At 43.6% G+C, this 288,358-nt stretch overlaps 6 protein-coding genes, 3 long non-coding RNA genes and 5 other non-coding genes across 18 annotated transcripts; 10 read left to right on the top strand and 4 right to left on the bottom strand.

The window, feature by feature from the left end:
- Positions 1–19,129: 19,129 nt before the first annotated feature.
- On the top strand, positions 19,130–38,890 carry Tgm6 (transglutaminase 6). Its single transcript, XM_071607429.1, has 12 exons — positions 19,130–19,406; positions 19,972–20,214; positions 20,935–21,053; positions 21,490–21,618; positions 23,459–23,636; positions 24,107–24,245; positions 25,211–25,314; positions 25,389–25,631; positions 27,306–27,647; positions 37,014–37,168; positions 37,446–37,579; positions 38,737–38,890. The coding sequence occupies exons 1-12, from the start codon at positions 19,130–19,132 to the stop codon at positions 38,888–38,890; spliced, it is 2,217 nt and encodes a 738-aa protein (XP_071463530.1).
- A 30,236-nt stretch (positions 38,891–69,126) lies between these two features.
- On the bottom strand, positions 69,127–73,755 carry LOC114079706 (uncharacterized). Its single transcript, XR_003580522.2, has 2 exons — positions 70,989–73,755; positions 69,127–69,365 (listed from the first exon to the last, which is right to left on the bottom strand). It is a non-coding gene; the product is annotated as an uncharacterized lncRNA (long non-coding RNA).
- Positions 73,756–75,723: 1,968 nt separating this feature from the next.
- Positions 75,724–84,637, bottom strand: Snrpb (small nuclear ribonucleoprotein polypeptides B and B1). Of its 2 annotated transcripts, none has more exons than XM_027955331.3 (7): positions 84,520–84,637; positions 81,772–81,923; positions 79,577–79,688; positions 77,712–77,864; positions 77,172–77,310; positions 76,726–76,851; positions 75,724–75,884 (listed from the first exon to the last, which is right to left on the bottom strand). In XM_027955331.3, exons 1-7 carry the CDS (start codon positions 84,520–84,522, stop codon positions 75,847–75,849), a joined length of 723 nt encoding a protein of 240 aa, XP_027811132.1. In that variant the 5' UTR covers positions 84,523–84,637; the 3' UTR covers positions 75,724–75,846. The 2 variants fall into 2 exon arrangements, with proteins under 2 accessions (XP_027811132.1, XP_027811140.1); XM_027955339.2 differs by lacking the exon at positions 75,724–75,884 and adding an exon at positions 75,938–76,031 and having other exon boundaries at positions 84,520–84,636.
- Positions 84,638–87,594: 2,957 nt separating this feature from the next.
- LOC114107870 (uncharacterized) lies at positions 87,595–92,845 on the bottom strand. The gene is made up of 3 exons (XR_003585373.2): positions 91,625–92,845; positions 91,018–91,142; positions 87,595–89,978 (listed from the first exon to the last, which is right to left on the bottom strand). It is a non-coding gene; the product is annotated as an uncharacterized lncRNA (long non-coding RNA).
- A 13,517-nt stretch (positions 92,846–106,362) lies between these two features.
- Tmc2 (transmembrane channel like 2) lies at positions 106,363–182,986 on the top strand. The gene is made up of 20 exons (XM_027954836.2): positions 106,363–106,494; positions 106,615–106,720; positions 125,761–126,076; positions 129,126–129,278; positions 131,836–131,926; positions 137,706–137,787; positions 138,144–138,250; positions 140,556–140,654; positions 142,553–142,695; positions 144,655–144,802; positions 146,593–146,781; positions 153,204–153,383; positions 155,151–155,300; positions 156,094–156,222; positions 159,366–159,433; positions 160,220–160,459; positions 170,449–170,574; positions 179,996–180,074; positions 180,992–181,109; positions 182,769–182,986. The coding sequence occupies exons 1-20, from the start codon at positions 106,363–106,365 to the stop codon at positions 182,984–182,986; spliced, it is 2,874 nt and encodes a 957-aa protein (XP_027810637.2).
- Positions 182,987–192,060: 9,074 nt separating this feature from the next.
- Positions 192,061–197,333, top strand: Nop56 (NOP56 ribonucleoprotein). 2 transcript variants are annotated; one of them, XM_027954386.3, is made up of 12 exons: positions 192,061–192,132; positions 192,284–192,373; positions 192,726–192,840; positions 193,476–193,637; positions 193,738–193,936; positions 194,296–194,483; positions 194,563–194,714; positions 194,898–194,998; positions 195,347–195,495; positions 195,736–195,857; positions 196,051–196,188; positions 196,873–197,333. In XM_027954386.3, the coding sequence occupies exons 1-12, from the start codon at positions 192,130–192,132 to the stop codon at positions 197,239–197,241; spliced, it is 1,788 nt and encodes a 595-aa protein (XP_027810187.1). In that variant the 5' UTR covers positions 192,061–192,129; the 3' UTR covers positions 197,242–197,333. The 2 variants fall into 2 exon arrangements, with proteins under 2 accessions (XP_027810187.1, XP_027810183.1); XM_027954382.2 differs by having other exon boundaries at positions 195,347–195,501.
- On the top strand, positions 193,278–193,347 carry LOC114081030 (small nucleolar RNA SNORD110). Its single transcript, XR_003580697.1, has one exon. It is a non-coding gene; the product is annotated as a small nucleolar RNA SNORD110 (small nucleolar RNA).
- Positions 194,049–194,180, top strand: LOC114081369 (small nucleolar RNA SNORA51). The gene has a single exon (XR_003580789.1). It is a non-coding gene; the product is annotated as a small nucleolar RNA SNORA51 (small nucleolar RNA).
- Positions 195,060–195,145, top strand: LOC114081026 (small nucleolar RNA SNORD86). Its single transcript, XR_003580696.1, has one exon. It is a non-coding gene; the product is annotated as a small nucleolar RNA SNORD86 (small nucleolar RNA).
- On the top strand, positions 195,567–195,639 carry LOC114081335 (small nucleolar RNA SNORD56). The gene has a single exon (XR_003580781.1). It is a non-coding gene; the product is annotated as a small nucleolar RNA SNORD56 (small nucleolar RNA).
- Positions 195,904–195,983, top strand: LOC114081328 (small nucleolar RNA SNORD57). The gene has a single exon (XR_003580780.1). It is a non-coding gene; the product is annotated as a small nucleolar RNA SNORD57 (small nucleolar RNA).
- On the bottom strand, positions 197,331–202,129 carry Idh3b (isocitrate dehydrogenase (NAD(+)) 3 non-catalytic subunit beta). 2 transcript variants are annotated; one of them, XM_027954398.2, is made up of 12 exons: positions 202,025–202,129; positions 201,801–201,881; positions 201,547–201,645; positions 201,311–201,431; positions 199,734–199,794; positions 199,525–199,657; positions 199,283–199,416; positions 199,095–199,197; positions 198,851–198,997; positions 198,556–198,650; positions 198,383–198,443; positions 197,331–197,773 (listed from the first exon to the last, which is right to left on the bottom strand). In XM_027954398.2, exons 1-12 carry the CDS (start codon positions 202,058–202,060, stop codon positions 197,687–197,689), a joined length of 1,158 nt encoding a protein of 385 aa, XP_027810199.2. In that variant the 5' UTR covers positions 202,061–202,129; the 3' UTR covers positions 197,331–197,686. The 2 variants fall into 2 exon arrangements, with proteins under 2 accessions (XP_027810199.2, XP_027810206.2); XM_027954405.2 differs by having other exon boundaries at positions 197,331–197,460.
- On the top strand, positions 201,602–215,649 carry LOC139704759 (uncharacterized). 2 transcript variants are annotated; one of them, XR_011706745.1, is made up of 4 exons: positions 201,602–201,677; positions 202,692–202,836; positions 206,995–207,071; positions 214,225–215,649. It is a non-coding gene; the product is annotated as an uncharacterized lncRNA (long non-coding RNA). The 2 variants fall into 2 exon arrangements; XR_011706744.1 differs by lacking the exon at positions 201,602–201,677 and adding an exon at positions 202,151–202,610.
- Positions 215,650–221,295: 5,646 nt separating this feature from the next.
- On the top strand, positions 221,296–285,138 carry Ebf4 (EBF family member 4). Its single transcript, XM_027920588.2, has 18 exons — positions 221,296–221,604; positions 222,114–222,235; positions 232,812–232,968; positions 233,239–233,302; positions 233,468–233,523; positions 235,275–235,348; positions 236,407–236,475; positions 274,523–274,604; positions 275,322–275,439; positions 275,524–275,657; positions 275,749–275,875; positions 277,089–277,177; positions 277,307–277,372; positions 277,474–277,651; positions 277,743–277,931; positions 280,924–281,121; positions 284,029–284,104; positions 284,350–285,138. The coding sequence occupies exons 1-17, from the start codon at positions 221,296–221,298 to the stop codon at positions 284,097–284,099; spliced, it is 2,103 nt and encodes a 700-aa protein (XP_027776389.2). The 3' UTR covers positions 284,100–284,104; positions 284,350–285,138.
- Positions 285,139–288,358: the final 3,220 nt, after the last annotated feature.

The following is a 288,358-nucleotide window of genomic DNA, read 5'->3' as shown; positions in this document are numbered from 1 at the left end:
TGCTGAGCCCCAATTTAAGACGTGCCTCTGTACTCCACTCACTTGACTTCCTTTCCTTTCTACCATCAGAAGTTCCCATCCCTGCCGCAGTCCGGCTGCAGCAAAATAACAGGGGGGGGTGACGAGGAACTTGCATAGATTGATACAGCAGGAGTGGGAGCCGTTTATTGTAGGACAGGAGGGGTATATATACATTCCACACAGCTTATCTTAATTAACATAAACTCGATACAGCAGTCAACCAATAAGGAATCTCCACACTTCATGGCTCGCTGGTGTTACTTCACAAACCACTCCCTCTGGCATTTTGCCAGGCGCCATCCTGACTTGTTTACAGACTCTGACACATCCCTAGTACCCTTAGCTCCCAGCTGCCAGCATCATGACTGGGACGTGTGGGCCAAAGGCAGAGTGGACAGGGCCAGCCACTCAGCACCCAGGATGTAAACGTCCCCTCATACCCCACTTTCAGTGTCGCAGCCCAGCTCTCAATGGAGCTTGCTGGGCTTCAGTCAGAGACCCTCTGCCAGGCGCAGTGGCACACACCTATAATCCCAGCAGCTCGGGAGGCTGAGGCAGGAGGATCGCAAGTTCAAAGTCAGAACTCACAACTTTGTGAGGCCCTAAGCAACCCAGTGAGACCCTGTCTCTGAATAAAATACAAAAAAAAGGGGGGGGGGGGCTGGGGAGGTAGCTCAGTGGTCAAGACCCCTGGTGTGGATCCCTAGTGCCAAAACAAACAAACAACTACCTCTGCTTTACTCTCCCCCAACGAATAAGGCCGCAGACTTTCATTGGGCTGGGAAAAGGAAAGTCTTTAAGCTCCGACTGGGGAGGAGAACAGATTTTCAGCCAATTCTTTTTATTTTATTACCCTAAGTCCCTTCATCCCAGAGCCTTTGAGGGGATTTTGCAGTGAATATTGGGTCGGTTTTCATCACTGCCTGGATTTCTCCACTGTCGCGTTAGGAACAGTTTTTTCAGACCTGCTAAATTATTTGCAACCTACCTTCTGCTTTCCAGCTGTCAGAGTTTCGCTGCTGTTACCTTCCCCACGGTTCTCCATCCTGGAGCATTTATGCCTTTTGCATAGAAACTCTTTATTTTTAATTGTTACATGCTGATTGTACATGTAGTATTTATGGAGTTCAATGTGATATTTTGATACATGCTTACAACGTGTAATGATCAAATCAGGGTAACTAACGTATCCACCTCAAACATCATTTCTTTGCCTTGGGACCATTCAAGGCCCTCTCTTCTAGCTATTTTGAAATAGACAATAAATGTCAACTAGAGTCACCCTGCCGTGCTGTAGAGCATCAGAACTCCTATGTTATTTTGGCAAGGTTTCAGGAAATTATTGCAGGTGTCCACTTCAATCTGAAAGTCCCGTTTAACCTCTCTGTCCTGCAAAGCTCTCAGTAAAGTATTTTTGTGTTTGGGGGGACAACCTTCCTGTCTGCTTTTCTGGAGTGACTGGGCTGAACTTGATCCAGCCTGGGCTGGCCCAGAAGCAGTCAGAGCTGGAAGACTCTGACTCCTAATCATTTTGTCTTTTTCTTCCTTTTTCATTTCCCTTGAGAATTCTTTGGGGGCAGGGAAGATTAGGAATTAGATTGCAAGATTATATCTTTTCTCCAACTGATTCCATTTGAGATGTAATAAAAAAGCACTTAGGATTCACAGGAAGAATATCATTCTCCTGACAGAATTAAATTACTTTGACTCTGTTTCCTAGGAAACCTTTGCTAGAAATGTCCTCTCCCAGCTCTGAGCTAGCACAGCTCTCTGTTCATGCATTTCTGAGGAAGCACCAATTTCTACCCTGTGTTGTCATAGCTATTATGTGTGTTTGTTTTTCTTCCTTATGATATTGAGTCCCTTCGAGGCGAGAGACTGTTCTTTTTCATTTTTACTCCAGTTCCCCCTCCCCCTTCATCTTGTGAGCAGAAGATGTTAATAAACATTGTATGAATGAATGAATGAATGAATAGAGAAATGCTGAGTAAAGTAATGCCCAGGGTCAGGAGGGCATCTGACCTCTTGCACAGTGAAGGTGCCCATGTGTTTGGCGGTTAACAGGATAAAGTTCAGAATCTTGAACAAAGTGGTAATTGGATCCCCAAAGCCAGAACATGACAACCTCCTTGTCTCTGCTGAGCCTGTCCTTATCCATGACAGCACTAGCCATGTATTAAAGAAATGAAGGAACTGTACAAGAATCGTGACGTACCATGGTCAAGGATGTAGATTCTAAACTGAGGCTATCTAGGTTCCAATTCTGACTCCATGGATTAGCAACTTTGTGACCTTGAGGACAATATGCATCCATTCTGAGCCTCAGTTTCCTTCTCTGCCAAGTAAGAACGACACGAGTGCCTCGTAACACACAAAAAAGACCAGGAGAGCAGCCCCTGGAATGCAGGAAGTACACAGTAAATAGCATTAAAATTTCTCAAAAAGGTAAAACATATGTGGCTTTTACTTTTTTAAATCACTGATATAATCTTCATGATCCCTGGTCCTGCTAGGTCCCAGGAAAAAATACATTTTCAACGTGAATCAATGGCACTTGAGACTATTCCAGAGATGACAGGGTCCCTATTGCATGAACGCCCAATCTCTCGGACATCTTCATCTGGGGGACTTGGAATGAGGCTTCTGTGATGGAGTTTGGGGCCCACATGTTTTCTGATTCCTGAGAGACTTATCAAGTCTGGCTCTTCACTCGTGACATGGGAGGTGCACCTGAGCCAGCCCATCTGGCCTCCAGGGCATGGTGCTGCTTCTCAGGGTCTGGAGGCTGGGGTCCTGTGGTCTTTTCCATATGCCTCCAGATGAGAGGCTCTTACTCCTTGTGGCTTCGGTCCTAAATCCAGGCCACTGCTGGTCAACAGGCCCTTTCAGCATCTCCAGTTCCCCTCCCTCGGGCATGTGGAAACTTCAGGATCCCTGCCTCAGGATTCTTGAATAAGCATATTAAAAGGATAAGGAGGATCCACGAACCTTCAGGAGCACCCAGCTTCCAGGAATGCCATCCAGAACCTCAGACTGGCCTCAAGAGGAAGCGGCAGCTGCTTCTGATGCTCCTGAGTCTGCTCTGCCCATGCCTCTCCTGGGGCAGGGACTCACCCTTGCCCTTCCTGGGAAACCGCAACCCCCACGGACATTCATCGCTGCCATCACCTGGGCCGGCAAACACTGATGTACAAACAGCGGATGTCATCAGTTTGCACCCTTCTGAGCTGGGGTCCTGCTGGCTGGGATCTGATTTGATGAGTGCAGGTCACAGGGCAGCATCCTTCCTGAAAGGGAACCTGGGCTTTGGTATTTCTGTGTTCTACCTTTGGATTGGGGCAGTGGTAATTGAGGCTAGAAATTCACAATCTGTAGCCAGGGCATTCAAAAGATGCAGGGTAGCTAGACAACAGGACACCACATGGAGCAAAAGATCTTTTAAAAAATAATATTATGAAAATTTTCAAACATACAGCGAAGTTAAAAGAATTTAGTAGTGAGTACCATATTCCTACCACCTACGAGTCTACCATTAATATGTTACTATATATGTTCTATCATCCATCCATCCATCTATCCATCCATCTATTCAACCATCCCATTTTGGTGCTCTTCAAAATAATTTTCAGGCATTGGTACACATCTCTCTAAATATTTCAACATGCCTATCGTTAACTAGAGTTTAAATTTTGTTTGTAGCTTTTTTCTTGATGTTTAATTCACATGCAATGAAATATACAAATCTTAAGTGTCCCTTTGCTGAATTTTAACAAAAGCCTATGCAACCAACATCCCAATTAAGATTCAGAACAAACCATCACAACTGAAATTTCCCTCATGCCCTTTCCCAGTTAATTTTTATTCCCACACCAACCCCAAAGGCAACCACTATTCTGGTATTTCTTCCATAAGTTAGTTGGAAAAGTCCTCTTAATTTTGTCTTTTCCCATGAAACTATGTAGCTACTAACACCTCCCTATCTCTGGAAATTTGGTTGAAAGAGGTGAGGTCAGTAGAGAATCCTCCTGCTTGTCTTCCTTGGCCTCCCTTCCCACCTCAACAGAGGTGGGCTTCCTTTCCACAGTGGAAAGCATAACCTTTAAATGGTATATCCAGAACTCTCTGGCCATGGCTGATAGTAACCTTGATGGTCAAGTCCATTAGGCCTGACTCCTTGATTGCTGGTGGAAGTTTAAAGAGTTTACTAGGTATTTCCTTGGCAAAGCCTAGCTTTAAAGACAGCATTGTCTTATGAGAGACAAAACAGAAACCAAAACAACCTACCCAGGCAATCCATTCTGGAAAATAGTCCACTGCTCTGGGACCGCTCTGCCCTAGCCCTGAATCACTGAGACACTCGGCTTCCAGTTTAACATGATTGACAGGAAATAGAGCTACAAATATTTCAAAAACATTCTCCCCATCATAAAATAAATGAGTCCACATGAACCAAGGAGAGGATCTAGAATCAGATGGCATCTAGACATTGATAGGAAAAGGGCCACAGCCAGGGACATCTGGGTACAGGGATTTGCCCTTTCGTGGGCATGAGAAGTCTTTGTTAAACAGATTTCAGAACGTGGATGAAGGGAGAATGGACGAATCAGTGAATGAGGGAGGGGACCAGGAAGAAGGAGACTCCTGAGCATTCAAAGCAAAAACACAGTAAACACAGAACTCTGTAGCTTTAGAGCAGCTGCTAGGTCCCCATAATGTTTGAAAGATGGACAGATGGATGAACAGGCAATACCTGGGCACCAGGTGCATGAAGCCACCTCTAACATCCTGGGGTGCCCCAGGGCTTCTCTGTCCCACACTGAGGGGGCAAGAACAGGTCTGCTGGGGATGAGACAAGGGCATCTGCCTTCTGGCTGGGTGGGCAGCTCCTCCTGGAGCTGAATTCCGGCGGCTTAGGTCCCTGACCAAGGTTGTTACTGTCAGGTGAGGTGGTATAGAGATGAGGTAGAGCTTCACAGCCTTTTATTAGTTGCCCATAACTTTGCCCGGGGTGGGAGGAAGCAGTCTCATCTTCATTTTATAGCTGAGTTAACAGAGGCCCAGAGAGGAGACGGGAAGCCTGTCACCTGACCAGTCCAGATCTAGCTCTGATGGGTCCTAGTGACTCACTGTCCTGTGAGGATGAATCCCAAGGCGATGTCAGTGACTCCCAGTGAGAGCACCCTGAAAATCCTGCATCCAGCCTTGGAATCTGCCCATGGCAGCACCAGGCCTGCAGCCCCTTGGAGCCACAGGGCCTCAGTGGTAGAGCACCTGCCTCACATGTGTGAGGCACTGGGTTCCATTCTTAGCACTGCATATAAAGAAATGAATAAAATAAAAGCCCATCAACAACTAAAAAAAAAATATTTAAAAAAATCTTTAAAATAGGGTTCCCCACCCTAGAAGGGGAACCTCTAGAGGGATCGGATACCCCTGCAGAACACAGCTGCCTTGGGTTTTTCTGGAATGTGGCTTCCTTTCTAGTCCTAGGCCCCCTCCTCTGTGATTTGGTCAGTCTTCCGTTTTCTCTTAAGGGACAGAACTAGAATCCTAGACGAGAAGCATGTTCTGTACCAGCAGTTCTCAGACGTGACCCTCTTAAAAATTATTGAGAGTCCCAGAGAACTTGCTTGGGTGGGTAATATCTATGGGAATTTACCAATTTAGAAGTTAACACTGAGAAACTTAAAACTAGGTATTCATTAATCCCTTTAAAAATAATAAACCCAGGGCTATAGTTGTGGCTCAGAGGTAGAGTGCTCGCCTGGCATGCATGAGGCTCTGGGTTCGATCCTCAGCACCACATAAAAATAAAATAAAGATATTGTGTCCACCTAAAACTAAAGTAAATAAAGAAATATTAAATAATAATAATAATAATAAATCCATTGCCTCTTAACACAGATAACATATACTTAAGATAAATAACTGAATTTTCCAAAACCAAGACAAGCATTAGAGTGCCATTGTTTTATATTTATTTATTTTTATTTTTTTTTAAAGAGAGAGAGAGAGAATTTTTTAATATTTATCTTTTAGTTATTGGCAGACACAACATCATTGTTTGTACGTGGTGCTGAGGATCAAACCTGGGCCGCACGCATGCCAGGCAAGCGCGCTACCGCTTGAGCCACATCCCCAGCCCATATATTTATTTATTGTTGCTGTTATTAGGAATTATGTTATGGACACTCTTGTTTGCCCATCTCTTTAAATGTAAGGCTTAATGGAGAACAGCTGGATTCTCATAGGAGCTTCTGCGTTCAATTTTTGCAATACCACATATCATGTGGCCTCTGGAAAACTCCACCCGAGAGAGAGAATGAGAGTGAAACAGGCAAACAAACAAACAAAGAAAACCTTAATCATGTTGTGAAATTCCCTTAAAGAGTTTTGGGGACCATGAATCTCCCTCTGAAGACCGCTGCTCTAGATTTCTGAATTTTAATGCACATATGAATCACCCAAGGAACTGTTCAAATGCAGTTTCTCATTCAGGGATTGTGTTAGACAGTTTTCTGTTACTATAACAAATTCCCAAGGTAATCTGTTTGTCAAGAGAAAAAAAGGTTGTTTGGCTTACCATTTTGGAGATTTCACTCCATGATAGATTAGCTCTGTTGCTTTAGGCATGTGGTGAGGCAGCACCTCACAACAGGAGCATGAGGGAAAGAAAACCACTTACCTCATGACCAAGATGTTATTAACGGAGAGGAAGAGGTTAGAGCCAAGTCTCAGTATCCCATCCAAGGGCATGCCCCATGTATTCTGAAGACCTTCCACCAGGCCTTACCCCTTCAAGTTCCCACCACCTCCCAATACCAAGATGAGCACCAAGCCTTTAACTCATGAGCCTTTTAAGACATTTAAGATCCAAACTAGAGCAGGGAGTCTGAAGTAAGGCTAAGAGTCTGTGTTTCTCTCCAGCCTCCCAGTGATGCCTCTGCTGCTGGTTCAAGGACCACACACTCAGATTCACAGCTATCTGAGCACCTCAAGGCAGTGCTAGATGGAGGTCCTGAGCCCTGGAAATATCAAAGGGCCCTACCAATGCATATAACTAAAACAATGGTGACATGGAAATTCAGTAAACTCAACAAAATTTTTATTTTTCCCAAGATGATTACTCTGATTTTTTAAAAAAAAAATTGTTTTGATGCCTACAGTTTGCTGATGTCTTAAGCATGTGAAGAAGCCCTCACTCACAGCCACATCAATGTTTGTAGCAGCTCAATTCACAACAGCTAGGCTACGGAACCAACCTAGGTGCCCTTCAACAAATGAATGGATAAAGAAAATGTGATTTATACATACAATGGAATATTACTCAGCTATAAAAATGAATGACTTTATGATTTTTGCCGGGAAATGGATGGATCTGGAGACTATCATGCTAAGTGAAATAAGCCAATCCCAGAAAACCAAAGGCCAAACATTCTCTCTGATGGTAACACACAATAAGGTGGGGCGAGGGGATAGAAGTACTTTGGATTAAACAAAGGGGAATGGAGGGAAGGGAAGGAGGATGGGAACAGGAAAGAGAGAATGAATCAAATATTACTTTCCTATGTTCATATACGAATGCACAACCAGAGTAACTCCACAGCACGTACCACCACAAGAATCGGAAGTTACACCCCACGTATGTATAATATGTCAAAATACATTCTACTGTCATGTGTAACTAAAAAGAAGAAATGAAAAAAAAAAATTAAAAAAAGAAGCCCTCACTGTGTCAGGGCACAGTCCAAATGGGCCTCTGCTGCCTTGCTCCCTGGAGAAGGCCCCTGTTCCATCCTCCACTATCCATGGAAGGCCCCTCTCTCTTTCCACTTTCCCCCAAAGGTCATGGAGCTCTAGTATGACTTCCTTGCTGAGGACTGGGTGGGATCAAGAGGTCGGAAGCCCTCGCCACAACTTCAGTCAAGGAGTCTGAAGTGGAAGGACACGGTCATTACAGAGGGAGGTCCACGGGCAGACAGACAGACAGGAGGGGAGCTCCACGCAGGCAAGACCCCGGAGGCTGGGGTGGCCAGGCCAGGCCTCCCGGAGGGGAGCAAGCTGGATGGCAGTTTGGTCAGCATCTTCATGCCAAGGGAGGTTGGTGGGAGCCAGGAGATGCTGCTGAGCCCATGTGAGGCAGCGTGTTCAGACAGAGAAACAAGAGGCCTTGGAAAAAGCCAAGATTGTGGGCTGGGGCTGGGGCTGAGTGGTAGAGCACTTGCCTAGCATGTGTGAGGCACTGGGTTCGATTCTCAGCACTGCATATGAACCCAATGACAACTAAACAATATATAAAAAGAAAAGTCAAGATTGTGTTGCAAAGAGCATTGAAGCCTGTAGTAAAGGCTTTGAACTTGTCCTTGCAATGAGAAGCCACAAAGCATTCAGGGCCAGAGGTGCTGCAAGAAAAATGGTACTTTGAAAATATGTGTGTATATAGAGGGAAGCCTAGCAAACTACACCACAGTGTTGTTATTCTTTTAAATGATTTTTTTTGGAGAGACAGTGCATGCCTACATGCTTTTCTGCCTATGCAGAAAAATATTTCTAAGAGCTCAGAAACCAAGCTTCTCCCCCACTCCTGGCTTCTATCTCTCCTCCTCCTCCCCCAATTCCTTCTTTTAACCTTACTTTTGTTTTTAACTTAGCAATGCATCTAAGAAACTTGCCCACCCTGTATCAATCCATCTCCTATTTCTGAATGGCCACATTGTTATTTTATTGCATGGATATTTTGAAATTAACCCATTGATGGAGACATACATGGTTGCATCTTTGATGCAATCAAGGTTGTCATGAATGCCCTTGCACCTCTGTCTGCAGACACAAGTGTGGACCCATCCATCAGATAAATTCCTACATGTGAAACGGGGGCTGTGAAGAATAGATTCACCTCAATAATTTTACCTCTTAGAAATTGTTCCATTAAAGAAATACCAAGATACAGGCACAAAGATATCGTACTTCTTTATAAGGACAGAAAACAAGAAGGGACCTAAGTTCCCACTGATTCATGGGGAGTGGGCTGAAGCGTGTGAATTCCCAGGAGATGACACGAGTGGTGGCCAGCACACATCGACACGCTGCAATCTGAAAAGGGAGCCTGATATGCCATTAAGCAGATAGGGCAGATTACAAAACAGCTTCCACGCACAACTCAATTTTCATAAATGTATTTACATGCTTATGCCTTTATTCCTTCTCTGTATTCCTTGAGTTTCTATGTGAGTAGGTATTAGCTTTATAGACAGAGGAACAATTAAACTGCTTCCAAAGCATCTGATTGCTCCATGGGCACAGATTTGAATTTGTGGCGCACCCATATGACACCAGGTATGGGTCCAGGTGTTTACATTGGGGTATCGGAGCTGCCTCTGTCTCTGGCTCCTGTCTGCCATCTCTAGCCTGATCATTTAGAATCAGAGAATGTTGGAACCCTTAAAAAGTAGCCCAGGCCTTATCTCATTGATGAGGGAACCAAGGCTCAGAGAAAGTAAAGTGACCTACCAAGGGTCACACAGCCAATTTGGGCAGGAGATTAAAGAGCCTAGGGCTCTACTGCCCAGCAACTCTTCTCTCCCCTAAATCTGAATATGAACTGTCATTTAGGGTTGAGAAGGGCACCGATTTGGAATGCCCTGTCTTCTGGGAGACCCTGTCCAGGCAAACCCAAGATGAAACATAAAAGGAGGACCCTACACAAGACTGTCATTAGTGGGGAGGAACCTGATCCTGCATAGGCAGAAAAGCAGCTTTGTTGGGCCCAGGGGTCTGGCCAGCCACTGAGGCAGCCGGCTGCGGGGCATGAGGGAAGGAGCTTCCCTGGGCTGGTGCCAGATGACAGTAATTATAAGGCAATGTGGGCCTGCAAAGAGCCTATTAAATATGTTTGCTTTGCATCAAGCAGAACTCAACCTCTTCGCCACTTTCTATAAGAAATCCAACCACATCAAACACTTTTGGGTTTTTATACACTTTCCTGAGTGTTTGGGTGATAGCAGGGAACGGTCATGTCATTCAGCCCTGGCACAGAGCTGTCTGCTCGCCCCTTCCTGGTTCCTCACTCCTTTCTCACAGATTCCACCCCTCCCTGTTCCCTCTCCTCTTGGCTCAGCTCACACCCTGCCTCTGACCGCCCCAAGCCATCCATCAAAGCATTTCCCCAACAAAGAGGGACTTCCCAACCAGCTTCCCTGAAAATAAAAGTCCCTCCATTTAATTACTCTGGAGTCTTTTAGAGGCCGTAAATGCCACAGTCTCTGAGACCAGGATCTTAGGCTTTGAGCTAGAATGCCTCTAAATCACATCACTCAGGTTTAAGCAGGCTATTCCAAAGTTTGGGATGGGAGAGGGCTTGCCCAAGGTCAGGAGACACCCATGGCTTCCAGATCTCCACAGTCCATGCTGGAGCCAGGTCCTAGAATCAGGACAGACTGTGAATCAAGAGCTTCTTATTTATGTCCTCCAAGAGTCCAGGTCACCCTGGCAGGTGGGCTGTGATAAGGAAGCCCTGAACAATGTCCAAAGGGCAGAAGAATTTGTGGCACGTCCATATGACACCAGATATGGGTCCAGGTGTTTACACTGGGGGATCGGGTAAGGGTCTTCTCCCAGTCTCCAGGGTGGAGGTGCCGTAAGCAGAGGCAAATCAGCGTGACATCATCATCTTCCCACATGAAAGCCCAGAGGTCCCGGGTGGGATTGTTTGCACCTCTCACAGGGGTGTGGGCACACTCTAAGGACTGGTCCAACTCCCAAATCATGAGTGATGGCGAGAGTGGGTGCTGTCCTCCAGGGGAGGGACAGGTGAGTCAGGCTCCCTGAGCATCTAGGCTCTGTCCACGAGTTGTCTTAATCATCCCCTTGTTGTTCCAGGAAGGGGAGATGCTACCTTCAGTTTATTAAGGATGTGGGCCGCACACCCAGGCGGCCGAAGTCCAAAGTCACTCCTCCAGAGCTCAGGGCTTCTTGGTGGAGGCCGAGCCTGTCCGTGCGTGTGTGCAGGTGTGTGGGGAGGGTGTGGGTGCTGGGGGTGTGTCCCTGCAAGAGGTCCTGGGCCTGGGCCTCTGTGGATGCCTACAGAAGAGAGCTGTGGTCCCAGGAATCTTCTCTCATAGCCCTGGACTGGGTGCCCTGTCTCCTGGGCTCTGGTCCCTGCTCTGCAGCAGATAACCATGTCCCTTGAGAGGCCTCTCTCAGTGAGACCCTGTCTCTAAATAAAATACAAAATAGGGCTGGGGATGTGGCTCAGTGGTTGAGTGCCCCCGAGTTCAATCCCCTGAGTTCAATCACCAAAAAAAAAAAAAAAAAAAGAATTTTTAAAAATAAATAAATAAATAATGGCTGGCCATAAGCTCTAATCTCTCCCTGCACCCCCTCTTTCCCAGTTCTGCTTCTTGTCAGCCTTGTGATCCTTCTGGGACTCTCTCCTCACTCGGTCCAGCTCTCACTCCATGTTTGGCTGGATCCACTCCCACACTGGACACCTTGTGGGTGCAAACCAAGGCAATTACTGGGTGATTATGTGTCTTGGAGGTGTCGTGGCTGGGCAGAGGAGGGCCACGCCTCCTCTTTTGAATTCTGACTTTCCTGCTTAGGAGTGTCCTGAGATTTTCCTTGTTAATGCGGGTCTAGCTGGCTACTCTGACGCACCATCCTGACGGTCCACACACCACCGTGAGGAGGCAAGGAATCTGTCTGGCTGTCCATGGCAGGTGAGTGGGCAGGGCCTGGGGACCTCGGGGCATGAGGGCCTGAGAGGGGAGGTTTCAGGAGTGTCTGTGAGATAAAAACTTTGATGGTTGCTTGTTAAGATGTTAGAGCTGGACAGTCCATCAGCTCTTCCCTCATGTTCATCAGAAAATAGAGGCATGGGGATGGAAAGAAGCAGCCCCAGACCAGTCAGCAAGTCCATGCAGAGGCTGGGTGGGGGCCAGGCCTCCTGCACACACTTTGATGAACTGGAGGAGGCAGGAGCAGAGAGGCGAGGGCAGATCTCAAATCCTCTCTCCCCCACTGCACTTTCTGTGGATCCAGAGACAATTCTGGGCCTAGCTGTGTGGGAGGGAGAGAGAGGACCCATGAGCAGCGTCTTCTCTGAATTCCTGCCTCAGTGACTGGAGGGCAAGGGCAATTCCATCTGAGGAGAAAAGAGCTGTGTGACCTTGAGCAAAGGAATTTGCCCTTGTTGCCTTTGTTTTCTCATCTGTAAAATGGGGATCAGAATGCAAATTATCTCACAGGCCTGCTACGTGCTGTCCTCCGTCACACAAGATCTCAACGTGAGAACTTGTCGACAACAGCCTCAGAAAACGTGTCCCCACAGACCTAACTGAGTGAGTGGCACACTTTCCTGGGCTCAGAAACTCATAGATACTGGGGTCCAGTAATGAGCCAGTAAGCAGAAAAAGCCCCAAACTCACAGGTCTTTAAGGGACATTCCTAATTCTATGTATTTTCAATTGCTCAGCATCATGTGACCCCCTGTGAATCAATGCTTGTTTATTAGAAAATAAACTTTCAAAGTCAGGTATTTTCATCTCTTTATCATATTTTAACTTCCTTTTCATATTCCCTCCTAGCAGTTAATAATATTATTGGGCCTCTGGGTCCATCTGGTTCCTGGGGTGAGTCTGCTCCCCTGAGGACAACCCAGACCACCTGTTTCCAAACCTGGGGTTGCTTCTCCTGTCAGACTGGTGCAGAGGACACTGGCTTTGCCTCTACCAGGACCTGATTTTCAGGGCTTCCCTATGTGGCCCCTCTTCCCTAAGCATTTGATAAAGCATCTGTCTTAAGCTTGGCAGCAGCGAGTTATGCTGAGGAAGGAGCAAAGTTGGTGGCAGGGATCCCAGTGTCAGGTCAGGTACCCGTTTGGTGGGTACTCACTCCTCTCTTTCAACCTCGATTTCTCCATCTGTAAAATGTTGGGATCAGATCCATCATGCCTCGAATGTGAACTCTTTATTGGATTGAATTCAATTCCTCAGGGGTTCTGGGTCCCTCTGGCTTCCTGGGAGGATTTGCTCCTCAAAGCAACAGACATGAATTCATAACTGTGATGCCAGATCCTGATGGAAAGAAACCCATCACCAGGATCCTCACCCCACTAAATCTGTCCATGGCAGACATCACTAGTTGATCCCAGAGCTCTTCCCTACAGAACGGGGATGTAATCCCAGAATTCTCCTCGGTGCAATTCTTCCATAGCCCCTGCCAGTTGAGCCATGTTAGCAAACAAATAGGGCCATTTTGACATTATTAAATTACAATCATCTTTCAGCTCAGCAATCTTAAGAATTAAGTGAAACGTTCTGTGTGGGGTTGGCTCTAGGTAGGACATTGGTTGGAGTTGATGGGTTTCTATATACTGGTTAAGAGGAAGGACCAGGAAGGAAAGGGAGACTGGGCAGTGGCCCCAAAAAGGCCCCCAGGCAACTTCCTAATTAATCATTAGAGCGTGGAGCTCAGGTACCTGGGCTGCATACTAAGGACAGAGTCATAATGGAGCCCATTAAAAACCAATTATGCTGAGTCCAGAGTCGGGGAGATGTTGCTGGCTTCAGCAGAGCTTCTTGGGCCCAGCCTCACTGGGTGCCATGCCCAGGCTGGCACAGAGAATTGGGGATGGCAGTATCATTTGGACTTTTGGTGTCACCCAAGGCCATGAGGGAGAGCAGCAGGGACAAGCATGGGAGAGTGACAGGCAGGAGGTGACCTTCTCCACACCCTTCCCTGGAAGCCAAGCCTGGACTTAGGCTGATGTCTGTGGCCACCTGGTGGGCCAGTGAGCCGGAGGGCAGGGATGAGGTTGGCAGGGACAGGAATCATGGCCAGGACCAAACTGGGAGGCCCCCTATGACATGGCAGCAGAGTGTGTGTGGACTTGACAGTTACGGAGCAGGAGAAGTGACACGCTGACACTCATGCAATCTGAGGGGTCCCCCCTCCATGAGCCGCAGTTCCCCTACAGCACTGAAGAAGATGAGCTGGAAAACGTTCCGAGGCTGTGGGGCCAGGTGATGGCTTAGGCAGGAGGCAGAGTCGAGAGAAGGAAAAGAAAAACAATGTGTGTAGGAATTGGGGATGGGAGGAGGGGGTGATGGGGAAGATTTAGGGGACAGAGGTGACAATCTAAAACCCCCCATTTGTGGAACTCAAAACCGTGGACCCAGCGCGTGTAAGTGCTGGAAGGAGAACACCATCCTGATTGGAGTTCGCTGTCTAGTGTGTTAATGGTTTCTCCTTCGCCCTTGGAATTTCCTGGCTCAGGCGCTGCATTTCCTCATTACCCTACTTATAATGATTACTCCATTTAATCCTCCTTAAAATTGTATGAGGGGCTGGGGATGTGGCTCAAGTGGTAGCGCGCTCGCCTGGCATGCGTGCGCCCCGGGTTCGATCCTCAGCACCACATACAAAAATGTTGTGTCCGCCAAAAAACTAAAAAATAAATATTAAAATTCTCTCTCTCTAAAATAAATAAAGGCATTGTGTCCATCTACACCTAATAAATAAATAAAATTAAAAAAATAAAAACATATACATGAGAGTAGAGTGTATTTAAAAAAAAAAATTGTATGAGGAAGATCTTGTCATTTTTAGGGAAAGAAATCTGAACCTCAGAGAGGCCCAGCAACTTACCCAGGGCCACTCGGGCAGTAAGTAGAAGATGCAGGATGGCATACATTGGCAAAACATTGAAATGGCAGCCAGGAGACCTTGAGACTTGAGTTTCAGAGAGGTTCATCCACCTGCCTCAGGTCACACAGCCGACAAGTGGGAAAGCCTGTACTAGAACTCAGTGTGTGCCTCTAAACTCGGGCTCCCACTGGCTGTGCAGGGTGGAAAGGAAGGCCAAGAGAAGATGGTAAAAGAAAGAAGGGAAAGAGGGCAGTAAAGCTGGTGGGGGGGTGCAAACCCTGGAAGGACAGGTAGTAGAGGAAATGCCCTTGTTACTTACTCCTTCTTTCCCCGGTCTGAAGGGCACAGCCTCAGTCTTGAGCTCTGTGGCCTGGAGCCCAGGCCTGGGAGTTCACCCCTCATGTCCTCAGGGTGAAGGACCAAGCCATAGGTTCACTGAGCCAGACGAGTGTCAGATCTTGCCACTCACAGCCCCTCCCTGGTGTCCACCAAGGGGCTGAGTGACAACCTTCTGGGTCATTTCATAGATGGGCCAACTGAGGCTTGGAGGGAGAAGTCAGCAGCACTCTGCCCCCTGCAGCAGAGGCCACACCACCCCTCCTCCCAGCCCCAGGAGTTTTAGAGAGCAGGAAGTTAGGAAGGAAGGGCAGGTTTTAGAATGTGACAGCTTGAGTTAGAGGGATTACAGGGTGGGTGGGGTCCGGGCAGGTGATGGCGTGTGGGTGCCAGTCCTCCAGGGCGGGTCCGGGATGCTAGTGAGCATCAGCTCCCTTGTCACTCCCCAGCCAAGGGACAGGAAGTGACGCTCATTTGTTCATCCAAATAATGTTCATCGAGCATCTACTACACCCTGGGCTCTGAGCCAGGCCCTGATAATCCAGAGCGTATGAGAGCCAGACCTTAACTTTAAAGTGTCATCAATCCACTGGAGGAAAGAGACAAGTAAACAAATAAATATACCATGGCATCCTTGATCCTAGGTTAGGGACAGAAGCCTTAGTCCCATAGCAGAATCTGAGCTGAGCATAGGGCGATGACATCGAGTTTATTTGACTGAGTTTGGAATCCATCTCCTGCACAGTTATATCCTCACCTTGGTCTGCCTCTGTATGTAGGATCCCCTCATCTGTATCCATCAATCTCGTTGTTCCCTTGAGGGCTGGAGAGGACACTGGTTAGGACAGAATTGAACTGTAATCACCAGAACAGTTGCTTTTCCCATGCAGAGTCCTGGAACCCCAGAGCTGACCCCACAAATGGCAGGTCACGGGGTGTGATGCTGATGGGTGTGGATGACTCTGACCACCAAAGGAGCAGCTCCCAGGATGGATCACACAGGGACCAGGACAGTGGGTTACCGGGCAGGTGCAGAGTCTGGGTGGGGAACAGGAAGCCTGGATCCCTAGGTTTATGTCTGCCACATGATCAAAGAGCAAAAGCTTCAAAGAAGCATATTCTTCGGAGGTGACAGAGAAGCCGCGTGGAGACAAATGGCAAGGAGTTGTAAGGTCAAAAGATCTTCGTTCAGCAGAAGGAAAGACTTTCTAACACTTGGGGGCTGGCTAAGGGGCCTCTTGTAGGTTGCAAGCTGGGACCACAGTCACGTAACCACCAAGAATTTGGCTACAGGAATTTGATGTTGGGCAGGAAGTTGTGAGAGAGATGGTCACTGAGATTCTGGGATAATAACCATAATGACAGTTCTGACTCATCCCACCCCCTCTTGCCCATCTGTGATAAGGCTACAGATGTGTAGAGGGTGACCGGAGCTAGTTTGGGCTGTGGCAAGGAAAAGAGGAATCTAACACAGACGCCCCAGGGCTTGAACCCATATCCTGGGGCCAGGGAACCCTCATCAAATCCCAAACGCCCCCCTGTATCCAGCCTGGGGGCTTGCCAAGTAGAGCTAATTACTACCCCAAACCTCACCCCCTGCTCCTGACTCATCCTGTAAAAGGGGACACTAGCCTCCTGTTCTGGCCTGTATCCAGACACTGTGATTGGAAGCAGCAACATGAATTCCTGGGCCACAGATCCAAACTGCCCTCAGGAAAGAAGCCCCTTTCTTCCTACTCCCTCCCCGCCCCTTTGGGGGTTTTGTTGGTGGTGGCTTTTGTTTGTTTGTTTGGGTTTTGTTTTGTTCTTATGTTTTGTCTTCTTGTTTTTGTACTGGGAATAGAACCCCAAAGGCACTTTACCAACTGAGTCACATCACCAGCACTTTTTAATTTTTATTTGAGACAGAGTCTCATTAAGTTACTTAGGGCCTCGCTAAGTGGCTGAGGCTGGCTTTGAACTCCTCCTGCTTCAGCCTCCCGAGTCACTGGGATTACAGGAGTGCACCATGGTGACTGGCGCACATTTGATTTTCCATGTGGGTGAACCTGAACTGCTCCTCCAGTTCTGTTGAGGTAGACCTCATGAGCCCATGTACAAGATGTGGAGGTTCCTATCTGTGTTTCCAGACTTAACAGAGGCCACCTAAACTCAAAGTTCTGGGGCTTCAGAGGCCTGCACCTGCCCAAGGACTGTTGGAGCCAACCAGACATGAAGGTTCTACTTCCCAGTGTGAGAAGCCCCAAGGCAGCAGGGAGTTGTGTTCCGGCTCCTGCCACACAAGGTCCCTATTGAACCCTGGTCCTGCGCAGGCCTGTTCACTCGCCACGGCAGTGGCCTTCGGAGTTCCCATGCTTGGGACACATATGTCACCCGCGTGAGTTCCTTCTCACATGTTCAGTCGTTCTCCCCAAATGACAATGCCAGACTGGCGCCTTCAGCCTAATCCAAGCTTAAACTAGTCTTTTCCGTGGACCTTCCATGGCACCAGCCCAACCAACTCACAAGTGAGACCAATTAGGAGGCTGTTGCAGATTAGGTAAGAGACATGGCTCCCTGTGCTTCTGTTAGCCATCGCTGTGTGGCAAACCATGCCATCTCGAGGCTAAAGACAACAACAGTCATTTTCTTGCTTAGGAAGCTGCAATTTGGGGAGAGCTCAGCAGGGACAGCTTGTCTCTGCTCCATTTGGTTTCAGCTGGGGCAGCTTGACTGGGGGCTGAGGATCTGCTTGCAAGATGGCTCACTCTCCTGGCTGCCAAGCCAGAGCTGTCGGTCAGCTGGGAGCTCAGCAGACTGGAGGCTGGAGGCCTTGGTTCCTCTCCACGTGGGCGTCTCCACGGCCATTTGGTTTTCCAAGAACAGGCAACTCAAGGGAGCCTAGAAGAAGCTGTATCAACATTTATGATCTAACCTTGGAAGTACAGAGTGCCGTTCTGTTTTACTCACAAGTCTTCCAGATTGGAGGGATGGGACGCTATACCTATGTCTCAGTGAGACACATGTCAACATCGTAACATTAGGGCATGGAGAATGGCAACCATCTTTAGAAAATACAATCTGCCACTCTCCCTTAATTAAAAGATTATGCGAGGTGGCTGGGGTGTGGCTCAGCAGTAGAGCACTTGCCTCCCACGTGTGAGGCACTGGGTAAATAAACAAAATAAAGACACTGCATCCATGTACAACTAAAAAATATTAAAAGAAAAAAAAGGATTATATGAAGGTGCTGAAGCCTTTAAAAATATGAGCATGATGGCCAGCCCTCTCCAGACTTTGGCCCACAAGTGATGAAAAATAGAGATGCCTAATGTGTATGCTTCCAGCTAAAGTCAAACAGGCAACCCTCTGCCTTCTTCTTTTTTTTTAATATTTATTTTTTAGTTGTAGTTGGACACGATGCCTTCATTTCACTCATTTATTTTTATGCGATGCTGAGGAGGGAACTCAGATTCTCCCACATGCCTGGCAAGTGCTCTACCGCTGGGCCACAACCGCAGCTCCAACCCTCTGCCTTCTTGATTCAGCTTCCATTCTACAAACGAATGTCCTTTCTTGGTCCATTTAAAACCATGTTTTTTTGCATTTTTGTGCTTTTGTGTGATTGTTGTTGTTTATTTCTTGGGGGTGGGTAATTCTGCCATTTAAAATGGCCCCAAGCACAGCGTTGAAGTGCTGCCATAGTGTCCCTAAGTGCAAGAAGGCCATGATGTTCCTTGCAGAGAAAATAAATGTTAGATTCATTGAATTATAGTGCTATTGGCAAAATGAGTTCAAGAGTAATGACCCAACAATGAATATTAACTAGGGTGCCTTTAAACAACAACACAGGTATAGATTAAGCTCCTAGGAACCTAACCCTGTATTTTCCCTACCAGCCACAGTTCAGTACTCACTAATTCAGTGCCCACAGGGACTTTATAGAATGTAACTACTGAGAATAACGAGAATCAACGGTGTGTGTGATAAACAGTGGCTGGATGAGTCAGGCGTGGCACCGCCTATGGTCCCAACCACCTGGGCAGCTAAGGCCGGAGGATCACTTGAGCCCATAAATTCGAGACCAATCTGGGCAGCAAGGTGAAACCCTGTCTTAAAATATAAATAAACAAAAAATAGGGGCTGAATGAACACAGGCCGGCAGCTCGAAGAGGATGGGAAGACAAGCCAGACGTGGACAGGAGGGTGCCGAAGCCTTGGCCTCATCTCCCTGCGCTCTGCCTCTGCAGGGGTCCGAGTCACCAGCGTGGACTGGCAGCGGTCGGGGAACGGCGCTGCGCACCACACCCAGGAGTATCCTTGCCCTGAGCTGGTGGTCCGCAGGGGCCAGCCGTTCTGCCTCACCCTGGATCTGAGCGGAGACCTGGACAGCGAGGAGACCCTTATCTTCACGGTGGAGACAGGTAAGTGGGCTCACCAGCGCCCCTCTGGTCTACAGTTGAATAGCTGTGTCCTGTGACCACTCAAAGGAGACCCTGCCTTGGGCTGCCCCGGGTTTAGGCGGGTAAGCAAGTCTCTGCAAGGGAGCTGAACCTTAAATCTGTAGACTTCTGATAACCGCTTCCTGGGGACAGTTGGAAGGTGCTGCCTGCAGACGGCAGGGTGGGTGAGATGACCTCTCTGGAATCCTATGCATGCCAAGGAATTCAGAGTTCCAGAAGGATATGGAAATTGGGGGAGGGTGGGCACTTTGGAGTCCAAACTTTTCTATCCTTTCATGGTCAGGTATAAGGTAGATTTGGGTTCCTAAGGCTGCTGTCACTTTCCCCTTGTCCCAGGAGTGGCTGGGGGTCCGGGCAGCCGAGGTGTCCCACTCTGGCCTTCTTAGGCTTGCTCAGCCCCTTCTCCTCAGCAGTCTCCCAGCACCTCAAGGGGTGAAGTCGAGGCTTCCAAGGTGTAGCTTTCCCACTTCTCCAAAGCCGGGTTTCCTAGAGGCAGGGTCTTCTGACTCCTTCTCCTGTCGTCCAGGGCCCAAGGCTTCCGAGGCCCTCCACACCAAAGCTGTGTTCCAGACGGCGGAGCTGGAGGTAGGCGATGCCTGGACAGCAGTGAAGGAGTCGCAGACAGAGAGCAGCATGAGTGTCAGCCTCGCCAGCCCTCCTGATGCTGTCATCGGCCGCTACCAGCTGAGCGCCAGGGCTTCCTCTCGCAGGAGGCACAGTGACCGGAAGCTGGGAGAGTTTGTTCTCCTTTTCAATCCATGGTGTCCAGGTAGGTGCTGCCTAGACAGGTTTTCCTGGAAGCCTCCTCAGAAGTGGGCATGCTCTTGATGGGACATGGGAGGCAGGTGCAGGGTCAAGGAGTGAACGCCAAGAGCTGGGCCTTAGCAGAGGTGGGCATGGGCAGAGGAATCCAGTGGTTCCTGGTGTCGGAGAGGATGGGAATGGGGCCTGATAGGCAGGTGAGGCCCAAGTGCAGGTGAGAGCAAGGCTGGGGTGTCAGACAGCCTTGGGGTAGTCCCAGCTCTACTAAAGTGCTTCCCTCTGTGAGCCTCGCTTTCCACATCTGTAATACAGAAATGATACCAGCACTTAACTCTTGAGGCTATGGTTGGGAGATCATGCAGCTAATGCTGTGACACACAAGATACATTACAAGGCCTTGGCAGGGGGTCGTTGGGATCAGTCTTCTTATTAATATTTAAGAAATTTGAGGTTGCAATTGGCATCCAAAAGGACTACCCAAAGGTGTCAGGAGTCCCAAAACCCTTCCGTCTTGGGCTGGGCCAGGGTTGGTCCCTGCCTGGGGAAAGACTGCTCAGGAGGGATGAGGCTTGATAGAGTGGCAACACGGGAGTCTGCAAGCCCTCTTGCTTCTCCTGCCATGGTCAGCCTCCAGGCACAGTCTTGCTGCTGGCCCTGATGCAGCCCCTTCCCCAGGCCGGCAGGGCCAGAGCCCCAGCCCACGCTGGGCCTGATGACTGCTTTTCAGAGGACGATGTATTTCTGGCCTCAGAGGAAGAGAGACAGGAGTACGTGCTCAACGACAGTGGCATCATATTCCGAGGCGTGGAGAAGCACATCCGAGCGCAGGGCTGGAACTACGGGCAGGTCTCCAGGGGCGCAGCCAGTCGGGGATGTGGGCTGGGGTATGGGAAAATCCAGCCCAGGAACCCAGCTGTCCACTCCTTTCTAGGAGGTCAAGTGGAGCCAATGCTTAGAGCATGTAAACCAAAGGAGCATAGGAGGCAGATTTGGCTCAAAAGCAAATCATGTTTGTGACTTCACTGTGCCTAGTGGGGAGTTATAGGAGGTATTGAATGGGAGGGCATGAGTAAGGTTGAGCTTCTTGTTCCCCAAGGAACTCTCTGAGGAAGGATTTCTGATACTTGAGGGTATTCTGTGATGTCCCTGGGAGGCAGGGCACGAGATTAGGACAAAACTCCCCTGCATAGACACAAGTGACTGTGGGATCAGGTGGGATTGTGGAAAGGTCTGGAATATGGGTAAGGCTCCAGCCTCTAAACACAGCCTCTCTGGGGAGCAGTTTGAGGAGGACATCCTGGATATCTGTCTGTCCATCCTGGATCGAAGCCCCAGTCACCAAGATGACCCAGCCACTGATGTGTCCCACCGTCACAACCCCATCTATGTCACCAGGATCATCAGTGCCATGGTGAGGAGTCCCCTGCTATCCCTATATATAGACTCCTTCAAGAATCCCTAAGCCAACCCAGGACCACAGCCTAGGGGTTCCCAACTCATCCCTTGTTTTAATTCTCTATTGCTACATAAACCCCGCCCAACATACACACACACACACACACACACACACACACACTCAATGGTATAAAAATTTACAGATCAGGAATTTGAGCAGGGTAACATGAGAATGGCTTGTCTATGCTTCAAGATGCTTCAACTGGGGATTTCTGAGTGGCTGCAAATGTCTTAGATAACTTGATGGGACCATATATCTGGGACCTTGGTTCTGGTCCTCAGCAGTTCCTTTTTTTCTGCCCACACAGTATCTACTGGAACTAGAATGTTCAAAATGGCTCCCTCACTCTCACACCAGGGTCCTGGGCCCGGGGTGGCTGGAATTGCCAAGCCTGGCCAGTCATCACAGCTTCTTCCCATGTAGCCTCTCCACATGGCTAGCTTGGGCTTCCTCACAGTGGGGGGATCTCATACACAATGCTGGCTTCACCCACAGCAACTGCTCCAAGAAAACAGGAAGCAGACCCTGCCAGGCTTCAAGGCCTGGGCCTGAAAACTGTTCCAGCATCACTTCCACAATGGACAGTGGTCAATGCAGTCTGAGGCCAGCTCAGACGCAAGAGCAGCAGGCATAGACAGACCTCACCTCTCCATGGGAGGAGTGCCCACTTTAACTGACCTCAGGCCACATACTCCCTCCACAACAGGTAGTGAAGGGACCTACTAGTGCTTTCTATCCATGCAGGTGTTCAGGTCAGTGGATGGAAATCTGAGATCCCTAAATTGGACAAAGCTGTGCTTCTCATAGTGGATGCTCTCAAGACCTCAAGACCTCAGACAGATGTTGGCGCTCTGAAAATCAGCAGCAATGGCCAACCCCATACAGTAGAATATTACAGCCAGCTGACAGTAGTGCAGGCTCCACACCCAGGTCCTGAACTCATGGGTCACCCCTTTAACTAACTTGCTATATGATTTGGTCAAGTCCCTGAACTCCTCTGAACTTCAGTTTTCTCATTAAAAAGGGGGGGGTGGGGGGTACAATAGAACCTGTGGAGGAAAATAGAACCATAAACTTAAAAGGTTAACTAGCACAAACAAAATCCTTAGAATAGCCAGGCTCCATGGTGCATACCTATAATCCCAGCAGCTCTGGAGGCTAAGGCAGGAGGACTACAAGTTCAAAGCCAGCCTCAGAAATTCAGTGAGGCCCTAAGCAACTTAACATAACCCTTTCTGAAAATTAAAAATAAATAAATAAATAAAATAAAAAGGGCTTCGGTGTAGCTCAGTTGTTAAGCACCCCTGAGTTCAATCCCTGCTAACAACAACAACAACAACAAAATCCTTAGAAAAGAGCCTGGCATTCAACAAATGTCAGCTATCTCTCTAATTACTATACCCACTAGCAGTCCTGAAATATAAATCATTTAAAATAGGAAATGCTCTGAATTATAGATGATTTTTAACAAGAGTATCCAAATGGAAAATAATTTAAAGTTATAAGTAGTTCCAAAAAGTAGAGTTTTTGTTTGATTTGGTTTGGTTTTTGTGGTTCTGGGAATCAAATTCTAGGCTTCATGGCTGCTCAGCACCTGCTCTACCCCTGAGCTATGCTCTCAGCCCAAAAATGTAGGTACTTTTAAGACAGCAGAGACCCCCACTTATCAGGCAATTGAAAAGCAAGGAGTGACCCCAATTGACTAGCTGGTCCAAGTAGGAGATGATTTCATAATGGTGGGGCTCCTGCTGTGGGAAGCCTGCATGGTGCATGGAACTGTGTCTCCTCTGCTCAGGTGAACAGCAATAATGACCGGGGTGTCGTGCAAGGACAGTGGCAGGGCAAATATGGCAGCGGCACCAGCCCACTGCACTGGCGCGGCAGCGTGGCCATCCTGCAGAAATGGTTCAAGAGCAGGTTCAAACCAGTCAAGTACGGCCAGTGCTGGGTCTTCGCTGGAGTCATGTGCACAGGTATCAGAAAGAGGTGCCCCTCTCTTCAGCCTGCTCCCTATTTGCATTCATTTACATATATTTGCATTGCTGTAGTCTGTCTTCATTGGTGAGGAGGTAATGACCAGGAGATCAGTTCATTTACTTGACTTTTGATTTTTATTTGGCAGAAAGTCCTCCCTTTGCCTCTAGCTCATTGAGTGTCCTGGGCAAGCCCTGTGGCCCCTTAGACTTTGGGTCCCCTCAGAAAAGTGAATGGTCACTCTTCTGTGGCATCTGAGATTTTGCCAGCCTCAGAGCCTGCTCAGAGTGGCATCTCCAGAAGTCCCTGAGACAATGTACAGGAGACGGTGTCTGAGGGAGTGGAAGTCTCAGCCCTGTCACCTGCCACAGTAGACAAAGGCTGTGGGGATGGTGGCCGGAAATGGGGTGGAGCAGCCTGCTGGGGGCCAGAGCCCACTCCTGGAGCCTCCCAGCTCTCTGCTCTCCAGTCCTCAGGTGCTTGGGGATTGCGACACGAGTGGTGTCCAACTTCAACTCGGCCCACGACACTGACAAAAACCTGAGTGTGGACAAATATGTGGACTCCTTCGGGCGGACCCTGGAGGACCTGACAGAAGACAGCATGTGGTGGGTCCTGGGCTACTGTCTCAAGGTCAGGGTCAGGGTCAGAGTCTAACCAGCCCAGCCCCAAATGCCCTCCCTTCCTTTCCTCATACAAAATTTTCTTTCTGATGTTGGATCCTCTGTCACCACCCAGGCTGTCAGAGTCCCCCTGCTTACCCCAAAATGTTTGTCAAGGTATTTTTCCCAAGACAACGACCTCCCAAAGAGGTGTTCTGAGGCCAACTGTGAAGATGCCAAGTCAGGCAAACCAGGAATCAGGTTTCTCTCTGCTACTTCCTTCCTGTGTGACCTTGTGCAAGTGATGTCACTTTTTCTAGACTTGTATTCTCACCCTAAACACACAGAGTTGAAGGTAAACTGGGGACTTCTTACCAGGGCCTACAGAGCTCTCCATCATCTAAATCCTGCCTACCCGGGAGATATTGACCTGCTTTCTATTTCTCGAACACACTCACCTTTGTCTTATCTCCAGACCTTTGCACGTGCTGTTCCTTCTGCCTGGATCGCTGTTCTCCTCGCTCTTCTTCTGGTGAATTTCTTTGCACTTAGGTCTGGCCTCTGATGTCTTTTACCTAGAGTAGATCTCCAGCAGTTATTCTCTAACTCAACCCCTCTTTTCTTCACAGCTTTCGTTGTCACTTGCATTTGTTTCATTTATCTCCTAACTTAATGCTGCCTGTATCCCCATGGGTGCCCTTTGTTAAAATTTAATTTTCATGAGAGCAAGGATGCTGTGTCGTATTTGCAGTTGTATTTCTCTTATCTTGAAGAACAGGCTCTTGATATACACACACACACACACACACACACACACACACACACACACGTGAGTGCTGTGTGGATACAGTTGAATGAGTGAATGACATGCGGGGGCCATAGCACTCATGGGCTGGTCTACAGCAGGGGCTTCCCTCCCAGGACTTCAGATCTCATGCAAGGCCACCTCACCCACCCTCTCTCTATGGCAGGAATTTCCATGTCTGGAACGAGAGCTGGTTTGCCCGGCAGGACCTGGGCCCCTCTTACAATGGCTGGCAGGTTCTGGATGCCACACCCCAGGAAGAAAGCGAAGGTAGGGCTCCGAGAGCCAGTCCCAGACCTCTGCTTTTCCTCCCCTTGCTGCTCACGCCCACCCCTCCTGCCCAGGTGTGTTCCAGTGTGGCCCCACCTCAGTCACTGCCATCCGAGAGGGTGACGTGCACCTGGCCCACGATGGCCCCTTCGTGTTTGCGGAGGTCAACGCTGACTACATCACCTGGCTGTGGAATGAGGACGAGAGCCGGGAGCGTGTGTACTCGGACACCAAGAAGATTGGAAGGTGCATCAGCACCAAGGCGGTGGGCAGTGACTCCCGTGTGGACATCACAGGCCTCTACAAGTATCCAGAAGGTAAGGGCCACATGCTGGCTTTTATTCAATTCCCCAGATGACCCTTGGGCTGTGGAGGGCTGGTTCCCAGTAGCCTAGGGCCAGATCCTTTCCCAGATGTCTGGTGACAATCACAGCTTCCATTCGACATTGTCCTGGGTTCTGAGCCAGTGCCTTTGTTTAGGTTAAATTAATAGCTTCCTCTGATTGCTAAGTACCCTTCCGTGTTAGAAGATGTTCCGCATCTAATAACAGCTACATGTCCTTGACTCTCCACCTAGGCCAGGCACTGTTAGGAATATTCGCATATGATAACAGTAATTACCACTACTACTAACGATGATGATAGTATCCCATGTTTCATGTTGAATTCCCAGGAAACATGGCACTAGACATAATTCCAAATAAGTGACAACAGCTCTTGATTGTCATCTGTCAAGGCCTCTGCCAGAGCCATTCATTAGCCGCTGGTTTGTGAAAAAGCCTGTACTTATTGGGGTACAAAAATAAGATGGTTGTACTTTTTTCTCATAGTCACCTTCAACTATATACTCTGACAGTCTTCCCTTCCCACGGAGGAACGGGTCCCTGAGCACAAATGTGATCTGATCCATCTGTGTCCAGCCACATCTGTTTGTCTAAAAAAAAAAAATGTTACTGGGGCTGGATTGTGGTTCAGTGGTAGAGCACTTGCCTACCATGCATGAGGCACTGGGTTCGACCCTCAGCACCATATAAATGTAAAATAAAGATATCGTGTCCACCTAAAGCTATATATATATAAATGTTATTAAGTAAAAAGAGTTTGGGTTCAAATAGGAATGAGAGCTTGTCTCCTCCTCTCCCCTGAGTACAAACTAAAGCAGTGACCCTGGAAGGTTGCTGTGCAGGAGGGGACAGGTCTGCTCTGGAGCCTCCCCTGGGGTTGGGGAGAGAGGTCTTGGCTGGCTGTCTCCACCTAGCCTGTCCCTCCAGGTCTCTTCTCGTCGCTCAGGTAAGTAAGGCAGGTAAGCAGACCTCCCAGAGAGAACATATGCCAGCTTCCTTTATCCTTTTCGGGTAGGCACCGCCAGTCTTTACCAGAGGCCCCTTCCTGTTGCAGACACCCCAAACCTTAATTTGGATTCTTTTTGACACCACCGTATTCTTGCACATGCACGTGCGCACACACACACACACACCACCAACATTTGCTGAGTTCCCATCTCTAGGAACATGGTGCTCACTTGACTGTCGGGTGGGGCTGGGTGGTGAGGCCTCTTCTACACGGGCACCTCTCCCTCAAGTCCTGCAAGTGGATGGCTGGTCCCACCTGCTGGACTTTCTGGAGCTTAGAACGGGGGTCTTTTGCCCCAAACTTTTAGCCATGGCTTCAGAAGACACCAACATCCTGTAATAATGACAATAATGAATTTTCACCCAGTTGTCAGAGAAGCTGGAAATCTGCATTTTTATGTGAATTTTCCTGCTCTGAAGTTATTGGCAGCAGATTATAAATTTATTTAAATAGAGAACCCCACACAGGCAGAGGCTGAGGTCTGCACATGGCTCTCCGGCTGCCAGTTTGAGACCTCTGAGAGCCGTGGGAATTTGAAGTGGTGATGAGTGACAGTTCTACCTGGAGAAGGGGGACCCTGCAGGCGGAGGAGGAGGAAGGAAGAAGGTCTCGCAGCTGATCTGTGCGGTGCCCTGCAGGGTCCCGGAAGGAGAGGCAAGTGTACAGCAAGGCCGTGAAGAAGCTGTTTGGCGTGGAAGTCAGGGGGAGGAGGACGTGGATCCGCAGGGCCGGCGGGCGGGGTCTCTGGCGTGAAGACCTCCTGGAGCCCGCCACCAAGCCCAGCATCACCGGCAAGTTCAAGGTGCTGGAGCCGCCAGTGCTGGGTCACGACCTGCAGCTAGCTCTGTGCTTGACCAACCTCACTTCTCGGGCCCAGCGAGTCCAAGTCAATTTGAGCGGCGCCACCATCCTCTATACCCGCAGGCCTGTGGCCGAGATCCTGCACGAGTCCCACGCGGTGAAGCTGGGTCCGCAGGAAGGTGAGAACCCTGGCTTTTTGGGACCCCGCTAAGTCACCCCCTTTTGCAAGGATTGAGGGTGGCATGGGCGCCCCTGGTTCTACGCCCATTCCCAAGAAGGAAGGGGACATTCCTGAGCTTTGTGCTCAATGCCTTTCCTCTTGGCCCCACTTTGCAGATGAGAGAACTTGAAGCTTAGAGGGGCAAATGATAATAATAGTAATGAAAGTCCCCATCCTCTCTGGTGGCAAACTGACCTGGTGGTGAGGCGATTTATAGTCTCTATCTCATCCCAATGAATGTGAATGTTTACAGGCTGAATCAACACAGTCTGGAAATGTATGGCATATGCCTTGTGTTACTTTTCTAAAATCCAAAAAAAATTCTGGAGCCCATCTGGCTCCATGTATTCTGTGTGGGAGGAGAGGACCAGAAAGAGATGTTCCTTAGGTGCTTCTGTGTGACAGGCCATCCTGAGAGTTCTGATGCAAAGACAGAGACCCACAACCACATGCATAGGCACAGATGGTAGCTGGGTCACTCCAAGGACGAAACTCACATCCAGAGTCCAAAGTCACACAGTCCATGCATGTAGTGGAAGGACCCAAACCCAGGCAACCCCGCCTTGGAGACACTCCTGATCAAGTGCAGGAAAGTGGTAAAGCCAGGATTCCAGGTCAGGGATGCTAGACTCCTGGCACACCTGCCTCAACCCCCTGCAGTCCCTTGACTAGGGGATGTGCAGTGGGCGGCTCAGTCCATGCCTGATGGTGTATTGGCCTAAGATTCATCCTAGATGTTTCACCACAAAATAGAATAGCGCCAGTCCTTTGGAAGGTTTTTGTATAAATTTATCTGACTTTATTGCTTTTTAAAAATATATCAAAGGGGCCTGGGATTGTGGCTCAGTGGTAGAGCGCTTGCCTAGCACATATGAGGCACTGGGTTGGATCCTCAGCACCACATAAAAAAATGAATAAATAAATTAAATAAAGGTATTGTGTCCATCTACAATTAAAAATATTTAATACATATTTTATATATGTAATAAATATTTAATATATATATATATCAATGAACTGTTTTTCATAGACATATCATACTTGATAGGATTTACTAAATGTATCCTATTTGATTTTTCTTTGATTATTCTCACTTTCTCCCTTCCTCTCTCTCCCTCCCTGTCCTTTGCTCTTTGTCTGTTTCTCTCCCTCTCTTTCCTTCTCTGTCTCCTTTCTTTCTCTCCCTTTCTCGCCCTCTCCCTCTTTCTTCTTTCACAAGCTCTCTGAACTCTAAAGCATCAGTTCGACTTTGTTTAATTGAAGCTGTTTCTCTAGACCAGCTTCTGATAAGTGAACCTTTGGATTTTGACAGGGCATGAAAACATATGAAGGGGGCTTCACACATTTTTTAGCTCTTTTTGTCACAAAAGCTAAATCACAAAATAACACTTCATAATGAAATATTAATTAACATACACTTTCCCCTGGCTTTTAGCAATGTTTTTTCATGTTGAAAGTAATACATATTCATTAAAGATTTCAAGAGTAAAAGAGAAAAATCGCCTCTGATCTTGCCACCCACCTACAAACTGTTAACAGGTTTTTCCTTCCAAATTGTTAATGCCTGTTTGCCTTTGGAAAAAAAACATAGTTCTAATTAAATATTGCAAATACTCATTAGTGGCCTGATTTTCATATTACAAAGTAATTTAAATATTTTTATAAGCTCTTCATAAACATCATTTTAATAGATGTGTAATATTTGAATAAATATATGATGATTTATCTTTCCTCTTCTTTGGGGTAATTACCAGCTTATTGCTATTAAAAATAGAACTAAGTAAACATCTTGGTGCAAAAAAAAAATCCATTTTTTTCTTCTGGATTTTGACTATTTTTGTTAGAACAGATTTATAAAAGTGATATTCTTAAGCCAACTGATATGACTCTTAAGTCATATAATTAATTAAAATATATAACTCATTTTTAAATAAATAGACTTTATCTTTTAGCAGTTTTATGTTTACAGAAAAATTGAGCAGAAAGTACAGAGAGTTCCCTCCTACCCCCTGAACCACCACCACTCTTCTCCTAACATCTTGCATTGGTATAGTGTTACTTGTTACCATGGACGGACAAACCAGTGTTGACATGTTATTTTCCATTTATTTGCATAAATTCCAGGACCTCAATTGCTGGATCATCTGATAAAGTACATAGTTTACACTAGGGTTCCCTCTTAATGTTATATGTTATATGGATTCTGACAAATGTATAATAGCCTGTATCCAGTATTAGAGAAACATACAAAATAGTTTTTCTAACCTAAAAATTCACTGTGCTTCACCTATTTATCCCTCTGTCATTACTCCCTGCATCCCAGGCAACCATTGATCTTTTAATTGTTGCCGTTTTTTATTTATCCAGAATATCATATAGCAGGAATCATACCCTTTATAGCCTTTTCAGATTGCATTATTTTCCCTAGCAATATGTATTTATATGTGTTTTGTTAGGTTTTGTGTCTTGGTCTCTTGATGTCTTATTTCCTGAATGAGAATACTGAATCATAAGTATTCCATTATATGGATGTACAGGTTTTATCCATGCACCTACTGAAAAACATCTTGGTTGCCTCCAATTTGGGGTGTTTATGAATAAATCTGCTGTAAATATCTGTATTAGTCTGTCTTGCATTACCACAATGAAATGCTTGAGGTCAGTCAACTTTATAAAGAAAAAAGATTTAAGGCTAGAGGTGTAGCTCGGAGGTACAGCACTTGCCTAGCATGTACAGAGTCTAGGTTCAATCCCAGCACTGCACAAAAAATAAAAATAAAGGAAGAAAAGAGAGTTATCTAGTTCATAGTTCTACAGGCTGAAAATCCAGATAACATAGTGCAAGCTCTGGTAATGGCCCTATGACAAATGGCAGAGCCATGCAGGAGGAGAGAGTGTAGCCCAAAACAGGCAGCAAGAAAGACTGGGGTCCCATAATCCCTTTGAAGAACACACTCCCAGTGATGTAAGGACCTCTCACTAGAACTCACCTCTTAAAGGTCTCACCTCCTCCCAATACTGCCACCTGGGGACCAAGCTTCAAATACAGGAACCCTAGGAGGGACACACTTACACCATACCCAAACCATAGAAATATTCCTGTGCAGGTTTTTGTGTGGATAAGTTTTCCATTTGTTTGCATACATTCCAGGAACTCAATCGCTGGATCATATGATAAGTGTTTGTTCAGTTATGTAAGAAACTGCCAAACTGTTCACCATAGTGGCTGTGTCATTTTGCATTGCCACCAGCATGAATGAGAATTTCCTAGACTGTGTTGTGGTGTGTTGGGGAGCATTGCTTTGTAATATATGTGAAATAGTATCTCATTGTTCCAATTTGTAATCCCCTAATGACATATGAAATTGCATATCTTTTCATACATTTGTTTGTCATCCATATATTTTTCTAGATCTTTGCTCCTTTCTTATTGGGGTTGTTTGTTTTCTTATTATGGGGTTTTAGATCTTTGTGTATTTTGAGTAACAGTCTTTCATCAGGCATGTCTTTTGCAAATATTTTCTTCAGGTCTGTGGACTGTCTTCATAACCTCCTGATGGTGCATTTTGCAAGGCAGAGTTTTTAATTTTAATAAAATCCAACCTGCCAATGTTTTCTTTTCATGAATCAAGCCTTTAGGCTTGATTGTATGTTGTATGTAAAAAGTCACCACCAAACACAAGGTCATCGAGATTTTCTCTTACTATCTTGAGGAGTTTGTAATTTTGCATTTTACATTTAAATGTATGTTCATTTTGAGAAAATTTGGGGGAAAATGTGAAGTCTGTATCTAGATCCTTTTTTCCCTTTCCTCCCCCTCCCCCACAGGTGGATATCCAGTTGTTCTAGTACCATTTGAAAAGACTTTTATTTCTTTATAATTCCTTTGCTCCTTTGTCAAAGATCAGTTGATTATATTGGTGCACGTCTATTTCTGAACTCTACTTTGTTCCATAGATCTATTTGTCTGTTCTTTCTCCAGCCACACTGCCTTGATTCCTGAAGCTTTATAATAACTCTTCAAGTGGGACAGGGCCAGTTCCTCCTACTTAGTACTCCCCTTTAGTAGTGCATTAAGTATTATGAGTCTTTTGCCTCTCCACATAAACTTTAGAATGAGTTTAGCAAGATCCAGGTGAGGTGGCACAGGCCTATAATCCCAGCTACTCAGAAGGCTGAGTGGGGAGAATCACTTGAACCCACTGATTCTAGACCATCTTGGGCAACATAGAATCAAGTCTCAAAAACAGTTAGCTTCTCAGGACCTACAAAATAATACTTTTGATGTAAATTGCATTTAATCTATAGATTAAAATTAGGAAGAACTTACATCTTGAGAATAATGAGCTTAAAATATTTCTCCAACTATTTAGTTTTTTGATTTGTTTCCCAGAGTTTTTAGTTTTAATTACATAGATAGTGAACATATTTTTTAGATTCATGCCTAAGTATTTAATTTTGAGGGGTGCTAACATAAATGGTATTGTGTCTTTAATTTCAAATTCCAGTTGTTCATTTATGGTACATAGGAAAGTGGTTGACTTTTGTGTATTAATCTTATATTTTATAATCTTACTATAATTGGAAGTTTTTATTTGTTAAGATTTTCTACATAATTGATCATGTCATCTATAAGCAAACACTGCTTTTTTCCCCCAATCTGTATACCTTTTATTTCCTTTTCTTATCTTATTGCAATAGCTAGGATGTCTACTATGATGTTGAAAAGGAATGGCAAGAGAGAATCTTTGTCTTGTTTCTGATCCTGAAGGGAAAGCTTCTAGTTTCTTACCATTGAGTTTGCTGTGTGCTATAGATTTTTTCATAGATGTTCTTTAACAAGTTGAGGAAGTTCACCTCTGTTCTTTGTTTGCTGAGAATTTTTTTTTATCATGGACAGGTGTTGCATTTTCTCAAATTCTTTTTATGCATCTGTTGTTACAATCGTGTGATTTTCTTCTGTGGATTTGGTAGATTACATTAATTGACTTTCAAATATTTAACTAGCTTTGTATGCCTGGAATAAACCCCACTTGATTGTGATGTGTAATTCTTTTTGTACATTATTGGATTTTATTGGTTAATATTTTGTTGAGGGACTTTACATCTGTGTTCATAAAAGCTATTGGTCTTTGGTTTTCTTTTTTTGTAATGTCTTAGCTAGATTTTGATATTAGGGTTATGCTGATCTCGCAGAATGCATTAGGAAGTATTCCTCTGCTTCCATCTTCTGAAAGAGATTGAATTGGTAATTTCTTCCTTGATTACTTAGCAAAGAAATCAAGGCTTGGTACTTTCTGTTTGGAAAGATATTAAATACTGATTCAATTTATTTTTTTATGGTAAGGGGGATTGAACCCAGAGGTGCTTTATCTCTGAACCACATCCCCAGCCCTATTTTTTATTTTGAGACAGGGTCTCACTAAGTTACTCAGGGTCTCATAAAGTTGCTGAGGCTGGCCTTGGATTGCATTCCTCCTTCATCAGCCTGCCAAATTGCTGGAATTACAGGTATGTGCCACCATACCCAGCTTGATTCAATTTCTTTAATAGATATAGATGCATTCTAATTGTCTGCTTCTCTTTCTGTGAGTTTTGATAGGTTATTGAAATTTTCAAGGGTTTTGGTTATCAAATTAACCATTTTTGATTATCAAATTTGAGGGCATATAGTTTCCACAAATTCCTCAACAATTTTTAATGTCCATGGGATCTATAGTAGTGTCCCTTCTGATATTAGTAACTTGTGTCTTTCCCCCCACCCCTTAGCCTGACTAGAAACTCATTGCTTTTATTGATCTTGTCAATCAGCTGTAGGTTTTGTTGGTTTTCTCCATTGATTTCCTGCATTCAATTTCATTGATTTCAGCTCTGATTTTTATTATTCCTTTTCTTCTGCTTATGTTGGATTTAGTTTTTGTAGTTTCCTAGTGAAAGCTGAGGTTATTGATTTTAAGCCTTCCTTCTTTTCTACTATCTGCTTTGAATGATAAAAATTTCCTTCTTAGTTTTGCTTTCACTGCATCCCACAAACTTTGAAGTGTTTTACTTTTATTTTCATTTAGTTCAAAATATTTTAAATTTTATCTTGAGCTTTCTTCTTTGTGTTGTTTAATCTCAAAGTATTTTGTATTCTCCAGCTATCTTTCTGTTATTGATTTCTAGTTTGAGTCCACTGTGGTCTGAGAGCATACATGATATGATTTCTATTGTGTTTTTCTTTTTCTTTTTTTTTTTTTTTGCAGGGGTTCTTATCCATATTTTATTAGTTTATTAAGTAAGCATTCATTGAATTCTCATTGCATATCAAGACAATAAAAACAGATAAAATGAAGAATTTGTGTCTTGCCCAGGAGATTATGGAGAAATGGGAAGACAACAGACAATATCAGGATGATGTGCTTAGAGCTGCTATGTGGTGTGGGGATCTTGGGGGATGGAAAACCACCCTGCAGAGAGTGGGGACAGGAAGGGAAGTCATCAAGGAAGGCTACTAGAAGTAGAAAGGGACCTGGGGACAAGTTCTTGGAGTGGGGAGGAGACCTACATTGCAAAAGTGCAAAGACATGAGAGGGTACAATGGTTCCAGGAAGGAGTATTTCAAAAGGAGAAGGGAGAAGCTGCCCATCTCTTAAGTCCCAATTTTGGAAGGTGTACAGTACCACTTCCATGATCATCTGTTGGTTCAAACAGGCTCCTAGGTCAGTCCAGATTCAACAGGAAGGAGTGTACATTTACCTCCTGATGGGAGAGTGCTAAGGCCTGCGGACAAAAGTGCATTCAGAAGCGGAGACATGTGGCCATGTGGAATCATGGGATGCTGCAGGTCACCCAGGGCAGGGAAAGGACCCATAAGAAGGGGGAGGACTCAGTGTTTCCACAACCCAATTTCCTAGAGCTTCCTAGAGGAAGCTCAATGCCATGTTTGCCATTGAATTAAATTATTTACTGATGGGGAATGGCAGACATGGAGAAATGTAAATTTTTTTAAATCTGCAAACTGTTCAGAAGTGGGCTCAGGATTCCTATGCTGTGAGCATGGCTCTAGACTCTGAATCGCCAGTGCAATTGGTAGTAACTAGGTCCCTGATTCTTCCTCACATACTCCCCCATAGCTCTTCATTGGGGTAGACAAGATAATGCATAAACTACAAAATCATCTTCCCTTATTGTATTTGGAGAAGGTGATAAAGACTTTGTATCTGTGAGGTCTAATTTCCATGGTGTTGCAATTTATAGGCATCTCTTGCTCTCTCTAATGTGGTCAGCTTTATCCTCTTCATTTAAAAGCATGTTGAAGCCAGATGCAATGGCACACGCCATAATCCCAGTAGCTCAGGAGGCTGAGGCAGGAGGATCACAAATTCAAAGCCAGCCTCAGCAACTTAGCAAGGCCCTAAGCAACTCAAAGGGGCCGTACCTGTGACTCAGTGGTTAAGCACCCCTGGGTTCAATCCCTGGTACCACAAATAAATTAAAATTAAACATTTTTTTAAAAAAACATAAGAGCATATCGATGCTGGACTCCTCTGGCCCCCGGGACTTTCACCTGCTGGTCAGAGCACAGGTGTTTGTATTCAGAGCTAACAGGTGTTTGTATTCAGAGCTAACTTCCAGCCTTGACAGAGTGGCTTCTGGCAACACACGGGGCTGATTTCTGTTCTTTTAAAAGTCTTTAATGTGTTATTTATGGCACAAAATGGGATATATCTTGGTGAATGTTCCATGTGATCTTGAGAAGAATGTGTGTTCTGCTGTTGTTGGGTGATGTATTCGAAGTTGTATCGGGTTGATGGATGGTGCTGTTGAGAATCACTCTTCTAGGGAAAGAGTCTCAGCTTTCCTAGGGTGGTTCATGGAGTCCGTGACTTAAACAACTTCAGGAAGCTCTGGTCTGGACACTGTGATAGTTCACCCTTCTCTTCCTTTCTCCCAGAGTCTGAACTGGTGTTCAAAGCTCTGTCCATCCTATCATGGTGGCATATGGTGGCTCTTTATGCTGGAACTGGGGATTTGCATTTCTAACATCTCAGATGATGCTGATGTGTCTGGTCCCAGGACCACGTGAGGAGCCATGGTCTATCACCATGCAAGGAACAAATGATGTTATATATAATTATAATTATATAGCATAATTCCTAACACCTAACAAATATATAATGGTTGGTGGTATTTGTCCTTATTTTTATATTTCTATCAGTTGGGGATGATAGTAATCATATTTGCTCATGGAATTTTTGTGAAGATTAAATCAGTTAATCCATGAAAGTGCTTCAAAGTACCCAGCATGCTTTAATCCATTAGTGAAAGTTAACTTTTAAAATAATGAATTTTTGCTAATATTGTTGTAAAGGCTTTTCCGGTAAAAACTTATTGGACTAAGGGAGCCCAAAAGACGAGGTAGCACTTTCACACTGGCATTCAGGAGCATCTACTGAGGCAAGTCCTAGGTGGCTGAAAGTATGCACCAAGTTCAAGTCCTTTAAGCATCTTTCCACAAGTTCAAAACTCAGATGCCACCAGGGTCAGGAAGAAAAGAGAGATAAAGAAAGCAGTGGCAGAGCAATAGAGTGGGGCCTGGAGCAAACCAAAAGGGCACATTACACCTAATAGAAAAAAAATACATATTGGTCCAAAAACACAAATATAATGGTCACACATGGTTTGTGGCAATTCGTACGCTTAAGAAGAGAATACCTAGGGAGGGTGTTTATGCCTGGTGAGAAGGAGACAGAGACACCCAGGACCATGGGAGCTCAGAAAACTTAAGACGACTGAGAAGGAGTGTCAGTGAAGCCTTCCCACAGCTACTAGGGCTGACTGGGACTAGCCCTTTCTGGAGAAGGAAGTTTTAGAGAAGTTGTGAGGAAGTGGGTCTCATTGGATTGGAAATTTGAGGCAGTCTTTGGTTTCCTTCTTCTCTGTGCCTGGCACATAGTAGGTGGTCAATAAACAGTGACTGAATTCCTAATGGAATGGTTGATGAACTGAGAGATTGCCATCTTGAATAACTAGAGAAAATTTCAGATATGTCTCTGGATGCTCTTAGAGAGATAATCCGGTGTTACAGTAGCTTACTGGCCTGAATTTGAATTTTTTCTCATCTTGGCTCCTTGATAAACTTGCTATGAGGCTTTGGGGGGGAAAAATTACCCTCTCTGAGCCTCAGGTTTCTTCATCTATGAACTCAAGAGAATAATGCCTTTCTCAGGATGGTTGCCAGGACCAGAAAGGGTATAGCTATTGACGGGCATTCCTTCCCCTTGGGGGTACCATTGAAGAAAAACATCAAGCCCCCACCTCCCACCTCTGCTTTCTCTTCCAGAGAAGAAGATTCCAGTAGCAATATCTTACTCTCAGTATAAAGAAGACCTGACGGAAGATAAGAAGATACTATTGGCTGCCATGTGCTTTGTCTCCAAAGGAGAGAAGCTCCTGGTGGAGAAGGACATTACCTTGGAGGACTTCATCACCATAAAGGTGGCTTCTGTCGCATCTACCTTCCCAGTAGGCCCACTTCAAATCTGGGGGGAGGACATCAAAAACTAGGGAGCTCGTGCCATTAACACCAACTTCAGCTCCCAAGGGTGAGGGGGAGAGGTAGGGATGCAGGGGATGGGTCTGGTGGGTGCCAGGGAGGAGTGGGTGCAGGCAGGATGGTCATGACCAGGGCCCCAACTTCTGACTTAGCCAGGACCACGGGGTTCCTGGAGGGATGGTGAGGAGAAGGGACGGCTCATGGGTGTTGCCCTTCCAGGTGCTGGGCCCAGCCACCGTGGGGGTGGCCATTACAGTGGAAGTGACGGTGGTCAACCCCCTCTTGGAGAAAGTGGAGGATGGTGTGCTGATGGTGGAGGGCAGTGGCCTTCTCCAAGGACAGCTCAGCATAGAGTAAGTGCCACCCTGGACTAAGGGAGCCCAGAAAGCAAGGGCATTCATGAGCATCTACTGTGCACAAAGCCCTAGGTGAACAGACAGTATGCCCAAGTTCAAGTCCTTGAAGCATCTTTCCACAGGTTCAAAATTCAGATCCAGGGCTGCTAGGGAGAAGGGCTGCCTTCCTCCTAGGATGGACCGGGGAGAAACAACTGGGAGGGGAACAGGAGAGATTCTGAACCCCCAAGAACAAGACACATCAGCTTTTATCCACTTAATCATTAATTTCCTCAGCCACACACTCACCCGTCTCACTCATTCATATTCTCTCTCCCACCCGCTGACCTGGTCGCTCGTTCCTGTCGTCACTTTTGTTCACATTTTCACTCACTCCTTCCACTATTCGTTCCGCTACTGCACTCAGTGGTGATTGGCTCGCTCACCCTCTCATTCATTCATTTCTGCGTTCCTCTGTCCACTCCCTTGAGTTCTGCTCATTTGTTGATTCATTGTCCAGCGCTGGTCATTCACCCTGTACTCACACTGTTCCTGATCATATGGACCAGCTCTAAGCCCTGTGCAAAGGGTCAGGAACACCAAGATGAACCCCTGGGGTTCTGCCTGCAGAAGGACCCTCAGGGACAGATGGCCTTTCCTGTGAGAAGAGTGATTTCTGCAAACAGAGGGGTAGATCCCCGGGGTCCAGGAGATCAGAGGCAGCCCTGAGTCAGGGTGTCGTGGGCCCAGGGAGAAGTACCAGTGAATATTTGAGCTGGGCCTTAGGTGATGAAATGAGGAGCTTTTCTGGTACCAAGAGGTTAGGAGGGCTTCCAGGCAGAGGTGTCTGTGGCTGGGACAGTCAGGGAAGGCCTCCCAGAGAAGGGAAGCCTGGTGTGGGCCGTGGGTGTGGTGGGCATGGGAGGGCATGGTAGGCAGGAGGAACGCTAGAGAGAAAGCCTGGGGAGGGTGAGGTCTGTTCAGGGCACGGGAAGGAGATTAACTGGCTGAAGCCGGCAGGGAAGATTGATCTGGAAACATGTTAATGAGGCTTGGACGTTAAGCCACCAGGTGAAATTGATCTTGAAGGCCCTGGGGAGCCGTGGGCTGGCAGGCCAGACTCAGGACGGAGAGAGGACTGATGGCCTGCCTCCCCCTCCTTCCCTGTCCTCCAGGGTGCCCAGCCTGCAGCCCCAGGAGAAGGCCTTGGTCCAGTTCAACATCACCCCGTCCAAGAGTGGCCCCAGGCAGCTTCAGGTGGACTTCGTCAGTCACCACTTCCCGGACATCAAGGGCTTTGTGATTGTTGACGTGGCCACAGCCAAATGACAGACCCTCAGGGACTGAGGGGGAGCATTCGGCCCCTGTTTTGCTCCTCGCCACCTTTCTGTGGGAGCCGAGAGGCCTGGGTCAGTCCTGCTTCAGTCTCTGCCCTACTCTGTGAGTTTAGGCAAAGCCCTTCCCTCTCTGGGTGGAGGTCCTCACCTGTAAGATGAGGTTTGGACTCATTCATCCTGAACCTTTTGGACAAATAGGTGAAGTAAGAACCTAGGGATCCTCTCCCCCTTCTCATCACGCTCCTGGCTGGGAGACTGACACCTCCGAGAGTCCCAGTCACCCTGGCCCACTCTGCTGTGGCCTCTTTGCCCCTCCAGCTCACCTGTCCCTGTGTCTCTCTCAACCCTTCAAATGCCCTAGCCACATCCAGACCCAGCCGTCCTCCCCCAGGCCTGACAGAGAGCCCAGATGTTAGAGCCGGAAGCTAAAGCATCCCTCAACACTCCCACTGCAGAGAGGAGGGGCCTGGCTGGGCCCAGGGCACCTGGAGGCAGAGTCGTCCTGCATATTGCTACTTGCCCTGCCTTATGCCAAAGTCATGTTCCTGAAAAGCATTAGATTTTAAACATCGAAAGATTTTTCCCTCAGGGGAGATGAAGGCTCTGGATTCAAGGGGCAGAATCCAGAAAGCAGCTGAAAAAGATAAAGAAGGGTCCATCCAATGGATTGTATTCCTCTGAACTCTGTAGCCCCAGATCTGATCCGGTTAGGATCAAGGAGCTCACTGACCTTTCCAGCTAGGCCTGACATCTCTTTCTTTGGCGCCCAAACAGCACCGCTTCTGCAAAACATCCCAGCAGCCTGCACCATGCACATCGTGTGCTTGGAGTCGAAACAGGACACCAAGGACCAGATAGATACCATCAGGCCCTGGAGATCAATGAACTTAGATATGAAATTCTGTTCCGAAATTTTCTAGATAGTCCAAGAAATTAAAATCAATGATATAATTTAAGTCATCTGAACAACAGCAACACAGACTCATCTGCGGTGAGAGGCCTCCTGGATACAATTCAGTGGAGCATAATCGATGTAGGGGGCTTTGCACAAAGCAGGTCGGGCAAGCGCACAGTGTGGCGGGTGGTCCTTGGGGCCCCATAAGGAGGCTCTTCTCTGATGATCCTATGGAACATGAGCTTGGAGAAGCTCTTGGGCTGCCTCTGTTCCAAGATCCTCTTTTCAAACCTGGGTTTTTGATGCTGGCTCCATATGGGAGGATCAGCGGGAGGTGCAGGGCAGGCAGCCACTTCTTTGAGATTGAAGTCAACATGTATCACTCCCAGGAAAAGGGACGCTCTGTCCCACAGAAGGCTCAGCAAGTCGGCCAGGAGGGTGTCCCCGGGGATCTCCAGATGCTCTGTTCCTCCAGTGACTGCCAACAGCAGCGGGTCTTCCTCAAGCTCAGCAGCGTAGGGAGAGAGTCCCAGGAAGCTGGTCCTGAGGTGCAGTTTGGGGTGCAGGATGCTGATTCAGGGGGATCCCAGGGATCAACACCCAGGAAAGAGAGTTAGGGAAAGCAGGAGGGGACAGAGGGAGGAGTCGGACCGTGACACTGCCCCTCGACAGCCCCAGTGACCCCGCAGGCAGCTCTGGAGCCGCTGTGGCCTGTCACAGTTTTCTGGTTGGGCTGAGATGGTGGGCCATCGGTCACTGATTGCCCAGGACTTAGGGTGAGACCTCTCTCTGCAGCTGGGACTGTCCCTGAATCCGTGACAGCTGACGGGCAGCTCTCCTACCAGTGGGGGCTACAGAGTCCTCCAGGAAGGGGATCTGGGCTGTGTCCTCAACCTGCTTCTGTTCAATCCCAAGGACAGGATGGTGACATGTGTTCCCCAGGCTCATGCTCACAAGGGTTTACCCTCTAGCTGCTGGAGGCAGGTGTTAAATCATGACCTTTTAAAAGTCACGAGAAGCAAAGAGAAATAAGAGTAAACAAGTAAATAATTTTAAAATAAATAAGCTCATTAAATATGGTGATAAGTGCCAGAAAGAAAATAAAGTGACAGCCTTCTCCTCAAGTGATGGGGTTAGGATAGCCCTACTTTATAAAGAGGAATCTGAGAAGGTCTCTCTGAGAAGGCTAAAATTTTAATAACAATAAAAACTGATTAAAATCTAAAGTAGTATGCATGCTAGGAACTGTTTCAGGTGCTTTACACAGATTAATTTACTTAATATTCATATAACTAACTGGATGAAATAGTTCCTATTATTCTTTTCTCTTTTCAAATAAGGAAACTGGGGCACAGAGAGGTTAAATCACTTGCACACAACTGCACAGCACTTAAGTAACCGGTATAGTATTTGAAGTTAGGCTATCAGAGAATGCACTCATAGCCTCTGTGTTTATTGTATGTGAAGAGACAGCTATGCAAAAGTCTGAGAAAATGTTACAGGCAGACAAAACATACATGTAAGTTTGGGAGTTATGTTAGTTTCCTGTTTCTATAACAAAATGCCTGAGATAATCAACTTATAAAGGAGAAAGGTTGATTTTTGCCTCACAGTTTTACAGGTTTCAGTCCATGATCAATTGGCCTGTTGTTCTTGGGCCTATGGTGAGGCAGCACATCATGGAAGGGAACATGTGTTAGAACAAAGTTGCTTGCCTCATGGCAGCCAGGAAGTGATCGAGGAAAAGGAAGGGCCAGGGTCCCAATATCCCCTTCAGCGGCATATCCTATGTGACCACAAGACTTTCAACGAGGCCCCACCTCTTAAAGCTTCCACTACTTCCCATAATGTCCCCCGACTTGCCCAAACCACAGCATGGCTTTCCCAGGGGCTCTGTAGGAGGTCACTTTTCCTGGTAGGGCTGGCAGCTCTTGGCTCCTGTCTCCCACAGCCCCTTCCTGTTCTTCAGGCTGAAACACATCAAGTCTTCTTCAACCTGTCCCCAAAGAGCCTGAGCTAAGCACCTTGACCCAGTCACGTGCTGCCTCCTGGGACTTGGCTCTTAGAAGATCAGGATGGAGGGAAGGTCAGAGGGCACTGGAGTGGTGTGGTGTCACGGTCACAGTGTCCTGGCTGGGGGACTTCTGCTCTACTCAGTTGCTGTGTTCCAACGACTATGCAACCAATCACCCAACAACTACAGCTTAAAATAAGGACAACTGTTTTGACCAGGAATCTGCAGTTTGGGAGGGCAGGGCGGGGACAGCTCCTCTCTGAGACCTCAGGGACAGCTCGCAGACTCTGGACTCCTCCTCCGTCTCAATGACTCAGGTTGCTGGCGGTTATCGCTGGCTGTTGGCCGATCCCCACTCTGGGGCTGGCAGCTGGAACACCTGCCCATCATCCCTCCCACGGGCCTGGGCAGCCTCCCAACATGGCAGCTGGTTGCCAAGGTGAGCACTTCAAGAGAGCGGGTGCCAGAGAAGCCATCAGCCTCCCTGGCCTAGCGCTGGGGGCCACCCTATGTCATTTGTGCCACACTCCATTCCTCAAGGCAGTTAGAGAGTTCTTCCCAGTTTCAAAGGAAGGGAAAGCATAAGGTGGGGAAGATTCTAGAGGCGCTTGTGGGACTGGAAATATTGCTGTGGCTATTTTTGGAAATTTACAATCTACCAGACTGCTTCCTGCTGCCTGTTTCTCGACCCCCTGGATATTTGTGGAAAGCCATTTTGCACCCTGGGTCTGATCTGTCTCAGCATGCTCTCCTCCATTTCACGGTTGGTTTTGTTTTGTTTCGGTACTGGGGATTTAAACCAGGAGTGCTTTATCACTGAGCCTCATCCCCAGCACTTTTTAAAAATTTTTTATTTAATGCAGGTTCTTACTGAGTTGTTTAGGGCCCCACTAGATTGCTGAGGCTGGCCTCACTTGCAGTCCTTTATCTCAGCCTCTCAAATCCCTGGGGATTACAGCCGTGGTGCCTGGCTTCATCTCATGCCTAATGTCACCCCGTCCACTTTTGCTGAAGTCAACAAGAGGCAGTTTTTCTTCCTTGCAACCAAGAACACTGACACAGATACTGAGGAGGACATGAATTAAGCCAGCGTGCCCAAGTGTCCTGCAGCTCATCGCCCTCTTCTTGACATGAGTCAGCAGCCCTGACCTTCAAATGCTCAATGGCAACCCACAAAAGGGACTCAGAACACAGTACTACCTTGACCCCTCTAATAGCTTCTCATTTGAGTCATCTTTTTGGCTTCTTCAGGCCTTAGAGGCTATCCCTCAGAAAGACCCCTGGGTGCCAGGGGGTGGCACATGCCTGTAATCCCAGCAGCTTGGGAGGCTGAGGCAGGAGGATCTCGAGTTTAAAGCCAATCTCAGCAACTTGGCAAGGCCGTAAGCAACTCAGCGAGATCCTGTCTCTAAATAAAATATAAAAAAGTGCTGGGGCTGGGGCTCAGAGGTTAAGTATCCTGGGTTTAATTCCTGTACCAAAAAAGAAAGGAAGGAGGTAGGGAGGGAGGGAAGAAATAAAGACCCCTGGGCTCCTCTTCAGAGTGGATTATAAGACTGTTTCTTAAACAGGAGCAAGCGACCAGAGGGGAGGCTGGGGTACTGGTGGTGGTTGTATTAAGGTTCACTAGAGGAACAGAACCAACGAGACACAGAGAGAGAGAGAAGATTTATTCTAAGAAACTAGCTCACAGGACTATGGACTGATGGGTCCCAGGATCTGCAGTCAGCAAGCTGGAGCCCCCAGGAAAGCTGATGGCGAAGTTCCAGTCTGAAGGCTGACAGGCCTGAGACCCAGGAGGGGATGATGGTTTGGTTCAAGTCCAAAGGCGGTGAGGCCCAGTGTGAAGGTCAGTCTCTTGTTCAGAGGAAGGTGGCCTTTTTGTCCTAGTCAGTGAATTGGATAAAGACCACCCACATGAAGAAGGCAATCTGTTTTACCCAAACTACTGGTTCAAATGATAATCTCATCCAGAAACATCCAGAATCATGCTTGGCAGGAAGTGAAGGATGAGCAGGAGCTTCCAACTTCCTACCTGAGAACTGAAGCCACAGCCCAGGTAATGTGTCACTCAGGGCCTTTGAGACCATCTCTGCCCTGTGAGCTGCCGCTGCTGAGCTGAGCACAGACTTCAAGGGCTAGAAACAGTTTCACAGAAATAATGCAAGAAAGTCACCAACCAAAAGCCATAGCAACCAGTACTGGGGACAGAGAGAAACTTGGTTTCTAGAGTTGCCACATTATATTATCTAAAAGGCCCGGTTTTCAAAACAGAACAAAGACAAAAACATTACGAGACATACAATAAACCAAGAAAATATGGCCCACATCTAAGAAAAAAAGAATTCAGTGAGAACTGTCCCTGAGGAAGGCTAGGCATTGAGTTTACCAGACAAAGAATTTAAATCAGCTGTTCTGAATATGTTCAAAGAAATAAAAGAAGCCATGTGTTAAAAACTAAAAAAGGATGAAAACAATATCTCATGAAATAAATATCTCCAAGGGAAAGACATTATGTAAAAGAATTAAACATAAATTCTGGAGTTGAAACATACACTTAAACAAAATGAAAATTTGCTAGAAGGCTTCACCAGCAGATTTGAGCTGGCAGAAGGAAGAATCAGATTCTTTGAGCCTTCATTTCCTTACAAGGGCTCCCATGTCATATAAAACATATATTAAACTTTAATGCTTTTCTCCTGATAATATATCTTATGACAATTTAAATCTCAGGCCCAGCCAGGACCTTTCAGCCTGGCTTTTCCACACATTCCCCCTAGCAATTGCACTCTGTTTATTCATCCCAGAGAAATGAAATTGGTGTTCAAACAAAAACCTGTACATGAGTATTTGTAGCAGTTTTATTCATAATGGTCCTTCAACTGGTACATAATTAAACAAATCAAAGTATATTCTTCCTGTGAAATATTATTTATCCATAAAAGGAAGGAACTATTGATACAACATTTAAGAATCTCCATAAGATTATGTTGAATTGCTAAACTGAAAAAAAAAAAAAGCTCATTCTAAAAGGTCACACCCTATGTGAAGTCCATATATATAACATTCTTGAAATGATAAAATCATAGAAATGGAGAACAGACTAGGGTTGCCTGAGGTTAGGAGTTGGTTGGGATGAGGGTGAGTGAGTGTGGGTTCATAGGGCAACACAAGGATCCTTACTGTGATAGAATATTCTGTATCTTGACTATGTCAATGACAACATCCTGGCTGTGATATTATAGTGTAATTTTGCAAGGTATTACCATTGGTAAAAACTGGGTAAGGGTATGGAGAATCTCTGTATTATTTCTTGAATTTCATGTGAATCTAGTTATCTCAAAATAAAAAGTCTAATTTAATCAGCATACTACAATGACAGCCACAACAATGTTTATAGCAGCTCAATTCACTATATCCAAGCTATAGAACAACCCTGGGTGCCCTTCGACAGATGAATGAATGAAGAAAATGTAGTAGATATACATAATGGAATATTACTCAGCCATAAAAATGAATGACTTTATGACTTTTGCCAATAAATGGATGGAACTAGAGACTATCATGCTAAGTGAAATAAGTCAATCCCAGAAAACCAAAGGCTAAATATTCTCTCTGATATGCAGATGCTAACACAATAAGGGGGGAAAGGAAAAATAAAAGTTCAGGGGATTAGACAAAGAAGAATGAAGGGAAGGGAGAGAAATAGGAATAAGAAAGACAGTAGAATGAATCAGACATAACTTTCCTATGTTCATATATGAATATACAACCAGTGAAACTCCACCTCATGTACAACCACAAAAATGGGATCCTAATTAGAATAATTCATACTCCACATATGTATAATATGTCAAAATACACCCTACTATCATGTATATCTAAAAAGAATAAATTAAAAATTTTTTAAAGTTTCATTTAAAAAATAATTGAGATTTGTTTTATTGCCTAGTATATATGGTCTATGTTCAAGAAAGTTCCACATAAGATTTAGAAGAACATGTTTCTACTGCTATTGGTTCTACAGATTTGATAGGCCAACCTATTTATAACAGCTTCTTTGAAGACTTTGTCTACTAACATCTGAGGGCCCTCAGAAATTTACACAAAAGCTCTACAATTTCTGTGTTAGTCAGCTTTCCATTACTGTAACAAAATACCTGAGATAATCAACTTATAAAGAGAAAAGATTTAATCTGGCTCACGGTCTCAGTGGTGTTAGTCCACGATCACTTGACCTCATTGCTGTGGATCTGTAGCAGCACAGCACATGAAGGCAGGAGCACATGACAGAGGAAGTCTATTCACCTTATGGAAGATGGGAAGCAAAGACAGGGAAAGGTCCATGATTCCAAAATTCACTTCAAAGGCATGCCTCCAATGACCTAACTTCTACTTCCTTCTACTAGGCCCCATCTCTTCAAGGTTTCACCACCTCCCATTGGTGCCAGAGGCTGTCAATCAAGCCTTTAACACATGGACCTGCGGCAGTCTGGCTGGGCACAAAATCACGAGCCACCACACAGCTTGTAGATTCAAACAGCAACTCTTTATTCCCGAACTCACACCAGCCGTCTACAATCACGTTCTGGGGAAATCCACGTTCTCTGCCCAAATTCACGTTCTCTGCCCAAATCCACCCCCACTGGGCTTCTGTCTCCCAAAAAATACTGTCTGAATCCCGTGAGAACTCAAGGGGAACTCAGGCAGCAGCATACGCCCTATTCCCAGCAGGAATAATCTTAAACCTGGAACCACCCTAAACCCGGATAGTCCTAAACCAGGAACGCCCTAAACTCGGATCCGCCTTGGTCCTTGAGCAAGGTCACCTATATGCAATGTCACTGCAAAATGTCCTATTTCCAGGAGTCCTTCCACTAAGCAACATGGGGTACGCTGGCAAGGAAATTGTCATACCTACTTGGCTAATGGCTCCCAGCATGGACCTTTGGAGAATATTTCCAAATCATAACATTGCTTTTTTCTGTGTATGGGTCACACTTTTCTGGTGTGTGTGTGTGTGTGTCTGTGTGTGTGTGCTGCATGTTCATTGAAGACTAGATATTTGATTCCAGTAACTGAATTCTAATCCCACCAAGAAGGGTGGTTTTTACTATTTATTCCTTTGTTTGTGAAGATTAATTCTATGGAATTTATTCTCCTTGTACTGTGTGATGCCTAAGGTCTCAACTTAGGAAAAAAAATTTTTTTATTAGTTATTGCTTTTTTTATTAAGCTGACTTCCTAGCAATCCCTCCCAGGTCAGCATATAATTGGTTTGAGGTTGTGCTTAAGCAGTGCAAGCAATAAATCTCCCATAATTTGCTAAGAAATCTATGCATGGTTTCAAGAATGCATTCAAAGTTCAGGCAATTTATAGCTGGGTGCAATGGCACACTCCTGTAATCCCTGTGGCTCCAGAGATGGAGGCAGGAGGATTGCAAGTTCAAAGTCAGCCTCAGCAAGTTATGAAGGACCTAAGTAACTTAGTGAGACCCTGTCTCAAAATAAAAAATAAAAAGGCTGGAGATGTAGCTCAGTGGCAAAATGCCTCTGGTTCAAACCCTGGTACAAAAAAAAAAAAAACAATAATTCAGGCAATTTTCAAGTGGGGTGCCTTTACTCTGTGTTTTCAAGACTTCACATTTAGGAGGAAAAGCTAGCTGGTGTCCTCTCTGATCTCTCCATAGAGACTTGCAGTCCTGGGCATGTGCACAACCTTCTAGACCACCAGGGATAAGCAGGATTTTATGAAAGTCTACTCTGGGTTGGGGATGTAGCGTTGGTAGAAAGCATGCCATGTGAGAGGCCCCGGGTTCAATCACCATTACAAAAAGAAAATTCTCTGGCTCTCTTCCAGAGCTCCTGTGTTAAATTTCTCACTAGTCTATCTGATGTTTGTTCCAACTAGTATGATGACCTTAGGTCACTGTGATGTTGCCTTCTCTGGTTGTTTGTCGCTGATATTGCAATTGTTTTAACAACAATCCTGAACATGTAATTTTCTGAACTCTTTTCCAAAGAGAGTTTTCAAAAGAGAGCCTACAGAGCTGGGGGTTCGGGGAGAGCAGCTGTAGGCAAAAATGCCCTGGACTCCCATTGTTTTTACTGAGGTTTTATATATTTTCTGAAATTAATGCTTCCCAATTTGGTGTATCTAATTTAACACAGATGCCCCTCAGCTTATGATGGCATCTCATCCCAACACCTCAATCCAAAGTTGAAAATATCGTAAATTGAAAATGAACTTAACACCCTCATCTGCCAAACATTCTAGCTTGTGCACGGTAGAGCCTAGTTGTTTCCCCTGTGATCATGTGGCTGAGTGGGGGCTCTTCTTGATGCCACCCAACACCATGAGATGGTAGTACCACACATCATCAGACCGGGAAAAGGTCAAACTTTAAAATTTAAGGCATGGTTTCTACTAACTACATATGGCTTTCATACCATGGTAAAGTTGAGAAATCCCAAGTCAAGCCTGTGTAATACAGGAACCACCTGTATATGTGAAACTGAATCCCTCATTCCTGTCCCTTTCTACTATAGATGTCAACTAGTCTTTCAGCTCTTGGATGTTTGTTGTTGTTGTTGTTGTTGTTTGTGGTACTGGGGATTGAACCCAGGACCTTGTGAGCACTCTATCAATTGAGAGCTATAGCCCCAGGCCAACTGGACATATTCTTTACCCCTTGTTTTAGTCAGCTTTTCATCCCTGTGACCAAAATACCTGACAAGAACAATTTAAAGGAGGAAAAGTTTATATTGGCTCACAGTTTCGGAAGTTCAGTCCCCATCAGCTGCTGACCTCTGGTCCAGGTGAAGCAGAACATCACGGCAGAAGGACATGGCAGAGGGAAACAGCTCAGGGTATGGCAACCAGGAAGCTGAGAGCTCCACTCACCAGGGACAAAATATAAACCCCAAAGTCACACCCACAGTGACCTACTTCCTCCAGGCACACCTGGTGGCCTACAGTTACCACCCAGTTAATCCATGTCAGTGGAGCAAACCACCTCATATCTAAACATAACATCCCTTTTTTTCTCCCTCACTTAAAAAAAAAAAAAACCCAAATCAGATCTTACCTGGGCACAGTGGTACTCACATGCCTGTAATCCTAGTAGCTCGGGAGGCTGAGGCAGGAGAATCACAAGTTAAAGGTCAGCCTCAGCAACTTAGCAAGGCCCTAAGCAACTCAGTGAGACCCTGTCTCTAAATAAAATATTAAAAAGGCCTGGAGATGTGGTTCAGTGGTTAAGCATCCCTGGATTCAATTCCCAGCACCAAATATACAGCTATTAGTTCAGAATACTGCAGTAGCCTCTTTACTGATCTCCCTGTTTCTGCTACTGCCTCCCCTCTGTCCCTTCTCCCCTAGACAGCCAGAGAGAGCCTTTCAGAATCTTGAGTCACAGCATGTCAGATCCCCTCCCTGGGCACCCCATTCCACTCAGAGTAAAAAAAGGGTCCCTCAGGGTCCCCTGGTTACTCTGACTTCATTTCCTACTATTTATTATTTTACTCCCTTACAGCCAGGGAGTAAAATAAGACAGAAACCATGCAGTAACTTATATGGAAAAAAAAAACATTTTTAAATACATTTATATTTACTATGAGGGAGTTGGGAACAATTGCAGGTTAGCGGAATGGCAACTTTAAGGTAAGGCTACACCTGTAGATGGAGACTAGAGTACCTAAGGAAGAACACACCCCTGCCTCCCGACCAACAGGGCGGAGACGCGGCCTTGCTGGAAAGGGCATGCTCAACAGATGGCAGAGAAGCCACTGGGGTGCCTCAGGAATGGAACTTGCTGGAAATTCCTCTAGAATTCCAGGGAAAGCCTTTCCTCAGGTATGTAACACTCTACTACTAAACCCAGGAAGGTGCCACAGGAGGCTGCGGGGTGCTGGAGCTATGACCACTGTGCATTGCAAAAGCCATCTTTCCTTTGGAAGCCTGGTGTAGGAGAAATCACCAGGCTGCAGGAGCCTGCTGAGCCGACCTGTCAGAATCGGGAAAGAAAGCCTCCCTTCCTGCGATGTCTCCCCAGCGCCCTCTACCGGCAAAATGACATGATGCCGGCCGACGAAAGAACAGGAGGCCAGGGCCAGAGCAGGCTCTGAGGATAGACTTGGAGCTGTAAATTTACTTGCAGTAAATTGATAACTGGCCCTGCCATCTTCCTGATGTTCCCCACGAAATAAAATACCCTCTCATCCCAGGGTCTTTGCAATTGAAGCACCTTCCACCTGGGAATCTTTCCTCAGTTTCTAATCCTTCCTTCCTGTGGGCTTCTGCTCAACTTGCTCTTTTTTTTTTTTTTGGAAGGTGGGTGGGGGGACCGAGGATTGAACTCAGGGGCACTCGACCACTAAGTCACATCCCCAGCCCTATTTTGTATTTTATTTAGAGTCTCACTGAGTTGCTTAGCGAGAAGCCTTTGTTGAGGCTGGCTTTGAATTGGGATTACAGGCGTGGATCACCATGTCAATTTGCTCTTTATGGGCCTTTCCTGACCACTCTAATTAGATAGAACCATACTCGTGGCAGCTTTCATCATCTTTTCCCTGATTTTCTCTCCTTCACAGCAGTTATTACCGCTCCACATAATTCATTTACATGCTAATTATTTATTGTCCATCTTCCCTTTCTAAAATGTGGGCTTATCACATAGAGGAAATTCTATTTTGTTTACTCTTGTACACCCAGGAGAGGTAAATAGATCACAGCCTAACAGCAGTGTTAGGTGTTCAATAAATATTTATGGAGCCTGGCATGGTAGCACATGCCTATTATCTTAGCAATTCCTGAGACTGAAGCAGGTGGATCACGAGTTCAAGATCAGCCTCAGAAACTTAGCAAGATCCTATCTCAAAATAAAAATAAGAAGGGCTGGGGAAATAGCTTAGTGGAAGAGCACCCCTGGATTCCATCCCCAGTACTGCAAAATAAATAGACAAACTCTATATAATATTGTACATTAAAAGCATTCAGGAAGAGAAGGGAAAACACCAGCCAGCCTCATCATCTGGACACCATCACAGTTAACAAGGCGGTACATTCCTTTTAGATTTCCCCAAGAGGTTTTTGTTCTGCTTTTTTTTTGTAATTTTTTTTTTCAGTGCTAGGGATGGAACCTAGGTCCTCCTCCCGTGTGCTAGGCAAGCATTCTACCACGGAACCACACCCCTAGTCCTTGTTTATCAATTTTTTTAAACAGTGCAAGTTTTTTTATACCTTTATTTATTTATTTTTATGTGGTGCTGAGGATTGAACCCAGGGCCTCGCACGTGCTAAGCGAGCGCTCTACCGCTGAGCCGCAACCCCAAACCCTTGTTTATCAATTTTTATAGGTGCTTAACATACACTGAGAAATTCATTCATATCAAAAGTGTGCAGCTCACTAAATTCTTTCACAAACTGAACCCACTCAGGTAGGCAGCACCCAGACCAAGAATAAAACATCAGCAGCACCCTAGAAGCTCCTTCTGCCCCCCCGCCCCATTCCAGGGTAGCCATTATCCTAAATTACAGAAGCAAAGTTGGCTCTTGTCCTTTATCTGAATGGAATTACATGATCTGCATTTCTCTTGTGTTTGGCTTTTGGCTTCTGTCACTTGACACTTTGTGTAGATGATTCATCCATATTGCTGTGTGTTATTGCAGACCTACCAAACCACTCCTGATTGTGACATACCAATGTGTGTATGTAATCCAATCTGTCCCTTTTACAGTTACTTCATGAATATTTGAGTAGTATCTAGTTTGGGGGTGAGTAAAGTGCTAAAAAATACATTCTTATACATGTCTCTTTGTGAACACTTATCAGCATTTCTTTTTGGTATCTATGTAGAAATGGACTTGCTAGATCATAAAATAAGCATATGTTCAGCTTTACCAACTAAACATAGCAGAGATAGAATCTTTTATTCACACCAACTCCCACTCCCTGAAACATCATAGGTAAACTGTCCAGCACTGTATATGACTCTCAATACAAGGCATTCTGGAAATGGGCATGTTTCTTCTTTGACTCCCTGCTAAATGCTGTCCATTTGGGGAGAAACAAAGACAAATAAGATACATCATGCTTAAGAGGAACCCAACTCTAAGCCAGGCATAGAGACACACACCTGTAATCCCAGAGACTCAGGAGGCTGAGGCAGGAGGACCACAAGTTCAAGGCCAGCCTTAGTAACTTAGCAAGACCCTAAGAAACTTAACAAGACCCTGTCCCAAAACAGAAAATAAAAAGGACTGGGGATGTGGCTCCGAGGTTAAGCACCCCTGGGTTCAATCCCGGTACCAAAAAAGAAAAGTAGCCAAACCCTGTAACTACGGTTCTCACTCCTTTAAAAAAAGAAAAAAGTATAAGGCAAGATTCAAAAGAAAAGTCTTTCACAAAATTAGAATTGAAAGACTCAAGAACAACAATAATGGTAAATATTCATTGACCACTACTAGGTGCTGACCACATTCCCTGCATTACTTCATTTAATCTTCAAGGACATGAGGTTCTTTATCTGTAATAAAAAGCTTGACTTCATGGTTTTATTTGATGGCTGTCAGCATTCAATCAGCACCCTTCTCTTTTCCCTCTTCCCCCCACACCTGCATGAACCCACAAGAGGGCCTAAGGGCGCCCTCCCTTAGCCCATGCAAGCCCCACCCCATAAGCACAATAGAACAGGCCAATCTCCCCTCCTTGCTCCAGAGCCACTTTTGGACCTGCTTAGGAGCCTGTCTGCCTTGCCTGGAAAGCTCCATCATGCCAATAATAAATATTTTCATAACCAGTTGAGGCACGTGTAGGGTAAACAAACCATATTTGGATTAGAGGAATGGTCCCTTTTAACCAGCCTTCCCCACTGCCAGCTGGAAATACATTCCCACTGTATAGATGAAGAAACTGGAATTCAGAACAGCTATCTGACATTCATTCATCCAACATTTTTTGTCCCGTGCATACAGCATTAGGAAATAACATGGATGAATTAATTCCCTGCCCTCATCAAATGGGCAGTTCCTGGAAAAATAATTTACTTTTCAGTATATAAAAACATAATTTTTCTCCCTGATACAAAATATCATTTTCTAAATTGAATTTTAAAAAGAGATCTTTTTTAACTTACCAGATTGAACATAACTAACACGTAACAATACATTCAGTTAATAAAGATATTAGGTACAGGTACCTACGTGTCCTGTTGTTAGTGGTGTAGGATGATATGGCTGGAGGGCTACTTGACATCACCTATCAACACTTAAAATTCTATCCTCCCCTTCCGTGTAATTCAACTGTTAGGGATTAATACAGTATAGGTATGGCCACACAACTCAACAGGGACAGGGCCTGGCACTTTCTTCTTTCCTTAAATTTTTCAATGTAGATTTTTTATGTATTTCTATGTAAATTTTTGTAGGAAATTGGGAGAACACAGAAAGTAAGAAACAAATCTCACTGCCAGTCCCAGCACCCAGGCTTAAGACGGCCAATATATTTGAGATTTAGCTTCCTCTTTACAGAGCAATGCTGCCCCCTGGTGGAGTGGGGTGTTAAGTTCATTCATTATTTCACCATTTTTAATTTTTTTAAATGTACTTAATTTTTTAGAACTAGGTAATGTACTTACATGTTCAATATTTAAAAGGTTCTAAATGGTATTCAGTGAAAATCTCTTCCATTCTTGTTCCCTTCAAGCCAGGTTCCTTCCCCCACAGGCAACCAAATGGTCCAATTCCTTATGTACAACCTTCTGTAGATATTTAACACATGAACCCAATTCCGTAAGCAAGTTTCTTTCTTCCTAACTTCTACATTTAAATAGTGAATATCACTCTGAAAAACTTATAAAAATTCAAATAAAAATATCTCCACACAAACTAATTCATTACTGTTTGATTTGTAATCATGAAAAATCAGAGATATAGGAATTCCCAAAATGGAAGGAATCACCAAATTATGTCCATCAACCAGCAATCATTTTGAAGACTTACTTAAGAACATGGAAAATTTCTATCACAAGTTCATTTTCTAAATATTTAAACTTATTTCTTACTTCGAAAATAATTCCTTCACTGAAAACAAACACATAATGATATATAACTATTATGTACCATTTTTTAGTCATAAGACTGAAAAGTGTGTTTTTCTTAATGACAATCAACAATTTTGAGGACATATTGTGAAAAGTGTAAGTTATGTCTGATTTTGTTACAGGGCAAATTAAATCAAGTTTTTAAGTTAATTAACTTTAATTAAATTTCTTCTCAATTAAAATGTTTATATCCTTTGACTCAGAAATTCCATTTTTGATTATCTAAATAGAGAAAACATTTTATGCAAAAATATGATCATCACATTATTGTTAGTGGAAAAAAAACTAAACTAAACATCCAACTATAGAGAATTGGTTAAGTAACGGTATGTTCACTTACTGAGATACTAAAATGATATTTGCAAAGATTTGGGGGGTATGTTTTGGTGTTTAAAGAAATAGAAAGTTGTGCCTAACCTGCCATATGGAGGAGGAGGAGGAGCAGAGCAACCACACTGTGCTGGGCCCCCCCATCTACCAAGGCATGGCTCTCCAGGCCAGCTTCCATCTTGGGACACTGCAGCCACCTCCATAGGCTCCCCCCGACCCCACATGTTAGCCTCCACCTTGGGACAATAGACAGGGCCTGGAGGCAGCAGCCCATCACACCACTGTATGACACAGTGCTGCATCTCCAAACAGGCTGCTCAATGCCACCAAATGACCTGCCCTCTCAATCCCATCCCTGAAAGTAGTTGCCTCCATCTTGGGACACCACCAACGCCATCTTGGGCTACCCCCACTGCTGCCACCACCATCTTTAGTTGGGGAAGCTTCATCTTAGGACACCGACTAAGGCTTAAAAGCCTAACATCAAGGTACCTACAGTTTTGACACTGCCACCAACAACAACTAGGAATGTGCCCACTTCCATCTAGAGACAACAGCCAGGACCTGGAAGACCATCACCAAGGTCCCTGCAGACTTGGTTACACAGAGGTATCCCTGCTAGCCAACTTCTCTTGATTCCTCTTTCACTCTTCCTATGACCTAATACCTCTATATTCTCACTCCTGCCTCATAAACCCCACATCCTACACCCCACCCCACCCCTAGCTCTCTCTTTGTCCACCTTTAACAACTGTAGACCCTTATGAAAATCTACTATTTGTGTTGTAGACACTAATCAAACACATCATTTCTGTTTATTGTGACAAAACTGTAATTGTCTAAATAAAAGCTAGTTGGTTTAAGGCTGCATATTGTTTGCATTGAGTGTTGTAAATATTGACCTCCTCTTTAAAGGTGAGGCATTGGTAACCTGCAGGGACACTACAAGATTATAGGGTAGAAACTCTAATATCTTGGATCTGCACTGCTAGAGAGAAAGACAGATAGACAACATGAAAACACAAGGGAAGAAAGTGACCCAAACCAACCAAAATGCTACAATAACAGAATCCACTGACAGCACAGTAGACAAAATGACAGAGAAGGAGTTCAGAATGTACAAAATTAAAATGATCTGCAAAGCAAAGAATGATACAAGATAGCAAATACAGGCAACAACTGATCACTCCAATAAAGAGATAAGACAGCAAATTTACAGGTAACAAAAGATTACTTCCAGAAAGAGAGATTCTGGGGGAAAAAAACAGAGATCCTTGAAATGAAGGCAACAATGAACCAAATAAAAAATTCAATAGAAAGCATCACCAACAGACTAGATCACTTGGAAGACAGAACTTCAGTCAATGAAGAAAAAAATATATAATCTTGAAAATAAAGTTGACCACACAGTGAAGATGGTAAAAAAAAAATCATGAACAGAACCTCCAAGAATTATGGGATAATGTAAAAAGACTAAATATAAGAACTATTGGGATAGAGGAAGGCACAGAAATACAAACCAAAGGAATGAAAGATCTCTTCAATGAAATAATATCAGAAAAATTCCTAAACATGAAGAATGAATTGGAAAGTTAAATACAAGAGGCTTACAGGACACAAAATGTACAAAATTACAACAGATCCACACCAAGGCACATTACAATGAAAATGTCTAGCATACAGAATAAGGAAGAATTTTAAACACCACAAGAGAAAAGTTTCAGATTACATATAGGAGGAAAACAATTTGTATTTCAGTGGATTTTCAACCCAGATCCTCAAAGCTAGGAGAACCTGTAACAACATATATCATGCTCTGAAATAAAATGGATGCCAACCAAGAATCATATCCAGCAAAATTAACATTCAGATTTGATGAGATTAAACAAAAGTTAAAAGAATTTACAATGAGCCTGACATGGTGGCACACACCTTTAATCACAGTGGCTGGGGAGGCTGAGACAGGATCGCAAGTCCAAAGCCAGCCTCAGCAAAGGCGAGGCACTAAGCAACTCAGTGAGACCCTGTCTCTAAATGAAATATGAAATAGGGCTGGGGATGGGGCTCAGTGGTCGAGTGCCTCTGAGTTCAATCCCCAGTACCAAAAAAAAAAAAAAAAAAAAAATTATGAGAAAGACACATTATTCTCAGTGAAATATTCCATGAGGAGGAAATGAAAGACAAAAATGAAAACCAGTAAAGGGAGGAACCACAGTAAAGGAAAAGCCAATCAAAGGGGGAAACAAATCAAGTTAAAAATCTAAAATAAACCAAAATGACAGGGAATACAAACTATATTTCAATAATAACCCTGAATGTTAATGGCCTAAAATTGTCAATTAAAAGACATAGACTGGCAGATTATATTAAAAAAAAAAATAGACCCAACAATACGCTGCCTTCAAGAGACTCATCTCATAGGAAAAGACATCCCCAAATAAAGGTAGGTAAAAGGATAGGAAAAAACATACCACTCACATGGATCAAGTAAACAAGCTAGGGGTTTCCATCCTTGTATTGGCTAAAGTAGACTTCAAACCAAATTAGTCAGAAGGGATAAAGATGGACATTTCATACTGCTTAAAAGAACCATACATCAACAAGACATAACGATCATCAATGTCTATGCCCCAAACAATGGAGCATCCACGTATATCAAAACAAACTCTTCTCAATTTCAAGAATCAAATAGACCACAACACAATAATACTGGGTGACTTTAACACACCTCTATCACTACTGGACAGATCTTCCAAACAAAAACTAAACAAAGAAACTACAGAATACAATAATACAATCAATGATTTAGTCTTAACAGACATATATAGAATACTCCACCCATCAACAAGCAAATACATTTCTTCTCAGCAGCACATGGATCCTTCTGTAAAATAGACCATATGTTATGCCACAAAGCAAGTTTTAGCAAATACAAAAATATAGAGATAAGACTCTGCATTATATCAGATTATAATGAAATTAAATTAGAAATCAATGATAAAATAAAAAATAGAAGCTACTCCAATACCTGGAGATTAAATAATGCACTATTAAATGATGCATGGATAACAGAAGACATCAGGAGGAGATAAAAAAATTTCTTGGAGATAAACGAGAACTCCAATACAACATATCAAAACCTCTGGGACACTATGAAGTCAGTGCTAACAGGAAAGTTCATTGCATTGAGCTCATCCATTAAAAGAATAAAAAAGTCAACAAATAAACGACCTGATGTTACATCTCAAACCCCTAAATAAAGAAGAACAAATCAACACCAAAAGTGGTAGAAGACAGGAAATAATTAAAATCAGGGCTGAAATCAATAAAATTGAAACAACAGAAACAATTGAAAAATTGACAAAACAAAAAGCTGGCTCTTTGAAAAAATAAATAAAATTGATAAACCCTTAACCACTCTAATGAAAAGAAGGAGAAAACTCAACTTACTAAAATTTGTGATGAAAAAGGAAATATCACAACAGACACTATTTAAATACAGAAGATAATTAAAAACTATTTTGAAAATTTGTACCACAATAAAATAGAAAATCTCAAAGACACCACAAATTTCTAGAGGCATAGGACCTGCCCAAACTAAATCAGAAGGACATACACAATTTAAACAGATCAATTTCAAGCAAAGAAACAGAAGATGCCATCAAAAGCCTACCAACCAAGAAAAGCCCGGGACCAGACAGATTCTCAGCCAAGTTCTACAAGATCTTCAGAGAAGAATTAATACCAATACTCCTCAAATTATTCCATGAAATAGAAAGGGAGGAAACTCTTCTAAACTCCTTCTACGAAGCTAGTATCACCCTGATACCAAAACCAGAAAAAGTCACATCAAGGAAAGAGAACTTCAGACCAATATCCCTGATGAACATAAACACAAAAATTCTCAATAAAATTAGGCAAATCTCATATAAAAACATATTAAAAAGATAGTGCACCACGATCAAGTGGGGCTCATCCCAGGGATGCAAGTTTGGTTTAATATATGGAAATCAATAAACATAATACATCACATCAATAGACCTAAATGCTGAGAGCCATAGCCAAGTAGGAATGACACATGCCATTTTTGGTTGAAAGGTAACCCCAGCAAGCCATTGAGATGATAATGATTTGTTAAGATGCGCATTCAATTGGAGATTAGACCCCTGCTGTCTGCCTAGGCCTGCTACTTTGGAGCTCTCGCAGGACTCCAGGAGAGTTCCCATTGGTTGGGGAAGTGCAGTAGGAGGGAATTCCAGAGGAGGGATTTCCTGTTAGAGTAGTGTGTCCTGGGAGGGGCCGTGTGGCATGGTTTGGCATTTTTCCCAGGAGCGTGTGTGGAGTGTGCTGATGGAGTTCAGAAATAAAGTTTGTTCCTGCTTCAGTGGCTCGTGATTTGTGCCCAGCCAGACTGCGGCATTTGGCGGCCCGTACAGGGAACGCCTGAAGCTCGGAGGTAAGTGAAATTGCTCTCCCCTGAGGGAAGGCGAGAGAATGGGTGACCATTTCAAAAAAACAATGTGTTCTGGTTTTGATTTATTTTGTTTTTGTTTCAAGCTGCCTATCCCTAGAACTTTCTCAGGCAAACTGGGAAAAATTGTTGGCTCAAGGTTTGAAGTTGTTCGGCCCTGAGGAAGAGAAAATTGATACAACGATTTTTTATTCCGTTTTTGTTTCATTCTGTTTCAGTTTTGTTTTGTGTTATCTTTTTGGGTTGCGTTATCTTTATAGTAGATTAGAAATTAGTAAAAAACAAACTGAAAGAGTGTTAAGTAAATTGTTAGAGGTCCAGACTATGGTAGAAAACATGTTAGATCAAGCAAAAGAGAAGGTCTCTCCAGCTAGTCAGATAGAGGAAGAAAATTTAAAGGAAAAGAGCTTAGAGGAGAAATAGCTATCAGGGGGGAAGCTACAACAGGAGGCTGCTACTAACTCCATTCTATCACCAGAGGGCGTAATTCAACCAACAGCTCCACCTATAGAAACAGCTGAGTGGCCCTCAACCCCCATAGTTGATAGATGGAATCCTGAGACAGGACCTCAAAGATTTGCATGCCCTGTACTTGTGCAGGCAGGAGGGCAGCGAATTCACCGTGCTCTAGATTTCAAAAGAGTGAAGCAGTTAAAGGAGGCTGTAACAACCTATGGTCCCCAAGGACCCTTCACCGTAAGCATGGTCAAATCCATTATCAACTTGGACATGACGCCAGCAGATTGGGCTAGCATGTGTAAATCTGTGCTAAATGGAGGACAATATTTGTTATGGAAGGTTGCCAATGAGGAATTTTGCATGGAGATGGCTAGGCGAAATCCAGCAGCCTGTTACCCTCAAAGAAATCTAGATATGTTGTTAGGAAAAGGACCTTATGAGGGTCAACGGCAACAAATTGAATATGATACTGCTATATACTCACAAATTGCTGCAGACGCAGTTAGGGCATGGAAGACTTTACAAGGACATGGAGATTTACAAGGTCAATTATCTAAGGTAATAGAGAGAGCTAATGAACCTTACGCTGAATTTGTAGATAGGCTTATTCAAACAGCTGCCAGAGTTTTTGGGGATACATAACAAGCAATGCCATTAATAAAACAACTGGCTTATGACCAAGCAAATCGTTGCTGCAGAGAGATTATTAGACCATGGAAACATGAAGATTTAAACACATATATTAAATTATGTAGAGACATTAATGAACAAGGGTAAGTCTTGGCAGCTGCAGTACAACAGGCTTTAGATGCCAGGCCAAAAACATGCTACAATTGTGAACAAACAGGATATTTTAAAAGGAATTGCCCCATAGGAAAAGGGTTTAACAAAACTAGGTATCAAAGGAATAGAATACCAGTATTTGCCCACGATGCTGTAGAGGGAGACATTGGGCTAATGAATGCCGTTCTCAAACCACCATAGAGGGTATTCCATTATCAAAAAACGGACAAGGACCAGGTATTTACCCATGATATCATGGAGAAAGGCATCAGGCTCCATTGCCAAAAAACGGACTGGGGGGGCCCAATGCTCCGGGGCCCACAACCACAAATATACGGGGCAATGGAGGAACCCAGCAACACCATCAGTGTAGTGCCCAGGACACATTATCCATTAAATCCCTCATCAGACAAACCAGAGGGAGTGCAGGGTTGGACATCTGTGCCTCCACCAGAGCAGTACTAACTCCAGAGATGGGAGTTCAAATCATTCCCACAGGAGTAAAAGGACCTCTTCCCCAAGGAACAGTAGGCTTATTATTGGGACGCAGTTCTTCTACACTAAAAGGACTTATGATAAGTCCTGGGGTAATTGATCCCAATTATGTAGGTGAAATAAAAATTATAGCTAGTTCTCCAAGAGGTATATCAGTAATTTCACCAGGAGATAGAATAGCACAGTTATTAATAATACCCAGCCTGCATGATAAATTTTCCAGTCGTACTGTAGAAAGAGGTTCCAGGGGATTAGGCTCCACAGGTGTAGATTGGGCTATGCTGTCTTTAAATGTAGATTCTCGCCCAATGCTAAAACTAAATATTCAAGGACATGAATTTAATGGGTGCTGACCTTAGCATCATATCTCATCAAGAATGGCCAAAACATTGGCCATTACAACAAGCCACTCAAACGCTTCGAGGCCTAGGAGTGGTGACTAATCCCCATAGAAGTGCAATGGTATTAGATTGGAAGGATCCTGAAGGATGTGAAGGAACTATACAGCCCTATGTATTGGATCATCTTCCTATAAATTTATGGGGACGAGATGTCCTAGATCAATTAGGTTTGACATTAACAAATAACATCAATCCTAATGCGCCCACTACTAGGGCTAGACAAGGTTTTAGGAAAGAAAAAAGATTAGAAGAACAAGAACAAGGTATAGCAGCACCAATTCAAATAGATCAAAAAACAAATAGACATGGATTGGGTTTTCAGAAGGGGCCACTGAGATAATCAAAATTACTTGGAAATCAGAAAGACCAGTATGGGTTCCTCAGTGGCCCCTGACTAAAGAAAAGATACAAGTAGCCCATGACCTGATCAAACAACAATTAGCGGAGGGACATATACAACCTTCTGTACCTCCCCATAATACTCCCATTTTTGTCATCAAAAAGAAATCTGGTAAATGGAGATTATTGCAAGATTTAAGAGCCATTAATAATGAGATGGTTATTATGGGACCTGCTCAATCAGGGATTCCTCAATTGTCTGCTTTGCCAAAAACCTGGCATGTTTTAGCTATAGATATTAAAGATTGTTTTTTTTCAATTCCAATTCATCCTGATAGTCCACGTTTTGCATTTACTATCCCTGCACTGAATCATGAAGGTCCTGATCAGAGATATGAATGGAAAGTACTCCCTCAAGGGATGGCTAACAGCCCAACTATGTGTCAAATTTATGTTAACAAAGCAATCCAGCCACTTAGAAATCAAAATCCTGAACTACAAATATTTCACTATATGGATGATGTATTATTAGCACATAAAGATAAAAACATATTGCTAGAATGTTATGCCACACTTACAAATTTATTAAAAAATTATAATCTAGAGATAGCAATAGATAAAGTACAATTAAATTTTCCAATTAATTATTTAGGAGTTCTATTATCCGCAACCATGGTCCGTCCACCAAAAATTCAAATACGAGTAGATCAACTCAAATCACTTAATGACTTTCAAAAGTTATTGGGAGACATAAATTGGATAAGGCCTTATCTAGGCATACCAACAGGAGTGTTGGGACCTTTATTTGATATCCTAAAAGGTCCATCAGATCCAAATTCATCCCGCATGTTAACACCTGAAGCAAGAAAGGCATTAAAAATCGTTCAAACATATATGGAAAAATATGCATTTGGATAGAATTGATATAAGTTTGCCTTTATTATTTATTGTACTACCAACAAAAAATATTCCTACAGGGGTATTTTGGCAAAAAGGTCCATTATTGTGGATACATTTATCTTATTCTCCTAACACTATTCTTACTAGGTATCCTGAGGCTGTAGGACAATTAATACTCAAAGGAATAAAAGCAGCAAAGGGAGTGTTTGGAACTTCTCCCAATAAAATTATTACTCCATATACTATGGATCAAATTGATGAGTTAGCTAATGAGTTAAATACTTGGGCAATAATCATGTGTAAATCTAATGTTTCATTTGATAATCACTTACCATCTAATCCTTTGTTGTCTTTTTGGTCCTTGCATCCTGTAGTTTTTCCAAAAATGACAAGAAAAACACCTATCATGAATGCTCCAAATATATTCACTGATGGGTCAAATAATGGTACAGCAGCAGTAGTTACCCCTGATCAAACTTTTACATTTTTAGTACCCAAACAATCATCTCAAAAGGTAGAGCTTAATGCAGTATTACAAGCTTTTGTGATGTTTAAGGATTCTGTATTTAATTTATTTTCTGATAGTCAGTATATAGTAAATGCTATAGTATCCCTTGAAGATGCTGGTAGGATTTCCCCTTCCTCTACTGTTTTCTCTTTGTTTTCCACTATACAAAGTCTAATCTGGGACAGAAAAGATCCATTCTTTATAGGACATATCAGGGCACATACAGGATTGCCTGGATCCCTTAGTTTGGGCAATGATTTAGCAGATAAAACTACACCTGACATACATATTTTCTCTACACTAGAAGAAGCTTCAAATTTTCATAAAAGGTTCCATGTCAATGCTAATACTTTACAAAAGCATTTTAAAATAACTAAGGAACAAGCCAGACATATAATAAAACAATGTCAAAATTGTGTGACCTTTTTACCACAAGTTAATCTTGGAGTCAATCCTAGAGGATTGATACCTAACCATATTTGGCAGATGGACATCACACACTTGCCAGAATTTGGAAAATTAAAATATTTACATGTTACAGTTGCTACTTCTTCCGGACTTTTGATGGGCTCCCTTCATGCTTGAGAAAAAACTAAAGATGTTATAGCTCATTGCTTACAAAATTTTTCCACTGTGGGCGTTCCAAAACAGTTAAAAACAAATAATGGTCCTGGTTATACTTCTACCTCTTTTAAACAAGTTTGCTCATCATTTGGCATTACTCACATAACAGGAATCCCATACAATCCACAGGGACAAGGCATAGTTGAAAGAGCTCATCAAACTATTAAAATGTACTTATTAAAAAAAAAGAGGGAATTGGAAAGGGGTATATATCCCCCAAAGATAAACTTAAAATAACCCTTTTTACTCTAAACTTTTTAAATTTGGATTAATCAGGGCTTAGTGCTGCGGAAAGGCATATGTATCCAAAAAAATGTACATAAGCCTAAGGTACTTTGAAAGGATATTTTAACAGGACAATGGAAATGTCCTGACCCAGTGATTGTCTGGAGTCAGGGTTCTGTTTGTGTGTTTCCACAGGGAGAACAACAGCCTATTTGGATTCCAGAGAGACTAACCAAAGCGATTTCTACAGACCAAAAAGAAGATGATTTGACTCAAATCCATAACAGCTGATATCCAGAGCTCCAGCTTGGCTATTCTTACATCTGCGACAGTGATTAACCAGGATGCTTTTTTCAATATCTATTTTATTATTGCCTTTGCCCACATCATAAAGTTTTATTTTTTGAGCTCATACAGACCTAGGTTAATGTTTTTCTGATGAGTTTTATTTTTTGACTGTGGAGTTTTTAAACATTGCAATGGATATTTCACCTGTGTAAAGCTACAAGGCCTTTACTATTGTTTTTTGTGTTGTATGTTTGTGTGCACACTTGTGTTTCGTGTTGTATGTCTGTGTGTGCGTATGTCCATATATTCATATATGAGGAGCGCTCATGAAAAAAATGGATCCGAATTTTTTTTTTATTCACGTGATTTTAATGGTTTAATTTAAATTGGATAAACAGCTGTTGATGATTGTTTTAATATGTGTACAAATAAGGAGGTTAACAGATCTGTTTGTTTACTTTCACCTTTCCTTTTCATTATATTTAATAATTCTGTTCAGGATAATGTAAATTGTTCAGAAAATTGTTTTCTTAGTACCTGTTGGAATGTTACATAATTTTTTTTTTAGCATCATTGCCAGAATTCCTATCTTCATCCCAGTGCCAGTGAAGACAAAGATAAAACCAAACTACAGCTTCTTCAATAGTTATCACAACAAACTGTATAAACTGATGCATCAATGAATAATAACTCAACAAGTAATGCTCAGTCAAGGAGTCGATTTACTTTGGGAGGAAATGGACATATTGATAGATTCCTCCGCTTTTAACTGCTTGCAGAACTTGCCTAGACTATGTATCATTTGTATACATTGTGAACTATCTGTTGGTACAGCAAATTGTGGTAGTGCTGGCATATCTTTGCTGATGGTGTCACAGGTGATACAGTTTTTCCAAAGGAGCCGTCAATTGGCTTGGTGTCGTGGCATTTCTGTATCCTCCTCCCTTCTACTAGTGATGGTCTAAAATTTGGGGGCCAACAGAGGTGAGGCAAAGAACCTCACCCCCCCACTGGCACCAAGGCCAAATTTGGGGGCCAACAGAGGTGAGGCAAAGAACCTCAGCCCCCACACACTGGTGCAAAGGCCTATCCACAAGTATGGCTGTATGCTGGACCAGTAGTCAGCGATGGGTATGATCCAATTACAGTGGTACCAACCTAAGACAGGAGGCTGACGCCTAGAGGTCAGCTCATCCGATGACGGGTAAGAACCATATGTTGTATTGGACAACCTAACAGGCACGGTCCCTAAGCCACATTGCTTGTTGTTTAATTAAACAGAAGGGGGGAGATGCTGAGAGCCACAGCCAAGTAGGAATGATGCATGGCATTTTTGGTTGAAAGGTGACCCCAGCAAGCCATTGAGATAATGATTATGTTAAGATGCGCATTCAATTGGAGATTAGACCCCTGCTGTCTGCCTTGGCCTGCTACTTTGGAGCTCTCGCGGGATTCCAGGAGAGTTCCCATTGGTTGGGGAAGTGTGGTAGGAGGGAATTCCGGAGGAGGGATTTCCTGTTGGAATAGTGTGTCCCGGGAGGAGCCGCGTGGCATGGTTCGGCATTTTTCCCAGGAGCGTGTGTGGAGTGTGCTGGTGGAGTTCAGAAATAAAGTTTGTTCCTGCTTCAGTGGCTCGTGATTTGTGCCCAGCCAGACTGAGGCACCTAAAGACAAGAATCATGATTATCTCAACAGATGTAGAGAAAGCATTTGACAAAATACAGCACCTCTTGGTGTTCAAAACACTAGAAAAACTAGGGATAGTAGGAACATATCTCAACATTGTAAAAGCTATCTATGCTAAGCCCCAGGTCAATATTATTCTAAAGGGAGAAAAAAAATGAAAGCGTTTCCTCTAAAATCTGGAACAAGATAGGGATGCCCTCTTTTACCATTTCTATTCAATATAGTCCTAGAAATTAGAAAGGGATACACATTAAAAAAAAGAAGAACTCAAATTATCACTCTTTGCACATGACATGATCTATATTTAGAAGATCCAAACAATTCCACCAGAAAACTTCTAGAACTAATAGAAGAATTCAGCAAATTAGCAGGATATAAAATAATACACATAAATCAAATGCATTTCTATACACAAGCAATGAATCCACTGCAAGAGAAATTAGGAAAACCACACCATTCACAATAGCCTCAAAAAAATAAGATACTTGGGAATCAATCTAACAAAAGAGATGAAAGATCTCTACAAAGAAAACTACAGAACACTAAAGAAAGCAATTGAAGAAGATCTTAAAAGACGGAAAGATCTCCCATGCTCTTGGATAGGCAGAATTAATGTAGTCAAAATGACCATAATACCAAAATTGTTATACAGATTTAATGCAATTCCTATTAAAAATCCCAAATGAAATTCTTCATAGAACTAGAAATAGCAATCATGAATTTATTTGGAAAAAAAGAGACCCAGAATAGCCAAAGCAATCCTCAGCAAGAAGATTGAAGCAGGAAACATCACAATACCAGATCTTAAACTATACTACAGAACAATAGTAACAAAAACAGCTTGGTATTGGTACCAAAATAGACATGTAGACCAATGGTACAAAATAGAAGACACAGAGACAAACCCACATAAATACAGAGACAAAGGCACCAAAAACATATTGGAGAAAAGATAGCCTATTCAACAAATGGTGCTGCAAAAACTGGAAATCCATAGTAGCAAAGTGAAATTAAACCTCTATCTCTCACCCTGCATAAAAATCAAATCAAAGTGGATCTGAGACTTAGACACCAGAACAGAGATCCTGCATCTAATAGAAGAGAAAGTAGGCCCAAATCTTCATCATGTTGGCTTAGGACCTGACTTCCTGAACAAGACTCCTAAAGCACAAGCAGTAAAATCAAGAATCAATAAATGGGATGGATTCAAACTAAAAAGCTTCTTCTCGGCAAAGGAAATAATCAACACATGATAAAAAATCCTGCAGAATGGGAAAAAATCTTTATCACATACACCTCAGATGGAGCACTAATCTCCAGGATATATAAAGAACTCAAAAAGCTTAACTCCAAAAAAAAACCCAAATAACCCAATCAATAAATGGGCTAAGGAACTGAACAGACACTTCAAAGAAGAAGAAATACAATCAATCAACAAATATATAAAAAAGTTCATCATCTCTAACAATTAGAGAAATGCAAATGAAAAACTAAGATTTCATCTCACTACAGTCAGAATGGCAATTATCAAGAATACAAGTAATAATAAATGTTGGCAATGATGTGGGGGAAAAGGACATTCATTCATGGCTGGTAGAACTGCAAACTGGTCCAACCACTATGGAAAGCAGTATAGAGATACCTCAAAAAACTTGGAATGGAACCACCATTTGACCCAGCTATCCCACTCCCTGGTCCATACCCAAAGGACTTAAAATCAGTGTACTATAGTGACATAGCCACACCAATATTTATAGCAGTTCAATTTACAATAGCTAAGGTATGGACCCAACCTAGATTCCCTTCAACATGTGAATGGATAAAGAAACTGAGGTATATATACACAATGGAATATTATGCAACCTTAAATAAGAATGAAATTATGGCATTTGCAGGTAAATGTATGGAACTAGAGAATATCATGCTAAGTGAAATAAGTCAACACTGCCCTCCCCTGCAAAAAAAGTTGAATGTTTTCTCTGATAAGAGAATGCTGATCCATAGTGAGGTGGGGGTGGGGGGGTAGGGAAGAATGAAGAAATTTTGGTTTGTGTAGAGGGGAGTGATGGGAGGAATGAGGTTATGGAGATGGGAAGGACGGTAGAATGAGACAGACATTATTACCCTATATGCATGTATGATTACACCACTGGTGTGACTCTGCGCCATGTACAGCCAGAGGAATGAGAAGTTGTGCTCCATTTGTGTTCAATATGTCAAAATGCATTCTACTGTCATGTATAACTAATTAGAACAAATAAAATATAAAAGAAAGAAATAGAAGTTGTATATAAAGATCATAAAATTCAACAAGTAGCTGGGCATGGCGGCTCACACCTGTAATCCCAGCAGCTTGGGAGGCTGAGACAGGAGGATCGCATGTTCAAATCCAGCCTCAGCAACTTAGCAAGGCTGTAAGCAACCTAGTAAGATGATGTATCAAAATAAAAAGGGCTGGAGATGTGGCTCAGTGGTTAAGTGCCCTTGAGTTTAATCATCATCATCTCTCTCTCTCACACACACACACACACACACACACACATCCAAAAAGTAAATAGAAGGTTAGCACTAATTTAGAACTACAAGTATATTTTTTCAAGTCATTCTTCAATTAGCATGTTTATATATTTTATTTATTTATTTATTCACTAAGCAGTTGAACCCAGGGGTGCTTTACTACTTGAGCTACATCCCCAGCCTTTTATTTTTTTATTCTTTGTTTTCAGATAGGCTGCTTCAGACTCCCAAATCACTGGGATTACAATAGGCATGAGCCACACATTCAGTTCTCTATATTAAAAAAAAAAAAAAAAAGCAGAATGCATAAACTATGGAATGTCATGCATGTGGTTCTGACCAAGCGGAAGTTTAGCATAAGAGCAAACCTAGTAATGCCTATTAATTAGCCGTCAAAGCCACAGGCCAGCGTACTAGAATGAACTAAGGGCTATATAAGGGCCTACTATAAAAACTGGAGCGTCAGAGTACATTCTAATTCTCCCCTCCAACCTCTCTCACCACCAGCGGCTTGGGAGCTACCATAAAGACACAACGGTCAGAATGCCGGGATATAGATGACAGACTTCTCCCTTTTGTTCTTCCTTCTCATCAGTGGTTCTCAACAGCTAAGATTTTTATGCATAGGGTTGTACACACAAACCATGTAAGTTGTACTTTTAAGAGAATTTGAATGGATTTTCAAGAATTGTGACATAAGAGGATTTTCACTGTTAGTCACTAAGCAATGTGACTCTATTTTTTTTTCTCCTATGTGATTATACTTGTTACATACAGATAAAAACCAAGAGTGCCTACCTTTCAGTTCCAGCTGGGAATACAAAACTCTTTTGGGTCATTTCTGGCGGATGAATGGCAACTAGCCAGACAGTTGCCTCAGCTCTATTTTGCACTGATGCTGCTCAGAATATTGGTCCTGATATTGAACCAACCATTGACTTTTCACCAAAAGCTACTGCCAAACTCACCTACCTCCCTGATGTCCTTACTCCAGTGACCCAGCACCGACTCCATTTTCATTCAGTCTTTCCTCCTTTGGGTATATCCTCCCACAACCAAAATCCCTGGTCAACTCTTGATGAGGGGGAAAAAAAACAAAACTTGCTTTTCTTTCTTTTTAAATTGAGCTAAAATTCACATGGTGTGAGCAGCCTTCTCACCTGCCCAAAGAACGGACTCAGAGATGCAAGGTGCAGTAGAAACCAGACTTTAATGAAGGTCTTGCAAAATCAGGTAGCTGGTGAACAGGCACACCCAGAGTGGTCCCAATCAGGATCTTATCCCCTACTGTGCAAGGTGGCTGAGTACTATGGGGTGCACAATCATCCCAGATTTCACCTAGGTATTTCTGTCTCCTGTTGGGTTATTTAAAGAGATGCACCTTTAGTTGTCTCCATCTTCCTTGGTTCTCTTGGTGACAGGAAGGCCTTCTTTTTTTTTTTTTTTTTTTAAAGAGAGAGAGAGAGAGAGAAAGAGAAGAGAGAGAATTTTTTAATATTTATTTTTCAGTTTTTGACGGACACAACATCATTGTTTGTATGTGGTGCTGAGGATCGAACCTGGGCCGCACGCATGCCAGGCGAGCACGCTACCGCTTGAGCCACATCCCCAGCCCAGGAAGGCCTTCTTGAGCTGTGTGCAGCATTCTGGCAGGCACGCCATTCATACTTCTTCATCTAAGGTATTACTTAGCAGAGGTACTGCTATCTCTGTTGGTTAGGTTGACCTCTTTCCCACCTCCTGTTCAGCAAGGGGCTATTCAGGTGCATTAACTTTGAATCTGCCACATCCACAGGCTACTGTGCTGTAGTGAGTTTTTTTTTTTTGTTTGTTTGTTTGTTTTGCTGCTGTAGTGAGTTAACTGCTGGGAACTCTCCACTCTGCTGTTTTTCCCCTCTGGCTGTTTTGTCTTTCATCCCCAGTAATTTTACATTTCAGGGTAAATACTGTATTCTAAAAATGAATCACTGAACTTTCTACTTCTCATGCATAGCAACAATTAAACATAACCATTATGAACAGTTTGTGTATTCAAAACCTGTGTGGCCGCTAGCTCTGTCACATCTTTGTCATCACTCTATGAAGTCACCTATACCCAATCAGTCGTCACTCTCTATTTCCTCTGTCCCCACCCCTGCTTTCTGTTGCTACAGATTTGTCTATCATGTAAAAGGAATCATATAGGCCTGGGAATATAGCTCAGTGGTAGAGTGCTTGCTCAGTGTGCATGAGGCCCTGGGTTTGATCCCCAGCACCCTACCAAAGGAAAAAAAGCATTTTATACAATAGGTGCTCTTTAATGTTTGGAATTTTTTACTTAACACATTGTTTTCAAGGGTCATCTAAGTGGTAGCATCTACCAATATTTAATTACTTTTATGGCTAAATAATAGTCCATTGTCAATATAAACCACATTTGTTCATCTATTCATGTATTAATGGACACTTGTTACCATCTTTTGGATGATACTTGAATTTTATGCCAAAGGGGTGATTCTAGGGGTCCCACAGACTATATCTGGCCATCTGCTGCCTGTAGAGTTCAATCAGAGAGAGATGAATGGTGGCTAAAGAATTTATTAATGGGCTGGGGATGTGGCACAAGCGGTAGCATGCTCACCTGCGTGCACGAGGCGCTGGGTTCGATCCTCAGCACCACATAAAAATAAAATAAAGATGTTGTGTCCACCGAAAAACTAAAATTCTCTTTCTCTCTCTAATAAAAAAGAATTTATTATTCAGGACTGAGGCTGTAGCTCAGCATGCAGAGAGCTTGCCTAGCATGCGTGAGGCACTGGGTTCGATCCTCAGCACCACATAAAAATAGACAAAATAAAGGCATTCCGTCCATCTACAACTACCAAAAATTTTTTAAAAAAAGAATTTGTTATTCAGTGTGGCCACACTGGGAAGAAACAGGGTGACCAATATTCTAAGCCCTGTCTTCTGGGTAGTCACAAGAGCTTCAGGAAGTCAGGGAAGAAACAAAAGCATGGGTCAAGAAGCATGTGCAGATGGGCAGTCTTGGCCAAACTGATCTGGTGGATCATTACCTCGAAGGTGGTTCTGCAATGGTTCTGCTGGCGCCAGGGAAACGGGTGTTGTGTGAGGGGGCAGTTCATGTCCCATCATGAGATGACTGCCCCCCCTTGGTGCATGGCGTCAATTCCCATCATGGGGTAACTGTTCCCACTTAGAGGGCTGTTTCTATCATAGGGTGATCTTACTGCAAGAATTGCTGTTCCTGCAATTTTGAAAATATCTTAATTACTCTTATCTTGGTGTCTTCAGCCTTGCAGAGGTGAAGTAAATTTAGGGCTCTCTACATAGTATTACCAGTTTTTAGACACTCCTTAAATGATTAATATATGTCTATGTGCAGTGCTGAGCAGGAATCTGACCCAAAGTTTAAGGTAGCAAAGGAAGCTCAAGCCAGGAGTCAACGCTTTCAGGAAAAGCAGACTTTTTCCCTGTTGCATTTCTGACACCAATTCTGAAGAACACCACACTCCCTGTTTCCTGCTCTTCTCAAACAATACATAACTTCTGTGACCAGATATGAGATTTTCTTCCCCACACTCTAAGCAATTCAGCAGGCACCCAATGGGTACCCTATTACTCAATTCAATTCTGACATTATTTTACCAAAGTGTCAGATCCTACAGATTAAGGGCTCAGTTCCACAAGACTGTCTGTCACCTCAGATGCCAGTAAAGTCCTAGTGCTTCTAACAGACTTATCTATAAATGAAAGTTCTCAACACCCCGCCCCCTTGGCAATTTGCCAGGATAATTCACAGAACTCAAAGAAACACTTTTTGCATTTACTAGTTGTGACAGATGAACAGCCAAATGAGGTACACAGAGCAAGGTATGGGGGAAGGACCCAGGGGCCTCTTGCCATCTCCAGGGACCTATTACTTTGGATCTGAAGCGTCCCCTGAAGACTCACATGTTGAAAGTGTGATCCCAGCTGGTGGTACTACTGGGAAGTGGTGGAAACTTGGAGAGGGGGGACCTATCTGATGGGAGTAGGTCACTGTGGGTATGTCCTTGAAGGGTATATCCTGAGCTGCCTACCACAAGGTGAGCAGCTTTATTCCACCATATACTCCCCACTATGATATTCTCCCTCCCCAGGCACCCAGAAACAATGTGCTAAGTGAGCAGATTGAAAATTCGAACCGTTAGTCAAAATAAATATTTTTCTCGCCAGGTGCAGTGTCCCATGCCAGTAATCCCAGTGACTTGGGAGACTGAGACAGGATGATCTCAGATTAGAGGCCAGCCTTGACAATTTGACAAGAAAGACCTTGTCTTAATATAAAAAGGTTGGGGGTGTGGTTCAGTGATAAACTGCCCCTGGGTTCAATCCTCAGTACTGGGATAAATAAATCTTTTCTTCCTTTAAGTTGATTTTCTCAGGTATTTTGTCACAGCAACAGAACACACAGCACCCTCTACATGCTCAGCAACCTGAAAGCTTGCCAAATCTCTGTTGAGTTTTTATAGAGCTTGATCTGCCTTCCAGAGGCTGGTGGGTGGGGCTAGAAGTTCCAAATGTCTATAATCACTTGGTTTTCCTGGTGAGTGCTTCCATCTGGAGACTATCTAGGGGCCTAAATCACCTTATTAGCATGTAGCCTAAGCATACAAAGAGGCTCATGATGAAGAACAAGACCCTCCTATCACAGCAGAAATCCCAAGTTTTAGGTGCCCTGATAGGAATCAGAGACAAGACCAAATGTATACCATATACCACATACATTTAGATATGCTAACTCTGTTTAGCTTTCAGAATCTGCCAAACTGCTTCCCATAGCTGCTGCATCACTTCATGTTCCCACCACACTATAGGAGGGCTCCTATTTCTCCATGTCACCACTAAGTTATTTTTTTTCTCATTAAAATCACCCGGGCTGGGGATGTGGCTTAAGCGGTAGTGCGCTTGCCTGGCATGCGTGTGGCCCAGGTTCGATCCTCAGCACCACATATAAACAATGATGCTGTGTCCGCCAATAACTAAAAAAATAAGTATTAAAATTCTCTTTCTCTCTTTAAAAAAAAAAAGTCACCCTAGTGGGTGTCAAGTGGCATTTCACTGCAATTTTGATTTTACACTTCTTTTAACAACCAACGGCGTTGAACAATCTTTCACATTTGATTTTTTGGTACTGGGAATTGAACCCAGGGAGGCTTTCCCACTGAGCTGCTTGAACAATTTGTTTGAGGCTGGCCTCAAACTTGCAACCTTACTGTTTCAGCTTCCCAAGTCAATGGGATTACAGGTGTGTACTACACCTTGCTTGGTTGTAACTCTTTGAAGAATGTCTGTTCAATCCCTTTGCTAGTTTTCTAATGGGTTTACCTGTTTAATTTTACATTTAAACAGTCTGATATTAAACCCTTATTAGACTTGTAAAGTCTCCCCCAAGGGTCTTTTGACATTCATCACCTTTGCCACAAGTTAACTCAGATGAAGTCCTATTGACCTATTCTTTTCTTCTGGTCTGCTTTGGGTGTTCAATCTAAGAAACCACTGCCAAATCCAAGGAAATGATTTACCAATTTTTTTCTAATAGTTGTAGAGGGTTAGCTCTTGTATTTAATAATTATTGATCCATTTTAACAAGTGACAATATGTCCAACTTCATTCTCTTGCTTATGGTTACTATTGTCCCAAAACCACTTGCTGCAGATTCCGCTCCCCTGGACTAGTTTTGAGCCAGACACGGGACACGTACCTATAGTCCCATCTACTCAAGAGGTTAAAGAAAGAGGATCCCTTGTGCTCAAGAGTTTTGAGATCAGCCTAAGTAAAATAGTGAGAGCCTTAAAAAAAAAAAAAAAAAAAAAAAAAAAAAAAGTCCCCAGTGGATTTGGGAACTCTTGTCAAATATCAATTGGCCAAGCCAGATGTGGAGACACATGCTACTCAATTCAGGAGGCTGAGGCTGGAGGACCACAAATACCAAGCCAGCCTAAATAACTTGGTTTAAATAACTCAGAAAGACCTGGTCTCAAATTTAAAAAGGGCTGGGAATGTATTCAGCAGTCCAACATACACAAAGCCCTGAGTTCAATTCCGGTACTATTTAAAAGAAAAAAAAAATCAATTGGACATATATGCAAAGACTTATTTCTGGATTCTCAATTCTACGAATCTGTTCATGCCTAAATGCCAATGGTTTTTATTACGATAGTTCTGTGGTAAATTTTGAGATATGGAACTTGTTATTTATTTCAAAGCCATTTAAGGCTATTCAGGGCCCTTCATATGAAAAGTGGCACCTCCATTTCTGCCTAAAGACACTGTTAATTTTGTAGGGAATATACTGTACTGATTTGGGAGTAACACTATCTTAACAACACTGTCTTCTAATCCATGTGTTACCTTTTTAGGTTTGTTGTCCACTCTCTGCCCTCATCACAATGAATTTTCATGACTTACCTCTAATTTCCTTTTTCAGACTGTTTGATACTGGTGCATACAAAGTTTTTAGACTATAAATCTGAATTCATTGATTAGCTTTAAATTTCTTGTGAATTTTTTATGTATGAGCATATCATTTGCAAAAAGATTTTTCCTTCTTGGACATTTCCTTGCCTAATTGCTCCACCTACAATTTCCAGTACAAACATTGAATAGCATGGTGAACAAGGGGGCCCTTTTAGCTTGACCTTAAGGGAGAAACTTAGACTGGATATGAAGTGGTAGAGATTGCTTGACATGCACAAGGACTATGTTCAATCCATAGTACCTAAAAAAATCAAATAAAAATTAAGGGAAAAGTTGTCTTGCCCTCTCCCCAGTACAAGTCCTTGAACCCAGAAGCACTCCACCATTGAGCTACATCCCCATCCCTTTTTTGAGATTGGGGTCTCACTACATTGCCCAGGCTGGCCTCCATCTTGCAATCCTCCTGCCCTGTCAGCCCACTGAGTGGATTGCAGGGGTACAACACAATACCTAGGGCAAAAGCTCATCTTTCACTGTTTTGATGATAGCTGTGGTTTTTCATAAACCCTTTTGTTGTGTTTAGAAAATGCCCTATTCCTAATTTGCTGATTATTTTCACTTTTTATTATGAAAGGGTGTTGAAATCTTGTCAAAGGTTATTTTTGCATTGAGATGATCTTGTGGCTTTCTACTGATGTGGTATATTCAACTCATTGATTTTATACTGAACAATTTTACATTCCTAGAGAAGCTCATTATCACCCCAGTGGCACACCACTAGCCTTTTTGCTTTTTTTAACATCTCCTTTGTGTTTAGAACTATCTTCTGAACTTAGAACTAAGTGTCCACCTCTTATTTCTGTACTCTTGAAGCTTGCTTTACTAACTATGGATGGAAGAAGTCATGGAGATCCTACAATTCAAAAACTGTATTTAATTACACATATGTGTGGAAGATAAAGTCATGACCGTTGCTCCTCTCCAAATATGGTTTTCGGTTTTAGCATTTGCTTCATAAAGTACCAACAAACTATCTAGATGAGGGTCTCCCCAAGTGAACATATACCAATTCACTCCTTACCAACAGCATATGAATGTTTATTTCAACAAGCTGAAGTTTTTTGAGTTTTGATGAGACAAAATGTTTCATATGGTCCAATTTTGCAAATCTCTTATTATGGGACTATTATATATCAGATGCAATGGTGTAGTAAAGTATTTTACAGGGAATCAACTAAGATTAGGGCTAATTTTTCCAAGGCAACCCTTTTGACTCTAATTATTAAGCACCCAATATATCAAAGGATGCTTACAAATGGATACATCAGGTGCATTTACAATATTCTCTTGAGAGTTTATTATAAACCAGTCTCATAGGCCACAAGGAAAATAAAAGGACTATGTACAGCCTTACAGGAAACAGGCAAGGAGCTGAGGAGGACCAAGATGAGTCTAGGGCCTTGGTGGGCGCATTCCCGGGGGAGGGGGCCCTGTAAGGGAAACCAGACAATCCGGTGAGACTCCGCGAGCAACAGCATAACAAACAAACAGGTCTGTGGTAACGTGGCCCTGGGGAATCGGGCCCACGCCTCTGTGGAGCTACTTCCATAACTCTGTGGCCAAGGGTCAAAGAAGGCCTGAAGTAAGAGTAAGAAGTTTAGTCAGTGCCTGATCTGCAACTCAGATCCCCGACCCTGCCCAGCCTCCCACATCCTGCAGTTACCAAGCAATGAGAGGGACATACATGGTGTTAACTGGGGACTTCTCTGGGGTTGACTGGGTTCCTATGTCTGGAAAACCCAAACTAGAAATAGGGATTATGGCTGTGGGTTATCTTAATAGCCACTATGGCTTGGTGGAAAGAGCACAGGTCTGGGAAGCAGGATGCTAATTAAGCTTTCTCTGAGCCTACTTCCCTGTTCATGTAGTAACTATCTCAGTATTTCTCAAACTGAAGTTAAACAGAAATACTTAATAAATAATATCACAAAGCCCTGAGTTCTTCATTACTAGATACTATCAAATCAGAGGGCATATAACAACTTTATTGCCTTTATCAGGGATCCTCAGAATCCATTATTTATCAGTACCCTGAAGACACTGCCTTAGACTCTGAGAAGTACTCTGGGTACTCTAACTGTTCTGAAAGGGGAGGCAAGGCCAGCTCTTTCTTCCCTGTCCTTTCTGGACAATGCTGCTCCCCAACAGTTCATTTCCTTAAACTTAAAGCCAGAAAGCCCAAAGGACATGGTCTAAATACAATTTTCCCTTCACTTCCCACTGCCCTAGGCTCTAGGGAAAGAAGCCAAAATCACCTCAGCAGGCACTTACCGCGCATCCCTGGGGGAGGGGGCCGCATTCCTGGAGGGGGCATGCCCATCGGGGTCCCTCGTCCAGGGGGGATCCCCATTGGGGGACCCATAGGAGGCCTCATACCAGGAGGTGGGCCCATCATGCCTGTAAAAGAAAAGCCCCAAGAACACAGTTCAAATGTCTGTATGGAAAATGTAGCTGGAAACAAAGCTGTCCACCAAGTCAGATGGACCACTCCACCCTCAATCTCTACTAGCAAACTGGCATGTGAGCCAAAGAGCGGTGATCCCAATGGCTCTTGTTCAGCTAGCTAGTTCCAAAGTCAGTCAGTCAGGCTGGATCTCAGAGTAATCCTGCTTAATCATATAAACTCATCATCAGTTTCAGTCAAAGTTCTATCTCATCATGAATCCAGCTAAAGCATATTGTATCTATTCACACTGCTCCCTTTATGGGGTCCTCACCTGGAGGGGGTGCCCCTCGGCCCATAGGTGGTGGAGGACCCCCACGGCCTGGTGGGTACTGGGTTGGAGCTCCTGCAATACTGGCAGTGGCAGCAGCAGCAGCAGCTGCAACAGTGCCTCTTCCTTGAGGGGTCATCACCTAAAAGGACACAAGAAGAGTTAGGCAGAACAATACAGTGCAATGCATCTTCCCACTCTTTTCCCCAACTTGGTAAAATATCAGACACCAAATCTCCTAAAGCTACAACTCATGCCATCAGACGTCCCACCCAAATTAAACCTGAATATCCATTTCCTTTATCTTCTAGGATGCCTAATCCAATTTAAGGAAAGCCCTGTACTTTCAAATAAGACCAATGATATCTAATATTGTCATGGAAACATTTTGCTCAAATACAGTTGGTTAAGACACCTTCTGTATCTCCTCATTTTAATAAACACTGATAGCCTAACAATAATACAATGGTCATTCTGAACTATTCCTCAAGTTAGGGACCCTCCCTTTATACATCCTAAGCTGGGGGCTTCCCGATGCCTTACCTGTTGGGATGGCCCACCAACCCCACGGACTGGTCCAGCAAGACCTGCAGGAGCCTGGGGCATAGGAACACCAGCTGGGATTCCTCTGCCAGCAGCCCTGCCAATTCCTGGGCCCCCAGCAGCTCCAGCAAGTGGCACTCGAGCAATGCCAGTCTGAAAAATAAAGAAATATGCTCAGTGGCTTAAAGAATCAGAAGTATACTTTGGCGTGTCATTGCCAAGAACATTTCTGATTTATAAGGCATTAAAACAGCTTATAAATATTACCTGCCCACACGTGCTAATACCATTCTCTCTCTACCTAACATTATATGCCTGCCTGTCACCACTGAAATCTAGAAGAAAATGACAAAAACTCACTATATACACTCCTATGAAAATTGAAATCAGAGTAAAAGCCCAAGGTTCCATTCAGAAGGATTTCACCTGGCCAACAAAGGGACATAAGATCCACTCCTAGTTCTGACTCTCACCTGCTGGGCAACAGTGGGCAAATTCTGAGACTCAAGTTTTCTCATCTGCAAATGACTGGGTTATAGTAGAACTGTCTGTGGTCATAAAGACTTACAATGGGCTACACTAAAGTAGCCAACTCTACTGGAAGTACCAAGCATTATGAACAAAAAAAACATGCTTTGAACAAAAAAAAGTTGGTAATATCTCTTGCAGATATTATAGCTGAAAAAAGTTGCAATTTAAGAGTCCAAAAAAAAGGGGCTGGGGATGTGGCTCAAGCGGTAGTGCGCTTGCCTGGCATGGGTGCGGCCTGGGTTCGATCCTCAGTACCACATACAAACAAAGATGCTGTGTCTGCCGAAAACTAAAAAATAAATATTTTTTTAAAAAAGAGTCCAAAAAAGGGAAAATGGCTTGAATAAACTATTACTTTGTACTCTCTTGAGAAAATATCTTTGAGTCACTAATATGACTTACAAAAAAGAATAAGTGGGAAAATATTTACAAACTCACAAGATAGCAAAATATCACATGCATATTACATGTTAAGTATAAAAAATACTTACATGGGTTAAAAAAATAGGGTATGGTTATTCTCTTTATTAACGTCTTAAAATAAAAAGTGGGAAAAAAAACTTGGTTAGATTCTCTAAAGCCTGCTCTATTTATAAATGTAGTTTGGTGTTTACAGAACCACGATGGGGATCAAATGTCAGTTTCACCATTTCCTAGTTGTGACATCTTAGGCAAGTTACTAAACCCCAATTTGTTTCATTATAAAAGTGAAGGCAGTATATCTCAATATTAAAACAAAGTACTGAAGTGCCTGATACACAACAGATGCTCAATTAACACTATTATTTCATAATTATAAAAAAACACAATATAGGTGTGTTCTATTTTAGGGGGTTAAGAATTTTTAAGATCCTCCTAGTCTTTGTCATCACATTAAGAAGTGACACAGATGGCCTTAGGTACCTCCTCCTCCTGTGATTCTATATCAACTGAAGAAGACGGAAGCTTTAATTCAGAAATACTCCAATTCTATCCTTCTCTACTTCTTACTTGCAGGGTAACCTCTTTAAGATTCTAATGGGCTGGGTATGGTGGGTGCTCGCCTATGATTCCAGAGACTTAGGAAGCTAATGCAGCAAGAGTTCAAAGCCAGCCTCAGCAACAGTGAGCCGCTAAGCAACTCAGTGAGACCATGTCTCTAAGTAAAATACAAAAAAATGGCTGGGGACGTGTTTCAGTGGTGAGTACCCCTTAGTTCAATCCCAGGTACCCCGCCACAAAAAGATTCATAAACACGGGGGTGGGGGGATGGACGGTGGACGGGGCCCAGAGGATGCCTATGAGGAATGCAATGCAATGCAGGGCTCATCCATAGGCTTCTGGCTCAGACTCACATCTTTGGGAGGGGGTCCTTCTACTGTCATTGAGACAAGGTTCTCCCCTCGAAGCAGCACCAGACCAAGGACTCGCTTCTCTTCCCTTTCTGCTTGTTTGGAGTTCTTTGGCCTAAAGACAGGTTTAGAAGAAACAGAAAACAGCAAGCATTACAGAATAGGTCAAGTTTAGGTTCACCTGCCTAGGGGCCTCCAAGATCTCCTTTATATGCTGTATCTCCAGATAAATGATAAACAGGTCCTCTGGACAGTCTCTATAGGCTGCATATTGTGACCCCTTAGCTGCTCTTTTCCTACCAAACCAAGAAGATGCACAGACCAAAAGACAGGACAAGAGGCAATAAAGTCCAGCCATGGCTCAGATGCTCTTTCCAATTTAACTGTGAAGGCCCTTTCCTTACCTTAAGGTCTTGCCAATGCCAAGAGGCAGCCTAAACTATTCCACAAGTAATATCCCACTTCCATGCAATGTCCTTCTAGGACGGATTCAACCTCACTGGCCTTCATATCTGTCCCTCATCTCACACCAGAAATAGAAAAAATGATAAAGGAAAAGGTAAGAAAATTTTCAAATATACAAAGGCTGAATTTTAGAATTTTCTCATGTGAAATAAAAATTTTCACATCTATTCCTCAAAAGCAAAAAAAAAACAGAAAATCCCAAACAGCAACAACTAGAAAAAGATGAACAAAATTAAAAATGTAAACTAAAACAAATAACTGCAATGGAATAAGGAAAAGGTATGAGGGATGACAGATGAGAGAAAGCCAAAGCCAAGATCCTCAAAATAAAGACAAAAATATTCTGATTTAAAAAAAAAAAAAACAACTTATTTTTGTCATTTTATATTGTTAGCTGGTTTTCTATGGATGAACTTTTTTTTCCCCTTTTAGCCTATATTTTCTTATTTTTTAATAATAAGCATATACTGCCTTTTCATAAGAAAATCTTATGGGTGAATATTTTTCAATAAACATGTTTATAAGTATAAAACGAGTTTCACCTAAAAAACAGAAGGGAACCCATTGAGATAGTTCCCAGCAATCTGCTGGCCTCTCTGTTAATATATACTGGGCACTCAAGGATCTGTACTTTTTTTTTTTGTTTTTGGGTGGGGGTGGTATACCGGGGATTAAACTTGGGTGATTTACCACTGAGCTACATCCCCAGCCCTTCTTATTTTTTATTTTGAGACAGGCTCACTAAGTTGCTTAGGGCCTTGCCAATATGTTGAGGCTGGTCTCAAACCTGCAGCCTGTTTCCCAAGTTGTGGGGATTACAGGCGTGCAGCACCACTACACCCAGTGATCTCTACATTTATTCTACTACACTTCTTGACTTTACAACACAAGAGCTGCCAAAAGAATTAAAGGGGATTTACAGTTAGTGACATCATAATATGGACACTGCATATGATAAAAGTATGCATATAAAGTCATGGGCTGGGGTTGTGGCTCAATAGTAGAGCGCTCGCCTTGCATGTACGAGGCACTGGGTTCGATCCTCAGCACCACATAAAAATAAATAAATAAAATAAAGGTATTGTGTCCAACAACAACTAAAAAATATAAAGTCACATAACCCCTTTGGGCCTCAAGATGCTTTGAATGTACAATAGGACAGAAAACTCAACACAACAGTTTGGCCAGAAGCTTAAGATTGGTGAGACTTAAGGGAGTTAGCCAATAACATAGCAAAGCAGAAAACAGCTCTGATTGTCTCTAAAATGCCAATAAAAATCACTGGCCCCAAACCCAAATGGGGAGCAGAGCACTTACCCTGAAGAGGGTCAGAGGCTTCTTAAAGCAGTTTCAGACCAGGCTGCATTAGGAGAGCCCTTTAGGCTACAGCTTTACAAATAGGTAATGAGGCCAGAAAATCAAGCTCTCCCCCCTCACACACCTGTGGGGAGAACATGAGAGCCCTTTACCCCAGTACCCAGGGGCACGCAAAGTCAGAGAAACAAAAAGCCTAGCAGCCCTCCTTACAACCTATACTCTGCTAGAACTAGAGAACAAGACTTGCTGAACTAAGGACGGAGATTTCTTAGTGTTCAATGTTCCCATTTAAGTCTGCCCTCGAAAACAGGAGAGCATGGAGGAACCAACTAGCTACTTCATTACATGTCACTTGTCCCAACCACCCAATCCACTCCCCTTCTCCAGTCCCCACCCCCAACAGCCCTCTCCCTCACTTGATCTTTCTGAACTCATCACAATCACAGAGGATCAAATTCATATGCTTGTCAAAAGCCTTGAAGGTGCCAATGAAGATCCGGCCATCTTGCAGGATGCATCTCATCCTGTAGTCGATGTGCTGCAGCATCTTGCTGCTCTTGCCCACAGTCTGCAAGGAGAAATCAGCAAGGTTGAGCTAATTCTTTTGAACTCACACACGCTTGGGCCTCCCTAAAATCTTCCACTACAGCTTTATTTTTAATGTGCCTATCTTATCTTTCCCAATAGTCTTAGCTCAATTTCCACCCACAGCCCTTTCCTGGGAATTATCCCATGCTACCCTGTTTGATGTCAGCCTTGACCTCTGTCCAGTAATTTGCTTTCACTATTCCCTTAAAAACCAGTGTTTCTCATATTAAAATTGCCTCTATGTTGTGTCCATTTCAGGGAATAGTGTAGGATGCCCCCAAACTAATCAAATCTACCTATCCTAGAGAATAAGCTATCTGTGTAGACTATAGGATTATGGGACATCCAAATCCCATTTTAAAAACTGAGTAAAAAGTTGGAGGACTAGCCCTAAAAAAATTAAAAAAAAAAGGTTTTGTTTTTGGTGCCAGGGATTGAACTCAGGGCTCTTAACCACTGAGCCATATCCCCAACCCTTCTTATTTTTTATTAAGACAGGGTCTCACTAGATTGCTTACAGCCTTGCTAAGTTGCTGAGGCTGGCTTTGAACCTGAGATCTTCGGGTCTCAGCCTCCCAAGCTGTTGGGATTACAGACATGAGCCACCACGCCTGGCTGGCCCTAAACATCTAATCAAGAAGCTTATTACCAGAAAGTTGATCAGCTTAGAAATGAGGCCAATGGAATACCCAAATCAAAAGTTTGTTTGTGTGCCTCCAAGACTTTCTGAGAGTGGTGGCCATGGTACTAACCAGTTTGGGCACATAATAAGTCTTTAAGATCACAGAACACTTAATTCTTAACCCAACACTTCTACTTTCACAAGTTAGCTTTCAGTGTAGCCTTGCTAAAATAAAGACTATATAGACCCCCAACATATGAAATGTCAGGTGGCCATGGCAGTTGTATTTCTCACTAGAAACAAACCACCCAGCATTTGATCTCTATAATCAGCTTCTCATCAATCTGACTGTTGTAAGCCAGCCCTAACTTATCCAAGGGCCTTTTTTACCAGGCATAGTGCTTGCTGTTTATCTCAGTTTGAATGTTTCTGAACCCTTATAAATGAACTTTGAATCCCCTAAGGCACTGCCTGCTACACTGAAGACCAAAGTTATGTGGTTCTTTCCCCTTCAAATGGTCATTTTAAACAGCTTCTATCCACAGGGATCTGAACCTGTAGGGCAACATTCATTTGTCTATTTACCTTATAGCAGCTGTCACTGGAAGCTCACTATGTAGTCAGGCACTGCTTATCTCATTTAATCCTCAAAAAACTGAGCCCATTTGACAGGCATGTTCGCACATGCCTGTAATCCCAGCAGCTTGGGAGGCTGAGGCAGGAGAATCACAGGTTCAAAAGCCAGCCTCAGCAAAGGCGAGGCACTAAGCAACTCAGTGAGACCCTATCACTAAATAAAATACAAAACAGGGTCAGGGTTGTGGCTCAGTGACCGAGTGCCCCTGAGTTCAATCCCTGGTACCAAAGGGGGGGGGGGGCATTATCATACCTATTTTACAGATGAGGCCACTGAGGCCCATGATAGCTCATATAACTTGACACGCCACACAGCTGACAAACTATATAAACTGTCAGCCAATTCTCCAAAGAATGTTCTACTAGGTTTCCCTCCTTCCAGTTTATCTGCTACATAGCAGAGCCATCTTTCGAAACCCAACTAAGTTCTTAATATTTTGCTGGTTAAATCCTTCAAAGGCATGCCTCATCGCCAACAAGACAAAGTAACATGCAAGACCCTTACTAACCAGGTTCCTGCCAATTCCTCCCATCTCTTCTCCCTTTCCCCTCCAGCATCCTCCAGTCGTCCTGTCTTTGTTCTTAGGTTCTCCAGGTCTATAACATTCTCTCCCATTTTCGCCGAGAAAAGTGACAATTTTCCACAAACCATCTACTGGAGAAAGCATTTTTACTCGCCCCTCTCCGTTACTCTCGCCTAAAGCTACATCCCCACACTGAACTGTAGCATTCCATCATCCGCGTCCTCTACTAGAAAGTGAACTCGGTGAAGGGAATGTGAATATTTCATGGTGCAGCCCCAGCGCCTGGGAAGTCAGATACACGCAAACATAAAAAGGCTGGCTTTGAACCTGAGTCGAACAATCGAGTCGAACTCCTCCTCCGAACAATCTCACCCTCCCGCTTCCTCCTCCCCACCCCCTAGACCTTTGGGCAACTGCTTTTCAGGCTCCCACCCCTTTCAAAAGTCTGGGCCTTACAAGGGATCCTCTCTAGTATGGGGCTTCAGGGTCTGATCCGAAACTCTGGACACATTTATTTAGCAAAAGTTTTCTCCGTGCCTGCCGGGTCCCTCCGTGCCTACGCGGTTCTACCTTCGCCACTACCGAGCAAGCGGGCCTCAGACCCCGGATTTCGGCCTTCCTTCCCTACCCACTGTCCCGCCGGTCAAGGTTCAGGTCTTTTGGGCCCGGACCGAGTAGCCGCGGCCTTCGCCGCCATTAGCGGCTCCAACCCACAACTTTTTCCCCTGCCCGCGGCGGCCCCCACTCCACAACAGACTCGAAAGCTCCTGTGCCCCTAGCCCACGTCTTCTCACCATGGTGGCGGTTCTGATGGCTCCGATTCCCGCCGGATTCGCCCCCGCAGAGGCCTAGACACCCGCCAACAACCGGATTCCCGCCGTCGCTACCGGAAATGCAGCCGCCAGCAAAATGCGGTCGGGTAGAAAGCTACTTCCGGTCCCGGCACAGAGCCCTTGAGTTCCTACCGGAGGGAGGAGTTGCGCGTGGTGGTGGAGGCGGAGGTGGGTTGGGCTGGAGAGTGGGTGGTGGTATTAACAACAAAGAACGCACGCCTGCTGGAGCGGCTTGTGTCACAATCACCTTTCTTCCCCTGCTTATCAGTTAACGGTCCTCATCTACCACTCTCCCGGACATTCTCCTCTACAGCAACTGTTCCTCTCTAGCTTCGCTGCTCCTGCCTCAGCACCTCTGCATTTGCTTTTGCCACTGTCTGGAATAATAGCCTCCCACGCCTCCAGCTATGTGTAATACTAAAGAAATCACCCTCAAGATTTAAGCTTAAACCTGGCATGGTGGCGCAAGCCTGAAATCCCAGCAAGTTTAGGAGGCTCAGGGAGGAGAACAGCAAGTTCAAGGCCAGCCTCGGCAACTCACGGAACCCTAAAGAGATGCTGTCTCAAAATAAAAAAATAAACGAGCTGGGAATATGGCTAAGTGGTTAGGCGCCCCTGAATTCAATCCAAAAAAAGGAAAAAGGAAAAGATTCAAGCTTAAAAAATATTTCCCCGGTGAAGACTTCTCTGGACATCCTATTTAAGTCCACAACCTTCCCACCCACCTCACCCCAATTTCTGCTACACCCCCAGCCTCCACATTTCCTCCCCTCCACCCCAGAAAATTCAGCAAAAATCAACTTGAAAAAGATCATTCTAAAACTAAAATAGAAGAAGAATGATGGAGGTCCTGAATTCAAAGTCATGACTCAAGCAGGACATTTGTCAGTTAAGTGAAAAGGCCCAAATGGGATGGAACTTAAGACTTTGGAGTGGGGTCCAAAGCAATTCAATTTGAGAATGAGCTCCCCAGTTCTCTAAAATACCCCACCAGACACATCTAGAACTTCACCCTTATTAGTAGGGCTTTCCAGGTACTTCAGGGATTTGAATTTAAGACCACGGATCTCATGTAGGAAATAAACAGTACAAAGATAGCTCCTCCTCCTCCTTGGGCACCAAATCCAAAGGACTGGGAAGTGCGGGGCTTGTACCTCCGTTTCTGAGGGTTCATGCTGCCATGGGTGAAGGAGCCCTGATTCCAGCAGCCCTTCCAAGAGACAAAGCCTGAGTGAACAGTATCCCAGAGAAGCCACTTTTCAGGCTACAAAAAAGACCTCTTTACCCCATCCCTTGGCTAGGCAGGGCTGAAAGTCCTTTTCCTGAGCCATATCTGAAGTTGCTACCTTTAGTGTGGATTCAATTTTTTAAAGAAATCTAGCTAGGCATAGTGGGGCACACCTGTAATCCGAACAACTAAGGAGGCTGAGGCAGAAGGATCACAAGTTCAAGGCCAGCCTTAGCAACTTAATGAGGCCCTAAGCAATTTAGCAAGTCTCTAAGCAATGTAGCAAGATCCTGTCTCAAAATAAAAAATAAAAAAGGCTGGGGATAGCGGTGGCACAGGCCTATTATCCCAGTAGCTTGGGAGTCTGAGGCAGGAGGATTGCAAGTTCAAAACCAGGCTCAGCAACTCAGTGAGACCCTGTCTCTAAATAAAATACAAAACAGGGATGGGGATATGGCTCAGTGGCCAATTGCCCCTGAATTGAATCCCTGGTACAAAACAAACAAACAAAGGCTAGGGATGTAGCTCAGTGGTTAAGTGCCCCTAGGTTCAATCCCCTGTACCAAAAAGGAAAAAAAAAAAGTGTATAATTATTTTAAAATGTGCACCATTTTCATCTTTCCCAATGACAAGACACAGGAAGAGGTATTGGAACTATCTGGAACAAGAGCCTATTTCTTCATTCTTCAAACCCCTGGAGAATATATCCCCATTGACACTCTTTCCTCCTTCCAAGCTTTCCAGTTCTGTCCAGATGCAGAGACTTGGTGCCATAGTGGGTAGTTCTAGCAAAGGCACATGGAAATGTGACAGTGTGTTGCTCCACATTCCCAGGCATTCACACCCTTCCCAAAGGCTGATGCCCAGAAGTCACTAGAAAGTTGACTCCACAGACAATGTGGAGGTAGAGGCCCTGGAGCTAGTGCCTCCCTTTTGGCTCCTTTTCTGCCCCCTCCTTTGATGGGCTATAAAAGCACTCTGCATTTTCTGACTCTCCAAGACAGATATCCATTCTGTAGGCTTGGAAAAACTCCAGTTGGGCAAACAAATTTGCGGGAGCCTAGGCAGTCCCTTTCCAGTGAATAGCTATTGGCCCAAACAGAACCAGAGCCAGGGCAGACAGAGTTGTCAAAAATCTGGACGAAGTAGAGGGATGATTTGGAGAATCATTAGCAGAACAGGATCCTAGGATGGGAAGGCTGAGGGGACATGGTATTGCAGCTGCCCACAGGGGTCTTTTGACATTATTGTTGGTCTGACATGAGAGTGGCTGTGCAGTCCGAAGCACTGACTCATGCTTAGAGAGAAGTCTGGGCATAGCTAGAGGACCTGTCCCTGGAGTCCAGAAAGCTGCAGAGCGGGTGTGGCTAAAGACTCCCTGGAACCAGAGGATGTGAACAGACAGCTAAGGAATAGACATCCTTCAGGGGGTAGAGAAGGATTCAGCAGAGACAGAAGGAAGGACACTCAGGAGAGGGAGCTTTCACAGCACAGAAGCAAGTGGAGTGGCATCAAAGGCCCTAGAGGCCCACAGAATCCCCTCTCTGCTGCTGGCCGGCCTCCAAAATCTAATCACTCCCTCTCATGCAAAGGACTAGACTCCCCAAGAAATCTAGTCTAGGATTCTCAAGAATTCTATCCAAGCAGGAAACCCAGGCCATGAATTTGAATTCCTTGACCTTTTCAGTCAGATGAGTGACAAGGGCCCACAGCCTGAGCTTCTTAAAGAGAATATGACCAGAACAAGGGACAAGAAACCATGGGAAAGAAATGGTGTATGAAAAGAAAACAAGCGGATCATTCTCTGATGACTTAAATAATGCCTACTTTTTTTATTCCATCTGATTACAAAAGTAGAAAAATGTCTACGTAATTGTTATTGCCTTCTTTACTCTCATTCAGAGGGTTGGGACTGGGGATATAGTTCAGTTGGTAGATTGCTTGCCTCGCATGCACAGTCCCTGAATTCAATCCCTAGTACCACCAAAAAAAAAAAAAAAAAACGAGTACCTACCGTTGGGTTAAGACTTCTGCTGAATGGGCAAGGCAGTGATTTAGGGTGGCAAGACTCTGCCCTCTTGTCAGCTCAAGAAGAAAATCAGGGGAAAACTGCTTCTACCAAAAAGTTGTTTTCCTGGGAAGCGTGCCTGTTTTATAAGTCCTTGTCAGTTCCCTTCTGCCCTCAGGACACCCAGCGCTGCTTCTCTGTATACCCTGGTGTTTGCTGAGGGATGACGCAGCCAAAGCCTCATCCACACCTTTCACACCTAAGGTGATAGATTAGGTTCCCTGGAGACAGAGATGGAGAATCAGGGTCCACCATGGAGTGAGGGCAGGACTGGGCAGAGGAAGAGGTTGACCTGCAACATATTTGCAACTGAGAGATCATTCAGTCTAGGGGGGATTTCTGGATCTGGAATGATCCTTGGGAACAGGGGTGGAGTTTTAACTACTGGTATCCATAGGTCACTGGCCAAGAGCCCCTCTTGAGAAAGGGCAGAGCCCCCGATTCTGTAGCTCGCTGTGGCTAAGAGCTGGTGCTAGAGTTGAACCCATCTCTGCAAGCAGCAGCTTTTTTCTCTCAAGCAGCTGGGGTGTTGGCCTTGAAAAGGTCACCTGGGCAGGGTCCACAGCATCCCCACTCATAGATTCTCCCTGTGGCATATGACCATAAAAGGCCCTCTTGTGGTGACTTTCACTCTTTTGCGGATGCTCACCAACACCCTGAACATGTGACACTTATTCCTCAGGGCTGTCACTGGATGTTCCCAAGTCTGGACTTACTGCTAATGCTCCCCCCGCCCACAGTCCCTGCACACACAAACCTTTCCCCCTAAGTGTGTCCTCTTGTGCGTGGTGAGGCTGACCTGTGGCTACAGAGTTATCCATGCTGTACCCTCATGATGTTCCTCTCCTCCACGTGTCCTCTCATGTCTAAGAAGGGTAAGGCATCTCTGAAACATCACTCATACTCCACACACACGTGGGGACCATTTCCTATGTGTCTCTCTGGTATAAGATGAAGTTTGACTGAAGGCTCATGTCTTGCCCAGAATTCTTGCCCAGACACACAAGATTCCCCTCAGTGTGTCTTCTAGTGTCTGATGAGATTTGATTTCTGGCTAAAGCCTTGCCCACACTCCCCACAAACATAATGCTTCTCCCCGAGTGTGTCTTCCAGTGGACAAGAAGTTGTGGCTAAAACCTTACCCACATTCAGTGCACACAAAGGCTTCTCTCCTGGGTGTATTCTCTCGTGTTGGAAGAGGGTTGATTTGCAGCAAACGCCTCACCCACACTCCCTGCAAACAGAGGCTTCTCCCCTGAGTGTGTGCTCTGGTGGTTTCTGAGGGTCCCCTTACCCCCCAAAGCCTCGTCCACATTACAGGGGCATGGAGGGTTTCTCACCTGAGTGTGTCCTCTGGTGTCTGAAGAAAGATGGCATCTGGCCAAAGCCTTCCCCACGCTTGCTGTAAATGCAGAATTTCTCCCCTGAGCAAGTCTTCTGATGTCTACTGATAGACTTATTTCTAAAGCTTTGCCCCACTCCCTGTACAAGAGAGGTTCCTCTTCTCAATGTGCTCTCTGGGCTCTGTCGAGGCTGAGCTTTTGGCTAAAGACTCCGCCCACTCTCTGCACACATATGGCAAGTGTGTCCAGTGGCGTTCCGATGATGTCTGTAAAGCCTCACCCACCATCACTGCAAACACAGGACTTGCCCAAGAGGGTCCTGGCGTTTGTAATGAAGTTTGGCGTGGGGTTACAGTCTGGCTCACACTCTCTACAGCTGACTGCTCCAAATCTCAAGGTTTCTAACTGCTCCAATCCTTTTTCCAATTGTACAAGGTTAACCCTTTGGGCTGAGTAGGGCTCTAATTCTACCACCACATTAACTTCTCTAGGATTTGCTGACTGTCCTTGGAATGTACTGGGTGATGTGCTCAAGGTCTCTCTCTTCACCATCCTCCCACACAAGAGTTTGAAGCTACTTTCTCCCTCTTAACTTCTGGGCTTTCGTTCTAATAACATGGCTGTTACTTCTGCTGCTTCTAACATCCTGGGCTGGAATCTCCTGGAGGGAAGAGACCTTCTGCACATGACTCTGGAAAGATCTGAAGCACATGCTGTTGAAGAACTGCTGACAGGAGAAAGCCAGAGGCAGGAGGAACAGGGGAGATTTCTGGCTTTGGCTCTGCTGGAAAAAAGGGAGTTTTGGGTTAGAGGAGCCACAGCAGGGCTGCTGAGCTCAGCTGTCTTGTCTTAGGATAGAGAGGGTCTTACTGTCACACCTACCATTGATAATATATATACAACACAATTTGTTTCCCACTCGTAACTCTTGAATATTCCACTTTTACATGCGACATTTTCTATTAAAATCCAGAAAATCCATATCAAAAACATCTTCTATGTGTCAGATAGGGAATAATTAGTCTATTCCTTCTACTAAAATCATCTAAGCTACCACTATCACCAAGTCAAATGTCACTTCCTCAATGATTTCAAATATATAATTTCAAAATTTAGCCAGCCAAATCCAGGCACAGTGGCACAGGCCTGTGATCCTAGCAACTCGGGAGGCTGAAGCAGGAGTATCGGAAGTTTGAGGCCAGCCTCATCAACTTAGCAAGACCCTACACAACTTAGTGAGACCCTTTCTCAAAATAAAAAATTTTTTAAAGGGGGTATAGCAGCCAGAGATGTAGCTCAGTGCTAAAGCACCCTGGGTTGGTACTCAGTACCAAAAACAAACAAACAAAAAAGTCAGATAGCCACCCTGTCACTCATACCATTTATCCTGCTTTATCTCATTATTTTTTTAAAATATTATTTTTAGTGATGAACACAACATCTTTATTTATTTATTTTTATATGGTGCTGAGGATCAAACCCAGTGCCTCACACGTGCAAGGCAGGCACTCTATCACTGAGCCACAACCTCAGCCCTCATTAGTTTTTACTACAAAGTGATTACTACCCTTTAACATACTATACTATAATAGCCCTGCATATGAAGCCTTTTATTTATTGTCTGTTGCCTTACAATAGAAAGTAGGCCTAATGGAGCAGGAGTTATTATTTCATTTATAAATGTGTTCTATTGTGTCTGTCTATAACTAAAAAAATATTTTTTAAAAAATGTGTTCTATGTGTCTAGAACATTTTCTGGAAGATAGCAGGGGATCAATAAATCTCTACTGAATTAAGGAAAGGAAAGAAAACAGCCTTACCCAACAAGAGCAGATTCCTGGAGATTTCTAGCATCGCTTCTTTGTATAGGTTCCTCTGCTTAGTGCTCAGTTTTCCACTTTGGCTCCCTGCAGATCACAGTCACACTCCTGAATGTAACTGGTACCTACAAAAAAGGAGCAAGTGAAAGTACACCAGGCCACCACCACTTTCTACAGTGTGAGGACCACAGCTCCCCGGCCCTGGAAAGTATGGACCTGCGAGAGCTGGATCTATTTCATTTCAGGGTACATAGTTTTCTATCTAACTTTTTCTGGGCATGACTACATGCCTGGCTTTCTGTTAAAATCTGTTTAGCACATAAGTGACACAAAACAAATTCCAGACCTTCAAAATTTTATGGTTTCTTTGGAAAAACAATGTGTGCATCAATAGAAAACTGAAGCAGTGTTCAGGACAGTGATCTTGAGGCTCCATAAGGGAGGGATTCAGAGATGGAAGAACAGAGGATGGGACAAGAGAAGAAAAACAACCATCAAGGATGTGGAACTTAGGCTGGGCACCAGGGGATAGCAAGGATTTAGAGAAGAAAATATTAGAAAACTTTTTTTTTTTAATTTTTATTTTGCAGGACACGATGGCTCATACCTGTAATCCCAGTGACTCTGGAGGCTGAGGCAGGAGGATAGTGAGTTCAAGGTCAGCCTCAGCAATTGAAAGGCCCTAAGCAACTTCCGGAGACCTTGTCTCTAAATAAATAGTCAGTACTATTAGATGGCAGACCTAAGGGAAGAAAAAGAGGCTATAAGATCAGAACTCCCGTGATGCTCAGGAAGCAGCTCTTCTGAAATCTGGGATGGGGAAGTAGCCAGTTGACTCAGCTGTGACCTAAAACATGGTAAAGCTGGATATTTGGCCCCCTCTTCACCTCTCCAGATCATTAAAAATTCTTACCTTCTGCCTTGTGATTTTGAGTCAGCTACTTCATGGTCTCCATATCTTCCCCATTTTTGAAGGCAAAACCTTTTCCTGCTTCAGATCTCCCAGGCCAGAGGGATCAAGCAGCATCATGGCCTCACAGTCAGTCCAGAGTATGGCTTAAATTTCCATTAGAAGGCCAGTGAGATGTGATTTCATCTCAAGATGGAGTTCTGCTGCTGCAGTGACCTCTTCCAACCCTAACTCTAAAAGCCCATCCTGTTTCCATGCATCCAGGGTCCATGGGATAGAGAAGCCATGTGATGTTGCTGGGGCCTTTATTGTGGTCCCTAAGCCCATGACTCTTCAGCAAGTATCCCATCCTTTCACACCCTCTTCATTCAACAAGTATGGAGTTTCCATCTACAGAGGCACCCTGATTTTCTGCCTTCATTCTTTTCCAGCCTGTAGGCCCTCCACTGTCTCCTGCCACTCACTCCTTACCTTTCAAGACTTACAGGTTCTTCCATCTTTGCATCATAGATTCAAACTCCATGCTTTGGATCAGTCTTTGCTCTCTGAAACCCAAGTCTGAGAGAGGACAGAAGATAGCGTAATGCCAGTGGAGAAGGAGCCCCTGAACGTCTCCTTCCAGACCAATCAGAACATGCAGGATTTAGCTTCTAACTCCCCCAGGCCAAGGTCCCATGTATGTTCAATCCTCTTTGTCTCTGTTCTCTGCAAAGTTTTGGGGAACTAAACTCAGGAGAGCTCCATGATGACTCTATTAATATAACCCCCCTTTCTATTTCTATGTGTGCATGCCTCTTAGCTTTATCAGATATGTGCATTCATGGCTTTGGGGGGCCCCAAGTCTAAGTACTTGATTCACATGGTCCTGAAAGAGGCAGGTGGTGTTAGGAGGAAGGCCACCTGCAAGAGCTCCTCAAACACTTTGTCCAGATTCTAAACCCAAGAAACTACAGTCCTCCTGTTGCTAGAACCCTTCTGAGGCTACCTGGAGTTCCCCTGAGGTGCTCCTGAGATCCATCCCACAATACCACAAGCAGAGATGCTCACTTCTGGGCTGGGGATGTGGCTCAAGTGGTAGCGCACTCGCCTGGCATGCATGCGGCCCAGGTTCGATCCTCAGCACCACATACAAACAAAGATGTTGTGTCTGCTGAAAACTAAAATATAAATATTTTAAAAAATTCTCTCTCTCTCTCTCTGTCTTTCACTCTCTCTTAAAAAAAAAAAAAAGAAAACTCAAAAAAAAAAAAAATAGAGATGCTCACTTCTTCTGTCAATTTGGGCCTCTGACCTTGGTCACATGATACTGCAACTCCACTATATAATGTTTTTAGAATTTATATAGCTTTTACTAGACTGTGAGCTTCTTGTAATAAGAAATTTCCTCTGGGGCAGGGGTTGTGGCTCAGCAGTAGAGCACTCACCTAGCACAGGCAAGGCCCTGGGTTCGATCCTTAGTACCACATACAAATAAGTAAAATAAAGATATTGTGTCCAACTACAACTAAAAAATAAATATTAAAAAAAAAGAAATGTACTTCTGTCATTTTGCTAGTGATCAAAATAAAACAGGTCTTCGTGATAGACTTTATCACTGTCCCCAATTATTGTTTCTCTACAGTAGGACTGTATTTCCCTGCCCAACATCAGGCTTGGCCTTGTGACTTGCCTTAGACAACGAAATGTGAGTGAAAGTAATAGTGCCATTTCTAAGCACTGCATGATTCCATCATCTCCTTTCTGAGAATAGCGTGTTTCAAAAAGGGATGCAGGTTCTACTGTGAAAAGGTCATGGTGCAGAGCTACAAACTACACAAAAGGAGGAATAAGACTGGATGTCAGGTTGGATTGCTATGAGAGCCACTGAGACTCACGGGTCATATATTCGTACAGCACAACAGCCTTCTTTCTCCTAGCAAAACTGGCACCTGTGGCTAACATGACAAGGTGGGTGCTATACTAGGCACAGAGTTCCATTACTCTCCACAATGCAGCCCAGAGGTAGATATCGTTCATCTTTCCATCTTACAGAGGAGGAAACCGAAGCACTAAAAGTTCAGCTTTACTTTGACCTTAAGATTACATAGTAGCCCCTGAGTATCAGAGCCAAGCCTAGAATTCATGATTCTCATTCCAGAGAATGTTCTGTGGTAACAAACAACCCTTCAAAATGCCAGTGCTTGATAGGATGAAGATTTATTTCTCACTCAGCCCCCATATCTGTCAACTATAATTGTGCCATCTGTCATCTTCCCTCCAGGATCAAGGGTAACTTGCTATTTGGAAAATGGCAAGCTGAGTGGTGAAGGGAGATAAAAGATGAAGAACCAGGCCTGGGCTCTTTTTTTTTTTTTTTTAAGTATTTTTTTAGTTGTTGATGGACCTTTTTTATTTTTTTTTATTTATTTATATGTGGTGCTGAGGATCGAACCCAGTGCTCACACATGCTAGGCAAGCGCTCTGCCACTGAGCCTCAGCCCCAGCCCCAGGTCTGGGCTCTTAAAATTTCTATTCTGCTGCCAGCCACAGTGGCACATGCCTGTAATCTCAGCAATTTGGGAGGCTGAGGCAGGAGGATAATAAATTTCAGGCTATTATTAGCCTCAAAGTTGTTGAGCAATACCCTCAGCAACTTAGCAAAGGTCTCACAAAAGTAAAAAAGGTTTGGGATGCCACTCAGAGGTAGAGCGCTCCTAAATTCAATCCCTAGTATCAAAAAATAGATAAAAATTTAAAAAAAAAAAAATTCTACCCAAAGAGAGATTTCTGATCACGGCTCACTGGCAAATCAAATCACATGACCACTCCTGAGTTCAATAGGGTAAGAGGTTTAAACCTCTAAGGAGAGGCCACAAAGGAAGCACACCAGGATATTTGATGAATAGTAAAACATGCTACTCCAAGGTCCTGAAGCCAAAACCCATTCTCACCCAGCCCCAGTCCTCACTACTGATGGGGATAGCAATATGCTAGGATCTATGGCTGTGTCTAGGACACGACTGTGTCTCTGCACTTGTCATACCATCAGAGAACAGGCAGGGATGCTGACCAGAAAAAAGGCTAATAGTACAGAAATAATGCTTAAATTTGGGTAAAATTGACAGGCTCCAAATGCCAATTCCACCTGGACCCAGTCATGTCACACAGGCAAAAGTTTCTTAACTTCTGTACCATGCAATTTCCATAAAATGGTAATCCTGACTCCTAACATTAAAATTGTTGAGGGAATAAAATATTGTGATGACTGTAGAGCCCAGCACCTGGCCTGTGCCAACTGCCAATCAATGGTGGTTACCATCAGTTTTTTTGATTTTCATAGCAGCTGACAAAGCCCTGGGAATCCAGCAGCCATGATGAAATGATGTTGGCACAGGATGGTGGGAACCTGAACAAGAGCCCAGGCTTAGAGGAATATTCCTTGTCAAAGCTCTTGCCCTCAAAACAGCCCTGGGGGAAAAAAACCTGGAGCCTCAATGGGACATAGCAAAACACAAGACATCAGGAGAAACAAAGCAAATTTGCCCATGGTTTGGAGCAAAGAAGACTTATAAGGTGGAAGGTAAATAGTACCCACCTCAGAGTAGGTTGCCAAGATCCCAGAAGACTTTATAGAAAGTACTTTCCCGGTAGGCAGGGATCTGAGAAAATGGACCTGAGGAGAAAACAGGTAGTGTGAGCTTCAGGATTGTCTCCTGGCCTCAAGAGCCAGAGGAGAAATCCACAAGTTTAAAATGAAGGGGCTCCTCTTCTTAAAAAAGAAGAAGGAGGAGGAGGAGGAGGGGGGAGGAGGAGGAGGAGGAGGAGGAGGAGGAGGAGGAGGAGGAGGAGGAGGAGGAAAGAAGAAAAAGAAAGAAAGGAAGGAAGGAAGGAAGGAAGGAAGAAATCAATCCAGGGTGCAATTCTGTAATCCCAGCAGCTCAGGAGGCTGGGACAGGAGGATTGTTAATTTCAAGAACAGCATCAGTGAGGCCCCCAGCAATTTAGTGAGACTCCTATCTCAAAATTTAAAAATAAAACAATAAAAAGGGCTGGGGATGTAGCTAGCTCAGTAAAGTGCTCCTGGGTTAACTCCCCAGTTTTTGTTGTTGTTGTTTGTTTGTTTGTTTTTTAAAGCCATACATCTGTCAGAGAAGAATGAACACAGCTTCTGGAAAACAGAGCCAGGTGTGGGCATCAGAATACATTACATATTCATGCTGCCATTACATATTCATCCTTTAAATATGTATAGGCCTCAACTTGTAATTATTAGTACTAGTTAACACTTTCTACACTCTTATTATATACCATAGGATTCCAGGAACCAAGAAATTTTATCTCCCAGACACTCCTGAACTGAGGCACAGTTACATATCTAGCTCAAACTGACAAAGCTAGAAAGTGACCAGATTTGAATGCTAGTTGTGCAGTGCCATACCCTTAGCTAGTTGGGTCAGTAATGACCAACCCATAGGGGGGTCTGACAACTCTCAAAGTGTATCTACACACAGGACTTGAGGGGATGTAGACGAAAAAAAAATATTGGCCTTGAGTTAACAAATACTGAATTTGGTGATGGGTGCATGAGAGTTCACTGCACAATCTACTGGGTAGATTCAAAAGTTGTCCTTAGCCCCCCCCCAAAAAAAATTTAAAGATAGAATTTTAATTTTCCTGCTCCATCAGAGGCTGGAAGTGATTTGGATAGTCAACCAATATCCCTTGGAGGTCCCCATCCTACCTAACCTAATATCCTCAAATACATGAGAGAAAAGCAGAGAAGGAAAGGGGAAATCAATCAAACTGGCCATTCACATTACAACCAAATCAGGGATCTTTGTCACAAAGCAGAATGGGTACCTGTTGCTCAAGGAACCTGGGAACAGACCTGCCCTCCATCAAAATTCTGCCTACATAAAGACCAGTGTGGTGTAGTCCACCACCACCACTTAAGGCCAAACCACCCCCCACCATCAAAAAATAAAAATTAAACAAAACCCTGGTCCTCCAGACCAAGGATATCTGACAGTGTGAGACTCACCTTCACCAAGCCCAGCTCCCACCCCAACGAATCAAGTCATATCAAGATCTGAGACTCCCTCCTACCCACATCCACCAACTCACCACTTGGGACAATCTAGCTCCACTAATAAAAAACCAAAAAACAAAAGCTTTGGCCTTCATGATCATCCTTAGGTTCCCACAACCATTTGGAGATGCAGGACCCAATGAATGCTACTCCACCCAAATCACCCTGGGATACAGGGCCCTAGCCTCACCTCCACCACAGAGGATGCTCCTCTATTTTTATCTGTTTGGCCCTGACTAAAGTCAACCTCCCAGCCCAAACAAATTCGGAATGCATGACTGGTACCGTCCTCCCAATCCGGGAATTGTTTGGTCAAGATAATCCTACTTCCTTCAAAAAAGAAATCAGGTCCCTGTCACCCCAGCCAAGGGAAGAAATGTCAAAGTAGCTCTAGAGCTCAGCAACTCTGGGGCTCAGGGCTGGTCACTCCCATTGCTTCACCCCCACCAGCCACACTCTATGCGTGTAAGTCTCTCACCAAGACCAGGTGGAATGGGCCCTCAGGCCATCGCCGCTGACCCACGCAGAACCACAGTTCCCAGGATCCTCGCAGGTTAGGGCTCCCCTTCGGCGCCAAGGAGCCGCTTATGGGCCGTGCAATGGATAATTTACCAGCATGATGCAATAGCTGCTGTAGCGACAGCCTCCCAGTCTCCCGCTGAAAACAGATGCTAGTTCCCGGGAGAAGTGTCTAGCATCCTCAGCCCTTCTCCAAAAAAAGGACTACATTCCCCAGAAGCCTCTGCGAGGACTTCCGCAAACCCTTTCAGACTCGGGGGCCACGCGGCGAGGGGACTTCCGGTTATCGAGTCGGGCCTTCGGTCGCGTCGGTTAGCGGATGTGCTTCTTTCTAGGGTTTTCTGCCTCAGGAAGCCGAAGCCCCTGGGCACCCCACTTACCCTAAGCACCCAGTAGGTTCGACTTCGCGAACCGGGGGATCATCACCATTTTACTCGAGGAGGAGGCAGCCTGGGCAAGTCCATCTCCCCACGTCGCAGTTGGAGCCCTTACCCGCCCACTTCCCCAGGGGCCCAGTTCTTGTCGAGGTCCTCAAAAAAAATAGTGACAAATTCTCGTCCAGTTCTTGGAGGATGGAAGCCACACTCAGGCGTTTTCATCTGACATCCTGATCGCGGGTGTCTAATCAGTATTGAGACTGTAAAGTGCAGAAGAGGTTCCCGTGGAGTCTCAGGACTTGCAGTTCCGAAGACTCAGGTTCGGGTGAACCCGAAGTGTGTTCCAAAGAACGGAGCCAAGGGCTTGGGTTTAAGAAAGAAAAACCCCCAAAACATTTGGTGCAGGCAAGCGTCAAAGTCCATAGTCAATTGATCAACTTGCGGCATCGCTGTGGGTGGTCTGTAGGCTCCATTTCCCTCGTAGAATTTACCGTGAATTCACTTGATTAAGAACTGGCCTACTCTGGTGTCTTTGGCCACAAACTAGTTAGGGTTCTGTGGGGAGAAACAAACAAAAGCAACAACAACAGAAACCCTGCTTCACCTCCTGGGAAGAACGTTTCAATTGTAATGGTAAATGAATTGAATTTTCTTTGTTGCCAAAAAGGAACTAGATTTTGGGCTCACCCTTTTAGAGTATTTCTGGGAGAAATCTATTTGTAAATCACTTGCCCTTTTGGTACGTATGTAAATCTTTTGAAAGACTGAGAGAGCCGTCTTGTCAGCTTTACAATTTAGAAGTGTTTTTCTTAAAAGCCCCTTTCCAGCCACGTCTTTGAAATGTTACCAGCTGCCAAAGCCAAGGAACCTGCCTGGATCCCAGCTGTCTGGATCCAGCCCCTGGCTGTGTAAGAAACAAAAGGATGTAGAAAGGGAAAATGAATTTAATACAGTTTGATCAAACGAGGGGAGAAGCCACTAGATTTCCTCCATCCCCAGAACGGTTACATAGGTGGATTTAGCTAGGCTCTGCTAGTGAAGGAACAGGCCAGTTTTAACTTCCTTAGCATTAGCCTGGGCCAGGGAGTAGTTTTCTAGTTTCCATTTTCAGCATGAGGAAGTTGAAGAACTACAACAAATCAGATTTTAATTTGAAAGGGACCCTGTTTCATCCCTATCTCCCTGTCACAGGGACTCTTAGTGCCTACCTCCAAACTGTCCTGCTTGTCAGAAACAAAAAGGTTTTTTTTGTTGTTGTTTATTTTGTTTTTTGTTACCCAGGGAAGCTTAACCACTGAACCACATCTCCACACCGTTTTTGTATTTTATTTAGAAACAGGGTCTCACTGAGTTGCTTAGCGCCTCGCTTTGGCTGAAGCTGGCTTTGAACTTGCAATCCTGCTGCCTCAGCCTCCTGAGCCACTGGGATTACAGGCATGTGCCACTGTGCCTGGCTTTAATTTTTCTTTCTGACAAAGGCAATTATTAGCACAGTGTTTACCCCAATACCAGGTGAGTTTAGGATGAATTATGAAAAATTGTATGGCAAACAATGCCAAATCCTTATTTCATTTCACAAGAAGACAAGTTATCATTAACCTTGTGAACAAGTATGTAATGAGTTATATCTGCTTAACTACATTAAAAAGTGAGATTTCTAAGGGTAGATTCAATCCCTGGACTCAATCTCTAGTACCTAAAAAAAAAAAAAAGATTTCTTTCTGTCTTTGGAATCTCATTAAGAGATTGCTTATGATGTGTTTTAGCCTGGTTTAATGTTATTCAATAATAAAAAGTGCTTTCTATGTTTGTAAGAAGAATCTTCCTGGTTGGTGTTAGCACAAAATGACTCAGCTGGGTATAAACTTCTCAGATCAGCACAGCCTTTATTCAGTGATGAAATCATACATCTGATGGACCCACTTTCCTGGTGGAAAATGGCCAAAGGAGCAGTCTGTGCTTATGTAGTTTACACTGCAAGGTGACTTAATTATTGACAGAGCGTGTCTAATAGAGGTTCTAGGGTCAGCATTCAGTATTCATCTCTTTCCCTCCTGGGTCCCTTTATACTGTCAATGGGAAAGGATTTATTTTGGGAAGGATGGATGCTTTGGCTTCTTTCCAGAGACTGCTATCCCAAACTTAATGGATATTTTCCTCCCCAGTGATTGTCTTACCACTGGATGATGTTTGCTTCCTTTCTAGGACTTGGTTGTCACTGGGAAAGACTATTGGGAAAGGATCGATGTTTTCAATGTGCTGCCTTCTTCCTCACGCCCTCTTCCCAGGCCACACTATTTTCCGATTTGTCATTTTCCATATTTTACAGTTGGCAGAAATTTTTGGTTTTTGTTTTTTCCATCATCCTTCTTTCCACTCTGTTATTTATCTTCACCTTCCCTATGTCAGCCTTCTGAGACTTCTCTGTCCTGCTCAAGAGTCAGAGAAAATGGCGGAAAGCCATTGTGAGCCAGGAGAGAGAGAAAAAAATCTTCCTGAAATGCTGTTCTAGCTGTCAGGAGAGTCACCCATCCCTTTTCTTGTCTGTGCCCATTGTAACTGTTACTCAGCATATGAAAAACTGGGCTAGTTTAAATAAACATACAAACGGGACTGTCCCTTCTGCTCATTTTGCTCTGAACCTAAAATCTCTCTAAAAATGAATTGTATTTATTTGAAAAATAAAACAGAAGAAAAGTTAAGAGAACTTTGCAGAGTTTTTACTGGTTCTTGCCCCACTCCCTCCCTGGCTTAGCATCTATCTTAAACCTATATTCACAGCATGAACCTTTGGTTCCTGCTTCCCTCCAAAGGAAGCAGAGCAAAACTTCACAAAGAATTGTATTACTGAGCCAGGCTCCCAGCGACTAGGGAGGCTGAGACAGGAGGATTGCAAATTTGAGCCCAGCCGCAGCAATTTAGGCCCCAAGAAACTTAGTGAGAACCTATCTTAAAAAAATAAAAAGGGCTGGGAATAGGGCTGGGGATGTGGCTCAAGCGGTAGCACACTCGCCTGGCATGCGTGTGGCCCGGGTTCGATCCTCAGCACCATATACAAACAAAGATGTTGTGTCCGCCGAGGGCTAAAAAAGTGAATATTAAAATTCTCTCTCTCTCTAAAAAAAAAAAAAAAAAAAAAAGGGCTGGGAATGTGGTTCAGTGGTTAAGCACCCCTTGGTTCAATCCCCCTACCAAAAAAAAAAAAAAAAGAATTGTTACTGTTTCTAGCTGGTGTGTGAGTTACCTTAAGTGTTGAAGCAAATGTGTGCCTTTGCCAACTAGGAACAGTGTTTATGTGGAGGGCATCCTTCATCCATCAGAAACAACAGAAGGAAGGTATGTCTTCATACATGTACTTTGGATAATGATGTCCATTACATTCCACCATCACGCTAACCCCCTGCCCCCTCCCTTTCCCTCACACCCCTCTGCCCTATCTAGAGTTCCTCTATTCCCCTCATGTTCCCCCTCCCTACCCCACTATGAGCCAGTCACCTTATATAAGAGAAAACATTTGGCATTTGTTTTGGGGGGATTGGCTAACTTCACTTAGCATTATCTTCTCCAACGCCATCCATTCACCTGCAAATGCTATGATTTTATTCTCTTTTATTGCTGAGTAATATTCCATTGTGTATATATGCTACTTTTTTTTTATCCATTCATCTACTGAAAGGCATCTAGGTTGGTTCCACAGTTTAGCTACTGTGAATTGTGCTGCTATAAACATTGATGTGGCTATGTCCTTGTATTATGCTGTTTTTAAGTCCTTTGGATATAGACCAAGGATTGGGATAGCTGGGTCAAATGGTTCCCAGTTTTCCAAGGAATCTCCATACTGCTTTCCATATTGGCTGCATCAATTTGCAGTCCCACCAGCAGTGTATGAGTGTGCCTTTTCCCCCATACCCTCACCAACACTTGTTGTTTGTCTTCATAATAGCTGCCATTCTGACTGGAGTGAGATGAAATCTTACAGTGGTTTTGATTTGCATTTCTGTAATTGCTAGAACAGTGATATACTTTATGCTTTGACTATAGTCCTTGCTGATCTACCAATGCAGTTTACTTTTAAAATGTACATGTTTCTTCCCCCCACCTTAATCTCTCTCTCTCTCTTTCCATAATCCTCCCCTTCATAATCTCATGGGAAACAGGATTACCTTTCTTCCCCATCCCAGGCCGATTTATCTGTCCTTGAGCACACTCCCAGTGCAGGAACCAAGTAATTCAGATTTCAGAGATGACACTAAAAGATCTAAGAAATGACTATTTCCCAAATTAACAAGTGAATACAACTTGGACAAAGAATGCAGTCTGAATCACCTCCTTAAAACCCCCTGATCCCCTGATGAGGAGAATCACAGGCTGGGGACAGGAGTTCCCTGTTTCTCCTTTGCTAGTAAAGCAATCAAACTTCTTTTTCCTTTTTCTCAAAACCTTGTCCTTGTTATTGGATTGTCATGGGGACGAGGCCCAAGCTTTCCAAAACATGAGGACAAGTATGGACTTGGCCTTTGGGGTAGGGAGTGCGTGTGTAGCTTCTGGATCCAGAGGCAAGAACCTATCTATGGTGAGGGAAGTAAGAATGCAGTCTCTGGGGTGAACAGTGGGGACGTTTCTTCTGGAGTTGGTAGAAACAGCCTCCAGAAGGGGTACTGGGGACTTGGGCTCTGGGGCCAGCAGTGGGTACTTTCCTCCAGAGAAAGAAGCAGGGTTGTGAGAGGTAGCCAGTCAGCCATGAACTGAGTGAGCAGAGAAAGGACAATGGAGAGTGACTGAAAACCTCCGGGAGCCTTGTCTGAGAAGCACCTGTGTAAGGGTCCCGCGAAACGTCGGAGAAAGAGACCACCAAGTGACCACTCATGCAATTGGCAGAAGGGGGATTTATTGAACCAGCATGCTGGGGCTCCGTGCCCACTCAAGAAGGGAAAGTAGCCCAGAGCCCCGAGCAGGGGCTGAGCACTGCTTAAGTACACTTTTTGGGGAGGGCGGAGGGCTTTGTATACATCAGAACAAATCATCATGAGGCGCGGGAAAATTGAACAACAACTCCTAAACATGATTGGTTCATTCATTGGCGGGAACAGGTCAGGCTGGAGTGACAGGTCATTCCTAAGGAGGGGGTTACATTTAAACTGATTGGTCCAGGCCCTGCAATGCCTATGTGCGACCACACAGAGCCCTTATTAAACAATCCAAATAGTCAGGGGAAATATTTACTGGGCAGTTCCAAGCATTGTCTTAACAGCTACAGAAATTTCAGGTTTTGCAGGTAGCATAGAAACCTAACAATGCCTAATCCTTTACATTTTAACTCAGACCTTGCAGCTTAGAAACTTTACAACACCAGGTCTTTTACCCTTTAACTTTTACGCTTTAACTTCAATTTCTTTTACCCTTACACCTGGAAAATGGGGGCCTGCTATGTGAAACCTCCCCCAGCGGTAATGATGTTCCTGTAAGGAAAACTATAGTTTTAAGATCATGTCACATCCTACCTGGTGGCCTAGACCCTCCCTCATCATGGAAACTGTCACAACCCCAGTCACGATGGCAACCAAAACAGTAAGACCCTCACAAAGAAAGCTTGCTGAGGGCTATTCAAAGATTAATAAGCCTTAATTGGAGGCAGGAAATTGAGGCAAAACTGAGGTGGGGGGGGCTTAACTTCCCAAAAGTCTGAACACCCCACTATCCTCTCTGGGAGGCGGTCCACGCCCTTTCTATGCTGTCAGTGAAAATGTGAACCTGGGCTGGGTGCTGTGGCGCACACCTGTGATCCCAGTGGTTCAGGAGGCTGAGGCAGGAGGATCACCAGTTCAAAGTGAGCCTCAGCAATTCAGTGAGATCCTAAGCAACTTAGCAAGACTCTGTCTCTAAATAAAATATTTTAAAAAGGGCTGGGGATGTGGCTCAGTGGTTGAGTGCCCCTGGGTGTTCAATCCTCGGTACCGAAAACAAAAGTGAACCTGGGCAGGACCCTCAGGAAAATTCCCTGGGACCCCTAATGAAACTTGAAGGCTGGAGGAGGGCATCTCTCTCAGAGGATTCACTCTTTATCTTGTGAGTGTCCTCTTTTCTGTTTTCCTAGCCCTTCTAATAGACCAGTGCCTGTTGCTCTGAGGGACATGTCTGAAGTCTCTCTGGCGTGATTTCAAGAACCAGAGTGAAGGGCAGACCTTTGCAGCTGCCTCAGCTCCGCAGCAGGCCTCTGCCCGGTAACATTAGGGACCGCCTATGGAGCCAAAATCTGGACTCAATCTCTGAAGGTTGATTTGTGGACCTCACCTGGGGAAACAGTTCTGGCACTTAGTTTCCAAATCTAGAAGCAAAGTCTTAGACTAGGATATGGATATTTGTACATATCCAAGTTTAGTTTTATATTCATTTTCACTAATTCAAAATAATAAAGGTTCTTTTGAGTTACTTTAGATATAAATGAAATACAACACTGTGCTTAATCTACTTAATTTGCTTTGTATGTTTTACTTTGGGGTATGTTTCTGAGTTTGTTTGCACATGTAAAATTTATATAGTACTTATAAAACTTATACTTGAAATCAATGAATGATTTTGAGCTTGATTTTTCATAAATTGTGATAAGATTTGTTTTGTTTTGTAGTACTACTGAGGAATCCGGGGCTCTCTACTGAGCTACCCACCCAATCCTTTATATTTTTGAGAGGATTTCACTAAGTTGCTGAGGCTGGCCTGGAACTTGTGGTTCTCCTGCCTGAGCCTCTTGAGTAGTTGGGATTACAAGTATGAGCCACCATTTTATTTTAAAAGAGTGTTTTTAAGCTTGCTTTCAGGTAGACATGATTTTTTTCTAATTATCCATAGGAGGCTGGGTGTAGCAATAATACTTAGTTTTGTTTTTTGTACTAGAGATTGAATCCAACGGCACTCAATCACTGAGCCATATCCCCAACCCTTTTCTATATTTTATTTTGAGACAGGGTCTCGCTAAGTTGCTCAGGGCCTCATCAAATATCTGAGGCTAGCTTTGAACTTGTGATTCTCCTGCCTCAGCCTCCTGAGCCACTGGGATTACAGGCATGGGCCATTGGTTGGGCCTGGCCAGGAATATTACTTAGATTTATCATCATTTGCTCTAACTTGATATACAAATCTTGCAGATTGTGGTGGCACACTCCTGTAGTCCCAGGGGCTCAGGAGGCTGAAGTAGAAGGATCACGAATTCAAAGCCAGACTCAGCAGTTTAGTGAAGCCCTGTTTTAAAATGCAAAATAAAAAGGACTGGGGATGTGACTCCGTGGTTAAGCACTCCTGAGCACAATCCCTGGTACTAAAAAATAAAAATAGAAATGCAATACCTAGTTCAAGATGGGATTTTCCCAGCTGTTGTGGTGTGAACTGATAAATACAATCAGTAAGTTATAGATTAGTAAAAAAAAAAAATATAGATTATAGATATAAGATTTTGATATGCAAGATAAGACAATTATAAAGCAAGAACTGTCATAGACAGGCCTCAGACTCCATTTTGCTGCCTTCTATAAAAAAACTGTTACAAGAACTGCTTCTGAGAAGCTGAAATGAAAGCTGTTTTCTTTTTTTAAAAATTATTTTTCTGTACTTTCTACCCCACAAATTGTACCCTACTCAGGATGCAGTGAGCTACATCCTGGATTTGAATGCCCTTGTGGGCCTACATGACTTGGAAGTAGATTCTTGCTCCTCTGACACGCGCAGCCCCCCCCCCCCCCCCCCAATTCAGGATGTGACTCTCTAGCACCTGCTTGAACTCAGGACTGTGGTCAACTGAACTTCAAACCTAAAGCTTTTTTAGCTTCTGTTTATCACTTGCTGCTGACTGAAAATTTCCAGTCCTGCCTAGAGCCCACAGATCCCACTTATTCATGTTGTTAATTTCTATGATTGGCTAGCTTACATGTGGATAAGTAAGTCACTGAGTTGGGGTTTTGTGCTTATATTCTCTTTGAATGGACCAGGAAGCTGCTGTCCTCCCACAGAGCTTGAGTCTCTGCGATGGATGACAGTCCCTGGCCAGGTAAATAAAGCTCTCTTTTGATTTGAAATTCGGACTTACAATGCTTTCTGGAGGGACTCCCCATAACAAAGCCAGTTTGTTAATTTGCCTTTTTGAGCTAATGTGCTCTAGTTAGCAATGAGAAGTCAGGAGGCAGGAGCTGGGGTTGCAGATCAGCGGTGGAGCACTTGCCTAGCAGGTGTGAGGCAACGGGTTCCATCCTCAGCACTGCATAAAAATAAATAGATAAATAAATGGGAATAAACAAAAGGTATTGTGTCCACCTACAACTGAAAAAGATATTTAGATACATTTAAAGGGTGGGGGGGAAGTCAGGATGCCTTAGTTTGAATTTACTGGTTAGTGTCCACGGCGTCCCCACCTCCCCCACGGTTTCTGGTTCTGACCCCGCCCCACTCGCCCCCTCGTCGTGGCCGAAATTCATTTTGCCGCAATGACTGAGCCAAGTTTGGCCGACAGAGGGCGCACCACCGAGCCGCGGGGACGCAGCGGGCGAAAGCGCTCTCAGGCCCAATTTCTCAGGTCCCGCTGTGCCAGAGCGCGGGGACCTTACCCTGAGCCCCGGGTAGGTCTACGCAGTGCGGGTTCTCCTCCGAGGAGCAAAACGCCGGGCGCAGGGTCGGCCCGAGTCCCGCTGGCGAGGACCTGCTCCTCACCCTTGCTGCTTCCCACCTCCTTTCCGCAGGGGGCCGAGCCCTGCGACACCAGAGGCCCAGGTCCCTCTTCTGAGTCAGAAAAAGATGCTCACTCCGGGATCGACCTGGGCCCCCTCCTCTACTTCCGGGTGTCAGGCCCCACTCTTCCCTTAAGTGCAGTTTCCAAATTTTCATCCCAGAAGCCGAAAATGGGAGGTTTGACCCGGGGTCTAAGTCCCACCTGCCTTGCTGAAGACCAAGAGTTAGGATTTATGCCTCTGGGGACTGACTCCCTGTGGCCACTCCAAGGCTCCGCGCCCTGCTCGAGCTCAGCAGATCAAGTCTAGGCCTGTCACTGCAGAGGATGGGCCTTGATCTATCTCGCTCGGGAAGTGAGTGCCCACCGATGCTGTCAGCCAATGAGTCCCCAGTTTCCTCCCCTCCCCTCCCCTCCACACCCGCAGAGGCTTGAGTGCACTTCTCGCCCTGAATGGGCTCAGCGTCCCAACTTCTATAAGTCTCCCTTGCCTCTTAAAGCGTTCACCATCTCTCAATACTACTACGTTGGGGACCAAATTTCCAGCACGGGAACTTTTAAGGGACAGACCAGATTAAACCGTAACAGGTGTGTTCCAGGTAGCCACATTATCTCACTTAATCCCCATTTAACAGGTGAAAAGGCTGTTAAAATCTTCAGTATCATGGGGCACCGTGGTGCACACCTGTAATCGCAGTGAGTTGGGGAGGCTGAAGTGGGAGGATTGCAAGTTTGAGGCCAGCCTCAGCAATTTAGCGAGGCCCTAACCTACTTAGCAAGAACCTATCTAAAACGAAAAAATAAATAAATAAAAAGGGCTGGTGATGTAGCTCAGTGGTAGAGCACCCTGGGTTTAATCCCTAGCAATCAATCAATCAATCAATCAAATTTCAGTATCTTGCTTATAGTCCGTGTTTAGTGAAGGCCGAGGAGGGATGGGCCCCCTATTTTTTCCTTTTTCTTTTTCTTTTCTTTCTTTTTTTTTTTGTATGGGATCAAACCAGTGGTGTTTTACCACTGAGCTACAACCCCCACCCTTTTAAAAATGTTTAAAATGTTGGAACAGGATCTTGCTAAGTTGCTGAGGGTCTTGGTGAGTTGCCCAGAATGGCCTGGAACTTGTGATCCTCCTGCCTCAGCCTATCCAGTTATTGAGATTACAGTCAAAGCCACCACTCCCAGCAAAACATTTGCTCTGAGGAGGGTTCCAGTTATGAATTGACCTTCTCCTAAGTGAGCAGACATAATAGGAATCTTGACTTCTACTCTCCTTCCCTGACTTTGCCTTCTGTAGTGGGGAAGGAACCGACAAATAAAAACCATGACCCGTAGTCACCACCTGGCTACAGTTTTCCTTGTGGACTGTGGGACACATCTCTTATACCTGGCAGCGATTATCCCATATGCTGGGAATAAGGGGTGCTCCCTCAAGTTCTGGGTGTGGGTCCAACTTCCTAAGAGCTGAAATGGCAGACAACCTCAGCAATTCCTTGAAAACAAGACTCCAGTTCTCCACCCTCAGTGCTAATTAAGGAAGATGGATACCTGTCATTCCAGAGGATGGGGAGGCTGAGGCAGGAGAATTGCGAGTTTGAAGCCAGACTCAGCAACTTAAAGAGGCCCTTAGCAAGACCCTCAGCAACTTAGCAAGACCCTGTCTCTAAATAAAATATTAAAAGGGCTGGAGATGTGGCAAAGAAAGAAAGGAAGGAAGGGAGGGAGGGAAGGAAGGAGGGAGGGAGGGAGGGGAAACTAACACAACAAACAGGTCTTAGAAACACTGTTCATTGTCCTCGCCTGCCTGAGAGCTTGCAAGTACACCTTGCTACCATCCAGATATCCATGGCCTCCCTCCAGCCCTGCACCACAAACTGCCCATCGATGAGCTCTTGGTGTGGGTTAGTAGGTGGAGGGCAATGGCCTTGTGATAGTGCCAGCTCATGTTATCTAGCTGGGGTGTTACCTGCACGCAACCGGATCCTCTCATTGTGCTGGTTTACAAGGTTGTGTGAGCGACACTAGATGTTTTGTAAGCAGATACCCATAGCTAATTATATATGTATATACACTTTTAATTGGAGAGATAAATTCACAAGATGGCTCAAGAAACTTCCTATTGACAAGGATTTTTTTGTGACAAAACACCACCAGATTCAGACACCCTGCACCTTTTAAGATTGCACATGTTACTTTTGTTGTAGTTTTGGGTTTTAAGGTTCTATTTTCTCTAATCATACTCAGGGAGGAGAATTAATACACAGTTTATCATCCTTAGCCAAACAATAGGCATGTTCCTCCTAATGAAATATTAGAGCACATTCCCTCCAGTGTTATTTATCAGAGCAATGTTTATTTCAGTTGAGTCAAATGTCCAATAAATGTAATTCAAATATCAATTAGCTAAAACCTTATTTTTATTTTTACATTTTTGGTACTTGGGATTGAACCCAGGGGCACTCTATCACTGAGCCACATCTCCAGCCCTATTTTTGTATTTTATTTAGAGATAGGGTCTCACTGAGTTGCTTAGCGCCTCACTTTGTCTGAGGCTGGCTTTGAACTTGCGATCCTCCTGCCTCAGCCTCCTGAGTCACTAGGATTACAGGTATGTGCCACCACACTTGGCCAACTAAAGCCTTATGTTAAGAACAAAGAAAAAGAAATTTTCATGAAAGGTTAAAAAGCATTTTTTTGTGCCTCCTAATTTGATTTCACTGTTCTCAAACCAAATACCGTTTTCAAAAAACTTATCGATGTGTGAAATCAAGAAATTTCACATTACAGGTATGTTGAAATCACCCCAAAGAAAAGGCAGATTGTGATCAGACGAACTCAAGAGCAGGGCAGAGAAAGACTCTCCCTGGAGCTTGGAAGCTGTCCTGGACCCCAGAGAGACCCTGCTTGACATTAAAAAAAAAATTTTTTTTTAATTTTGGTGGACCTTTATTTTATTCATTCATTTTTGAGGATTGAACCCAGTCCCCCACACATGCTAGGCAAGCGCTCTACCACTGAGCCACAACCCCAGCCCCCCACTGCCTGACATTTATTCAGGGATATGGTTCATTCTCAGAGATGGGCCATTGACATACCATGCCACAGTTCCTCCCAAGTAAGGACAGAGCTTGTCTTCTAACAGAAATCCTCAGCATGGTATCATGTACACTGCCCCCTCGTTCTCTGAAAGACGTATGCCACCTACCTCGTGGGAGGCTGTATGCCCAAGTCATTGTGTATCTCACCTGCCAGGGCAGGTGGCAGTGATTCAAGAGTCTGACACAGTAGAATTCTAAACTCTCTTAGAATGACATTAAATAGAAAAGGAAAAGCTTTATAATTTAGTACCTTTAACTGCATTTTCTGATTTTTTAAACAAAGAGCCCCATCATTTCATTTCCCAGTGGGTCTTGCAAATTATGTGGCCAACTCTGTTGCTTTTATTATTAACTCTCTGGAGTGACTGAGGATTGAAGAGAGTACAGTAGAATCCTAGTACTCCTTAAAAGGTAGAGTGACAGGTATGTTCTAGAATTATTGTTCAGAGATACACCTTAGACTCCATGTCTAAGCAGGTGAGCCAGTGCAGGGGACCCCGCTCAGGCCCTCTTCTCAGACTCACTACCCTTGGTCCAAGTGAACACCCTCCTCCCCGTCCTCATCTCCCCTGTTCCCTTCATCCCCACCTGTTTAGCTCCCCTAGTCCTCACCCCAGCCTATAACAGAAGGACGTGTGACTCTGGCCCTCTCGTCTAGAAAAGACAACGTTAGTTCTGGTTCCCCGGTAGAGAGCCTGAGATGGAATTGGGGGAGGGCTCTCAGAAGGCAAGAGAGAGGGAGGATAGGAAGGGCATAAGCAAGGGTCACTGGCTTCATCCTGACCCCACAGGGGGCTCTAGAGCATCAATGACACCAGGAAGTTGTCACCCCTTTTGACAGAGACCTCCATGTCATCTGTGGCTGCGTGCTGACCCAGTAGTGATGGAGAGGTTACCTCAGGGATCAGAGTTCCCCACTCAGCCAAGGGAGTTCTCCTTCATAGAAGGGGTCAGCTGGCCTTTATCCCTGGTTGGTGGTACACTTACCCCAAGAAGGAGTCTGAACAGGACACCAGCAATGTCCACTAAAGTCTTCCCCAAGGCCCAGAGTCAGCATGGAGTCAGAGTGACCTTCCCAATGTCATTCAGAGCTGTTTGGTTGGGTTTTTTTTTTGTTTGTTTGTTTGTTTTTAAATAACTGCAATGGTTCTTTTTTAAATTTAATTTTTTTTAACAGAGAGAGAGAGAATTTTTTAATATTTATTTTTCAGTTTTCGGCGGACACAACATCTTTTTTGTATGTGGTGCTAAGGATCGAACCCGGGCCGCACGCATGCCAGGCGAGCGCGCTACCGCTTGAGCCACATCCCCAGCCCCAAATGCAATGGTTCTTTTAAAAAAAAAATTTTGTAGCACTGAGGATTGAACCCATGGTCTTGTGCATGCAAGGCAAGCACTCTACCAACTGAGCTACATCCCCAGCCTCTCACTCAAAGATTTAAAAGCCAATCCAAGTCAAAGCCACATATATTGACTTCCAGACTAGGACTCTGTTAATCTCTGTCTCAGACCCACCCCGGGGCCTGATCTGTATTTTGTTTGTTTGTTTCAATTTCTCTGTCTGAAACATGGAAATGTCACCGTCTCACCAGTCTATTGTGAGGAATAGGGAGATCTAGCATGGATGCTCCCTAGGCAGGACCCAAGCCCAGCGCAGGGTGCCCCATACCTGTTGAATGAATGAGGGCTATGCAAGCCAGCTCCAGAAGCTCATCCCATGGAAAAAAAGAGAGGCAAGTGTTAGAGAGAAAGAAAGTCTACATTCAATAGTCAAAGAGTAGAGAAAAGGGAGGCCATGCTTGGAAAACAGCTTCTCCATTCCAGGGGGTTGAGGATTACAGCATAGGATAGGAATAATGTGGGAGAGGGATAGGCAATAAAGGGGAAGAATATTCGTGTCTTTTTTGGCAATAAGTGCAGATCATCCAAGAACTTTGACAATACCTCTTTTCCCTCCTTTCAGGATCGATGTTTCTGATCATGACAGCTGGTAGGTATCTTTATCCTTGAAGCAGGGAGAAGACTAGGCAAGTCTAGATCTAGTTAAACCTATATTATAGTTTTGGATAAAACACTTCTCAAATGATCAATATGTCTACATGAAGAGCTGAGTATAATCCGACGCAAAGGTTAAGGTAGCAAGAGAGACGTCTAGACATGATAGGAAGACAGAGATGCCGAATCCATCTGCAAGCCTGAATTGAAAAAAGTCAGTGTTTTCAGCAAAAATGGCCTTCAGGTTCCTGAAGAGTAACCTAGGCAACCATTATCATTATAACCCACACATCGGAGGTGTTATTTACAGCAAAGCTAATAGGAGACTAACAATATATTGTTCAGCCGTGAGACCTCAAAATCAATGACTGATAAATCAACCAAGAGCAAGTGAAGCTAGAGGGGGTGTTTAGATTTCTCCCTGTAACAACAGTTTTAAAATAGCATTGTCATTTTCTTTTTCACACTCTCTGATATGAGACCTTTTCACTCTTTCCTGGATGTGTGTGACTCTCTGGAAGTGCTGGAATTGATGTAAGTAATAAATGTAAAGTAAAAGGCCTGTGCTTAACTCCCAAACTTGAATTTTGACTCCCTGTCAATGATTGTGGAAAACAGGCTTTGTTGTGAGAGAGAAGAAATTTGTGAATCTCTAGATCAACTCTTCAGACACCAAGGGCTCAACCTAGCCACCTGAGACACAAACACATCAGCCCCTGAAGTCAGGGGCTAGGGTCATTCACTATTGAATCCCCCAGAGCTGAGAATGGGGTCTGGACCTCGTAGGTGCTTGTCCTATCCCAGGAAAGGAGAAAAGTGGTGCATTCTATAGTGTAGACAGTCAGGTGCTTCAACATGAGGGACTTTCCCTCTGGAAATGAAAGGAACATAGAAAACGTTTCTCCTCAGTCAGTGGAGAATCAGGAAAAGCAGGGTCCTCCCTCCTTAGAGGAGAAGGTACACCACACCCCAGCAGGGATCTTGCTCCTCATTCCTGTGGGCCAAGTCACCCTGCCGCTACATGGTCAGTTGCCTCCATGTGGACAGAGGAGAGCCCTGGGGAGGAGAAGGGCCAGCTGCTGATGTCCTACAGCACGGAGACCAGGGAATGCAACTGAAAGCTCCTTGTATTTGAGGGCCAGGGAGGTACTGCAGAGACCAAAGTGAGGTGACAAAGACAAAGTTGTAAAGCTTGATGTGTCACCAATGAGGCAATTCTTATACACTCTCCCTCCAAGGGCCCAGGGTGACAGGCTCTTCTACTCCTGACCCCCTTCAAATAAGACAGACAAAGAGGCACCTGGGCCTGGCCAGGAGCTGGGTCTATCCTGGCATCCACATAAAACTGGCCCTGGGGCAGGTGCTTAATCCTGATTGTGTGACAAAAATTCTTTGGCATCATAGTAAGATCCATAGATGCTTTCTCAGAATATAGACTTTTAAATCCATAAAATGAAATACTAGGATTACAAAGGAGACCAATTATTCTGAAGTAGACATTGATATCATATTAAACATCTTGTCTAATAATTAAATAAAAGGATCTTGTGCCAGGTCTTTAGTATAATTTCAAAGTATTAATAAGAATACATTATGTTTCAAGAAATTCCCAGTTGCTTAACGTGATATAAAAATATGTTACCTCTGTTGGGAGAGAATCCCATTTTTTTTTTTTTTTTGGTCTACATTCATAATTGAGGAAAATGCTAAATTTCAGCTAAAGCACAGGATAAATGAAGTTGCCATGGCTTTCCTATCACTGTTAATAGACCCACAAATTTCATCTACAACTGGGAATTTCAGGGTCCCCAGATTAAGAATCCCATACTCTGAGGGTCCCTCTGAAACTCTGTTGATGGTTTTCAAAACAACCAAATTCACCCTCCCTATTGCAGGCAGCAGTGGGAAAAACTGCTGAGCTGAACGGGTGGCTTAATTGGGGACATTCCTCAGAGTGGGCTCAGGACTGCTGCTTCAAGTCCAGGGTGCCAATTCCTGAGACCTAGCCTCCAGATGTGAACCTACTGATTCACATGCCCAGTGTTCACTGGGGAATCTGCATTTTTAAACAGAAGCAATTTACACAAGCATCCTGGAATTTCTCAGGTGCCTTGTCCCCGTCAATGGCTCAAGATGCTGGGAAAGAACCCTGGGATGCAACTCACACCTCCCCTGGCTGGAGTGCAAGTGGTGTCATTGCCAGGAGATGAGCCTGCAGCTCCTGGCCCCTCCAGCGCCCCTCATGTATAAGTCATGCCTGAAACATGAGGCCCACGCAGCTCTTGGCAGGGAAACCCGAGCAGAGGAGTGTGTGGCCGGATTGATGGGCTGGGAACTGGCCACCTTCTTCCTTGAAGCTCTTGCAAACTTCACCTACCTCCACATTCAATGTAAAACCAAGGAGCCTTGGCTGCTATTGGGGTCCAGTTAGGAAGGTTGGTCACCATGAGGACAGAAAAGCACCCCAGACTGCAGGAGGGCATGGACGAGCAAGCTGTGTGAGCCAGAGGGGGACCTCAAGAGCCCTGCTGACCATGAGCCGCCAGTTAAAGCGCTTGGAGGGGGAAGGTGAGTCCTGTCTGGTTGTTCGGTCTCTTTCTGCCTCTTTGAGATGAAGGTAGTCATCACTTCCTTCCAGGACTGGCTGAAGGAATTAAAGGCACAAACCATGCTTGGGCTTTGAATCCTTTGTGCATGGACCGTGCCTGGGCTTTGTGTTATCATTCGTGGTGGACGCTATCACAGCTGTTGCTTGGTCCCCAGAGCCCACCAGGACCTTTCAGCCTCCTGTTGTCTTAGTTAAGGTTGCCCTTCTAGAGCACTCCCCTCAGCACATATTTGTTTATCTATCTGGAGTAACCTGTAGGGGATATTAGGAACTGCATGACTTTTCCAAAGTGTCTAAGAAATGTCACAGACTGGGGACTCTGGAGTTTATAGAATCAAATAACCAGAGCCAGGTTCCAGCCTGGGGAACTAACTGAGGGGATTAGGATTGCATTCTTGTGGAGGCCCTTTGCCCAGGGACAGCCTTTCACCCTTGCTCCTCTCCCTTACAGCGCGTGGTGGAGTGAGGAGGCAGGCTGGGAGCAGCTCCCCACGCACAGGTGAGAGACATGGGGGTTCTTGGGGAGTGTACCCCACCAGCTCACCTCCACAGCCCAGCGGCCCACCCCATTTCTCCTCATCTTCTTTCCCTCCCCCCCTCCCTTCCTCTCAACTGCATGCTTGATCCCTCCCAGGAGGCAGGCAATTTAATTAGGGAAGGGGCTGAGCACTACACAGAAAGGACCTGCTGCTCAGCCCTGGGCATCAGGGGGACATTTCCAGAGTTACAGACACTTTGAGCTGAGTCTTGGAAAGCCACTAGACCTAAGGGTGGGGCAGCAAGGCCCAGGCTGCAGGGGGTGGTACAGTCAGGACTCACACCCAGACCCCCTGATCCAGAGGGCAGGCTCTGCACCTCCTAAGAGGCCTGTGGGAGTGAGTGCTCAGGCACAGTTTCACTGGGAATGTGATCCCAGCTCTTCTGTGAGCCTGTGTGGGAACCAACTCACTCTGGAACTAGCTGGACAGCTCCAGAAAACCACAGGTGTGAGAGAAGCCCTGCGCTGCATGATGAGAGGGCAGGAGTCAGGCCCACAGGTTGGCACCCTATGTTTCAGGTGACAGAACTTCATGGATGTGGTATCATTTTTTTCTTCTTCACAGCCCAGGCAAGGCTGCACCCCACTGGTGGGTGAAAGAACAGAATCTAGAGGAGTGATAGACATCCAGGGGGTTGGAAGAAATCCCTCCACTCCATCCTCAGGGTAGGGACCATCCTGTCCCTACCATCACCAGCCAGATATAGAGAAGCTGGTCCCAGGAATCACCTCCTCCACTGGGACTTTCTGTTTTTGTCATCCACGGCTCCCCAATTGTTGGGGTCCTGAGACCTCAAGGAAGCTTCCTATTAAGCCGAGAGAGCCAGCAAGAGGCACAGAGAGAGGAGCTAGGTGGGAGGGAGGGATCCAGAGCACCCCTCGTGTCTCAACACCCTTCCGGCATGCTCCCCAGCAGCCCCTCGCCATTAACCCTCCTCCCCATCCCAAACACCTTCCTCATCACTCCTCACCGCTCTCCAAAGACAGGAAGGTGAGTGCAATTCATGTGTGGCCCCAGTGGGGCCAGAGGAGAACCCCCTTCACAGGAGGGGCTGAGGTCAGGGGTCTCCTTCAGTGGCAGTTGCTATGGGGATACTCCAGGCTGGTTCTCCACATTCTTTCCCTGTCACGTTGTCCTGCAGTGGCTGCTCCTTCTGCATACAAACTGGCTCCCCTCCACCCCAGCAAAGTGTACTGGGGCTTGCAGGAGTCACCTATGGGTAAATCACCTTTGAATGGAAGGTCATTTTGCCTAAAACACAGACCTTCTCCTACTGAAAAATGTCCCCTCTCCTACCACTGCAATTTCCCTCAACCATGGGAAAAGGGGAAATAGGTCAGATTTTCATATCAGGGACCTGGGCTTTTCCAGCTTCTCAGCCTGTTCTGTACTCTATATAAACTCTTGGACCAAAGTCAGGTGCATAAAGAAGCAGGAGGAGGCCTGTTGCTTTCAAGGGCGCACATGCTGAGCCTGGTCTTCCTAGCAAGACAGCTGCTTTTTGAGTCCCTAAATTATGTATTAAGTGGAGTCCATTGAAAAACTGACTGTTAAAGGGGAAAAGAGAAGCCTATCTTCTGTGTAGAAGACGTTTGGATACAACTAAGGGGCAAATTCTTGCTTGTTTTCCACGTTCCTTGTGAATTTTGTTCAGTTGGGAAACCAGGTTACGACAGGAATTACAGCTGGGAAGAAAATTTGCGAACGACCAAGTTATATCTGTGATGCTTGGAAGAGTGCTTGGAACCATTCATTGCCAAAATGAAAAACATTTTGTTAGCTCGTTAGGATGCAGAGGTTGTAGAAGGAGATGCGAATCTTGAGAAGTGACAGACATTTGGGGGTTGGAAGAAATCCCTCCATTCCATCCCCAGGGGGAGGGACCCATGCTGCCCCTACCCTCACCAGCCAGATGTAGAGAAGCTGGTCCCAGAATCACCTCCTTCACTGGGGCTTTCTGCTTTTTAATCTAGTCCTTTCAAGTAATAGGGAGCTAGTCTTTTTGACTTTTCTCCTGGACCCCTTGTCTCAATCGCTGCTTTTCTCCAGGTGTGTGGTTCAGTCCTAGGGTTCTACTAGGAGTCTCACTGTGTCACTCCATCCCTCCTCCAAGTGTTATGCTCGAATTTGGGACCCCCAAAAGACCACCAGAGACCAAGATCAATGTAAGCAGCAAAGAGGTGTTTATTGCGAACTCTGTCCTCTGAGCGCACACAGCAACTGGTGACTCTGAGAGGCCCCAAGCCCAGGGTTTGCAGCAGTTTTATACACTCTTTGGGGAAGGCAGGGACTTCACATACATCATAGCATCTCTTAGCAAATCATCACACACTGCAGGAAAATCATAAAAAAAAAAAACTCTAAAACATGATTAGCACATTCACTGGCGGAAACAGGTTGAGTAGGGGTGATTGGTTAGTACAAGAGGGGGATTCATTTGAACTGATTGGTTTAAGCTACGAGGGGAGTATGTGCTGAACTACATGGTTTCCCAACATGTTATCAACCACCATAAACTACTGGGAGGATCATCTGGCATCCCAGGTATATTCCCTGTCTCATGATGATTGGTGGTTGCTAGGGGGTTGCTATGGGTCCTCACCTAGCCTGACTGAGTCAGGGACACCTGGTGCAGCAGATCTCTTCTGTTATTTGTAGATAAACAACTCAGCAGGGTGGGTATGTGCCTAGGAGTGCTCTGTGAGTCTTTCCAAGGACAAGGGTTACGCCCCCTTCCTTGAACAGGCTTTGCACTGAGGTAGAGGCTGGTTTTTCACAAGAAGGGATGGAAGCCTTCCAGGGAATTTTCAGGGCAAACACACCTCTCACAGGTTAATACTACCCAGCTTCCTAACTGATATGAGTTATTATCAATGCTAAATAGACTTTCTTTGTATGCTTCAACCAAAGACTCTTCCCACAGGAAGGGAGGAGGGAAAGAAAAAGGTTAGGATAGGAATCTGTCCTGTCACACCTATAATTACCTATTTTTGAATCTAGTACTCAGTGTTCTTCAATGTACCTACACCAGTTATCTCATAGATCCCTGCAATACCCTCAGCAATTGGAAATCAAGTCCCAAAGGCATGGGGATTGTTAATGGTGGAGTCTGATCCATGTTGAATGCTTCTTCTTGCATTCACAGTAAGAGAAGCAACCAGAGGAAACATGCCCACAGAACATTCTCTACTACAACTGGAGACCAGAGTCCATCCCCTCTCCACATCACCCTCTTTCCATGCTTCTAGCATGATCCTTTGATGCTGACCTCACCCTACAAAACCTGTTCCAGTGTCACATTCTCATTCTAAAATATGCCCTTTGGCAAAAGGATTATTTTGAGCTGAAGACAATGATAGTAGTCCTCCCCTTGTCTGTGGTTTTGCTTTTCACAGATTCAGTTACCTGGGGTCAAATGTTGTCTGAAAATATTAAATGGAAAATTCCAGAAGTAAACAATTTACAGGTTTTAAATTGTATGCTATTCTGAGTAAACCTAAAAAAATCTTGCTCTGTCCAACTCTATCCTGCCCAGGACTTGAATCATTCCTTTGTCCAGTGTATCCACGTTGTATATGCTACCCACCTGTTAGTCACTTAGTAGCCATCTCAGTTATTGGATCCATTGTCTTAGTATCACAGTGCTTGTGTTCAAACAATCCTTATTTTACATAATTATGGAGCCAAAGTGCAAGAATAGTGATGCAAAGGAGGCACCAGGGCTTAAACCGAAAAGGCATATAGGAAAAACATTTACTGGCATATAGGAAAAACAAAGTAGATAGTTTGGCACTATTTGTGATTTCAAGAAACATGTGTGCTGCAAATAAAGGGGAATTACTTAATCTTTTAGCCTTCCTCTTTTATTCTAAAAACAGGATATAAATTTTCATCTGTATAGATGTCTCCCTCTCCTATGCCAGACAGAGAACTACTCTGGAGACCATTTTAAGTACTTGAGAATACACTGACCTGCATAGCAAACCTTATTAAACAATGCTTATTTATCATACACATTTCCTAGTGGCCTTCCATAACTTGCTCCTAACCCAGAAGTCCAGAACCCCTTTTTATTTTATTAATCTATATTTTTTCTTGGTGAATTATAATTGTACACAATGGTGGGATTCATTGTTACATATTCATACATGCACACACTATAACCATATAATTTGGCCAGTATAATTCCCCAGTATTTCCCCTTTCCTGCCCTCTTCCTCTCCTCAGTCTCTTTCCTCTACTGAATCTCCCTTCAGTTTGCATGAGATTTCTCCACACTCTCCTTTCTTTCCCTTTTTCCTCTCTAACTTCCACAGCTGAGAGAACACTTGACTGAGTTTGGCCATTTTGCTTAGCATAATTCTCTCAAGTTCTATCCATTTTCCCGCCAATGACATAATCTCATTCTTCTGTATTGCTGAATAAAACTCCATTGTGTATATAGACTACCTTTTCTTTATCCATTTGTCCATTGACAAACACCTTGGCTGGTTCCATAGTTTGGACCTTTTGAGTTGTGCTGCTATAAATATGGGTATGCATGTATCTCTATAGGATGCTAATTTTAATTTTTTTTTTTGTCCTGGAGATTTAACCCAGGGGCACTTTGCCACTGAGCCACATTCCCAGCCTTCTTTATTATCATTATTTCTTATTTTGGGATAGGGTCTCACTAAGTTGCTGAGGACCTTGCTAAGTTGCTGAGGCTGGTCTTGAATTTATGATCCTCCTGCTTCAGCCTACTGAGTTGCTGGGATTACAGGCATGCCTGACTGTGCCCAGCTGACTTTAATTCTTTAGGATAAGTAATGAGAAGTGGTATGGCTGGGTCATATGGTGGCTTCATGCCTAGTCTTTTGAGGAACCTCCATACTAATTTCCATAGTGATTGTACTAATTTACAATCTCACCAACAGTATAAAAGTGTTCCTTTTTCTCCACATCCTTTCTAGCATTTATTATTGTTGGTATTTTTGGTAACTGCCAATCTAACTGGAGTGAGATGAATCTCAGTGTTGTCCCCAACTCCTCTCATTATCAAGTCTCTTCTCCACTCTTTGTCACCCTTTAAGAGAGAATATAAGCCCCAAATTCTCACCACCTCCTTGAGTTACAGTTCTTTGTGAACTCCTCTGTATATGTAAGCAATTAAATCTCCTTTTCTCTTATTAATCTCTTTCCTAAACATCAGTTCTTTGCGAAGCATTTCCAACAATCCCAAATAGATTTGGCTACTCATTTGAAAATGGCAATAAAACATTTAAAAACATGCACAGAAGATAATAGGATTACCCACAAGGAAGATAACATGATTGCCTATAAAGCTTTCATAAGCTTTGTTCTCTTAAATCATCAAGACCATAATAAAATCAGCATAAAACACAAGAGATTATTGTGGGAAGATGCAGAATTTTTGCTACATAGGTGGATTACACTATAAAAATCTTTATATGGTAGGTGAAGGCAAAAAAAATAGTAATAAACAGAAGCAAAGACAAACTCATCAAATTGAGCAAACTTTGCCAAGATTATAACACATTTTATAGTTTTCCAAGCTCATTACTTGCACGTCTACAACCCAAGACCAATAAAACTCCTTTTTCAAAACTTCTGCCATTTTCCATTCAGGTTTGTCCTCCATGGTTGTCTTTCTTACTGTAGAACAACCATCATTTCACTTTATGATTCGACTATTCTTTTGTTCTTGACAAAAGCACATTCATTACTTTGCGTGCAAAGTTGGGCCTCATCAATGTTGATCGTAGTAGACTCTAATTTAATTATAATGTTTAGTCAAAAGAACATTTGTTTCACAGAATAAACTTCCATTGTACAGGAAGGATAACTGCCAACTATCACATATTGGCATTTTAGACTAGCAGAGCCCATGACTATGCATTACACAACTTTGTACAGACACACAACCCATATAATAGTTTTTTTCAAAGTCATACAAAAATGAACTTGAAGGTACAATTTCTTTGTAGCATATAAAAATTAGAAGCAAAAGTATACAAGTTTCAAATCATGCTTAAAAAATTTAAAAAGTAAAATAAAATAAAATCATGCTTAATAGTGTTTCAGAATTCTCCCTTACTTAGAAATGATCTAGGAATCTGCTATAGTTTGGATGTTGAGTGCCCCTGAAATATTTGTGCATTAAAGGCTCAGTCCCCAGGATGGCACTATTAGGTGGGCAGGTCTTGAGGGAGGTCCTTAGACCTAGATTCTTAGATCATTTCTAGTCTAAAATGCCAGGGATTGAACCCACAGGTGCTTAACCACTGAACCACATCCCCATCCCTTTCTTATATTTTATTCAGAGAGTCTCACTGAGTTGCTTAGGGCCTTGCTAAGTTGCTGAGTCTGGCTTTGAACTCAAAATCAATGCTCCTGCCTCGGCCTCCTGAGCCCCTGGGATTACAGGCATGAGCCACCATGTCTGGTACTGTTTTATAATTAATATTAATAAATCAAAGAAGACATAGCTGTTCTTATTAAACAAACATAATAAACAAGTTCATTTACCAAATTTTCACCTAGTTTCTGGGAAATTTTTGGAATGTTTGATTTTTATAAGCACTTATTTATAGCTTCTAAGTCAATCGAATGAGCACCTTTGGTCTTTAATAAAAATGTCTTGATTACTCACTTGAAATGTGTCATTGATCAATTATTTCATTTTTGAAAAACTGATTTTTTTAGAGCAGTTTTAGGTGTTTAGAAAAACACCTAAAGTTTAGAAAAACTTTGCAGAAATTTGTTTCACATACAACCTTCTTTCCTCCTTTTCCTCCAGGATAGCATCTTGCCCTGGAACACTGCATTCGTTGTATCTGCTGAATCAATATCGATACATTGCTATTACCTAAAGCCCATAGTTTATAATAGGGCTCACTCTTTATGTTATACATTCTATGGGCTTCAATAAATGCATAATGTTGTGTGTCTATAATCCACAGTATCATGCAGAGTAAAAAGTCCTGTGGTCCTCCTATTGAGGCTTCTTCTCTTTCCGCTGAAGCCCTGGTGATCACTTATTATTTTACTGTCTCTCCAATTAGGTCTTTTCCAGAATGTTGTACAGTAGTAATCATTCAGTATGTTACCTTTCCAGACTGCCTGCTTTCATCAAGGAATATGCTTTCAAGATTACCCAGGCCTTCATTTCATTTTGTCACTGAGTAACATCCCTTCCTAAGTATCCCTTCCTGTTTGGTTATGCGTTCACCTATTGAAGGACATGTTGGTTGCTTCTGAGATTCTTCAGTTATGAATAAGGCCAAGTATTTGTGTTCAGGTTCTTATGTGGACATAAATTTTCAACTTACTGGGGTAAACACATAGGAGAACGATTGCTCAATATGTGATGAACCATTTTCAAAGTGACTGTAACCATTTTAGCAATAAATGAGAACTGCTGTTGCTTCGTGTTCGTGGCAGCATTTGGTGTTAGCAGTAGGTGTGTAGTAGTATCTCTTTGGTGTTTTGATTCACAGTTCCCTAATGACATGTATCTTTCATATGCTCATTTGTCATCTGTATAATTTCTTTGGTGAGCTGTCTGTTCAGATATTTTCCCCATTTTACTTTATTTTTATTTATGTATTTATTGCTGTGCTGAGGATCCAATCGAGGGCCTCATGCATGCTAGGCAAGTGCTCTACCACTGAGTCATATCCTCAATCCTTTTTTCCTTTCTTTTCTTTCTCTTTCTTTCTTTCTTTCTTTCTTTCTTTCTTTCTTTCTTTCTTTCTTTCTTTCGTACTGGGGATTGAACCCAGAGGTGCTCAGCCACTAAGCCACATCCTTAGCCTTTTTTATTTTTTTATTTTGAGACAGGGTCTTGCTATGTTGCTTATGGTCTTGCTAAGTTGCTGAGGCTGGCTTTGAACTTGTGATCCTCCTGCCTCAGCCTTCCCAGTCACAGGCATGCTCCACCACAGCCTGCACCAGTTTTTAAATTAAATTGTTTGTTTTCTTATTCTTGAACTTTAAGAGGTCTTTGTATATTTTGTATATAAGTCCTTTGTCAGATATGTTTTACAAATATTTTCTCATAGACTTTGACTTGTTTTCATTCTCTCGACAGTGTCTTTTGCAGAGAAGTTTTAATTCTTTTAAATTAATTAATTTATTTTTTATTTGTTCTACTTAGTTGTAAATGACAGCAGAATGCATTTCAATTCATCAAACACAAATGGAGCACAGTGTAGAGACACACCATTCGTGTGATCATACATGTACCTAGGTAATGATGTCCATCTCATTCCACCATCTTTCCTGCCCTCATAAGCCCTCTCCACTCTCCCCTTTGCCCAGTCCAAAGTTCTTCCATTCTTCCCATGCCCTCTCCATTGTAGATCAGCATCCACTAATCAGAGAAAACATTCGGTAGTTTTTTGGGATTGGCTTACTTCACTTAGCACAATATTCTTCAACTCCATTCATTTACCTGCAAATGCCATAATTTAATTCCCTTTTAATGCTAAGTAATATTCCATTGTGTATATATACTACAGTTTCCATTCATCTATTGAAGGGCACTAGGATTGTTCCATACTTTAGCAATTATGAATGGAGCTGCTATAAACATTGGTGTGCCTATGTCACTATAGTACGCTGATTTTAAGTCCTCTGAGTATAGACCAAGAAGTGGGATAGCTGGGTCAAATGGTGGTTCTATTCCAAGTTTTCTGAGGAATTTCCACACTGCTTTCCAAAGTTGTTGCACCAATTTTCAGTCCCACCAGCAATGTATGAGTCTACTTTTTTCCCCACATCCTCACCAACACTTATTATTGTTTGTTTGTTGTTGTTGGTACTGGGGATTGAACCCAGAGGTGTTCTACCATGGAACTACTTTCCCAGACCTTTTTATTTTTTATTTTGAGACATGGCCTCTCTAAGTCTCACTAAGCAAGACATGGTCTAGCTTAAGGCCTTCCTAAGTTGTTGAGGCTTGCCTCAAATTTGCAGTCCTCCTGTTTGAGCCTCCTAAATTGCTGGGATTACAGGTATGTGCCACCATGCCAGCCTAGAAGTTTTTAATTTTAGTGAAGAACAATTTTCCAACTTTTTTTCCCCATGGATCATGCTCTAGGTGTTGTATTTCCTGTTTTTATGCAGGAGCCCTATTGATATGGTGGTAAGGTGTGAGGGAAGAAGGAAGTGTTCTATAGTACAATATGTCTCCGTCTTCTTGTAAGCCTGTGCCCCTGGGCTGTGACCTTCACAAGTACTCCTCAGCTTTTCCCTTCCTTAGTAGAAGGAACCTTTACACTGAGTCCATTAAGACTCACTGTGACAAAACAATTTCCCTTAAGGGCAGAACTTTGTTGAGGACATCAGAATGCTATGGACATATTTCAAAATGATTACTTTTCCCTCCCTCTGCTGGAAGCACCAGGGGATTTTTCCTCTAGTTTTCACAGCAAGAACATGGTAGTACTCCTGGAGGTAAAAATTCCTGAAAGAATGCCCCCATCAACACTTATTTCCTATAGTTTTTAACTCTCAAGCTTAGCCATGTTGAACTCCAGCAATTCATCAATTGCAACTTAAATGTTCCTACCTGTATTAACCATTCCTTTTATTTGCTATAGTCTGATATTTTGACATATTGGGCACTTGCTGATCCTGGAAGGATTAACCCTCCTGGTTTTAGCTAGTTTCTAGAGAAAGCAAAGAATGAAGCAAGGGGCCCTTTCATCTGCAAATCAGCCAACTCAGACCTCTTACCCTCAAGGACTCCTTTGATCAGGTTCTCATTCTGGGCCACCATCCACCTGCCCTAATCACCCCAGGGCCAGACAACTAGGTAAAGTTCATAGCCCCAAAATCCACAGAAATTGTTCAGCTAGACAATTCTAAACCTGCTCACCCTGATTCATTCCTTCCTTCCTGTGGAAGTCATAATAAAGACCCATGTCTACATTTCCTCCCCCATTCTCTCTGTCTCCTCAGTGCTTCCCTGTATGGCCCTGCACAGCACAGCATGCTGCCATTCTAGGGATCTGTGAGTGAAATAAGCTTCTTCCTTCCTGAAAGTCACTTCCATGTCTGTGCCTCTTGCCACGCCTGATTAAAACAGTCCCAGCTGCTTCTTGGAATACTACCAGACTGGTTCATGAAGGGCTTCTGTATTAGTCAACTTTTCATTACTGTTACAAAATACCTGAGAAAAACAACCTAAAGGAAGAAAGATTGAATTTGGTGCATTTGGCTCATGGTTTCAGCGGGTGTTTGGCTGCAGCCATTGTTTCTGGGCCTGTGGTGAGGCAGAACATCTTAGTGGCCAGGAAGTAGGTAGGAGTGGGGATAAGAAAAAGTCCCCAAGTTCTCTCTGCTTTCTTGGATGCCATGAACAGAGCAGCACCTCTCTGCTATGCCCTTCCACCACAATGTTCTCTCTCACCTCAGGCCCACAGCAATGGAGTCAGCTGACCATGGACTGAACCTCTAAAGCCTAAAGTAAAACTACAAGCAAATAGCAATGTGGGTGCTTTACTATGTGTGTGCTTATGGCATAGATGGCGTCTTTAAATCAATGTTCGCATATGCTGACCTCTATTGAATACCCTCCATGTGCAGGGACCTTACCTGTTTTTAATTAACCCTTTCAACCATGCTAGGACATTGGGGCTACTTGAACCAATTATAGATGAAGAAAGTGAGGTGCAGAAAAGGTAAGTGACTTATTTATGAACACAGAGGCCAACTTTCCCCAACATCTAATTAAAACACAACCTTTTGAGGAGGATTTACGGTAAAGCAAGGAGGTCCTGGTGTTATTCTGGGGTGTCACGTTGTGGCCCTGGCAGAGCTGTCGAGCTCCAGGGGGCATCCTGGACTTTAGATTCCTCTTGGCTGGGGCATTTGCCTGGGCTGAGACCCGCACCGTCCATTTCCTGACTCTGCAGGTGACACGTCGGGGAGATCGGCAAGGAAGCAGGCTCCCAAAGCCGAGGGTCCCCCTGGCAGGCGCGGAGCCCAGCCTGGGCTGAAGGAGCCGGCCCGGGGCAGCCCCAGAACCGGGTCTCCCCGGAGGAAGGCGACGGAACGCCCGGGCCGCCGCGGGGAGCTGCAGGGACAGGAGCGGAGCGCCACAGAGAGGACCAGCGAGGGGGGGAAAAAGAGGGACCGGAGGGCCTCCTTCAAGGAGCAGAGGGCACCCCCACAGAAGGAAAAGGACGCTCCGAGGAAAGAGGAGACGAGGAAGAGGCCGAAGAAGCCCAGGTGTGTGTCGCCGGCGCGTCCCTCGGCTCCGCGTCCCTTCCCCTCCCCTGGGAGGGGCTGGTGTCCTGCTGGGCTCCTGCTCCCCCGCTGCCCCTTCACTTTGCCCCGCCTTTGCTACTGCCTGGGCTCAGAGTCTGGCCAGAGCCGGGATGAGGATCGCACGGTGACAGGTGGGATGGCCCCTGGGCCCCTCGCCCAGCCACCCATGCGCCCCCGCGCAGGAGAATCTCTTAATGCGGCCCCACGGCTGGGTGGGACGAGACCTCAGGTGTCACCAGGTGACTTGCCTTGGCTCTTAAGGAACTGAGAAAAGTGAACAGTATTGGATTCAGGAATCATCACAGGGATTAAGCACACTCCTTCCTTATCTGGACTGTTTTCTAGAAAAATGGAATTCTGTCTAGAATTCCAAGAGTTATGTTAGCTCTGAAATTCTAGGATTTGAGGATTTGAATTATTTGTTTCCTCTCCTTTGTTCCATTAGCACCAGCACACGAGGGTTAGTGGATAGAGCCAGGTCACTGAAATGAGCAGATCGGACTTTTTGTTCCATTGCTTTGGGACCAGCTTTGATGGATGTCTCTGCTCTGCTCCCTTTGTCATTCACTGGAGATCAGGTTATTGTTGTTGTTTGTTTGTTTGTTTTGGTACTGGAAATTGAACCCAGGGGCGCTTAACCACTGAGCCACATCCCCAGCCTTTTTTTTTTTTACATTTTAGAGACAGGGTCTCACTGAGTTGCTTGGGAGCCTCACTAAGTTGCTGAGGCTGGCTTTGAACTCATGATCCTCCTGCCTCAGCCTCCGTAGCTACTGAGGTAACTAACAGGCGTGCACCACTGTGCCCAGCTCTCAGGATGTTTTAAGCATCCCCTGAAATAATGGCTGAGAGGCTTTTGAAAGGGTTTTAGGATTATGGCAGAGTTGATGTTCCTTCTCTGGGTTCTACAAACCTCCTTTGTGCATACCTTTAGTCAGGTGGTCTCCACCTGACTCTCCACCTTCACAGAGGGCAAAGTGAGACCCTCTAAAGAGGCTACTGACTGCTTCTGTCACCCATACCAGCCATCCCTTGTTAGGACCTTTGCTGTTTGTTCCTAATGATAAGCTATTAAAGGGTCAACTTAGAATCTGAATGCTTTGTTAATGGACCCTGAGAATCCTGAACTTTAGAGGGATCCTGTAAGATCCTAAATGACAAATGCAAAGTAAGGTATACACACAAGGACTCATGGCATTTTCCTCTGATGCCATGACAGGGCACTGAGAAATGAAAAAGACTCAGTCCCAGTTCCCCAGGTACAGGCAGGCTAGCAGGGAAGATGAGACACAGGCATCAATTAAGACAAGGCAGAAAGCCATGTGTACACAAGAAGGGCTTTGATAGAGTGCTGTACTGCCCGGGTTCTGGGGCATCGGGTTTCCTTCGTGAAGAAGGTAAGCATTTCAGTAAGTGTTGGAAGAACAGGTAGAATTCAAACAAGCAATGACTGAATGCCCAACTCCCCAGACGGAAGGAACTCACTATGCAAAAATTCAAAGACAGCTATCATGGGATGTGTATGAAGTCCAGCCAAAAGACCCTCCGATCTCAGCTTTCCAATGTTCAAGGGCATGCTCAGACTTCTTCTCCTTTGCTCCTTGGGTGTTATTCAGAAGCTAAAACTCACAGAGGCTGCTGCAAATGGGTTTTAAAAATCTAGCCCAAGTTCACATTCAGATTCTTCTGTTTATGAAACTTACTGGCTGGGTGGGCCTAACCCTTCTCTGGATTTCTCCTTCAACCCTGTCACCTGCTGTCTCACTCAATTGAGGGTCACATATTTTCAGTGAGGCTGTACAGAGCACACACAATAAATTGTACACAACTGAGCACATAATATCATCTGAGAGATGGGGAGGGTCGTTGCTTGGGGATTTCTCATGGGAGCTTGTCTACACCTGTGCTGTTCAATATGCCACTACCCACATGAGTCTGGTGGGCATTTGAAATCCAAACACAGTGTGACTAAGGAACTGAATTCCCAATTTAATCTAACTGAACATAATTTTAATTCAATGTTAATACCATTGACTTAAGAGTTTGTGAATCTGACGTAGGTGTACCTTTGAAACTAATTGATATGATTTTGAAGCCAAAGCATTTCTTTTTTAATTTTTTGGGTTTTTTTTTTTTTGGAGGGAGGGTACTGGGGATTAAACTCAGGGGCACTTGAACACTTAGCCACATTCCCAGCCCTATTTCGTATTTTATTTAGAGGCAGGGTCTCACTGAGTTGCTTAGCTCCTTGCTGTTCCTGAGGCTGGCTTTGAACTCAAGATCCTCCTGCCACAGCCTCCTGAGCTGCTGGGATTACAGGCAGGCACCATCACGCCTGGCTCAATGCATTTCTTTTACAAAATGGCCAAGTAGTTTTGTTAATGAGGATGCAAATATCAAAGAAAAATACTATTTTGCACTTGATTCTGTTACTGGGAACCTTAGGTAAACAATCGGGGTACTTGAATCTACTTTTTCAGTTATAACTTTATAAAACCCAAATACAGATCAAGTGTGTCTGATGGAAATTTAGTGTTTGAAGTGCTCTCCACTGGGAGTGCAATGCAAACACCAGACTTTGAAGATAGTAGAAAAAAAAAAAGACTGTCTCAATAATTTTCATATTTTAACTATATGTTAAAATTATAATGTTTGTTAGGTTAAATGAAATGAAATGTGTTATTAATTGTATTCGTTTTTCACCACTTTAATGTGGCTACTAGAAACATTTAAATTACAAATGGCTATTTCTACTGGTCAGCACTCCACGGGATAGTCTGTAGGGGGAGGGGGAACACTCAGAGAAATAGAGTTTGGGGAGGCAGCTGTGTGGTAGGTTGAGCTACAGGTTGAAGTTCTGGCCTCCTCTGACAGGCAGTGGGAGTCACTGGAAGCATCTGAGCAGGAGTGGGCGTGATCCGGGATCATGCCTTGCCATCTTGCCTGTGGGCTGCTCCACATCTACTTCCTTTCCAGCTCTCTTCTCCATTTGCCCTGGCTCTGCCCCTAGATCATCTTCCTTGGCCTCCAGTAACTCTGGTGGGGAGTCCCTTTCTGAGGAGGAACTGGCCCGCATCCTGGAGCAGGTGGAAGAAAAAAAGAAGCTCATTGCCACCATGAGGAACAAGCCCTGGCCCATGGCAAAGAAGCTGACAGAGCTCAGGTGGGTAGGTTGTCAGTTAACCAGGCTTCTTGAGATCCACAAGCCTCAGCTCCTTCTGATGGGAATGGGAAGCCCCTCCTTCTCCTGGTCCCATAGGGACTAGACAAGAAGGAGGATTCACCTTCCTCACCTCCCCAGGCTGAGTGCAGCACTCAGGGAACGCCATCGCAGCCTGCAGGACTTGAGGTTTGCCAGCACCTAGCAGGTCCTGGAGGAGGAGAGATGGAAGACCTGTACCCAGCCCTTCCATTGCCTGCCCATCTTCTCTCTCATGCCCCAGCTCATCTGGTGGTTCTGTGCCTCTCTTCTGACCCAGCACAGGAAGGATTTCCCCAGGGAAGCTGTCCAGGATGCCCCTTCCCAACAAGATCAGCTCTTTCTTGTGTTCTTTAACACCGGTTGTCCCATCGTCCCAGATGTGGAACTGTAAAAATTTAAATTGAGCAACAAATTACCACTATGGTAACTTTGAAATAATTATTATTTTTTTTTAGAGATCTATACTTTTGAGAAAAGTACTGTGGGGAATGAATACAATATTTGGAAATATGTATATATTTCATGTGTATATGAACATATCTATAAAGGGCATATAAGCTCTAGAGTATGATTTCCAACTTATTTTATTGTGCTTGTGTTAATGTCATTGAAATCTTCAAAAAATGGTTAAGCCCCCAACATCCCTCCCCGTGTGGCTCTCACTTGCAGTGACTTACCTGTACAAGGTGGACTTAATTACCCGCACATCCCCAAAACCTAACGCAAGGCCATGCAGGGAGTGGTGCTCTTTGACTATGGTTCTGGAAAAGAGACTGGGCCTCCTGCCTATGCCACTTGACTTTTCTTTTAGACTCAGCTAGTTCTCTGGTTTCCCGAGGAAAGTTGGCCCACCGATCATTTTTTTGATTCTTACATCTCTGCTGTGATTTTCAATCCACACTGCATGGCTTCTGGTTTTCCACTAGAAAATCCCCTTCTGTTCTTCCACCACATCCCTGGAGACGACACTCACTCTCCTCTTTCATCTGTGTAAAGCTCATTTCCCCTGGCTCCTCTCACACCCAAGTTTGCCATGCTCAACTCAAACTCATGTTATTTAGGAGCACCGTTAGGCAGTCATGTTTTAACACTGTTTTGACATAGCAAAGATTTTGACCACATCAACACAGTGCAGAACTTGTCAGGTTTTCTGACACGTAGAGCTTACTCCATTACTGTGCAGATTATTGCATGACCTTCTATGCAGCTTCAAGAAGAAATGCCTCCCTGCGGTGCCTCAGGCTCCTGCCATGGGCTAGCACTGACCAATAGAACTTTCTGTAACAATGGAAATCTCCTGAAGCTGCACCATCTAACCCAATAACCCCTAACCAGCACTTGACATGCACTTAGTGCAACTGGGAAACTGAAAAATTTTTAATTTAAATTTTAAAAAAATGACAATAGTTAATAGCAATGTATTGCATATTAAAAATGGCAATGAGTAGATATCAAGGATTCTCACTGCAAAAAGAAATGCAAAGTGAAAAAGTGCTTATGTTAATGAGCATGATTTTGTCATTCCACAGATATTATAATATTTACATTTTTGTCAGTTAAAACAGTAAAATAAAAAATAACTTGAAATTTCAAGTAGCCACATGCGCCTAGTGGCTACGATTTGGATAGTGTTTTCAGCTCTAGGCAGTTGGCTGGCTTCTTCCCAGGCTCCTTTTTCTGAGTCCCTTCTCTTTGCTTCTTCTAGGATGGGTTCTTCCTTTTATCAGCAAGACTGAATAGCCACCTGTCACTATCACAGAACCTCACCCCCAACAGGTGTTGCCTGAACACATCTTTTATTAATGGTGGAAAAAAAAAAACAACAACAACAACCTGGATGCTTGAAGAAATGAGATCTCCAGCAGGCTGCAAATCCTGCTTAGAGGAGAAATCTGCCATCTCTTCCCGCCTCTGAGGGCCAGAGTCCCTGCTGCTGGCAGGGTTGGCAGGATCTCTGGGTTGCAGGCTTTGCCAATATCCAGTCTAGGATCTAGAAGACAAAAAGAAAAGCCAGGGAACCCAATGCCCTGTCATCCCCTTGATCCGGAGGTCCTTAGCTGCTTCTGATTTCTGGAACTTTCCCTTTCTCCACACTCTTCTCCGACTCTTCTGCCTTCCACATAGATTTTTAAGGCTTTATGTGACTACATTGAACCTGTCCAGATAACTATGATAATCTCCCTATTTTAGAGTCAGTAATCTCAATCCCACAGAGTCCCTTTTGCCATTTAACAGTTTATTCACAGGTATGACACCAAAGGGCAAAAGTCATGCGGGGGGTTGGGGGGCAAACTCTGCCTATCACAAGTGTCTAGTGTATGCCAAGCATTATTCTAGGAATTTGGGAAGTTTCAATGGACAAGACAGACAAAATTTCCTGCCTTTGTGGAATTCATATTGTAACCAGGGGCATAAAAGCACACAGGCTTTCAGCCCCATAACCCCTCATCGTTTAGATTTCCTTTCATTGGATGTTAATGGAATTCCCACCCACCCCCAACTTTTTTCTCCTGACCAGGGAGGCCCAAGCCTTTGTGGAGAAGTACGAAGGAGCCTTGGGAAAGGGGAAGGGCAAACGACTCTACGCCTACAGGATGATGATGGCCAAGGTGCGTGATGGGGGACAGCCAGCCTGCCAGGAGGGTCTGCTCTGCTTGGGAACGTGGAGGACCCCAGCCTCACCTGTCCCCCCACACCATGTGTCAGTTACCCCCAGAATCCTGAGAGTGAGGCCCAGTAGACCATTCTCCTTCCTCCAGTGATGGAAATCAACTGTGTCCTTGTGGTTCCTCTATGCTGATTCTGTGGAGGCTTCCATATACGTAAAACCTGTTTCCTCACCAGCAAATGAACTCACAGAATGAATGGCGTTAAAACCACTGGGTGGGGGTGGTGGCTAGGGTTGTGGCTCAAGTGGTAGTGCACTCACCTGGCAAGGCACTGGGTTGGATCCTCAGCACCACATAAAAAATAAAATAAAAATGTTGTGTCCACCTAAAAAACTAAAAAAAACAAAACCCACTGGGGTTTTTATTTTTCCAAACTCCAAATCATGTTGATTTGGGGGAGACCCAAAAAGGCTGTGGTATAATCAGCATTGGATGATAAACAGTAATGTTCGCAGAGGCAGCAGGCAGCTCTACTCTGTTATGTCACCCCCTGGGCATCTGATCCAAGGGTAATGGTCTGAGGTGGGACATTTAACCTGGGACTTATTGAAATTTCCTTCCTTGAGGGGACTGAAGTACTCACAGATTTGAAAAACTACCACTCGCATCCACTTCATTCTTGCAGAGAGCCTGTTTCAGGGCTTGAGTGTGGATGTAGTTGCTTCAACTCTCAGTTTTGATGCCTAATACTTCCAGCTTCTTCTTTTTCTTTGTTTCCCTAGGCTTGCCCTGCCTGTGAAATGTATTATTTCCATATGCATTTTTTTTTGTACCAGGGATTGAAACCAGGGGTTTTTAACCACTGAGCCACATCCCCAGCCCTTTTTATATTTTATTTTGAGGCAGAGTCTCACTGAGATACTTTGGGCCACACTAAGTTGCTGAGGCTGGTTTTGACCTCAGCCTCCCGAGCTGCTGAAATGACAGGTGTGCTCCACTGCTCCCAGCCATCCATATGCACTTTTTAAAAATCACTTTGCAAAACTCTAATATAGCCCATTGAGATTTTGATCAATATTTTAAAAAATCTTCCATTTTATTTGTGCAGGCTTCTTATCTTTATAATATTTAGTCTTTGCATCAAAGAATACTGCATGTTTCTCTTGCCTCTTTGAGCAAAGTTTTTCAATTTCTTCACATAGATCTTTTCCATGTCTTAAATTTATTTCTATGTAGTTTATATTCTAGTTCCTTTTGTGAATGGACTAATCTAATAACTAGCTTTGGGTGGTATGTAGAAAATTACACTTTTTTGTTAATTTTATGTGTGGTTTTCTTATTGTACTGTGGTTTGTTTGTTTCTGCACTGGGGATCATGTAATAGGCAAGCCCTCTGCCACTGAGCAACAGCCCCAGTCCCTTGGCTTCTCTTATTAATTTTATTCATTCTAATAATTTTCATCTGATTAGGCACATTAAAAAGGGTTTTTTGGTTCTTCTAATGTGATATGTAATTTCTACCCTAAAGCACAAGTTAGTAATTTCAGAACAATTTCAGTTGACAATGATAACCATAGGTCTCTGTCTTTTCATCATTTTAACGAGAATGACTTTAGTGTTTCACATTAAGTTTATGGGACTTGTCAGCTCAAAATAGACTTTCCCATAATAAGAAATTACCCTCTAGTTATAGGTTAAGATTTCTATTTTATTGGAAATAGATATTAGATTTTATTAAGCACCTTTGCCTTTTAGCTATTAAACTTCCTTTTTATTTCTGGGATAATCTCAGTCATGGCAAATTATTTTTAACTCCTCAGACACACATGACTTGATAGTATTTTATTTATATGTACTACATACATTTTCATAAGATTGATCTGAATTTGTGTCGCACATATGCACAAGGGTGCACTAGGAATATACTTGCTTTATAATAGTGAACAAATAGCATTATCTCCTCCTTATGCTGTAAATCATTTTTTATGGAGCATGAATTTTTTTTGTTTGTGTGAATTCCATCTTTATAGAATACCTTGATATTTTTTTCATGCGTTCCTTGTTGATTGGTGTATTCAAGTTTTAGCTTTTTTTAGAGCCCTCCTGATAATTCATATTCTTCCCCAAATTGATCATTTCATTAAAATTTTCATCTGCATTAACAGAAAGTGGCATATGTGCCATAATTTTTGCAATTACTCTTTATATCTGCTGGGTTTGAAACTGTTTATTCCTAGTATTGTTTTTTTCTCCTTTATCAGTTATAAACACCTGGCAATTATTTCTGAGTCATTTTATTAATTTTGTTGAATAACTATTTAATACTTGATGACTACACACTCAGATCTTCTTTTTTTTTCCATTTGAGGAATGTGCTTTTCGATACACCTTTTTTGTTGTTGTTGTTCTAGATTTTGCTGTAACAAGCTTGCAACAAACAATTTTGTAACACTTATTGTAAATCCAACAAAACACAGTCCCCCAAATAATATGGCTGGTTCAAAAGCATGCATATTTTAAATTTTAAAGCACATTTCCAAATTATTGTTCCCAGTTTGTAGCAACTGAAACTCAAATGAACAACAACAGAAAAAAAATAGGTTGTTGTTCCTCTTTAAATTTGTATTCACTGTTTTTTAAATTGTAGAACACTTAATTGAGATCTACCTTCTCAACAAAATTTTAAATGCACGATACAGTGTTGTTAAATATAGGCACAATGTTGTACGGCAGATCTCTAGTCAGATATGTCTTTGTAAATGAGTCTGTTCAGTCACGTTTCTGTCAAGTAGATCCAGCTTCCTCTATAGGGAGAGGATGATCGCTGACCTTCCTTTGTTACCTGCCCTCGCTGTTTCTAATTCTTTGTTTTCCTCTCTCTTTGCAGTCTTAGGAATTCTCAGGCATATTCTTAACACCATGGAATCCATTTTCTTCTGTGTCAGTTACTGTTCTTACTATGTCAAATATTTCTTTTCATTTCATTATAGAACCTTTAGCTTCCTGTAGTCATTCTATACCTCATATTCTTTTTTTTTTTTTTTGAGGTGGGGTACCAGGGATTGGACTCAGGGGCACTGGACCACTGAGCCTCATCCCCAGCCCTTTTTTTGTATTTTATTTAGAGACAGGGTCTCACTGAGTTGCTTAGTTTCTCTCTGTTGCTGAGGCTGGCTTTGCACTCGCGATCCTCCTGCCTAAGCCTCCCAAGCCACTGGGATTACAAGCATGTGCCATATTCTTTTTAAAATCTTAAATTGCTCTCTTTTAGAAGACAGATTTTTTGCATTCTACTGAGAATGACAAACTGCTTCCTAGAACTTATTTATATATCCTAAGGAATGTTTTCCACAAATTTCAAAGAATAGGTGTCTCTTTTTCCTTATTCAGCAGTACTTTTCTCAGGCCTCACTGGTTGCTTTCATTTTAGTCACTAGATCCCAATTTCATCCACAGACAGGATGTGTCACTTGCCTGGATCTTGTTTGATCCCTACTTGAAGCCATTTTCTTATCAATAGCTGGGGAGCCAGATGACATGACAATGACCCAGTCCCACAGCCAGCAGCTCCCACAGTGCTGAGGAAGGGGCTGGGGATCCTTTGCCCACACCCAGCCTGGTTTTCTGACTCTGCAAACTAATGAAGGTGTCCACAGCCTCCACCAGGTGGTTGCCAAGGTACCCGCCAGTAGCCTGGGCCTCACTTGGCCACATTAATTACCTCTCCCCGTCTCCAGCCTTGCGAGCCTGCGTTTTATGCTGATTTTATCAGCACTCTGACAGGAGATCCATCTCTCGGAAGAAGACTCACATTAATAAAGCTTGTGAGACTGATATATAAAACCGGATGCTGGATTATTAATTTAAAAGGAGAAATTACTGATGCAAGAACTGGAAAACTCAAAGTCCACTTTGACAGTCCCTTCTATTTTGGATAGTCAAGCTAGTTGTATGGGAAGCTAAACCTTCATTCTGATTTCAGTCTATTAACTTACAATGAAAGTCACCACCAGAGAAACCAAAATATACACAGCCCCAGTGACTAGCAGCTGCTCTCCTTATCAACAGATCTACATAGGAAGCCAAATGAATCAAAGATTATTTGTCAGCACAGAATCTGAAGTAGGCAGAGTGCATGAAGCCATGGGGCCAGAGCAGCTAGCATCTAGCATTTATTCTTCCCCAGATCTGTGCCAGTCTGGTCAATCACACCTCTGCGTATGGGTCCCTCTTCTCTTTTGCATCTCTGACCATTTCTCTCTTCAGACAGGTGGTTTTCTTCTTTCCATAATAATCATTCCATCAGAATATTGTCAAAACCATATTTAGAAAATCGGATCTGGAAGCTTGCCTGATTCCTTTGCATAAACCTTTCATCCTTTGGTGACTTTACAAAGTAACATCTCATTTCCTTCATGGACTAGTTTTTAGGAGAATTTTTAATAATAGAAACTAATAGCATCTGTTTTCTAGTACCTCTTTCTTAGCCTGCTATTTTCTATGAGTCTTTTTTATGTTTCTAAATGGCTTTATTTCTAGAGGTTGAGGTTGGTGGGGAGAAAACCCTTTGAATCAACAAAATAGCATCTACCCATCAGACAGACATCTTCTCTAGTTTCCAGTTGATACAAACTCTGGGTGTTGAGCTGGAATCAAACCCATATTTGTGGGCTGGGGATGTGGCTCAAGCGGTAGCATGCTCGCCTGGCATGCGTGCGGCCCGGGTTCGATCCTCAGCACCACATACAAACAAAGATGTTGTGTCCGCCAAGAACTAAAAAATAAATATTAAAAAATTCTCTCTCTCTCTCTCTCTCTTTAAAAAAAAAAACCATATTTGTGTTAGTCACCTTTACATCACTGTAACAAAATACCTGAAATAACTTATAAAGAGAAAAAAAATGGGCCCACAGTTTTGGAAGTTTCAGTCCACGAGTGGTTAGCCTCATTGCTTTGGGCCTGTAGTGAGGCAGCACATTATGTCAAGATCACATGGCAGATCAAATCTGCTCACCTCATTGCTGGCAAAAGAAGGGAGAAAGAAGAAAGAGGCTAGGGTACCACTATCACCACCAATGACCAGAAGACCTCCCTCTAGGTCCTACGTTTTAAATATTCCAAAACCTCCCAATAATGCCACTCTGGGGAAGGAGCCTTCAGCGCATAGGTCTTGGGGACATTCCAGATACAAATTACTTCACTATTGGAGGGAGGAAAATACTTCCTAACTCCTTTCAGAAATTCAGGATCATTTTTTTCCCAAAGAAGAATGGGCAGCCATGTGTTGAGAATTTTTTTTTTTCCAATCCCACCAGTCTCCTAGTTTAACAATTCCTATTAGATTTAGATCCTTGGCTGTCTGCCAAAGGTGACTATGAAAATTGTGAGGTTTCTTTTCCCCTTGAATTTCTATTTGAAGATAGAAAATATTGCATAAAAGATGACTAACCCAATTTGGTTGTGCTCATAAGTTGTACTCAAAATTTCTAAGTTCTTATTTAAACTGTCCAACCCTGAGATATTATCAGCACTGTAGACAAATGCTACGTATTAATGGTCCCCTAACTTCTCTTTCACTCCGCACCTGACTTTGGGAAAGCAAATGTGGTTTAAATATTCACCTCTGGTAGCCTGAGCTCAGGGATGCAGAAGTGAGGATTCCAAGATGGCAACCTCACCCACATGTCAACCTCACATTGTCATGGCAACATCAAAATGTCTCTCAATGTGCCCCAATGTGCTCCAGGACAACATTTAATATTTATCTATTCCATTTCAGAAATGGATCAAGTTTAAGAGAGACTTTGATAATTTCAAGACTCAGTGTATTCCCTGGGAAATGAAGATCAAGGATATTGAAAGTGAGTATTTTGGAATCACTGTTTTTCAGTTGAAGAGTCTTCCCAGAGTTTGGATTGTGTTCTTAAACTTCTGATTAGATTGTTTTACAGATTCTGTTGTATTTTAAAAAGGATGGGTTTTGGACTAGTAGGACCAAGATTTAAGTTCAGCTTCTTCACTTTTCACTTGCAAGTGCTTGGGCAGCTCAGTTAACCTCCTGGAGACTCAGGTTATTTATCTGGAAAAAGGAAATGGAGACCAAGATGTTTGTTCCATAGACTGATGTGAAAATTGAGTCTATCACACACACAAAATACTCAGTAGTGTCAATTTCCTTTGTCTGCACCCTTAAATCCACCATCTTTTCTCCCTCTAGGTCACTTTGGTTCTTCAGTGGCTTCGTATTTCATCTTTCTCCGATGGATGTACGGAGTTAACCTTGTCCTTTTTGGCTTAATATTTGGTCTAGTCATAATCCCAGAGGTAAGCAAACAAACAACAAAAATTTCTGTATCTTTGTATAGTGTTGAGGCTTTATTTTACCCAAATACTCTGTTTGAAGAAGAGTCAGTCATTCATTTTTAAATTCTATATTCTCATTAATTGCCCAGATAGTTCAGAACAAAGAATGGAACTAAAATACTTGTGGTTTTGAATCAAGAAATGGATACTACATATTTTTTACCTTTGACCCTAAGATCAGTATAGAATTATTATCTCAGTGATTTTTTTTCCTTTTACCTAAAAAAATAGAGAGATAGGCAAAGCTAAACAATAAGTGAGTAAAATGTGAGGAAAAACAAAGAAATGGTTATCATAAGATGAACTACATCTTGGCTGCACCTTGGGGTAGAAGAAGGATATGCTTCTGGAGACTCTTACCCAGGGTATTATAAAGTCCTGGTGATTTTCTGTTTGTTAAGCTATTTTTTCACTTTTGTGAATGCCCAATAGTTAATTTTCTTTTTATTACAATCAACTGTACATATGTACTATATATGCTACTTTTTATGCAACTTATTTCCAAATAAGAAAATAAATTAAAAGTGAAAAGAAACAGAAGAATATTACATGAAATGATGAGCCTATAAATTAACAAAACAAAGTAGTGAAATATTAAAAGTGGCACAAATCTGAAGTAGGAAGAGTGGATGAAGCTTGTGCTACAAACATCAAGAGTGACATGGTATATCCCTGCCCTAATTACTTTTCAATATTATTTTGAAATTTCTCCCTCATTCAGTGAGCCTGGAAAATTGAGAATCTGATGCATTTTGTACTCAAAAAAACTCTATTATTTTATTTTTGAGGTCATCTGATTGCAGACCCTTAAAACTTTAGGTACTCAATCAAAAACTACTAGAAATTAATAAAGAGTATATTGACATGTCTGAAGTAAATTTAAATAGAAAAACATCTTCAGGAATTTTCTATACTTCTAACATGCAGTTTAAAATAGAATTCAACATTTTGACACTTGCAACAGCAATAAATCTATAAAATAACTAGTGAAAATGTATCAAATAAGAAGATTCCTATGAGGAACACTATCAAGTATTACTGGACAAAACTCAGATAACAAATGAAAGGATACATTCTTAGAAGGATACAACTTGATATCATAAAAGAGTCAATCCATCTTTTTTTTTTTTTCGTCCTAGGGATTGAACTCAGAGGCACTCAGCCACAACCACATCCCCAGTCCTTTTTATATTTTTTTTAGAGACAGGGTCTTGCTAAGTTGCTTAGAACCTTGCTAAATTGCTGACGCTGGGTTTGAACTCACGATCCTCCTGCCTCAGCCTCCAGAGCTCCTGGGATTACAGGTGTGGAGCACTGCACCCAGCCAAAAGTCCATCCATTTTAAATCAATATGTAAATGTAATTTCATTCTGATTTTTAAAAAAATACTTAAAGATGTGAATAAGGCATATGGATAAGAATACTAAGAAATATGTACACACAAAGAACTAGAAGTACTCCACAACAGGGAATTCATAAAGTAAGTTTTTGGTACATACACAACATTAGATTTTTTTTTTTTCAATTTTTTAGTTATAGATGGACACAATATCTTTATTTTGTTTATTTATTTTTAAGTGGTGCTGCGGAACGAACCCAGTGCTTCACATGTATGAGGCAAGTGCTCTGCCATTGGGCCACATCCCCAGCCCAACATTACCCCAAATTCACTTTATTTGGGGAAATAGCTTATGACAGAGGGAATTGATCATAAAAGAATATTAAGCTCAATAACCAAGCTAAAATGTATAGAGAACTCAGAAATAATTAAAAGGAAATATGTGATTATCTAGCATATTGAATAGAGTTGGTAGAAGGTGATGCATAATATTTAAAATGTTCTTCTATACTTTCCCACTTTTTCTATGAGTGTGTATTAGTTTTAAAATCAGGAAAGTACAGCACCAGGTGAGATGGCACACATCTGTAATCCCAGCAGCTTGGGAGGCAAAGGTAGGAGGATTGTGAGTTCAAAGCCAGCCTCAGCAAAAGCGAGGCCTTAAGCAACTTAATGAGACCCGGTTTCTAAATAAAAAATAAGAAAAGGGCTGGGGATGTGGCTCAGTGGTTAAGCGCTCCTGGGTTCTGTCCCTGGTACCAAAAACAAAAACTTTTAAGTCAGGAAAGTGATTGATGTTATTTAAAGATTGGTGCTTTTTAATGAGTGTCTCCTGCTCTGAGAGGGAAGTTTTTAATCCAGCCTACACTTGTCTCTGTGTGTTCGTATTTTCTCCATTTACACCATGTCACTCTGTCCCTACGTCAGGTGCTGATGGGCATGCCCTATGGAAGTATTCCCAGAAAGACTGTGCCTCGGGCTGAGGAAGAGAAAGCCATGGACTTTTCTGTCCTTTGGGATTTTGAGGTACTGTTGCCAACATGCACTTCCATTTTGTGATTGTAAGGTGAAAGATCCCAGGAATGGTGTAAAATATTGCATTTAATTATTGAAAAGTCTGCATGTTCATCAAATAGGAAGCCAGCATCAGGCAAAATGCTTTTCTCATCCTTCTTATGTCTGCTTTGACTACTGCCTTCATTTTCCTAGGTCTGCCACTGAAACAGTCTCCCTCTCCCCCTTGCACAGTGTGGCTCCTAAATCTCCATTTCCTCTGCACCAGAGTGAACTTTCTAAACTGCAGATCTGACCTCAGATATTCATTGCCAAAATGGAATTAAATCACTGTTCCTCATAGGGTTTACAAGGGAACTGTTCACAACCTGGCTGTTCCCTAGCTGGTCCTGGGTTTGTCTAATACTTCCCACCTCAGTGCCCCACCACTACCAAGTTTCAAGGAAGTCCCTGAACGCATGCCACACCATGCTCTGGCTCATGATCTTCTACCTGAAACACTGTTCCCGCCTTTTTTTCTTTTGGTACCAGGGATTGAACTCAAGGGTACTTGACCACTGAGCCTCATCCCCAGCCCTATTTTGTGTTTTATTTAGAGACAGGGTCTCACTGAGCTGCTTAGCGCCTTGCTGTTGCTGAGGCTGGCTTTGAACTCACGATCCTCCTGCTTCAACTTCCTGAGTCATTGGGTTTATAGGCATGTGCCACCACACCCGGCTGTCCCTGCCTTTTTGAGTCCCCACCTTTCCATGCCTTAGCCTGCAGCTCCAAGGGGTGGGTTCCGAAGGCTGGCCACAGCCATGCTGACACCCACAGCAGGTCATTGCTGCTGCCATCCTTTACTCTCAAAGTCAGGTTGAATCCCTTCAGAAATGTGTGAAAGTGAGTTGGAGTAATTTTCCAAGTGATTTGGAACAAGGATACCCAACTATACTGCTACTGGGGATTTCCCTTATTCTTTATGTCATCAAGGATCCCAGTTGAGATATTGTATCTGCCAAAAACAAACTGAATATATTCCACAAAGATTGCTTGCTTTATATTTAGCAAAGACATAAAAAGGGGCTAAAAATCTGAGTTTATATTATAGCTAAATCATTACACCCAAAATTGTACTATTACACCAACAGCCCCAAGTCAAAACTCCCAAGTCAAAAATAAAACAAAACAACATTTGAAATTCAGTTCATCTGTGGGCTTTAGGGTGTGTAATTTTCTTTAGAAGCTGTTAAATATTGAGAAAGCTCACAAACGCCCATCTACTTTTAGAACATTAAGACTCCAGGGAGGCTGGGGGTGGTGGCAAATGCCTGTGATTCCAGCAGCTCAGGAGGCAGAGGCAGGAGGATCACAAGTTCAAAGCCAGCCTCAGCAACTTAGTAAGGCCCTAACCAACTTAGTGAGACTCTACCTCAAAATTTAAAATAATGATAACAAAAAGGGCTGGGAATGTGGCTACGTGGTTAAGCACCCCTGGGTTCAATCCCCGGTACCAAAAACCAAAACCAAACTAACCAAACAAACAAACCAAAAAAACCCCAAAACCCCAGGAATAGGGAAAAATAACCCTGAGCTGTGCATGCCTGTGGGTGCAGGGGTGGGCTACACACTTATGCATGCCCCTTGTCCCTGATTGATCCTGAATGTGGACAATGCTCTCCTCTCCTTGTCTCTATTCACTCTGTATTATGGGGAAAGAAAGGGAATGAAGAAGGGAAAGAGGAGAACACCTGGGTGGACCCTGGAGCCACAGTGGGGAGGTGGAAGGAAGAACAAGAGCTTCCAGAACTCTTCTTTAACCCTTCGACCCCAATGAAAACTGAGACCGAAGTCCCTGGTAGAATGGAAGTATCTGACAGCTGTTTTCTCTGAGCTTGCAAACCCACAGCATCGGCCTTGCTGTCCCGCAGGGTTACATCAAGTATTCTGCTCTCTTCTACGGCTACTATAACAACCAGAGGACCATTGGGTGGCTGAGGTACAGGCTGCCCATGGCTTACTTTATGGTGGGGATCAGCGTGTTTGGCTACAGCCTGATGATTGTCATTAGATCGTAAGTATGATCGTCTCACTGACAGATTTTTACTTCTCTTCATACAAAAACTCACTCCCTGAGTCTCTTTATGCCTACTCACTTTCTTATGGAGAAAACAAGGAAACATGTACACAAAGCATAGGCAAATTATAACATGTGGTATAAAAGACATAAACCAGGTAATATGGGGAGTTCTGGGATATGGGATAGAAACTCCTTTAGATAAGGCATAGAACCGCCAGCCATGCTGAGAGTCTGAGGTGCAAAATTTTAGACAAAGGAAATGGCACTTGAAAATGCCCAGAGGCAGCAAATAATCTAGCATGTTCCGAGATTGCCAAAAGATCAGTATGGCTTGAGAGGAAGCGTGTCATCTGGTAAGGTAATGCCTGAGGTTTGCAAGGCTTGTTTCTGCTTTCCTCCAGAACTTAGCTTCTTCAGAAAAACTGAATATGTAAAGATATAACCAATAAACCAATACTCAATAAACATATGCAGTTGTGATTCACCATGGCAATCTATCTGGCCCCAGCTCTACCTCTCTGTGGTCAGAAATGGCTTTTTTTTTTTTTTTTTTTCCTTTGGTACAGGAGATTAAACTCAGGGGCACTCAACCACTGAGCCACATCCCCAGCCCTATTTTGTATTCCATTTAGAGACAGGGTCTCGCTGAGTAGCTTAGCACCTTACTTTTTCTAAGGCTGGATCTAAACTTGCCATCCTCCTGCCTCTGGGATTATGGGTGTGTGCCACCATGCCTGGCAAGAGATGGCTTTTTAATATGTCTGTGCCTCTTAATTCATTTTCTCTGAGGAAAACATTTGCCCCGTCCTGTGAATTGCTTTCTTAGTAGTTGGGGAACCCATTAGCCATGCTGGGGGTGTGGGGTGCGAGGCACAGTCTCCTACACAGACCCGACCACCAGGGCCCACATCCCCCTCAGCAGAGCCACAAGGGGTGGTTCTCCCAGGAGAATGTGGAGCTGTGTCTGAAAGACAGTTGTAGAGTACTGCAGAGCCTGGTGAGAACTCCTGAGGGTCATGGGGGAGCCTGGCTTGGCTTCCTATTGCATCATCTCAGGGGAAAGTGCTGCTGCTCATAGGCCCTGCCCAGCACTTGACAGTGACCACTGCATGACATGTGGCCACCCGCATCTATCAAACAAAGGGACAAAACAAGGAGACAAACTCAGTTTTATTCTTAGCTTTCATGCTATAACTTTTTGACCGTTTCTATCCCAGAAAAGTATAGAGATATGGAATGTCTCTGTGATGAACCCAAAAGTTAACTCCTGTGGCAGGTCAAATCCCAAAAGCCAACACGTGAGATAGAATTAGGAAGAAGCACAAAGCCCCCCTACTATCCAGTCGAGCCCCTGCTTGGAATTCTGTGATTCCCACAGGGCTGAACTCCAGGGAGCACAGAGAGGCTGAAAAAGGGCTGAACCATGTGGGCCACAAGGAAGGTCTAAGCTACTTTCAGCCAAGCTTGTTTAAGAAAAAAATGTATTACCTGATAGCCATACCAACTTCCTCAGGGGTCACTGGGTTTCATAACAGGCAAAAAGGTATATGCTCTATCGGAGAAAATAGATGATTTACAGAGTGTGTTTCTCTTTGAGGATAAAGTCCCTATAAAGGGCACTTTTTTCTTAGATTGCATTTGCAGGCAAGTCAAGCCAGAGGAAATCAAGTGCAAGGGTAGAATACATAGTCAGATGTCCTGCATCTTGCATGCTGCCTGTTACCCAATTGACACAATATGTGCTTATAGGGGATTCTGAATTTGAGGAGGAGAAGGCGCCCTGGCTTTCATTAAAGCTGCCTGGGTTCAAGTCCCTGCCTAGCTTGTTTCCTCTTTGGGTGTCTGTTACCTGTTTGTTTGCTACCTGTGTCAAGAATGACTCAGGCCAAGGTCCCCTTGGGGTAACAGAGCAGAAACAGGGCAGGCATAAGAACAGTGATGTGCACCCCACAGGATGGCCACCAATACCCAGGGGAGCACAATCGACGGGGAGAGTGACAATTTCACATTCAGCTTCAAGATGTTCACCAGCTGGGACTACCTGATTGGGAATTCAGAAACAGCTGATAACAAATATGCCTCCATCACCACCAGCTTCAAGGTAATTACCCCAGGGCAGTTACTACTTCCCAGATACCTCCAGGTCCTTCAGTATCAAAAGACTTGTCCCATCTAGGACATTGGAAATAAGATCCTACAAATAATCCATGGCAAGAGCTGTACCTGAAGCATAAGCCCAGCTTGTAGGATGGCTGGGGCAGGTACCCACCACCCATTTCTCAGACGGTAGAAAATCCTGGATGCTGGAATCTGGTACTGCCTATTTCCATGGGAAACTGCTTTCTGCTGGAGAAAATGGAAGTACTCTTTGGGGCAACACTTGTCAACATTTTCTGCTTGCTATAGTCACCTAAGGACTACCTCCTACCTCCAAGATTCTGATGCAATTAGCCTGGGAGGGGGTCCTGGCATTCATTTTGTTTTGTTTTGTTGCTACCAAGGGTTGAACCCAGGAGTACTTAACCACTGAGCCACATCCCAGCCCTCCCCACAATCCACCCACCCCCCAGTTCCTGTTTTACTTTAAAACAGGTTCTCATTAAGTTGCACAGGGCCTTGCCAAGTTGCTGAGGCTGGCTTTGAACGCGTGATCCTCCTGCCTCAGCCTCCCAAGCCACTGGGATTACAGTCATGCGCCACTGTGCGTGGGCCTGGCATTCATTTAAAAAAAAAAAAAAAAAATCTCTGCAAGTGATTAGAACACCCAGGAGGAGTTGAGAACTCTGGTATAAGGATGTGGGAATCAAGAAATCAACCCTATGTTTCTTACAGTCCACACAAAATGACCGCACTGTTTGTTCACAGAACAGATTTGGGGTGGGCTACAGAATGATGGTTCATATAAAGTGACCAACCAGACACTGATAATTGGTAGGAAGTCTCCTCTCAAGGAGGCTTTGGTGTCTGGGAGAAACTCATTTTTCCTTCTAGGTTTACCACTTACTAGTTGTGTCTTCATAGAGAGTTACTGTTACATGACACAAGGTTAGTAAACAAATATCAATTATATTTTTTATATACTAACAGAGGACAATTAGAAAATATTTGGTGTGGAGGTTACCAGGGACTGAACTCAGGGGCACTTAACCAATGAGACACATCCCCAGCCGTTTTTTTTTTATTTATTTATTTATTTTGAGACAGGGTCATGCTAAGTTGCTTAGGGCCTCACTGAGTTGCTGAGGCTGGCTTGGACTTGCAATCCTCCTGCCTCCAGCCTCCCGAGTCACTGAGAGTACGGGCATGCACCATCATGCCCCACTAGAAAATATTTTAAAAATTCTATTTGCAATAGTATCCAAAACTTAAAATATCTGGGAATAAATTTACCCCAACACACAATATACAAGACCAATAGACCAAAAAGGTACAAAACTATTGAAGAAATTAAGAAACCCTAAAAAATGGAGAAATATACCATATTCATGGATAAAAACTGATGTGGAAAACTATGACCTGGGAGCCATATCCAATCTACTGTATACTTTTGAAAAATTTTTTCTTTTGTTGAGACATATCCATGCCTATTTATTTGTACATCGTCTGTGGTTGCTTTCATGCTATAATGGCATAAATGAGAAGCTGCCTAGTAGCCTAGTAGTTGCCTCAGCCTCCCCAGCTACCAGGATTACAGGCATATGCACCACACCTGGCTAAAAATATGTTTTCATAAAGAAAATAACTAATTCTACTTAGGACACAGGGGATTACATCATTCCCCCTGTATTATTTATATTTATTTATGGAAATACAAAAATTGGTTTTCTCGGGGACTCAACAACCATGGTTCCTGGCCTGACTTTATTCATATCTCATTTTCATACAACTAAGGAATCTATAGTGGATGAACAAGAGAGTAACAAAGAAGAAAATATCCATTTGACAAGATTTCTTCGTGTCCTGGCCAACTTCCTCATCATCTGCTGTTTGTGTGGAAGTGGGTACCTCATTTACTTTGTGGTGAAACGATCCCAGGAATTCTCCAAAATGCAGAATGTCAGCTGGTATGAAAGGAATGAGGTAAGAAGGACATTACTAATGAAGTGAATATTGAAGGCAAATACTTGAATCACTGGTTCCTGCATTCTTCAGCAGAATTACTAGAAGTCTGGATTATAGAACTTGTTTTAAGAAGTGGAATTAGATCACTTTCCAGAAGTAGCACGGACATCTTAAGCAAAGAATCACCTGCTTTTAGGCTTTGGGGGCTGACCTCTATAACTAGATAAAGGTGGATTCTAATTATCATGTCAATCAACTGGGTAGACAGTTGTACTAACACCAATTATGAAAAAGGTGATCCTTTGCTCACTGCTCTACAGTGCTACACTTCATAAATCAAATGTCTATTAACATATGAATGTGATTCTGGGCTCTTTTCTATACTGAGAACATACTGACATACTATACTGAGTTTATAGTTTGCCTTGATATCTAAGGCAAATGAGTAGAGTGAGTTCTATAATCTAGTAAAATTAATGGACTTTAAAGAATAAAAATAAAATCCTCTGGGTGTATAGACAAAGGGAGGAAGTAGAGTGAGTTCTCTCATGGAGAGTCACAATAAAAGACATTAAGGTTTTATTGGGTTTATATGGAATTCATAAATCTCTTTTGAGAATTTGACATCTGTAGTAGTTTGAAAAAGCTACAGTGTCTTCCTACCCCTGTACGCATAGTCCTTCACAATGTTAAACCTTAATTATCTCCTTAAAAGACCTGTCTCCAAACATTATCACACTGGGGGTTAGAGCTTCAACATATGAACTGGGGGAGTGGAGACAGTTCAGGCCAGAGAGGCTGAAGAGACAAGGTTTCTGCACTGGGACTTATCAAGAGCCAGGGGGAAGGGAGAACCTTGTAGGCTACCCTCACCAAACTGATCTGCATCTCCCTGGTAACCCTTTATTATTACAATGTTCTTAAATAGATCCTCAGGAAACATTCATGCAGACAGCATTTCCTGAGTTCTGCACATTCATAATTGTCTGAGCTCTTTATACTTAAAAGCCAATTTTGTTGGATATGAAATTCGTGGATCACATTTTCTTGAATGTCTTAAATGTGTAACTCCATATTCTTACGGCAAAAAGCACTTCTGTAGAAAAAGAACTCTGATAATATTCTAATTTTCTTTCCTTTATATTACCTCCTCCCATTGTCTATACACCCAGAGGATTTTATTTTTATTCTTTAAAGTCCATTAATTTTACTAGATTATATCTTTGTGTTATTTATTCTGAATTGATAGAGTTTTCTTTTCAAATTAAAAAATAGGTGAGATCACTATTTGACCCAGCTATCCCATTCTTTGATATAACTAAAATCACCATACTATATTGATACTTATCAATATAGTATGTCTATAGCAGCACAATTCCATAGCCAAGTTATGGAACCAACCTAGGTGTCCATCAACAGATGAATGGATAAAGGCAATATGTATATATACACAATGAAGTTGTACTCAGCCATAAATGAGGATGAAATTTTGTCATTTGCTGGTAAATGGATGGAACCGAAGAGAATCATATTAAGTGAAATAAGAAAGCAAGGGTCAAATGTTTTCTCTCATATGCAGAAGCTAGAGAGAAAAACAGGAATAAAAAGAGAATCTCATGAAAATAGAAGAAAGACCAATAGAATACAAGGAGGAAATCAAGAGGGAGGGAGGTATGCTATTGATGAATGTTACTGATCAAATTATGTACATGTATGAATATGTCACAATAAACCTCACTATTATATATAATTACGATGCACCAGTAAAAACCATAAAAATTTTAAGTGATCATATATTGTTTTCAGTTTAAAGAACAAGTAATTGAAGTATGGTTTTTAAAATTTGTTCTGTTCTCTTGTTTGGATTTTCTTCGAGAACTCCTTTTATGCTTATTTGGGATCTTCTTTGTCTATCTCCAGTGTATATCATTTTCTCTCAAATTCTTTTAAACTCTTTATTTTTTTAATTTTTAAATTTCTCCTTATTTTAATGTTTTGTTTCCATGTCATTATTATCATATGTATTTATTGTGATTTTTAATTATATTCTTCACTTTTAACATGACCTTTCCCTTCATTTCTAATTCTTTGTTAATTCTGACATTCCACTTTTGTTTTTTTCTGATTTTTATTTATGTTATTATTTCATGACCTGTATCTCTTCTTAACATTTTTCAGCTTGTTTTTAAATGCTAGAGTATAATTTAAACTGCTTTGAACAAATAACTTTTTGGTATGCTTTCATGCCTAATGGTGTGTTATCTTCTCTTTTTTTCTTACCACTTTGCATGGCCTTTGACCTCAAAATATTTTTCTTCTGTTTGTTTTTATATTAAATCAGTTTCCCTGAGCAATTAGTGAGACATGGTTCAGGATACCTTTTCTAGCTTAACAGAGTTTCCACTTCCATTGTTTGTGTGGATTTGGTGGCTTGCTCTCTGAGAATTCCGGACTTTATCCCCTTTCTCACCTTTATGTTTTTTCTTTTTGTCTCTGCCCTCCCTTTCCTTTCTCCCTATCTTCCTCCTGTCCGTTGAATTTCAGTTCCATACCCAGAAGACTCTCCTTAATGTTGGGCCCTGTCCTGCAAGGGAGTTTGTTCAATTGCAAGAGTTCAAGTGGCCTTTTTCCAAATTAACCAAAGTTGACCTTGCCCTCATCCCTCATTGGATCGAGCTGGGTTCCTCATGGCTCAGCTGCTGTTCTCAGATTTTTCCACCCTGGTTTCATGGAGTGCCTATTGGCTCTTCTAACATCCTCCCATCCCAACCTATTGGCCGCCCCTTTGCTTCTCCTGGCTTCCTCTCATGCCGACACCAGCATTCCATCAGATTCTGTGGCTATTAGCTGTTGGTTCACACCTACTTGTGCCTCAGGATTCATGGCAACACTCTGTCACCTACTTTCATTGCTTCTGGGTTTTTGATTATTAGCTGCTTTGTCCTTGTTTCACATAGGAATTCAGGGATATTAAAAAAGTCATGTTGTGGCTATCATTATTTTTCCATAACTCCAATATATATATATATAATATGAATATATATATATAGGAGTTATATATATATTATTATATATATGATATTATATATTATTTATATATTATATATTATAATATTATATATATTATTTATATATAATATGAATATATATATATAAACTGTCATTGACTATCAGGAAAAATGTCCTAAATGGCTTTCTCTGACTTACCTCCCCAGCCACCCTGCGGTCACCTCCCTTCACTAAGCAGCAACTGCACTGGTGTTCCTTTTGTTCTACCCAAACACCTCTTCCTCACACTCTCATCTCACTTGAATAATTTCAGGTTCGAGCTTATGTTATGCATTGTATACTTTATGTACCTGCCCTTTGGAACATTTTTTATTTTTGTAATAATTAACTAGTCACATAATTATTTACATCTGCCTCAAGCCCTTTTGGGATAGTGTGACTTTTTTATCCTTTGTTGTATATTCAGATTAAGCAATGTGATTCCGGCATAGTACATGCTCAGTAAACGAGAGACAGAAGAAGGACAAAGGAGAAAACTTTTGATAGAATACCCACAATGGGCCTGACACTATACGTATATCATTTTATTTTTTTCCTTATGGCATATTGACAGGATAGCTATCATTATTTCTAGTTTTTGCATGAAATATCTGAGGCTCAGAAAGGTTAAGACACACAGCCTGTTAATAGAGGAATCAAGATTTGGACCCAGAGTCTGTCGGACCCCCAAGTCTTTCTATGGTAGCTCATTCCTGAGTGTATAAACGTACTTCAAATCCACCATGGATCATGTAAGCAGATATCCATCTGAGCATTCCTGACAGTGGTTTGGGGGTTGCAAGCTAGTGTCTGACCAGAAAGGATTTAGGAGATGGGAAAGGCAAGAACTCTGGAGGCTCCTCTGTAGGAAGAGAGAGAGAGCTAAGGATCAGAATCAGAGGGGGGGTAATATCCCTTCTGTGAAGCTGTCACTGGATCACTTAGCTATGACAAAGTCTGCCTTGAAGGGAATTGCAGTTTCCTTAGGAAGGAGGCCTGACAAGAATAAACCAAAGCACAAAGAACAGCGGGCAGGATTGATGTGATCCAATGAGATAGCTTGCGTGACACATGTGTCCTAGGTGGAAATATCCACGAGAGCAGAAGAGGTGGGGGTGGATCTTGTTTAAAGGCAGGAATTTGGCTGAGCATTAGGGGACCATGTACAGAGGGCAGTGGTGCAGTGAGGGCTCTCCAGGGGAGAAGAATTGCGGGAGCAGGTATGAGGTGTGGAGGGGATGAGAAGCCAAGCCACGGGTCAGTGCGAACACGGAGGGGAAGAGTGAGGAACATCCCAGAAGAGTTGACCAACCTGCAGTTTAGTCAACCATTCTTGGATGAACTGTTCCCACTGTGTAAAGAGTTTTAGTTGCAAAAAGAATGTCCCACTGTGCTCAGATCTAGTTATACTAGTCAGGATCCTCCCTAAATTAGAGCCAAAAATTGAGTATTTACCAGCCTCTGGGGTGGCAGATTTACATACATCATCTCATGATTCTCACAAGAACTGCCATCATCATTTTATTCATGAAGAAACAAGGTAAATTTTGTAACTTTTGCTAAGTTATGAAGCCAACAAATAATAAACAACTGGGGCTAGAAACCAGAAGACTAACTCCAAATGCCATATTAACCGTACTCTTGGCCTCCACCATCAGTTCTCTTATGTGAGCTGAGTTTCCTGTCTTTGATGCTCTTGAGATGAGGGCCCCATGGTGATGCCTGCCCAACCCCCAACCTGTGCAGAACATCAGGCACCACCCAGCAGAACTCATTTGCTCCTTCATGAAGCAAGTATCCTCTGGTGTGATGATCTCAGTTCCTTTGTATAGACACCCAAAAGTGAGCTGCTCGACTCATGACAGCCAGGAAGCAGAGAGAGAGAGGGAGAGAGGGGGAGAGAGAGAAAGAGAGACAGAGAGAGAGAGACAATGAAAAGAAGGGATGGGGAAAAAGAAATACCCTTAATTGTTATTTTAGTCAGTTTATTTTTTTCTGCTGCTTTGACTAAAAGACCTGACAAGAACAATTTTAGGGGAGGAAAAGTTTATTTAGAGGCTCACGGTTTCATAGGTCTCAATCCATAGAAGGCCGGCTCCATTCCTCGGGGCTCAAGGTGAGCAGAACATCATGGCAGAAGGGTGTGGCAGAGGGAAGTGGCTCACATGATGATCAGGAGATACAAAATGTATACCCCAAAGGCACGACCCCCTCAATGCCCACCTCCTCCAGCCACATCCCACCTGCCTTCAGTCACCACTCAGTTAATCCCATCTGGGAATTAATTCACTGATTGAGTTAAGGCTATCATAACCCAATCATTTGTCTTCTAAACATTCTTGCACTGTCTCACACACAAGCTTTTGGGGACACTTCACATCCAAACCATAACAATGCACATATAGTGGGGTTCATGGGAGTATTTCAACACATGCGTATGGCATGCACTGGTCCAACCCAGCCCACCTTTATCAGTCCTCCCAACCCCTCCCCTTCCCAAATGCTAGTAATCACTAGTCTACATTTAGGTTGGTGTTTTTTAGTTTCCACATATGACAGAAAACATTAGTACTTATCTTTCTGGGTCCGGTTTATTTCACTTAATGTTTTTCAGTTCCATTTATTTTCCTGTAAATAACAGAATTTCATTCTTCTTCAGGCTGAGAGGATATTTGTGTGTGTGTGTGTGTGTGTGTGTGTGTGTGTGTGTGACATTTTCTTTATCCATTCATCCATTGATGGGCATCTAGGGTGATTCCATATTTTAGCTATTATGAAGTGTTACAGTAAATGCTGGGTATGCAGGCATCTCTTGGGTGTGCTGATTTCATTTGTTTGGATATATACCCAAAAGTGGGATTACTGGATCATATGGTAGATCTACTTTTAGTTTGGGAGGAAACTTATATATTGTTTCCATAATGACTGTATTCATTTACATTCTCACCAACAATTTATGAGTGTCTTTCTTTCCACATTCTCACCAGCATTTTTTTTTAAATAACAGCCATTCTAAATGGGGTGAGAGGATATCTCATTGCAGTTTTGATTTGAAATTTGCCTGATGGCTAATAATATTAGTTTAGTTTTGATTAACTTGTATTAATTGTACTTCTTAGTGGGGTTCAGTGGGATATTTTCTCTTCAAGAAATCTTGTTTGTTATTGATAAACAGTGACAATCATTACAGCAACCAACTAAGGGTCAGTTATGATGTGCAGGCATATGCTGACGGCTCAGGGTCATATAGAAATTCATAGATACACCAGGGGATCCCCAGGTGCAGGGGGGGGACAGCAGGGAGATGAGAAGGCCATGGAGGTGCAAGTATGGTGGCCAAGAAAGTCATGTTGATGACACTGTAACCCAGACTCACTCTCCCGATTTCTCAGGTAGAGATTGTAATGTCCTTGCTTGGGATGTTTTGTCCCCCTCTGTTTGAAACCATCGCTGCCCTGGAGAATTACCACCCACGCATTGGACTGAAGTGGCAGCTGGGACGCATCTTTGCCCTCTTCCTGGGAAACCTCTACACATTTCTCTTGGCCCTGATGGATGACGTCCACCTCAAGGTAAACGAACTCCCCCAATATCAGGAATCTACCACATTTCCTTTTTTAATACAATAATTTCAAGATGCATAATTTATATTAGTTAAATGTTGGAAGTTTAAAAACAGAAAATGAAGAAAAATGTCTACCCAGTCTATGACTCAAGGACTGTGATTATTAATATTTTACTACTGTCATTTGCATAATACCTTTAGTGTTTTATTTGTATCCTTTCCCATGTTGCTTTATAGCTTCCATAGTGATCCATAGCCAAGTCACTGTCCGTTGCGATGATATGGCATGGTTAACTGAACCGCTCATCAATGCTTACCAGTGTGTGAGGCCCTGGGGCACGGCAGAGAGCAAGAAGCAGTCCTGTTCTAAGTGCATTCATGCTCTGGGCCAGGAGACAGCTCATCCATTACAGCACACTAGGGGATGTACTTCAAAGCCAGAGAAGCATGTCAGTGCACACAGAGGAGGGCTCCATCCAGCCATCTGTACATTCATCCTTTTTTTAAAAAATATTTTTAGTTGTAGAGGCACACAATACCTTTATTTTGTTTAATTAGTTTTATATGGTGATGGGGATTGAACCCAGGGCCTCACACATGTAAGCACTCTACCACTGAGCTACAACCCCAGCCCATATTCATTCTTTTATTTGTTTTTTAGATGTAGTTGGACACAATATCTTTATTTTTATTTGTTTATTTTTATGTGATGCTGAGGATCAAATCCAAGGTCTCATGCATGCGAGGCAAGCTCTCTGCCACTGAGCTACAATCCCAGCTCCCATTCTTTTTTTTTTTTTTTTTTTTTTGAGAATAATTTACTCACGATTTATTCTGGGCATATGAGGTAATAGTGACAGAGAAATGGACAATAAAAACAGGGCTTCCTTCAGAAAGTACAGTCTTGTAATAATAACAGATGAAGGGACAATTACAGAACAGAGTGATATAAGCTGTGGAAAACTTTCTCTGGGTCCCAAGGAGCATCTCCATCAGACAAACCATAGCAAACATTGGGTAAAACAGAGGAGGAGCCAGTGCCAACAGGAAACTGCAGGACAGCTAAACAATGAGTGGAGAGAAAGAAGTAAAAAAATTAGAGTGGGAGCCAAGAGGGCCACATGGTAAATGGCACCCCTTTTACCCTTCTTCCACCTGAGGCTAATGGTAAACTGCTGGAAGGTTCTAAGCATGGTAATGACTGGCTCTGGCCCTTATCTGTCCCTCTACCCTCATCTCTGGCTTCCTTTCCAACCCAGGAGACTGCTCTTCCCTCCTGAACCTCATTTTGTCTCCACGGGCACAATGCTCTCTTGTCTCTCTCTTCACCCTTCTCCCATGTTTAACTAGTTGACTGAATTAGTCCCTGATGACACTGTCTCTAGGAAGTCTTCTGTGTCTCGCCATTTTCATCTGTCATTTACTAGACTGTAAACTTTCAGAGGGAAGACCTATCTGTCTTGGTCATTCCTGTCATCACCGTCTTATATGCCAAGAATAGACCCTGAATAAATCATTCTCAAAAAAGAATGAATGGATGGATGAATAGATGGATGGATAGATGGATGCAAACTTAGAAGAGAAGACCTGAGGACTTCAGCCAATTGCTCCCTTTCCTGGGTAGATTGAAGGGCTGGGGAGAGAATTTTTGCAAAGGCCCTCAGGGATTTGTTGGCAGGGTTGTGGCATCTGCTGGCTTTATGTGTGATTCCTGCAGAAACAGTTGGACCATCCCTGGCTCCTTCCAGTCCCATATCTCCATCTTCTGTTCTAGCTTTCTAATGAAGAGACAATAAAGAACATCACTCACTGGACTCTGTTTAACTACTACAACTCCTCGGGTTGGAATGACAGTGTCCCCCGGCCACCCCTGCACCCTGCAGATGTGCCCCGGGGTTCTTGCTGGGAGACAGCTGTGGGCATTGTGAGTAGTTATGCTCTCTGAAAAGGTGACTATTCTCAGTTCTTTGTTCCTTTCTTGATGTTTCAATTGAGGAAAAACCCTGAAAACACATCCACTGTCCATCCAGCAGGAGTTCCTTAATCACTTGGAGGGTAGACCTCTGCACCCCAAGAACTCCAAACCTATTTGCTATCTTAAACATTGTGTTGGGGTGGATCCTTTCAATTTTTCCAAAAAAAAAAAATAAAAAAGTTAGTAAATGACATATACCTAACAAAAGTAGAGAAAGCTTAGTTCTGTTGCTTTTGGTTCCTCTTCATTTTGTTTTCTCCAAAAACCAAGAAAAAAATTAGTAGGAAATGGAAAAAAAATTCATCTCCTGTTCCTGGTGATTGATGGTCATGTTCAGTCCTAGTGGGGAACAGCTGGCATCTCAGAGCAGATGGGGGAAACAAGTCAGGAGCCTTCAGGTTTTACTGATGATAATTATGGCGCACGAGGTATTGTCCATGTACCAGGCAATATGCACACAGTCAGCAAGCCTCCCTGCAAGAGTGATATCATGATCAAGTTCAAGGGGTTTCAAGATTATTCCAAAGTCATACAACTGGTCATTTATAGAGCTGGGACTAAAATTAAGCAATCTCCAGAGCATGAGGTCCTTTCTCTGCACCACCTCTCTACCAGGAAGAATCAGAAGACCACAGAGGTGGATTCTGATGGGTAGGGGTGAGTATGTATGGCTACGGTTGATTGGGAGGGGAGGGCAAGGTCAAACCCTGACCACTCCCTTTTTCTGTGTTCCTTCTTGCAGGAATTCATGAGGCTGACAGTGTCCGACATGCTGGTAACATACATCACCATCCTGCTGGGGGACTTCCTACGGGCTTGTTTTGTCCGGTTTATGAATTACTGCTGGTGCTGGGATCTGGAGGCTGGATTTGTAGGTTACTATTTTATAGACACTCCACATAAAGTTGCTTCAATCATCGTCCTCTTTGGCACTTACAGCCAGATATATTCTTGTGCATTTCATTTCTTTCTTTGCTTAATGCAAGTGTCTGCTCTGTGAAGTGGTGTAGTATTTGATCTTTTTTTAAATTATTTTTTTGTAGTTGTGGATAGATAGAACACCTATATTTTGTCTATTTTTATGTAGTGCTGAGGATCGAACCCAGCACTTCACGCAGGCTAGGCAGGTGCCCTGCCGCTGAGCTACAGCCCCAGCCCCTGTATCTCTCTCTCTCTCTCTCTCTCTCTCTCTCTCTCTCTCTCTCGTAATTTCTTTTTAGTTGTAGTTGGATACAATACCTTTATTTTACTTATTTATTTTTCTGGTGCTGAGGATCAAACCCAGCACCTCGCACATGCTAGGCAAGCATTCTATGAGCCACAACCCCAGCCCCACAATCTGTATCTCTTTTAAGGGTCCTTTTTGCCTTCATAGAAGCAACTCTGCTCTTTCCCAATGTGATCTTATCCAGGAAAGGGAGGCATTCTGCCCTGGGAAAAGGTGGGCCTTACACTTTAGTGCTGAGCAAATGATTGGTTAAGAAATACCTGCACCGTGGGTTTTTCATACCGGCATGTGAGGATGGTTATGACACCACTAGACAATAAATTTTCAGCTTCATTATAAAAACAAATGGGGGGTGGGGAGGGAGGAAGGAAGGAAGGGAGGGAGGGAGGGAGGAAAGAAATGCCCACAGAGCGTCAACTCTTAGGAAGACTGAAATCCCTAGGATGGATATGAATGTTTTACAAAATCCTAGAACACACCAAAAACTCAATAACCATCTGGATTATGCTTTGAGAAACCTCTTGTGATTCATTCCTTCCACCTAGGATTCTCTTCTTCCCCACTTACCTAGCAAACTGCTCATTCTAAACATGTGCCGTTTCCTCTCCACAGTGACCTTCTCTGATCTGGCAGAACCTCTGTTCCTGTGCATGTCTCTTCTACACCTCATTAGCCCACCCATTACTCACTGGTGTTGGGAGCGGGGCTCTCCCTTAATTGAGCTCTGTGAGAGTCTGTCCATATCCTGATTACCTATGTAACCTTCATCCTGGTTTGCAGCAGGGTGCCTAGCAGGGGTAAGGGTGCAGATTTCTATCATATTTTTAAAAATATTTACTTTTTAGGTGTAGATGGACACAACCCAATGCCTTTATTTTTATGTGGTGCTGAGGATCGAACCTGGGTCCCTCCCGTGCTAGGCAAGCGCTCTACCGCTGAGCCATAATCCCAGCCCATCTATCATATTTTTTTTATTTTAGTCCACTGCTGGTTTAATTTATTTATCATGTTTTTGGTACCAGGAATTGAACCACTGAGCCACATCCCTAGTCCTTTTAAAAATTTTTTATTTTGAGACAGGTTCTCTCCAAGTTGTTTAGAGCCTCAGCTATTTGCTGAGGCTGGATTTGAACTTGTGATCCTCCTGCCTCAGCCTCCTGAGCTGCTGGGATTACAGGTGTGCACCATGGCGCCTGGCTTTCCCACCAGTTTTTTTGTTTGTTTGTTTTAAATTTTTTATTTATTTTATTTTTTATGTTAATGATGGGTTTGTTGAGAGGTTAGTTTCATTATTTCTTTTTTTAGTTTATTTTAATTCATTATATATTCCCCACCAGTTTTAAACAAGCTTATTTCCTTACCCCCTCAGTGGTAAGGAAAATTTCATAATCTTGTCTGAGAACAGGATGAAAAGACTTCATCCTCCAAGAAGATGATCTCTTTGATAGGAAGATAAAATATTGCCCAGATGTCTTCATATTAATTTAAAAATTCAATAAGACCCAAAGTTATACTCAAGTTTCTTCAAAAAATAAACATGTGGGAATATCTAGGAAAAATTTTTGGAATGCAGAATAAAAGTAACTGGACCTACCATTATATTAAAACATAGTATGAAGCTATAATAACTAAAACTGGGTATCAGGGAATAGACTTACTTATTGACGAAACAGAATAGAAAGTCCAGAAAAATATACTCTCTGTGGGGCTTTTGTTGAGGTTAAGAGAGTCTTTCAAATCAGTGGGATAAAGAAGGATTATATAAAATTGAACTAGGGGTGGGCAGAGGACTATATCTCTTACTCATTTTACCTAGATAAAATAATTGAAGTGAATAAAAGTTTTAAACATCAAAAAAATGAAGTTGTAGATTTCTAAAAGAAAGCATATATTCACTTATAATCTTGGGGGTACAGAAGATTTTCCGAAGCAGGGCACAAAGCCCAGTAGATAAGTTTAAGAATATTTTAAAATATTGAAATTTAAATTCTGAAGATTTAACCCTAAGGTATTTGGGTTATGAATCTTTCCTCTTCTGATCCATGTTTTCCTGAACTTTCTTATCTCTTTTCTAACTTCTCATTCTTTCTTTTCTTATTCTTGTCCTTTTAATTTTCGTTTCTGGAAGACAAATTGGGACATGGGTAAAAGTATGCTTCCTGAGGACTCCTGGCTCCTAAGTGCTCAATAACTTCTGGGTCTTCCAAATACTAGAAAAATCACCAAAATTCTGGAAATCAGTCAACCTGAAAACCTCAGTTAGTCCAAGCTTTTTGTTCCTACAAACTTCTTTCAGCCTGAAAGAAAATGAGGAGAAAGGAGAGTTAGAAGAACATTTTTTTCTTTTTCTTTTTCTTTTTTTTTTTTTGTTTTTGATTGTTTTAAAGCCGTCTTTTTATTTGAATCCTCAATTAATTATTTGTATCTCATTACTGTAACATTTACATTTGATTACAACATCAAGGTAAATTTCTGGTTAAAGCTTTGATAAAATGTTCTTTTAGGGGCTAAAATCCTTCCAAGAACACAGTGTCAGCCTAAAAGGCAGAAACTATCATATTTTTAATTGAAAAAAAAAATGTTTCAGCTTAGAGAAACTTCAAAACTTTTTTTTAAAAAGTTTGAAACATGTTAATGAAACAGAGTCCTAAAACTAAGTTTCTTCTCCTGTTACCAAAGCTGGTTCTGTGAGATGGAGTGACTTTGGTTTCATCAGTTGGCTGATAATAGCATCTGGCTGATACCATCTAACATGTTTCTCTCTCTCTCTCTCTCTCTCTCTCTAGCCCTCATATGCTGAGTTTGATATTAGTGGGAATGTACTGGGTTTGATCTTCAACCAAGGAATGATCTGGTAAGTTATTCATTTCATCTGAGGATCACCTAATTTGGGAAGCCAAAAAAAAAAAAAAAAAAAAACCACTAGAATCCCAGGCTTTGTCACACAGCTAACTTGGGGGAAGGTGGACAAGTCATCTTAGCTCTCTGAGCTTCCTTCTTTCACATGAAAAATAGAGGGCAGGACGGGATGAGAACCAGGATGGTTTCTGGCTCATCCAAGTGCTACCATGAAAGCAAAGATGGAGAGAAAGAGGAGAGAGGGAGAGAGAAAAAAGTACTGGGTAGAAGAAAGGAGAAAGGAAAGAGGAAAGGAAGGAGGAGAAAAAGGGAAGGGAGAAGGAAGGATAGGAGGGAAGAGGTAAATGAAATAAAGAACTTTCCTCTGGAAAGAAAGTGAGAGGAGGCTACATAACTTCAGCCAAAGGCTTTCTGCGGTGCTAAGGGCACCTGCAAACCATTGTCCTACCGCAATGCCGTTAATGGAGACCTTGGTGACAGGATGCTTGGTTGGAGAGGCCTGATAAGATCTGATCTGATCCAGTTCTGATCAGAGCCCAAGCCAGCAATGCTCAGAGTGTCTTCCCTTTCCTGCGGACAGGGTGGCTATGGCTTGGTGATAAATGCCCTCATTAAATGGGAAGCCCCTGCCACTGGGACCACCATACTGGATGGGACAGTTGTAACCTGCAGGGAAACGGCTTGGCCTCATGCCCCTAACCCTTCCATCCCATTTCCTCTATCAGCCTTTCGACCTTTCCTGCTACCAGGCCAACCAGGTGTCTGGTTTTTGCCCTTCCAGGATGGGCTCCTTCTATGCACCGGGACTGGTGGGCATTAATGTCCTGCGGCTGCTGACCTCCATGTACTTCCAGTGCTGGGCAGTGATGAGCAGCAATGTCCCCCATGAACGTGTGTTCAAAGCCTCCCGATCCAACAACTTCTACATGGGCCTGCTGCTGCTGGTGCTCTTCCTCAGCCTCCTGCCCGTGGCCTACACCATCATGTCCCTCCCACCCTCCTTTGACTGCGGCCCATTCAGGTGCACAGTCTTTGTTGCATGGGAGCGGCTCCCCTCCCCAGGCAGGGTCTGGCTCAGCATTCAGGTTCTGGTTTCAGGTCCACTTGCAAAAGGCCATGGAGCTTTGGGCAAATCATCAGGGCTTTTCCCTAGAGTTTTCCATAAAGATAGACATGTTTTATGTCTGTGCTATCCAATATGGTAGCCACCAGCCACCCATGATTGTTGAGTGCTTGAAATGAGAAACTGGGAAACCGAATTTCTAATTTTATTTCATTGTAATTAATTTTAATTTAAATAAACACACGTGGCTAATGACTACCATACTGGATGGGACCGTGGCAACCTTTTAACACTGAATAATCTACCACCTGGGATTACTCTACCATAAGAAAAGTAATGGGGCATATTCAGAAGATGAAATGACTATAAATGTGTAAGTGCCATCCAGATGTGAAGCAGTGGCAGTTGATCTTGATTGAGACTCTTGACTGGCCCCCCCCCCTCGTCCAGTCTGAAGAGCACTGGCCAGCACTGTGGGTTCGGGTATGAGTCAAACTAGTTTAGGAGACTGAATATTGTGTTAAAAGATCAATAGTTGTAGAAGGAGGTAGATAGAGAAATAGTGTGCATCTACTGCTGTCTTTCCAACTGTGTGACCCTCTGAAAACAAAGGGCTCTCTCTACTCTGTAAAAAGGAGCTCTGGGATTAAAGCAGTTTGGAACACTCTACCCCTTCTGTCTGCCACCTTCTCACTTAGAAATGCTCAATGTGCACTCCTCAGGAATTATGCCATATGATAACATAGTAGCTATTGCTCCCACTTAATGAACAGTCACCCCAAGCTGAAAGCAGGGTGATACAGGTGAGTGGGGCCCTGCACTACACTGATGCAACCCTGACAGAAAGTATCTCCTCAAATTGTGCATCCTGGGACCTCACACACCTCACTCCGGTGTCAGCCCTGACTACCAACTTATAAAAAAACACACGTTGAGAAAGGCCAATCTGGGACTTCTCTGTTTATAAGGGACTCACTTAGATAAGGGCCTATGGTTGGGGGAGCCCAGAAAAGGTGTTTGCAGGAATGTTCTAGCAGAGCATGATCTGGTCAAACAGGGGTTCACAAGAAGGAAGGGGTGTCAGTCTAGAACAGAAGGCACATACTGAACTAGAGAAGGCTGTGATGCCAGGCTGAAGGAAGAACCACCTGGAGAAACCTCAGTTGACCTCTTCCTGAACAAGAGTAGGAGGGCTGGGCCTGGACACGAACACCAGGGATTCACAGGCTGCCCACCTGTGCCCAAGAGGGATACCAGTGAGTAGTCCTGTGCTATCCCTGTCCCACCCCACCTGGGCCCCTTTTGCCTCATCTGCTGCCTTGAGAAGCTCTGACAGCCTATATCCTGATCACAGGGGAAGTGACCTGAAAATGGCACTCGAAGGAAACATGACCACTATCTTCTTCCTCTCGCTCTTTCAATCAAAACCCACCAATGGCTGGAACAGTCTTCTTGAAGATATTTTCATAACCATCTTTTATTTGCTCTAGGTCTTGACTCAAAGGTCATGTTCTCAATGAGCCCTTTCCTGGAGCTCCTAACTAAAATGTCTCATAAACACACACACACACACACACACACACACACGTACACACACACACACAAACATATTGCTTTGGCTTATTTTAGCTCTTGTTACCCTGTAACACACCTTTTGCTTATTTATCTTGTGGGTTGCCTTCTCCCCTACCAGGGCATAAGCCCCATGAGGGCATGTTTTTGTTTCCTTTCTGTTGGCTTTATACCCAGTGTCTGGAGGAGAATATGTAGTTTATAGTCAATGCTCAAACTAGACCATTACTTCACAGAAATCCAGTTATACAGGGAGGGACTTAGGGTTTGGACCAGATCAAATGTCTACAAGGGTCAGGCAGGTGACATAAATGAATAAGGTGGGCAGCACTGCATAGCTGAGGGGTTGGTAAATTGTAGCCTATGGACCAAATCCAGATCACCACTTGTTTTTGTAAATAAAGTTTTATTGGAACACAGTTACATTCATTTGCTTACATTTAGCCTATGTTTGTTTTCTTATTAAAATCGCAGAATTGAGTCATTACTGCAAAAACTATCTGTCCCACAAAGCCTAACATTTTTATTACCCTGCCCTCTTCAGAAAATATTTGCCAGCCCTCTGATTTTGAGAATAGAATATAGAGCCAACTCTGTCATTTGCCAGCTGGGTGATCTTGAGGAAGTTATTTAGCTCTGCAGGTTCATTGCATGTAAGATGGAAATACTGCTAGTGTTTACTTCAGGGTTGTTATTAATATTTAATGTGCTTTTTTTTGTGTGAAGTGCTTACTCCACAGTAAGGTATATCTGTGAGTTTGTTAAGCATGAGCCCTGACCACGTCAAGGGCAGCTGGTGCTTATCTCCAGTCAATAGTTACTATCAGAAACATGAGCCTGATATTACCAGACCTTCCAGATCTTCACAGAAATCTGAATGCTTATTTGAAATTCTCTATTTTATTATAGCCATTAATTCAAGTTAAAAAAATACTGTACCAGCCCACATAACAAATCTGCACAGGCTCCACCTTGGCCAGCATTTCACCCGTGTTTCCTCCCAGAAGAGCCTGTTCAGGCGTGAATGTGGCTAGGTATGCAGATCTATGGTGTCTGGCCAAAGTCACAGTAAGGTGGTAGTGGGAGAGGCTTGACCATGGGCTCAGCTTTTTCTGTTGCCACTGAACCAAGAACTAGTAGATATCTGAAGCCAATTTAGAGAAGTCTTTTATTACATTTGGTGCACACAAGCATATTGATCACTTTCACACAAGTGGAATCATTAAGCACTACATCTATTTTAAATTCTTCACTCATTAATTAACTCATTTTTTTAAGAAAAGGAGGAGCAATCCCAGGCAACATAGATTCTAGTCCCTCAATACATCTAACAGGAGAGGTGCTGTGGATTATAGCTGCTGATGTATCTCCAGACTCACTTCAGTCTATTTGTAACCCAGATCTTTTTTTTTTAATATATAAGACAGATAGGGTATAATTTTAATTTGCTTTTCCTTCTCTCTGGATTTGTTGAAATTCTACCAAAACTCCTCACTAATTTGGCCAGAAAGAAGAAGGGAAAGACAAAGAAATGAAACAAGGATATTGACAATCCCAAAGTGAGGTGCCAAGGACCCTGATAATCCCCAAAGTGACAAAACACTTACCAGTGAAGAGGGTAGCCGAGGTATTTGGAATGTCTACTTTGCTACAGGCATTGCATAAAGCATGTATTTAATCCTTATAACAACACCGTGAGGTGGGAGCATCATCTATACCAAAGACCAACTAATTTTTCTGTAAAGGCCCAATTGTACATATCTTAGGTTTTGCAAGTTGCAAAGGTTAAGTGTTGTTTGTTGGAGGTTGGGACTTTAAGAGGTGATTAGGTCATTAAAGTGAATTAATGCCATTCTCTCATGAGACTGGGTTAATTCTCATGGGAGCAAGTTCATTCTCACACTTGCAGGATTGGATCAGTCACTGCAAGAGAGGCTTGCTGTAAAGGAAGTCTGTCCCTTCTGTTTTGTCTCTTCCAAATGCACCTGCTGGCTCTTCCAATTTCTACCAAGAGTTGAAGCAGCATGAGGTCCTCTTCAGATGCAGATGACCTATCCTGGAACTCTCAGCCTCCAGAACTGTGAGCAAAAATAAACCTCTATTCTTTACAGATTTTCCAATCTTGGGAATTCTGTTATAGCAACAGAAAGCAGAGTAAGACTGAGGCCAAAGGGCAAAACCAAGACTATTATAAAGCTATTTATACAACAAGAGAGAAATAAATGTCTATAAAGTTTTTTATTGACAAAATCCAAAATTTGGTAATAAAAATAATAATGTATCATTTTTGTAATAAAATCTGCCAGTGAGAAAAATGTAATTCTTTGGGGGAAGGTGATAATGTTTACATAATAGAGGTTCAAAGTTACTGCTGAGCTGTTGAACTGCTCTGTAATAGAATAAGTCAAGATGTTCAGTTTTTATTTCTGACAAAAATTTACAAATTAGAAACAAGCACAAGAACAAATGAAGTTCACCATTGACACAACTGATTCAATTGCAGATAATAGATTAAAATGTTTCCTAAAAATTCCCTGCTGATGAACAGTACAATGAATAAACATAGGCTGTAAATACCTAAAATTTTGTAAGCTTTGCAAATTTGTCCACCTAAGGTTTTTTTTCTGCTCCTCACATAATCTGAACATTATCACATGTATTTGCACATCATAGTAGATTCCCACTCAGGTTGTATTGAATTGGTGCCTTTGCAATTTCTTTGAAAATATTCTCACCCATATTTGTTCCACACAGAATATTCAGAGGTTCATTTCACAGTCACTTCAAATTTGGCATTGAATCCTCAAACAAACAACTGAGCAGTATCAGCAACTCATCAAAAGTCAAGGAAAAAAACCACTTGAAATTATTTATTTTTAAATGGGCTATTGTTCTCAATGATCTCCATTCTTCAAGCACATTGCTCTTGCTGTATATTATAAATGTCTTACACAAGTTTGTTTTCTCTGGTTATATTCCTTCAACTCCTAATCAAACACACAACTGGTAAATGAGGAATATGATTTTAGAAACTGGAGGAAGGATGATCCTTGTTATACAGCAACAGAAAACTCAGCTGAATTGTGTCCTACAGTTGTATGGAAAGTTGAACTTATGGGCAATGACTTTGGATGTTTAGCTGAGGATATTTAAGATCTATCATGCTGCTTAGGGTAAAGCATGAGAAGGAAGAGATAAATTGAGGTAAGAGCTGATAGGCGAAAAAGAACCAGGACTTGATGATGATTTTTAGAAATTCTCAGTCTATCCACATTGCAAAAGATGCTTAGATTCACTGTGATGGAAGACTTCTCTAAAAAGAAAGCGAAATGTGAAGCTGGATAACCTTCTGCTAGTGCTTCTGTAGTATTGAATAACTGAATATTCATTCACAAAGAATAAACATGTGACTCATAGACCCCCTCAATCATCCCAGCAGAAGCCAGGAATAGAGCAGGAGTATCCAGTAAAGACATTATAAAACCCTTTTGTCTAATAGAGGGAATTCCCATGACATACATGGAAGACCTGTAAGGGTTTTGAGAATGTCATATCAGGAGAAATGCTGCCAGCTTGGACTAAAAGGGCCAAAGTGAAGACAAGGTAGAGGAAAGCTTTGACCTCCCAGAATTTATAGGCAGAAAACAGGCTGATAAAAATCTACTAAGCTGGATGCAGATTTAATGCAACTTCTATTAAAATTCCAATGATGTTCTTCATAGAAATAGAAAAGCAGTCATGAATTTCATTTGGAAAAATAAGAGGCCCAGAATAGCCAAACTAATCCTTAGCAACAAGAGTGAAGCAGGAGGCATCACAAAACCAGATCTTAAACTCTACTACAGAGCTCTAGTAACAAAAGTGGCATGGTATTGGCACAAAAACATACATGAACACCAATGGAACAGAATAGAAGACACAGAGTCAAACCCACATAAATTCAGTCATCTTGTAACAGACAAAGGCACCATAAACATACATCAGAGAAAAAATAACCTCTTCAAAAAATGGTGCTGGGAAAACTGGAAATCTATATGTAGCCAAATGAAATTGAACCTCTATCTCTCACCTGGCACAAAACTCAACTCAAGGTGGATCAAGGACCTAGAAATTAGATCAGAGACCCAGCACCTACTGGAAGAAAATGTAGGCCCAACTCTCCATCTGTTGGCTTAGGAACTAACTTCCTAAACAAGACTCCTAAAGTTCAAGAAGTAAAATCAAGAATTAATAAATGGGATGGTATCAAACTGAAAAGCTTCTTCACAGCAAATAAAGCAATCAAGAATGTAAATAGAGAGTCTACAGAATAGGAGAAAATCTTTGCCACCTGCACCTCAGATAGAGCATTTATCTCCAGGATGTACAAAGAACTCAAAACACTTAACACCAAAAAAACCAAATTACCCAATCAATAGATGAGCAAAGGAACTGAATGGGCAGCTCACCGAAATAGAAATATGAGCGGTCAGAAAATATATGAAAAAGTGTTCAACATTCAACACCTTTAGCAATTAAAGAAATGCAAATTAAAACTACACTGAGATTTCATTTCACTCCAGTCAGAGTGGCAATTATCAAGAATACAAGTAACAATAAATGTTGACCAGGATATGGGGGGAAAGATACACTCATACCTTGCTTGAGAGACTACAAGTTGGTGAAATCATTCTGGAAAGCAGTGTGGAAATTCCTCTGGATGGAACCACCATTTGACCCAGCTATCTCACTCCTCAGTTTATACCCAAAGGACTTAAAATCATCATACTGTAATGACAATGCTATATCAGTGCTTATACCAGCTCAATTCACAATAGCTAAGCTATGAAACCAACCTAGGTACCCATCAATAAATGAGTGGATAAAGAAAATGTGGTACACATACACAATGGCATATTACTCATCCATAAAAAAGAATGAAATTATAGCATTTGCTGGTAAATGGATGGAACTGGAGACTATCATGCTAAGTGAAATAAGCCAATCCCCCCCTGCAAAAAAAAAAAAAAAAAAAAGGCTGAATGTCCTCTCTGATATGTAGATGCTAACATACAATGGTGGGAGGGATAGAAGTTATTTGAATTAGACAAAGGGGAATGAAGGGAAGGGAAGGGCTGGGGGATAGGAATAGGAAAGACAGTAGAATGAATCAGACATAACTTTCTTATGTTCATACACATGAATACACATGAATACATGACCACATCATATAAAACAACAAGGATGGGAAGTTATACACAATGTATGTATGTATGTATGTCAAAATACACTCTACTATCATTTATATAGCAATCTTTTGTGTGTATGTGTCATGCTGAGATTGAACCCCACATCTTGTAAATGCTAGACAAACACTCTACCCCTGAGCCACATCCCCAGCCCTGTCATGTATATCTAAAATAAAAAATAAAAAATCCACTCAGCTAGAGTATGAACTACCCTTCAAGGAAAAGAAAGGATAATTTCCAAAGGCAGGACTGCAGTCCTGGAGGGTGGATCTGTAGACAAAGAGGGTGAACCAAGGATTCAAAGGATTATTCTCAGGCCTTTGCAATCTAATGGATTTGGCTGGTTGGATTTCAAAATAGCTCAGGATGGTGATTCCTTCCTTCCTCCATCTATTTCTTTTGGAATTGGAGAGATGAAGTGAATATATTTTGTGAGTAAGATGAATTTAATTTGGCAAGGATGGGAAAGCAGGGGGTAAGGAGGAAAAAGTGGAGTTGGGTAAGATTAATACAGATTTCCAAAGAAATCCAGGTCCTAATTCCTGGAAACTATGAATCTTAGCTTATATAACAAAAGGATCTTTGCCGATGTATGGAGTTAAGGATCTTGAGATGGAGAGATTATTGTGGATTATCCAGGTAAATGTTAAATCTCAAGTGTCCTTATGAAAAGGAAGCAGAGAGAGACTTGATTATGAAAGAGTAGAAGGTGATAGGACCATGGAACACAGAGATAGTCGAAGATTCTCTACTGATTTTGAAGATGGAAGATGGGGACATGAGCCAAGGAATACATGGAATGTAGCTCCAGAAGCTGGGTAAGCAAGGAAACAGATACGCATCTATTACCTCCCTCTGGAGGGAGTGCAAACCTGCCAACATTCTGGTTTTAACCCTGTGATAAGACTTCTGCTTTATCATTTTAAGATACCACTATGGTAACCTGTCACAGCAGCTCTTGGAAACTAAAATGATATCTATTTCAATGGTAAAGTAATCCACTCAACTTTGACTTAAAGCATACAATCTGAAGTTCACTTTTCTTGTTTTTATATGCTGGATCTGCACTCATAGTGAAAAATAAATTAAATGTCATGATATGAGAAGTATGGAATGGAATAGTAGTCACTAGAAATGGGGAAAGGGAAGAGGTGTGGGCACAGAAAGAAATTAAGAGGGACTTTCAGGGACTAAGAAGGGTACTGGGAGAAAGAGTGAGAGAGGGAGGGTCATGGATAGTAGGGTGGATAGTTATGATCAATGCATTATGTATGCACATATGGAAAAGCACAGTGAATTCCATTAATTTGAACGATTACTATGGTGATAATGTTAATAACTATAATAATGATGAAAATACATAATAAAAATAATAAACATTAGGACATGGTGACAGACATGGCACTTCAAATGCTGTCAGATTATAATACAACAGCATCACTGTGATTTACAGTGAACTGCACAAGAGTGCTGAGCAATGAGATAGCCACAGTCAGTCTCTGGTGCAGCTGCTCATGTCCACCATAACAGCACAAAATCAGCCATCAACAGTACATGAGTGAATGAGCAGGGCTGTGTTCCATTAAACTTTATTTATGGAAAATGAAATTTGAACTTCATATTTCAGTTTTTATGTGTAATAAAATATCATGGTTCTTTGATCTTTTTTACCTTAATCACTTAAAGGGTAAAACCTTTCTCAGATCATAAGCCATATAAAAATAGGTGACATGTTGAATTTGTCCATGGGCCATTGTCTGTCAACCCTGATCTATATTTTACACAAGGAAAAAACAATAGGGCTGCTAGCTGCAACATTTTGGAGGGCACTTACAACTTAACAGCAACATATTCAGTATTTTATATGATTCATGTCTATATTCTCTAAATAATCTTCCGAGTCAAACACTGTTATTACACTTATAATTCCATATTACATTATATTAGTATTATACAATATTTAATACATATGTATATATATATGTGTGTATGCATGTATGTATGCATACAATATGTATATACATACATACATATATGTACTTTTATGTGTTGTGGATAGACAGACAGACAGACTAGGGCAGACAAATTTTCAGTATCTTGCCCAAGATATCAAACTTCAGCACAATCAAGTTTCCATCACATTATTTCTATAATGGTGAAAACATTCCATATTTGCTCTTCTAATATAATTTAGTCACAGGATTATTGGGTTCTTGAATTTATGATTAAAAAACAGAATTTTAAATTTTATTTCATCCTAATTTTTAAAAAATATTTTTATTAGTTATTCATGGATCTTTATTTTATTTACTTATTTATATGTGGTTCTGAGGATCGAACCCAGTGCCTCCACATGCTAGACAAACTACCGCTGAGCCACAATCCCAGCCCCCATAATTTTTTATATTATTTTTAATAGCCACAATTGACTGTATAGCTCCAGTAGAGACAGCAAGAGTATAAATGCAGGTATTAAAAGAAGAAAGAAATTAGTCCTATAGCTTATAAAGGGGAAAGCAAGAACTTGAAGCAGGAACTGAAAACCCCTCAAACCACATCTTAGCACTAAAATTACCAATCAAGAACCATCAGCTCCCAGGATTCTCTGGCAGGCATTTGTAGAGTCAATCTGAATATTAATTATTAGGAATTGGACGAAAACTGAAATTAAAGTTGTGAATAGTGCAGAAGCCTGTCTTGGGCAATCCAACCTCCTGGAATTATAATATGAAGACTAATTGTGGGTATGTTTGAGAGGCACCACGAAGTTTCCATCATGTCGGCCCCTGGAGAATATTTCCTATGCCAGGGAACTCAGAGGAAGCTCCATGTTGGAGCTATAACATATACAATTTTCTCAGATTAGAATATATGAGACAACTCATTTTTTCTTTCTGAGAAGACCCATATAGTTTGAGAGGTTGTGGGGTACCAAGGGCAAGAACAGTGCAGAACAGCTATACCCTCTAGACCAAATGGCAGCCCCTGAAGGAAGACATTTTTCACTTGCAGTCCATTTGAAGCAGGATTCTTGTTCTTCTAGGAAAGCAGTGGCAAGCAGCAGCTTTGGAGCCATGGGGCTTAGACCCAATTGTACGTGCTATGTGAGCTCAGCAGCAGCTGTAATGTGTCCTCTCCTCCTTCCAGTGGGAAAAACAGAATGTATGATGTCCTCCAAGAGACCATTGAAAATGATTTCCCGACCTTCCTGGGCAAGATCTTTGCTTTCCTCGCTAATCCAGGACTGATCATTCCAGCCATCTTGCTGATGTTGTAAGTTAGCCAGAGCCGTGGATCCACCTCATGGAAACCTCCTCTGTAGTTGAAACTTCCCCAGCATATCCTTCCTTTTCACCCTTTTAGTCTGGATTCCCCAGAAGCAGACCCTGAAAAAGAATTCAAATGCAAGTAGCTGAGTAGTAACTGAGAGTGGGAAGGGAAAGGAAGGGCATGACTACTTCTGGGGATAAAGGACTTTAATCCTACTGGGGACTCAGGAAGACACGTGCCTGAGTTGCCCCTCCCTGAGGGTCAGGTATCAATTCCCATTGGTTCTCAGTGATCGAGACTCACTGATGTTGGTAGTTCCCTGGAAATTTGGAGGTGGAATAACTTCAAGGGTAGGAGTGGCAGTGGGAGAGAAGGAGAGTCCTCTGGCACAGAGCTGACAATCTCCAATCTTTTAGGGAACACACTGAAAAGTAGGATCCAAGGGATATGGTGAAACTTGAGAGTATTCTCAACAACCTCTACAAGGTTCACTGGAAATACCAAAGAACTCTGGGCTCTGAGCGTCTCTGAAAACTTAGGAGGTGGTTGGGCATGACTATAGAAGGCTCACAGCCCTACTCCACTAACTCCTTGCGCACCGGAACAGTTGGTTCATTCATCACTGGCCTCCTCAAACATTGTGAAAGGATGATGGTGAGTTGATGATCTGGGTATTTCCTATAGTGACCAATGCCCATCTTGGTATCAAAGGAAGAAACTCGGGAAGGAAGAAATGAAGACAGGCAGGAAATAAGATTCTTAAATTTGAATTTCTGTGACAGAAAAAAAAAATGAGCTGATGAAAACATAGGTACTTTTACGTTATAAAAACACTTGGCAGGGGCTGGGAATGTGGCTCAAGCGGTAGCATGCTTGCCTGGCATGGGTGCAGCCTGGGTTCGATCCTCAGCACCACATACAAACAAAGATGTTGTGTCTGCCGAAAACTAAAAAATAAATATTAAAATTAAAAAAACAAAAAACATTTGGCATCTGAGGTCACACCTCAGGAGTAGAGCATGTTTAAGGCCCTGGTTAACCCCCAGTACCAAAGGAAAAAGAAGACACTTTTTGGTATGCTTTTGTTTGTTTGTTTTAGAGAGAGAGGAGAGAGAATTTTTTAATATTTTATTTTTTAGTTTTCGGCGGACACAACATCTTTGTTTGTATGTGGTGCTGAGGATTGAACCCTGGCTGCACGCATGCCAGGCGAGCGCGCTACCGCTTGAGCCACATCCCCAGCCCCTTAGTATGCTTTTTAAAAATATGATATATCCTCAGCTGAATGAAGTGGCAGTAATTCGGGAGGCTATGGCAAGAGGATCACAAGTTTGGGGTTAGCCTCAACAACTTAGCAAGACCCTGTCTCAAAATAACAAAGGGCTAGAAATGTTAGCTCAGTGACAGAGAACTCCTGGGTTCAATCCCCAGTACTTTATATATATATATATATATATATATATATATATATATATATATATATATATATATATATGATATAATCTCAGCATAAATAATACAGACAACCAGGTAAACTGGCACAAAATTAAACAGAAGTTAACATTTTTTTCAATACTTGCTGCCTTTTTAAAAGTAAAAAATGTTACACCTGAAGCTCTACCCAATCCTTCTTTTTTTCCTCTTTCTCTAAAAGTAACCACTATTTGGATTAGCTTTAATTATTTTCATGCATGTTTTTGTGCCTTAATCATGTGTACACACACTCTCATTTGCTGAGTTGTTGTGTTTTTTTTGTTGTTGTTGTTGTTTGGGAACTGAGCTACATCCCCAGCCCTTTCTAATTTTTATTTTGAAACAGGGTCTCACTAAGTTGCTTAGAGCCTCACTAAGTTGCTGAGGCTGGCTTTGAACCGGCGATCCTCCTATCTCAGCCCTCCAAGTCATTGGAATTACAGATGGGCACCACCACACCCGGCTCATTTATTGAGTTTTAAAACTTTCTTTGAATGCCTCATATCATATATCTTTCTGCACTAAATATCCCATTTGGGGGATTTCTCCACATGGATAAATTAGCGCACACATCAGTGGCTCTGCTGTGTTCCATACTATGAATAAACCACAGTTTATCTACTACTCTGCATAAGGATAGTTGGGTTGTTTCCACTTCTGCTATAGGAAACTGCTCCACAAACACCTTGCATATGTCTCCTTGTACAACTGTGGAAGTTTTGCCAAGGTAGATATCCAGAAGTGGAATCACTGGATCATAAGTATTTGCTTCTTCAATCCTTTAAGTATTGCCAAATAGCTCTCCAAAATGGTGTTTTTCCTTTGACTCCTTTAAAAAAAAATTAATTCCGACTCTGGTGAAATTTTACATCTTTATCTTTATTTTCTTGAATCATAGTTATTTTCTCAATTTTTGTCTGATATTCTACAATCTGGATCACCTGAGCATATATTTTTATGGTCATTTCTTTCCTCTTCTTTTTCAGTCATTCGATCTCATTTTAAACAGCATGCAATTTTGCCTGGGTTCCAAACATGTGGATAAAAAAATTGTAAAGGTTATGGGAAATGTTATCTTTGTCCAAAGAAGGATAGATTTTTCTTCTGAAAGGCAGATGGAGTACTAGATCACTTAATTCTTTCAAGGGTTGGTATTTCTGCTAGCTATTATCTCATTTTTAAAAATCCAAAACTGAAAAAACCACAATAATTTATGTTACTAATTTGGTGGGATTCAGCAGGAATGGTTCTTTTCTTCTCACCTCAACATCAGCTGGGGCAGCTGGCTGGGGGATCCGCTTTCAAGGTGGTCCCTCATATGATGGACCTATAGATGCTGACTTCAGCTGGGAACTCGCGGCTAGTGGCTTCAGTTCCTCTCCATAAGCTTCTGGGACTTCCGCACAGCATTGTGGCTGGGTTCCAAGAGCAAGTATTCCAAGAGAACATGGTGGATATATGTGGCATTTTTATAACCTAGTCTCAGAAGTCATATCCCATTGCTTCCGCCATACTCTATGGAGGCAGTCATGAAGGCCCTTCAAGTTCAAGAAAGAGGAATATAGACTCCATCCCTTGCTGAGTGAATGGAAGATTCTAGACACATTTAAGATGGGAGCTATTATGGGCATCTTTGGAAAACATAAACTGTCATTGTTGTGCTGGGCCTTTGCAGGACTAGTTTATTTCAGTTTAATCCCAAGGCACTGACTTTATTTCTAGAATGTGACCTTTACTCTTGAGCATGGTCTTTCAGGGGGTCTTGATAATTACACAGGACTCATAGGCAAGGCACTTGTTGGAGCAGAGTTTGCACAGTTTGCAATAGCAAAAAAGTGAAAAGCCTAAGGTGTTTACCACCTCCTGCACTTTGGCAAGATTTGAAACCCAACTTCCCCTTCCCCAGATTGGCTGTTCTTTCTCTAGTACTACTGTTATTTCTGTTGAACTCTCTGCTCAGTTCTCTAGTTTTCCTGATGCCATTTTCTTCTGGGCTTCATGGAATACTGAAGATTTAACCAATGGTTTGAGGATGATTTTTATGCAGATTTTTTGACTTCTTTGATTTCTTATAGAAGTAAGAAAAAAAAATGTGACCTCAAAAGATGGTGGTGAATTTAGAGTCAGCACTAGCCCACAGAGTGATTTATGCAAATTAGAATATTTATGCAAATTAGTGCTTTATGCAAAACAGGCAGAGGTATGCCGCATAGGGGGTTTCATATGACAAACAGAACATAGCTGGATTTCAGCCTCAAATCAGCCCCTGAGCCAGGAGCCTTTTGTGCAGAAATCAGCCTGCACAATGATCATCTAATCCAGAATCTTTTGGCGTGGACTAGGGATCAGAAAACTAAAGTTCACAATCTAAATCCAGCCCACATTTGTTTTTGTAGTTTTACTGGACCATGTCCATGCTCATTCACTTACTATCTATGACTGCTCTGTTCTCCCAAGGCAGAGTTGAATAGCCGTGAGAAGGACTGTATTGTCTGCAACACCTAAAATATTTACTGCTTGGCCCTCTGAAGAAAAAAATTTGCTGATCTCTGAGGTAAATAATGAGGTGATACTTCCAAAAATGAGTTGAGAGTTTTACTTGAAACATGTAGTCACCAAGACTTTAAGATAATGACAAATAATAATAAGCCATTTAGAAAAAGTAGGTCCAGATTCTGGAAGACAGTAAATATTGCATTTGAGCCTTTAATTTATTTTGGAGCTTCAGGAAAAGGAGTTGATTTCATTGGGTGGAACTTTTAGTCTTCTCTTGCCTTGATCTTCTCTCTAGTTTTATCCATTGCTGAAAGTGGAGTGTTGATTCTCCATCTATTATTGCTAAGTTGTCTATCTCCCCTTAAATTTTAGTTTTGCTTCATATATTTTTAGGCTGTGTTGTTAAGTGGACATATGTTTATACTTGTTATATTTTCTTGTTGAAGTAACCCTTTAACATTATAAAATGTCCTTGTCTCTAATAATAATCTTTTTTCTTGATGTTAGTATAGCCATTCTAGTTGTGTTTTCTTTTTGTCTGTTTGTTTGTTTGTTTTGTACTGGGAATTGAACTTTAGGGCTCATGCATGCTAGGCAAGTGTTTTACCACATATCTGAACTACAGCCCCAGCCCCTTCTTGTCAGGTCTTTTACTATAGTTTGTTTTCGTTATTTTCTTAGTGATTACCCTGGGGATTACAATTAACATAGCAAACTACCCAAACTAATGCCAACTTAGTTACAATAGTATACAAACCTGGTTCGTATACAACTTTTCTCTTTCCCCCGCTCCTTTGTGCTGTTATTGCCATAAAATTCCTCTTTATATACTGAATGTTAGCTAAATCAACTAGGAAAAAAAGGCTTACAAAAAGCACTAATGTCTTTTGTATTTGCCTGTATAGTTACCTTTACCCCTGCTCTTTATTTCTTCATGTAGATTTGATCACCATCCATCTAGTGTTCTTTCGTTTGAACCCGAAGGATTTCCTTTAATATTTCTTGTAAAGAATGTTTTTGAGGTCTGGGGCTGTAGTTCAGCGACGGAGCACTTGCCTTGCACGTGTGGGGCACTGGGTTCTGTCTTCAGCACCGCATAAAAATAAACAAATAAAATAAAGGCATGCTATCCATCTATAACTACAAATTTTTTTGTATATTTTGATTGTATCTGGACTTTCTAATCCAGGCTTGCTCTTAAAAAAAAATATCTTTTGTTGGTAAACTCTGTTTCTGTTTTACTTTATGGTAATTGTTAATTTATCCTTCATTTTTTAAGGACAGTTTTTCTTTAATAGGATTTTCAGTTGACAGTATTCTTCTTTTAGTACTTTCAATTTGTGATCCCATTGCCACGTGGCCTTCATGATTTCTGATTTAAAAAAAAAAAAAAAAAGACTGCCTATTCTTTTTGAAGATCCCTTGTATGCGATTGATGAGTTGCTTCTCTCTTGCTGCTTTCCAGATTCTTTTTGAGTCTTTTTTCAGTTTGCTATGTGTCTGGGTTTAAGTCTTTTTTTGAGTTTATCCTGCTTGGAATTTATTGAGCTTCTTGCACAAATTAATATATTTTGTTAGCTTTAGGGAATCTTCGACCATTATTTATTCCACTATTCTGTATGATCCTTCCTCTTCTTTTGGGATTCCCACTGGGTATATATTGACATTTGTCCCACAGGCTCTGTTGTTTTACCTCAGTGTTTTCTTTCTGTTCCTCACACTGGATAATCTCAATTGATCTATCTTCAAGTTCACTGATACCTTGCATGTCAATTCAAATACATACATACTGCTGAACACCTTTAGAAAATTTTTCATTTTAGTTGTTAAACTTTTCAACAGCAGAATTTCTATTGGGTTCTTTTATTTATGATTTCTGACTCTTTACTGGTCTTCTTTATTTGACAAGACATTGTTATCATACCATCTTTTAGTTCTTGAGAAACAACATCCTTTAGCTCTTTGAATATATTTACTATAACTGATTTGACTTTGTTAAGTAGGTTTAGCATTTGAGCTTTGCTTATCATTTGGATCTGGAATGTCCCCTAAAGAGCTATGTGGTAGAGGATCCTTCCCCACTTTGTTGCTATTGGAAGATGGTGGAAATGTTAAAAGGTAGGGCCTAGTGGGAGATTTTCTGGTCATGGGGGTTATGTCCTTGAAGGAGATAATGGGTCCCCAACCCATCCTCTTTCTATCTTGGCATCCTGGCCGTGAGATGAACAACTTTGCCAAACTTCCAGACCATCATGTGTTGACTAATAGACTTAAAAGCAATGGGGCCAATGGATCATGGACTGCAACCTCCAAAATGTTTAACCTTTTCTCTTTGTAAATTTATTATCTCAGGTGTTTGTTACAGTAACACAAAGTCGCCTAACATAGCTTCCTCAGGGACAGTTTCTCTTGACTACCTTTTCTTCGGTGTAGAAACCATAATTTCTTGTTTCTTTGCACTTCTCATTAGCTTTTAAAACTTGGATATTTTTAAAAGGCTGGGTATTTTTTTAAATGACCTATGGCAACTTTGGAAATCATCTTATACTCCCCTCTCAGGGTCTATAGTTGTTGCAATTCTTTGTTATTATTTGGTTGGTGACTTTTCTGAAATAATTCTACAGTCTGTATTCTTTATTGTATGAAGCCACTAAAGTCTGTGCTTAGTTAACTTAGTAGTCAGGTAATGGCTGGATAGAGATTTTCTTATGTTATCTGGAACCATCAAGGCTCCCAGTATTTACCAAGTTTCTCTGTGTGTGTATTGGAGTATGCCTTCAACACTCAGTCAAGCATTTTATGACTCTACCTTAATTTTCACTTCCAGCTTGTGCTGTGCCTCAAGGTTAGTCAGAGTTGAGAGCTTGAACATGTTCACAACCCTGGACATGCACAGAGTTTTAATATCATGCACAGGGCCCTCTAAATTCCCAGGAATATTTCAAAGTTTTGTAAAGTCCCCATTGGGCATCACATTTCCCAACTTCTTTAAGCTCTGTAGTTAGCCCATTGTTTGCCCTGTTATCTAACACCTCACAGAGCCAAATGTTCAACAATTGCCTCCTATGGATCATGGACTGCAGTACCAGGGATTGAACTCCGGGGCACTGGACCACTGAGACCAGTGGGCCACATCCCTAGCCCTATTTGTATTTTATTTAGAGATTGTGTCTCACTGAGTTTCTTAGCACCTTGCTTTTGCTGAGGCTGGGTTTCACCTGTGATCCTCCTGCCTCAGCCTCCTAAGCCTCTGGTATTACAGGCATGTGCCACTGCACCCAGCCACCTCCTATTGTTTTTGACAAGCACTGTCAGAGAAAAGTCTGTTCACATTGGTCAGTCTCTGAGGTCAAAAAAGACAGTTTTGTGAGTAGCATCTTCCAGGGAACTACTAGATAAACCAAATAGTAACAGTTCTCTGGTAATGAGGATTTGAAGGAGCTCCATCTAACCCCACTTGACCTTCTCCAGTAACTGCCAGGTTACTGGTTTTCACCATGATTTGGGACTGTTGGTTTTCAAACCTATTGAAGAATTAGGTGGAGGAGGGAGAGATTAGGCAACTTAATTCATAAAGTTCACTGGTCTCACTGGAGATTCAGTTGTTTTCCTTTAAAAGACACTGAAAACCTTCAGTCAATTTTCAGAATTCTGAAAAAGTTGTTTCTGATAATTTTTGCCATTGCTCTTATTGCTTTGATGGGCCCTTAACATGGCATTTTTGCTGTCATCTGGACTGAACTTTATTTAGCCTTGGAGGATCTGTAAAGATTTTTGTTAAAATCCTCCTTCTCTGAGTATCCTTTTTGTTGCTTAGCCATGTTTCTTTGTCTCTGCCTATTTTATGATTTCCTAAAGAGTATTTCAAGAAGTGACCACTGCAGCTCCTCATCCTAGCTCCCTTGAACTCCAGGATGGTCTGATGGAGCCAGCCTTCCCTGAGTCTGTGGTCAGTTTTCCAGCTGCTCCTGCCAGGCTGTCAGCCTAGGGGAACTGGAGCGCCACACTCTGAGATGGCCCGTTTCCTTCAGCACTCCCGCAGTAGCTTTCTGGAGGTGGGTGCAGACTCACAGTGACTCCAGCACTGTAGATGGGGCCAGCATAGATGCAGGACCCTTTCATTTGTTCATTTATTCATGTACTACCAGTTTTTGAAGGTCTGCCCTGTGCTCTGAACACTGTCATTGCCAGCAGCGAACACGTGCATGTCATTTTACATTCTTGATTTCAAACACCCTGACATGAGGGTAATGACATGACAGCGATGACCTGAGCTTCTCTGTGACCTCCTAAGGAAATTATGAAATCCAGACATCAATGTGACCCTTTCAGACAGGAAATAGAATTGCTAGATCTGGAAACAACCTCAGAAGGAACACAGCCACCCTTGAGCATTTTATCCATTATTTGCTAGGTGTGCAATCTTCAGCAAGACAAGTCACCCCTCTGACCTCTGGTTCCTAATAACTTAGTTAATTAGAAGAGATGGCGAGGACTGGCACAGACTAGATGGCTTACAAAACAAATATTAGTCCCTTCATCTGTCCTTCCTTCTCTTCTCCCCTCACCCACAGACCTCTGAGTTCTTGCTTCAAGGGGCTCATATTACATACACAGACACACACTGTGCTCCAGGGATAATGTGGTTCTCTTCTCTGGCCGGAGATAACTCAATTAGGGCAGCTGTGGGTGATCTAACCCTGAGGGAAAGACTCAGAAGACCAAATGGAGCAGCTGAGGCTTGAAATTCATGGGCGATAATGACTAATAAGGATGGACTCAAAACCCACAGTCAGCGCTTGTCCTACCTCCACCCCAGGTAGTACTCTGAGGAGAGGACTTTCAGGACATCTGCAGTTGTGTTTCTAAGCAAACTTGGAGCAGGTCCCTTAGCTCCTCTATCTCTTCTCTCAGGACATGAAGATTGTAGAGAGAGTTTTGGCTTCAAATGTGGGCTTCAAGGAGTACTAAAAGGTGGCGTGACATTGGGCAAATCATTTAATCTCTGGGAATCCCAGAGCATGGATCTATAAACATAGAATCATCCTTTCCACTTATAGAATTTTCATCAAAACCAATGAGATAGGGTGGGGAGAGACATGGCATCAAACCTGGCACAGGGTAGGTATTCAGGAAACATGACCAACTTCTTCTCAGACAAGAAATCCTGCCACTCCTGCCCTGCCTCTTCAGGTTTCCCTGGGGAGGGGATATTCCTTTGCTAAACTTTATTGAGCACTCTGAGAACAAGAGATATGCAGGTCATGCCCATGCTCAATAATATGGAGAAGCAGCAGGCATATCCAGGACCTTCTCAGTGTTGAGAATTTAGGATGGTAGGATCTCCCCCTACCCTGCGTCAGGAACTCTACCTTATTTTCCAAGCAAGGCACCCAGCTCTGGTTGTCATTTTCCAAGATTCCCAACCCACAGGAGACATGCTTTTCTCTTGCAGCCTGGCTATCTACTACCTAAACTCAGTTTCCAAAAGCCTTTCCCGAGCTAATGCCCAGCTGAGGAAGAAAATTCAAGCGGTGAGTCTGGGGAATTTAACTCTGGAGGGTAAAAGATGTCACGATTTTGTTTTTTGTTAATTTGCTCTGTGATCTCAATTGTATTATCTCAATCACTTTCTTCTAAACTAAATCCAAAAATATCTGTGTTATAGAAAGTAGCCTTGTGAGATTCAACAACATGTATTTATATTATGAGGAATTTAGGGTTATGCAATAATAATGACAGGTTTTTGGTTTTTTTTGAGAGGTTGCTGTTGCTCAAGATCAGGAGAAAGTCCATGGGTTCAACCAATGCTGGTACATACCACAAAAATTCCTAGAGGTTAAAACTAATAGTATGAGGGTGTAGCTCAGTGAGAGAGTGCATGCTTAGTATTCATGAGGCTCTGGGTTCAATCTCTAGCACAAACAAACAAAAACAAAAACTAAAATTGTATGAATACTAACAAAAATAATATCAAAACAACATATTGTGGCGCCCCTTAGTCTAAGGGGCGTTCTGAGTTCCTTTCACACACAGCAACCTTTCCCAACATCCCAGCTGACAATGACAGAGTGACTGCTCTCACACACACTAAAGGTCGGAGCCAACCATCTCTAGGCCCTGTCCTTGCTTCCTCTGCCCCTCTTCTTGAATTAATCTCATCTGTCCACTTCTGCTTCCCCACCTACACTTTTGTTAACCTCACTGGGTTCCTGCCCAGGTACAGAAAACCATTGAAACAGAGGACTGAAGGCATTAGGTATTCCCTTGAACACTGCAAATCTGAGTCTCAGGCTCTTCTTTCCAATTGTCAGAACTAATAACAGGCGGTTGAAGGTAGTCAGCAAGAACTGAAAACACTCTTCTCTCTAGCTCTCACCATCCACACTCTGAGCCTTATACACCCACGTCTCCAGACACTACCAACAGTGCATTTTTCTTTTCCCTGTAGCTCCGTGAAGTTGAGAAGAGCCACAAATCGGTCAAAGGCAGAGCCATAGCCAGAGATTCAGAGGACATGCCTAAAAGCAACTCCAAAAATGCCACCCAACTGCAGTTCACCAAGGAAGGTAAATTTCTTTCTATGATGATGACTTTTTAAAAAAAATATTTATTTTTTTAGTTTTAGGTGGACACAAAATCTTTATTTTATTTTTATGTGGTGCTGAGGATCGAACCCAGTGCCTCATGCATGCTAGGCGAGCGTGCTACAACTTCAGCCACTTCCCCAGCCCTGATAATGACTTTTTACAAGGCCACATAGAGAAGTATAAAGAGTCTATGATGTAAAGTCAGACTGATCTGGGATTGAATTCAGAATGCTGACAGTTATTAGTTACACGTAGTTGGTCAAGTCAATATAGGAGTTTTAGCCCCTACCTCATGGGATGGTAAAGATGAAAAGGGAACGTGCACACACAATGCTTCACAGAATTCCTGGCACATAGAACAGATCCATGAATACTAGTTGGTAATAGTAGTTTGTATTCTCTTAAAGAAAAAAAAAAGCAGCACTGGAATATCTAGAATAAAAGGATGAGAAAAGGTTACATAAGAGGTTCCCTGGGGGCTGGTGTTGTGGCTCAGTGGTAGAGTGTTCACCTAGCATGCACAAGGCACTGGGTTCGATCCTCAGCACCACATAAATGTAAAATGAAGATATTGTATCCACCTAAAACTTAAGAATAAACATTAAAAAAAGAAGTTCCCCCCAAAAGTGTGTCAAGGTTTTAAAGGGGAGTGATCACAGACCAGCTCCAGCATCAGAATAAGAAAGGTCAAGTTGAAAAAGACCATCTCTGATTCCATTTTCCAAGGTTTGTCTCTGAACATTGGCAGTATACAGAGGTCCTTGAATTTAAGAACTGAATGAGATGCACAAGAAATGGCTGATAGTTTAGGAGTTAGAATTTTTTTTTACAAGTATTCCAATTTCTCAGCAATTACATTTTTATTTATTTATTATTATTCTTTTTAAGAATTAGCTAGAATGATACTAGCTGCTATAACAAATAGGCCCTAACTTGCTAATGGCTCAAACACAATAAAAGTTCATATCCTACTCAGCTGGAGTCCAAATTAGGTATTTCCACTTGATGGCCATAAGCAAAAATGGGGGGACCTGACTCCTTCCATCCAGGTTCTCTGCCTGCATCAAGTTAGTACAAGTGGAGGACCTAGAGGAAGTGATACACAACAAACCCTATGACTGTGGCATAAGCACACCCATCTACAAGGGAAACATCCATTTCTGTGTCCCAGAAGAAGAGGAACTGGGTATGGCTAAGAGCAGGCTTTCCCTGTTAGAAGAGAGGGGGAAAACAAGTAAGTGAAGAACTGGAAACTGGATCTGATTCCAAATAGTTTGCACAGTCTCTTCCTTTCCATCATCATATTAGACCCTGACAGTCACGCTGGGAGGCTGCTGTTACTATTGTAATAATTTAATACTCTAGAATTTAATTTAATATTCTAGAAAAACCCAGGTTAAGAGAGTCTAGCCTAAGGCCAGAATTCACAATCTATTTCCTTAGCCAGTAAACCATAGTCCTCCAATGGGGCCGTTTATGCGAACACCAAGTCAAGGTGCTCCCAGATCCCTCAGGAGAATCTGACAGCTGTCACCTCACCAAATGAGACTAAAATCTCCATCGCTGCATGGTGGCTCCTGAGAGTTCCAATTCAAACTGTACATGACCTCACACATCCTCATTGTCTTCATTTTCCAGAGCCCAACCCTCGTTCTACCAGCCAAAGCCAAACCCTGGACAAGAAGGCGCAGGACCCTGTGACCTCCAGTTCCACCAGCAGTACCCTGCTCTCTGGCCCCCGACACCTCCCTGGATCTCGGCCCCCAGGAGTCAGACCAGATTCTGGTCAAGCGCAGTCTCACACTCATCCCTGGAGGTCAACCTCTGGAAAGAGTGCTCAGAGGCCTCCCCACTGACAGCTGGGACTCATGGGAGCCTGCTTCTGGGACTGATTCTTGAATCCCCTGCCCCGCCTTTCACACATACCCAAGCTGGCTTCTCTCTTCGGCTCTCCTCTCACACAAACATGCATTTTTCTCACCTCTCTTTTAACATGGGAACTTTGATTACTTAGTCTCAAACCCTTGTGGGCTACCAAAAATGAAGGATGATGGCTTCCTCTGCATTTAGGGGAGCAGGAGCCTTCCCTACACTAACTTCCCTTTCCAATATCTTGGTTACAGCAGCCCTGGGCCTCATACTCCAGCGATTTTCCTTGACTCCAGGCTTGGGGACAAAGTGGGTAAGGCAGTGACCTCCCTTATAGACTTTTTCTATGGTGCAAATGTTGGGACCTAGGTTACTTCAAATCCATTAAAACAAAGGAGGATGCGAAGGGGCCTTCATTTCTGATCATCACCTCTCTCTGAGGGATGGAGAAGCAAATGAAAATAAAGGTAAATGAACCAAAGTCCAGTGATATGAGTAGGGAGATTGGTGACACCCCAGCACATAGCCTGGGAAAGGTGATGCCAACTAAGCACCAAAGAATGCATTGGAACCTCTTATCAGCAAGGCAAAGGAGCAAGGGAGTAAGTAACACAGTCCTTCTGATCTAATTGAAAGAAATATAAAGATTGCTTAAGACAGAAAAGTCTTCTTCATACACCAAATTCTAAAAGGAATTTGAAAACCTGCTTACTATATAAGGAATCTTGGAGATGGCTTCTTTGAAGAGTTTTACAAAAGGTACAATGCAGAGCCTTGTTTCTGGGGATATGTCTGCTTCATGTCATATCGTGGTTCTGTACATAATGTGTCCTAGTAGGCATAAGTCAGAGAGTTTAGACCAATAAGAGGGCTTTGCCAACAGAGGCAAAGGCTTAGTAGGGTAGAAGTCACAGGCGAGGACTCTCCAACAGCCCTGGGTATCTTACAGACAGGTCTTTCCCTTTCCTTTACTCTGTGAGCAGTGTGGCTTCAGGACCAAGGGGACATTTCACCCTGTCTCTCCAAGTACTCTAAAGGGAGTCATCTCCCTTAGTCAGCCAACCCCACTGTTATAGCCACAACCCAAACAGGACCTCTAGGGCTTTCAGAGTAATCCCCTACACCCTAGATATCAGGCGAAGTCTTGGTAAAAAGGGGATCTTAGAGAGATTTCATAAGCTAAACAATTAAAATAATCTCCAATTTCCCTCCCAATTCTTTTCCTTTCCCAATTTAGAGCCCAAACTTCATACACAACCTGTGATGGAGTGGAAATGGGACCAAGTGACCAAGAGAAACACAATAAATTATTACACCTCTGCCCATCTCCAGGCAAAGGAAGTATTGTGATGCCTCATTTCCATGGAAACCACAGCCAGCCCCCAACTGCCTGTGTCATGTGCTTTCTTTTGAGGAAAAAAATATCCTGGCCATGAGCTTATCTTCTTGAGACCTCACACAGGAATCCAGGCAGTCTAGCCCAAGTAGTCAACACTGGTCAGCCCACAGATAGCCATCACACTAACCCCACCCCCGTTATCCTGTTTGGGGATAAAGCCAGCCCCTGGGGAAGGGAATGAGAGGTGTACCTTCTTGAACCATCAGCCTCTTAGTGATTATTGTTCGACCTCCAATGGCTACCGATACACTCAAACACACACAACCAACAAACAAATCATCTGTCTGATGAAGCACAATTTATGGGAGGAGGTGTATTTGTTATCTATTGTGGTACAACAAATTATTCTGAAACTTGGCAGCATCAAATAATAAAAATATTTGTTATTGTTGTATAGTTTCTATGGGTCAATAACTTGGGAGTTGCATAGTTTTGCAGTTCTGATTTGGGATATTACAGGCAAATTCTCAGCCTGGTTACAATCATTGGAAGGTTTAACTGAAAATTAGGCTCCCAAAATGTCTCACATACATGGCTATTGGTGAGAGGCTTCAGTTTCTTACTGGCTATTGACAGATCTTGATTACTCTCCTGGTGGACTTTTCCATAGGGCTGTGTCAAAGTCAAATAAAAAATATGCAGGCAAATCTCCAACAAAGGGAATTTTATTTGGGAACAATGAATAAGAATGCAATCTGGGACACAAGGTGTACGCAAGAATGATCTGGAAAACAAAGGAAGGTTTGGTTGTTTTGTTAGGACAGAAAGTCTATGCAATTTATTTTGAAAGAAAGTTCATTAGCACATTTGGTTTTCACAGGAGGTGGCAAGGTTTGATTGGCAAGCAGCATTAAGTTACTATGTAAAACTGCTCTTAAGGTCTAGTTGGCAGTTCCACCATCAATCAATTGCTAAGTAAAAATAGTCTTAAAGACAGAACAGGCTGTTTCAATGTAGTGATCTTGTGAGAGTTCCTGAAGCAGTCATTGATGACTTGAGTGTTTCCCTTCCTTTCCCATGGCCCTTCTACTCCATTTCAGCAAAGTATGACAGGAGTGATTCCATTTTGTTTAATACATTTTCACAGCTGCTTGAGTGTTAGAGTCTGTAAACAAGTCAAAATAACACCTGGCATTTTGCCAGGGGAATGTTAAGAGTTCATAAACAAGTCTGGATGGTGCCTGGCAAAATGCCAGAGGGAGTGGTTTGAGAAGTAACAAAAGCCAGCCATTAAGTGTGGAGATTCCTTATTGGTTGACTGATGTATCTAGTTTATGCTAATTAAGATAAGCTGTGCGGAATGTATAAATACCGCTCCTGTCCTGCAATAAACAGCTCCTACTCCTGCTGTATCAATGCACACAAGTTGTTCGTCACCCCCGGGTTATTTTGCTGCAGCCGGACTGCGGCACTTGAGTGTACTGACAATATGGCAGCTGGTTTCCTCCAGAGCAAGTGACCCAAGAGGGAGAACAAGGAGGAAGCCACAGTACCTTTTATGACCTAGTCTCAGAAATCCACTACTTTCTGTTCATTAGAACTAAGTCTAAGCTCACACTCAAGGGAAGAGGCTTTATCTCTTGAAAGGAGAGTTCTCAAAAAATTTGTGAACATATTTTGACATAAGTGTTTATTTTTTATTTTTTAGTTGTAGACGGACATAATACATTCATTTTATTTATTTATTTTTATGTGGTGCTGAGGATCTAACGCAGTGCTTCACACATGCTAGGTAAGCACTCTACCAGTGAGCTACAACCCCAGCCCCAAAGATAGTGTTTCAAATACTAGCAATACCTCTGTTAAGAACACTCTAAAGCTTTTTTGAGAGAAATCCACCAGATTAGTTAATAGTGGTGCCCAGGACCCTTAATTTCTATGATGACCTCCATTCTACATAGAATCATGTAAGCAGGAACACATCTGTGGTGAAGATACAAGGAAATAATTATTCTCCCTTTGACTTATACACTAACAGAAACTGGGGGCTAATGCACCAGCCAGTAAAGGGATTGGGACAGGGTATCAACAGCACCCACTATGTTGAAGACTCTCAACTGTAAAGGCACTTCAGGCACACTCTAAAGTATTTATCAAGTCCTGCCCAAAGCTGAGGCACCAAATTCCTCATGTTACCCAATAAAGACACAGTTTTAAAAAAAAAGGAAAAGGTTTTTTTGCTTTGCTGGCAAGATAAATAAGGGTGCTCCTGTCCCAGAGTCTGTGATTCTGCCTGTCAGGGGGAACAGGGTTTTAAACGAGGTGATTCAAAGGATATCTTCTAGGTGTGCCCTGTCAGGGGTTATAATTCATTTGCAACCTTGAAAGATAGCAGTTTCTTAGGTCTTCTGACACCATCCCTGAAGCCTAATTACTTCATTCCTATGGTGTGTTTGCTCAAAGACAGCTTAGCCAGGCTGGGGCTGTAGATCACTGGCAGAGAGCTTGCCTTGCCCACGTGAGGCACTGGGTACGATCCTCAGCACCACATAAAGGTAAATACAATAAAGACATGCTGCCCATCTACAACTACAAGGAAAAAAAAGACAACTTAGTCTAGGATGAGAAGAAAGTTTATCTTGCTCTCCCCTTGGTTAGGGAGAGGTGAGGCAGGGAACAAATGTTGGGGGAGAACCGTGTCAATTTTAAAATAAGTTGCAGTGACAGAGCAACAAAAGTTAATTTCAAAGCATGATGTACACTCCTGCTTTACAAGAAACTTAAAGAAATTTGCCATGAAAAAAAGGATATTTTTCTCTCTTGACCTTGGCAGAAAGTAGGAGAGAAAAATGTCCCTTGAGAAGTTAGATGGACAAGATAGCCCTCTCACACCAAGGATCTAAATTCCACATTATCTGTACACTCCAAAAAATTCATATGGAAACTTTAATTCAGAGTGATCCTAGTTTTACAGGGCCTCAATGAGAAGAAAAAAGCAATGAAAACTATACAAATTCTCATAATGCAAAATAATGCATGTGCCACACACTAGGCTAAGTGCTCAATATGTAACAGGTATCATGACTGGCATGGATAAATCAGACATCCACAGGTTCACAAACAATCTACTGAACAAATCATTTGCCCTGTTATCCTAATCAACCGCTGGGCTTCAGAAGCTGCCTGCATCTCAATGCTAAAGAAGAGTAGGACCACTGGGCCAAAGACCTTCCCAAGATGCTTCTCACTCTTCTGTGTCTATGTAAAGGAATGTTACATATATATGTAATTCATCACCAAAGAACGCTGTGGGGCTTCTTTCCTTATTGGAGAAAACAGCCCAGGAATTGCTAGAGGCCTTTTCAAATTCAATGTGAAGATTTTTCTCACTCAGAGATGAGTGTGAAGTGTCGCCATCTTGTGATGTTTCCATGTAATTTCCTTTTCCAAAGCTCTCCCTATTATTGCCTGGATTTTAAATTGCATATTCTATTTTCTGTAGGTTCCCCATTGATGCTGCCCCAAGTAAAAACTCTAATTTACATCTAATCAACACAGCTAAAGGCTGGGCTAAGTGCAAAAGATCAGGTGATATAGAGTATGAACCTACCCAGTGGGTGAAGAGTCTTAAAAAAAAAAAGCACCAGGTGCCACATGGCCTTAAACTTGAACTAAAGCACACCTGGGAAACACACATCCCCTACTCAGAACTGCTGCCCAGGCCAGGACATTTTCTTAGCAGGAACTCACCAGGCAATCTGCCTTGCACATCAATCACCTCCAAATTAATCTCTGATTGAACTGCTTGGTGGAAAATCAAAAATTTCATCACTGGCTTCCATTCAAAGCTTCTTATAGTTTTAGATTCTAGATCTTTTAGTCCTAATTATTGATCAAGTTAAATTTTTCACCTTTAGCATATTTTTATTTCTGCCTTTTGCTTTCATTCTCTCCATCCTCCAGCTTTCACTGACCTACACATTGTCCTATGAATAGTTAAAGTCCCTTCTAGCCCTGAATTCTACCTCAGGCATACTGAGGCAAACTGCTTTCCAGTCAGCCTCCTTATCACTGCAATTTAGCCCTAGATAATAGTCTCCCATGACCATAAAATCTCTGAAGTCAGAGGCCATGGGTTATGGTGACCATTGTTGTTGATATTCTCCTGGACCTCTGCATGGTTTATTTCCATACAGTCTCATGGTCTCTAAAAAAATAACACAGTATTTCTGAACACTTATCAACACCAGATGTGCTACACGTTGACTTGATGATCTGTCTTTGCCAGAATGTAAACTCCACAGTGGCAGGAACTTGGTTGTGCTTACTAGCATATTGCAAGACACTTCACATGCAGCAGACACACAGAAATTCATTAAAAATGAATGGCTGGAAGGACTGATTGATTGACTCTAGTTGGGAGCTTCTTAAATACTAGGAGTTGAATGTTGATTCCTCATCTGTAAAAGAAAACAAATGTCAACTTCAAAACAACTCACTGTAGGTGGGTGTATAGAAAAATGAAGTGTTATAGATTCTATGGGAGGCAATGAGAGAACTGGGACTCAACTGAGAATAGGTAATAAGAAATGCTCTCATGCTATTTATTGAGAAAGGGACAAAAGAGCAAGATGATAGCATTTTTGAGTTCCCACTCCCTGTTTCACGTGTGGCCCTATAATAGAAGTTCAGTAAAGGGTTGTTACAGGGAAGAATAAATCTTTAATCTTCATTCTGCAAAAGAAATGAAAGCTTAGGAGCAGAGCTGGGGTTTGAACCCAGGTTTGCTTATTCTCAATCATAAGACTGTTGCAGGGGCTGGAGATGTGGCTCAAGCGGTAGCGCGCTCGCCTGGCATGCGTGCGGCCCGGGTTCAATCCTCAGCACTACATACAAACAAAGATGTTGTGTCCGCCAAATACTAAAAATAAATAAATAAATATTAGAAAAATTCTCTCTCTTAAAAAAAAAAAAAGACTGTTGCATAACAAGTTGCTCCTATATTGTGGTGCTTAAAGCTACAATATATCATGGAAAATCAAAAATTTCATCTATTCTTCTGGTCTTGGTTGGAGTCTCAGGTGGCTGAAGTCAGATGGTGGCAGGGGTTGGAACACAAAATGTCTACTTTCTTGGCAGGGGCAGTTGAAAGACTGGACCTCTCTTCCTCTCCATGCATGTAATCTCAGAGCCTCTCAGGTTGTCTCACCAGCAAAGTAGGTAGACTTCTTATGGGGAAACTACAAGGCTCCCAATAGGACAAAGCCTACAATTGACAAAGAATAATTCCTGCCACATACCACTGGCTAAAGTTAGTTAGAGACCCAGCCCAATTCAAAGAGTGATACAGGACCTGATACACGGAGGCATGGATCATTGGTAGCCATTTTTTGAGACTAGCTACCACAGGTGTTCCTGGGATATTATGGCCCATAATTTGTCCATTACCTCATGCCACTATGAGCACTCACAAATAGAACACAAATGGATAATCTGCCTTAGAAAGAGTGTTCTGGCAGTAGAGAAGATAGCTTGGATGAGGGAAATCAAAGGTTTTGTGAAAGTCCACTCTGGTGGTGGTAGTGAGCCTATCAAACAGCCTAAGGGGAAGGAAGGGACAGCCTACATCACACACTGCAGGTGCCCACTGGGTCAGGATTATAAGTATCAGCAGGAGATACCATAATGAAGAGATGGAGGAGAGGAAGTCATAGAAATACTTTATTTTAGTATTTACACCATACCTCTGTTCAATCACAAGCATTTGTATCTCACTTTTTAAAGTACACTTTTCTTCAGTCAGCAAACTACTTCGTTGCAGCATCCTTGAAGCTAACAGGCTCAAATCTGCCCAAAGTATAACTGAGGTAATCTTTTGGCTCACTGAATGATTATCAGGTTATTTTTATATCCTGAATTAATACACAGAAATGCAAGTATATACATATATATATATATATATAAACATGAAAATATGAATTTATATGTGTATAACAGTGTATATACACTCTATACAGAGATATATAGATTTATAGCTGAAACAGAAATCTCACAATAACATACTCCTTACTCTATTGACATACACTTACTTCTTATTCTCTTTATTCTGATTTTTAAACTACTGGCCATGAATGAACAAATCAGTTCTGCAATCTAGTGTTGTTATTTTTGTGTGTGTGTTACTGGGGATTGAACCCAGAAGTGCTATACTACATTCCTAGTCCTTTTTTAAAATTTCATTTTGAGACAGGGTCTCACTAAATTACCCAGGCTAGCCTAGAACTTGTGATCCTTCTGCCTTGGCCTAGGATTACAGGAGAGTGCCACCACACCCTTATTCTTCAATCCATTCATGGATTCTGTTTTCTTGAAAATTCTTTCCTTAGTGGATAAGTACCTGTAATCCCTGGAAGATTAGGATTAATTATAGAAACAAGTAAATCAAAGTCATAGCATTATTTTCCATTAGTCGGAAATCATCCATTTAATTTGGCATGTTAAATATTTGCAGTGTTTGAGACTCTAAACACACTAAAGTATGTAATATGTTAAATTTTGCAATTCCATTTTTAAAATGAAAATACAGTAACTGATTCAGACTAGTGATTATAAATCGACATGTATATAACAATTTAACCACACCTCTAAGTAATATTGAGATTATGAGGTTTTTAAGATTTACAATCATACTTTTAGATTTAACATATCAGTGGAACTAAGTTCTTGGATTTTTTCAAGTCATTGAGTCGTTTAAGAAGAAAATAAAAATACATTAAAGTTGTAAATGTGATCTATAGAATTTAACTTATCTTAAAAATCCCCTTAGAATGTTTTTTTTAAAAACCAGGGTATATACTACTTAAGAATAACCAGGTTTTGCGTTTATAATTTTAATATTAGTTATTGAAAGCAAAAGTAATTTTAAAATCGTCACCCGAGTGCCAAAAGCCACCCTACAGGACAAGAAAGCAGCTGCCATTCACTCTGAGCTACCGGACGCGACACAAATTCAGGGCCGCTCCAGACTGTGCGCAACACGTGGCCCGCAAAAGACGCTGGTCCTGTGAAGCAAGGCAAGAAATCGGCCTAGGAAGATATGGGATCGCCTTTCCTTTCTACGGCATTGCCAGCCATCATCATTTTTTGATTGAATAATACTAAATAAAATGTAAAAGCAAGAATAAGCCGCGAGAAGCCATGTTTCCTGCAGGGTCTGCGTCAGAGCTCCCCAGGCCCGGCTCCGGTCCCTGGCAAGAGGGGAGGGCGCGCGGACCACGGGATTCACGGGGTTCCCTGGGTGGGGGTGGAGGGCACCTGCAGCCGGGGCGTGGGAGTGTCTGGGGTCCCAAGTCACCAGCGCGGCGGGAAGCCGGCTCTGCAAAGCTCCAGCCTGGAATGGTCACCTTGGCCCAGATGGTGCCTCCCGCCCCCCGACTTCAAAGAGTTCTCTCTCCCTCCACTTATACAATAAAACAGGAGGGATCCGACTACTTGGAAAAGCGCCTTTTCAAACCGTTCTGGGCCTGCAGGCCAAGACGGCTTCCGCGCGTCCCCGGCAACCGCACCCGCCCGCGCAGCCGCAGAGGCCAGAAAAGTCCCGCTGGCTCGCGCTCGGCACCACCTCCGCCCGCCCTCACGGCCATACCACTCCAGCGGACCCCTCTGAAGTCCGAGAATGGTGCCTTCCCTAGCCTCTGATTGGCTAATCAGTAGAGGGCGTGGCCTCTGGATCCTGGTTCCGCGCGCTAGAGCCTGCTAGCCGCATTGCGAGCCGGGCAGGGAGCAAGCGCCATGGTGAGGAGTGGTTGTGGGTTGTGGGTGATGTGAAGGCCGTGGTTTAGGTCTGGATTAGAGTCTGAGCCAGGGCCTAAGCCAGGGCCTGCTCTGGGAGCGGGGTCGGGACTCGTGGGCCTAGCTGACTTTTGCGCCCCGACTCTCGTTCCAGGTTTTGCTACACGTGCTGTTCGAGCACGCGGTAGGCTACGCGCTGCTGGCGCTGAAGGAAGTGGAGGAGATCAGCCTGTTACTGCCGCAGGTGGGTGAGATGGGTGGGCTAGCCCGGCTGCACTGCAGCCCCTGGGGCCTTCGAACCCCAGCATGCACCGCGCGCTCCCACGTGGCCGGCCGCGCGGGTTAGGGAGGGCTAGACAGGGAAAGCAAGCTCTGGAGCAGGGGGTCTTTACCCTGACTCACGGTTAGAATCGCGTAAGAAGCACTTAGAAATAAGCCCCCAGATTCCGCCTCGAATGGATTAAAGCTGAACCCGAGATGTGGGGGTGAGGCTTTGGCATATTTTAATAATGTCTAGGGCTGATAATTGCTATTCTGCTACACCGCAGAGGCTAGAATGAAGGAAGGAAACCATACATCCTCTTTTGTCCCCACAGGTGGAGGAATGTGTGCTCAGCCTGGGCAAGTTCCACAACATTGTCCGTCTTGTGGCCTTCAATCCCTTTTCCTCATCCCAGGTTGCCTTGGAAAATGCCAATGCGGTGTCTGAAGGTGAGTTGGCCGCAGCCAAATCTTTCAAGGAGATAGTGAGATGTGGTTCCTGCTGATACTCTATTGGAGGGTTTATAGTATTTGCTTTTCTACATTTGGTTTGTTTGTGCTAGACAGTATTTGTGACCTGAAGGATGTAATTTAAAGCACATAATCCAGGATGTAGGTTTTATGAACTTGTGGGCACTGTAGAGAAAAATGATTCCTAAAAATTGGGGGTGGGAGGGCTATGCTTAAGTTTAAACACTAGTCTGGGTCTCTAACTTTCAATTGACTAGAAAGGGAAATTTTGGTAAATGTAGGTAAGCAAACGGGATTTGGTCCCTGAAGGCTAATAAGGTAGTAATATGTATTTTTCAGTTATGATTTTACACGTATGCATTTTACACATATGCTTTTGGACCTGAGTCCAGTTCCTCCCATGGTTGATCCAGGCTTTGCAGTGATGACTTGTAAATCTGTCAATCCCCTGAGTGTGATCATTGATGTCTCAATGTCTCTGAGCAATGCCTGAATGGGAGGGGTCTAGGCATGTCATCCCAGCATGCTTCCAGGGGACCAGCATGATCAGCTGAGCTTTTACAATTCAAACATCCTTCACCATCTTAGTGGGAACTATTTTTTTTTGCCTTGAGGCATTGTTCATGAGGACCTCCGCCTGCTCCTGGAGACCCACCTGCCATCCAAAAAGAAGAAAGTGCTTTTGGGGGTTGGGGATCCCAAGATTGGTGCTGCTATACAGGAGGAGTTAGGGTACAACTGCCAGACTGGAGGTGTGGTAGCCGAGATCCTGCGAGGTGAGGCTCTCCTGCCATTTTTTGACATTTTTAAGAGGGGTCTAAAAACTTGCTTGAGGTTGCAGCTTCCTGCTTGCTCACAGTCTTGCTCCCCTCTTAGGAGTTCGTCTGCACTTCCATAATCTGGTGAAGGGTCTGACTGACCTGTCAGCTTGTAAAGCCCAATTAGGGCTGGGACATAGTTATTCTCGTGCCAAAGTTAAGTTTAATGTGAACCGGGTGGACAACATGATCATCCAGTCCATTAGCCTCTTGGACCAACTGGATAAAGACATCAATACTTTCTCTATGCGTGTCAGGTAAGGGGCCACCCTTGATAGTGGAGTCTTTGGCCTATAGTTTAGGCAACTATCAGCCCTCAAATTGGGGCTGACAATCTTGTGGATAGAAGAACTGAGTAGGCTGGAGCTGGGCCTCCTGATGCTTACCACAGGCTGTGTTCTTACACTGACTGTATAGAAAGGGGAGGCAGAGTAAGCATACCCCATGTACACCTCAGCCCAGGCCCTGTGCCTGGTCTGCATTGTGAATGGGGAAACATGGAATTGCTGGAGGGATTTGAGTCTGACTTGTTCCATTTCTTCCAGGCAGAGGGCTAAAGCTATAGCTTTATATAGACATGGCAGCTAGGTCAGGAAGTGATTATACCTTTTTGCAGGGAATGGTACGGGTATCACTTTCCAGAACTGGTGAAGATCATCAATGACAATGCCACATACTGCCGCCTTGCCCAATTCATTGGAAACCGAAAAGAACTGAGTGAGGAAAAGTTGGAGAAGCTGGAGGAGCTGACAATGGATGGGGCCAAAGCTAAAGCTATTCTGGATGCCTCACGGTCCTCCATGGGTCAGTGCAGAGCCCGGCAGCTAGCATAAGGTATGGGACTGAATGTCTGGCCCCTCTGTTCACACTAGGTGTTTCCTAGGCATGGACATATCTGCCATCGACTTGATAAACATCGAGAGCTTCTCCAGTCGTGTGGTGTCTTTGTCAGAGTACCGCCAGAGCCTACACACTTACCTGCGCTCCAAGATGAGCCAAGTAGCCCCCAGCCTGTCAGCCCTAATTGGGGAAGCGGTGCGTCATGGGGAATACAAAAGTGGGGGATTAGGATTGTTACCATTCTGCACTGCTATTCTTCCTGACTGACCCACCATATATATTCCCCAGTTGTGCCTGATGGGGGGTAGAAAGCAGGGATTATTTGAATGACAACTCAGCAATCCCCACTTCTGAATTCTTCCTTGAATCTTTTTCTAGGTAGGTGCACGTCTCATTGCTCATGCTGGCAGCCTCACCAACCTGGCCAAGTATCCAGCATCCACAGTGCAGATCCTTGGGGCTGAAAAGGCCCTATTCAGGTACCAGTGAGGGCACCTGCCCATATCAGGTGCCACTTCTGGTACCCTCTACTTGTTTGGGGATCACAGTGATGGCTGACCGGGGCTCCCTGACCTATACAGGCCTCTGCTATGGGGGTGATGGCCAGTCCTGGTGTCTGAGTGATTCCTAGGGCCCAGCAAAGGGACCAAGTTTCCAGGTCAGCGACATTGTTTGCCTTCCCTCTGCCTCTGGGAGCTATGGGTTAGCTTGTGTTGGGGTCTAGCCCAGCCTGAAGCACACTCTGGAGACTTGGAGGGGAGGGGATGGGAGGAGCTGCTAATGGGGTTGAAATTTCTGATCTTAAACTCTCCGCTGAATATTCTCAGAGCCCTGAAGACAAGGGGTAACACACCAAAATATGGACTCATTTTCCATTCTACCTTCATTGGCCGAGCAGCTGCCAAGAACAAAGGCCGCATCTCCCGATACCTGGCAAACAAATGCAGTATTGCCTCACGAATCGATTGCTTCTCTGGTATGGGTGAGGAGGTTGGCACTTATGGGTGAGGGGCTGGGAGCCAGGGAGGCAAACTACCCTAGCAGCTTCTACAATGATGGTTAATATTTTTCGTCAACAGCAGTTCACCTAGTGAGTGTTGATAACTCTGGGTCTGAGTAAAGCTGAGGGTAGAGGGAATACTGGGAACGGGGGGTGGGGGGTAGTTTGTCCCTTTGAGGGCTGACAGGCTTTGTTTACTTACACACACACATCCAGAGGTTCCTACAAGTGTATTTGGGGAGAAGCTTCGAGAACAAGTTGAGGAGCGCCTGTCCTTCTATGAGACTGGAGAGATTCCACGGAAGAATCTGGATGTCATGAAGGAAGCAATGGTTCAGGTCAGTTTGGGTTTTGTAGGGTGGTAGAGAACTCTTAAGTAGCTGTTGGAGATGATGAACCATCTTGCTTAGCCTGACCTTGTGAAGTGGAGGCAAAAACAAAAACTGATTTAATGAGCCTGATCCAATAAAGACAGAGGTGACTATGGTAAACCAAGATCTTCAGGCCTTCTCAGAACTTCTTTTTTGCCAGGCAGAGGAAGCGGCTGCTGAGATTGCCAGGAAACTGGAGAAACAGGAGAAGAAGCGCTTAAAGAAGGAAAAAAAGCGATTGGCTGCACTTGCCCTGGCATCTTCAGGAAATAGCAGTAGCACTCCAGAGGAGTGTGAGGTCAGTCACCAGATCCACTCTCAGAGAAGTTTTTAGGTTGGATTCTCCCAGCAGAACAAAGGATGTGCCATGTCAAGCCATGGTCTGGTGTCCAGGCTTTTGGACCAAATCTCTTTAACTATCAAAATTCTTAACTACCTCTTGATTCTGTAGGAAGGAGATAGGTGCTGAGAGAACTTGCTCAAGAGCCCAGAGCTGGCTGTAGCACACACCTGTTTCCTGGGCAAGTGTGCTCTGTCCTCCGCAGCCTCCCAGGAGTCCTCAACCGGGGGTAGTATCAATGCCTGCTCTTGTTCTCAGATGTGTGTCCAGAAGTTTGTGTTCACAGTGGGGGTGGGGACAAAGGAGCTAGCTCTTCAATGCACCAGGTTAGAATCATTTCCTGTTTTCGTTTTAGTGCCTTTTGTGACCATTTCAGTCTCTTCTCTGGAACTTACATGATCACTCTAGTGTAACCAGCATGGTTTCCTGTAGGTTACTTATACAAATTTATTTAGAAAATTTTTTACGAGCCTTCCAGTTCTGACTTCTGAGAGTAGATGTCCAAAGTTAGACCCACACCATTAAACAACCATCCCAAAAGCACTGGGCAGTTGGTTTTCTGCTGCATCTTAATTTGGGGGGGGAGTGCACATACCATAGATAACACTGTCCTTATGCCTGTTTGCCCCTTTTCCCCTTTAGGAGATGAATGAAAAACCCAAAAAGAAGAAAAAACAAAAGCCCCAGGAGGTTCCTCAGGAGAATGGAATGGAGGAGCCATCTGTCTCTTACACCAAACCCAAGAAAAAGAGATCTTTTTCCAAGGAGGAATTGGTTAGTAGTGATCTTGAAGAGACAGCTGGTGGCAGCACAAGTCTTCCGAAGAGGAAGAAGTCTTCACCCAAGGAAGAAACAGCTAGCGAGCCTGAGGAGGTGAGCAGGAGTGTCTCCAAGAAAAAGAGGAGATTCTTTTCCAAGGAGGAGCCAGTCAGCAGTGGCCCTGAAGAGGCTGCTAGCAGCAAAACCAGCACCAAGAAAAAGAAAAAATTGCACAAAGCATCACAAGATTAAAACGGACATTCCTTGGGGGGCAGGGGCATACCCCAAGGTGACTTCCCACCCCATGTCCCAAACCCCAATAAAAACAAATTCACAAAAGCTGATATGCATGTTTTATTGGTAAACACCTTACACGAATATGGGCAGGACCTATGGGTGGGGCAGGGCAGCAATGACAGCCTCAGTGAAGTCGTGGCAAGTGGCATAGCCACCCATGTCAGAGGTTCGAACCTGTGGGGGAGAAGTGTCATCATCCTGTGACCTAGGTCCCACCCCTTAAAACCCCCACCGCCCAGTATAAGTTCCCTAAAGAAGCCAGCCCCAGGACAACCTAGGCTCTGCCCAGAAATCAATTATGGTCCACTGTCTAGAGGTTCAAGGTCTCTTCCCTGGTCCACTGTACTGAAGGGATGTGTAGGTAGTATGGTTCTTGTGAGGTTGGAGAGAATAAAGAGCTCTAGCCCCCATGGGGATGCAGGTGGCCGATGACAGACTTGATGAAGTCGGTTGTGGTGCTGTAGCCGCCCATGTCTCGAGTCCGCACCTACAGCCACCATCAGCAATAGCCGTGGGGAAGAAGAGAAGAGAGCCCATGAAGGGGGATAAGGGCAGCATAGTCAAGGAGATGGAACCCAAGAAAACAGATGGCCAAAAAGAAGATGCAATGCAGCAGGGATGAAAGGAGGTAGCCAGGTGAGGAGCAAATTACCCACTCTTCTGAGCCACTAGGAAAACTGCTGCAAGGTAGGATGGAAGGCTGAGCAGGAAGTGAGATGGGGAAGTGCACATCAGGATGAGGTTACCTTGGAAGAAATAAGATTGGGCTCCCAGGCATGGACAAGATGAAGCTGGTGCCTCATCCTGACTGCCTCTCCCTCCATTGCTCCACCCCCAGAGAGAGAACTGCAAGTTCTGCATTCAGATGACCATGAAAAGGGCAATGGATGGAGCAGCAAAGAGGGAACAGCAGATGGGAACTAAAAGAGGCAGAAAAGACCAAAAGGATGAAACAGCCAAGAGAATGAGGGTAAGAACAGCCCTGAAGAGGTCACAGAGCAAAAGATGTTCTGGGGACCTGGAGAAAAAGGAGACTCCTTGCAGGTTTCCCAGAGAGCAGTAACAAAACCTTGAACCAGCACCTTTCTAAACTCACCTTGCCAACTTTGATCACCTTCTTCACTGCATCTGCAATCATGCTGGAGTGATACTCAAGGCTGTCAATGTAGACAAGAAGAAACTTAAGATTGTCCACAACACTGTCACCTGTTTTCCCACCTATGCTCCCCTTACAACAACCAGCCTCCACCCGCTGCCTCCGTGACCTACTTGAGATGCCGTAACATGTTGGAAGCTGACAGCAGCATGGCTGTGGGGTTGGCTATATTCCTGCCCACTGCCTGAGCAAATGGGTGCCGGGCACCCTATGGAGAGAGGGGCAGGCCAGAGTTACTGGGAGGAAGCAGGCATATGCCGAGGCTGAGAAAGAGTATGATGGGAAAGAGGGAAGGCAGGCCACAGTCACTGAGAAGTGGGAATCATTGCATGGGTAGAAATGAGAAGAGACCTGAAGTAGGAGAAAGGACAGGTATAAATGACGGAAGGAGAAAGTGACCTCACTCACCGTCTCAAAAACTGCATACTCTGCACTGTAGCTCTCACCAGGGACCACACCAGCTCCCCCAACCAGGCCAGCAGCCAGATTGTCAATAATGTTGCCATAGAGATTGGGCATCACAAGCACATCAAACTGGTAGGGATTCTGCACCAGCTACGAAGTGAGATGTGGGCATGAAGAAGAGAAGTGAATTCTACTCCCTGCCCTTTCTCAGCATCATGAGAGTAGAGACATGGGGAGAAGGACTTACCTGCATGCAGCAATTGTCTATGATCATTGTCTCAAACTTGATTTTGGGGTACAATTCAGCGACTTCTTCACAGCACTGCAGGAACAATCCATCCCCAAGTTTCCTGCTCATGGGTCAAAGTGAACAGAATCAGCCAAGAATCAGACTACCTCCCAGGAACTTATCCCATGAAAAGATATGCCCCTCACATGATGTTAGCCTTGTGGACAGCTGTGACCTTGCTCCGCCCCTTCTTGGTGGCATAGTCAAAGGCAAACTTTGCAATCCGCTGAGACTTGGTTCGAGTGACAATCTTCAAGCATTCAATCACACCTCTCGCACTCTGAATGAGAAGAGAGAAGCAGCTGGGTAACATGGGAAAAAAGGATGAAGAGGAGATCTACCTCTCTCCTACATCCATTCTGGCCCTCCCCAGTTCCTGGGGCCTCACCTCATGTTCCAGAGAGCTATACTCTCCTTCTGTCTGCTCACGAATGATCACCAGGTCTAGATTGTTGTGCCGGGTCTTGTACCCAGGAAGTGACTTCACATGGACTACATTGGCAAACAAGTCCAACTTACGCCTAAGGGCAGACATAGCCATCAGCCCTGTGCTTGGTACCTAGTACCCCTCTGACCCATGACCTTCCACCCACCTACCTCAGTCTCATATCATAGGAAGCTAGTTCCCCCTTATACTCCATTGGGGTATGGATCTTTCCTGTACAAACAAAGTGGAGGAAGAATGTTAGTCAAAGGGTAAGTCCAAGCGAGCAGAGACCAGTGTCCAATCCCCCTAGGGACATAATGCAACCCAGACCCTCAACTTCCACTCCTACTCCCAAATCCATGACCTTAATTGCCTGTGGAGGCAAGAAGCAAATAATAATACAGTTAAAATAAGAAAAATTTAGTCCAGTACTTTATTTTTAGTCACCATACTTATGTCGAAACCACAAAATGACTTAAAAGGAGAACAGATTTTTTTTTTTTCCTCAACGAGCCTGGGTGTAACAGGTTTAGAAACAATGCTATGGTATTCTTCCTTTATGATTCTATGTCAACTTATTTGACATTTTCTCAGTCATCATTTACTGCAAATCAACTATATGTCAGGCAATAAAGGTATCGATTAAAAAAAAAAAAAAAAAACAACCACACGACCCCTGCCTTCAAGGATCACATAATGCATTAAAGAAGATTGTCCATACCCTATGCTATGTCCATGCCCTATTTCCCAGAATCTGTGAATGTGAACTGATTTGGGAAAAGGATCTTGGCAAACGTAATACAAATCTTGAGATGAAACTGTTCTAGATTCAGGTAAGCCCTAAACCCAAAGATAAATCTTTACAGAGCAAAGAAAGAATAAAGACACAGAGATACAGAGGGAAGAAAGCCTTATGAAACCAGAGATAGAGACAGGAGAATTGCATCCTAAGCTAAGGAACAACAAGCAGCAATAAAGGATTCTCCCCTAAGCCTTCAAACAGAGTGCTATCACCTTAATTTCAGTCTTTGTAGAATGGAGAGTAAATTTCTGTTATTTTTCGTTACCAAGTTTGTGGTAGTTTTTTATGGTAACTTTAGGAAACTAAAGCCATGAGTAAGCGAGGATTATGACAAGTGGAATCAAAGGAAGAACATTCTGGGCACAGGGAACGAAATTCATCAGGGCAACACATATATTCAGAAACTAACAGAGTTTAGGGCAGTCAAAAGGCACAAAACAAGCAGTGTGGAAACCAAGGTATAAAAGCTGAGGACCAGCAATATAAAGAACTTACTTTCCTATGCTAAGAGGTTGGGCTTGAAAAAGTCAGGCTGGTCTTTCCAAGGAAAATGATGTTAAAAAGAAAGAAGGAAATACCATAGCATTGTTTCTAAACCTGTTACACCTGTTACAAAAGAAAGGGGAAGAACTGAGGGCCGAAAAATCTAATGAAGAGAATAAAATAGAGCAGAGGAAGGGAAGACAGAAGAAAAAGAGCCATTAGAAGTGGCATTCTAGAACCACAACAAATAAGACTTGATAGATGATGTAGTCTCAGGATGGACACCAAACCCTTGATGACTTCCTACAGAGACAATTTACATGGCTCCTGGGTTCCCAATGGGAAGGAACAAAATCGAAGTATCAGTGGTGGGAGCTCTGGGAATGGGGTCAGGGACTTAATGAACACTGCTCTTTTGACTTTAAATGACACATGGGCAGGCTGGCAAGGGGGCACACGTACCAATGATAGCCACCTTGTTCTCCTTCATGGAACTCAGCACCTGATCCAGCTTCTCCTCAGAGGCCATATTCTGCACCTCACTCAGGTGATGCTCCTGGAACTCCACGGGAACAGCGGCAGCCTTCAGGGACAGGTCCCCAAAAAAGTGCAAGGTGAAAGTCGATCAAGTTCTTTTTAACACCCCGCATCTTCTCTGCAACCTCATGTTGCAGTCAGTCATGTTCAAGGACACTCACCTTGAACACCTCCTTGACAGCGTGCATGAGCTCAGGTCCCACGCCGTCTCCTGGCAGCATGGTCACTGGAAAAGCTCCCTCCACCCTCACATCTTCGGCCTGTCAATGCAGCCAGCAGAGTCAGAGCTGAGGTGGGGAGAGAAGGGGAGAACGCGGGGGGCAAGGGAGGACGCGGGTGGGGGGGAAAGCCTGGGGAGCTGCAAGCAGGGGATAGAGAGAGGTGTGGGCGAGACCGGAGCGGAACTCGCGCATACCTGGCTGGGCGAAGCGGCATGAGCAGTAGAGGAGGTACTCAGACCTCGCCATGTCCCAGGGTTTCGGGCGGAGACCACTGCCTACAACAGACATACAAGCCTAAAAGGGCAGATCTGGGACCCCCAGACCCCAAACACTGCGACGATCTTGCCTTCTCCAGAAAACCCTGGGGCGAACCCCCCGACCCCCCACCCAAGCCGGCCCGCCCTGCCCTCAGGCTCACTCGGGTCAGCCAGCGGACACAGCTCAGCGCCGCCATGTTGGCTGCCGGAAGGCGCGCAGGACGTGACGCAGGAAGCCGGCGCTGCCCTGGCCCTGACTTCCGGCGTGCTCAGGCGAGCTTGGTGGTTCTCCGTCTCCCGGGAACCTGCGCCACCTGCCCACCTTCCCTTTCGTGAGGAGGGTCACGGGACACCCAAGCATTTTGCCAATTGCTTTATTTCCAGTCGCCATATTTAATTTATGTCAAAATTTCCAAATAACCTTAAAGGAGAATGTGCGACTCCGTGCTTGTCGGATGAGTACCTGCGTTTAATGAGGCTGGGAAATAATCTTTTTTGTGTATATATGTTCATTATTTTTTTAACCAGTACTCACTGAATACTTATGTCAGGCCCTAGCGTCACTAAGGGACTGCCACACAGCACGTGGGAGAGGATGTGTATCTCCTTAAATCTCATAACGTGCCAGGGAAGCCAGAATTAGGCAAGGGTCAAATCCAGAGACTGGAGGGATTGGAATGTTAATTCCTTCAGAGCTCTTCCTCCACCCTTATCAAGAACCTGCCCCTGCTCCAACCTGTTGCTAAGGTAACCTGTCTCAGTAATTGCCCCTCCCTACAGGGAGTTGTAAAAGTTATTAATTAATGTGTCTTGGGCTGCTCCATCCAGGCCTTCCCCCGTCTTATCGGTGTAATGCCAGATTCGTGGGACCCCAGTAGACCTCCAGGAGCCGAATCCGATGCAATCACACAAGAGTCTTTATTACAAGCTGGAGCCTGGACTCACAACCATTCCGACACAGCGGTCCCAGGGAGTGAGTCCTGATCCTTTGTTCAGTGAGATTTTGGGTTTGGGGGGGGATACTCTATGCGTCACAACAACACACAGCAAATCATTCCATACTGTGGGAAAATCAAATAACAACTCTTTAACATTGATTAGCACATTCACTGGCGGGAACAAGTTGGGTAGGGGTGATTGTTTAGTACAAGAGTGGGATTCCTTTGAACGGATTGATTTAAGCCATGAGGGGTGTACGTGCTAAACTACATGGTTTCCCAACATGATATCAACCACCATAAACTACTAGGAGGTTATCTGGCATCCAGATATTTTCCGTCTCATGCTGATTGGTGGTTGCTAGGGGGTTGCTATGGGTCCTCACCTAGCCTAACTGAGTCAGGGACACCTGGCGCAGCAGATCTCTCCTGTTATTTGCAGATAAACAACTCAGCAGGGTGGGTATGGGCTTGGGAGTGCTCTGTGGGGTTTTCCAAGGACACGCTCCCTTCCTTGGACAGGCTTTGCTCTGAGGTAGAGGCTGGTTTCTCAAAAATGGAGTCACATCAGTTTCTCATCTGCTTCTCACCTTTTGGCCATGCACTGAGCAACTCTGAGCATCTCCTGGGCCTAGTCAGTATGCAGGAAGAAAAAAGATAAGGGAAAAGAGCAGGAGAACAAAGGAAGACTAGGACATATAAAAAGGCAAAAAACCCTGGCTTCTTGCGATACCAGGATACCAGCTACGGCCCCCATCTCCCTCTGGGGAGAAGTCTATGTTACCCCTTTTTAAGTAGTCCCTGCTTTATATGCTTGCTTCGGGGTGTTTCTCTAATGTTATACTTCAACATGTGCGGGCCATATCACCAGTTGCGTTGTTAATAGTTTTCCTCTTTGTTTTTCCCTATAGAGTCTTTTTCTTTTGCCCTGGGCAGTTGTTTCCCTAATACTGTGTTCCAGTACTTGCACTCCCCAAAGCAGGCCCATATTTGGTGCCAGAAATTAGTTGACACATGTGAGACGAAAGGGGAATTTCAGTATGATTTTTGAGACACCAGTCATGTGTTATTTTCAAGTGGCTATGCCTAAAAACAAAGTGCATCAGAAGATATGCCTAACCCAGTATCCTGGAAGCATGGATTTGAATCACCTGTCCAAGTGGACCAGGAGTATTGATTTAAAATGAAGACTTATGAGTTCTACCTCAGACTTGCTGAATCCAAATCTCAGGGTTGGAACCCCAGGGCCTCAGATAGGCTAAGAACATACTCTTATTAGGGAACTACACCCCCATATTTAACAGCTTACCCAGATGATATACAGTGAAGTTTAAGAACTACTAGAGAGGTTCTCTGGGTGATAAGTACCTCATCCAACCAAGCAGATAGCGGGGTGTTCCCCAGTGCAAGGGAGAGGATGCAGTGGTCCTAATAAGGAACCTTGCACAAGTTTTGTTTGACCTTATCTGAATTCCATGAGGAGGGATATTCTCTGTAGTAGTAAAATGAGAAGATGATAGTAGGTAATGTGTAAAAGTTTGGGTCCAATGAAAAGCACTATGTAAATATAAGGTTGATTATTATTAGAGTTAATATAATGTATTAATATAACATACTCCTCTACCTCCACTCATATATCCCATAAAATAAGCAAGAGAACACCACCACATTGTCTCTGTAGATTCCCAACTTTCACATTGGTCTTGCTGTTTACCACCATTTCTCTTCTCCAAATCAATGTGTGATGAAAAAAAAAAAGTGGAAAATTTACCTTTTTACAAATAAAACATTTTTATTTACTTCAGGACATTAAGAGTAGGAGAGAAGAGAGATGTTCCATTTTTATCCAATCCCTGATGAATATAAAGTGGAAGATTTACTCTTTTGAAAATAAAACTACATTTTCATTTACTTCAGAGCATTTAATGTGGAAAAGAAAATATATCATTTTTATCCAATCTCTGCTAATAATCTAATTCATTTTCTTAAGGATAACTGTGACCTCATTTCCATCTCTAAATTCTGCATGATCTGAACCCAACTTTACACTCAAAAAATATTTGCTGATATAATACTATATGTCTGTCACCAGGGTAAAGAGGATGGATGGAGATTACCAAATGACCTAGGTCAAGGAGATGACTAAAAGGCCATTGTGAGTGCAGTAAGTTCTTCAGGCCTTGAATCCCCACAAAGGCATCTTTCACCAGTACTGCCTAGTAATGGGGAAATCCAGTCAGGACCTTTGAAAAAGTTCCTTAACCAATCTCTTGAGTCAGGGAAGGAAGGTGATACCATCTTTTTCCTTTCTGTTATGAAATGTCCCCCACTTAGCACCAGAGGCCATAATAATCTGGCCATATATGAGTTCAGTGTGAGACTGAGTAAATTAAGTGTCAGTTTCCTAGAACTACAAGTCCTCTAATACAGGGGTCCTGACCTGGAGTCCATAAAGCTCCATTTGTCCTTTGTCCTTGAGTGAATCTAAATGGTGAAAATCCAAAAATCATATCCTAATTTTCAGCAACCTCTTAAGTGAAATTTAGCATTTCCTCTCATTTTGAATGTAGGTCTCAGATCATAGTGCTATCTGTAATGCCCTTGAATTTATAACTGATAGAAATTATATTTTCATACCCATTTCAGTTGTGACAATATCTTAAAATATAATTTACTCTCATCCCTACTTTGACAGTATTTGACCCAATGGTAGATCATGCTATTTAATGTATTAATAAAACAGCACACATACTACTATATTACATGGTAGCTTTTTTATTACTATAGACCAACATAATAGGCTTTCTTTGTAACCATTAAAAGGCCTTCCCTAAGAAGAAATACACAGGCTTCAACAGACTTCCAAAGAGGTCTCTGACACACAAAGCATTCAGAATTTCAGTGCTGTTAGATCTACTGAGTCTTTTTCTACAACCATGAGCAATCATAAAAGCACTATATAATAAATGACACTTCCTTGAAGATTGCAATCTGAGAACGAATTTTGGAAGAGGGATGATTTAATGTATGATTGAAAGACGAACAGGATTACAGAAGAAAAGTAACTACACTCCAGGGGAAAGTGGGTATGTAAGCAAAAGCTATGTTTTAGGTTCATCTAAGCAGAGCCCAAGACTAGGCTTGTGATGCAAGTGACTTATTGAATAAGTGTTCTCAGGAGAAACGTGAGTATGCAGAGTAAAGGGGAAAATGCCAAGCAAGATGTGGCCTCAGCTGGAGTTGACCTCAGTCTGCTCTCCTGGGAAGCTCTGAAGCATGAATAATATCTCAAAGTTGTCCCAATTTGAGACAAGGTTTAATAACTGCTTCAGCCTGGACAGACCAGGGAAAATACTCCAGAGAAGGAGGAGGTTGTAAGCAGTTAATAACTAATGTCTGAAGCAGTTGAGGGGTTGGAAGGAAGCTGTTACGTTGTAGAGTTGAGAATGAACATGGTGAACAAGGAAAGGGGCAGATGTGTGAGAAGATGGAGTGTATATAGCGAGGAGTAGAGTAATATTGGTGCAAATTCTAAGGCCAGAAGAAATGGAGGGAGATTTATAAGCAATACGAGAGATCCTATTGAGGTTGGAGACTGTAAAATTTATTGTGGTACAATTGTGTGTGGTTTCCATGGAGAAAGCAAGCACTTGGGTTCATCCAAAAGTGGTATTCTGCCAGAGAAAGGTACAGGGAGTTGAGTTGTACAATTGCTGGTAAAATGGAATCAGGAGGTAAATGATGACCAAAGAGATCTAATCAGTAGGCAAATAAGAAAAAAAATTAAAGATCCCAACGTATTCAAAGAGTAGTACTTGTGGGAGTCATTGAGCAAGCAAGATAAGAGAGGAGCCTATTCCACCCATACTTTGTAGGTGGAGCAGATGAGATAATGGAAATAGGTGTCAAGGAGAGCTTGAGGAGACCCTGCAGATGGAACTCAGACCCATAATATTGGATGGCCTAGCCTTGTCATCATGGGAGTGAACCAGCAATAGTGACTTTCACCAAGGCAAGGGGATGGCCTTCTGGAAGGAGTCCAAGTGTCATATCTTGATAAGTGGGAAAATCCAGGAGGTCAGAGATGGCAAAGAATGAGTGAGGTGATATCAATGACAGGGAAGACCCCCCCAATTTTCTAATAGTTTTAATATAAAAATTTGATAGATTATTTCTTAATATTTATGTTTTAGTTTTAGGTGGACACATACCTTTATTTTATTTTTTTATGTGGTGCTGAGGATTGAACCCAGAGCTTCATGAGTACTAGGTGAGTATTCTACTACTGAGACACAACCTCAGCCCTGCTAGAGTGTTTTTAGTTAGTTAGATACTAGGTAAATTTTTAAAATATTTAAGTTATGAGCAGGGCATGGTGCTACATTCCTGTGATCCAGTAACTGGGGAGACTGAGGCAGAAGGCTTACAAGTTAGATGCCAGCCTCAGCAATTCCATGAGACCCAAAGCAACTTAGCATACCCTACCTCAAAAAATAATAACATACAACATACCCATAGCAAAAACAAGAGGGGGGTTTAATTTTCACTCACAACGGAGTTCACCAATAGATGATCCAATGCAGAAATGACCCTTTACAATGCTAGTGGCACAGACTTGTTATCTTGCTGGCCCACTTTGCATGACCTTCATTCCCAAAGTTATTCCAGATCCAAGATAGTTATTCTAATTCCAGCATTCCAATCAGCAGGAATAAGGACAGGGAAGAAGAGGCCTACAGCCCCTTAATGATACGTCCTAAAGCTTGCACATGTTATTTACACCTGCATCTCACATAATACAGAAATGTGTCCATCTTTTCCCTCAAAATTATAAATTTTATTTCAGAAGTCCTCCTTGACTTTAAGATAAATGTGTTCTCAATTATTTTTTCTAATGCTGTTATGGTTTTGTGTAGTTTAGGTCATTAATCTATGTAAAATTTAGTTTTGTAAAAAGTCAGAGATAAAGACTAAGGTTTCTTTTTCTCACTCCAAAAAGTTTAACTAATTACTCCAGTATTATTTCTCCAGGTAAGAATTTTTACAATATCAAATACAGATGTTTCAGTGAAGAAAGAGACTGAAAAAGATTTTAGAAGATGGAAAGACATCCCATGTTCTTGAATAGGCAGAATTAATACTGTCAAAATGGCCTTACTACCAAAACAATATACAGATTCAATGCAAGCCCATTAAAATACCAATGAAATTCTTCACAGAATTAGAAAGAAACAATTCTTAGGTTCATTTGGAAGAATAAGACACACAGAATAGCCAAAGTAAGAAAAGTGAAGCAGGAGACATCACAATATCTGCTCTGAAACTATAATATAGAGCTGTAGTACCAAAAGCAGCATAGTATTGGCACCAAAATAGACATGAAGACAAATGGAATGGAATATAAGAAACAGAAACCAACAAACCTAAAGCTGTCTGATATTTGACAAAGATGCCCAAAACATGTTTTTTTTTTTTTTTTTTTTTTTTAAAAAAGAGTCTTTTAACAAATGGTGCTGGGAAAACTGATAGTTATATGTAGAAAAAAATGAAATTAGACCCCTATCGTTTACCCTGAACAAAATACAAATCAAAATGGATCAAAGGCTTAGGAATTAGACAGAAAACTTACAATTTCTGGAAGAAGACGTAGGGTCAACACTCCATCATATAGGTGTTGGCACAGACTTCCTTAACAAGACCTCCCAGAGCACAAGAAATAGAACCAAGAATCAATAAGGGGGATGACATTAAAATAAAAAGTTTTGAACAGTTAAGTAAAAGATTGAGAGTGTGAAGAGCCTAGAGAATGGGAGAAAATCTTGGCCAGATACTCCTCTGATAGGGGATTAATACCTAGAATATACGAAGAACTCAAAAAACTTGGCACCAAACAAACAACCCAATCAAAAAAATGGGAAAAAAAACCAAACAAACAAACAGAAACTTCTCAATAGAAGAAACACAAAAGGCCAATAAATACATGAAAAAAAAATGTTCAACATCCTAGCAATCAGAGAAATGCAAATCAAAACTACACTAAAATTTCATCTCACTCCAGTCAGAATGGCAATGATCAAGAATACAGACAACAATAAATACTGGCAAGGTTGTGGGGAGAAAGGAACATTCGTATGTTGTTGGTGGAACTGCAGACTAGTATAACCACTTTGGAAAGCAATTTGAAGATTTCTCAAAAAAACTAAGATGAAACCACCATTATCCCACTCCTAGGTATTTTCTCAAAAGATCTAAAATCGTCATACTACAGTGACATAGACTTATCAATATTTATAGTAGCACAATTCACAATAGCTAAATTATGGAATCAACCAGATGCCTGTCAATAGATGAATGGATTAATAAATAAATATATATATATAATATATATTCATTCAATGGAGTTCTACTCAGCTATAAAATCAATGAAATTATGGAATTTGCTGGTAAATGGATGGAAGTGGAGAATATCATGCCAAGTGAAATTAGCCAAACTCAGAAACACAAAAGTCAAAAATTTTCTCTTATATACAGAAGCTAGAGTAAAATATGGAAAGGAGGGAGGGAAGGATAAGATTATATAAGGAACAAATCAAATACAAATTAATAGACTGGTGAAAGGAAGTCTAGAAGAGAGAGTAAAGAAGGATAAGGGAAGGAGGGAAGACAAAAGAGAAAAAGGGGAAGGAACAAGGGGAATTGTGAACTGAAATCAAATTTCGTGCATATATGAGTTTGTAGGGACAAACCCAACTACTATGTATAACTATAAAGCTCTAAAAAGACAAAAAAAGGAAGAAAAATAAATTAATGGTGAAAATAGAATAACAGATGTTCCTTAACTTACAATGGGATTACATCCCAAAACACCCATTGTAAATTGAAAATATTGTTAAGTCAAAAAAAATTTTTATGCTGGACATGGTGGTGCATGCCTATAATCCCAGTGACTCAGATGGCTGAGGCAGAAAGATCACAAATTTGAGGCCAGCCTTAGCAATTTAGCAAGACCCTATCTTAAAATAAAAAATAAGAAAAGGTCTGAGGATATAGTTCAGTGGTAGATACCCCTGGCTTCGATTCTCATTATTTTTTAAAAATGCTCTGAACAACTAATCTACCAAACATCATAACTTAACCTAGCCTCGCCTACCTTAAATGTGCTCAGAATGCACACACGTCTAACACAAAACTTGTTTTATAATAAAGTGATGAATAGTTCATGTAACATTGAACAGTGTACAGAAAGTGAAAACCAGAATGATTGTACAGATATGCTTTCGCACTGGGGTAAAGTCAAAAGATCTTAATTCCCAACATCATAAATCAGGAACCATCTATACTAAATTACTATATACATATTAGGTCAAACAACATGAAACTGCTAATATCTATCATCTCACTCAGCCCTATTTTCTCAATTATACCAGTCACTTCTGGATATCATATATTTATTCTTTAAGTATACTATTGCTTATTTTTGTAGTGAACAACCTTGAGAAATGAGGTAATATCTCCCTCCAGGATAAAGTATAGGCTTGCTTATCCCACTATAAAACAGGTGGGTTCCCTAAGCTTGGTGTTCCTCCAATGCCACACAAACCCACTGCATATGCAATATCTATCAGGCTTCTTTTTTTTATTGGTTGTTCAAAACATTACAATGCTCTTGACATATCATATTTCATACATTTGATTCAAGTGGGTTATGAACTCCCATTTTTACCACGTGTACAGATTGCAGAATCACATTGATTACACATCCACGTTTATACATACTGCCATACTAGTGTCTGATGTATTTTGCTGCCTTTCCTATCCCCTTCCTATCCCCCCTCCCCTCCCCTCCCCTCCCATCTTCTCTCTCTACCCCGTCTACTGTCAGGCTTCTTCACATAATAAAGTCCTTCATCTCTGATCCAGGAGTCTTACCTTTGCCAGCATCCATGAACCAGTAAAAGGCTAATTACTAACTTATCAGCAGAGTAAATTCAAATGCCAGACGCTGACAGTTTTAGCAACAAGGATGGGATGCTAAAATACACATGGTTTTCTGGAAGAGGAAGGAAAGGACCCTGTGGACCAGATTAGGGAATACGAAAAAACTTCCTGGAATATGTTGGTGAATTTTTCTCACCCTAGTGGGTCACAGGATGAAAGTGTAAGAGTCTTACACTGTCCTACCTTTTAATGAAATCACAAAGTGAGAGGTAGTTACTTGAATGCTGCCTTGGTTCTTGCTCATGCTCCCTAATGCTGAGGGAGGAAGTGACGTCATGCCATTTAGGGAGCAAGCCCTGAAGCCCCACCCAAAAGGCAATATGAATGTGGCTGGCAATATGAATCAAAGAGTCCCCAAAGCTGAAATAAATGGTATCAACCATGATGTTTAATATGGAGCTTTAGGTGAATCAAAACCCCACAAATTTATTTGGTTGAGCCCCACAAGTGGCCACCCACATCCAAAAGTGAACACAAAGCCTTGCTTACTGGCAGTCTTGTTCTCTCCCTGGTCCCTCTCTTCCCTCTTCAGTTTACCCTCAGCTGCCTAAATGAAAAAGCTGAGTGTGCTAGGAGCTTCATGGTGGTAAGGACCTCAAAACTTACAGCTCTCTTGAGCCCAAGGTCCTAGGCCACCATCTTACCTAGCCATGTGGATGCATGCAGGGATGGTTGAAGGCACCAAGGACTGCAATGAAGGGTGGGCAAAAATGAAAGTGTTCCCTGGGCTCAAGCACCCTCTGGACAGATCTAGAGGTCCACAGGGAGAGAAGTAGCAGCAATGACAACTCTGAAACTAGAGGCCAAGGACAAATAAAAGCCTCCCAGCTGCCCACTATGAGGCTGTCATTTAAATGCATCTACATGTTAAAAGATATGTCCAGGGGAGGAGACCTAACAAAATACCCTGTATTTCCTGCTCTCCAAGCTGGAATTGTATGATCTGCAACTAGTAGCACCAACACTAAGCTCCTTGGTTTGTTTGCCCTTAATGGAAAAAAAAAATCACCCAAGTTCAACTAATGGGCTTTGAACAAAGTTTGCAGTAGAGAAGGCAAATTAAAGTAATATGGACTATTGGGACTTTGGCTCAATTCAATGCTTCCACTGTTGAATGTATTCCAATGCTGAATGTATCACTGGTACTGATGTTGTGCAGGCTTGCACTGATTGCCTGTAAGAATCAGAGCGGTCTCACTCAGAGAATGCTGCAGGTACAAAGATGTTTCCTGAGCCTTCTTGGAAGGTCCAGAAGAAGCGGTGTAGACTTTCAAGAAGAGAAAGGAAATCAGAGCATTGATCATTCAGTGACTATCAGATTACTGATAGGTCATTTTCCAGTGCAACAGCGCCCCCTGCTGGACATAGTCACCAAGCACATTTTCCCCCTTTTAAAAAAGGAAACTACTCTTATTACTGATCCTGAGGTCCTGTCACTGTCCATACTGAAGCCCCCATCTTGACATGTGTTACCTGAGATCCTGTGATTATTAAAAGAAGGGCACAAAAATCCTTACTTGTCAAATAGAAATGTTACATTCAAGAGCAAGCACAGTTGCCCTGGCTCTAGCATTATATGGATTTTTCATGAAAAAGTAGCAGCAAAATCCCTGTGGGGAAAATTTTTTTCCATACTTCACCACCTGAAGTAAAGCTCAAGTCACTGAGGGTTTCCTCAGTGCCTGGTCTGGCATGCTGGTGGTTTGGCTAAGCTGATGCCTTATGGTGTCCATGTTCAACCTACTGCCAACTATGCAGAATCAAAAGGGGGCATAGTCGCTCTGCTCAGTGGCTGTGAGGAAGGAGTACAGGGGTAAGTACAGAGTTGAGTTAGAAAAAAAAAACTGCAGCGCTGGGGTTGTGGCTCAGTGGAAGAGCGCTTGTCTAGCATGTGTGAGGCACTGGGTTCAGTTTTCAGCACCATGTATAAATAAATGAACTAAATAAAGGTCCATCAATGTCTAAAAAAATATTTTAAAAGAAAAAAAGGGCATGCTCTGTGCTTGAAATACATGGCGGGAGGAACTTCCCCTACCACTTTCATTGTTCAGGAGAAACAATAGGACAGCATTAAACAAGTGCAGACAGATCTGACACAACTGCTTGCCCCAAAGTAACTGAGGCTGTCATTTAAATGCATCTACATGTTAAAAGATATGTCCAGGGGAGGAGACCTAACACAATTTTAGGTACCTTTTTAACTGTGTGCATTGGTACAGTTGCAATGAAAGATTGCAAAGTAACTTATGAATATGCTAATTTCTAGTCCTCAAACATACACTGCTGTTCACCTCTTAATTTTCTTGCCATTCAACCTATGAGGTACCTACCTTTCCTCACCACTCTGCCAATAAAACAATCATATTTTATTGCTATTCTATGAAGCAGACACCTTGCCTTGCTATTCTGCCACCCTGCTATGTGAATCAATGCAACATATAATTCTTACTAACCTCTTTTGTTAGCTGAATTTAATTTCTATCCTGCATGAGCTAACAGACCCACAGAGCTGGTGACAGAACTCAAGGCAATGCTGATAGTCCTGAACAACACAGCCCATGATGAGCCTCACATTGCCACCATCTTCTGCTATTTCTAATGGCTTAGATGTCTTGTTCACAAGATTGGAGCCCACAAATTGTGGAAACAGAATCAGCTGCCCACCAGACAGCCTGGGTCACTGATGGAGATGCCCATGGTAAGGGTCCTTCTGGAATAAGACCAACCCATACCATCACCATCATTGCCGGGATCCATCATCAAACCAGACATGGCAGCACATGCACCATCATAGGCTAGGTGCAATGCAAATAACTCTTAGGTTCTGATGCAGAAGCCACCACTTCTTGCCAGGCAAGAATCACCTCCTCTTGGCCTCTTGCTGGGTAATGATCAGGACAAAGGGATAGAAGATTGCATACAGCTATTCTGAAAGTTGGGGTCTGATCATTCTTGACAATGGTGCTTTTGCTTTTTCTTTTCTTTTTTTCCTTTTTTTCTGTAACAGCAACCCCAGGCCAGCCGGGTTGGTAAATACTCCAGGTGTCAGTCTGGCAAACATAATTCTAATTCTGATTTAGCACCTAGATTCTCTTGATGGATTAATGTGGTCCTAGATCACAAAGGTAATGGCCACTTGGCTGAGCACACCATGTGCCAAGCCTCCCACACCAGCCCACACAGGCCAAGTTGGGAGAAAAAACAAGTCTCTGAACATTTCATTTAAAAAGGCTTTAGTCCTTCTCATGCCCAGCCCATCCAAAAGGTCTAGGTATGATTAGGGAAAGATTAGAAAAAAGATGAAGTTATAGCTACTGGAATGGCATACACTGTTTTCACAGCCATCGAGGCCTAGTAAAAAGACACCTTCAGACACAGGAAGGTACAGACAGTGGGGAGAGATTAATGTGCCCCTTGTTCCCTAGATTCAGCACTGCAGCCTCGCAAAACCATCATCTGGTCCATCTGAGTTGAGCAGCAGCTTCAGCTGACAACCCGACGCCCTCTAAATTGATCATGCTGCCCAGGTGATATGAAAACAGAAATGCATATGGGCAAAGCCAGTTCTCAATTATTCAGTTATGCCCTGTTATGGCAGTTCCTGAATATGGAAGCTCCTCCATGACGCATGTACAACAACATTCAGCACAACCTTGTTTCAATCTGGTACAAATGCATGTGCTTTTCCTGTAACCCAAGTGGCCTTAGTTCATGTATAGTGACCAAAGCTGCAGCTATTTGGTGACATATACTATGTGGCTGAACCAAACTAGTTTCATGGTGATCCAAATCAAATTCAGCTACCAATCCTGAATTGAAGTGATATGTTACTCTTTGGGGTTGTATGTCTGTATGTGGGGGTGTGGATTGTCTCTCTATTAGCAATGGGGACTGACTTTTGGCTCATTATTCCTTCCTATAATTATTGTAGTGACATCAAAGATAAGCTAAAACTCATTTGTGCATGTTGTAATGGATAATGTCCTGGACTTAGACTATATCCTGGCTGTCTAAAATAAGATCTAAAAGTCCCCTTGGAATATATTCATAGGTGACTGGGGCTGAAACCTTGGATGGCGTGATTGAAGCTAATACCGAAGATTGGCTTCATCTTACTATCTGAAGTTCTCTTGATAGTAGCCCTAAATTCCAAATGAAACAAATTGAACAGATGTGGGCCCAGCCTCTTGATCATATTAATTGGAGTGGTGAATGGAGCGACATATTGGTGTGAATATTCAAGTTTAGCCAAGAATATGTGGTGCCAACTGTTAGAGACAAGCTACCATTGGCCCTGAACATCCTTAAATGTCCCATTGGCCATGTCCTAATTTAGGTTTTTGCTCTTTCTTACCTGAACTATTCCTACCCAACTCCAGATACCACTAGAAGATATAAGTTTTGCCTGAAATCTATAAATTGGAGGGTTCAGGTCCCTAAGAAGAATACAAAATTGTGAATGCAAAATTACATATAACCATCACAAGAAACCCTGAAGGCATCTTGGAAGGAGCCAGTGTGGATGAGATCCTGAAGACTAAACCTCATGAAGAATCAGCCTCTGCCAGGCCCTCTCCCCTTTACCCAGGAAAAGAAGAGGAACAGGGCCTAGGGCTATGGCTAAGTGGTAGCGCATTGCATGGCATGTGTGAGGCACTGGGTTCGATTCTCAGTACCACATATAAATAAATAAAATAAAAATCTATCAACAACTAAAACAATATTTTTAAAAAAGAAGAGGAATAGGCCCTTCCTGCCCATCCCCTGACACTCCCCTCACCCTTTACCTTGCCCTGCTCTACTTCAGGGGTGATGGCTTCCTTTCCTGTTGCCTGCTGCCCCACCCACCCATGAACAATCTGAAAAAGTGTTTGATCTTGTTCCATCAGTAAAATACATATATGTGGACTTTTGGTTGAAGATTTTTTTTCCCACTGCTTATGAATAGCTAAGAGGTAGTCAGCCTGGGATAGTGATGGGTACTGTTCTGGTGTAGGGTTAGAAAGCCGTAGGCCCTGGAGCCTCTCTGCAAGCCAGAGGATGAACAAAAGGGGACAGCAGGGCTCTGCAAAATACCATGGAGTGGGCCTCTCTTGTTGCACAGAGAAAGTCCCTTCCTACTCCACAGTGAGGACTGAGACCGATAGTCTTTGAGGTTGTGATTGGCAGGGGTGTGGACAGCCAGGAATAAGGAGGGGACATATCCAGACTTTGCTCCAGCCCAGAAATCGGAAATAGGAACTCAACTCTCCAGCCCAAGGGTCCACCATTATCGCTGCCGTTGTGTTATTATTCAAGATTAAATAACTCAGCCTGGATGCCATGAGTGGCGTGGATCCGAAGGGAAGACTAACACTTGTGGTGTGGTTTTTTTTTTTTGTTTGTTTTCTGAAACGATTGAGGAAACTTCAGGAGTCAACAGAGAGTTGGAGTACAGTTTCCAGGAAAAATTCTGGAATGGCCCTCATCTTTTTTTGTTTTCTCTGTGGAACTCCATGAGTTGCCATAACTAGTGCATACTTTAATTTTCCTATTCTTGCATTTTAATTCCCATCAGGGTAATTAACAGGAAGTGGATCCAAGTGCCAGACTGACATTCTGGGACCTCCAGGGGGCGCTTCTGCACAACATACATCCTGGGCAAGGGTAGCTCAGCTTAATACACCACCTTGAATCTGTTTTCTATGGTTTGAACTTACCTCAGGTGAAAAACAAACAACAACAAAAAAGGGGGGAATCCCCCCTCTTTTGACTTAAAAAATGTTGTTCTACGGTCAGACTAATTCCAAGCCCCTTAGTGTGGCATGCCAGGCACCAGCATGATGCTAAAAACCTTTCATCTTTGAAAGGGATTGCAGCAAATTCACTGGTTCATTTCTGCTTGTCATTTTGTAGGGTGATCCTTCTGCCCCAGAAGCCCTTCTCCTGTCTCAGGCTAAGGCCCTTCTTCTGCATTTGTCCCTGCTTCTGCCTCCCAGAGTACTCTGGAGTGATATTGAGTGCTTTCCAGTCTCCCACCACCAGGCCTTGAGCTCCATAAGGATGGGGCTCATTTTATTCTTCACTTATTTTCTAGCACTGAACACAAGACAAGAGCATAAATATCATGAAGGGGAAGGGTGAGGCAGAGGCTCCAGCCTGGGTTTTGGGGGTGAACCCAGGCCTACAGAAGGGAGTGACATTCTCAGTAGGCTTTGATCTAGCCTCTTCTGTCACCACCACCCCTCCAATTCTGTATTCACAGTCATAGCAGGCCCCCCAAATTCCTGTCTATGAAGCAGTTGCAGCAGGTAGAAATGGGGAATCTGCCAAAGGAACTGAGATAAATAATGCAAAATAAAAACATATGGAATTCCAAGAAACGGACTTTCAACTCAGGATCTCTGATCCCAAGGACCAACTCTGAATTCGTGCACTGGCCTCTCTATCTGGGGCCCTCATCACCCACAGGCTTTGCTCCTTAGATCTGTAGCTCTAACCCAGAAACCCTTCTCTGGGGCTGCAGGTTCTGGGAACCTTCTTATGCCATCCTGGCCGGCTCCTTTCTATTCCATGGGGTCAGGACAGAATCAAAACCCATGCAAGTCAAGAGCCTGCCCCAACTTATGACTGATTTCCTTTCTGTCACAGCCTAATTCTGAGTATCTGTCTGCTAAAACTACCTTGGGGAGAATTTTCTGGAAACATGATGCAACACTATTAAAGGCATAGGGACCCTGTTGCCTCTTGACACAAAGGTGTCGCCTAAGTGAGGGCATTCCTGCTGCACGGGACAGTAGAACAAACTCACTTGGAGCTGGGAGTGTGTGAACTGAGTTTGAGCAGTGATGAGCATTTCCATGTTAAATGAACAAGGAACTCTCGTAAGGGAAGAGAAGGAAAGTTGGCTGGCAAGAGAAACTGGATCAGTCATCAAAGGACCTAGAATTTCCCTAAGCTGAATTGCTAAATGTCTTTTTTGGGAGCCCTGAGAGACACTTCTTAACAATTCTTAAGCAGGTGATGGCCCAATTCAAGCAGGAGGATGGAGGATGGAGGATGTTTGGGGAGTGAGCAGCTGACCGGGAGATAGATGAGGAGGCTATGGCTGGACAGGGCATATATCTCCTCCAAGCCAGGGTGGAGTCCACTGGAGAAGTACATTTCTGGAGGCTGAAGCAGGAGAATCCCAAGTTTGAGGCAAGCCTCAGCAGCTTAGTGAGGTCCTAAGGAACTTAGCAAGATCTTGTCACAAAATAAAAAAAAAAAATTAAAAAGGGCTGAGGATGTGACTCAGTATTTAAGCACCCCTGGGTCCAATCCCTGGTACCCCAAAAATATTCTCTGTGAGCACTGAGTCAGGGAGAGGGACATGGAAGAGAGAATACTTAAAACCTGACAAACAGGGGACAGAAAAGTATTAAAAATAATTCAAGTCCTAACCCTGGTGCAGAGCAGGAGGAGGTGATATGAGAAATGCACAGGGAAGCACTGGTTTTTAGGAAATGAGTGTGTGGATACCAAACAGCTCCACCAAGGCCAACATGCAGAGCCACGTGTGATAGAGACACTTCCTGTAAGTGGATGCTCTTCTCCTGTGCCATGGTCTAGCCCAGCTCTGTCCTCAGTTGATGGTCAGCACACACAGAAGCATGACAGAGGCCCAATGCTAGGAGATCATTTCTCCAAAAATGGTCTCTAAGACTGTGCAAGCACAGAGCACTCCTCTGAGAGGAGAAAAAGAGACGGGAACAAGTGCAGCAGCCCTGGAATGCTTAGGGAGTAGGAGAAGAAGCAGTCAGTGCTCTGGTCATCAGGATGGCTTCCCCAGGATCATGGGAGGAGGAGGGGGAGGTGGAGGAGGAGGAGGTATGGTGAGGCCATGCTTCAGGAGGTCAGAGGGCCTGGAGCACCAGAGAGATCACTGAGTCTGAAAGCAGAAGCAAGCAAGCAGCTGGGCTCCAGGAGGGGCTTGCTGGGGCTGCATCCTTGGAGGAGTGCTCCTGTGAACTTTCTCAGAAAGTTCCCTAGCTGCCTCTCTTTGCAAAATCCATTCCTCTCTTATTAGTTCCTAGCACAGAATTCATCTGGCCCTTGACCCAGGAGCAGAGCCATTTCTGCCCCTCTCCCCACATTCTGAAGAAAGAAATGGGAACAAGAGAAATTCTTTTAAGAATGGGGTGATCTAAGCCTGGCGCAGTGGTGCACACCTGAAACCCCAGGGGCTTGGGAGGCTGAGACAGGAGGATCTCAAGTTTAAAGCCAGCTTCAGTAATTTAACAAGGCCCTAAGCAACTCAGTGAGACCCTGTCTTTAAAAAAACGGGGGGGGGGGGGGCTGGTGCTGGGGATGTGGTTCAGTGGTTAAATGCCCCTGAGTTCAATCCCCAGTACCAAAAAGGGGAAGGGTCATGATACACTCCTATAATCTCAGCTACTGGGGAGGCTGAGGTAGGAGAATTGGAAGTTTGAGGCACTGGGCAACTTAGCAAGACCTATTCACAATAAAATGTTTTTAAGGGGCTGAGGATATAGCATAGTGATAGAGAACTTGCTTAGTGTGAGCAAGGTCCTAGATTCAATCTGCAGGACTAAGAGGAGAAAGAAAGGAAGAAGAAAAAGAAAAAAAAAACTGGAGAGATCTGAATAGAGAAAAGAGGGAAGATCAAGATCCTAAAAGGTCATCTCAGGAAGAGCAGAAATGGGACTTAGAAAGATTCCATATCCCTCTCTGGAGAGAGGAGAGGAAAGAATGGGAAGAGACTGAGAAACATGGACGAGTGTGAACCACTGAGAGAGCTGGCAGGCTTCTGCAAGGTTGTCTGAATCCCCTTCACTAGGTGAGAGGTAGGTACCTGCTGGAAATTAAGAGAGCCAGGGATAAGTGAGAAGGTTGAAGAAGGGAGTGCAGCAAGTATGGAACAGCTTTGGGGAGATTTTGAGAGCCCTGCTTCTCAAATGCAATATGTATAAATCACCTCGGATCTCATTTGTATGCAGGTTCTGATTTTGCAGGTCTGGGTAAGATTCTATGTTTCTAACAAGCTCCCAGGTGATGTCAGTGCTGCTTGTCCAGAGGCCACACTGAAGAGTAGGGTTTAGAGAGTGGGCTAAAGAAATGAAGATAGGAATTGGGTTAAGAAACCATCCTTTGATAATATTATCTAGGGTAAAAGCCAAGAAGCAGAGACATGGAGGTAGGAGTGGAAGCCCCCTGCAAGGGATGGACAGTGAGGCAGGAAGCAGAAGGGATGGTAAAGAGGAGAGAGGTCAGAAAAGGGCCTAGGGGAACTTCTGGGGTGGGGGGGAGGCCCAACAGTGTCCCCTGGGACATTTCATCTGGGTCAGAATGGGGCAGAATACTGATTGCATACTTGGGGGCTCCTCACAAGAGGATGGGAGTCAGTTGGGACAGGTAGATAATTTTCAGGGGTTTCTGTTAGCGCCAGCAGCAGCAAAGGCAGGCCACCACCATGCTGTTCTGCAGGACAGTGCTGGACTAATTCCAGACCTGTACACAGCCTGGCCAGAACACACCAGGCCAGAATGTGGGGAGAGGGGCAGAAATGGCTCTGCTCCTGGGTCAAGGGCCAGATGAATTCTGTGCCAGGAACTAATAAGAGAGGAATGGATTTTGCAAAGAGAGGCAGCTAGGGAGAAAGAAGAGGTGAGGCTGGACTCTGAGCCCTTACAGACCTACACGTCCAATTTACAATCAGAAATCAAGAGGTTTCTGAAAGGCACAAGTGGGCTACGAAAATACTTTATGATCAGGCAACCCAGGAAGGAGAATAAGGATGGGAGGTGTAGGGAAACCGCTCAGCTTGTCTGGGCCCCAACCTAAGGAGGGGGGGCGGGAGGGAGAGAGAGAGAGAGAGAGAGAGAGAGAGAGAGAGAGAGAGAGAGAGAGAGAGAGATGTTTAAGTCCTTGGCCGAGGTTAAACCGAGGTCAGGTTCGCTGGGGGAATTGCTGGGAGGACAGCCCGGGCGGATGGAGAACGAGAAGAGTACAGCTAGAGGCGTCAAAAAGGAGCAAGTCCAGGAACAAGACGTCGGACGTGAAGAGTGAGACGCGTACTTGGGGGAGAGCGATGAGGCAGTAAGGATGCTGGAGCTTCGTCCGGAGGCGACCTAGAGGCAGTGGATGTTCCCCTGTGCGGCGTGGAACGCTCCTCGCCTTGGGCCAGGCTTCCTAGCCGCGCAGACCCAGACCTTCCCTGCCTTGGCTCCTCTGGCCCCCACCGGTCCCACCTGTTCCCTCTCGCGGCCTTCCGCAGGCCGCAGCCCCCAGCCCCGGCGACCGACTCGCCAGGGTCCGCCCCGCCGCCGCGGCCCGAGCCCGGCCGCTCCTCCCCCGATGATGTCACGTCCCTGGCCGCCCCTCGGCCGGCCGCGCCGCCCCGCCCCCGCCTCCCCCGGCCCCCAGTCCCCTGGGCCCGCCCGCTCCCGACATCCCTCCTCCCGCCCGCGCTCCCTCCCTTCGGCTCCCGCTCCCCCGGGAGCGGCGGCGGCGGCGGGATGGCCCGGGCCCGCGGCCAGGCCCCGGGGAGCGGCGGACGGCGGCGGCCGCGGCGGGGCGGCGCGGGAACCGGGCCCCGGGGGGAGTCCGCTGGGCTGCTGCTGCTGCTGCTCCAGGTGCTGCCGCCCGGGGCTGCGGCAGGGCCCGGACGCCGGGGCACTCGGGGCGCCGGCGGTGGCGGCGTCTGCTGGCCCGGTGTTGCCCCTGCCTTTCCCCGGGACGCTCGGCTGCTGCTGCTCCTGCCGCCACTGCCACCACTGTCGCCACCGCCGCCGAGCTCTGCGCCCGCAGCCTCCGCCTCCCGGATGGTAATCAGCGCCCCGCGCCGGCGCCGCGGGCGGGCGGGAGGTGGGGGCGACGAGGGGGAAAGGGCGGGCAGCCCCGCGCCCCCTCCTTGCCCGAGGCAGCTCCGGGGCGCTCGGGCCCCCCCTCCGACGACCGCGGCCCCGGGCAGCCGCCAGGGCGCGCCTCTGGGGCGCCTCCGTGCGGACCGGGTGCGGGCTCCGTTCCCCGCCCTCCCAGCCCAATTCGCAGTCCGCCCGCCAGTGCTCAGGCCGCGGGGGAATCCCTCCATCTCCCCGCCCCGCGCCCCGGGAGGGGAGGGGACAGCGCCAGCGCCCGCGGACCCGCTTTCTCCGAGGGAGCGCCCAAGAAGCAAGCGCGCACTGAGCCACCCGGACTCCGCGCTGCGCTGCATTCTTGGAGGCGCCTGGTGCCGTCGGGTCCGCCTGAACTGCGACGCCCACAGCCTCGGCGGGACCGGATCCCCGGCGACAGAGGCGCCCACAGACCGCGCGCCCTTATGTTCCCTGCGCAGGACGCTCTGCCCCGCGGCGGGCTGAACCTGAAGGAGGAGCCGCTGCTGCCCGCTGGCCTTGGCTCAGTGCGCTCCTGGATGCAGGGGACGGGCATCCTGGACTCCAGCACAGCAGCGCAGAGGTAAGCGCTCTACCCGACCCAGCGGCGCTCAGGTTGGACCGTTCTGCGCCGCTTTCGCTCCGCTGTCTTAGTTGCTGGAGCCAGGGGTGGAGGGAGCCCTAACTCTGGACGGTCTCGTTGAGTTCTCGTGCTTCCCCTGTCCCGAGCGCCTAGGCTTCCTCCAGAGGTTATGGGGCGGGCCGGGGCGGGGCTTCTGCTTTCACTCTCGGGGCTGTCCGGACTCTGATTTCTGAAGGTCGCTCACGGAGGTTCAGGGCTCTAAAGGAGGAGGCAATCTTTTTGCCCGCAGTCTCTAAGCCATCACCCAAAGCCACCAGCCGTCTAGGAACCTCCAACCCCTCCTAGGCAGTCCCAGTGCCTCTGCTTGTCCAATTCCGCGGTCTTCTGCCAAGACAAGAAACTCTGCCCACTTTCTCCTTTCCCACACTCATCAGAGTTACAGGGCCAGAGATGCTGCTGAGGGGCGGAAGGGTGGTGAAGGGATTAGGAGGGCATTGGGCCTGGCTGCACTGATCACTGATCGGGGAATGGGCCGGGCCCTGCCTCTTCATCAGGTGTTTTTCCGTTAGATCCTGTGGGAGGCAGGGGGCCCTTGAGAACGAAGGGCCCAAGCCTATCTCTCCTGACTTTGCAGGGGTCTGGGTGGGGACCTAGATGAGGATGGACTTCAGGATTTGGACGGACGTGAAAGGCTTATTGACTAGTTTCCTTCAGCACCTGGAACACCGAACTTTTAGTAACCCCAGTTGCAAACAGCTGGAGCAGGGTGGGCTCTGGGCTTTGGGCTTCCCGGAAGTTTCAGCAGCTGCTGTCCAGCCGCTTGAAATGAGTCTGATAGGGAGTTCCCAAGGCAGACCAGGCCTGGCACACCTGCCCACGTTCACATCCCCAGTCCTGTCCAGGGACCACCACTCATAATCCACTCCAACCTTACCCTGTAACGCACACACACATCGCTTCATGTGCAAACCCAAGCAGTGTTTCTTCCAGCCTATCCTTTCAGGGCCATCAGGAAGGAGCACTGTGGCCTCTGGCTAGAGCTGATCTCTTCAGAAGGACAAAGCGTCTTGCTGATGAATCAATTCCCTAAAGTTTTATGAGTAACATAACTATATTCTAGAAAAACTGGAACACACACACACAAAAAAAAAAAAAAAAATCTGGCCTCTGTATCAACTATTGTCAGCATTTTAGTGTATTTCTTTCCCATCTTTTTCTCCACTAACTGGTTTTTGTTTGTTTGTTTGTTTGTTAATGTATGCTATGCTTAGAAATGTGTGTCCTGCCTATTTTTCTGTTTATTCTGGCTTTTTCTTTAACTTGAGATGCTCAGTTTCTTTACCTGGCCTATCCTTATCCCTATCGCTAGCTGTGCAGTGAGAGTTCTTTGCAATAACTAGTGGGGAGTTGCAGTGGAGTTTCTGAGATCCAAGTTTCCTCTTTCTCCCTGATCTTTCCCTCTGTGCCTGCCCAGAGGTTGTAGGTTGGCTGAAAGGAAAACATGCAAAGGAGGCAGCACCCTTGTATCCTGTATGTTGCAGGAAGTGTGGGGATGAGCCCCATGCCCAGGACTGGATCATCGGTAGTGAAGTTTGAGCAGGGGGGTTATTGAGTGGGGTTGAAGTGTCCAATCTGACTACCCAGGGCCACATCACTAGGACTCAGAAACCTTCATCAATTTGAACAGGGAGGGGTATCTTCAGGCTGCTTGCTTCCAAGTTCAGAAACTTCCAAGTCTCAGGACCCAGAATGAGAGCCCCACACATTTAGTTGAATCTCTTCTCTTCTTTCAGAAGGAGAGGCTAATCCTTGCTCCTCATCCTTCTTCATATCCTGCCATCTCTCTATTGATACTTTATTCTTTAGTCAGTTCTCTACTCAGGTCTTCCCATCCCAAAACAGCAAAAAGGGACATTCCTTTCCTGTCCCCACCTACCTCTTCAGCCTCTGCTGGCTTCCCCAAGGCAGTTTGGAAGTGAAGAGTTGTCACTGATGTCTTCCCTTCCTTCACCCTAAAGCCACCTGGTTGTCAAGGCTTATGGATGTTTCCTTCTGTGTCCCAGTCCCAATCTCCATCCCACAGTCACCACTTTTAACAATGATTCCTCCTCGCTCCTGACCCAATCCCTCCCTGGGTTGAAGGATAGCTGTGCCCTGGTTTGCCAGCTCAGCCTCCTGGTCTGGTTCCCTGCCTCCACCTCTTACTGCTCCCTCAAAACCATCTTTCATGCGCCACAGACCAAAACATTATTTCCACTTTTTTTCTGATCATGTCTCTGACCTGATTAAAAATAAAGTGACACACCCCACTGTGGCACTTGCTCTGTGCCCTCCCATCCTACCCAGGGGAATGGTAGTTAGTACCATCTAAGGATGCTTACCATAGGCCAGAGAGCTTCCTCTACCTGTCCCTACGTCCTCCTGGATAACCTGTATTCACGGCTCATCAAAATCTGATCCCAGCCTTCCTTTCACAGTGTATGACACTTGGCATACAATGTGGAAAATTAACGGGACTGCCAGTAAGTCCTACCTTCTCTTAAAATAGTCCCCTGCACTCAGTGTCCACATACTCCTAAATAAAGTCTCAGCAGCCTTCAAGACCCCTCCCCCACACCAGCATCTGCTCTATCTGTGCCCTCCCATCCTCCCCATCCCTCAGGATGCTTACCACAGGCCAGAGTTTGCTGTTCTCTCTGCCTGTCTTTATCTTCCTGGCCCTGCCAGCTGGGGCCTTCCTCTAGGGCCAGAATGGTGGCTCATTCATTCTTGTGTCCACGTCACCCAAGACAGGCTCAATCAGTCTGCAAAGGGATAATGAGTATCTGCTGAAAATAGCAGAGTGCATCTGAGAAGACTCCCAAATCCCTTTCTGTTGGGTTCCCCTCTTCACCTTGGTGGCCTCCAGGAACCTGGTACTGGAGAAGCTATTCCTTCCCCCATTTTATAACTTGGCCTTTACAAAATGCCAAGGTTTTATAGAAGGTGGGTGAGGAGGAGAGGGCCCAGAAGGCTTCCCAAGGTCAATAAGAGTGGCTGTGCCCACAGGAAGGAAAGTTCTGAGCAAGAGAGGTAGGGAGAGAAGAGGAACTGTGTACCCATCACTTGGAGGCAGGAGACAAGGGCAGGGCAGGTGAAGACGGTGCTAGTAGAGAGGGCTTCTCTCTCCCTGCTGATATCTTCCTACTAGGGAAGTCTGCACAAGGACCCCTGGCCATTGCTGTGACTGTTCCTTACCTGAACCAATAGGACTTTATCTCTGAGACCACATGCACAACCCCAGCCCACTCTCCCTGCCTCCCCTGCAGACCCACATTCTTCTGCTGGCGGGATCAGCACAGGGGCAGCTCCCTCCTCCTTCAATTGTGCTTCCTAGGCTGGGGAGACCTCTGGAAGGCCCAGACCAGTCCTTTCCCCAGATGAGACCCCTGGAGGACCCGGGCTGGCTTTCTCCCATGAGCCTGTCCTAGCCCATGAGCAGGGCCTCGGAGAGGGAAGCCAGCTGGGGCTGCCTTTCCTGTAAGCAGCTGCAGGCCAGCCTCCCTGCTAGGAAATGCTTTTGTTTGCTTTAATAATTAATAGCCGCTCCTCTGCCTGGGACCTGGCAAGCAGGCCTGCGGGTGGGTGGTGAAGAGAGGGTGGGCAGAAGAGAGGCAGGGTGGGCAGTCTGTAGGTAGAACTGAGGGCTAGAGGGAGAGAGGGAGAGCCTTCTTTCCCCTTGCACCCCACCTCCTTCGGGGACCTGGGTCACTGAACCAACTTCCTGGGGCAAGTGAGCAGAACATCTGCTAGACAGTGGGAAGAAGGGATCTGGAGCCTTTGCAGCCCCAAACCTCCTCTCCAGGAGGACCATCTGCACACAGGATCTGGGCAGCTGCCTCTAGCCACCAGGCCTTCCCTCTGCCTGCATTGCTGAAGTGGGTGACCCTGTGTGCTACTGCTTTTATCTTCCCTGGTTTGTGGCACTGGGCATGTCGAGGGGTGAGCAGGACCAGGCCAATAGATCTTGGCTGGGGCAGGAATACCAGGCTCAGCATGATGATCATTGGCAGTCCCAGGGGTTCAGAGGATGCCTTTGGGAGAGGAGTGGGTACCAATGGGGTGCTTAGAGAAAGGCAGAATGTGGAGGAAAGGAACAGGGGACTTATGAAGTCATGTCAGGATGGGAAAGAGAAAAAGCTGTATTTAGAGAGACCAGGGATGGAATGCAGGAGACCTACACTTTTTGTTCCTCCCTCTTGATGGAGGCGGAGGATGGCCAACAAAAGGTCGCCTTCCATTGCTGTCGATCCCAGGGCTTGTCACAGTTACCCCAGCATCCCAGACTTGAAGATGGATCAGGCTCAAGCCTTGGGCTGAGCCACCTCTCTGAGCCTTGGGCTGTCAGGGTGGGCATGAGCTAAGATGGGGTGGGGGAAAGAAGGCAGAAGATCAGGGCTCCAGCCTAGGTCATGTGTCTTCTGGGGGGGGGAGGGGCGGTTGGGATGGCTGTCATTAAATTGCTCATATTTGTAATAAGCATGTGGTCAAGGATATAAAGAGCCACTAGTGGTTTGCGGATAGAGAACAGAGATGACAAAAGGGGGGCTTTATCTATACTAGAGGGACCTGGCAGGGTCCTGGCTGCCCTGAGAAGAGCCCTAGGAAATCCTGTTAAACCTTGCAAGAGAGCATCTCCAGGGATCTGTGAATGGTCCCATCAATAGCAGCCAGACATTCTGTAGCTCCCACCATTTCCTCACATGCCTCCCTGTGTGCTCTGGGGTATTGTTAATCTGACCAGCTGAGTGGCCACGGCTGTGAAGCCTGGTGTCACTTGGCAGTGCTCAGGAAGCTCAGGCACACCCATGGTTTGGTACAAGGCAGGTTTCCTCTGACCAAAAAGTATGTGTGCAAAATAAATCTTTTTGGTGACACAGCCTCTGATTTTGGAACTAGCTAGGAACAGGAGATGTAAAGGGGGTGAAATGGGGTGTGGGAGAAATACAGAAGTGAATGTTTTCTCCTCCCAATCTGGGTTCTCTAGTACAGGAGCAAGTGCCCTTCAACCTCAGTAGTCCCTGGAGTTGAAAGGAAAGCGTTTTGAACATCGTGTTTAAAACAGGCTTTTTAAGAAAGTGAGGAAATCTGTAATTCATTTTGGAATCTTTACAGAAGTGGTTAATGTAGCTGTTTTTTTGTCACTCGGTGCTGCATTTATCTGAGAAAGGTGCTTATGTGGTATGCTTTGTTCACTGATGATACTAAGTGAAGGAAATGTCTCTGAATCATGGGATCCAGCAATGGGGTATGCTAAAGGGCAGTGCGTACTTACAGTTGTCATAAACTGGGATCTGCCAGGCTGCACGCAGGCCTTCAGGGCTGGAGTTTTGCTGACTTTCTTCATACCCCAGCGCTCTGGATGGCTGATAGGCCGTCTCCCACCCATATCCCCTCAGGACCCTTGGTAAAAGGCCTGCTTCTCCTACTAGCATCTGCTTCACTTTGCTTGAGGATTTGTACAGGAAGGCAGAACCCATTCTGTCCATTTGCATGGCAGGCCGGAAGTGCCAGATAAATAACAGCCCTGGGAGCCATCAATGACTGAAGTTGCCTGACAAATGCACCAGCTCACCCAGCCATGGCTCTGGGTGTACGTATTCTATGTGTTTCCAGAGTTCCCCCATGGGATTGAGATCCAGTTGCCCAAAGGAGTAGCTTGTTGAAAATGCACTCTTTAGGGCTGAGGTTGTAGCTCAGTAGTTGAATGTTTGCCTCGCATGGGTGAGGCACTGGGTTGAATCCTCAGCACCACATAAAAATAAATAAATAAACAAAACAAAGATATTGTGTCCATGTACAACTAAAAAAAAAAAACAGTAAATGCATTCTTTATCTTCTCATCTTGTCTCCCCTACCACCCCACCCATGCTCACCCCAATGACTCCTGGAATTGCTGCCCAAATAAACTTTGTATTTGAATCGTTGCCTCAGGGTCTGCTTCTAGAGGAAGCCAAAGGAAAGATTCGCCTCTCCAGGCTTTGGGGTATCTAGTCTCCCTTCCCTCCATCATTCTTTCTTTTAGATAAAGAGTATAAATCAATAGACATCTTGAAGTTTCTTTCCATGCACCAGTGGTTGTCTGGGCAGCTCCACTTTGAAGACCACAGAATCAAAGACCTTGGCCTTTATCCACATCCCCTGTTCCTCAGCCAGTCTTAGAGCTGAATGCCTTACCTCATTATCCCATAACATGCACCCAGGATGTACCCATCAGGGGCCTCAGAACAATGGGCTCCCCTGAGTTGTTTGAGTGATCTCTGTTTCTTTCTTTCTGGTTTTTAATCTTGATTTGTTTTCTCATTACAAGAGCATCTGCTACTCACCTTCCCTCTCCCAGGACTGTCCCTTTGGGGCTTGTAATTGCATTCAACAGATGTGGATACATCACCTACTGCGGTTGGGGGTGAAGGGGTCTTGAGGACAATCATGGAAGGAAGGCACCGTCCAGCTTGCCTGTTTTCTCCCAGTTCCTGTTCCTCCCCACAGGCTGCTCCTTGTGCCTTTCTGTCTCCTATCCATAGGAAATACTAGAATGTCTTTAGAGCAAAACGTTCTCTCCTTTTACTTTGATCTCAGGAGATCTCAGGTAGGGGTATGAAGGAAGTAAGCTGGAGACTTGCCAGATGAGGAGCAGCCTCGTGCCCGCAGGTGTCTTGCCCACTCATGTAGTTCTCCCAAGGTCCGGAGTGGGTTAGAGCTGTCATTCATATTGTTCTGTGCTCCTCCATGATAATGATCCTATCTCAGAGATGAAAACTAGTTAATGCTGCCCCACGGACCAGACACTGATGCCTGGGAGCCTGGGAGGATGATTGGGCTTCAGATCCATGAGCAATGCAGTCAGGATGATGCTCTGGGCTACCTCAGGGGAAGTGCAGCTGAGCGGGACCTGCTGTGGGGCAGAGCTCAGGCAAGTGAACTGTGCCCCCAGCCGGCAATACTGGATACTGGTCCACAGCCCCAGGGGAGCCTGCTTTCTTCCCCTCCCCTAGTCCCTATACTCCCTCACCCCAGTAATCCCCTCCCATGGAGAGACCAAGCCCAGTGAAGGGAGTTTGGCTTGGGGCTTAGACCAGACTTCCTTGGTCTGATTCTCAGGGGCCTGGCAGGAGCTGGGAGCAGGCAGGACCCAGGACTGACTGATATTTGCCAAAGATGGGGGCAGGGAGAGGATAGACTGTACCCATTTGGAATTTGGCCTGTATAGTGCAAGGGCCTCTGTGTAGAAGGGGTGTGTTGAGCGGCCAAGGGGATTCTGTTGGCTCTCAGCATATACCCCCTCCTCGACCAAAGTCTTTCTCTGACCTCTCCTTCCCCACTACCCAGGAGAATTCCAGGCTGAAAATGTCAGAAAAAGGGGGCAGCGGTGACCTGGGATTGCTTCACAATGCCACCCCCTCTGGCCTTCTCTCCCACTAGGTAGTCCTGGAACCTTCCCCTTAGTGAGCTCAAACTAAGCTGGCCCTGGGAGCAGGAAGGAGGAGCTCAGGGTTGGCACCTCATTAGCATATTCATCAACAGTAATCAGGAACCTGCTGTGATAGAAAGCCCTCTTAGGGCTTCCCTGCCTCTCAGCTGGTTAGGGAAGTGGGTGGAGGGGCTGGTCAAGGTCTCCACTTGAAAGGGCTACAGTCCAAGGGGGAGGGAATGGAGAAGGATGCAGGGAGCTGGACATCCCTGGAGAAAGAAACCTTTGACCCCTCCCCCTCATCTTGAGCAGGGGAGGAGAGGTCTCATCATTTCTGCCTCCTGTATCACCATTTCATATGACCACTGTGGCTCCCAAGCACCCTCTCAGGGGGGAGGAATAATGTTCATTATATTATTTATGTGTAATCTGTATGGGTAAAAACACAAGCCCCTCCTGACCATGGCATCTCAGATACTTTGACTTAGAATAGAAAAGAGTTGATTGATTTTAAATTATATGGAGATTTCAGGTGTGTTGACACACACCTGTAATCCCAGCAGGTTGGGAGGCTAAGGCAGGAGGATCATAAGTTTGAGGCCAGCCTCAGCAACTTAGGCCCTAGGCAAGTTAGTGAGACCCTTCTCAAAATAAAATTTAAAAATTAAAAATAAAAAGGGCTGCGGATGTAGTTTAATGATAATTGTTCCTAGGTTTAATCCCTAGTACAAGAAAGAAAGAAAGAAAGAAAGAGGGGGGGGGAGGAAGGGAAAGAAAGGAAGGAAGGAAGGAAGAAATTAATTATATGGCAAAAAACTTTCAGCAGGAATGGATTTGGCAGCCATTATCCCAGTGGCATGCCTCTGGTGGGCATCTGGGATGCTGGTCTTCATGGCTCTTGGGGCAGTTCCAGCATCCTCATTCTCTCCCTATAGCAGCCTCCCATTGGTCCACCACACTGTGTCCTCCCCTGTAGCATCTTCTAAGTTCTGCCTGCCTTCAGAACTTTCTGGTGACTCTTAGTCATGTTTCCCAAACTACACTCCCCAGTAAAAGTACCTATCAAGAAAGAATAAGCATGATGCATTAACTGTCTGTTACTGCATAAAATAGTTATTCCAAACTCAGCAGCTTAAAACCAACATTTATTTCACACAGTTTCTGTGAATGAGAAATCAAGGAGCAGCTTACCTGGGCAGTTCTGGCTCAGAGCTTGTCCTGAGGCTGTGGTCAAGATGGCGGCTGGGACTGCCATCATCCGAAGGCTTGACTGAGCCTGATGGATCTTCATTCAAGGTAGCTCAAATTGACAAGTTGGTGCTGGCTCTTGGCAGGAGGCCTCAGTTCTTCTCTACGTGGACCTCTCCATAGAGCAGTTTGAGTCCTCACAACATGGCAGCTGGCTTCTTTGGAGTGACAGTCTAAGAGAGAGCACAAGGTAGAAGCTGCAATGCTTTTATTATCTAGCCTTGGAAATTATATGCTATCACTTGTGCCATATTCTATTGGCAGCACAGACCAACCCCAACCCAATATGAGAGGAGACTCCACAAGGGCATGGATCGTTAGGAACCATTTTGGAGGGAACACCGGCCTGTGCCAACTCTAGTAGAATCTGGAGGATATCTCAAGGCCTCCCCAAAGACTCCCAGTGAGCCATGAAACTGCATTTCCCAGCAACTGTGGCCACAGAACCCATTCTAAAGGGAGAATCTGGAGCCACAAAACATCTAAGGAACATGCTTTAGAAGACCACAGCCCAGAGAAGAAAGTCTAAAGTCCTTCTCCTAGTGTTTGGGTACCCTGCACATTCTGGCAGGACTTCCCATGCAAATTTTCTCTCCTTGCTTCACTTTTTCTTCTTTCTTTCTTTTGATTTCTTTTCTTTCTTTCTTTTTTTTTTTTGAGATGGGGGTCTATCTACTGTGTTGCCCAGACTGGTCTCAAACTCATGAACTCAAGTGATCCACCCTAGCCTACCATATATACCGGGACTATAGGCATGCACCACCACATTCAACCTCCACTTCAGTTTCTGAAATCTGGTCCAGTGACACTGACCCTCACATGCCCAGCCATTTCTCAGGCTGTTGGTTCTGTTTTGTTGCCTCCTCCACTTATTGAGCTCCTATTTACTCCTCAAATCCAGAGGAAAAGCCACCATCTCTGTGAAGTTTTCCCCTCCTCTCCCACAAAAAGAATCGATTTTTTTTTCTTTTTTTAGCATTTCTTAGTTTTATACATGGTGACATCTTTTGGGAAATGCCTACCACTTTGTCTTATGTTCCACTTCTCTATGAAAGAAAAAAAGAAAGAAATGCCTCTCCTTCAAGGCATTTCACTCCAGTCCCATTTGTTGGATGTGTCCAGACCTTGGTACACCACTGGAATTCAGGAAGTATTTGACAAGCAGGACCTTGATTCTTCTCTTCTCTCTGCTCTTGCCCTGGCCTTGCTTCTGGGAATGGCTTCTGATGAGCCAGGAGAAAATGCTTGGCAAGGTCAGACTAGAAGGTCTCCTGCCCCAGGGAGCCATGGTTGTCTTTCTTTGGGCTGGAGACAGATCTCTGTAAACCTGGGGAAGATATTCCCCATCTTCAGCCATATACCAGGGTCCAGACTGAGCAGACTTGTGACCTGAAGCCAGTTTGATGTCTCTGATAATTTGAGGGACATCATTTCCTAGGCTCATAGAAGCCTCAGCTGTGGGCTAGGGTTCAATGGGAAATTTGTTCCAGAACCTTCCAAGTGCCCCTTAATTGCCCTAACAGGCAGTCCCAGGAGCCTGTGGTCAATACGATGGGTTGGTTTGTACATCTGGCTTCTGAGATCAGATTTTCAAAATGTGGAGCTGAGGGAAAAGCCTGAGAGGGGGCCTGACAGGAGGTCTCCAGGCGACACCCATGCAGGTGCCCTTTGCTTCCGAGGCAGCAGACCAGGGTGATCCTGGTGCTGGGAGGCCTCATTCAGGGACCGAGATAGCCCAGACCAGGGTGGAAGAGCCCATGTAGTCTGATTTCTTGCCCAAACTCTTGACATCTTGGAGCCGGGTCCTGGCCAGAGACATTGGGGTCTTTCTCACCGGAGGGTCCTTCCGGCGGTTTTCCAGCTCCTTTCCTCCTGCAGTGGCGTGGGCCTGGCACGAGCACATTTTGAGAAGCAGCCCCCTTCCAACCTCAGGAAATCCAACTTCTTCCACTTCGTGCTGGCCATGTATGACCGGCAGGGGCAGCCCGTGGAGGTGGAGCGTACAGCCTTCATCGACTTCGTGGAGAAGGACCGAGTGAGAGGCTCGTGGGCTGGCCTGGGACCAGCACGGGAGGGACGGGAGGGCTTAAGGGACCCCACACACACAACCTGCAACACAACGCACATGTGCACACACACACACACACACACACACACTGGGGCAAATGAATGGATAGATGTTGGATGAACAGAGAGGGGGTGGATGGCTAAAAGGAAGGAGAATGGGTTTAGGGAAGAGGATATGGGTATAGGAGGCTCGAGGGTCCCTGAGTACCTTGGCAACCTTCCTCCTCTTGTCCCTTAGGAGCCTGGGGCAGAAAAAACAAACAATGGGATCCATTACCGACTGCGGCTGGTGTATAACAATGGTAAGCAAAGGCCAGTGCCCTCCTCAGCCCCGACCCAGAAGAAGACTGAGCACCACAGTGACATACAATGCCCCTCGACAGTGGTGGGGAGGGTGGGGGTGTGATCCAGTCATCAGAGGCCCCAGGTACACCCTGACAGCAACCCTCTCCACCTTCCCACCTTAGGTCTTCGGACAGAGCAAGACCTCTATGTGCGACTCATCGACTCCATGTCCAAGCAGGTGAGCCAGCCAGGGGATGCGAGGCCTGTCCTACCTTCTTCTTGGACCTGGCTCCCTCGGGTCTGAATGAGCTCCTCATCCCATTCCCTGTCCTTGTTGTCCTTGTTCCCCCCACCCCTGTGCCTTTTATCCACACCAGTCTCACTCTTCCAATCCCCACCCCTACTTGTGGTAGGAGCTAGGACGATTGGGCCCTTTCCCTCTAGTCAGAAACGATGAAATTTGTGTGAGCCTCTGGCCTAGGTCATGTCCCCTGGCAGCTCAACCTATGAGAATTCAGGTGCAAGTAGTTTGTTGGGGATATGGCCTGGGGTGGGTGGGGGGAGGCTGGGGAGAAGGGGAGGGAGGAGAGCAGGGCAGGAAGATGCACAGCTAGGAGATGGCTACAGACTGATCCACAGAGAGCACTGGAGAAGAAATGGCACCAGTGTTGGCCCAGCCTGAATCAAGGAGGCCAAGATTTTGCACCCTGGATGGGTCAGTTATTGTTTGGGGACCCCTCCTAAGGGAAGTGGATGCAGGAGAGGCAGCTCCCATCTCTGGGGAGCAGTTCTCAAGAGAAAGCCCTCTGCAGCCAGCACAGTGGGGGCTGGGTGCTCTGGTCCTGTAAAGGGATCTGGGTGAAGCCCCAGGAGCTTCCACTGCAGATCCTCAGCTCCTTGCTGATGTGACAGTCACAGGAAGGAGGGTCAGAGGCCACCATAAGCAGCTTGGAGAAAATGAAACCTGAGTGAAGCCCTGATGGATTGTGTGAGGCAGAGCCCCAAGTCTCAGGGCTTCTCAAAGACACTGTGCTTGCTGTCAGAAGTGGCTCAAGTTGCAAACAGGCCAGATCAGTGGCCTGGAATGCAAGGTAGACACTTGAACTGTCCTGCTTGGGCAGAGGCTTCTAGCAGCCTCCATCCAGTCCTAGGGCAGAGGAAGAAATGGTTTGTGTCCAGAAATCTTTGGTCCCTGTGGTGGGAGAAGAAGGTCAGGCAGCAACAAATCGGGGCTTTGTTGAGGATAAGTGAGGAAGGAGTTCAAAGACATCCAGAGAGAAAGAGACCCCACAGAGAAGGAAGCCTGGGAGGCCCAGAGGGCTACAGAGAGGGAAGCCAGATTTGCAGTCTTGGAAGCTCACCCCTTGCTCAGGGCAGATGCAGGCTGGGGAAGCTGGGGAAGATGCTGATCCATGAGTCTGAGCCAGACACACTGGCCTGGCCTGGCCTGATAGGATGGGGGAAGAGGCAGCTGTGCAGCCCTTGGATCTGATGAGTTAGCAGGGTAACTAAGAGGGACAACATTCATGAGCAGAGTCAGAGGTCCACTAGGAGTGTGGGAACAACCTGCATGGAGGAGGAATATGATGCAGGGTGAGGATAGGGGCATGTCTGTCCCATCAGCAGCCTGGCCTTGGTCCTAGTGGAGAGACCCCCATCACCACAGACCCCAAGGAGAGCTACCTTTAGAAAGAGCTTCCTGCAGATAAACACAATCTGCCGAGCTCATGGCCATTTTTGCTACCCTGGTGGTAGTCCTGGTCTGGGGGTGGGAGGCTCTGCACCAGGCCAGCCAGACTCCAGCCTCCTGCTTTGCACCCCTGGGCTCCCTCAGAGCAAGGTGGAGAGCATGATCTTCTCTGGGGGCAGGGACTCTCCTCAGCCTGGGCTTGGGAGATGCCAGTGTAGACCCACAGCCCACCTTTGCACTCCCCCTGGACTTGAGAGGAGCCTCCTTCCTCTCCAGCCTGTGTGTTCCCCCTCCCCCAGGCCATCATCTATGAAGGTCAGGACAAGAACCCTGAAATGTGCCGAGTGCTGCTCACCCACGAGATCATGTGCAGGTGAGACGGGCTGTGTCGCTTGCCTCGTGCCCCTTTGCGAGAATGTTGCCAAGGCCTCCACCAGGCCCTGCCCCCTGAGCTTGCCGTCCCCCCCTTCACAGAACCCCAGCTCCCTGGGGAAGCTTGGTGAGGGGAGGGGTGAGAGGAGTGAGGCCCCTGGGCACAGTGCTGGCTGAGGAGAGGGTCCTTGAGGCCCCATTAGCCTGGCCTGTTTATGTGGCTTCTCCAAGTGTTTTTGTAAGAGAGGCCTCCTGCCACCACTGGAAGCTGAACTAATAAAGCTCAGGGGAGGAGCTCTGGGGAGATGGGGGGCAGGGCCTGGGCCAGCCAGCCCAGAGGCCTCCGGGATTAGCTCTGAGACTGGAGGTAGGAAACTTTGCTGCCTCTGCATGAACCTGGGGACAGCTCTCTGACCACAGGGTCAGGGTGAGAACACAGCTCTTGGCTCCGTTACCCCAGAACTTGGCATTTCCAGCAAGATCACCCCAGGGGCCAGTTGCACAGGTTCTTCCCAGGAAGCTCCTGATGCGTGGAAAAGAGAATCATGTTCCAAAATCTGTCATTGGGATGGTGGCCACCTTTGTGAAGAGGAGTGACAAGGGTCTTAGAGGGTGCTGATCTGGTACTCCTCATCTGTATGCTGCTTACATGAACAGCTTCACTTTGTGATCATTTATGAGCTGCGTGCATGCAATTCAAACCCTTTTCTATGTGGAAATGGTGTTTCTATAACAGTGCACACACACACACACACACACACACACCGTTTAGGTGGCCTGCTGCCTACCCTGTCCTAGGTCCTCCAGGAGCAATGCACTTTAGGGACAAAGGCTTCACGGCCAGTCTTTTCCTCAGGATGGCTGTCAGGGTCCCTGTCAGGTTCCCCACTGCGTATCTCCCCCAGGACCCTGGGAGTGGGCCCCTGCACCCAGGGATTCCATACCAGAGACAGGACATCGGTACCCTCACAAGGTCTGCCCTACCTACCCGCCCATGCACACTGTTCTCTCCCCTCTTTCACTGCTTCTTCCTCCCCTCCCTCCTCATCTTTCCTCCAGTCGGTGCTGTGACCGGAAGAGCTGTGGCAACAGGAATGAGACACCCTCAGATCCAGTCATTATTGACAGGTACAAGCTGGGGGAGGGGCCTGGAGCTACAGGGCTGGTTTCAGCCTCAGAATATGGGGGCTTGAAGGAAGAGCACAGCAGCTCCCAAGAACACCACACAGGTGGCTCTGACCCTAGGGAGAAGTTGCCAGGGACCAGGGAGGCCTGCCATCCCTGGCCTCCTGAGTGAAGTCCCGGATGGCAAGCTTCCTGGAGCTGTGAACCAGCACCCAGGGAGAGCTGCAGAGGGTGGAGGAGGAGCATGGGAGAGTCCCTGGTCCACCTCTGCACTGTTTGACTTGTCTTCTCTCAATACCTGCTTCCCCCATGGAAAAGTGGGGAATCCTTGGCAGGTTTCAGTCCTAAGATCTGATGATCTTAGGTGACGTATGTGAAAATGCATTCTCTCTCCACGATTTTCATCTTTAAGTTATTTTATTTCTTTTTGAGTAGGAAATGCATAGGGTACAAAATCCAAAAGGTACAAAGCATAATGAAAAGTCTGCCCTCTGCTTGTATAACATACTGTTCACACCCATTTGCACCTTTTTTTTTAACAATATATCTTAAATATCATCCCATATGGGAACATAAGCCATACCTTATTCTCCTTTTAATAGATAAAACATTCACAAGATGCAAAAATTCAAGATGTTTAAAAGGGTTTACAGGAAATGTCTTCCACTCTCCCACTTACCCATCCATTCCCTTCTAAATAAGCAACCATTATTACCAGTTTCTTATGTATCCTTCCTGAAATATGCTGTGAACCCACAAGAAAATACAGTTATGCACTCTATCCTCTCTATCCTTTTTATACCTTTACTTTTGTTACAAAAATGATGACATACTAAACACATTTTGCAGGACCTTCTTTTTCTCTGAAAAAAAAATATCTGGGAATTTGTATCAGGACACAAGAAGTCTCCTTATTCTTTTTTTTTTTTTTTTTTTCTTGCTACAAAAGATTCCATTGTATGGATACACCATAATTTCTTTAAATGGTCAGCTCTTGCTGAACATTTGAGCTGTTTTAGTGATAAAAAATACACTACCGAATTATGTTGTCCTTGTATCATTTCACACATATGTAAATTTATAAGGATATTTTTTAAAAAGAGAGAATTGCTGGAACAAAAGATAGGTGCATTTGTAATTTTTCTTTTCTTTCTTTCTTTTTCTTTGTTTTTTTTTTTTCTTTTTTTGCACTGGGGATGAATCCAGGGACACTTAACCACTGAGCCAAATCCCTAGCTTTTTTTTGTATTTTATTTAGAGACAGGGTCTCATTGAGTTGCTTGTAATTTTGATAGTTATTGCCAATTTGTCCTCTGTAGAGGTTAAAATACTTGGATTCATACCCATATTCTAAGAATGCTTGTTCCACACTCTCTAGCCAATTAAGTATTTTGTTTATTTGGTCAGTGATTTTTGAGCATCTCCTCTGTGCTAGGGTCTCTTGTATGAACTGTGGCTTGAGCAGTGACCAAATCAGAAAACTTAGGGGTCATGGGTTTCTAATCTGATAAGGGAAGATAGACATAAGCTATCTAAATGAATAAAACATATAGCATGTTAGATGGTCATAACACAAGGAGAAAAATGAAAGAAAAATCAAAATGTGCCTAGGAAAGGAATATTACAATTTTAGAGTATTTAATGCTGCCTGAAAAGAAGACATTGTAGCCAAGTCCTGGGGAAATAAAAGAGAAAGCCATGTGTGGATCTAGGGGAAGAACGTTTTCAGCAGGAGGGTATGTTTAAGGAACAGCAAAGAGGCCCAGATGGCTGGAGTCAGAGGGATAGATGGAGGAGGTGTCCGAAGTAATGGGTGTGGCAGAAGGAAAGGCTGGACCCTGTAGGACTTGTAGGCCGCATGTGGGCTGTGCTTGTAGGACACTGCAAGAACTTTGGCTTTTATTCTGGAGGACATGGAAGCCATAAGGGGGTCTTGAGAAGAATGATATACATTTTAGCAAGACCACTCTACCTGCTCTGCTGATGATTACCTGTAGGAGTCAGGGAGATGATTTAGGAAGCCCAAGAAGCCACTACAATAACACAAGTGAGAAAGAACAGAGGCTGAGACTAGGATGTTATAGAGGAGGGTGAAAAAAGTATTTGGAGCTGAGCATGATGGTGCACTCTTATAATCCCAGCTAGCTGCTCAGGAGGCTGAAGCAGGAAGCAAGTTCAAGGCCAGCCTGGGCAACTTAGACCCAGAATTTAAAAAAGCAGGGCGGCGGCGAGCTGTGTTGTAGCTCAGTGGTATAGTGCTTGCCTGGCATCCTTGAGGACCTAAGTTCAATCTCCAGTACTGCAAAAAGGAAAAAAAAAAAAGTATTTGGATTTTATTATGGAAGGAGGGAGATGAAGAGTGGTATCAAAGTCAAAAATTTCACATGTGTGGAGTTTACAAAGATGATACTGAGCAGAGCAAATTTGCAGGCAAGAAGACTGGCAGTTTGGTTTTAACCATGTAATGTTTAAGATGCTTAGTAAACATTCAGATGGGGGTGTTGAGAAAGAAGCTGAAAACTCAAGTCTAGATTCCAAGGAAAATATTGAGATTGCAGATAAAAAGCAAGAGAATGAGTATTGGTAGAAAATAGGAGAGGTCTAAGAACTGAGTGCTGGGGTGTCCAGTTAGAAGTTATGAAGATGCAGAATTAGCAGAGGAGAATGCGAAGAAGTTGCCAGTGAGATAAGAGGAAAATCAGGGCAGTGTCATGTCTTGGAGCCTCGATAAGAAAATATTCCAAAAAGGAGGCGGTAGGCAACTACATCAAATGCTGCTTGTGGATAAGATAAAATGACTAAGAATTGACCATTAGGTTTAGCAACCTGGAGAGTACTAGGCCTGTCAACAGAAGCAGTTCAGTGGAGTGGAGAGTGAAGCAAGAGTTTGATAGGACTGTGTCTAAGAATGGGAGAAGAAGATTACAAACAACAAACACAGGATCCGTTTAGAGTAAAACTCTTTAGAGGGTCGTGGCTGGAGCACAATGCAAGGGTGAGAAAAAAATTCTTTTCTTTTTTTCTTTTTTTTGTGTGGGGGAGTAGGTGGGTGGATACCAGGTATTGAAATCAGGGGCACTCACCACTGAGCCACATCCCCAACCCTTTTTTGTATTTTATTTAAAGACAGGGTCTCACTGAGTTGCTTAGTGCCTCGCTGTTGCTGAGGCTGGCTTTGAACTCAGGATCCTCCTGTCTTAGCTTCCTGAGCCACTGGGATTACAGGGTGTGCTACAGCTCCCAGCTCCTGATTGTTCTATTTTCTCAGTGAAATAGGAAACTGAGGATGAAGATGGAGAGGGAGACACTAGAGGGCATGACTTAGTTGTCCAGGAGGATGAATAAACCGGGGAAATGTCATGTGACTGTCCAGCAGCACTAAGGACCTGCCAGAGGTTTGCGGTCATAGTTTAGCGAGAACTCTCTCTGGCCAAGTGGGGGTACACAGGTGCAGGTGCAGAACAGGTGGGTGGTTACATAAAACCAGACTTAGGGATTTGCCAGATTTAGGGATTTGAAACCTCAGAGGGCAAGAGAGTGAAAAGAATCTGCCAGGGGGAATTAGCATAAATGAAACAAGGGATTGAAGCTAGTTAAGGAGAGGGAAATTGGAAAGTAAACATAGATTTTGAGGGGAGCTAAAAATTTGATGGGGTTGAGGGACTAGGCAGGAGTTGAGCTGGATGCTGGAAGATAGTTGGAGAGTGAGTTTCCTATATGTGGGATTATTCAGGGTTCATGTTTATTGGGAATATGTGGCCAAGGGAAGGTAGAGACAAGATCAGTGGAGAGGAAATGGTATTAGAATTATCTATGTCGATACTGAAATCACCAAGAATTATCTCAGGACCAGTGATTGAGAATGATATAGTAGTCCAAGAGTAAAAGCTTCAAGGAGTGAAGACAAGTGATCTCAGGGTTGATAAATGACTTCAACAAGTGGTGGTGGTCATAATCCCCCCCATCCCTACTCTTCTTTCATCATGTAACTGAAGAATGTTTCCCCAGGGACTTCCAGTCCTCTACCTCTGAATGAAGTTGAGCACACTCTCTTGAAAGCTATTTGTGTGTCCTTCTCTGGGAACTGTCTGCTCATACCCTATGCATATATTTCTATAAAGGATTCATTTTTCTTAGTGATTTGTAGGAGTGTATATATGAAAGAAATTAGTCCTTTTTCATGAATTACACACATTTTTTTTCCCTAGTTGGTAGTTGTATTTTAACTTTGCTTATGGTTAAATTTGTCCGATCTCTCAATCTTTTTAGATTTGTTTTTGTTGTTGTCGTCGTTGTTATTTTTAGAAAAGTTTCATCATTCCAAAATTATTTTATTTTGTCTTATTCTTAAGCTACTAGGGATCCAACTCAGAGTCTTATATATGCTAGGCAAGCAGTATACCCCCGAACTACACCCCCAGCTCCCACAGTTATTTTTTTAAAATTATCATATAGTTTCTTACAGTACTTTGGTCATTTTGCTGCTTACATTTAAATATTTGATCCATTTGGGAAAAAAATTAAGTTTCTATGTCCTATGTGTTACGTGTAAAAGAAAAATATAACAAAATAGAAATCATGAAGCATCATAATTAACATACACTTGTGAACCTACAGACAAGCTCACAATTAGAACATTAAAAAACCACTAAAGCCAGTTCTTCCCGGTGTTAGATCACTGCTTATCCCTCTCCCAAAGATAATCTGAGTTTTGTGTTGTGCATGACTTTGCCTTTTAAAAATAATTTATCACAGATTATATAATCCTCCAATAACATGTTGTGTAGTTGTGCTTGTGTTTAACTTTATAAAATGATACCATGCTATAGTGTTCTTTTGCAATGCTCTTTTTAAATTCACCATTACATTTCTAAAATTTATCTATGTTGTATATTGAAGCTATACTTTGTCATATTTAGTTTTTGCTATTATAAGCAAACCTGCTAGGAATTTTCTTGTTTGTAGCTCCTAATTTGAAAAGATACAAGAGATTGTTTAGGATATAAACCTGGACTAGAACTGCCAGGTCATGGAATATGCACCTGATCAGCTTTACAAGTAAAAAGAGTAAAGCTTAAGTTAAGGCCAAACTGTTTCCCAAGGTGGGTGTACTAAGTAACCCTCCCCACCTCAGTGTTGCATTCCTGTTGCTCCAAGCTCTCACCAACACTTTATAATGTCAAACTTCTTATTGTTTACCAATCTAGGGAGTGTGGAGGAAGTTTCTGGTGGCCTTAATTTGCATTTTCCTAGTTACTAATGAAGTTGATTGCTTCTGTTAAGTGTATGCTAAAGTCTTTTACCCATTTTTTTTGGTAAATATATATATTTTTAGTTGTAGATAGACACAATATCTTTATTTATTTTTATGCAGTGCTGAGAATGGAACCCAGTGCCTCACACAAGCTAGGCAAGTGCTCTACCACTGAGTTACAACCCCAGTCCCCCATTTTTTTTTTAATTGTTTGGGTTTTAGTGATCCTTTATAGATCCTCTCTCAGGGTAGTATATTGCAAGTATCTTAATATAGTTGGATTTGTCACTATTTTCCTCATGGTTTTTACTCTGTGCTTTATTTAGCAAATATTTTCCTCTGCTGGAGTCATGAGGATTTTTTTTAAATATATATTTTCTTCCAAAGTTTTCAGTTTTCCCTTTCACGTTACATTTGTAAATCTATGTGGAACTAATTTGAAGGTATGTTGTGATTTAGGAATTGATGTAATTATTTTCTACTTACAAATCACTGATTATTCCAGTACCATTTATGAAGTAGCTTCTCCTTTCTCACTGAGTGATAGTGTTTGCTGAGTCCTAAATCAAATTTCCTTCTACTTGCCAGGTCTGGTTCTAGACTCTCTATTTTATCCCTTTGGTCAATACGATAATCCCTGTGCTAATATTATATAATCTTAAGGACTATGATTTTATAAACTGACATAGTAAAAGGGTATAAAACAAGTCTTATTTTCCTAAACATTCTTCAAAAGAATATTGAATATTTTAGTCTTTTGCATTTTTATATAAATTTTATAATCCACTAATTAAGATGCACACCCACCCACACCCACACACACACACACACACCCCTCTTAATGTTTCAAGCATTATTACAATGAACGTACATGTCGGTTTACATCTTTGTGCCACTGAGTCTTTCTGTCCATGAATATGATTCAACTCTCCATTTATGTAGCTCTTCTTTCATGGCTTTCAATAAAGTTGTATCATTTTTCCAATAAAGATCATGTATACTTATGGTTTTTATTCATTCATTTATTCAAAAATACCTGTTGATCAGTTACCACATGCCAGGCACTGGGTACCTAGTACACATATCAGGTTCTAGGCCTTAGATATAAAAGAGTAAACCAAGAACAAAATTACCTGTTCTCATGGAGGAAAAAGACACAGGGGAGTTGAACAATAACAATAATTAGAAGAATTAGTTAGAATTATAATGAGAATAATTAGAAAGTAATAAATGGAAAAAAATAGAGAAATGAAAGTAATCAGGAGGGGTTGCTGCAATTTTAAATGTAGTGGTCATAGCAGGCCAAATTGGGAAGGTGGAGATTGAGGAGGAACTTTAAGGCGTGAAAGGGTGAATCATTCAGATGTATGGGTAATTTATTTCTCTGAACCATTTACATTTTATTGCCATGGTAAATGATATCTTGTTGTTATACTGATAGTGTAGAGAAATGCAACTTTTTTGCATGTGATCTTTGTCTTTATATTTGCTTTTTAAAAATTTTTCTACATATATAGTCATCTTATGCAAACAACACCTATTTTAACTATCCAGCCCTTTTGTATTTTATTTCTTTTTCTTGCTTTATTGCACATATTAGGATTCCAAGTATAGCCTTGAATGTAAACAGTAGTAATGGACATCCTTGTCTTATACTTAGTTTCACCACTAAGTAGGTTGTTAACTGTAACTATTTTGTGGCTATGTTTCCTCAAAGATGGATTTTTTTTTAAATCATGATGTTGAATTTCACATGCTGCTTTTCTCTACATGTATTGAATTGATCATATAGTTTTTCTTCTTTAGTTTATTAATGAACTACATTAATAGGTTTTCTAATACTGAGTTTCTCATAGTATAAAGATAACTTGAGGATGATTTCCTGCAATATTTGCTTTGTCAATAATGTGTTTAACATTTTTGCTTTTATTTCCATCAGTGATTTTTTGAAATTTTCTTTTCTTATAATGACCTTGCGTGATTTTGATAATTAATGGTTTGCCAGTCTAAAATAAATAAATGGGAGATGTAGTAGTAGTAGTTGTTGTTGTTGTTGTTATTATTATACTAGAGATTGAACTCAGGGACACTTAAGCACTGAGCTACATTCCTCAGCCCTTTTTATATTTCATTTTGAGACAGAATCTGACTAAGTTGCTCAGGCCTCATTAAGTTGTTGAGGCTGGCTTTGAATTCACAGTCCTCCTGCCTCAGCCTCCTAAACTGCTGGGAATTCAAGCATGTGCCAACATGCCCAACTCCCTTCTTATTTTACTTTGAGACAGGGTCTTGCTAAGTTGCTGAGGCTGACCTTGAATTTGTGATTCTCCTGCTTCAGCTTCTGAGTAGCTGGAATTACAGGTATGCACCATGCTACCTGGCATGTACTCCTTTTCCGTCTAGCTTCTTTTACTAATCACTGTTTCTTTTTGAGTTTTGTCTGTTATTTCATACATCAATAATTAATTTCTTCATGTTGTTGAGTAGTATTCCATTGTATGAATATGGCAAATTATGTTTGTCCACTCATCCCCTCTCCTCCCCTCTCCTCCCCTCCTCCTCCTCCCTCCTCCCTCCTCCTCCTCCCTCTCCTCCTCCTCCTCCTCCTCCTCCTCCTCCTCCTCCTCCTCCTCCTTCTTCTTCTTCTTCTTCTTCTTCTTCTTCTTCTTCTTCTTCTTCTTTTCTCTCTCTCTCTCTCTCTCTCTCTCTCTCTCTCTCTCTCTCTCTCTCTCTCTCTCTTCCCTCAAGTATTGGGGATTGAGTCCAGGGGTGCTCTACCACTATGTTATACTTGAAGAACCCTTTTTAAAAATTTCTAAAATTTTGAGACAGGGTCTTGCTGTGATGTCTGGGCTGGTTTCTAATTTGCAATCCTCCTGTCTCAGCCTCTATGTACCTAGGATTACAGGCCAGGTGTCCACCACTGCACCCAGCTTTATTAATTCGAGTTATTTCCAATTTGGGGCTGTAACAAATCAGACTTTATAAACATTCATGTACAAGTCTTTGTGTGGACAAATACTTTCTTTCTCTTGGATAAAATACCTGTGAGCAGAAGGGTTCAATCTTAGGGTAAGTGCATGTTTAACTTATAAGAAACAACCTGTTTTCTATAATGATTGTACTATTTTACATCCTACCAGCAATGTAGGAGCACTGCAGTTTGTCCTTATTCAACATTTGGAATGATTGCTTTTTAATTTTAGCCATTCTAATAGGTGCATAGTAGTATCTCACTATGCACTTATTTATTTTATTTTGTATTTGGGATGGGACCTAGGGACACTTGACCACTGAACCACATTCCCCATCCATTTTTACTTTTTATTTTGAGACAGTGTTTCATTAAGTTGTTGAGGCTGGTCTTGAACTAGCAATCTTCCAGCCTCAGACTCACGAGTTGCTGGGATTACAGGTGTGCACTACTGTGCCTGACTCTCCTTGTGCTTTTCATTTTTGTGTCCCTAAGGACTAATGATGTTGAACATTTTTTATGTGCTTATTTGCCCTCCACATATTTTCCATGTGCTTATTTTTTATCCATCTATTTTATTTGGGGAAATGACTGTTCAAATCTTCACCATCACCCACTTTCCAAAACTGGTTCATTTTTCCTTCTTTCCTCTTCTCTCTCTCTCTCTCTCTCTCTCTCTCTCTCTCTCTCTCTCTCTCTCTTTCCTTCCTTCTCCTTCTCCTTCTTCTTCTGTATTAAATTATGGGTGTTCTTTATATATTGTAGGTATAAGTTTTTATCAAATATATGTTTGCAAAAGTTTTCTCCCAGTCAGTTATTAGTCTTTCCAATCTCTTAACAATGCCTTTTGAAGAGCATAATTTTGTTGTTTGTATTTTTTTTAATTTGAAGTTCAATTTATAAGGTGTTTTTTTTTTCCTTTTGGGGATTGTGTCTTTGGTGTCATAGCTAAGAAATCTTTTAAATGTTTTTATTAGTCATTACAGTTATATATAATAGTGGGGTTTGTTTTGATATAATTATACATGCATGGAATTAATTTGCTCCATTCCAGTCCCTACTTCTTCCTCTTTCTCTCCTTCCTCCCCTTTATCTCTTCCTCTGTTCTACTGGTCTTCCTTCTATTTGCCACTATTTTACTCTACCTTCTGCATATGAGAGAAAATATTTGTTGACTTTCTGACTCTGGCTTATTTTGCACGTTCTCCGGTTCCATCCATTTACCAGTAAATACCATAATTTCATTCCTCTTTATGACTGAGTAAAACTCCATTTTATATATATATCACATTTTATTTTTCCATTCATCTATTGATGGAAATGTAGGTTGGTTTCATATCTTGGCTATTATGAATTGCACTGCTAAAAATACTGATGTGTCTGTAACACTTAATATGCTGATTTTAGTTCTTTGGAATAAATACCAAGGAGTTAATAAATACCTGGGTCATGGTGATTCCATTCCTAGTCTTTTGAGGAATCTCCGTGTGCCTTTCCAAAGTTGTTGTACTAACTTGCAGTCCCACCATCAACATGTGAGTGTACCTTTTCCCTTACATTCTCACCAGCATTTATTGTTATTTCTATTCTTGATAATTGCCATTCTAACTGGAGTGAGATGAAATTTCAATGTAGTTCTGATTTGCATTTCTTTGATTGCTAGGAATTTTAAATATGTTTCACATAGTTTTTGGCCATTTGTATTTCTTCTTTTGAGAAATGTCTAGTTAGTTCTTTTTGTTCATTTGTTGATTGGGTTATTTATTTATTATTTATTTTTGGTGCTAAGTTTTTTTGAGTTCTTTATATATTCTGGTTATTAATCCCCTGTCAGAGGAGTAGCTGGCAAAGACTTTCTCCCATTCTATAGGCTCTCTTCATGCTCTTGTTTCCTCTGCTGTACAGAAACTTTATAATTTGATGCCATCCCACTTATTGATTCTTGGTTTTATTTATTGAGTTTCAGGATCTTGTTAAGGAGGTCAGTGCCTACACCAACATATTGGAGTGTTGACTCTATGTTTTCTTCTAGAAGTTGCAGAGTTTCTGGTCTAATTCCCAGGTCTTTGATCCACTTTGAGTTGACTTTTGTGCAGGGTGAGAGATAGGGATCTAGTTTCATTCTTCTACATGTGGATAACCAGTTTTCTCAGCACCATTTATTAAAAAGACTATTGTTTCTCCAACATGTTCTTAGTACCTTTGTTGCGTATCAGATGACTACTCTGCTTGGTAACGGTCTTTTTAACGGTCTATGTAGGTTTATCTCTTGTGTCTTCTATTTTATCCCATTGGTCTTCATGTTTGTTTCCATGCCAATACCATGTCCAGAAATATTTCTCAAAGCTGTCCTTTCTCTATTATACCGCCTTTACTCCTTTGTTAATAACGTGTTATATACATATGGATTTATTTCTAGATTCTTTCTTCTGTTCCATTGATCCATTGGTCTGGCTTTTATGCCACTACTACATTGTCTTGATTACTGCTGATTTATAGTAATTCTTGAAATTAGGTAATATAAGTCCTCCAACTTTGTTCTCTATTTTCAGAACTATTTGACTATTCCACATTCTTTTTATAACCATATGAATTTGAGCATCAGCTTCACATTTTTCAGCACCAACAATAACAAAATAGTGGGATTTTGATCAGGATTACATTGAATTTCTAGAGCAATTTGGGAAAATAGTATCTTAATGGTATCTAGTGTTCTAACCTGTGAAAAGGTGTTTCTCTTCATTTATTTAAATCTTCCTTCATCTCCTTCAACAGAATTTTACCATTTTTTGGTGTATGAGTCTTTCACATCCTTCATTGAGATTTATCACTAGTTTATTATTTTCATGCTTTTGTAAATGTTATTTTAAATTTCAATTTCCAATTGTTTGTTTCCAAATACAAATGCTTTTTGTAGCCTGCAAAATGGATCTTGTAACCTTCAGCCTTGCCAAACTCACTTATGAGTTCTAGTAGCCTCTTAAAGATTCCATCAGGTTTGCTACAGAGACAATTATGTCACCTGCAAATAAAGACATTTGTATTTATTACTTTCTAATCTAGATGCCTTTTATTAATTTTTCTTGCCCAGTTGTACCAGTAGACTTTCCAGGATAATGTTGAATAGTAGTAGGAAACATGGATATCTATCTTATTCTGATCTTGGGGGCAGAGCATTTGGATTTTCACCATTAGATAAGCTATGGGTTTTTCATAGATGTCCTTGATCAGGTTGGGGCACTTTCCCATTATTTTTAGTTACTAAGAATCTTGCCCTTCTCCCATGATTGTAAAACTGGCACAAGGTCTCTTAGGTATTTTATAAAATCCCCTTGAGAAAGACTTCCCTAGGATCCTCAATTCCTAACCAGTGTTTACCAGACATTTTCCATAGTAGGGAGTTCTAAACACTGTCAACTATCTGTCTCAAAGTTCTGCAATATTTTGTCTACCAGTTTGGTAATAGCCACCCACTGAGTAGACCATGCCATGTAAATTATACAGAAGTAATAAGCAGTTTTTAAAATAATTTTCCCTAAATGACAAAAACACATACAGAAGAAAAACAACACAACATCATTGTTAAAATAAATACACACACACCTACTATTTTTAACCACTGATGTTAGATTTTGTCAAATGCTTTTTCTGCATCTATTGAGATGCTCATAGTTTTCTAATGTGAAACTGATCCAACATTACCCAAATAAACTCTGCTTTGTAATGGTCTTTTTAATATGGTTGGATTCAATTTAATAAAATGTTGTTTAGAACTTTTGCATCCCTGTTCTTGATGAATATTTGCAGTTTTCTTATTATTTCTTTAGTTTGATATCAGGATAATGTTGGCATAATTTGAATTAGTTGGGAAACATTTCCTTTCCTTCAATTCTTTGCAAGAGTTTTATAGAATTCATATCCTTTTTTGGTAGAATTTACCAGTGAAACAATCTGGGCCTGAAGTTTTCTTTGTGGGAAGGGTATTAACTGTAATCTCAAAGTTTCTAATAGATACAAGCAGTTATCTGTTTCTTCATGAATGAACTCTGGCATTTGTGTCATTTAAGGAATTTATCCAGTTCTTGTGAATTGTTGAGTTTTTGTTTTGTTTTACACTGGGGATTGAACCCAGGCTTGCTTTTTCACTGAGCTACATCCCGGTCCTTTTTATTTTTTATTTGAAACAGAGTCCCAGTAAGTTGCTGAGGCTAGCCTCAAACTTGTGATCCTCTTGCCTCAGATTCCCAAGTTATGGGGATTACAAGCATGTGCCATAATGCCCAGCACAAATTATTGAGTCTCTTGGCATTAAATTGTTCAGAATATTTAATATCTCTAGAACCTGTGTTTATGTAACCACTCTCATTTCTGATATTGGCAAGTTGTGTCTTCTTTTCCTAATCACTTTGGCTACAGATTTATACATTTTATTGATCTTCCACAAGAACCAGTTTTGAGTTTTCATTGATTTTTCTCCATTGTTTTTCTGTTTTCATTTAATTGATTTCTATTTTGATATGTATTTCTTTTCTTCTGCTTACTTTTATTCAATTTCCTCTCCCTTTTCTGGTTTCTTAAGGTAGAAGCTAAGTCATTGATTTCAAATCTTCCATTTGATCTAACTTAGACTTTCAGGGGTATACATTTTGCTATAAACATTGCTTAAGGGATGTAACACAAATTCTGATATGTTGTATTTTCATTTTCATTCAGTTTGAAATACTTTCTAATTTCCCTTTTGAGATCATTTTGACTCATTCATTGCCTAGTTTCCAAAAATATAAAGATTCTTCTACAGTCTTTCCATTATTGATCTCTAATTCTATTGTTGTCAGAGAGCATACACTTTGTATGACTTGAATCCTTTCAAATCTGTTGAGACTTACAGAAAATGGCATACCTTTAAAAAAGATTTTGTGTGTACTTGTGGAGAATGTATATTCTGTTCTTATCGGTGAAGTGTTCTATAAATATTGAACAAAATCATGGCAGTTGATAGTTACTAAAGTCTAGTATATCCTGGCTAATTTTCAGCCTATTTATTCTATTATTGAAAGAAGGGTATTAAAATCCTTGCCCATTATTGTGTTTTTGCATATTTCTTTTTGAGTTTTGCCTCATGTAATTTGAGATGTTGTTATTAGGTGCATAGGTGTTTGGGCTTATCATATCATCTTGTTTAATTGACTTTTATCATAGCATTTAGGAAATCTACTTTGATACTATATGGTTACATCAGCTTTCTTTCAACTAGTGTTAGCCTTATAAATCTTTTTCTAAACTCTTACTTTAAACCTATTTATGCCTTTATATTTAAAGTGCATATATTAGAAGAGCATATAATTGGGTCTTTTAAAAATCCGATATGATATTTGCTCTTAATTGGGATATATAACCCATTTGCATTTAATGCAGTTATTGATATAGTTAGGCTCAGCCTGAGATATGTTTCCCATTTGTTCTATCTCTTCTTTGTTCCCATGTTTTCCTTTCTATAATTTCTGTTGCTTTTTAAAAGATTATTTAGCATTTTAAAAACTATTCCATTTTATTTTCTATATTGGCTTATTAACAAAACTGCATTTTATTAATCTAACTATTTATTTAGAATTTATAGCATATTTCTTTAACTTATTACAATATACCTTCTATTATACCACTTCTTATATAAAATGCTGTTGCTGTCATGAATTTTATTTTTTGTTTTAAAATCTACTATCCATTGCTATTGTTAAAACAATTTAAAAAAATTTTTAGTTGTTGATGGACTTTTATTTTATTCATTTATTTATATGTGGTGCTGAGAATCAAACCCAGTGCCTCACACATGTGAGGCAAGCACTCTATCACTGAGCCACAACCCCAGCCCTTAAACCAATTATTTTAAGAAAATTTAAATCATATGAAAAATATCTTATATATTTAGCCATTTAGTTAACATTTCCTGTGTTTTTTTTTTCATTTCATTTTGCTGCTCCACATTTCATCTTCTATCACTTTTCTTATGCCTGAAGGGCATCCTTTAGTATTTCTTGCATTATTTTTAAAAAACATTTTTGCTGAGTATAGAATTCTAGGTTGATAGTCGTTTTGTTTTTTTAAATGTTGCTCCATTTTCTTTTCTCTTGCATTTCTTTGTTCTTCCTTCCTTAGTAATTGTTAATTAACTTCTTAATTAACTAATTAATCAATTTACTTATTTATTTATTTTTGTTATGAGGATCAAACTCACGTCCTTGCAGATTCAAAGCATGTGCTCTGCCACTGAGCCATGTCCCCAGTCCCCTCTCTTTCATTTCTGATGAGCAATTTGATATCATCCTTATGTTTGTTCCTCTGTACACAACATGTCTTTTATTTCTGTTTACTTTTAAACTTTTCTCTTTGAGTGACATCATTATGATATCATATTATGATTATGATATACGTTGATAGAGTTTTCTTCGTATTTTTTGTGCTTTGATTGCCCTGATTTTTTTCTTTTTTTAATTTTTAATTAATTTTTTCCCTATGTTCATTTTGGAAAGTCTCTACTGTTATGCTTTGAGTTCCCTAGTCTTCTTCTGCAGTGTCTTGCCTACAGTTCATCCCATCACATGTCTACTTTAAAATCTCATATATTGGAGTTTTCATCTCTACTAGTTGGATTTGTATCTTTTATATATCTTCCATGTCTCTACTTAAATTTCTGAACACATAAAATACTGTTGTAATAATTCCTGTGATGTCCCTGCCTGCTAATTTTAACATCTGTGTTTATTTTGAGTCAGTGTCAATTGATTATTCTCTTCACTATGGGTCTAGTTATTATTTTATATTCTTGGATTTGTTGTTGTTTTGGTCTTTTATTTGTTTTCATTTTGGCATGCCTGGTAATCTGTAATAGGATGTCAGATATTGTGAATTTTTCTTATTGGGTGGTAGATATTTTTGTATTTATGTTCATCTTGAGTTTTGTTCTGGGATATAGTTAGGTAACCTGAAAGCAGCTTTATCTTTTCAAGCCTTGCTTTTACAATTTGTTAGATAGGATGCTCAGTCTAGGGCTAATTATTTCTCACTGCTAAAGTAAGAGCTTCTTGAGTATTCTGTCCAGTGCCCCATGGATGACTTTTTTTTTTTTTTCAGTGTAGGGGGTAGAAACAAGCACTATTCCTATCCCTTTGTAAGCATCAGGACTTCCTGTATTTAGTTCTTTCCCTGGCCTTAAGTGATCAGTATGCTACAAATCACTCAAAGGGGGCCCACAAATCTCTGATTCTCTTTATGTGAAGTTTCCTCCTGTCCAATACTCTGTATTATGAAGTGTAATTACCTTGTTCTCTCTGTACTCTCAGCCCCAGCCCTCAACTCTGGTACTCTGCGGGGATGCCCCTCAGTACCTCATGCTGTGCCATAGTCTGGAGACTCTCAAAGCAGCATGCTAGGACATTTTTGAAGTTCATCTTGTCCATTTCCCACCTCTCAGGGATCATGGCTTTTTGTTTTCTTGTATTTATTGTCTTGAAAATTTTGTTTTGTGCATTTTTGTCTGGTTTGCTTTATTTTCAGGATGCAGATAAAAATAGTCTCCGTTACCCCATCTTGGCTAGAAGCTGAAGTATGTTTCTTAATTTCCAAATGTGGTATTTTTCTAGTTATCTTGTGTTACTAATTTCTAAGATTGTTAATTGTGTTGTTCAGATATGTCATTATTCATCATTATCTTCTTGACCCATTAAAAATTGAGAGATCAGGAATAATCTCCCACATGAGTTTTGGGCTTGTCCCTATGTTTCCATCAATTTTTGAATATCTTATTAAGAATGAACTAGTTTGTTTTCGTTGTTGTTGTTTGGGGTACTGTTTAACCCAGGGGCACTCTGCCACTGAGACACATCCCAGACACTTTTTTTTTTTTCATGTTTTACTTTGAGACAGGGTCTTGCTAAGTTGCACAGGGTCTTGCCAAATTGCTGAGGCTGGCTTTGAACTCAAGATTCTCCTGCTTCAGCCTCCTGAATTGCTGGGATTAAAGGCCTGGCTAAGAAAGAACTAGTTTTTTAAAACCAGTAACTTCCCTCTTTATTGTATCTTTTATCAGTGTTTATTGACTTTATTTCTAGTAATACTTGTTTCAAAGTCTATTTTATCTGATATTATTTATAGGTTATGCCACCTTACTCTTCATTATGTTTGTCTCAGATATCTTTCTCCATCCATTTATTTTCATCATTCAACCAATTATGTGTTCTCATGTTTCAGACGTTTCTTTTTTAATGTCATGTTGCTAGATGTATTTTTTTTGGGGGGGTACTGGAGATTGAATTCAGGAGTGTTTTGCCACTGAGTTATATCCCTAGGCCCCTCCTCCATTTTTTTTTTAATTTGTTCCTCCTTTAGTGAAGACATCTGGGTTTTGGGTTCTGATCCAACAGGCATTTCCACATTATAGATATATTAGCCCATATTATTCTAGTGGGTTTGTGTTATTTTAAAATTTTTACTACAGACAAAGGCACAAAATACATCTTAGCCATTTTTAACTATACATTAAGGAGTGTACAGTGTATTCAGTCCAGTACATTCACGCTTTTTTTGTAGACGATTTCCAGAGCTCTTCATCTTGCAAAACTGAAACTCCGTACCCGATAAACAACTGTTCCCCATTTCTTGTTCCCCTGTCTCTCAAATCTGTCTTTACAAATTTATCTACGCTAGATACCTCATTAAAGTGGGTTCATATGCTGTTGGTCTTGTTGACTGTCTTGTTTCATTTAGTATATTGTCCTCAGAATATATTATCCATGTTATGGTATACTTCAGAATTTCCTTCCTTTTTAGGGCTAAATAATATCCTTCTGTGTGTGGTGTGCGTGTGAGATGTTGTATATATCTATTCATCCATCAGTGAATACATGGGTTGCTTCCACCTCTTGGCTATTACAAATTGTACTGCTATAAACATGGGTATACAAATATCTCTTTAATACCCTGCTTTCTATTTTTCTGAGTGTCTATCCAGAAGTAGAATTGATCCCCAGACCTTTTTAATTTTTATTTTGAGACAGGGTCTCACTAAGTTGCTGAGGACCTTGCTAAGTTGCTGAGGCTGGCCTCAAACTTGCAATCCTCCTGTCTCAGCCTCCTGAGTCACTGAGATTATAGGCATGTGCCACCATGCCCAACTTCTAGTCTATTTTTTTAACTAGAAAGTTTATTCCATTTACTCTATTGAGATTATTGATTTTCTCCAGCTCTATTGAAATATAATTAACAAATAAAAATTGTATTTCTTTAATATGTACAATGTGTTTTAACTATTTTCTACCATATTACTCTGTGCTGTTTGTTCCATTTTTCTGTTTCTATACCCTTTAAGCAACAATTCCCCATTTCCAGTTGCCCCAAGCTCCTGGTAGCCACAATGCTACTATCTTTTAGATACCTCTATAAATAGTCATATATTATATGTCTTTTTCTGACTGGCTTATTTTAGCATATTGTCCTCAAGGTTCATCCACGTTACAGCATGCGATATGATTTCCTTCATTTTTAAGTTCAAATAATATCCCATATATGTGTATGCCATATTTTGTTATATACTATATATTAATAACACGTTTTATTTATAAACATCTCATTGTATGTATACACCACATTCATCTATCAATGAACACTTGAGTTGCTTCTGTCTCTTGGCTATCATGAATAATGTTGCTATGAACATGGGTATACTAATATCTCTTTGAGAACTTGCTTTCAATTATTTTCAATATATAAATAGAAGTGGGATTTCTGGGTCATATAATAGTAATGTGCATGCTAATGTGCATGAGATGATATCTTATTGTACTTTTGATCTGCATTTCTTTAATGATGTTGAACACCTTTTCATATACTTCTTGACCATTTGGACATCATCTTTGGAGAAATGCCCACTGAAGTCTTTTACCCATTTTTAAAATCAGGTTATTGGAGTTTTTATTGTTGAGTAGAAATTCTTTATATATTCTGGATATTAACCCCTTGTCATATCCATATATATGTACATATATACACACACATACCTACACACACACACACACACACACACACACACACACTCAATATTGAGTTCACTGCTCTTCACATTCTAGATGACTCTTGTCAGCTTCCCCAAGCACTCCTATTGAAGCTCCCCAACTAGCTTGAAGTAGAACAAAAGCATCCCACACACCCCAGGGCCTCAAATATGCTAAGCAAGTGCTCTGTCCCTGAGCTACATCCCTATCCCCCTGGGGACTATTCTTATGGCTCCAATGATCTCCATAACTTCTATACCAAATTCTTTGACCACAGGAGAAATTCCTAACCTGAGGTCTTTAAGAATTCCTTTGGGTCCACAGATAGAATTCAGGGTGAACTTAGGTGGGAAAAAGTGTACACACACACACACACACACACACACACACACACACATATATATTATCTCCTCTATTCAGGAAACCTTTAACATTTCCTTTGATGGAGCGAACAGGCAACAGACAAGAAGAATATCAGCACTGTGTGTAATTTTGTCACCAGAATAGTTAATTTTCATATCATAGTAGAATTTCTGAAGACATTTTAAAATTCTTTATGCTCATTGCTACTTCAAAATTACTATAGTTGTTATAATGGCTTCTAGATCTTTAATGAATTAACAAAGTATTATATAACCATATCACCATTTAAAATATATTGTAATAACTGTATTTCAGGATAATTGGTTTCCTTTATAATCTTATGTTTTATTTCATATGTATGGAAGCATTCTGAGAGTGGATCTAGTAGAGGCCATCTCACACACACATACATACACACACACACACACAATTAAGTATTCCTGATTAAGGGCCCTCCCCCACTCTTGAGAGCTTTTTCATGACAGTTCACAGCCAGCCATCCTCAAAGAGCCTGGATCTAGTTGATGAAAAGCAGGCCTGCTGCTTGTCCTAAATAAGCTCTGGAGGAGGGTCAGCTTCCTCAGTGGCCCTCACCAGCACTGTCCCTGCTCAGCTGCCCAGGATGAGCTTGCTGCTCCCAGCCTGTTGCTGTTACACTTGACAGGTTGAGTTCAGTGTTGATTTTGCTGCTGTTCACATTCGAGGAGACTCTTGTCAACTTCTCCAAGCAGTTCTGTTGAAGCTTTTCCACATACCCGAAATGAGACAGAAGCTCCCCATGCACACCCCTTTGAGATGAGATGAGAGCTCCATTCAGTACCATTCCTACTTTTCATTGTAAAGACGGATGATGAGCTCAAGATCACAAGCCCATTTCACATTCTGTTGCCAGGTACCCTAGGTGGTCCAGCTGCTACTGGGTTGTGCCTAACTCTAAGGCCTCAGTGGAAACCCAGATGAAAAGCATCCATTCTCACACCCTATTATACAAATGGTAGCAGTGGTTTTAATATTTATAAACCAACAATCTCCCTGGAGGCAGAGCATGAGACAGAGACTCTTGTGCAAGGGATTTATGGAGGAAGAGCCTTCAGGAGAAGGTGGGTGAGGGATGTGGGACAGGGCAGAGGAGTAGCTGAGCAAGGATGTGGATGGAGCTGGAGTCTAGGCCCAGGCTGATCTGCCTGGGAGCTCTGGCGTGTTGATTCCGGCCTGTGAAATGGGCTAGCCTTTGGCATCCCTATGAGAGCAAGTCAGTCATAGGCTGCAGGCCAGCCCTGTGGTGGGGGAATTATCCCCCAAGCATTTCCAGGTGAGGTGCAGCTGGGTGAATGCGCTGACCTGCAGTATTAGTTTCCGTGGGCCACCATACAAATCCCCGCAGACTTGATGGCTGAAAAGAAAAATCTATCCTCTCATAGTTCTGGAGGCAATAGATTAAAATCAAGGTGTTGGCAGGGCCAGGTTCCCCTGATAGCTTGAGGGGACAATCTTTCCTTGCCTCTTCTGGCTTCTGGTGTCTGCTGATAGTCCTTGGGGTCACATCACTCCAGCCTCTGCCTTTGCTTTCCAGCGCCTCCCCATCCTCTTCTGTCTGGTCACCCCTTGCCTTATAGTTGTAAGGATCTCTGCCATTGGATTTAGGACACACTCAGATAATTTGGGATGATTGTAACTCAAAATCCTTAACTTAATGATTCCTACAAAGACCCTCTTTCCAAATAAGGTTACATTTGCAGGTTCTGGGACATAGACAAGTCTTTGGGGGACACAATTCAACCCACTACACCCTGTGAAGATGTCTGGGGTGAAATATCAATAATATCTCCTACACAAGTAGTCCTCAAGCCAGTAAGTCACTGGTATAAGTTCAGTGGGATCTGCTGTTCCCTTAGCTCCCAGGGAGACTCCTGAGGACACACACAGAGCACAGTTCCCTTTAAGCATGCCGAAGCTGGCCTGTTCACCTCTTGTGGAAACAGGACACACGGAAGCTGTCAGCTGGGTGGCCGCTCTGCTGGTAGAAATCTTTCTTTTGCTCCTTCCCCAGATTTCTTGTAGACCATCCTGTTCATCATTGTTCTAGTCATAGAGTCTGTTTCCTCCCTCTCCAATCAGCCCTGCCATGGGATGGCCCTGCCTAGGTTAGGGTAATCTACTGTAACAGAGTCCCCAAATGCAGTGTCCTCACTGTTAGTCTGGTTCTGTCTCCCAAACAGTCCAGAAGTAGTCACACTGGGGTGGTTCTTCTCCATAAAGTCATCCAGGACCAACTGTCTTGTCCCTGAAGATGACACCTTTATCTGCATAGTCCAGGAAGGTTCAGAGGCACCAAAGGGGTTTAGAAGAAATGGGGCGAGCAGCGTCCTTACAGAGAAATGAGCTAAGGTCACACCTCACTTCTGGTCATGCTGCTTGCCAGAGGTTTGTCACGTACCCACACCTCCCTGCAAGGGAGGCTGGGGAAGGTAGGCTCTTAGTGGGCCTCCCTGAGTCCAAGTCAAACTCAGAGGATTCTGTCATGAAAAGAAGGAAGGAATGTGGTAGCAGGTACAGTGGGCATTCTCTGCCACAGACACCTTCTGTCTGGCCGTTCTCCCTGTCCTTCTTCCTATGAACAAACTCAAGTTTTCCTGTGTCCATGGCTACTAGACGCCTCTCCCTCTTGAGTGAGTCCCTGTGGTATCCTTTTTAGAACAGGGGGCTGGCACAGAACCAGGCCTCACTCCGCCTGTGACTTGAGAGGCCTTGTGTTCTGGGGGAAGTGAAGGTGAGTTCTTAGGAATGGAACTAACCCAGAATTACCTCTTCTTCCACCTGCCACTTCACCTTGTGCAGAGCTCCGACACAGAATGTGGGTTTCTTTCTTTCTCATGCTAATTTTGACCCCTATTAAATTTGAGTCTACTAAAATGCCTAATTTTCCCACATCCATCAGCCCAGGAATATATACCTATGCTCATGCATTTGAATTTTTTATGATAGAATTTTTTGACATATAATTGACATACCAAAAAAATTCACTCTTTTGGTGGCTGGGGTTGTGGCTCAGTGGCAGAGCACTTGCCTCGCATGTATAAGGCACTGGGTTCAATCCTCAGCACCACATAAAAAGTAAATAAAATAAAGGTATTGTGTTCATCTATAACTAAAAAAAATATTTTAAAAAATTCACTCTTTCAAAGTGTACAGTTAGGTTGCTTTTTATTATTCACAAAATTGTACAACTATCAGCACTATCTAACTTTAGAATATTTTTATCACCCCAAAAAGGAACCTCACAGCCATTAGCAGTCACTCCTTATTCCCCTCTGCCTGACCCTCTGGCAACCACTAATCTGCTTTCTGTCTCTATAGATTTGCTTATTCTGGGCATTTCTTATTATTGGAATCATATAGTACGTGGTCTTTTGTGACTGGCTTCTATTACTTGGTATGGTATTTTCAAAGCTCATATGTACTATAGTACATATCAGCATTTCATTCTGTTTTGTTGCCAACTACCATTCCATTGTAAAGATGTACCAGTTTTATCTATTCATTCATCAGTTGAACCTTTACATACAAAGTTTTGTGTGTACAAATGTTTATGACTCCACTGGAATTCCTAAGTGATATCGCAACTGTTTCATATTTTGAGGCAATGTGCAACAGATTTCCAAAACAGTTGCACTAATTTATACCCCACCAGTAATGTGTGAGGGTTCTAATTTCCCACATCCTCACCAACACTTGTTATTGTCCAATTTTTTATTGTAGCTATCCTAGAGAGTGTAAAGTGCTATCCTTATTTTTTTTTAATTCCTACATTTTCCCCCTTTTTTCACATTTTTTATTGGTGCACTGTAGTTGTACTAATTGTAGTTTTTATTGGCTGTTTCCCCAGACTAATGATATTGAGCATCTTTTCATATGCATATGAGCCATTTGCATATCTTCTTTGGAGAATGCCCAGATTTTTAAATTTGGTAGTCTTTTTATTAATGAGTTCTAAGAGTTCTTGATACATCGTGGATATGAGAACCTTACTTTAATGTAGAATTTGCAAACATTTTCTCTCATTGTGTAGGCTGTTTTTTCACTTTCTTTGTTTTCTTTATTTATTTTTATGTGGTGCTGAGGATCAAACCCAGTGCCTCACATGTGCTAGGCAAGCTCTCTACCACTGGGCCACAACCCCAGCCCAGTTTTTTGTTTGTTTGTTTGTTTGGTTGGTTGGTTGGTTTTGTGGTGCTGGGGATTGAACCCGGGGCCCTGTGCATGCAAGGCAAGCACTTTACCAACTGAGCTATATCCCCAGGCCCTCACTTTCTTGATAGTGTCATTTGAAGCATAGATATTTTAAATTTTGATAAAATCCAATTGATGAAAATTTTCTTTGGTCACTTGTACTTTTGGTGTCACATCTAAGAAAGCATTGACTCTTAGCAGTATTCACTCCTATGTTTTCTTCTAAAATTCTTATATTTTTAATATTTATATTTATGTCTATGTTCCATTTTGGGTTAATTTTTGTATATGGTGTAAGGTAGGGGTCCAACTTTTAGTTCTTTGAAGACTTCTGAGGGATCAATATTTTTCTTTAAATGCTGATAGAATTCACCATTGAAACCATCTGGGCCAGGCATAGGGGTGCGCACCTGTAATCCCAGCAGCTGGGGAGGCTGAGGCAGGAGGATCAAGAGTTCAAAGCCACCCTCAGCAAAAGCGAGACACTAAGCAACTCAATAAGACCGTATCACTAAATAAAATACAAAATAGCACTAGGGATATGGCTCAGTGGTCGAGTGCCCCTGAGTTCAATTCCTGATACCACAAAAAACCATCTGGGTTTGGTATTTTCTTTGTGGAAAGCTTTTAAATAACTAATTCAATCTCTTGTCATGATTCTGTATGATTTTCATGTCTCTTCTGAGGTCGATTGTTCTTTCTTTCTTTTTTTGCAATGCTAGGGATTGAACCCAGGGCCTCACAAAGGCTAGGCAAGTGCTCTTCCACTGAGCTACAACCCAGACCTTTTTAAATATTTTATTTTGAGACAAGATCTCACCGAGTTGCCCAGGCTCACCCTGAATTTGCAATCTTCCTGCCTCCTGAGCAGTTATAATTACAGGCCTGTACCCTGTGAGTCATTTTCAATAGTTTCTGTCTTTCTAGGAACTTGTCCATTTCATTTATTTTTTTTAAGTGGATTAGCAAACAGTTGTTCATAGTGTTTCCTTATAATTCTTTTCATTTATGTAAGGTCTGTTCTGATTTCCCCTCTTTTACTCCTGATTTTGGTAAGTTGAATCTTTTCTTTGTTAGTCTCTAGCTAAGTATTTGTCAATTTTGTTGATCTTTAAAAAGAAAAAAAAAAAAGTCTTTTCATTGATTTTCTCTTTCCTATTCTCTGTTTCATTTACTTCTACTCTAATCTTTATTATTTCTTTCCTACTGTTTTGTTTCTGCTTCTTTTTCTAGTTTTATGTGATAGATTTGAGACCTTTCTTCTTTTATACCATAGGTGTTTACAGCCATCAGTTTCCACCTGGGTGTTCTTTAGCAACATCCCATAAGATTTAGTATGTTGTGTTTTTATTTTTGTTATCTCAAAGATTCTTTTTTTTCTTTTGATTTCTTCTTTGACTCATTGGTTATTTAAAAGCGTATTATTTCATTTCTCATTTCCACATAATTGTTGTGGATTTTTTTCCAAATGTCCTTTTGTTATTGATTTCTAAATTTAATTACATTGTGGCCACAGAACATACTTTGTATGGCTGTAATCCTTTAAAATTTATTGAGGCTTTTTAAATGACCTAATATTTAGTCTTTGTTAGAGAATTCCCATACACACTTGAAAAGAATGTTTAATTTGCTGTTGTTGGGTGGAGTAATCTATGATTGTCTCTTAGTTCTAGTGATCTATAGTGTTGTTCAGTTCTCTGTCTCTTAGTTCATCTGCTGCCTGCTCATTCTATCCACTGTTGAAAGTCGGGTAATGTGGTCACCAACTATTGTTGTTGAATTGACTGTTTCTTTCTTCTACAATGCTCCAGTATAGTTCCATTCTCCCCTCTTTAGAACTATGATGATCATTAGTATTACATCTTTAAACATTGTAACCTATCAACCTAGAGCATAATTACTGCTTTATGTAATTGCTTTTTTTAAAATAGAACATATCTTTACAGTAGATTTATAGTTAAAAAAAATGAGTGGAACATATAGAGTTCCCACACATGTGCGGTTGTCTTTCAAATTAGAGAGGAAAAGAAAATAATGAAACGTGCAATCCTTTATATTTATCTGTGTAGTTACTTTTACTGGTACTCATTATTTCTTCATATGAATTTGAATTATTTCCTTATGTTCTTTTATTTTTAGTATTCCTTACAGAACAGATCTGTTAGTGATGAACTCTCTGTTTTTGTTTACTCAAAAATGTCTCAATTTTTCCTTCAAAATTGAAGTGGATAGTTTTGCTGGATACAGAATTTTTAATTGAGTAGTTTCTTTTCAGCACAATATGTCATCTCACTGCCTCCTGATCACCATGGTTTCTGATGAGATGATAAAAGTTAATATTATTGAGGATCTATTATACATGATAAGTTATTTCCTTTCTTGTTGCTTCTCAGATTCTTTTGGTACCAGGGATTGAACTCAGGGGCACTCAACCACTGAGCCACATCCCCAGCCCTATTTTGTATTTTATTTACAGACAGAGTCTCACTGAGTTGCTTAGCACCTCACCATTGCTGAGGCTGGCTTTGAACTTGAGACCCTCCTGCCTCAGCCTCCCCAGCTGCTGGGACCGGCACTTCTCAGAGTCTTTTTTTTTTTTTTCCTGTAGTTTGAGTATGATATATCTTTGTATGGATCTTTCCAAGTTCATACTACGTGAGTTCATTGAGCTTCTTGGATGTAACAAATAATTTTTTTTTTCATCAGATTTTTGAAGTTTGGGCCATTATTTCTTTTTTAAAATTTTTAAATTATTTTTTAGTTGTAGATGGACACAGTACATTCATTTCATTCATTTATTTTTATGTGGTGCTGAGGATCGAACCCAGTGCCACACATGTGCGAGGCAAGCACTCTACTGCTGAGCCCAGCCCCTGGGCCATTATTTCTTTTTTTTTTTCTTTTTTTTAAGAGAGAGAGAGAATTTTAATATCTATTTTTCAGTTTTCAGCGGACAACATCCCCGTTTGTATGTGGTGCTGAGGATCGAACCCAGGCCGCACACATGCCAGGCGAGCGCGCTACCACCTGAGCCACATCCCCAGCCCCCCTGGGCCATTATTTCTTCAAATACTTTTTCTCCCCTTTCCCTTTCTTCTGGTCCTGCTTTATGATGTCCCATAGGTCTCTTAGGCTCTGTTCATTTTTTTGTTTGTTTGTTCTTTTTCTTTCTCATCCTGAGTTAGAGCATCTAAAGTCTATTCAGGTTCAATGAATTCTGTCAACTTTTCTGTAAACTGAGATACGCTTTTGAATTCCTCTAAGGAATTTTTTTCATTTCAGTTATTGTCCGTTTCAATTCCAGAATTCCAGTGTGGCTTTTTTTAAAAATCAATTTGTATATCTTTTTTTTTTTAACTATTTGTTTTTAGTTGTCAGTGGACCTTTATTTTACTTATATGTGGTGCTGAGAATTGAACCCAGGGCCTCACACATGCTAGGTAAGTGCTCTACCACTGAGCCACAACCCCAACCCTCTGTATCTTTTTGATATTTTCTTTCTGGTAAGACATCTTTCCTTACTTTTCATGAATTCTTTAGATATGGTTTCCTTTAGTTTTGTGAACTATTTATAATAACTGATTTAAATTCTCTGTCTAGAAAGAGTAGTATCTAGGCTTCCTCAGAGACAGTTCTCATTGACTACTTTATTTCCCATGTATGGGCCTGAATTTCCTATAATTTTGCAAGTATCAAAATTATTTGCTGAAAACTGGACATTTTAATAGTATAATGTAGCACCTTTGAAAATAAGTGTTTTTGTTACTGTCTCTTTTTAGTGACGTTCCTGAACTAATTCTATAAAGTCTGTATTTCTCAACATGTGTGGTCACTGAAGCATCTACTGTTAGCCTAGTGGTCAGCTCATGATTGGACAGGCATATCCTGAAATGCCTTGAACCAATAAGCCTTTAACTCTTTGCAGAGAGGCTGTTGGGGGTGGGGAAAATCTGTTTATTGTTCCAGCAATTCACAACCCTGCCTTGGACTCTACTTCCCACTTGGGCAGAAAGTTAGGGATGGGATTGTTAGGGTCTGTAAATAAGTCAGGATGGTGCCTGGCATTTTGCCAGAGGGAGTGGTTTGTGAAGTAACGCCAGTGAGCCATTAAGTGTGGAGATTCCTTATTGGTTGACTGCTGTATCTAGTTTATGTTAATTAAGATAGGCTGTGTGTAATGTATATATACCCCTCCTGTCCTACAATAAATGGCTCCCACTCCTGCTGTATCAATGTACACAAGTTGTTCGTCACACGCCCCCCCCCCCTTTATTTTGCTGCAGCCGGACTGCGGCAGATGGTGGCCCATACGGGGAGCCCTGGGACACTCGGGGGTAAGTGACGAAAAAAAAAAAAAAGCTGCCCGTCCCTAGATACGACAGAAGCAAATCTGCTCGTCCCTAGGCAGATAGGGTGAGAGGAAAAATGGCCATTTTGAGAAAATTGATACAGTATGTTTATGTCTTGTTTTGTCTTGAAATGTTGTATTGTCTTTGTGACGAAAATATGGAAGGGGTGAGAAGTAAATTACTAAGGGAAGAAGGCACCCCAGTGGAACCAAGAATAGTTAGGGCATGTGTTGATGGAAGCCCAGGAACTCTAGTCAGAAAGAAGAAAGTTCAGAGGAGGAAGGATTATCAGGAAAAAAGTTGCAGCAAAAGGCTATTACTGAATACTTTTCATTATCTTTGCTAACGGTGTCATTACTGGTATAATTTTTCCTAGGGCTTCTTGCATGGAGCCATCAAGTGGCTTGGTATTGTGACATTTTGTATCCTACCCTTCTGCTTGTAGCAGATTGTTTGTGGTGTTTGTGTAAAAACCACTATGGTTGTTATTTAAATTAAACAAAAGGGGGAAATGTTAGGGTCTGTAAACAAGTCTGGATGGCACCTGGCATTTTGCCAGAGGGAGTGGTTTGTGAAGTAACACCAGCGAGCCATTAAGTGTGGAGATTCCTTATTGGTTGACTGCTGTATCTAGTTTATGCTAATTAAGATAAGCTGTGTGTAATGTATATATACCCCTCCTGTCCTACAATAAACGGCTCCCACTCCTGCTGTATCAATCTACACAAGTTCCTCGTCACCGCCCCCCCCCGGTTATTTTGCTTCAGCTGGACTGCAGCATGGGATAACAGCCTTCCCAGCCCTTTCCTGGACATGTGCCCTTCCCTACACACATTCATGCTTTCTAGATTTCCAGGAATGTTAAAGCCTTTTGGCGCTGAACATCTTATTCCTCTGCTTTTTTCCCTTAAAAAATTTTGGCCAGATTAATTTACCCCAACTAGTATTGCTGCCTCAAGAAGCTGCAATGTTAAACAACTTTTGTTATTTTGTTTATTATTTTTAACAAACACCCTGAAGATAGAGTTTTTCCCATTGAGCAAGCTCTGAGTCAGGTCAAATAACAAGTTCTAACCAGGGCTAGCATGGGGCCACCAAATGGGTCAAATAATGACACATGTCTAAGAATACAGCTTGTTGAGAAGCTCCAAACCCACTTGGCTCTTTTGGGTAATTGCAAAGATACTTTTTTTTAAAACAGCTATTATGCTTGCAAGGCTACTAATTTTCAACAAGGCTGGGAGAGAGGGATGGGAATAAAGAAAGTTAATATCACCAAACTTCTTTTTTTATAAGCATAATATTTCTTGATTATATGTTCCTTAGGTTGCAAACATTTGTCAATTTTCAACTAAAAAGTTGATTTTGACCATTTTTGTCAGTGTTCTTGTTGCTTTATGAAAGAATGGATCCTCAGATTGACTCTGCATTTCTCAAAGTCCTGTCCCTGCACCTGACATTTTAAACTTGAGAACAGGATTTGACATTGTTTCCTGTTAAAAATGATTGGGGACTTTGGTCCAGCATGCATTATCACAGTCATTTTTGATCCTTTAATTTCATCATGAATCAGCACACTTGCTGTGGAGGAGGCACTATGATAAATGTTCAGAAAAAGAGAGAGGTTTAAACGATGATTCCTGCCCTCTGAGAGCTTACAGAGTAGTCCAGAGGTCAAAATATAATTATGCAAGCAACATTTCATAATTATGAAAAAAAATCAGTGATCTTGAACATAGGTCAGTTGAGGTTGTGCATATTACATAATGATAAGAGGAAATAGAGAGCAATGTAAGACAACATCTGATAAAACCTTCTCCACCAATGGAAACGTTCCTCACTGACCAATATGGTAGCTAATAGCCACACACAGCTATTGGGCACTTGAGGTATAGCTGCCATGACTGAGGAACTGAATTTTTAAGTGCATTTAATTATAATTAAGTCAGATTTAAATAATCATATGTGATTACCTTATCAGATATCACAGCTCTAAGACTTCAGATATTTGCTTGATTGGCCAGGATGATTCTGGAGTAGAGAAGAAGTGGAAGATTCCCTCCCATGAGAGGACTAGGGCTCTCCTCCTTGGCTCCCAGGAGGAGCAAGCAGGAACTTTGAGCTGTGGACACTACCTGGCGTGTGGTTGTGCTTGCTATCCAGTGGGTGTTGTTCAGTGACACTCTTGAAACAGGTCAGGGCTAAGCCACCTGGCAGAGGTCAGCTCTAGTGTACCTTGGTAGGGGCAAATTTAGATCCCAATTTAGAGCCCCAAAGAACCAGTCGCCTTCTTAATGGAGTGGTCACAAAACAAGCCCACACTAGTGTCCTCTCCTTCTGTCCCTCCTAGCAGAGACTCTGTGCTTCCACATTCACCTGTAAGCACAGGGTTCTGTCCAGGACCTTTTTGGCAATTCCCCTTGAGTTCCAGAACCTCCCTGCTGGGTCAGTGCTGAGGTGGGACTTTCCCTCTTGCCATCCAAATGACCTGTGCTTCCTTACCCTGCCCCCATCCTTTTCAGAGCTCAGAGCATTTGAGGGAGAGAGAAGTGGAGGGGGTTTGGGAGATATTCCTCCATTTTCCCTGGATGCCAATTGTAAGGAAAGGGGTCCCCAAGAAAGGACTTAATAGGAAGATCTCTAGGCAACTGAAGCCAAGCTCAGGGCCCAAGTGGTCCTCATGCTGAGGTAGAAGTGGAGCTGGGGACAATGCCCCTAGCAGAAACTGGAGGAGGAGAGGGAGTGCAGAAGCAGAGGCAGCCTGGGAACCATAATGGGTGGAGTAGGGAGAGCTAGAGGATGATACCTACACCTTGAATGGTAAGTTCTCTCTTAAAGTGAAGGGTTATTCAGGGTTAGGGACTCAAGCCAACCTAGGGTGTGTGGCCATGTGACTCAGAACAAGGTCTATCCCCTCTCAGCGTCATTCTCCTAATTTGCAAAGTGGAGCTGACTAATAGGCCACCTGGTAGGGAGGTTGGGGAGGGGTTGGATGGGAAGATGTAAAGGAGAGGATGTGGTGAAGTAAGATGTTTATGCAGTGCACAGTGCAGTGTCTGCCATTGTGCCGTCTCTTCCCTGCCACTCTGCCCTGAGTGATCTTCTGGAGTCTAGACAGCAGCAAGAACACTCAGAGCCAAGGAAGAACTTCCTGACTCTGATCACAGTCAGAGATGACTGTGATCAATTAGGAGAGCACAAACCTGGGATATCTAGGGCAGGCACTAGGTCTCTCTCTGAGTAGAAAAGGGCCACACTCAGCCTTCTCTCTATTCTCTCTGCCCTGCGTTGCTGGGCATTTTGTGAAAATGCCAGACCTTGCCAACACCACCTACCCATCTCTCACATGATTCTTAAAGAGGAGGTGCCAAGGTCTCTGCCCCTGGAACCCAACTCATCATCCTGCAAGGCCAGAGGAACAGAGACATCCATCCTTCAATTTATCCCTCCCCTTCACATTCTCATGTCACCCACAGCTTGCCTTCCTCCTCTGTGGCTTCTCTGCCTGTCCATCACCTGCTCCCATCCCTCCTATTTTACTCTACCCTCATCTTCTTCTGTTCTTCCTGTGGAGTTCAGTATCTTGCATTCACAGAAGACTCCCCAGGCTGGGGAAACAGGCAATGGATGTGTATGTAAGTGTGTCCATACAGGCACAAACAGGCTTAATGCTCAGGCCACCCACTGTCACCAGCTCCACATGGAGTGCCCTGAGTCCTCCCATCCGCAGCTTCTCCACCTTTCCTCCCCTCCCTCAGGCCCTATTTGGAGAAAGTGGAGTCACCACCATTCTTCATGGGCAGCTGGGGGCCCCTGAGCAGTCTCTCCACCCCTTTTCCCTTCTCTTCAGGCCCCATGCCCAGCCCTGAGGTTTGGAGAGCCTGGTAAGTGCCCTATCAACATGTTAATCAAATTACTTAGGAGCTAAAATTGACGCTGTTCATTAATTATACAAGATTATGCTAATTGTGCATGCAAATGCATGCAGGGGAACAGAAGGTGTTCAGGCGCATGGTGGGCCATTAGCATAGAGGATGGGGTGCGGGTGCATTGGCATGCTAATGTATGCGCCCTGGCTATTTATAGTCCCCCAGCCCATCTGCACTGCAGCCACCTCTACCCTGGTTGGGGATCCTGGTGAGGCGACCTGGACCTGGTCTGGCAGGTGGTTATGGCCCTAGGGACTCTCTGACTTAATTATTACTGGAGACCAAGGCCAGGAAGTAGCCCAAGCCACCTCCAAATGAGCCTGAACAATTTCAGCAACCTCCTTGTTCACCTTCCCTTCTCTCACTTAAGCCCTTTGGTCCTTGCTTCTCTCTGGAAGGAAAATGACTCTTCCAAGTGTCACAGTCAGTAAGACACTCTGTGCAGACTTCCCATCTCCCCACAAGGCCCACATTCCATATGATTTGGTGCCAACCCCCAGGCTATCCCATGCTGTTGGTATACTTCTCCGGGAGTGATGTTCTCCAGAGCTGTTGTTCCCTGTGCCTTCTACTTCTCTGTGAGGTCCTCTAAGACCCAGTGCCCAAGATCAAATGTGAGCTGCAGGAATCCTTGCATCTCTCACAGGGAACACAAGTGGCTGCCCTCAATGACACTTGAGAAATTATCCTGCCACACCCACGTGTTTTACTGGTTGTTCCTTGAGTGTCTGTCTTTCCTATTGGATTATAAGTTCCTTAAGATTTTGTTCACTTCTAGATCCACAACACCTGACATGCAGAAATTATTTAATCAAAAACTATAAGTGGGTGTGGGAATGAATGAGGGAACGAATGGGGTAGCATCTGTACACTCCCGTCCCAGAGCTGAGAGTAGAATGCCAGGAAGACACTGGAGAGCCACTCTGCCCCAGGGAAGCTGTTGTGTTTCTTCTGAAGCTCATGAACTCAAAGGCCAATCCTTTAGGATATAAATTAGTAGAGGACCCCCTCCCCCATTCCCCCATTGCAGGCTGCAGTGCCAACTTTGAGTTTGGAAATACATATGCAATTTTATCCTACCGTGTGCTCTGATCCTGCTTTCTTTCCCAAGACCTTCACAGGATACACTGTTATTCTGTACAACGTGCCCCAACTTATGTATCCAGTCATTGGCACTCCCTCTTTCTAGATCAGCACTGTCCAATATGGCAGCCAAGAGCCATATGTGACTAAGTTTACATGAATGAAAATGAAATCAGATTTAAATTGTTCCTCAGTCTCATGAGCCATATTCCAAGTGCTCAATAGCCACATGTGGATAGAAAACGTCATTCTAGGAAGAATTCTATTGGATAGCACTGAAATCTGGACATTCAGTTCCTTGTTCCTAACAGTCCTGTAGGTGAAAACCCACTTGGACTCTCAGCCCAGTTCTTTCAGTCACTAACAGCTTCCTCTTTGGAAGTAGGAATGTAATTTTAGCCTTAAGTAAGTGTCTCAGTGGGAAGGGAGGGTAAAACCAATGAAAAGCCTCTGGTTTCTTAGGATGGAATTCCTAGAAGAGGCCAGGATGGGGATTCTTGCGAAAGTGGGTTATTAGAGGAAAGCCCTTGGGAGAGAAGGAGCAAGGGAGGCCGGGTAAGGCAGGAAAGGGAGTTTGGCAAGTTTATGGAGCTTGGAGGTTTAGCTTGCTGATCCAATGTGGTGGCAATGGTCCCAAAAGTATGAATGGTCCCAAGAACTGGTCCTTCTTGTTACTTCAATCTGTCATTGGCTGTGGGCTACAGGCAGGAAGGATATGCTCCTGGTTTGGGGTAATTATCAGGTAATGGGGCAGCTGTGAGCCCTTTAACAGCCAACACTCACAGCAGCGGGGGAATGCTAGACAGAATCTGAGCAGGTATCCCACTGTACCACCCCTGGACATTGCCTTCCAGAGAACAGACCCATCCCACTCTGCTCTCCATCCCTGTGAACCCAGAGTCTAGCAGTGGACTCACATCCATTCCTCCACATTTTCCTCATCTATTGAGTGTGTCTTTTAAGTAAAGCACTGTGCTGGGGAGATTTCCTGATGCAATGGTGTCACCCTTGAGAAGTTGTGTGTAAGTCCAGCGTGTGCACTTGAATCATAATCAACCCAGCATTTGCTTCTTTAGTAGGGAATATTCCATCAACCAGAAAGGCTCATTTTAATTCCATCTTCAGCTATTTTTACTGGGAGGAATAAATAGCCTTTATAAAGGTGATTAGGAAGGCTAGACCAAGTTCAGGATGTAGTAAGGAAGATGTGCAGGTGAGGCACTCTTACCTTTCATTGAAACCATGGCATCATGATGCATAATTATCACACTTTAAATGTTTTTTTTAAATATATTTTAATTGGTGATAGACCTTTATTTTATTTATTTATATGCGGTGCTGAGAATCGAACCCAGTGCCTCACACATGCTAGGCAAGTGAGCTGCCGCTGAACCCCAGCCCCAGCCCCACTTTAAATGTTTTATTAGCTGGATGACCACTATTCACAGCTCTTCGTTTGGTCTTTTATTACATTTTTTTATTATGAAGAATGTTGAACATATGGGCAGAATAGAATAATAAACCATATATAACACTGATGATTATTTTTAATAATTATCAACTCTAAGCTCATCTCATTCAATTATTTCTTTTTAAAAAATTTTTTTAAATATTTTTATTTTTTAGTTTATATGAACACAATATCTTCATTTTATTTTTATGTGGTGCTGAGGATCGAACCCAGTGCCTCATGCATGCCAGGCGAGCGCGCTACCACTTGAGCCACATTCCGAACCCTAAATTATTTCTTAATCCTGAAAATCTCAGACCGAGCAACAGTCTAAGCATCCAAAGGTCCAAAACTAGGTGCAAATTTGTAACCTTGAGGAAATCCCCATGAAATAGCTCTACTGGTCCCTGCACGGGATGCCTTTCAGGGATGCTTTTGAAGGACATGCTGCATGGTCTTGCAGCAGCAGCAGCTTGGTGTGTGGGAAAGGTACAACTCTGGTAGCCCCACTTAGAGGGACTTTTCCAGGACTCTTGTCAGCATCAGAGGTTCATAAAGACTCAAGTTCAAATTCTGACATTGGCATTTACTGTAATGCCAGTAATAAATTACGCTGTAATTTATTCCTGCTTAACCTTGGTTTTCTCATCTGTAAAGTGGGAATGGTTGCAGACCACCTCAGGGTTTTGAGAGGATTAAACAAGACAATGCCAAGTGACAAACTCAGCAGAGTTCCAGGCTTGATTAAGATTAGACCTGGTTCACTTTGAGGTTTTTTTGGATTTTTGTTCCTTCGTTTGTTTGTGAAGCTCTCTCCCTGAAGCATTATGTACTTGTATTTATAGTACTTTCATACAGTAATTCTATGGCAGCTCCTGGGATTTGAACTTTCTCATACCACCCATTCTATGACATGGTCAACATGAGGCAACCATGCTTCTTGAGATCCTCATGACCACTAATGGGGATGGCGTTGGGCACAGTCCTGTACTGCTCACCCCAGTGGGGCACAGGGTCAGCCAGAGCTGTGGGCTCTGCTTGCCTTGCTTCCCCCAGCCTGTAGCCCCTCCCAGTCAGGAAAGGGGACATCTCTAAATTCCTCCCAGCCCCATCATGCCAAGGGTCAGGATGGCTGCTCAGCAGACATCCAGACTTTGGGGATGAAGGACATTTTCTTGGTGATTCAGAGCCCCTCAACAAAACATGCCTACCTGCCACATGTCCCGAGAGGGTGTCCCAGACTCTAGAGCCTCACCTTCACTGGCCGAGCCCTTGCCCAGGCTCTCTTCCTTCAAGGAGAACACGGTTCCTCAGTTTCCATATCCACATGTGTATTCATCTCTCTCCAACTCCCCTTCCCACCAGGTTCTCTGACCCTCTCCCACATCTGGCCTCTGCTCAGACATGGCTTAGAGGAACTGCTCCCTCTATTTCTCCTTACTCTGTTATCATCCTTTCCCTACTGCTCAGGTGGAATAAAATGACACCTCACGTGTGTCAGCCTATGGAGGGAGCCCCTCCAGCCTCCATGGTGTGGGCTCCCAGGGGAGGGGAAAGAGGATGGAGCCAGCCCCAGCACCAACCCGCAGCAGAAAGCAGGCACTCTAGGGACTGGGCACTGCAGGACAAAAGAGAGCTTTGGGTACTACTCCTGGTTCTCCTAGACCTTACCAGAAGTCTTTCAACTCTGGCCCAGCCCTGGAAGGCAGGAGATTATGAGGGACAATCAACTTTGCCAAAGCACGATCTTCAAATGTAATAAAGCATGATACTCATATAAATTGTTACTGAGCATGCATTGCAGTTTTCTGTAACTTATCAGTGAGAGAACCAGACTAAGGGAAGGGCCTGGGGTTGTGGCTCAGTGGTAATTACTTGCCTTGCATGCATGAAGCACTGAGTTAGAATCTCAGCACCACAGAAAAATAAATAAATAAAGATATTGTGTCCACTTACAACTAAAAAAAAAAAATTAAAAAAAAGACTAAGGGGCTGGGGTTGCGGCTCAGCAGTAGAGCGCTCGCCTCGCATTTGCGAGGCCCTGGGTTCGATCCTCAGTACCACATAAAAATAAATAAATAAAGGTATTGTGTCCAACTATAACTAAACAAAATTTTTTTTTAAGTTTTAAAAAAAGACTAAGATGGGGCTGGGGATGTGGCTCAAGCAGTAGCGCGCTCGCCTGGCATGCGTGCGGCCCGGGTTCGATCCTCAGCACTACGTACAAAGAAAGATGTTGTGTCCGCCGAAAAACTAAAAATAAATAAATAAATTCTCTCTCTCTCTCTCTCTCTCTCTCTCTCTCTCTCTCTCTCTTTCTCTCCCTCTCCTCTCTCTTTAAAAAAAATCCATTTAAAAAAAATAAAATAAAAAAAGACTAAGAGAAATCTATACATAAATATGAAGGGAGTGGAGGGGAGGAGAAAGAAAGGGTGTGTGTGAAAAATGCTAGACTACAACTGCCAAATCAGAGCTAGGTAATGTCCATAGGAAAATAAAATTGCAACCTTGAGGGCTATTTTCTTTTTCTTTTTCTTTTTTTCTTTTTTGGTACCAGGGATTGAACTTGGGAGCACTTAACCACTGACCAACCCCTTTTTTATTTTGTATTTTATTTAGGGACAATCTCAGTGCCTTGCTAAGTTGCCAAGACTGGCTTTGAAATTGCAATCCTCCTGCCTCAGCCTCCTGAGCCACCATGTCCAGCTCAGGGCTAATTTCTTACTTCTTTTAACAATGTCATTTGTATCTTGTCAGTTCTCCGCAAATTAGCCCCTAACTTTACAGTCTGGGCCCCAATTGATAATAAATATGAGTCAGTTTCCCCTAGAAAATCAGATGCTCAGAGGTGACTTTGCTAAAATAAGACACCAAAACAGCATTGTCTAATATAATGCAAGTCACACATGTAAGGTTAAATTTTTTAGTAGCCACATTTTAAAAAATAAGAAGAAACTGATAAAATTAAATGTGATATTTTAATCCAATCTAAAATATTATCATTTCACCTCACAATAAATATAATAATTTTTTATATTCCTTTTTTTAAAAGTAAGTCTTGGAAATCTGATGTGTACATCTCAAATTGGGACTAGCCACATTTCAAGGGTTCAGTGCCATGTAGGGCTAGCAGCTACGGGTAGTACAGTTTTACAGCAGGTTCTCAAGCTTTAGGGTGCATTGGAATTACCTGGAGGGCTTATAAGAACACATGTCTGGGCCACACCCCAACAAGAGTTTGGATCTAGCAGGTCTAGAGTGGGGCCTGGTTTTGCATTTCTAGCAAGTTCCTGGGTGATGCTGACGCTGCTGGCCTGGGCACCAGTCTTTGAAAACCATGGTTTCAGGATAAGTTTGAAAGAATACATGGTGATTTTTTTTCCCCAACTACTGTAGACTAGGGGAAAAAAAAAAAAAAAGAAGAAGAAGAAGAAGAAGAAGAAGATAGTCACTGCGTATCTGTTTGGTGGGTATGTGCTCTGTTGATTAGGTTTTGCTATGTGTATAATGGATATAGAATATGTGAGAGGGATCTGCTGAGGGGGTTTCTGCTATGTGGGATAGCTATATAGTATTTGCAATGATTGTATTTTGGGTAATCATGTACAACAGAAAATGGTATATTAATGTGTTCACTGTATTCCATATTGTTTCTGTGCATATACTCTGTAGGCAGGGCATACATGGTACATGGTGGGTATAGACTTATGTATAGCTAGTATATCATATATGTGGGATGAGTATAGCCATACATGGAATACATATTATATATACTTGTGTGATTGCTCTATTTTGTGAGTAATAATATATAAGGCAAACACAGTCTCTATATTGGATATGCTTTTTATGGTGAATATACATTGTAATGGTGATGGGTTTACTCAGGGGGAAAGATGTGCCCTGTGATTGATGTACTGTATGTGTGTTGGGCATATGTTATAACAGACATACATAGCATGTGACAAGTTTTCACTGGCTAAGTGTAAATACATGCTACATTTGGTGTATACATTGTGTGATGTTATACAGTGTGACGGGTATAATGATGAATAATAGGTACATATACTTCAGTACATATAACAGATAATACATGTTGTGTGGGTGTGATAATTATACATTTTGTGGACAAATAAGCACTACACGGTTCATACACTGAGTGCTCATGGTGAGTATTCTGTGTAGTGAGGTGGTTCTTATGATGGGTCTGTTTGGTGTGTACCAAGTACCTGTGCATACACAGTTAGTGATGGGAATATGGGGTATGTCCCTGCACATGAGCACACAGACCATAGTTACTTTGCTGGTAGGGGGACTGGCAGGGAGCACTTGATCATCTGTTTCCAGAACCTTGAGCCCAACGACCTCATTGTTTCAGGTTCTTCCTCAAATTTTTTCTCAAATGCAACCAGAACTGCCTGAAGAATGCAGGGAATCCCCGAGACATGCGCCGCTTCCAGGTGGGTTTGGGGAGAGCCTCCCCTGCAAACCCACCCTTTCCCGATAGGGAGGGGAGCAGGAAAGGAAGGCTGAGACCCTGCCAGGGCAGATCTCTGTTCAACCCTGTGCCTCCACGGCCTGGTGCCTGCTGGGGGTGGGGTAGCTCCATCTCAACTTGTGCTGGCTGCCAAGGGAGGCTTCATTAGAGTCCCACTTAAGAAGATGCTAATTGTGACATTTTTACATGATTAACGACCCAGGTAATTTGCATAGTGTGAAGCAGAGAGCAGCTGCCCTTAACACATCCCCAACCTGCATACCCCTCCCAGTTCAGGGAGAAGGCAGCCCCAACTTCCTCCCCAGAACAGGGTGGGGGCTCCTGCTGATGGGTTCTCCAGCTGATGCACCCCCCCCCCCTTATTTGTCTAAGATCTCATTTCTGCCTTGAAGCCCTGGTGTTCCTGGGTGTGCACCAGCGACCACTCTGCCTAAGGAACCAAAGTTTTTCCCAAAGCTTTGATTTTCTAGCTCCTGGGGAGTCAGCTTATCTGGGAGTGTTACCTGATCCAGGTGGCCCCATTTCCACCAGCTCAGAACCAAGGAGCTGAAGCTCCCTCCCCATCCCCAAGTTCTAGTATTCAGCTACCAGCCTCAAATTGCTACTTCCCCACCAGAGTTCCCTCCCTCCCGGGAGATCCCTGAGGGCTCCAGCCAGATTGGTGTGGGTCTCCCCACAGGTGGTGGTGTCCACCACGGTGAGCGTGGACGGGCACGTGCTGGCTGTGTCCGACAACATGTTTGTGCACAACAACTCCAAGCATGGCCGCAGGGCACGCCGCCTGGATCCCTCCGAAGGTCAGGACTCCTGGCCCATCCCTGGCCAGCCCCAGACCCCGCCTTAGCGCGGTCCCCTGACCTGGGTCCTCTCCTGCCTCCCAGCTGCCACTCCCTGCATCAAGGCCATCAGCCCCGGGGAGGGCTGGACCACGGGCGGCGCCACCGTCATTGTCATCGGCGACAACTTCTTCGACGGGTTGCAGGTCGTGTTTGGAAACGTGCTCGTGTGGAGCGAGGTGGGCCATCCCCGCCAGTCTCCTTCCGGGGGCCTCGGGCTGGGCCTTCCCCTCCGGATGGGACCTGCAGGCCTCCCCTCTCCCCTAGCAGCTCATCACGCCCCACGCCATCCGGGTGCAGACGCCCCCGCGACACATTCCCGGGGTTGTGGAGGTGACCCTCTCCTACAAGTCCAAGCAGTTTTGCAAGGGAGCCCCTGGCCGCTTTGTCTACACAGGTAAGAAATCAAGAGGCAGAGGGGAGGTCCTACCCGCGGTGCCCTAACACTGTTCCTGGTGTATTCCCTTTGTTAACCAATGCCTTTCGTGTAACCTGTCACCTCGGCGGCTGCCCCACCTTCACCATTCCCTATACCCGCCTGTGTTCTATGACTCCTCCTCAGTCTGGTTCTTCTTTCCCTAGCCCAGCCCCAGCCCAAGCCAGCCTCCAGTTCCTCACCTTGGTGCTGTCCCCTGACCTGGGTCCTCTCCCTATCTCTTCCTCCCACCGCCACTGCATAGTGACCCAACTTACCCCCAGGGAGCTCGCGTCTAATCCGGGGAGACTGAGCAGCCACTAGAGTGGGGTGGGTGGAGTTACACCGTCCAGGACTTGAGGGACAGAAAACCTGCCCTCAAGGAAGTGTGGGCTGTACAGGGCTAGGCTGAAACTGGAGAGATGAATGGGGAGGTAGACATCCTGAAGGAAGGGCTGTCGTGGGAGAAGAAATGGCCATCGCAAAGACCCGGCAATGAGTACTTTAAGCTCTGGGGCAAACGAAAGGAAATTAACTAAATCTGAGCTGGAAATGGAAAAGGTATGGCTTTGAAACTGGTGTGTTATAGGTCCGTTCCAGAGTTTCCAGGGAGGTGAAGGAAGGGGATGGAGGGGGAGAGAAAGAGGAGGAGGAGGGAGGTCCAGAGAACAGGGAAAGATACAGGGAGCCAGGTTAGGAGGCTGCTACATACTCCTAAGAACCCAGGGTGTGGGACAGTTCCTTTCCTGGGGTGCATGCAAACCTCTAACCCTCAGATACTGCTGAGATGATCGGGTTTTCTTTTTTATAATAAACTCCTGATATGACCAAATGCAAACGGAGAAGAGTTCTGCCCCCTGGGAATATAGAAACTAATATGCATATACAGCCCCCCCCCCCCCCCGCCAAGCTCATATAGGACCATATAGTGCGTGTGTGTTAATGTCAAGTGCCTGGTATGGAGCCTGGCTCAGTAAATATTTATGAATGAATAAACCAAGGAATGGAGGAAACTTCCCAGAATCTCTCTGATCCCTATGCCTGTGTGTGTGTGGGGGGGTGTCTCCTGGCATTTGGCTGGATATGGCAGACGAGTTCTGCAACGAGGTTTCTGGATAGGTCAATTGCATGCATTTTATGTCCTGCTTCCCCTCTCTGAGAAGGGTTTGTCCTCCAAACACCACCCTCTCTCCAGCCCTGAACGAGCCCACCATTGACTACGGATTCCAGAGGCTGCAGAAAGTCATCCCCAGACACCCTGGAGACCCCGAGAGGCTGCCCAAGGTACTCAAAGGAGCGGGATGGGGACGAAGGTGTCCTGAGGGCGAGCGGGTGAGGAGGGCCTTCAGAGGGTCCCTCCGCGGCCCCCAGGGGCTGCCCCCTCCGTCGTGCTGTCTCCTCCCCTACCCCCAGGAAGTGCTGCTAAAGCGGGCGGCTGACTTGGCGGAGGCCCTGTACGGCGTGCCCAGCAGTAACCAGGTATGGCGCTTCCGCCCGCCTCCTAGCGCCGCTGGGCCCAGGGCTGTCCCCCACCCGGTGCCTGTGGCTGCCCCGGCCGTGCCCTGCTCTTGTCTTCGCAGGAGCTCCTCCTGAAGCGCGCGGCGGACGTGGCCGAGGCTCTGTACAGCGCCCCCCGCGCGCCTGCACCGCTCGGACCCCTGGCGCCGAGCCACCCGCACCCTGCCGTCGTGGGCATCAATGCCTTCAGCAGCCCGCTGGCAATCGCTGTCGGGGACGCCACGCCGGGGCCCGAGCCCGGTGCGTCCCGTTGCCTTTCCCCGCAGTCCCTGGGCGCCTGGATGGCCCCCACCCTGCCAGCGCGGATCCCCTGACCGCTGCTCTCTTGCAGGCTACGCTCGCAGCTGCAGCAGCGCGTCCCCCCGCGGGTTCGCGCCTAGCCCTGGCTCACAGCAGAGTAGCTATGGCAGTGGCCTTGGAGCGGGCCTCAGCGGCTACGGTGCACCAGGTGTGGCCGGTCTTGGTGTGCCAGGTTCCCCTAGTTTCCTCAATGGCTCTACCGCCACCTCGCCTTTCGCCAGTGAGTGCCCCCTGCCTGTGGGGTGAGGGAACCCGGAATCTGGGGAAGCAGAATGGGAATTGTCCTTACCCCCAGGCCATCCCTGGATGGGCTTCCATCTCCTAACTCATGAGGGTCCACCGTGGCTTCATATGACCTCTCGCTACTGTTGAACCTCACTCCTCTCGGAGTCCCGGGGTCCTGGGGCCAGGTTACTTCTTTTATTTTTAACTCTCTTTGATGACCCCAGTTGTACACATCGCCTTCCGCCCTCCTGTCCCCCTGAAACCAGCTTTAATTGGCAGGACCTGGGCTGAAATCCTGGACTGCCACCTTTCCATCTATGCTAGGACTTTGGGCAGAGGCTGGCGCCCCCTGCCGGAAGTCTATGGAAACTCAGGGCTCAAAAGAAGTGAGCTTTCAGGGGGGCCCCCAACAATCTTGAAAGGATGGGTGGGCGGAATGAGGCTGTGGCCCCCCGCAATACCATCAAGCAGGACGAGAGAATTCTGTGTGGTCAGAGATGGACTCAGAATGTGAGTGTCAATATCAGGAGCTGTTCGACATTCCCCAAGTGACATTATTTCTTTGAAGTGCAGTTTCTTCTCCGTAAACTAAGATCAATACTACCCCCTGCCTACGGTGGTTCTCAGATCTGAATGTGCCACTGAGCATAAAAGGACAGGCATCATTCTAGAAGAATGGATGATTTCACAGATCCAACTCCTACTATCTCAGATTTTTTGGAGTGGGGTGGCTCAGAACTAGGTGGATGGGCAATGGCTGGATGTCACGGGTGAGTGACATCCAGAACTGCCTTTATGCTTGAGTTTTCTATACTGCCCTACAGTCCTTTCCAATATCAATAGCTTCTCAACAGACATTTATAATGCACCTATTGTGTACAAAGCACTGGGCTTGGGGGGTAATTCCATCCTTACTCACCCATCAGAATCCTCCCTATCACTCCTAAGAGAGGTTGTCCCTCAAGTCCTGGGAGACTGCTAAGAAATGATGAGAGCTGCCCAAGAAGTAGCTGGTGGCGACTTTGCCAAAAGTCCCCTCATCTCCTCTATCCTCTGTTTGCCATTGCTGAGACTAGAGCTATCTAGCCATAGGCCTAGTTGTCTTGCCAGGGGTCTGTGTCCTGGGTACTACTGTTCTTTCTGGCTGGGGATGAGTCTGGCACTCTCCTTCTGGCCTGAGCTCAACTTCTAGAAACCAAAGCACCATAAGCCAGAATCCACACATTGCTTCGACCTCTGGTGTCCCTCACAAGGCCTGTATCCCTTGGCCAGGCTAGGTTCCAATATTCCAATTCCCTTCAATTCTGGGATAGTGCCCTCACAGCCTTTCTCTGGACACCCCTTACATTTCTGAATCTCCTCTAGCAGCCCCACCACCTCCCCTGCCATATACACACAGTGCAGTCAACAGTGGTACACAACTGCCCCGCTGTACAGAAGTCAGCCCACCTGCATTCTCCCCATTCAGCAAGTGTGCCAAGAATTACAGAGCTACTTAAGTCCTGTTTCCACCATCATCCCAGGACACCCGGGACTCAGCCAAGGGCCAGTTCCATCTCGGTCTTCACAAGTGCTTACCCAGGTCCCCATCCACTCCCTGTGTGTAGGATGTTTTGTGGCACGATTGCATGGGGCATCATTTCTCACTGAGTTTGCCAGGACAATCCTCAAATGACATCCGAACTGTCCCAGCCAGAGGGTCTCGGGTTATCTGCTCAGGTTTATCTATCTATCTATCTATCTATCTATCTATCTATTTATTTTGCATCAATCTCCAGAAACCTTGGAATGATCTAAAACTCTAAGTACTACCCCAACTAAAAGATGTGTCTGTAAGCACTCTGGGCCTTGAGATATGCAGTATATTTTATGGTCGCAGTCTCAAGCCCTCCTTGGGGCTGTAGCTTCACCAGATATCAGACACATTGTCTTAAAGGAGGTTCAACCATGGGGCTGAGAAGATCTAGAAGGGGGACAGCTGTTGAAGACACCATTGTAATAAAGTCAGAGTGGGGTGCTCTGATGTCAAAGGCATCCTTCTCAGGCTACAGGTTTCTCCCAGGAAGCCCCCATCCACTGTCCATTGCCTGCTGCTTGGACGTGCTCAAACCACAGACTTTAGTAGTCTTTAGAAGAGGAGGAAGGGACTTGGGTTCAGGTGAGGATGTAGAGAGGTGGGATCCAGAGATGCCTAGGCGGGAGCCTCCAGGAGAGGAGGCTGCAAGCTCTCTCAGTGTTCCCAGGAGAGCATGCCACAGCCCTGGATGGCTGAGAAATGGAAGAACAGGAAGCTTTGAGGACAGGGATCCCTTGCTTTTCTTTGAAATTGAAAAGAGAGATAGAGGAGACCTCCAAGGTACAGACTGGAGATGACAGAGTTCTATATTATTAAGCTGGAAAGAACCAAAGTGCCCAGGAAGCAGAGTCAGAGATAGACAAAGCATATTGAGAAGGAGAACATATTCATGGATGAAGTTAGGGTGCTTGTGTGGGCAGGGAGGCCTCACAAAAGCCTGTCTGTACCCCCAAACTTCAACCCTTCGTGCCCAGTTCTGCTGTGATCCCTGAACTTTTGACTCTAGCCTTGGTACCTCAAGGGCCCATAAATGTTTCTTTAGAATCTCAGAATCCCTTAACCTACTCATCTCTTACCTTTGGGGGATCACCCAGTGTCTGGTTTTGTATTTGTTTTTGCCTCGTCTGGCCCTGTCATCTCCAGCCCCAAGAAAGGGTCTCCAGAACCCCCAAGGAGGTGAGGGTTGGCCCATGACCCCAGAGGCTCCCAGCCCACCTCCAGACCCGGCCCTGTACTGGTCCCCAGGACCCTCCCAGCCCCCAGAGAGGTTTGAGCCTAGTGCCTGGTCATCAGCCCAAGCGAGGCCCACAGCCCACACGGGTGACCCTGCTGCTCACTTTGGTGCTGTCTCCCTGTTGTGTCTCCCACTGCCTTCCCTGCTGCGCCTGCCCCTCCCTGCCCCGCCCCGGAGTCATGCCCTCTAGCCCCCCGCTGGCGGCTGCCTCCTCCATGTCCCTCCCGGCCGCTGCCCCCACTACCAGCGTCTTCTCCTTCTCGCCTGTCAACATGATCTCCGCCGTCAAGCAGAGGAGCGCCTTTGCCCCCGTGCTGCGTCCACCCAGCTCCCCACCCCAGGCCTGCCCCAGAGTCCACGGAGAGGGGCTTCCAGGTGAGTGATACAAACTGACTCATGATGACCCGTGAGAAAGGTCAAAGACAGTGGCTTGGCTGGAGGGGACCAATCCACGCACATCTCACCAGTGCCTCCTGCAGGTTGAACAGTTTGCTGCAGCAGGTGCTCAGCAGGAAATGCTGCAGGGGTTCAAGGAGACCCATCTGGACCTGAACCTCACAGCTAGGAATGGTTAGCACTCTGGACTCTAAACTGACCCGTTGGCTAAAAGGAGGGAAATCCCAGCTGGAGAAGGCCTGGAAACCACCTCCATATGCTCATCCAACTGAGCAGAGCAAAGACCAATTCTGAGAGCTGGAGGAACCCACATGGGCTGCATGCCTTGTTCCTGTGCCTCCTTGTGTCCACCAGAGGGTAGCACACACCACTGTGAGACAGGGTCACTCAAGGAACGAAAGGGAACTGACCTTGGATAAGATTTAACCTAGCTTTCCCTCCCCTACTTTACAGATTAGGCATTGAAATCAAATCACCCCTCCTGTTCCTGTTAATGAAATGGTTGTTCATTCACATTATACACACGCTGCAGAACTTTCCTGTCCAACTGGTCATTGAAAACTCACTAGCAGACAGAGGGAGAGACTGGCTGTGGGGAAGGAGGCAGAGTCAATAGCGTGTGGAGCAGAGCAGGTCCCAGAGGACAGAGATCCTTGGAAGCGAGCCAGAACCCAAGACAGGTATTCCCTGTCTGGCCACAGGGATGTCTCCAGGAGATCTCCTGGGACTCAATTCAGAGCTTAGCACCTAACTCAGCATCTGACACACAACAGATGCTTAGTAACTAGTGGCTGAATTACTGAATGAATAATGGTCGATGGGACACCCTTCAAATGCAGATGCAGAGAAACTGCAGTGCAGTTTGCGGGGCCCTGAGCTGAAAGAGGCTGGGCCGAAGGCAAGGTAGAGCATATCCAGAATATAGCCCCAGATGCAATGGTATTCATTAGAAAAGAATCAGCGATCAAATTAAGGAAATGGGTACATTACTGAAGAATTCATTCAGCCTTTAAAGTGTACTATGAAACTTCTAAGGTATAGAAGATACAAATTTATTTGAGCACAAAATATACTTCTCAAGATTAGTTCCTGGGAATGCCCGGGTGGCCGAGGAAGAGACAGCCTTGTGGTTTCCTCAGCCTAGTGATAGCTGCTTCTGCTGGGATCAGGCACAAGAGCAAGGCCAGCACACTGAGCCCAAGTCATTTCCAGATCTAAGGCAGGGACAGATGCAATGGTTCCCATGCCCAGGCAGGGGAGCAACTATGAATAGTGCCCCATGGGTTCTCTGTGCCCCAAGTTCCTTATAACAGACACTGGAGGAGAGTGGAGCAAGCCTGGGGCTTGATCACCAGAAAAAAACAGCTGTGCTTTGGGGTGAAGGAGGGAACAGAGCAATCCAATGCAGTCTAGAAACTTTTTAGCTCTGCTTCTTCCCTATCCAGGACTGTTCTGAACAGTCCAGGCTGATTCAAGTAATTACAGAATTTTGTGCTGGAACGGGGCTGCTTGGTAAACCATCTGGAGGGTGAGCCACTGTCAGAAATGGCCTGACCCACGCAGCATTTGAAAAATGAATTCATTTTCTTTTTTAAAAATATTTTTTCAATTGGAGTTGGACACGATACCTTTATTTTACTTATTTATTTTTATGTGGTGCTGAGGATCGAACCCAGGGCCTCGCACATGTTAGGCAAGCACTCTAACGCTGAGCCACAACCCCAGCCCCATGAATTCATTTTCTAAGTGGAGGAGGAAGGATCTCAATAGGGGAGGCTTCCAGGTAGAGGTGTGTGGAAGGGGAAGCAAGGATGTTAGAGCTCAAATTGAAGACATTAAAGGCATAACTCATACCAGAACATGCCAGAGATTTATTTAAGTCATGAGTGAGAGAGCTAGCAGGATAACGGGGTGGCCTAAAGGAGAATGTGGGAGACCCAAGTAAGTGAAATGAAGGATGCTGAAATAAGATTGTCCGGTGTAGGCTGGTTCTAGTCAACTCTAATCTGCTTTGGGGGATTATATTTTCTACCAAATAGAAGTCATCTGCTATTTGTCAGTCTCCTCCAAGTTAACATCAACTTAACAAAACCTGGACCCTAACCAGTAATGTATGTATAAGTCGAGAAGAAAAAAAAAATCATATTCCTCAGAATAAGAGCATTTAAAAACACTTTATTTTATTTATTTTTTATGTGGTACTGAGGATCGACCCCAGTGCTTCACATGTGACAGGCCAGTGCTCTACCACAGAGCTTCAGCCCCAACCCCAGAATAAGAGAATTTTAAGGTAGACTTTTGAGATAAATGTCCCAGAGTGACTTTAAAAGGATATGCAGTCCCTTTTAAACTTATCTCCAATTTTTGGATAATTTGTCCTAACTCCAGTGTGCCTGGGGCTTAAAATATGAGGGACAGGTAGGTCAGAAGGTCCTGAGTTTTCCTGCCAGCAAATGGAAGCACTGGAAGAGGTTATTCAAGACAGGGAACAGGGCAGTGATGCATTTCACTCACGTGGAACTCAGGATGCTGCTAGTGAGCATAGGTGTCAATGCTTCTGGAAGGTGGCCTCTGTCCTTACTGTCCTGGTCATTGGCTATCTGCTTTACTCACCTTGACACTGGCCCTCTGAAGAAAGTGGGCTTGGTAAGAGGAGCTTGGAATTGGAGGAAGTTAGAAGAGCAAGAATGAGGGCTGCACCTCCTGAGAGGTTTGGGGCACCTCTCAGCTTTCCATCTGTAGTGCTGGCCCCAGGCCAGGGCTAAGGGTGGTAATTTTGGGAAGTACCATATTCCCCGCCTGCTATCTCCAGCCCAGAGGGGCACAGGCAGGTGAGGTCACTAGGCTGTGCAGGGTTTATAGATCCTTTCTTCTTAATGATCCCAGACCAGCCTTTTGAGGATTCTGACAAGTTCCACTCTCCGGCCCGGGGGCTCCAAGGCCTGGCATACTCCTAATTACGGTAGGTCATTGGCTGGGTATTGCCTCCTCCCCTGGCTCTGGGATGGATTCTCTTTCCAAAAGGCCTTCGAAAGGCGTGAGGAGCTGGGGTCCAAGTCTGCCTGTCCTGAGCCCCTCTAGATAACTGTTGGAGGCACATAGCCCACCCCATTGATCCAAACTAACAGGGGACGAGAAGTTACTTCCTGTTCCCTTGCAGCCAGTTCTCCTCCAGGACCTTATTCTCTCCTCCACTCTCCCCCCCAGGTCTGCAGGTGTTACCCCCACGAGCCTGGACTGGAGGTCTCTCCGGGATTCCCAATCATGTCCTGGATGGCGGTACAAACAGATGCAGGGCCAGGGCTGTGGTCAGACCTCAACCCTTGGGCTGAACAGGGAGAGACCTTCCCCCTATGCTCAAGGCCCCTTCAGCCTCACAAGCTTCTCTCATCTCCCTTTCTTGGGTCTGGCTGGAAACCTCAGCACAGTACTGATGCTCTTGGCAGGAGAGCATCCCAGGGAGGTGCTGGGATGCCAGGCCTCGCTTGTTGGGTCGGTTCCTCTGGAAGAGATGGATTCTGTGCAGACCAGGGATGTCAGTGAGGGGAGCATGGGATGGGGACCATGGGAAAGAGGACAGCTCAGGGAGAGGTGACCTGGAAAGGTCCTGTTTGCATCTGACCCATCTCAATTGGCCCAGCATCCCGACTTCTCTCCAGTGAAAAGGGTGGACCCAACAGCCTCCGGTCCACCCAGGCTCCCATGGAGCTTCCATCAGCAGCTGGATCCTGTGGCTGCCCCCACTTCCTTTGAGACCAGCATATTTATGCTTTTCACATCATGCCTCCCTGTGGGGGCTTTGGGCATGGAGGATACAGAAGAGGGGTTGCCAGGCCTCCTGGATTTTGAGTCTTCCCTCAAGTGGATGTCTCATGAACTCTGGCCCCTCATACACACTGACTCTGGTTGGCCCCATGAATGACCTGGCTGCCCCCCAGGTGGCCTAACACTCTGCTCTTCTAAGTCTGGAGAAAATAGAACAATAAACCAGATGCAGATGGCCACCTAGCCTCTCTCGTCTCCTTCATTGGTGTGGGTCTGCTTTTCTCAGTAGTTTTGCAGCTCTCATGGGGCCCATCCAAAGCATGCCCTGGGCTGCCTTCTTGCACCTTGGCCTTGTTAAACAACCCAGAGTTCAACTGAGCAAGCATGCCCTGCCAATGTCTGCTTTCAGATCCTGTGGGGGAAAGTTTGGAGGCTGGCTGGCAGGCTTAAGGACCCAGAAGATGGGCTCAGTCCCAAGATCTCTTTCTGGGCCTCAGTCAGGCCACTGAAGGCCCATCTGTGTAGCCAGCACCAAGGTGGGGGGTGTTAGAAAGATGTTGCTGGGAACTAGTACAGAGCAAATCAAATACTACCCAGACACACAGAGGCTTGGAATTGAGATCCAGTCTCTGAAAGAGGCTATCGGCCTCACCCGAGTTGGCAGGGCAGCTTTGGGCTCCTGGGGCTGCCCCTCTGAGCCAAATCCCAACCCTTCTTCACTCCTCCCAGGTCCAGGCCTCTCTGGCTGTCCTGCCTCAGAGGTTGAGAGGAAGGTAATAAACAAGATTCCTAGGTGCACTCACCCACCCCCACCCTGGAAGAATCCCAATTGTCTCCCTGATTTCTGCCCTGGACAAAGGTCTGGCTGTTTGACCTTAGAAACCACTTTTCTGATCCACTATCCAGTGAGCTAAGTGTCCAGCTTAGTGCCTCAGGCTTTGCTCTTTCCCCTCCTTGGCACTTCTTGGCTCTGGTCTGTAGGAACTTGTCCTTCCCAGCCCATGCACCCATGCCCTGCAGCTTTCTAGATAAACATACTTGCCCAGGCAGATGGGCTGCTCCTGTCCTTCAGAGACTTCTTACTTCTTTCTCTGGTGTTCTTGGTCCACACCTGGAATTCACTTCACTTGGGACCTTACAGAGGGTCCTGCCTGTAGTCATCCTCTCCTAGTTTCAGCACTTGCCTGGCCTCCCACTCCGTTCCTACTTGCACTGTGTTACAAAGCACCGGAGCTTGTCTGTCCAAGCTGTGTTCCATTCAGTTCTCAGCTACTGCCCAGGGCTCTTTCCCTGAAGAACTTCACTCCATACTGAGCAAGAGTGGTAGCTGGACTATGGTACAAGCTGGTTCCCAGGATAGGTCAATGCCATGATCAATATAGATGAATCATAATATCTGTCTTCAAAACGATCCCACATTTCTCAAGTCACCATTTGAGTCAGTACTACCCTTTCTCATTCACGCACACACAAACACACACAAACACACACACACACACACACACACACACACACCAAGGTCTATTTCCCACCCACACTACCAATTTCGAAATGATGAAGCAAGCAACCATTGAACATGTTTGAGGTGGTTCAAATGGACCCCAAAGTCTCTTTTTCTCTAGGATAACTTTTCCAAATAGGAAAAGGTTCACGTCACAGTTTCTTTCTCCCCCAAAAGAGACACGCTCTTCCTGGTGATTCTCTAAAGCTCTTAATTCCTCAGTCAGGAGTGGCCACCTTCCCCCACTCCATCCACACTTAAACCCTCAAGCTTTTCCCCCCTGCAACCACCTCAATCGAAGTAATAACAACCCCTGGATGATGGAAGGGAATGGGCCAGTTCTTTGGAGGCATCAGCCTAGAATTCTGATGTTCACAAGACCCTCAACTTGAGAGACCTGATGGATGTGAAGCACTGACCACGAATGTAGACCTCACCTCCTTTTATCATTTCTTCCATGTTCCCCTTCTCTTCATTCTCATTATAAAATTTTTGTGAACTGAAACTTCTTAATTGTATGTAGTCTTAAGTTTTCAGTATTTTCTGTATGACTAGTATCTTACACTCTTGGAAAAATATTTTCCTACTCTAAAGAAGATATTTTATAAGTTTCCTTGGTTTTATTTTTATATTAAGACCCATAATCCAACTAGAATTGCCTTTTGTGAACAGTGTGAGCTAGGGATCCAGTTTAATTTTTTGCCCACCATTTATTGAAGTGAACTTATGTTTTGCCATCTTATTACAGTGGAACCTGTGACATAAATCAAGTATTCATATCTATATGTAGGGGTCTATTCTGGATTCTCTGTTCTGATTCATTTGTCTTTTCATCTATTCTTACGTCAGTACTATACTATCATAATGACTTTAAATTTATAGTAAGTTTTGATATCTAGTACAGCAAGGAGTAAAACAGTTATTTATGATGATCTTAGCTATCCTAGGTCTTTTTTTTCTATATTAATTTTATAATGGTCTATTATTTTTATATTTTAAATTGTCCAGATTTTCACTGGGACTACATTATATTTATAGATCAATTAATGGAGAATTGACAACTTTAAAATATTGAGTATTTAAATCTAGGAAGACCTATCTTTTTTAAAATATATTTTTGGATGTCGATGAAACTTTATTTTATTCATTTATTTATTTGCAGTGCTGAGGATCAAACTCAGTGCCTCACACATGCTAAGAAAGTGCTCTACCACTGAGCCACAACCTTAGCCCCTGAAGACCTATCTTTTAAAGCTTCTCTTATTAATATTTTATAAGCCTCTGTGTCAAAGTCTTACATATCTTCCATTTATTTCTAAGTATTTGATTATTTCATGCTACTATAAATGTCATTTTCTTAATTTCATTTTCTATATATTTGTTGTAGTGTGTAGAACACAATTTGATTTTTGTATGATGCCTTGAATCCAGCAATTTTGCTTGGGTCACTTACAGTAATATTTTATTCATAGTTTGTCTTAAGTGTATAATTTTCTCAAGTACACAATCATGTCATTTGCAAGTAAGAACAGTTTTATTTCTTTGCTTTCAGTTTTAATTAATTAATTTATTTATTTGCCTAAATGCACTGGCTGGAACCTCCACTACAATGTTAAATATAAGTAGTGACAGCAGACATCTTTGTTTTGTTCCTTTGTTTTTTGGACAGCAAACATTTAGCAGTTTGCCATTATTACACTGGGTTTATGAACATCCTATTCTTAATTTTCTAAAAATTTTTTAAAATTTATGAATAGATATCAAATTTAACTAAATGTTTTCTTCACTATTTTGTTAATGTGCTAAATAACATTAATTATGTCTAATTGTAAAACAGTGCATTAACTGTCTAATGTTTAGTGGTAAACTGCCATACATCCTTACCCACAGTATATCAGTCATTAACATGTAACCCTATTCTCTCTACTCCCTCCCTCCCTCTTTCTCCTC

The sequence above is a fragment of the Marmota flaviventris genome, chromosome 2, assembly GCF_047511675.1.
Source record: "Marmota flaviventris isolate mMarFla1 chromosome 2, mMarFla1.hap1, whole genome shotgun sequence".
In the NCBI taxonomy this organism is placed as follows: Eukaryota; Metazoa; Chordata; class Mammalia; order Rodentia; family Sciuridae; genus Marmota; species Marmota flaviventris.
This window is presented reverse-complemented; position numbering and strand designations above follow the sequence as displayed.

What these genes read in the sequence shown, in the direction of transcription:
- Tmc2 (XM_027954836.2), top strand. Translation starts at nt 106,363, where the DNA reads ATGACTGAGCCAAGTTTGGCCGACAGAGGGCGCACCACCGAGCCGCGG. An exon ending in GGGAGACAGCTGTGGGCATT is followed by an intron (nt 155,301 to 156,093) that starts GTGAGTAGTTAT and finishes TCCTTCTTGCAG; the next exon opens with GAATTCATGAGGCTGACAGT. An exon ending in TTTGACTGCGGCCCATTCAG is followed by an intron (nt 160,460 to 170,448) that starts GTGCACAGTCTT and finishes TCCTCCTTCCAG; the next exon opens with TGGGAAAAACAGAATGTATG.
- Snrpb (XM_027955331.3), bottom strand. An exon ending in GATGAGTTCAGAAAGATCAA is followed by an intron (nt 79,689 to 81,771) that starts GTGAGGGAGAGG and finishes ACCTGTCTTTAG; the next exon opens with GCCAAAGAACTCCAAACAAG. An exon ending in CCCTCCCCCAGGGATGCGCG is followed by an intron (nt 75,885 to 76,725) that starts GTAAGTGCCTGC and finishes TTTCCCTTACAG; the next exon opens with GGCCCCCTCCCCCGGGAATG.
- Nop56 (XM_027954382.2), top strand. An exon ending in GGTAGCCGAGATCCTGCGAG is followed by an intron (nt 193,638 to 193,737) that starts GTGAGGCTCTCC and finishes CTCCCCTCTTAG; the next exon opens with GAGTTCGTCTGCACTTCCAT. An exon ending in CGATTGCTTCTCTGGTATGG is followed by an intron (nt 195,502 to 195,735) that starts GTGAGGAGGTTG and finishes ACACACATCCAG; the next exon opens with AGGTTCCTACAAGTGTATTT.
- Idh3b (XM_027954398.2), bottom strand. Translation starts at nt 202,060, where the DNA reads ATGGCGGCGCTGAGCTGTGTCCGCTGGCTGACCCGA. An exon ending in TCCTATGATATGAGACTGAG is followed by an intron (nt 199,658 to 199,733) that starts GTAGGTGGGTGG and finishes GTCTGCCCTTAG; the next exon opens with GCGTAAGTTGGACTTGTTTG. An exon ending in GTCCACAAGGCTAACATCAT is followed by an intron (nt 199,198 to 199,282) that starts GTGAGGGGCATA and finishes ACCCATGAGCAG; the next exon opens with GAAACTTGGGGATGGATTGT.
- Ebf4 (XM_027920588.2), top strand. Translation starts at nt 221,296, where the DNA reads ATGGCCCGGGCCCGCGGCCAGGCCCCGGGGAGCGGCGGACGGCGGCGG. An exon ending in GCGTGCCCAGCAGTAACCAG is followed by an intron (nt 277,373 to 277,473) that starts GTATGGCGCTTC and finishes TTGTCTTCGCAG; the next exon opens with GAGCTCCTCCTGAAGCGCGC. An exon ending in CACGCCGGGGCCCGAGCCCG is followed by an intron (nt 277,652 to 277,742) that starts GTGCGTCCCGTT and finishes GCTCTCTTGCAG; the next exon opens with GCTACGCTCGCAGCTGCAGC.
- Tgm6 (XM_071607429.1), top strand. Translation starts at nt 19,130, where the DNA reads ATGAACACAGGCCGGCAGCTCGAAGAGGATGGGAAGACAAGCCAGACG. An exon ending in ACCCCAGGAAGAAAGCGAAG is followed by an intron (nt 25,315 to 25,388) that starts GTAGGGCTCCGA and finishes CCTCCTGCCCAG; the next exon opens with GTGTGTTCCAGTGTGGCCCC. An exon ending in GAAGCTGGGTCCGCAGGAAG is followed by an intron (nt 27,648 to 37,013) that starts GTGAGAACCCTG and finishes TTTCTCTTCCAG; the next exon opens with AGAAGAAGATTCCAGTAGCA.